General features: G+C 43.8%; 3 protein-coding genes across 4 annotated transcripts; 1 reads left to right on the top strand and 2 right to left on the bottom strand.

Annotated features, from left to right (window-relative positions):
- The first annotated feature begins 27,502 nt into the window (after positions 1 to 27,502).
- On the top strand, positions 27,503 to 138,480 carry UNC5A (unc-5 netrin receptor A). Its single transcript, XM_030213436.1, is given in 19 exon segments — positions 27,503 to 27,538; positions 31,948 to 32,111; positions 34,059 to 34,213; positions 87,460 to 87,699; positions 97,701 to 97,844; positions 98,393 to 98,496; positions 105,306 to 105,486; positions 112,582 to 112,746; positions 113,209 to 113,229; positions 113,232 to 113,396; positions 113,926 to 114,197; positions 114,199 to 114,226; positions 116,681 to 116,765; positions 119,035 to 119,203; positions 119,799 to 120,032; positions 126,184 to 126,333; positions 127,912 to 128,076; positions 134,049 to 134,227; positions 136,502 to 138,480. Coding segments are annotated over 19 exon segments (2,823 nt in total). The 3' UTR covers positions 136,668 to 138,480.
- A 6,590-nt stretch (positions 138,481 to 145,070) lies between these two features.
- HK3 (hexokinase 3) lies at positions 145,071 to 190,659 on the bottom strand. 2 transcript variants are annotated; one of them, XM_030212121.1, is made up of 13 exons: positions 190,573 to 190,659; positions 190,311 to 190,410; positions 186,838 to 187,021; positions 186,375 to 186,530; positions 185,783 to 186,016; positions 181,247 to 181,551; positions 180,771 to 180,919; positions 180,217 to 180,336; positions 178,298 to 178,393; positions 175,776 to 175,875; positions 171,472 to 171,655; positions 166,276 to 166,431; positions 145,071 to 145,995 (listed from the first exon to the last, which is right to left on the bottom strand). In XM_030212121.1, exons 2-13 carry the CDS (start codon positions 190,360 to 190,362, stop codon positions 145,854 to 145,856), a joined length of 1,878 nt encoding a protein of 625 aa, XP_030067981.1. In that variant the 5' UTR covers positions 190,363 to 190,410; positions 190,573 to 190,659; the 3' UTR covers positions 145,071 to 145,853. The 2 variants fall into 2 exon arrangements, with proteins under 2 accessions (XP_030067981.1, XP_030067982.1); XM_030212122.1 differs by lacking the exons at positions 185,783 to 186,016; positions 186,375 to 186,530; positions 186,838 to 187,021; positions 190,311 to 190,410; positions 190,573 to 190,659 and adding an exon at positions 161,087 to 161,320 and having other exon boundaries at positions 181,247 to 182,436.
- Positions 190,660 to 191,341: 682 nt separating this feature from the next.
- Positions 191,342 to 199,397, bottom strand: LOC115476863 (hexokinase-2-like). Its single transcript, XM_030213437.1, is given in 4 exon segments — positions 191,342 to 191,421; positions 192,329 to 192,478; positions 199,273 to 199,331; positions 199,333 to 199,397. Coding segments are annotated over 4 exon segments (282 nt in total). The 3' UTR covers positions 191,342 to 191,413.
- Positions 199,398 to 216,467: the final 17,070 nt, after the last annotated feature.

Raw genomic sequence — 216,467 nt, forward strand, 5'->3', positions numbered from 1 at the left:
GAGGTGGTGTTCACATTGGGGAGGGTGTTCCACTCATTGAGTAATGCTGACATCTAAGGACAGACTCAGGCTAAGGGGAGATATGATGCAGGTCTATAAAATAATGAGTGGAGTGGAACGAGTAGACGTGAACTGCTTGTTTATTCTTTTTCCAAAAATACTAGGGGACACACAATGAAGCTACAAAGTAATACATTTAAAACAAATCAGAGAAAATATTTATTCACTCAACGTGTAATTAAACTCTGGAATTTGTTGCCAGAGAATGTGGTAAAAGCAGTTAGCTTGGCAAGGTTTAAAAAACTTTTGGATAACTTCCTAAAAGAAAAGTCCATAAGCTGTTATTAAGATGAACTTGGGGAAAATCCACTGCTTATTTCTTGGATAAGCATCATAAAATGTATTGAGCTTTTCTGGGATCTTGCCAGGTATTTGTGACCTGGATTGGCCACTGTTGGAAACAGGATGCTGGGCTTGTTGGACCTTTGGTCTGTCCAAGTATGACAACATTTATGTTCTTATGCCAGATTCCAGAGGGCCACAACCCAAGAACATCACTGCAGTGGTTGAATTAGATGAGAGGGAGTATAAGAAAGAAAGCAAATCTCAGTCCTCCTTCCATCTGAGCAACAAAATAGGAAGACTATTAGCACCCAGGACAGTAAGAAGCGTGAAGAGATGAGTGGCCAGTGATATTCGTGGAGGACAAGATATTACTAGCTACATGTGGAGGAGTAGCCTAGTGTTAGTGCAGTGGACTTTTATCCTGCGGAACTGAGTTCAGTTCCCACTGCAGCTCCTTGTGACTCTGGGCAAGTCACTTAACCCTCCATTGCCCCTGGTACAAAATAAGTACCTGAATATATGTAAACCACTTTGAATGTAGTTGCAAAAACCTCAAAAAGGTGGTATATCAAGTCCCCATTTCCCTTTTCCCTAACCACATAATTCAGTGCCTTTATGGGTTGCTCCCTCCATTTCTCATGCTCCAAAAACATAGTTATGTGCTTGATTGTGTTTGTTTGTGTTATAGTCTTGGTATGTGACCAAATATTGTGCCATAACAACTGCAACTGAGTTTGACATACAATGAAAATGATTTGCTGCCTCCAGTAAATGTAGCTAAAAGCCTGGAGTTGTGGAACTGTCCATTGACGTTTAGCCCTGTTGAGGAAAGGGCTGTACTTAAATACCTGGATAGCAAAGCACATAAAGGCCCATTTTAGAAGGTCATTGAGAGAGGAACTGAGACACACAAGTTGGGATGTGCTAAATTTTCCAGCAGAATATGGAAACTTTTTTGTAAAATATCTAGAAGTATACTCAAAAATACACAAGTATTTTCCAGAATGAACAGTCAAAACAGCTATTTAAAAAAACATGAAAAAAAATCCTACCAAGCTAGTCGGTTAGTGTTGCTATAGTCACGAATATGGCAGGTACCTGACAGCAATAACACACATCATAGGGTCCAGTCTGTTAAAGGGATTGGTAGTGGAAACAAGCTATCACCCCCTCACCCCCAGACACCTCCAATTATAATGCTTATTTGCATTGATATGTTTTGTTAATTTTCAGATGAAGTGCATTTGTACATCAGCACTGTTTATTCTAAGTTCATTATTAAACGTTCATACTAGTAAGCATAGCACTTGCTGATCATTTGCTTATTTGTAGTTTTGTATTATTCACAGTTTTATGTTAGGTTTCTAGCATCTTTTATTGAATAAAGGTTTTTGTAGCAACATCTCCGAATCCTATGTTTTTCGCTCATCTGATGTAGATCTTCGCCTCTGTGTTGTTGTGTCTCCCTCCCCTGAAGGATTATATTGCAGCTTTATAAGTCATCTATCTATCTTTTATACTTATATATCACTTTCAGTGGTAGATCCAAAACAGTTCAGAATAGGTAAAATTACATACACAATATACAGCAGTAATACAAATAAAATTACATAAAAATAAAAAATTGTGCTTGGCTTTTCCATATGTACAGTCATAAATACACATTTATAAATTGTTTTTAAACGTCCATTGAAAGTACAGATTAATGAGACTGTGGGTGAAATAGATACATTATAGCTGCTGTTGGTTAGATGTGGGGTTATAGGGATTTTGGGGCCAGGAGGAGCAAATTCATCAACTATCCCTCAGAGGTAAAGCAAATCTGCTGAAGCGTCTGAACTAATAATGCTAGAATTGCACTGTGGTGTAGTTTATCTTATGGTGCTTCATGTACAACGCACATGATTATTATCGATTTTTTGGTCATAGGTCGTAGGCTTTCTGTGCCGGTCTGGATATCATTTGTGACTTTTGGGAATCCATTAGGGATTGCCGAGTAACAATTCATTTTAATCTATCCACGACATCTCTGTGCAGCACTGAAAGAAAAGAGGAGCCAAGGGAAAGGAAAAGAAAGAGACATGAACAGAATAGAAAGAGTTTGAGACAAAAAGGAGACCAGAATGGGCTTTTCTTAAACTGGGCAGCATGGAACATTCCATTCAGAAGATTCTGATGAATACAAGGAATCATGTTCTTTAAACGGGGATGCAGCCTGGGAACAAGCATGAGCTGAAGACGGGTCTGTCCCATCTCATTAACAGTCTCAGAAGCTGAAGATTTATCAATGTTTGTACATCTTATATTATATATCTTATCTCCCATTATTCCACCTCACTAATACCCAGCACCCTAAGGGTACCAGCATTTCACCCTATGACAATGGAAGACTCTAACAAAAACTGTGTATCTTTACCTCTCTAAGCAAATGCTCCATGGAGAAATGAGCTGAAAAGCTAAAATGATGTCCTCAGTTAGCCAGTACACATAAAGGATATTCAAATTCTGGTACCATCCGCAGAAATGAGTAAAAACACCTTCAATTACCAAGCACTTAAATGACCTAGTATAAAACATTGGGGGGGGGGGGGGGGGGGGGGGGAGGGAACCCACTACATACCAGTATAACCTCATTTCCCTTCTATGAAAACTTTATGGTTCATGGACTGGAACACAGCTATGAACAAGTAATGCTTAACATTCTGGGGTGTCTGTTTCAGACATCAAGGCTGAAGCTGCAACTGGAAAGCATAAGTAAAAGGTTTCAAGCTTTGTAGAAAGTCTGAACCCTGCAGAATTTCATCCCTTCCTACTGAAAACCATGCAGAGCAGAGCACCCCACCCAAATCCAACTTCACTAGAAACTGTTAATGGCGACAGGCAGCCAGATATGAAAGTGGAACTCTAACGGGGCAGAATTTATGGTCGATTTGACAGCAGAGAAATTGAAATTTATTATCCAATGTACAAAACAATGAAATTGAAGAAATATATTTTCTATGGTCAATAGAAATATCACAAGTCTTTCAGCTAGAAAACCAGGAGAAAAACTCAATTATTTTACAGGAAATGAGAAGAATCTGAAATAGAATTTTGGATTTTGATGCTAAGGTGCCTAGATCCTAAGAGGAAATTTGAAACGTGGATAACTCCATTCAGGCATCCTGATGCCATGTGGGGAGACCCTTTTATATAATGACATCTGGGAGCTCAATGTTCCTTATGTTTATGCACCCGTGACTGTAAGGTACATGCCATACTCTGCCTGTGTTTCCCCCCACCACCACCCTTGTGTTTTGTGCTATGCAGCTGACATGTGACATTGAAGGATAATGCTCAGGCACTTCGGCGGGTCAGCATATACCTACAAACTTGAGTGTGGACACCCAATTATTGCATTGCCCTTTAAAGGCTCTCTATCATTTTGTATCTTTAGTAAATCTAGTTTTAAATGTTATAAGGACAGATTTTCATAATAAATTGATTGTAACATGTCTTGGATAGCTGAACAACTTATCTCCTAATAAAATTGTTGGCACTTGAACATCAGGAAGCAGAGAAGTACAGGAAAAACTAATTGTGACTGGGCTTTAGCTATGGTATCGAGCCAAACATTTCCCACTTGGGATCAGGGCCTCCCCCCTCCCACCCAAAGCCATGAAGGTTCCTTCCTCATTTCAAGGTCCAAGCCGTACATCTGAATCTTAGACAAAAAGAAATTGCTGAAGCAAATTTCTTTTCTAGATTCCAGTGGAGGAGAGTGAACCACCTTGAGCCTGTGAGCTGTACCACAGCAGAGGGAGTATAGCAGTGCAATGGGCAATGGGGAGGTGGGATTTAGTCAGGTACTTGTATGGTGTAGGGGGTTAGGGCTGTGGCCCCTCAATGCAAGGGGCATGGGTTTCATTCTGAGTTTGCGTCCTTCTGGTCAATGTCTTATTGTCTTCATCATTAAGCATATAGGGACAGACTTAAAGACCTCAATATGTATACTTTGGAAGAAAGGCAAGAGAGGGGCGATATGATAGAGAAATTTAAATACCTACATGGCATAAATGCACAGGAGGCGAGTCTCCTTTATTTGAAAGGAAGCTCTGGAATGAGGGAGCATATGATGAAGGTGAAAGGGGATAGACTCAGAAGTAGCCCGAGGAGATTCTTCTTCACGGAAAGGGTGATGAATTCATGGAATGGTCTCCTGGTGGAAGTGGTAGAGATGAAAACAGTATCTGAATTCAAGAAAGCTTGGGACAAGTACATAGGATCTGTAAGGGAGTGATAGGGAGTAGATGGCATGGATGAGCAGACTAGATAGGCCATATGGTCGTTATCTGGCTACATTTGTCTATGTTTTTATGTTTAAGCTATCAACTACACATAATACTCTGCTATATTATACCAATTTGTGCCAATTCAAATTCTGCATTCCACACATTAGAAGGCGCAGCTCAGTGGCTTTCTCTCCAACTGCTTGTCCTGGTACTTGTTGTATGGAATGTTGCCATAATTTGGGTTTCTGCCAGGTACTTGTGACCTGGCTTGGCCACTTTTTGGAAAACAGGATACTGGGCTAGATGGACCGTTGGTCTGATCCAGTATGGCTACTCTTATGTTCTTATGATGACAGATTTGGTCTTCATATAGACCATTCTCTTTTGCATGATCCCATTTCTCAGGCTTGGCCATTCAAAACCATGTCTTGTAGGCCTCACCCATGCTTTAGTCTTTGACATTATCCTAATGATTAGAGATAAATTTGGGAGTGGACATTCTTCAGGTTCTGGCAGGCTTGGTGCCCTCTCTTTAGTCAAGAAACCAAGGGAAATTGCAGTATTTTCACCCCCCCCCCAACACACCATTCCTGACATGTGCTATCTTTATATTTTGCACAGCACAGGAGGAAATGCATTTCTTTCTATTTTTTTGGTATTGTATTATATGCAAGGTCTGGTTTCTTGAGGTTTCAGTTTGATTTCTGTTTCTAGTTTATGGTCACTTATTCTGTATTTGACATTTGTGTTCTGTGTGTGTGTGTGTGTGTGTGTGTGACTGAGGCCAGTCATTCCATTAGCATGAACTTTCTTTGTAGCATTCTGAAGTAATTTGGTTTGTTCAGTTTTCCCAATAGATGTATTGATATTGTAGGGCCCCACTGTAATATTTAAGGCACTGCCTTTTCATCAGTAGGATCCTTGTATTGGAAGTTAGTGCCAGCATGGTAGATTTGTTCTAGGTTCTGAGTGATTTTATTTTATAGACTTTTGTATTACTTCACAATATGTCTGGTACTGAGAGGGTTTAGGTTGCTGTTAGTGAGATTAGACTAGACTAGGTTCAGAAATGTCATTGTACATGAGTTTTATGGGTAAATGTCCTAGCTCTGCAGATGCTGGGGGTAGGGTAAAGGTAGGGCAGAGGCAGGAAAAGGGTTAATCAGGTAGTGGGTTTTTCTCATTCAAAAAGTTGGCAGTCCTAGTGCCTACTCATCCTAGCTGTTGTTCCACTCAAAAATTGTCTTCTGGCTATGCCACTAAGTTACACCATGGAGCATTACAAAGGCATTATGATATTTTCTGTTTATTCCTCATTCTTTTCCTAATAATTTCTAACATTCTATTTGTGTTTTTAGCTGCCATCACCCACTGAACTAAAGATTCCAACCTATTGCCCATGATGACACCTAGATCCTTTTCCTGGGTGCTGATTCATGAGCTTTATTCTCTCACCTTTCTTCAAGCTCTCTGGAACTTCTACGAACATCCAACACCACCAGGAATACTTAGATGTGGAACTATTACCTTTAATTCCATCTCTGGGAGCTAAAAATATATTTCATGAATAATTCCCTAGGGCTAAGAAAAAGCTGGAACAGTAGCGAGCAGAAAACTAGCAGAAAGGTTCTGTCTTTATCTTAGACGGTTTTGTCTGGTACTTGAAGTCTTGCCTACAATGCATTGATTTTGATGCTAATTAAAATTCTAACTTTTCCGTGTTAGGACGCACCTCCCCATAAAGCACATGATGGAGCTGTCCCTTCAGCACCACCGGCTTCCTAATATTCACTTCAGGGGAGGGAAGGGGTTTCAGTTGATAACTTTTACTACAAGTGACCTGCTTTCCGTTTTTCAAAACTTCTAGGTCTAAAGAACTGGTGTTACAAAGGGGAGAAACAGACTTTCTAGCCAAACCCTCCAAAATAATCGTTATATTTAATTGGTTTATTAATTACAAATAAACTTCATCCCAAATCCAGAGATTATCACATTTAAACAGTTTTATAGTGCCCCAGTGTGTCTACAAAGTCTTTTTCCTCCTTTCGCTTAAATGGCTGTGAGATTTCTGAAGAATACTTTTCCTGAAACTGTCTGACTGGTAGCTGTATGAAGCAGATAGTGCTGCACAGACTGCCTAAATAGTCTGCTCCCACCACCTGTCAGATGTCGCCACCTTTTTCCCTCTGCGGTTTTTTGCTTTCTATAATTTGGATCCTTTTCATGCCTGGCTTTTGTTTGCTATTCTTCATTGTGGCATGTCCTTCACCTGCACTGCCAGGCAGAAACGGTATAGCAGCCAGCTGTCTGCTGGGAGTTACCTAAGGGAACAATCTTGTTTCTATGCAGTAGCTAAATGGGCATAAAACCCTGTAAATCCCCAATGGAATGAGCCTTTATTTCAATCTTCAGGATGAACTGTCGAGTCACTTCTGCAGTCTAATTAGCAGCTTAGCCTCTTAGAGAGTTATCTCCTCCAAAGCAGAGAAATCATAAGAATGAAAGAGGCAAGCAGATGGTAAGGCTGGTAGTACCCAGTGGTCAGCAGCAGTAAAGGGACTGTGAATGACTCACTGAGTGACTCTTCCCTCCTTTTCTCCCTCCCCTTACTATAACCCTCTCCTCCTCACTTTTTCATTTCTCTGCTCAGTCCCTTTCCTCACCCTTTCCTTTTTGTTTCAGTGGACTTCCCCTAGCTCCCTCTACTACATCTCTCCTCAACCCCCTCCTCCCCTCCTCACACTCACTTTTCTCATTGTGTCCCTCTTCTCCCCTCGATCCCCTAACCTCCTGTCTGTTTCTCTGTATTTCCTTTCCTTTCTTTCCAAATTATCTCTCTTCTATCCACTTCTTTCTGTCTCTCTGCTTCTCATTTTCTTTGTCTCAATTTCTTCTCTTCCGTGCCATGTTGTCTTTTCTTACATTGTCTGCTCTAGATTCAGATTCAGGAAAATGTATTGGCACGGCAATCTGTACACATGTTGCAGGTCACCTAGGCTGGGAGTCAGGGGTGCCTATTTTAATCTATTTTCTAAAATTCATAGGTGCCCGTCCCTCTATTTTATAAAGACACATACTGTAGGCACCTATGTATTTTTATAAAACTGCCCCACAAAAGCCGCAGAAATTATGGCTGTAATAAAGCTTCAGACATTTACAACACGAACGGTGCTTTTTTTGTTTCATTAATCTTTATTAACAGCTTAATTTTTCTTACATCTCTCAACTTATAGAAAACATCCATCAACTTCTTTTAAACTAACAATGAACATCTACAGTGTGTATTTTATACAGGTCATGCATAAATTATGACTCAGACCATGGCTCCACTCAAGAAATCTGCCCCAAATCACCTATACCCGAAGTGCATGGGGGGGGGGATGGATTTTTTAAGCAACATTGTACACATGTATACTAACATGTTGTTCTAATAGCTTTCGAAGGTAGCCCTTCTTCATCGTTTTTTAATTTAAATGGCAGCCAAAACAAAACACAAAATGAAGGACATTGTGTGTGTGTGTGTGGGGGGGGGGGGGGGGGTTGTTCTTTAGCACTTCTCTATTTGGGATACAGGACTGAATTTTTAATCTATGCAGACTTATTCACAGACAGAAACAAAATATGATCACATTACTCTTCTCTTTATTGTTGAACACTGGCTTCCCATAGCTTATAAAATCCCCTAGAAGATCATTGTCTTAAGTCTTCAAATTCAATCCTCTGGTCTTCCCTCATTTTTTTCTAGTCATCTTATTTCATTTTCCCCTCTGAGGACTCTTAGTTCATCACATCACCTCCTGATTGTCCCCTATTTGCAATGTTTACTTTGACATCAACAGGACTTATGCTTTGGTGCAGTTGCTCCTTCTCTATGGAACAATCTCTCCCATACCTCTGACTTGAGCCATGATTTGAAAAATGTAAGTCCCTGTTAAAAACAAAACCATTATTCTTTTCTCAGGCTTTCCTGTGTGCATCATAGGATTAGCACCCCCACAACTAGCATGCAGTGGCGTAGCCACAGGTGGGCCTGGGTGGGCCAGGGCCCACCCACTTAGGGTTCAGGCCCACCCAATAGTAGCACACTCCGCCGGCTCCGCCAGCTGAAGACTTCCCCCTGATGGTAACAAAAACACTACTCTCCATGATACTGGCACCTGCGCATGCTCAGTTTTCAGCGCATGCTTGCTGCAGACTGCCAAGGTGGAAAGAAACATTTTCCCACCAGCTGAGATATTTTTTTGGTGTGGGGGGGGGGGGGGGGGAAGAACACTTGATGCTCACCCACTTCTTGCCTAGGCCCACCCAAAATCTGTTGTCTGGCTACGCCCCTGCTAGCATGACTGCATTTTTATTGCCTACCCTTCTCTTGTGGTCTCCTCTCCCACCTTTCCCTTACCATGAATTATAAACTTCCCTATCCCTTATTTCCTTTTGTCGGTCCCCTGAATGCAGTTATGCTTTTGTCTACTCAATTTTCTGCTCTCCCCCCCCCCCCCCAACTTGTTCTTTTAATTGAACATGTAAACTGCTTAGATTGGCAGTATATCAAAATAAATTGAACTTGACACCCAAATTTAGATGGGTTGAGTAAAGAACAGACCAGGCTGTTCATATGTTTAGAAGTACTTCAGTCTTGGTTGTTGAAGAACGGATGCTTGTTATACCCTTAGAATTCAGCCTTTTGGATTCAAATGTCTTCCATAACATTAACTCCCATTGTTACTTTGTTTAGGTGACCAGTTGCTTGAGACAAATTTGGTGGTCAAAATACTAGAAGACCCAGATCCATAACAATCCTTTTCTTTTTCAACTGAGGACTATTAGTAATTTACATTCATATCTGATGCAGGAGAATCTCACAAAAGTAATACATGTGTTAATAATGGGGTGTCTTAACACATTTTATTTATAGATCTTTAAAAGAAACATTTTTAAACTTCAATATGTCCAAAACAAAGTTGTAAAATTCTGCTGAGTTTAAAACTACAGAACCAATCATCCTAGTTGTAGATAGGCTACACTGGTTGGACACACACACACACACACACTCTTAGTAGTCACATGAACTAAGCATGTGTAAAAACTGAGCATGTATGGGGGCATGCCAACATCTGTGTGCTGCTGCTGGGGGTGTCTGAACCCAAAGTGGTTGAGCCCCTGCTCACCCGGTCTCATCCATTGCTATGCCACAGTTTGGAGATCAAAAGCATTTAGTTCACTGGACTAAATTTCCAGAGGAATTAAAAGACTTCTCGTTTTTCTTACTTTGATAATATGGATTTATTGAGGATGGATGATTTTTGTAGGTTGATTTTGCATTTTGTCTAATGTGATTTTCTGTCATTGACTTAGATTTCCATCTTTTAAAATCTTTTTAATTTTGTAAATCATCAGAACAGGATTAAGACATAGGCAAACTAGTACCCAAATGTTAAGGAGGAGCCATCTCACATGTGCTAATTCAGTGGCTCCCAAGGGAGATTTTTGCCAGCTGCTGGCAGAAAGGTTGAGTGGCGGTAGGGAAACAGAACCACCAGTGCCCTCAGAGGTCTGTCTGTTCTCTCGACCCCTGTGCACTGTCCTCCAGCCACCAGGAGGAGTCAGTGAGCAGTTTCTTACCCACTGCAGTGCTTCCTCTTCTGCCAGTATTCCTCTACAGTCAAAACCATGTAGGTTGATATTTGTGGAGTTTTAAATTATATTTATATTACGATGGGGAGCCCAACACACTTGTTTGTCTAAAGCCCACCAAAGGGTTAATCCTGCCCTGTAAACCATTTTGAATGACTATAGCTCAGTAAAATGGCAAATAAATGAATAACTAAATATTGCCTACCCTCTCCTTTCTCTCAGTCCCAACCCCATCAGTAGCAGAAAGAGCCCTTAATACCATTTTAGCTTCCATGGCCACATAGTAGAAGCCAAATGACACTCTCCCCCTCCCCCTCCCCCCAGATCTTGTGACATATCGCAAAACTGGGTCCCTTTACTCCCCATCCCTCTGGCATGCCACAGGACGTTGCAATGGTATTTATTCCATGCCAGTCCTGATGGTTAGAGGGTATGATTGAGAGAGGAGAGGGGAGGCCAGCTGAGCCATTGATTGGGAGGTAAGAAGGACGAAGAGATGTTCTGCTCTTTCACTTTAATTTGGAGACAGGAGTTTGCTGGGGACACTGTTTGCAAATCAGAAAAAAAAATCCCTCGAAATCAAGGATGTTTAATAGGCTTTAACTGACAATTCAAACACTATATTATAGCTAAAAGACTGGGCAAAGTGGTGGCATTACATTGGTCTATGAGCACTTTGCTCTGATTTCTGTCTGAACTTTTCACTTGTGCTTAAATTTCCCATCTCAGGTTATTGACTGAAAGTGTGAATAGGGAGAGATGGACACAGAAAATAAACTGCTGAAGGTAAGATTTCTCAAAAGAGAACCAATAAAGCATGGAGCTAGCTATGACTCCCTATTTCCTGTGAGTGGTAGTGCTGGGCATGTCCTGCTCCAGAATTATGCAGGTATTTTCCAACAGAATCCATTAGGGCCCCATTTCCATAGAAACAACCCCTTCTCCCTGCCCACAAATTCCAACTTTCTCCTACTGTAAAAGTCTCAGAGATAATTAGTATCTATATCACCATGGCGATCCTGTGAGGGTGGGTGGTCAGCAGGATGTGCAAAGAGGGAGGAAGGGAGGCTGCTGAAATAGAGAAGAGCAACTGGGGAGGAAGGCTGGAAAATACTGGGCTCAGCAGGGAAGAAGGCTGGTGTGGGTGGGGTGAGAGGAAAAGGACATCAAAAGTAGGGGGGGTTGTGGGATGGACAGAAGGATAACAATGGGAGAGTAGGGGATGCAGATAAAGAAGGTGGGATTAATATTAATCTTACCTCCTGCCATCACTTGTCAAAAAGAAAGAGAGACAAGGCGGAGGTGTCACTGAGAAGAGGTATATTTTATTAACCAGATAGATTAAGCAACTCTATTTCTAATTACCAGCCTAATTAGCTTTGGCATACACTCTAAAATCATTTAGGGACCAAGTTAAAATCACAATACTCAGTAAAAGTGCAGGAGTTCTGGGTACTTTCTCTTATAGAGATGCACACATGGGCAGGGAGTGCTGGCATGTTACCCACATGTTGCACACAGGGTCAGGGAGTGATGGCATGTTACCCAAATATGCAGGGAGGGCTGGCATGTTGCAGATGGGCAGGGAGTGCATATTACACATATGTTGCACACATGGGCAGGGTGTGCTGGCATGTTATACAGAGGGACAGGGAGTGCTGGCATGTTACACGTTGCACATGGGGCACGGAGTGCTGGCATGTTACACAGACCCTGTGCACATTGATAAGGAGTACTGGAATGTTACACACATTACACACATGGGCAGGGAGTGCTAGCATGTCACACATATGGGCAGGGAGTGGTAGCATATCACACACATGTTGCACATAGCAGAGAGTGCTGGCATGTCACACACATGTTGCATACAGGGGCAGGGTGTGCTGGCATGTTACACAGAGGGGAAAGGAGTGGTGGCTTGTTACACATATATTGCACATAGGATAGGGAGTGCTTGCATGCTACACATGTTGCACATGGGGTAGGGAGTGCTGGCATGTTACATGTTACAGACAGGGGCAGGGTGTGCTGGCATGTTACACAGAGGGGAAGGGAGTGGTGGCATGTTACACATATATTGCACATGGGATAGGGAGTGCTTCCATGCTACACATGTTGCACATGGGATAGGGAGTGCTTGCATGCTATGCATGTTGCACATGGGGTAGGGAGTGCTGGCATGTTACATGTTGCAGACAGGGGCAGGGTGTGCTGGCATGTTACACAGAGGGGCAGCGAGTGGTGGCATGTTACATATATATTGCACATGGAGTAGGGAGTGCTTGCATGTTACACATGTTGTACATGGGGTAGGGAGTGCTGGCATGTTACACACATTGCACACAGGGGCAGGGAGTGCTGTCATGTTACACAGACCCTGTGCACATTGATAGGGAGTACTGGAATGTTGCACATGGAGTAAGGAGTGCTTGCAAGTTACACATGTTGTACATGGGGTAGGGAGTGCTGGCATGTTACACACATTACACACATTAAACACATGGGCAGGGAGTGCTGACATGTCACACACATGGGCAGGGAACAGTGGTGGCATATCACACACATGTTGCACACATGGGCAGGGTGTGCTGGCATGTTACATGGAGGGGCAGAGAGTGCTGACATGTTACACAGACCCTGTACACATCGATAGGGAGTACTGGAATGTTACACACATGGGCAGCGAGTGCTGGTGTGTCACACACATAGGCATGTTGCATACAGGGGGCAGGGAGTGCTGGCATGTTACACATGTTGCACACAGGAGCAGAGAGTGCTGACATGTCACACACATGTTGCACACAGGGGCAGGGTGTGCTGGCATGTTACACAGAGAGGCAGGGAGTGCTGGCATGCTATGCAGACCCTGTGTACATTGATAGGGAGTGCTGGCATGTTACATACATTACACACATGGGCAGGGAGTGCTAGCATGTTACATAAGAACATAAGCAAATTTTTATAAGCAGCAGAAATTTGGTATGAATGGTATAATATTTGTTTAGTTACTTCTTCAGTGTGGATGTTTTTGTTTGTGCTGTCCTATCAATTATGGATTTCTTAATTTTTTTAACTAAAATGAATTTTAATGTATATTTTTCAATGTAAACTGTTCTGATTTGCTATTGCAATAAGTGGCGGTATAGTAAATAAACGATGTGTTGCCATACTAGGACAGACCAAAGGTCCATCAAGCCCAGTATCCTGTTTCTAACAGTGGCCAATCCAGGTCACAAGTACCTGGCAAGATCCCAAACCAGTAAAACAGATTTTATACTGCTTATCCTAGAAATAAGCAGTGGAGTTTCCCAAGTCCATCCTAATTATGGCTTATGGACTTTCCTTTTAGAAAATTATCCAAACCTTTTATAAACCCTGTTTAGCTAACTGCTTTTTACCACATTCTCTAGCAATGAATTCCAAAGTTCAATTACACATTGAGTGAAGAAATATTTTCTGCAGTTTGTTTTAAACTTACTACTTTGTAGCTTCATTGCGTGCTCCCTAGTCCTAGTATTTTTGGAAAGAGTAAACAAGCGATTCACGTCTACCCGTTCCACTCCACTCAGTATTTTATAGACTTCTATCATATCTCCCCTCAGCAGTCTCTTCTCCAAGCTGAAGAACACTAGTTACTTCAGCCTTTCCTCATAGGAAAGTCATCCCATCCCGTTTATCATTTTTGTCACCCTTCTCTGTACCTTTTCTAATTTCACTATATCTTTTTTGAGATGCGGTGACCAGAATTGCACCCAGTATTTGAGGTGCGGTCACACAATGGAGCAGACCCTATGCACATCGATAGGGAGTGCTGGCAAGTTACATATGTTGTACACATGGGCAGGGAATGCTGGCATGTTACACACATGTTGCATGCAGGAGCAGGGAGTGCTGGCATGTTACCAAATCAAGAAGAAATTATCTCTGCTTCCTGCAGGATTTGATCAGCACCAATCAAGAGGCATGAGCAGGATGAAGGTCCAGCTCTGCCCCTGCTCCCATTACTTGCAAAAATCACACTTTCTCAGACATACCAGACTGGATATTTAGACTTTGTCTAGAACACCAGAGACTAAGATAATCCCAGATCCTTAGGAGAAGCAAATTAATAAAGGGTCATGGACTTGATATACCACCTTTCTGCAATACAACCAAAGCAGTTTACTTTTATTATCTGCAGGTACTTTCTCTGTCCCTAGTGGACTCACAATCTAAGTTTCATACCTGGGCAATGGAGGGTTAAGTGACTTACCCAGGGTCACAAGAAGCTGCAGTGGGAATTGAACTCTGTTTCCCATATTCTCAGCCCACTGCACTAACCAATATGCTCCTCCTTATATAGAGGACACCAAAAGGGCTTTAATACTTTACTGGGACATTGGATCAAAAGGAAGAATGACCCTAACACCAGGCTAAGACATTGGGCTGCTGAGACAGCCACACACTCACACACTCTCTCTCTCTCTCTCATACTGGTGTTCTTTGGAGACCATTTTGCCAAGCTTCTGTTGCCAAAATGTACACAGCAGAATAACCCCCACAATCATAAAGGCTGCAAATGTGCTGACCTTTCTCAGGTCAACTCCAACTAAACTACAGTGTCTTCAGTTTTATTACAAGCTAAAAGAGACATCTGCTTCACAATTGCAGAAAAACAGGAGGTGCTGCACACACTACCTGAGAAAGAGAGACTGCAGAACATACATCATTTTAGTAGATCTAATAAATGTTTTTCTAGCAATAAAAATTCCTCTTTGGAAGGTTGTTTCCTTAGAACATTGTGTCACCACAATGACCAAAACTGCCTCCAGTATCCTCTCTGGACAGTCGGTGATGTGAGTGTTGCTTATTGCAAGCAGTAATTCATCTGCTCCTGTGAACCTAGCTACAGGTTGGGGGAAGTGACTAGTACTGGAAAGGAGAGCCCTCTCTGGTGGATTGAATCTGTGACTGGGGTGCAGAGGTATGGTGTTCTGGCATCCATCAGCCCCAGGACCACTTTTAACCCTGTGTTATCATCAAAGAGAAAGGGGGGGGGGAGAAAAATTACAGGAACAAGAGTGAGGTGCATTGGCAGCAGTTAAGTGTGGAGGGGAATCACAGTAACCCACTGTCATGACCACATCATGCCCTATATCCAACTCACCCTTGGCAGTCGGTGGGCATCCGTGGCTCTCTCCAGGCCTCCAATCTGTCCCTCAGGTGCATCAGGCTGCTGGTATCTGGTGCTTTGTGGCATTCTGCCACTCATGCGGGCCCCAAGTTTCTCTTGCTCCTGACACCAGCCTGCGCTGGCCCTTCCTCTAGGCGCACGTGCAAGCCCCAGCCCTTCTTTTAAAGGACCCATGGTGGGAGTTCATCGGGATGTCTCCCCAGAGACATCATGGGCTGGAGGCATGCCTGCATTGCCTTTGCAACACAGGTCTCCCATCATTTGTCTGGTGCATGTGTTGCCTTTTGCCTGCATGTCTCTAGCCTTGTTCCTATTGCTTTCAGCCATGTTCCAGTGGTCTCCTGTCTTGTTCCAGTCATACCAACCCTGTTCCAGATGTCTTCTGTCTTGTTCCAGCTGCTCCATCCCTGTTCTCGTTGTTTCCAGCCTTACTCTGAGAAAAATTACAGGAACAAGAGTGAGGTGCATTGGCAGCAGTTAAGTGTCGAGGGGAATCACAGTAACCCACTGTCATGACCACATCATGCCCTACATCCAACTCACCCTTGGCAGTCGGTGGGCATCCGTGGCTCTCTCCAGGCCTCCAATCTGTCCCTCAGGTGCATCAGGCTGCTGGTATCTGGTGCTTTGTGGCATTCTGCCACTCATGCGGGCCCCAAGTTTCTCCTGCTCCTGACACCAGCCTGTGCTGGCCCTTCCTCTAGGCGCACGTGCATGCCCCAGCCCTTCTTTTAAAGGACCCATGGTGGGAATTCGTCGGGATGTCTACCCAGAGACATCATGGGCTGGAGGCATGCCTGCATTGCCTTTGCAACACAGGTCTCCCAGCATTTGTCTGGTGCATGTGTTGCCTTGCCTGCATGTCTCTAGCCTTGTTCCTATTGCTTTCAGCCCTGTTCCAGTGGTCTCCTGTCTTGTTCCAGTCATACCAACCCTGTTCCAGATGTCTTTCTGTCTTGTTCCAGCTGCTCCATCCCTGTTCTCGTTGTTTCCAGCCTTACTCTAGTTGTCTCCAATCTTGTCCTGTTGCTTCCAGCCTTGTTCCAGTTGTCTCCTGCCGAGTTCCTGTTGTCCATCCAGTTCCTGCCTGCTCCAGCTTGTCTTCTGCCTTGTCCTGGTCCTTGTTCCTGCCCTGACCTCATCTGTGCCCTCTGCATTGTTCCTGTCTGTGTCTGTTGGCATCTGTTGTGGTTCCTGGCCTCTGGCTCTTCTGGCTCCTGCCTTTCCCTGGCCTCAAATCTGTTGGGCCGGTCCCAAAGGGCTCTTTTCAGAGCCATTTCTGGTCCTGACTCTGTGAGGCCAGTCCCCAAGGGCTCTTTTCAGAGCTGTCTCCTGGTCCTAACTTTGAACGAACACACAAAAGGAAAGTCCGAATCTCCCGTAAAATCAAACACAAACCACAAAAAATGGTGGAAGATGAACCAAAACAGACCAGAAAAACCATAAGGAGTAAGAGCACCAGAAAAGTTTAATGGGTCCCATTAAACTTTTCTGGTACTCTTACTCCTTATGGTTTTTCTGGTCTGTTTTGGTTCATCCTAACTTTGTATGTCCAGCTCTATGGGCTCTCCTCAGGGCCACCCTCTGATCTCGTCTTTGCCAGGGAAACTTGCCTGCCACCAGTTGTGGCCTGCCTAGCCTCTGGATTGGGTGGGCAACGTAAACTCAACTGAGGCCTAAGGGCTCACCTACCTCAAACATGACACTCACTTAGATTATAAAGATAATGCAGGATAAATGTGGTAAAGGGGGTAAAGTGTCCTGGATTTGATATAGTGGGTTACATTTATTATATGCAGGGGGTCACTCATGCTGCCTGAAGCTAACCCAGAAACCTTCTCTGTGCCACATCCCAACCCCTCTGACATAACTTCCTATTTCTACCTGGGCAGAACGTCGTGGAGGGAAAGCTTCAAGGTCAGCCAGAGGCAGTGTGAGTGAGTTGCTGCCACTACTGATGACCTCTATGATGAAAGACATCTGTTAAAGTAGACTAGAGGGAGGCAAATGTCTCTGCAGGTGGGTGGGGGGGGGGGAGATAGAGAGAGACATGCTGAACAATGGGAGGGAGGGATCAAAGTTGGGGAGCTATGTTGGATCTGGAGATAGAGGAGAGGGGGAAAGAGAGAGAGAGATAGTAGACAATGGAGGGGAGGGAGAGAAAAGGAGAAATACTGGACCCAAAGCATAAGGGAGGGAGGGAGAAATATGGACAATGGGAGAGAGGAAGGAGGGAAGAAAGGGGGACACATGTTGGACATGAGCGTTAAGGGGAAGGATGGAAAGATGCTGCAAAGGAGGAGGAGGGAAGAAAGATAGAGAGAGGTTTGACCCATGGGCAGAAAGGAGTGAGAGAGGGATGCAGGACAATAGGAGTGGAGGAAGAAAGAGAAATGCTGAACCATGGGAGGGGGGAAGGACAGGAGGAAAGAGATAGGGAGAGATGCTGGGCCATGTAGGGATGTGAGAGAAGGAGAAATACTGGACCACTAGGAGGTAGGAGGGAAGAGAGAAAGGACTGAAAAATGTTGGGGGAGTGGAAGGGATAGGGAAGTATCAGACTATGAGGGAGGGGAGAGGAGCGAGAGAAAAGGAGCAGATACTTAGCTATATGAGTGGAGGGAGGGAGACACTGGGGATGGTGGGAGCCATGTGGGAGAGACCAAAGTGGAAACTATGTGGGAGAGGCCAAGGGGGTGGCAAGGAGACAAGTGAGAGGAGGATAGTAAGTACAGAGAGTAGAAATGTTGTAATGGCCAGTAGATGAAAGTTGGAAGGAAACAGGAGCTGGAAAGGAGTGAGATGGGAATGAGAGAATGAGAAGAAAAGCTGATAGATAGGTAAAAAGTAAAGAGAAGAAGAAAGGTGAGAAAAGGGATGGTTTGAGTGGACAGAGAGACAGAAACGGAAAATGGGAGAAAAGAACTAACAGTGAAAGATCAATATGTCAGAGACCGGTGTAGTGAGGGAATAGAACAAGACAAGAGAAAGGAGTAAAGAAAAATGGACAGCAGCCACTGGAAGGAAAATTAGCAGAAGACAGAAAAGCAGAAAAACGAAATTGGGACCAACATAATGGAAAAATAAAATGTCCAAACAACAAAGGTAGAAAAGAGTGTTTTATTTTGAATTTATGTTAATTTTAAGAAATATTCATAGCAGATATCTTTGTATTCTGTTAAGAAGAAAAGGAAATGCATTTTTATTTTTATTTTTCCAGCGTTGCAGTAAATCCCAAGTTTAATTTCTTGGGGTTGCTAGTTCAAGTTTGTCTACATATTTTTATTTCTAATTTGTGATCATTTGTTCTGTATTTGGTCATTGTGTGCTAGTAATGGCAGATAGAAAGATTGTGGAGGGGCAGGGAGGAGAGGGGATTGGGGGGAGGGGGGGCTCCTCCTTATTTTCTGCCCTGGGCTCAGCATGTCTAACACTGGTCTCGACCCTTGCTCTGCTTCATAGGTATCCCCAACCTCTCCAGCTGAGGACCTACTTCAAAGGTGGCCAGAACTCTTGTCCACTGAGCTTGACAGTCGGAGGCAGCATCGTTGAGCTACCAACACTGACAACTGAGCATGCATGGGTTGCCAGCATCAGTGACTTAACCGGCCAAGTGCCAACTCTGCCCCTGGAATGCCCCCAAGATAGCTGGTTTTCAGGTCTGTGCTAACCAGTTATTTTCAGCGGCATTAACTAGTTAAGTGTTTCTGAAAATGAGCGGTTAAGCCCTGGACAAGCAATTTAATTGGCTAGGAGCTGTTTCTGCACAGTTTCTACTTTTTTGATGTCATTCTTCTAGATCCTCCTATAATTTAATATTACTAACAGGGAAAGAGTTCATATCCATGTTTGCTAAAGAATATTGTTTAACAAAAGAGACTTATTGACCAGTAATATAGCACTGGATGCAGAGCAGTTAAGAATGACTGGTATAAGGGACAGATTATCTCAAACCAAAATACCTGAACTCAAAAGTTACATAGCTGTTGACACTGAACTTCCCAGTGTCAGTTACAATAAGGTTTGAGAAAATCTGATTGCAGATTACACAAAGTATTCACACAATATAGACATAGACAAACATGGTAGCAACATAACATAAACATGTCCAGTCACTGCCAGCCCAGCTGGTTTCTGGAAGATTCTAGCCTGACTACCCCATGGCGTACAGAGTAACCAGTTTTAACATCTCCTTCGTCCTCCTCCCTGAGCCCTGCACTGAGAGGGTGTATAAAGATCTTGTCGTCTGTTAGATCGTGTTGCTTATTCTAGTTTTGCACCATGTATGATGACAGGTCTGAAATTGGCAATGACCTTTAGCAGAAGGTGAGTTGTCTGACTAAGCAGACAAGGTTGGATTCATCTCCTTGGCAGCAGGAAGCTACAAGGAGAGAAAAAGCTCCCGAGGTTCTGCTTTGCACGTCTTACCCCTTGTATTTATAATTAACTGCTCCCTATTCCCATGCAGACAATTACTAAACAACACCTAATATTCACTTTTAAGTTGCAGATAACACATTTCTTATCTGTTCTTTATTCCTCAGTAATCAGCATAATCAGTGGCTAAAAAGAATCTCTTCCTGACCTTTACAACATAATTTTCATTTATGTACCAAGCTTTACACCTCACCTCTGATCTTTCCCTGCAGATCCAATAAACAGGCAGCCTTTTCTAATTCCATCTTCTCAAAAAACATAGCCTCTTGTGTGAATGAGATTAGGAAGATCCCATAATAGAATGCAAAATTAATTTGTGCCCAACATTTAAGTCAAATATACAAATCAAGCATAATCATATCAATATGAAGCAGCCAGGACTCAATCTACAAACTTATTAAGGCTGAGTAAGAAACATCAGAAGACAGTATCAAGTTCTTCACCCATTGACAAAATAACCACTCTCTAAAAAATCATTCATCGGTCCACTCCAGTGTGTCTACGATCAAATGGATTTTCAATTCAATATTTATACTGTAGCTCTAATATTTCAAGACATCCTAACTCCACTTAATGATAGCATAATGTTCCAAATTTCAGGTGATCAGTTCCTCCCTTCTTCACTCTGACATGATTGTATTTCAGGAAACAACCTGCAGGATATAACATTAATCAATTAAGTTCTTACTTCACCAACTCAAAATTTAACAAAATATTTCTGTTCTTGACAGTCATTGGAATTTTCATTCATAACTGCAGTTAAAGAAAATGGTGCCATGGTGTCCTATCACCACACTCAGACAGTCTTGTACCAAAGTCATCCTACTACAGCTACTAATCATTTCTAGATGTACACAGCACTGTACAATTAGATGCAGGTACTTTCTCTGTCCCTAGAGGACTCGCAATCTAAGTTTTTGTACCTGGGGCAATGGAGGGTTAGGTGACTTACCCAGGGTCAGAAGGAGCTGTAGTGGGACTTGAACCCATGTCTCTAGGCTCAAAGCCTGCCTCACTTACCATTAGGCTACTCCTCCTCTCCAATTCATCATTTAATTCTTGGTCACAATAATTAAGTTGGAAATTTCTGTCTCTGTCTCCAGCATGGGATTCACAGGAACATAGTCAATGATTCTCCAAGATATGTCAAATATTGCATGTTTAGCCTCAATCCAATGGACAACCACTGATGTTGATACACAATTTGTTCTTAATAAACTCTATGTGTGCCCGTTTCAACACTTAGAACTATGGTTGTACCGAATATTCATATTCAATTCAATTCAGCCCTGAATAGTGCCCCAAATCATTGATCTCTGATTTCACATTAGTTTTATTATTTGTCAAGTTAAAGCTCAGTGCCTATTATTTGTATTCAGCCGAATAATATTTTTTGTTATTCGTATTTGGCCAAATAGTAAAATATGCTATTCAGTACAGCTCTTAGAACATTCTTGCAGGTGAATAATTCCCCAATATTCATCCCTCACTGGAACACCACCTGTGGAAGCTCTTGAAAAAAAATCATAAACAGACAAAACATGCTAAAATTTGTGCAACAACCATGAATTCAATCCCAATGTAAAGGGCAGTATGTATATCTGCCTAGAAAGTGCCTCTTGCTGTTGATATAAAAGAAATATTCTAAATAACTGTACTTAGCTCTTTTATATGCACAGAAAATAGCCAATCTTGGGTAGCCTCAATGAGAAAATCGATTCATCAATTCCTTGGCCTTAATCTTAAAATCAATAGTTGAAGAGCAGATGCATCTTAGCCGAAGAAATTGACTAATAGGTAAACAAGACTGAAAGTGCAATATCATTGCACCTCCCTTCACTGAAGGAAGGATTCCCACACAGCTCAAAGCTGCCTAGCGGGAACCCTGGTCAGCCCATAGTGGGAGAGAGGTCTCACTCAGCCCAGAACAGCGTTTTTACCCTCCTCAGCCAAAAGCATCAGCAGCGGTGCAGGCCCTGGACCAATTTGGCATGATGGTTACTGGAGATGAAGGCGAATGACCTAGTGGCTCAACCTGAGTTGGGTCACCGTGGGAGCTCAAGTCAGCTAGAGAACCCCTCAAGATGTAAATGGGTGACATAAACAGACCTAGAGGGGCCAAGACCAGATGTCTTTTCAGCCTGGAAAGATTATGCCAAGGCTGCAAGAGCTCCTGGTGTCTACTATTATCAGTACAAGTAAGCTTACTACATTTACTCTGGAAAGTACAATGCCACTCTCTCCTCCGCCCTAGACACCCTTGCACCGTCTGTTTCCCGTCCCACAAGGCGCACTAATCCCCAGCCTTGGCTTAACCCTTGCACCCGTTACCTTCGCTCCTGCTCCCGATCGGCTGAACGCCTATGGAGGAAATCTCGCACCCATACTGACTTCATTCACTACAAATTCATGCTATCCTCCTTCCAGTCCTCCCTATTCCTCGCCAAACAGGACTACTACACTCACTTGACTAACTACCTCAGCTCTAACCCTCATCGTCTCTTCGCCACCCTCCACTCCCACCCCCCCCCCTCACTCTCTCCTCAATCACTGGCTGACTACTTCCGCGACAAGGTCCAGAAGATCAACCTCGAATTCACCACTAAACCTTCTCCTCCTCTTCATCCTATCACCCACTCCCTCAACCAATCAACCCAGGCCTCATTCTCCACTTTTCCTGATATCACCGAAGAGGAAACTGCCCATCTTCTCTCCTCCTCGAAATGCACCACCTGTTCCTCAGACCCCATCCCCACCAACTTACTTATCACCATCTCTCCTACTATCACCCCTCCCATCTGTCATATCCTCAACCTCTCTCTCTCCACCGCGACTGTCCGTGACACCTTCAAGCATGCTGTTGTCACACCTCTCCTCAAAAAACCTTCACTTGACCCTACCTGTCCCTCCAAATACCGCCCCATCTCCCTCCTACCCTTCCTCTCCAAAATACTTGAACGCGCCGTTCACAGCCGTTGCATTGATTTTCTCACCTCTCATACCATCCTCGATCTGCTTCAATCTGGCTTTCGCCCACTTTACTCGACAGAAACGGCATTATCCAAAGTCTGTAATGACCTGTTCCTCGCCAAATCCAAAGGTCATTACTCCATCCTCATTCTCCTCGACCTATCCGCCGCTTTTGACACTGTCAATCACCACTTACTTCTTGACACACTGTCCTCTTTTGGGTTCCAGGGCTCTGTCCTCTCCTGGTTCTCCTCTTATCTCTCCCATCGTACCTTCAGAGTACACTCTCATGGCTCTTCCTCCACCCCTATCCCGCTCTCTGTTGGAGTCCCTCAGGGTTCTGTCCTTGGACCCCTTCTTTTCTCTATCTACACCTCTTCCCTGGGCTCCCTGATCTCGTCTCATGGCTTCCAGTATGATCTTTATGCTGACGACACCCAGCTTTATCTCTCCACACCTGATATCACTGCGGAAACCCAAGCCAAAGTATCGGCCTGCTTATCCAACATTGCTGCCTGGATGTCCAACCGCCACCTGAAACTGAACATGGCCAAGACCGAACTTCTTGTCTTCCCACCCAAACCCACTTCTCCTCTACCTCCACTCTCTATCTCAGTTGATAACACCCTCATCGTCCCCGTCTCATCTGCCCGCAACCTCGGTGTCATCTTCGACTCCTCCCTTTCCTTCTCTGCGCACATCCAGCAGATAGCCAAGACCTGTCGCTTCTTTCTCTATAACATTAGTAAAATCCGCCCTTTCCTCTCTAAGCACACCACCCGAACTCTCATCCACTCTCTCGTTACCTCTCACCTTGACTACTGCAACCTACTCCTCACTGGTCTCCCATTTAGCCACCTATCCCCCCTTCAGTCCATTCAGAACTCTGCTGCACGTCTTATCTTCCGCCTGAACCGATACACTCATATCACCCCTCTCCTCAAGTCACTTCATTGGCTTCCGATCAGGTACCACATTCAATTCAAGCTTCTGCTACTAACCTACAAATGTACTCGATCTGCAGCCCCTCCTTACCTCTCAACCCTCATCTCCCCTTACGTTCCTACCCGTAACCTCCGCTCTCAAGACAAATCCCTCCTTTCAGTACCCTTCTCCACCACCGCCAACTCCAGGCTCCGCCCTTTCTGCCTCGCCTCACCCCATGCGTGGAACAAACTCCCCAAGCCCATACGTCAGGCCCCCTCCCTCCCCATCTTCAAATCTCTGCTTAAAGCCCACCTCTTCAATGTCGCCTTCGGCACCTAACCTCTACACCTTTACCCAGGAAATCTAGACTGCCCAACTTGACATTTCGTTCTTTAGATTGTAAGCTCATTTGAGCAGGGACCGTTCTTCTTTGTTTATTTTGTACAGCGCTGCATAACCCTAGTAGCGCTCTAGAAATGTTAAGTAGTAGTAGTAGTAGTAGTAGTTGGCAGTTGTGGGAATGGCGAAGCCATTGTTCAATGAATTGATGGTGTTCTATGACTTCCAGAGCATACTGATTGATTGAAGCAGAAGTATGTCATCCTGGAAGCTAAAACTGAAGAGCTTTGGAATCAAGAGAAGAATTAAGAAATGTGATAGTACCTTCATTAAAGACTTGACTATATGATACACCAGAAGTTGGAACTGTTTGAAAACTATACTAAGCAATTGAACTTGAGGTTTTTCAACTTCCCTCAATCATAGTTAATATCCCCTATGGATATATTGAGAAGATTTTATAGGGAAGTCTTGATGATACCATCAGTGTCTATTCCATTTATAAAAAAGGGATATTTGTGTTCCAAGAAGTTCTGGTCATAGTGAAGAAAATTCCAGTTGGAAGAACAACTATCTGATGTAGCCAAATAGAACCCTGTAGTAGAGACACAATATTGGTCACCTATGCCCTGGAATCTGACAAGATGTGAACACTTAGACCTGGATTATCAAAAGGGTTTTTGAACACACCACCCGAACTCTCGTCCACGCTCTCATTACCTCTCGCCTGGACTACTGCAACTTACTCCTCACCGGCCTCCCACTTAGCCATCTATCCCCCCTTCAATCTGTTCAGAACTCTGCTGCACGTCTCATATTCCGCCAGAACCGATATACTCATATCACCCCACTCCTCAGGTCACTTCACTGGCTTCCGATCAGATACCGCATTCAATTCAAGCTTCTCCTTCTTACCTACAAATGCACTCAGTCTGCTGCCCCTCACTATCTTTCTACCCTCATCTCCCCTTACGTTCCCGCCCGTAACCTCCGTTCACAGGATAAATCCCTCCTCTCAGTACCCTTCTCCACCACCGCCAACTCCAGGCTCCGCTCATTCTGCCTTGCCTCACCCTATGCTTGGAACAACCTTCCTGAGCCCTTATGCCAAGCCCCCTCCCTGCCCATCTTCAAGTCTTTGCTTAAAGCCCACCTCTTCAATGCTGCGTTCGGCACCTAACCCTTACCGTTCAGTGAATCCAGATTGTCCCAATTTGACTGCCCCTATCGGACCGACCGTTCACTTGTCTATTAGATTGTAAGCTCTTTGAGCAGGGACTGTCTCTCTTTGTTAAATTGTACAGCGCTGCGTAACCCTAGTAGCGCTCTAGAAATGTTAAGTAGTAGTAGTAGTAGGTTTAACCAGGCAGGAGAAGCTCCTGTCCAGTTAAAGGCTGGTCACCGATATACAGCAGCTCTTAGCCATGAAGTGCCACTAAATATTGGCTCTAACCACCTCCAGTGGCAGATTAGTGATCACATAGGACTGCACAAAGGCTATCTTTGTAAACCTAACTATGTGAGTCCTGGCACTAAATACTAGCCAGCAGCACCCTCATAACTTCTGATTCACCAAATGGAATCCCCTCTGCCTGATCCCCAATATGAGCAGGCCTCCCATGCTGATCCCCCTTGTAATCAGACCCCCTCCCCCCAATGTTTGCAACATTAAGGAGCATAGTTATCAAAGTGGCTTACCATTAAGACATGTTATTTTATCACTAAGTCATGGGGGCCGATATTCAGATCATAGGAGTCAGACCAGCTAGCTCCTACGGTCAGTGCTAAGCCCCGTTATTCAATGCTGGGCCGTTTCCAGTGACCGCCATTGAATATCCGGTTTATTTTTGGCCAGTTTAAAGATAACCGCCTAAGCTGGTATTGCGGAAGGACTGACTGGTAAGGTTTGTCTCTTTGTGGATGATGCCAAACCTTATAATAGGGTAGAAACCCCGGAGGACATGGATATCATGTGGAGCGATCTGGTGAACCTCAATGTTGGCAATCAGATTTAATGCTAAAAAAATGCAGGGTCATACACTTAGGTTGCAAAAATCCAAGGAAAATGTATAGAATAGGGGGTGAAGTATTTCTGTGTATGAAAGATGAGCAAGACTTAGGGGTGATTTTGTCTGATGATCTCAAGGTGGTCAAGCAGCTAGAAATGGCGAGTCAAAACCAGATAGATGCTCAGATGCACAGGGGGAGGAATGGCCAGCAGGAAAAAAGAGGTGATAGTGCCCTTGGTGAGGCCCCATTTAGAGTATTGTGTGCAATTCTGGAGACCACACCTTCAAAAATATATAAACAGGATGGAGTCAGTCCAGAAGGCAACTACAAAATTGGTCAGTGGTCTCTATTGTAAAGCATATGGGGACGGACTTGAGGCTCTCAATATGTATACACTGGAACAAAGGCATGAGAGAGGGGATATGACGGAGATGTTTAAATACCTCTGTGTACAGGAGGTTAACCTCTTGCAAATGAAGGAAAACTGGAATGAGAGGGCATAGGATAAAGTTAAGAGGTTATAAGATCAGCAGGAAATATTTTTTCACAGAAAGGGTGGTGGATGCGTGAAATCTCCTCCTGATAGAGGTGGTGGAAATGAGGACAGTGTCTGAATTTAAGAAAGCATGGGACAGGCACATGGGATCTCATAGGGAAAGGGGGAGATAGTGGTTGCTCTGTATGGGCAGGCTAGATGGGCTAGTTGGCTCTTATCAGCCGTCATGTTTCTCTGTTTCTAAACTGGCCAAAGATATCCCACATTTTTACACAGCCAAATATGGCTGCTAAACCAGCTTAAAAATTGGCAGATAGACGGTTATGTCAGGTGATATAACCAGCTAGCTGCTAACTAGCGATATTCAGCAGGAGATAGCTGGTTATCCTCTGTTGAATATCACTGAATAGCCAGCTATGTACCATTTAACTGCCCAGATGCCATTCCTGGCCAGTTAAATTGTTTTGAATATTGGAGGGGGTTGTTATTTTAACGCAGGTCCCATGTTGCAAATAAGTGGACTTAACAGTAAAATAGCCTAAATTAACAGTAGCCCGCGTTGATAAGTCCCCACATAATGTGGTTAATGTAGGTCTAAACTAAATGTATAAATTAACTGCATTTTGCTACTACATGGATAATTTCTTGGGATCACCCTCTCTTCATCCTCTCTCAACCCCTATATGGGTAGTGCCAGAGTGGTTAGACATCTTTTCAGCTTATCACCGCCTGTTCTCTTCCAGGGCAATGTCTCCAGATGGGTTCGTTTTATGTTTTAAAAAATCCTAACAAAAAAAATATCTAACCCAATTATTGGTCATAAGAACTCCTTATATCAATAGGTCCATTTCAATATGAATCACTCTAATATATACTTAGCTTAAGTCCATTATAATGCGGATGGAGTGCCTGCCACAGTTTCATAATGAAAAGACTGTAAGTTTTTTAGGGCAGGAAAATAACTATGGAACCTGAATTGTAACATCTTGAGCTCATATTTGAAAGAGGTAAACAGTTTAAAATTCAAATCGAAACTTGATGTACTTGATCAATCCAATGTTCATTCTTTACATTTCAAGGCACTTATTATCCAAGAGTGTGGGATGCCATCAAAGACTTTCTATAGTCATGATGCTATTGCTATAGAAGATTACAGTTTTGCTTACCGGTGGTCTTGATGGCTTTCACAGGATCCTTTTCTGTTCTCTCCTGATGTTATTAAGGTCTATGTGATCAGATTGCAGTGGACAGTTTATACATTGTACATTGGTATGTTACTGGTTGGTAGTTTAGGAGATATTACTGGGGTCTCACTTTGGAAGGAGTGTTCTTCCTTTTATTATCCATTGGGATGTCAATTTTGGCTGTCTGCACAATTGATTTTTGCAGTTTGACAGTTTTTCTTGAGATGTTAAATATTTGACCCAAATGTTGGGCACTCCATCATGGCCCAGGCTCTTACAGTCTGGGACTTTTCTTAACCTGGTTTCTAGCTCACTCTATAGTTTTCATGCTTGCCTTGTCCATTTTCTTCTGGATGTTGCAGAGCCATTCTGCTTCCCTGTGTGTCCTTGGTAATGTGTTTCTGCTGTTTTCTCTCTTTTTCCTCCAGCTTATCTTGGTTTCTGCTATTTTCTGTTCTCCATTCTCTCTCTCTCTCTCTCTCTCACTCTCTCTTCAGCTTGGAAAAGAGACGGATGAGAGGAGATATGATAAAGGTATACAAAATCCTGAGTTGTGTAGAACAAGCTTTGTTGATATTGCAAATTTGTGACCCACCCAGATGCCATGTACTGTTGCTGTGGTATATTATATAAAGATAAACTTGAAACTTGAGTACAAGAGAATCAATTTTTTACTCTTTCAAAAAGTAAAAAGACTAGGGGGCACTCAATGAAGTTAAATGCAAATACTTTTAAAACAAATAAGAGGAAATATTTTTTCACTCAATAAATAGTTCAGCTCTGGAACTCATTGCTAGAGGATGTGGTAACTGTGATTAACATAACTGGGTTTAAAAAAAGGTTAGGACAAGTTCCTGGAGGAAAAGTCTGTAAACTATTATTAAGATAGACCTCTGCTTATTCCTGGTGGTACGTTTTGGGATGCTGCTAGATACTTGTGACCTGTTGGAAGCAGGATACTGGGCTAGATGGACCTTTGGTCTAATCCACTTTGGCAGTTCTTATCCTCTTACATACCTTTCCATTTCCTACCACCAAGATTTCTAATCCATGCAGACATCAGAACCTAGTGTGGCCATTGTCCAAAATCCTCCAGACACCTGATCCTCACTGATTTCTGGGTTTTGCTTCACTTGTAGTCCTGCTGTTAGGTTTGTAATTGCTGCTCCATGAGAGTTACCCCAGAGCAGTCGTGGTTTAAGCAGGATGGTCCAACGCAACCCTACCACTGCTGTTAGAGCTTAAGCAAGCCTTATGTCTGATGCAAGTGTGCCTCCACTCTAACCACTGGACTTTGGTTCCTTGTATTTGCCCCATCAAACTCTGAAGCCCCCTCTATTTCTGCCCCTCCCCCATATTACCTGTTGCTTGCACTCCTGTATCTGTGCCAAGCATGTTTAAACTGTTGTGGTTTTGCTTGCCGCTACCTCTGCTGATCCAGCCCCATCTTGTAAAGAAGCACTTTCTCATAGAAACATAGAAAATGAAGGTAGATAAAGACCATATGGCCGATAACATAACAGTGGTATTTGTATACTGCTATAAATGAAAAGCTAAGCAGTTCACAATATCCGCTAAGAAACCAGGACAATCTCAAAGGATTTACAATACTCAAAATCATTAAAAAAATAACTCTAATTATTAAAGAAAACAAACTTCTAGAAAAGATAAGTTTTTAAGATTCCTCCTAAATAAAACATAGGAGTCAGATTGAGTAAAACAAAGTGAGAACTCTTGCCAAAATTTAGAGGTTTGATAAACCAACAATAGTTCATGAATTTTCAATCTCCTACAACCTTTGATTGAAGGAAAGCTAAAACAAGAATTGTTTATGTTTCTTCGGGATCTAAGTGAAGATGTGAACTGAAAGTTATCCAACATATAAACTAGAATAGCTCCATCTAAAATTTTAAATAAAAGACAAGCAAACTTGGAACAAAACCCTGGCCTCTATCGGCAATCAGTGTAATTTACAAAATACCCTGAGATCTTGTCTGATTTTTTAAAAGAAAAAATTAAATGCATCGCTTTGTTCTATATTGTCTGAAGCTTTCTTCATTTATTCTTTGCTCTTCCCAGAAAAATCAAATTACAGTAATCTAGCTTCGACAATATCAGCGATTGGACTAGAAATCTGAATTTGTCAATTTCAGATAAGCATCTCACCCATCTCAGTTTTCTTAATAAGAAAAACGAGCCTTTACCTACCACATTGATATGAGAGTCAGTGAGAGAGAGTAGTTTCCACGTAGACCCCTAAAATTTTGATTACTGAGGAATAAGTGTATTTAGTTTGCTTGACCTGAATATGGTCTAATAAAGGATCAGGGTTATTGGATAATAGCAAGAATGTGGTCTTCTCTGGATTTAACTTAAGTTTGTAATTTAACATCCAAGGTGAGAAAACATCCATACCGTCTATTCTCTCTTCCTCTCCCTCAGAGATCCTATGTACTTGTCCCAAGCCTTCTTGAATTCAGTTACAGTTTTTGTCTCTGGTTCCTCCACCGGAAGGCTGTTCCACCTATTTGGTGCAAAAGTATTTCCTCAGGTTACTCCTGAGTCTGTCCCCTTTCACCTTCATCTTATACCCTCCCAACTGAGAGACGCTCACCTGTGCATTCATGCCAGGGAGGTATTTAAACATCTTCTCCTGCCTTTCTTTCAAAATATACATAGTCACATCTTTAAGTCTGTCTCCATTTGCTTTATGATGAAGATCACTGATTATTTTAGTAGTCGCCCTGGACCAACTCCATCCTGTTTTATCTTTCCGAAGGTGCGTCTCCAGAACTGTACACAGTGCTCATGTTTTAAATGTAAACTGTCTATTTCCAGCTTCAGATCATGACAATGTACTAGAATTTCCTATTTAGGGAAGATTTCACCATCTTGCAATTTATTAAAGCCTGTTTGTATCATATTCCCTTCCCCCCTTCTTCACTGAGTATATTCTAATGTTTCTGTTGCTGGTCCCATGTCATCATTTAGCCTTTCTGTCATCCTCTTCCATTCTTGCCATGTTTTTCCAAGGGTCCACCTTGAGGTGGGGTGGGGGGGGGGTTCACTAGTGACCTACAACCTATACAAAAGCTATATTATCTCCTGTTTACTGCTGCTGCTGCTGCCTCTCCCCACGCACACTGGCAGCTTGCGCCACGCCTTTATCACACTGACCGGACACATGGACAGTATGAGATGATTACTCACAAATCTCATGGTTTCCACTTTCTTTTCCTTTAATTAATAGGTGGCTTTTGCATCTCAAATGTAGAATTTTACGGTTTTTGCACTGAAGCTCTTTTTCCAAATTCTTTCACCTTTTGTAAGCCCTCTTTCATTTTTAACCCCTGAGTCTGTTACAAATGTTTGTATCCCTGCAGACGAGCTCATTTTCCCCTCAGTCTCTCTGTGAGGTCGCTCATAAACATATTGAAAAGAAGTGGTCCCAGTTCTGAACCTCAAAGGTCATTTTGCCTTCCCTGGACTACAATATGCTCCATTGACCACCACTCTCTGTGCCCCACCATTCAACCAGTTCTTCTCCAGTAAGATTTTCCATCATGCTCCCAAGCCAAGCAATGTGTTTACCAGTATTCTGTGTGCAACACTGTCAAAATCCTCTCTGTCCTGTCCCTCAGACACAGCCCCTGCACCCTGTTAAAGAGCTCAGTTAAGATAGTCTGGCTGGATCCTGCCTTTGTGAAACCTTTGTCTGAGGTTCTGTTCTTGTTTCAAGATCCTGCCTAGTGGTTAAAGCAATGGGTTGAGAGAACTAGGGAAACCAGGGCTCCAAGCCACTTTCTCTACTGTTGTTCATTGTATGTGACCTGGAACAAGTCACTGTCTCTCATTACCTCAGGAACGTAGACTGTAAGCTCTTTGGGGAAGGAATGTATTCTACACTAATTTAGTCTGCTGTATGCTTTATTATTAGAGTAATATAGTAATTTTTATAGTTTGTTGAGTAAAGAAATAATTGTTATTGTTTTGTCCTTTTCTACTTTGTATGTGGCTTGTTCCCCGCTTAGACTCTTGCAGATATAGTGGGTTATAAAGTTTTATTATTATTACCTGGATTTGAATAATGCAGTAACTTCATCTTTTTGAAAGGTGAACTTAAAGTCCAAATTATTCCTTGTCCTTGTTGCTTTTCTGTAGGTTTCCCACTTCATCTTGTTACCCTTCCAGAAAAATCAAAGGATGCTTAACTATTATAAGAATTTGGATGAGGCTGTGACATTGGTAGCAGCCATGGATTCAGACGCAGCTGCCCAGGGCACGATTTTTAAGGTTCTCATGTGTGACAGAACAGTGAGAGCTGGGTGAGGTGGTACAGGAGGAGGTATCAGTATGACCAAGATCATGGTAACAGAGTACATGAGGGCAGATAAAGACCCAAATGGTCGGTCCAGTCTGCATGATAAGCCGTTAAGGTTGTAACTGCTGCTCTGCAGATTTCTCCTCATACATGCATAGAAAAAGACTTTATTTTCACTGCAGCTTTGAGCTGAGATGTTCAGAACCATGGTTTCTAGCTCTTGCCTTAGGGATTCTCTGTGTATATCCCATTCCCTTTTAAATTTCCTCAATTTTTGTCTCCATGACCTCCTCCAAGAGGGCAATCCAAGCATCTGGCAGCAACTCTTTTGGGCAATTGGAGTATTGTAATATATTGCATCAAAAAAAATGTTTCCTCTAAGCTGCAAAAGTGGTTACAGCAGAATAGGCTGTTAGATTGATCTTTGGAAGGGGAGATTTGACTGTGTTACCCTATATATGAGGATTCTTCATTGGCTACCAGTTCAGAAACCCTTAGCTTGCCTGGTCTATAAATCCTTATTCTGCCAGAACTCAGGAGGGCTTACAGAATTGCTTCAGATCCCCTTCATCAGGACACACTATATGTTGGAGGGGGGGAGGGGGGGGGAGTTGGACACTGCGAATTGGTTGTCCTTCTTTTACGAATATTCGCTTCAGATCAGTTTATGATGGTTCCTTCTCTCTTCAAGGTGCAAGAGTTTGGAATGAGTTACAATGGGAGATCAAATGGTCCCCTTCTTATTACTGCTTTCAAAAAGCGCTGAAAACATATTGCAATGCTGTAATTGTACGTTTATGTCAGAGCCTCTCAGGACGTGAACCGCAGCGAGCCCTTGTTCGGGATGCAAAACTTTTACAGACTAGCCCAGAATTTCCATGAAAACAGATGTCCTTAGTCTCCCTCCTACCGTGGTGAAAGCTCAACTTCAGGTTCTGGCAGTAAAACATGGAAGAGGAGTCGGCAGTTGGACTGGTGTTTTGCTGCTGACAAATGGGGAAGGAAGATGCCAGGGCCTGAAGGTGACCGAGGCGGTGCTTTACCAAATTCTGGCCATATTTCAGTCTGTTCTTCAGTTCTGCACCTAGAATCCAGTTCCCATTCTCCTGCTCCTCCTCCTTCCAGTAGAAGTACTGCAGCCAAAGTTCGCTCCAGGTGTGCTACGAATCCAGTCCAGGGTCTGGTGCTGCTGCCTTTACTCAGGAGCCGAGTACTGGAGGCAGTCGCTGGGTCTGCACCGTCCCTGCAGCCCTTCTTCCAGCTGAAACCCAGATCCAGTTTTCTCACTGGTTCCTGCGTCTGGTTCGTTGGCTCTGGCTGGCTCCGTGACGGCTGTGCAGCAGGTCTTTAGCGAAGACAGAGGCGAGCTGGGCCGGGGGTACCGATCCGTATCTGTAGCCGAGCCCAGGACTCCGATCCGCGTTGGCTGCAGAACCCAAACCACTGATCTGGAGCGGGAACAGGAACCGAGCCGCCCCGGATCTTCTGATCTGCTTGGGAAACTGGGCTGGAACCGGGGCTACGATGGGACTTGCTGAAAGGCGACACGCCGGCTGAGCAATACCGATCCTGGTGCCAGTCATGGGCTCACGGTGGCAGGGACCGGGTGCCCTGTACCTGCTGCTGACCGCTGTGCTCCTAGGCTGGCAGCTGCATCCTTCGGGTGAGTCTGAGGGAGGCTGTGGGTTTGTGGCCCTTGAACCATGCATGTTTCTCTGCCTACTTTGTGGGGGAGGGGGCTTTGATCACCCTCCCTCCTCGTCCAAAGCTAGACTAAGGGAACCAGGACCCCCCCCCCCCCCCAAGCAACAAACAGGACTGTGCCCTGTCCAGGGCGGGGATTGGATAATTTTTGGGGGTGACCTCTCCTGGGTAGGGATCGGATAACTGCTCTTTGGGTTACTCTCTAAATGATCTTCTTTTTGATTTCCTTTCCTGTGTTTTGTCTCAGATTCAGGAGCCTTTACAGATATGAAGGATTATTTTCAAAGGGATTAACGTTATATGAAGTGATTTACCACATAAATCACCTTTTTGGAAACTGCCCACGACTGTATCTGGGGAAAAAATGGGTACCCAAGTACATTTATCACCATTATAGTGCAGGTGATTATGGGTGTGGTTAGATGGTGCCAGAAAACTCTGTGTGTAGTTTTGGTTAAGAAAAGTATGTGTACAAAAAACAGGTGCACACCTCTGCAAGTACCTTTCCCTTTTGCAATTTTCAAAAGGAAAGTACATATGTATTTTCCCTTTGAAAACTGGAACAAAGACCCTAGTTTTTAAAAATGCCAATAACTGAAAAATAGCCCCAGAGAGGTTGGGGGGGGGGGGGGGGTCCCAAAAGACTTTTTCCAGCTTATCCCCAGGTAGCCTGATTTTCTCTCTGTTTTGGCAAATGTGTATCTCTAGTATCTTTGTATTTTGCATAGTACATGAGGAAATGCATTTCTGTTTTTTATTTCTCCTCTTTCTCTCAGCCTTATACAGTTTTTCCTACTTCTTTTTTTTTATCTTCTCTGTTAGTTTTAGGAAACATTGCCAGAAAATGTGGTAAAAGCAGTTAGCTTAGCAGGGTTTAAAAAAAAGGTTTGGATAATTTCCTAAAATAAAAGTCTATAAGCCATTATTAAGATGGACTTGGGAAAATCTACTGCATAGTCTAGGATAAACAGCATAAAATCTGTTTTACTGTTCTGGGCTCTTGCTAGCTACTTGTAATCTGGATTGGCCACTGTTGAAAACAGAAACTGGGCTTGATGGACCTTTTGTCTGCCCCAGTATGGCAATGGTTATGTTCTTATATCTTTGTATTTTGCACAGTGCAGGAGGAAATGCATTTTGATTTCTCCTCTATCTCAGCATTATGCAGTTTTTCCTGCTTATTCTGTGATCTTCTCTGTTAGCTTTAGGAAATGTGCATTTGATATCTTTGTATTTTGCACAGTGCAGGAGGAAATGCTTTTCTGTTGTATTTCTCCAAGTACTGCACTGCAGACAGAATTGGACTTAGTGGTGTTTCCAGTTCAGTTTGTGTGTGCAGATTTTTCTTTCTAATATTGTCACTTATTCTGTGTTTCATAAGGGTCTGATTGTGTTAGGGATCTGTAGCATCTCTTTCCAAATCAGAGGTTGTATTGGTGTTCTGGTGCCTGATGCTGCTTTTCATAGGTAGGATTATGGGTGTTTATGTTTTGGTAGTTAATACTGTTAGGCTTGCTAGGTAGGCACTGTGTGTTTATTTGCAGGGTTTCTATTACTTCATGGTGAGCTCCCACCTAGTAATGGATGCAGTTTGTCTTTGCTGCTGAGCTGACTTCAAATTTTGGACCTGCTATTTTTCTACAGTGAGTATTGAAAAAGTGTCTTAATTCTGCTCTTCACCCATCATTAGGAAAGTTTCTTTGCTGGTGGAGCATCACTTTTTGCAGAACTAGAGGGTTGCTACTGGCCAAGGATTTCTTTTTCACAGTTGGGCATCTAAATTATAGAATAATATAATTTATGCATTTTTATTTTGTAATCTAAGCATTTATACCAGCCCTGTGGCATATTTCCTCTGTTACACAACTGTTCTAGAAAGAAAAACAGACCCTTACTCCGTTTTTAGAACAGTCTCCAAACAGGCTCCTTCTTGGCCCCTAAAAATAAGTGCTTGTTTTATAGAATTTGTAAAATCGCTGGGATCCCTGGTATGAGGAATATCACTGGGGATCATCAGGATCCACTGATACTGGAATCTCACCTGGGATCCTCGGGACCCACTGGTACAGGGAATCTCACCCAGGAACTTTGGGATCCACTGTTATGAGGAATCTCACCCAGGATCCACTGATACTGGAATCTCATATGGGATCCTCAGGTCCCACTGGTCTGGGGAATCTCAGCTGGGATCCTCAGGACCCATTGGTATGAGGAATCTGACCCAGGATCTTTGGGACCCAGCTGGTGTCATTTATTTTTTCCATTAAAGGCCTGGTTGAAGAGCTAAGCTTTCACCTGCTTCCTGAAGTAGAGATAGTCTTGTGTTAAGTGGAGCCTTTCAGGGAGTGCATTCCAGAGTGTGGGGGCTACTCCAGAGAAGGTTTGCTTGCAGGTATCACATCCTGTGATGCCCTTTGGAGAGGGTGTGGTTAGAGAATCTCCTTGAAAGGATCTGTGACCTTGAAGGTGTGTAGTGGGAGATTCTGTTCTTCAAGTACTCTGGACCATGGACCATTTCCTTTTAAGGGCCTTGAAGGTCAAACAGAGCGTTTTAAATTTGGCTCTGTGTTGTACTGGTAGCCAATGAAGTTTATGCAAAAATGGTGTGATATGGTCACGTCACTTGCAACTTTCTATTAGTCTTGCTGCAGCATTCTGAATCAATTGAAGCTGGTGCAGACCCTTTGTAGTCAGACCATTGTAGAGTGCATTGCAGTAATCCAGTCTTGATGTTATCATGGTCTCCACAACTGGGATAAGATTTACCTTCTCAATGTAAGGAGAGAGGCAGTGTAGTTGTCACAAGTGATAGAAACAGCTCCTGAAGGTTGCTTGGATTTGGGGGATCAGAGTAAGTGTTAAATCGAACTGTATTCCAAGGTTCGTGATTTGAGAGGTAGTTCATATTTCCCAAAAGAAATTTTGATGTTGGGTATGTCCCCACTTGTGTTAGGGACCCAGAGAAGCTCAGTTATTATTTAAATTGCATTGTTCAATAATTAAAATTTGAAATGATTCGATGCCTCAATACATGAGTCACCTTCTTTGTAGGCCATCATGTTCGAAATTTAATGACTCTGTCATTCCCAAGTCCCAGGAGGGTTTTTTCAAAGAGAATGTTTACATCTTTATTCTCTTAAGCAGCAGGCATTTCGTCTACTCTCTCTAATGAAGTTAAAGTTTTATCAAATTTTAGTACTTTTAAAAAAGCTTTAAAAACAAGTGTGGTGACTAAATTTGCAGATGACACAAAACTATTCAAGGTTGTTAAAACACACGCAGACTTGAAAAATTGCAGGAAGACCTTGGGATATTGGAAGAGTGGGCATCCAAATGGCAGATGAAATTTAATGTTGGCAAATGCAAGATGATGCACATTGGAAAGAATAATCCAAATTATAGTTACCTGATGCTAGGGACCACCTTATGAGTCAGCACCCAAGAAAAAGATCTAGGTTTCACTGTAGATAATACACTGAAATCTTCTGCCCAGTGTGTGGCAACACCCAAAAAGCAAACAGGGTGCTCGGAATTATTAGGTAAGGGAAAATAAATATGACCGAAAATACTATAATGTCTTTGTATCGCTCCATGATGTGACCTCACCTTGAGTATTGCATTCAGTTCTAGTCGCTGTATCTCAAAAAAGATATAGCGGAATTAGGTAAAGGCTCAAAGAAGAGCGACCAAATGATAAAGGGGATGGAACTGCTCCCATATGAAGAAAGGCTAAAGAGGTTAGGGCTCTTCAGCTTGGAAAAGAGACGGATGAGGGGAGATATGATTGAGGTCTACAAAGTCCTGAGTGGTGTAGAATGAGTAGAAGTGAATTTTTTATTTCACTCATTCCAAAAGTACAAAGACTAGGGGACACTCAAGAAAGTTACCTGAAAATCATTTAAAAACAAATAGGAGGAAATAATTTTTCACTCAATGAATAGTAAAGCTCTGGAACTCTTTGCTGGAGGATGTGGTAACAGTGGTTAGCATATCTTAGTTTTAAAAAGGTTTGGACAAGTTCCTGGAGGAAATGTCCACAGTCTGCTATTGAGACAGACGTGGGGAAGCCACTGATTGTCCCTGGGATTTGTAGCATGGAATCTTGTTACTATTTGGGTTTCTGCCAGGTACTTGTGACCTGGCTTGGCCACTGTTGGAAACAGGATACTGGGCTAGATGGACCTTTGGTCTGATCCAGTATAGCTGTTCTTATGTAAAGTTTTTTTTTTTTTTTTTTTATGATTATACTGTCGCATCCTAGAATACTAATCTAGTATCTTTTAGTTGTTAAACATTCTTTGTTGGCCACAGCAGGTTATAAATGATGTAACTGTTACAAAAGAGGTTAAAGCTTGACTTTTTTTTTTTTTTTCTGAATCTGTTTGGGGAAATTCAGAAAGGATTCCCCATGAGGTCACTTTCATCTGTGCCCTGTCTCTTTGCGCTTTGCATATGGATCTGGTTTTAAGACCCCTGTTATGCCCCACTGCCCTTTGTTGGGCAGGGATAAGGAGAAAATCATATTCTGAGGATTTATTTCTTCTATCACAGCACTGAGATATTCAGGGTTTCTTTCTTTCTCTCCCTGGTTCTCAGAAAAGTCCCTATAATGTAAAGTCCATAGACCATTATTAAATGGACTAGAGGAAAATCCACTATTTCTGGGATATACAGTATAAAATGTTTTGTACTTTTGGGGGATCTTGCCAGGTATTTGTGACCTGGATTGGCCACTGTTGGAAACAGGATGCTGGGCTTGATGGACCTTTGGTCTTTCCCAGTATGGCAATACTTATGTTTCATTCTTGTTGGCAGGTATCTTTTATACGTTAAACAATGAATGTGTCCTTCTAATTTCATGTTTAGTTTCTTTCCACTGTTCCAGAGATTGTCATACACATATGCTTTATAATTATGCAAGGATGCTTTCTTCAGCAGCTGGGAGGGGCAGCATTAGAGTATTAGGCAATGGGACTTCTGAAGTATTTTATTTGGGACGTCCGGAGGAGTTAAATAGTAAAAAGAGGAAGTGGAGGGAGAGTAGCTTTTATTAAGAAATATGAAGAAAAGATAGCCAACACAGTAAAGCTGGGGGACAAGACATTTTTTTGATATGTAAGTGATAGGGGGAAGTGCTAAAATGGCAGAGTAAGGCTCAAAGGTGAAGGGGATAAATATGTAGAAGCTGATAGGGATAAAACTGAACTACTTAACAATTATTTCTATTCTGTGTTCACGAATGAAGGGGCAGGGCTGCAGACAGGGCCACCAAGAGGGTGGGCAGGGGGGCCAAAATTCCCCGGGCTGGCTTCCAAGGGAGGCCCAGTGCTAGGGTCTCTATCTCCTGCTCCTGATGGGACCCAAGTGATCACATCCTGACAGGAGCAGGAGAGAGAACTCCAGCTCCGGGCCCCCCTTGGAGGCTGGGGAAGACCCGGAGCTTCCTCCAGCACTGCTCTTCTTCCCATTGCTTGCTGAACGGTCGCTTTTTTTCTCTGAGGCGTGCATGCTTGATTTTGAAACCAAGCATGCCCTGAGAGGAAAAACAGCTGCAGGAGCAGGTAGCACTGAAGAAAGTTGTCTGCTACTGATGGGTCCTAAGGATCCTAGCCAGCCAAGGTACTTCAATCCTGTTGTGGCAGCGATTTAGGAGGGGTGGCAGCGGCAGCAGCCCTGGCCCAGTTCAGTCTCTCGGCAGCCCTGGCCGCAGAAAACAATTCCTAATGGAAATGAATGTTTGGTAGACCAGGACTGATTTTTCAAAACACTCTGTTCAGGAGGAGTTGGCTAACCTAAAACTAGACAAATTGATGGGACCTGATGGGATACATCTGAGGGTGCTCAAAGAAATCGGAAGTTATTGCTGCTCCATCGTATGATCTCTACAATGCTTCTGAGTGGTCCCAGAGGACTGGAGAAGGGCGGATGTGGTCTCTCTACACAAGAGTGGAAGTAAAGGAGGAGGTTGGGAATTACAGAACTGTTACTCTGACCTTGGTGGTGAGTAAACTAATGGAAACGTTTCTAAAGCAGAGGATTGCGAGGTTTCTAGAATCGAATGGACTGCAGGACCCGACGCAGCATGATTTCACTAGAGGCAGGTCATGTCAGACAAATCTGATTGATTTGTTTGACTGGGTGACCAAACAGTTGGATATGGGAGGGATGCTAGATGTGGTGTACTTTTGATTTTAACAAAGCCTTTGACACAGTTCTGTACAGGCAACTGATAAATAAATTGGGTGCCCTCAGCATGGGTCCTAAAGTGACTGACTGGGATAAAAACTGGTTAAGTGGAAGGAGACAGAGGGTAGTGGTGAATGGAGCTCTCTCCGAGGAAAAGGATGTTATCAGTGGTGTACCACAGTGACTGGTCCTTGGCCCGGCTCTTTTTTAACATCTTTGTGAGTGATATTGCAGATGGACTGTCTGATAAGGTTGGTCTCTTTTGCGGATGATACCAAACTCTGTAATAGAGCGGACACTCCGGGGGGTGTGGATAGGATGAGGAAAGATCTAGCAAAGCTTGAAGAATGGTCCAGTAATTGACAACTAAGATTTAATGCTAAAAAAATGCAGGTTTATGCACTTGGGTTTCAAAAAGCAAAAGGGAACAGTGTAATATAGGGGGTGAAGTACTTCTATGTATGAAAGAAGAGCGAGACTTGGGGGCGATTGTGTCAGATGTTTTCAAGGTGACCGGGTAGAAAAGGTGACGGTCAAAGCTGGAAGGATGCTTGGGTGTATAGGGAGAGGAATGGCCAGCGGAAGAAAATAGGTGATGGTGACCTTGTATAAGTCTCTGGTGAGGCCCCATTTAGAAGATGCTGTGCAATTCTGCGGACCACGCCTACGAAAAGATATAAACAGGATGGAGTTGGTCAAGAGGGTGGCTACAAAATTGGTCAGTGGTTTCTGTGATAAAGCGTATAGAGACCGACTTAAGGCTCTTAATATGTATACTTTGGAAGAAAGGCGGGAGAGAGGGGATATGATAGAGATGTTTAAATACATCCTGCGGCATTAATGTACAAGAGGTGAACCTCTTTCAAATGAAGGAAAACTCTGGAAAGAATGCATAGGATGAAGTTAAGAGGTTATAGGCTCAGGAGGAATCTAAGGAAATACTTTTTCATAGAAAGGGTGGTGGATGTGTGGAATTGTCTTCTGGTGGAGAGGAAGACTGTATCTGAATATAAGAAAGCGTGAAACAGGCATGTGGGATCTTTTTAGGTAAAGGGAGGAGATAGTGATTGCTGTGGATGTTAAGTAGTAGTAGTAGTGGATGGGTCATTTGGCTCTTGTCTGCCGTCATGTTTCTATGTGTATTGGGAGATGATTTATTCATATGTAGTTTGTCCCATTACCTGTAGCGAGGGTAAGGTGGAAGTTGGGCTAGCAGAGTTTTCAAGATAACCACAATGAATATGCCTGAAATATATTTGCATATAATGGGTCTACAATGCATGAAACTTTATCTCCTGCATATTCATTGTGAAAATCCCAATTGACTAGGTATGTCTCCAGGAGAGATTTGATTAACACTTCCCTAGGTGAACCTTCAGCTGTGCACCACCCATGAGCAGCTTAAGGCCCTTCCGCCTTGTATCTACTCTCTCCCCTACCTCCCAAAGGTCCACCACCACAAGGTATCCGTCATCTCTCCTTCTCCTTCCTACCTCCTCCAGAGTGGCACAATTTGGTGAGGGCACCGGTGTAGCAGTCAGCCCCTCTAAAGAAGACCTCATCATAGCCAGTGTAGGCTTTGAGCATCTACACATGCACAAGGAAGGCCTGCAGTGTCCTGCCCACGTCAATCTAGGGGGTGGGACATGGCAGGTCTTGACCCAAATGGGTGATCAAGGCCCACACCGACTGCACTGATCCTTCTGATGCTGACTGTTGTGCCTGTGCTACTTCCTAAGTTGTGCCATTCTAGGCACACACCTACTCTGCCAATGGGTATGGCAAGCCCTGATGTGGATCTGGATTAGGACCAGAAGAACCAGTGATTCCAACAAGTCCTAGGGACAGAACTGGGTCACTGCCAGGGACGGAACTGGATCAGCACTAGGAAATGGGATAGAATGAGTCGGTACCGGTGGATTGTGTAAAGATCGGGAGCTGTGACAGTAGGTTCCATGGACCGAGCATGGTCTTTGCTAGCAGGTACCAAGGATTAAACCTGGGTCGGTACTAACCTCCCTTAGACAGAAGAGAGTTGCAGAGGCAGCACGTGAAGTATGTGCTAATAATCAGCATCTGCTGCTAATCTTCACAGTTAGTGGGTTTATCAAGGCATGGATCTTCTCCACAGATTAGCAATTAGCAGGCATGACCTTCCTCAACGAACCTGGTGATTAAATTAATGAGGAAAAATTGGATACAGACGAGTCTTCCAGCAGGCGGGCAAATAAAAATAAAAAAAATTGCAGCACAGCAGGAGAGTTTGTCAGAGCTGTCAGCGCCTGCAGCCCCACCCGACCAGCCCAAGTTCTTCTTAAAGCGATAATTAGACCCAAACTGCCTACGAGATATAGGGAGGCTAATTAATATGCAAATAAAAGCATTAGAGCTCTTTTTTTCCATTTACATCTTGGATTGGCTTCTCAAGCACAGAGAAGGTGTCCAGAGGGAAGGCTAGATAAGCCTGCTGCGCTGCTCATGCCTCAGCCCCAAGCTTTGTCTAGGGCTGACTACTGACGTGCTTTGCAAGGTAGATTAATACCTTACAAGACCAGCCTCTGACTCATAAAACGCTTCCTGCAGGCAACTTTCTGTACATGTGTGTCCTCTGCAGCTGGTGTTAGAGAGCAGGAACTCAAAAGAGGCTCCTTTGTGCCATGAGAAGAGCTTTCTGCTCACGTGTGACCTCTGCAGATTCTGAATGCACGTTCCTGGTATGTGCTATGTGAAGAGCTTTCTGCACATGTGTGACCTTTGTAGATTCTGAATGCATGTTCCCGGTATGTGCTTTGTGAAGAGTTTTCTGTATGCATGTGTCCTTTGTGGACACTGAATGCACGCTCCTGATATGTGCAATGTGAAGAGTCTTCTGTACATGCGTGTGGAGGAGTGGCCTAATGGTTAGTACAGTTGACTTTGATCCTAGTAACCTGGGTTCAGTTTCCACTGCAGCTCCTGTGACCTTGAGCAAATCGCTTGACCCTCCATTGCCCCAGGTACCAAAACTTAGATTGTGAGCCCTCTAGGGATAGAGAAAGTACCTGCATATAATGTGTACAGGGCTGCATACATCTAGTAGTGCTATAGAAATGATTATTAGTAGTAGTGTGTCCTCTGTGGACTGTGAATGCATAATCCTGATATGTGCAATGTGAAGATCCTTCTATACATCTGTGTCCTCTGTGGTTGGTGTCAGTTGCCTTTCTGAATGTATGCTCCCTATACATGCAATGTGAAGAGCCATCTGTACATGTGTGTGTGCTCTGTAGATTTTGAATGCATGTTCCCTATACATGCAATGTGAAGAGCTTTCTGTATATGCATATCCTCTGCGGACTCTGCACGATCCTGATATGCGCAATATGAAAAGCCTGTCCATGCATGTCCTTTGCGGTCAGCGTCAGTTGCCTCTCTGAATGTATGCTCCCTATATGTGTGACAAAAGGTTAGGTACACCATTCAATATACCAGCTCTTGGTTATAGCAGCAAAGCGGTTTACATATCATAGGAAAGAGCTAAAAACGGAGGGGTGGGGGGGGGAGGCACAGCTAAGGAAACAGTCTAGGAGTGAAGAAGCAGCAGAGAAAGGCAGGAGGCAAAAGGAAAAGCTTTCATACCTGGGCTTAGACAGCCAGCAGGCCTGTAAACACATTTCCAAATGAAGATCCCAGGCAGACTTTCCCTCCCCAACCTCTCTCCGCCTCAGTGATATGCTTCTACTGGGCATGGGGATAAGTCCCCTCCCTGTGAAAGCTTTTGGTACTTTTCCTGCTTGCTGTGGGGGTCTCTTACCTTGATGTTGCTTGCAGTCTGTATGAAGCCTTCATTTGCACACTTTAGAGTATTTTTCTCATGCATGTCCCCTATAGTGTGTGTGTGTGGGGGGTGGGGGGGGGTGTAAAAATGTTCCGACTGAAAATTACCCTCCTCAGTTGTACCTAAAAGAGCCTGTGGGTGACTGATCCATGACATTTTCTTCATTGCCTACTGCAAACTATTCTTCATTTTTGTCACTGGAAGGACCGTTCAGGTCGTTGTCTGCCGTCATTTACTATGTCTTCTCCTTGCCAAAGATATTCCAGAATAAATTATTTTTTAATCTCCACATTGTAGATGATCTTTATAATGGAGGCCAGCATTCACTCCATTTTGGTTTTGTGCAATTATCCTTCTTACAAGGATGGTGTCTGAACATAGAATAATCCCGTGTGGAGGTTTAATGCCACATTAGATTATCATCAGGCATTTATAGATCAAATTAACCTATCTACATAGAATTATAGTTCCAAAAGTGAAACGCAGCATTTTTTCCCATCTATTACATGGGATGCATTCAAAGCCTTGTTATTAAACTAATAATTCCAGTAGGAGAACTGAGCAGAGAAAAATTGAAAATCGTATCAAAAACTACTCATATCAACCAAAGATTGGACTTGGGTAACCTCAACACTATAATTCCAAATCTATAATCATTTTAATTGACTCTACAAAAGTGGAGAAAAAGACCTCGGTAGAAAATTTTCACACACTTGACCATCTGGCTCTATAGGGGGCCCCTTATACTAAAGGGAATTACTGCCGGTTCAATGCAGTTCCTCCGCGAGCGTGCACCATTTCCAATGCTACAGAATTTTTTTTCCCGCAATTATTAGTGCTGCGGTAATCGGGCAGTGCCACCTGCTGCTCAGAGCCCTTACTGCCACCTCAATGTCTTCCCCCCAACCCCCACCCCCTTCCATGGCCATGTCGATTTTCTGCCTTTCTTACCTGCTGCTGTAAAATGGACCTTGGCACACAGCCAAAATGGTAGCCGCCACTACCACGGGGCCCTTTTTACCGCAGTTTGGTGAAAGTCATTATAGGTTAAAAAAAAACTCCACAAGATACCAAAAAAAAAAAGGTTTCCAAGTTTAAATAGCAGTTATCCAAATTAGATCCCATGGCATTTTTATTTCACATCAATCTCTTCAGAAGGCACTACCCATAATATGCTAAAAAATCTTTTATGTATTCTTACCTTGCCAAATGTGCTATGATGCCAGTCAGAGCGTCCTTTGTAATAATGCTATTCCCGACAGGGGTACAGGCTGCTTCAGGGGATAAGTGCCAGTCTTCTCTTGTATTATCAAATGGCTGGCAAAGTGGAATTTGGAACTATAGTGCTGGTTGATTATGAATAGTTTTTGATACAATATGCATCAAAATCAACATAAAAGGGACAGAAGAAAGATCTTCCCCAGTTAGTCAAAGAGAACTTTACCAGCATATTCTGAGTAATTCCAGCTCATTCTTATTACACCTGCAGAAATGAAGATATCAAGTCAGCAAGCAGAGAAAAAGATCTTCACACAGATTACTCAATATTCTTTGAGTAGCAGTAGGATCAGCAGAGCACTCATGCATTACCTTGCAGTACATAAAGATGCCCTTAAAGCAAATGACTGCAAAGCTGCTAGTTAAGAACATTGAGATCATACAGTGGTTAGACAGATTCATATTCTCATAAATGACCAATGATCAGGACTTCACTACCCAGTTCCCTTGATCGTGACCCTCTGTAGGTCCTGGAACAAAACCCGCTCCATAGAGTAGTTAGGTCTTTGCCATTTCATAAACTGCAGGCTCGGGTGAATTTTTGGTGGATCTGAAAAGACTTGTACTTCCTCTCTGATTCCTAAATGAATTCCCTTTTTCATATGTTTTCCTGGCCTTAGTAGGGTAGAAGGAAGTTTCCACAAAGCTCTTGCTAGTTTGGAAAAACTAGACAGGGATCCCTTATTTGCTCACAATTGTAGACCTATTCCTGCTAAATGTAGGCTGCAAGTTTTTTTCAGAGGCATCAGCAGCTGAACTCATTGATCAAGACTATGTGGGATTCACGCAAGGAAGAAATTCTAGAATACTTCACAGTTGTATTCATATTGCTCAGTCCATTCAGGAGCTATTATTATTATTTGTAGCATTTGTATCCCACATTTCCCCACCTATTTGCAGGCTCAATGTGACTTACATAATACCGTAATGGCATTCGCCAGTTCCAGTATGAACAAATACAAGGTGTTATTATGGTAGAATAGGGTTATGAATGGTAGGTATATAGGGGATTTAAGGAGGAAGCGGGACGTTGGGATATGTCCATAACGATCTTTGGTTTTGTTGTGTTGCGGGTAGTCAGTCTTTTATGTTGGGTCCATGGGGTATGCCTTCTTGAATAGGTTTGTTTTTAGTTCTTTCCGGAAATGTAGGTGGTCGTACTTTGTTTTTACTATTTTTGGCAATGCGTTCCATAGTTGTGCGCTTAAGTAAAAGAAACTGGATGCATACGTTGATTTGTACTTGAGACCTACTGCTTGGGTAGTGAAGATTTAAGTATGTTCGTGCTGATCTCATTGCGTTTCTGGTTGGCAGGTCTATGAGGTCTGTCGTGTATCCCGGGGATTTGCCGTAGATGATTTTGTGAACCAGGGTGCATATTTTGAAAGCAATACGTTCTTTGATTGGGAGCCAGTGCAGTTTTTCTCGGAGGGGTTTAGCGCTTTCATAACGTGTTTTTCCAAAAATTAGCCTGGCTGCTGTGTTCTGAGTGGTCTGGAGTTTCTTTATAATTTGTTCTTTGCAACCCGCATAGATTCCATTGCAGTAGTCGGCATGGCTTAGCACCATTGATTGGATCAAATTGCGGAATATTTCCCTCGGAAAGTATGGTTTCACACATTTTAGTTTCCACATTGAATGAAACATTTTCTTTATGGTAGGCTTTGCTTGATTCTCTAGTGAGAGGTTCCGTCGATTGTTACTCCAAGAATTTTCAGGCTGTCTGCGATGGGAAGGGTGTGGTCTGGAGTGTTTATGTTTGTGGGTTTATATGTGTTGTATTGGGATGAGATGATGAGGCAGTGTGTTTTTTTTCTGTGTTTTAATTGGAATGTGTTTGTCCATGATGTTAAAACCGAGCGTGATTTCTGCTAGGTCATGTTTTGAAGGGGATATATGTTGTGATGTCATCAGCATATATGAATGGGTTAAGGCCTTGAGTGGATAAGTCCAAGAAAACAAAGGGGCAGACGATCTGCAAACTCCAAAGTGGAAACTGTACAAAGCAGATCGTTGATAAACCAAGATATGTTTTAGTAATATAGCAAAATTAAAATGTGTATACAGAAACTCATATGCATATACATATCATAGCCCGACACAGGCCGTGTTTCGCCCTACTGGGCTGCTTCAGGGGCTATATAGTGGTATTCCACCATCAAACCAGAGATTTGTAGGTAAAAGCAGGTATACAGTCAATATTCTGAAAAAACGGCTCGTCTGGAAATGCAGGAACAATTGGTTATGAACCTTTTTTTCTTTGCCTTAAAGAGACAGCCGCCAGCAGCGTCACTTGTAAACTGTTTACAAGTGACGCTGCTGGCGGCTGTCGCTTTAAGGCAAAGAAAAAAGGTCCATAACCAATTGTTCCTGCATTTCCAGACGAGCCGTTTTTTCAGAATATTGACTGTATACCTGCTTTTACCTACAAATCTCTGGTTTGATGGTGGAATATAATGGTGATCCTTGCGGTACTCCGCAGTCTGGTTTCCAAGGTGGTGATATGTTTGTGTTAGCTTTTGCTTGATATGTTCTTGTGGTTAAGAAACCCTTGATCCATTTGAGTGTAGTTCCACTAAGTCCAAAGTAATCTAGGAGTCTTAGTAATATACTGTGATTGACCATGTCGAACGCGCTGGACATGTCAAATTGTAGGAGAAGTATACTTTTCCCTTTTGCTATTTCATGCTTGAATTTAGTTAAGTAACACTGTTTCGGTGCTGTGTAGGGGGCGGAATCCTGATTGTGATTCATGTAGTATTGTGAATTTATCTATGTAATCATTAAGTTGTTTAGTTACCAAGCCTTCCATTAATTTGACTGCCAGTGGGATAGATGCTACTGGATGGTAGTTGGTAATCTCATTTGTTTTTTTCTTGGTGTCTTTTGGAATTGGGGTAAGTAGAATGTTGCCTTTTTCTTTTGGGAAGGCACCTTGTTGAAGCATGAAGTTTAGGTGGGATGTGAGGTCTGTTATGAAGCTGTGGGGGGCAGATTTTATTAGGTAGCTAGGGCAGGTGTCCAATTGACAGTGACTATTGGAGTATCTCTTAAGCGCCTGGGTGACTGTATCGGCGATGAGGGGAGCAAAATTTGTCCAAGTTTGGTCCGCTAGGTGTTCCCTCGGGGATAGGTCTAGTTCCTTGATGAAGTTATCAATGTCCGTGTTGTCCTGTGGTAGCGTTTTACGTAGGTTTGCAATTTTTTCATTGAAGTATTTAGCAAGGTTGTCTGCAGAAGGGATGTTAGTATTAGTTGTGGTGATCGGCGTTGTGTCTAGTAATTTGTTTACGAGCTGGTATAGTTTCTTCGTGTCTTTGTAATCCGGCCCTATTTTAGTTTTGTAGAATGATCTTTTGGTCCGTCTTATTGCATATTTGTAATTCCTTTGTGATTGTTTCCATGCTGCGTTGAGTGTAAGTTCATCTTTTATTTTTTTCCATGCGCGTTCCAATTTTCTGGATTGTATTTTTAAATTTTTTAATTCTTTGTTGAACCGTGGTATCAAGTTGTGTCTGCATGAGGTTCTTGTTCGTAGGGGTGCTATTTTGTCTAATATGTGTTTTGCATCTTTTGTCCCATTCTGAGAGGTAGTGTATGGAGTCCATTTGTGTTGTCCAATCATTATTATATATCTGTTTCCGAATCTATTTGGCCTCTCGTGGTGTAATATGTGTGTTCTCGTATGTGGAGAGAACCTCTTTTCCGCCATTTTAGGGATAGGTTGAGTTTGTAATGATCCGTCCAAGTTATTTCTGACCATTCAGTTTCTGTTATTGTTAGGTTCTGGTCCGTGGATAATTTATATGAGATGGGGTCGAGTGTGTGCCCATTTCACGTGCATTGGTTGCATATGTGGCCATTTATGATCACATAAATGAAGGAAGTCCTTGCATTCTCGTGCGTTGGTGGAGTTTGTGTCTTCAAGGTGAAGATTGATGTCCCCTAGTACTAGTACATTGGAATTGGGTATGCAGGTGTTTGAAATGAAGTCCATGAAGTTTGACTGGCTTACATTCCAATTGCATGGTGGTCTGTAAAACAACACAATTTAGGTGATCGAGCAGGGTTTTGTGTTGGATTCTGATCTAAGCTATTTCGAGTTGGGTTGTTATGGATTCGCCTGTGGTTTCGATGATGAAATGGGATTGGTATATAAGCGCTATGCCTCCACCTCTCTTTTCTTTTCTGGTCCAGTGAGTGATTTTATAATCTGGAGGGCATAGGTTTAGGATGATTGGGTCCTCTTGATTATGGATCCAGGTTTCAGTAATGAAGAGTAGATCAAGTTTTGCCGACATAATGCCAGATCCGTAGTAAACAAAACAACAACAATAACAGATTGGATCAACGTAGCCTACTTGGATAGTTTGGTGTGGGTCTTCTTTGTTCGGTGTTATGTGGATTTTTGACAGTTGTCGGTTCTTAATTTGTGAAGGTTTTTTGTGATCTTTTTTTCCCTTTTGTTGGGGGTGTCCGTTTGTGTTTTTCCTTCATTGTGGTTGTTAGCATTGTTGTGAGGTGTAGTATATCTGTTTAGTCTTTGGTAGTTGTGCAGTATAGGTATAGTGTTAATTTCTGCGAGTAGGGTGGTGAGTGTTAAGTGGATTAGCAATAATAAGTAGATTACTAGGAGTGTTTTGCCGGTGTTCATTGTGCTTTGTTTGGAGTAGAGCATTAGAGAGTTTGATGTTATCTGAGTCTTGTTCCAGGTGTTCCTTCAATGTGGTTGTATATTGCCACTTTGTATCATAGATGAATCATTTTTTGTTATTTTAAGGTAAGATCAGTAGGGTCTAAAGGTGTAGATCCGGTGAACTTGGATTTTTAGGGAGTCTTTGATGTGCAATGCTGCCAGTTGATAGGTTCATCCTCGGCTTTGCTGGCTTTATTGTTCTAGTTGAGAGGTATCAATAGTGGTGATCTTTGGTGTAGTGCAGTGAGCTTGAGCTGTATTTGGTGGCTTCAGAGGACGGGTCCTGTGTCCTACTCCCAGGAGATACCATTACAGGTACTCAACAAGGCTGGAGCTGTCTTAGTGTATCAGCAACTCGTGGCCGCGGGATAACAGCGATTCAGACAGTGATTCAGGTAAAGAGCACGTTGCCCTAATTTCTTCACGCTCTCAGTGGCCGGGGGATGGGGCCCCTCTCGAGACCGTCATCAGACCGCGTGGCTCGGGATACCAGTTGGCCCCTGTTTCTCTAATCTCCCGGATCGGGATATCCAGGCATCCATCTGGGGTCACGGTCTGGTCGATTCTCCGACGATTTAATGGTCGCGTAATTTGGTGCACTTGTACTGCTCTTCCCTGTACTCTGATCTAGCGGTTGGCTTGTTGAAGCTCTGTGTTTTTTTGTTTTGCGAGGCTAGACGAGTCAGATAGTCTACAGTAACAGCGATTCGGATGGACGTCAGTGGGTGCTCCTGCTCCCTTCTGGCCGGCCAAAGGTAAGGTGCCGGGCTTGTACCGGCACAGCAACTGGGCACTGGTGGGTGCTCTTCTTCCCTCGTGGTAGGCCGAGGATAGACGGTTCAGGTGGTCTACGGTACCAGCGATTCAGATGGGCGTTGGTGGGTGCTCCTGTTCCCTCGTGGCAGGCCGTGGATATGTTACAGAGGCTGGGACTGGGGCAGCGACTGGATTTGGCGGTCGCGTTGAGCGGTCAGGGTTCTTGGGTCCTCGGGGCCGATAACTTCCCTGATCTTTAATCGGACCGGGGTAGTGCTGCTGTTTGGGAGGGAGACCGTTGTCGACTCACCATCCCTGGTCTGGGCAGGATGTTCGGGAGGTGGTCCGGTGCTCTCCGCTTCTCCCTCTGGTCGGTACTGCTCGTAGAGCAGTCTGTTTAGCCTCCTCGTCCTCTTCTGATTCCAGCGGTCGGCTCGGAAGGATCGATTCCCTGTTTGTTGCTCACCGGGATTTCTGGTTCCCAGAGCTAGTCACTCGTGTCCGTTAGTCGGCGGCCATCTTTAAAAAAAAAAAAGGGTTCTGAACAAGTGAATAAGGGTTAGGAGTTAAAAGCAGCATAAAAAAATCTACTGATAGCAATGTCGATTTGCATAGAAAAACCATTTGATCACAACAGCTGGGATTATTTGTTTAAAGTATTGGCATAGTTTGGTGGTGGATATTTATTTATTTGCATTTATAAGTAAGAATTTTGGATCATAATCCCTGGTCTAGGTTGTCAGTTAATGGCCTGAAGGCTGTTTTCGCTCTCTTAACATGGATCTGGAACCTCTTTTCTCAGCCAATCATCTAAAGAATGTCCTTGCAGGGCTCCTTTCACTTTTGGAGCCAGGAATTCTTTTAAGAGCTCATCAGGTTGTTGGAATCTTCTGGATTCAAGGTTAAGTGGGAGAAAGCAGAAATTATGCCCTTAAAATATCTATAGTGCATATAGGTCGATATGACTCCATGAAGTGCAAATAGGATCAACATAACTTTAAGTATTTGTGGGTGCATTTTTTAGCATTCAGGTTTAGAATAAATGATGTTGAAATGTGTATTAAATGTAAGGCAAAGTAGATAATAGCACAAGAAATAATATCCTCTCTTCCAGTCCCGATGGGGAGATTTGAGTTCATAAAGAGGGTCCTTTCACCACAGATTAACTCGGTAACATAGTAAATGTTACTATGTTACCAAGTTAATCTGTTTTAGATATGATGCTTTACTTGCTGGTATGTTGTTTTTCTCTAAAAATGGACTGGAAGAAATGCCAAGAAACTGTGTAAGAATAAAGGAAGCATTGGGCTCCTGAATTTTCAGCATTATCAGAAGGCCTTTATTTCTTATGAAGATTATTGGATAAGACCAATCCTATGACCTGCTTGCAAAAGACTCTTGGAACCTAGATTGGTATCTCCTATACCACTAGAATTGTTTTCTGGAATGTGCCCCCCCCCCCCTTCCCCAAAGTATTTAGAAACAGAGAAAATGATTTCAAATAAAAACCAGTCTACCCATCTGTACCATCTACTAAGCTCTAAAAACCTGACCAGATCCACTGTTTGTCCCATGGTTTCTTGAATTCAGTCTTCCATAGCGTCCCACAGATCAATCCAGAGACTGGTGGGTTATGTCCCTTTGCCAGCAGGTGGAGATAGAGAGAACTTCTGAGGCTCTATATGTGGTCATGTGCCACCAGCTAAACCTCAGTATTATCCATATCAAAGCCATATAAACGTCCAACTCCCCATAGAGAGCTATTCTTCTGTTTTTTGAGAATTCAAGGACACCCTACAACCGCAAAAGCGGGAAGAACTCATGCAGCTCACAGCAAGTAAAGAAGTTGCTCCAAAGCACTTGAACTAAACAACAATCCATTGACAAACTGGAACTCTTAAATCTGAAATAAAACTGAACCAAACAGATATGCAGACACTTCCAGGGAGGGCCTCTGGATTGATCTGTCAGGACTAATGGAAAGAAAATTATCAGGTAATAACTAATTTTTCCTTTGTCTCCACCACCTCCTCCAACAGGAGGTTGTTCCACATTTCCACCACCTTTTCTGTAACTTATTTCCTTAGACTCCTGCCAAGTCCCCCTTGTCCCCACTATTTCGGCTATGTATGACGCATTTTCAGAATTCAGTGGACGTAGTCAAATTCCCCGGAAATCAAGCGACAGATCACCTCTCTGGTACAGCTTGATTTTCAAGACAAGCGGAGAAGCTGTCAATCCCCAGGGATCTGGGACCCTAGTTAAATACTGCCAAAGGGTGAGGTACTGTTCTCTGACTGCAGGATTTTATTTCTCAGCAATATAAATAGTCTCAGATGAAACATTATATAGGGAGGAGTATCAGATAATCAACTCTCTGAAGTACCAGACTTGATCAGCTTTTTACATAATATTGTCACTAAGGGTATGAAGCTTCAATAATTTATAAAATAACAGATGGTCCAAATTTGACCTGGGAAAATGAATTTAAATTGGAGCCAGACACCATTGAAGGACCAGGTTTTACCTCTTTATCAGGTATTTTATTTTGCTGCTGTTATCTGAGGGACCCCAAAAATTCAGCAGTCTCCTTCCTTGTGTCCAGGAAGGGGTCCCTTTTTGGGGGTTTGGATGCCCCAATCAATTGGTGCCTAAAAATCCCAAACATATTGGTACTGTGGAATTCAGTTTTAGGAGGGGTCATGTGGAGGGGCATCTTTGATATGACTTCTGATCTTTTGTGCTAAATGTCCCAAATCCGAATAGCAAATGTAACCATTTTCGAAAAAAGAAAAATATCTTTTTTTTTTAATTTTTTTAAATATCATTTTGAACAAGGTTTTATGCTTTGTGCGTTTATTTTTTTAGGCCATTAAAACAAAAAAACACAAGATAAAAATGCACAAAATCAAGCCATTGGGATGTAGGAAGGGGCCAGCATTTTTAGCAGACTGGTCCCCCAGACATCCCAGGAGAGCACTGCTGTGGACTTCATATAAATTCTCCCAGGTACACATCTCACTGTTGCTCCCTTATCTTGTCTGCTGAACCCTCCAAAACCCACCCCAAACCCACTACCCCCCAACTGTACACCACTAAAATAGCCCTTATGGGTGAAGGGGGTACCAATATGTGGGTGCAGTGGGTTTTTAGTGACTTTTGGAGGGCTCACAGTTTCCACCAGAACAAAAACAGAACAAAAGAAGTATCAAAAGAAAAGAGAGGTACATGAGGAAAAACATATGTGGGGGGACAATATTACAATTTCTAAGGGCAGTAGGGGAGATAGGGGATAGGTAAGAGGAGAAAAAGCCAGTGGCGTTCCTAGGGGGGGGGGCAGTGGGTGCGGTCTGCCTCGGGTGCACGCCGCTGGGGGGGTGCCGTGCGCGCCTGTCCTCCGTTGTTCCATGCTTCTTCTCTGCCCCGGAACAGGTTACTTCCTGTTCCGGGGCAGAGAAGAAGCATGGAACAACGGAGGACAGGCGCGCGCGGCACCCCCCCAGCGGCGTGCACCCGGTGGGGGGGGGGTCCTTTTGCTGGGGGGGTCCGCTGCACCCGGGGGGCGGGGCGCATCGGCGATCCGCCCCGGGTGCCAGCCCCCCTCCAGGAACGCCACTGGAAAAAGCACAGTACAGTAGGCAGCATTCAGCCCAATGCACTAACCAGTAGGATCCTGCCCCACAGTTGAGAACTCTGTATTTTTGGAAGCTGATCTAGGATATAGTTCCCAGGATTTTGCGCATAAATTCCACTTTGACCTTTGACTAGTCCTAAGTCATGCTTCCTGGACACTCATGGGAGAAACTCCCTTATATGATAGGGAAGCCCCACCTAGTACATCCCAGGATGCACTGGGCATGGCAGGGCACCACCATATTGAAGGCTGTGCTGGAAGAGGAGGGAGTGTGCTACTCCCCCTCTCCATCTCATAGGTACAGGGGGAAGTTTGCCGCTAGATCACCAGGGCAGGTGGGCCACCAGGGATTTTTGAGGGAGTTGGGGGGGGGGGGGGTCTCCAGGCCCTTGGGTCAGGTGGCTTGGAGGTCTGCCGGATCTCCAACCCCCATGTTGCTGTCTGGGTGGGGGCTTGGGTAGGCCACCAAGGCTGAAACAATGGTGGGGTCCGGGGGAATCTCCTGCGTTTGACAGATTCGGGCTACTGTTGTGCAACTGCAGGAGAATTGTGCCTGAGCAAATCATCCCGCACTTTTCCTCTATGATCAGAGCTAATTGCCTAAATTTACATGCTATTAGCTCTGATCTTGGGGGCGTTATTGCCCCACACTGTTCCAGCACTAATTTTAGAGCGCTGTTTGGAACAGTGCAGGGCTTCTGATCATTATGGCCCTAGAAAGCTAGCAAAACTAACAGTAACAATTGTCCATTGGAGGAATGTTGCAGGAGCATTTGCTCATCTGGAACTCCTGCACTCCCTGCCTCTTCCAGTACAGGTGCTATAGAGAATGGTGCAGGAGTGCTAGGTGTGGGGAGTAGGGTTTGTTTTTTGGTTTTTTTTTTTCTTTTACAGCCCCTGCAGTCCCATCCTCCCCCAGCAGAAGGTGCTGGCTGGGAAGAGCTCACAGCGCCTCCTGCCCTTTCCATTTCGTTCAATCTCTGTCTGATCCTTGCTGTCCACATGCAGCAAATCGTGAATGGCTTATGAGGCCATCACAAACGTGGCAATTTTAATAGCAAGCCCTAAATAAGGTGAGGTTGCCAGTTCCACTTCATTAAATAAATATTTGCCAAAAAACTTTAGAATTCATCAAAGTAATTGGAATAAAAAGATAACAAATGCAAAGGAAGGTGAAGTAAATTAAAATTCATGTTACTATGGATCTATTAACAGTGTATTACAATGAGTCTCTTTCTCACACACTGAATCTGGGGGAGAACAAAGGTTGCATGTCGGTCATTATATTGTGCACCTGCCTTTAGTACAGCTTCCTGCTGGACAGTCATGGACTAATGTCAGGAAGTATTGTTTCACGGAGAGGGTGGTGGATATGTGGAATGCCCTCTCACGGGAGGTGGTGGAGATGAAAACGGTAATGGAATTCAAACATGCGTGGGATAAACACAAAGGAATTCTGTTTAGAAGAAATGGTTCCGTGGAATCTTAGCGGAGATTGGGTGGCGACGCCAGTAATTGGAAACAAAAACGGGAGCTGGGCAGACTTCTACAGTCTACGCCCTGATCGTGACTAAAAAGATAGGGATGGGCTGGAGTGTAAATTTTAAGGGGCTTCAATGTTAGCTTAGTACAAGAACAGTACTGGGCAGACTTCTATGGTCTGTGCCCTGAGAAAGGCAAGGACAAATCAAACTCGGGTTTACATATAAAATATCATTATATAAAATTAGTTTATCTTATTGGGCAGACTGGATGGACTGTTCAGGTCTTTATCTGCTGTCATTTACTATGCTACTCTTTGGGGTTCTACATGGAATGTTGCTACTAATTGGGATTCCGGAATCTTGTAACTCTTCAGGATTCCAGAATCTTCACAACTTTTAGTACAAGAACAGTGCTGGGCAGACTTCTGTGGTCTGTGCCCTGAGAATGACAAGGACAAATCAAACTCGGGTATAAAGTATCACATACCATGTAAATGAGTTTATCTTGTTGGGCAGACTGGATGCACCATACAGGTCTTTATCTGCTGTCATTTACTATGTTACTATGTAACCAGAGGTCAGGGGTCTGTATCTACCCCCAATGGAAGTAATGTTAAGTAAGGGAATGAAGAGAAACTTTCTCACTGGGGAAACCCCCCTGGAGCTTGTGGGCCCATTGGGGTTCCTGGTTGGAAAGCACACAAACTCCACGCTCATGCTTTGTGGGATGGCAATGCCCTAGTCCAGCCCCTTTTCCTTCAAGTGGAGCAACTTTGAAAGTGATTTTTCCACACTGGAATGGAGTAATGGCCTAGTGCTAAGAGCATCAGACTGAGAAATAAGGAAAGTCCGGTTCAGATCTCACTGCTTACAACTTTGGGCAGACACCCCTTACAACTTTGGGCAAGTTACCTCGCAGGCCATTGCCCCAGGTACCATCTTTAACTGGATAGGAACCTACCTATTGTGCCTGAATTATGAATGTGGATATCCAGATACACATGCATTTACTGGAAATTTCAATTCCGCTCGCACCAAAAAGTAGTTCGGAGTGGATTACAGCATCAAAGAAACCAGTACAATAACTGGTAATTTACAAATAATAACCCTCACTGATCTAAAAGTACATATTTCCTAAAAAGGACCGCCTTAAGGGATTTATGAAAAATTATATAAGAAGAAAGAGTAATAATAGAAGCTGACAAAGCATTCCAAATTTTTTCAGCCTGGTATATAAAAGAATTTGAAAACATTTTCTTAAACATAGTAACATAGTAGATGGCGGCAGATAAGGACCCGTCGATCCATCCAGTCTGCCTAACAATATAAGCTCATTACATATGGTATGAAGTGTTACATCATATGTATGCCTGATCTTGATCCCTTGCCATTTTTAGGGCATAGACCGTAGAAGTCTGCCTGGCACTGGCCTAAAATTTCTGAAGTTGTCGTCAAAGCACCCAAAAAGCTCCACTACAGCCCATCCAAATCTGCTCGGCCTCCATCAGGGCACAGACCATAGAAGTCAGCCCAGCACTGGCTTTCCTACCTAATCTCCCCTAAGCTTCTTTGGATCCAGTCCTTCTAAACAGGATTATTTTGTGTTTGTCGCACACATTTTTGAATTCCATTACTGTTTTTTCATCTCCACCATCTCCCGTGGGAGGGCATTCCAGGTATCTACCACCCTCTCAGTGAAAACATACTTCCTGACATTATTCCTGAGTCTGCCCCCTTTCTGTTTCAATTCATGCCCTCTAGTTTTACCACCTTCCCATCTCTGGAAAAGGTTTGTTTGCAAATCAATACCTTTCAAATATTTGAACATCTGTATCATATCACTCCTGTTTCTTCTTTCCTACAATGTATACATGTTTAGGTCAGCAAGTCTCTCCACGTATGTCTTGCTGCCTAAACCCCCTCCTTAGCAAGGCTTCCAAAACTGAACACAATACTTCGTGGATCCTCACCAACGACTTGTACAGGGGCATCAACACCTCCCTTCTTCTGCTAGTTATACCTTTCTCTATGTAGCCTAGCATCCTTCTGGCCAAGGCCACCAGCTTGTCACACTGTTTCATCACCTTGAGTTCTTCAGACACCATCACCCCAAGGTCCCTCTCCTGAGCCGAGCTTACCAATCTCTCGCCTCCTATCTGGTACATCTCTTTTGTATTTCTGCACCCTATGTGCATCACTCTGCACTTCTTGGTATTAAAAAATTTTTAACTGCCAGACCCTCGGCCATTCTTCTAATGTTTGGAGATCCCTTCTCATGGTTTCTACTCCCTCCAGGGTATCCACTGTATTGGCTATCTTTATGTCATCTGCAAAAAGGCAAACTTTTCCTTCTAACCCTTCAGCAATGTCTCACACAAATATATTAAACAGAATCAGCCCCAGCAAAGACCCCGAGGCATTCCACTACTCACCTTCCATTCTGAGCAGATTCCATTCACCACTACCTTCTGCCACCTATCAGTCAACCAGTTTTCAATCCAGTTCACCACGTTAGGTCCTAAGTTCAGCCCTCTCAGCATATTCATGAGTCTTCTCTGAGGGACCATATTAAAGGCTTTGCTGAAGTCCAAGTAGATTACACTTTTCGCATGTTCTTCATCCAGTTCTTTGGTCACCCAGACAAAGAAGTCAATCAGATTCGTTTGGCAGGATTTTCCTTTGGTAAAGCCGTGTTGCCTCGGATCTTCTAACCCGTTGGCTTCTAGAAAGTCCACTATCCTTTCCTTTAGTAGTGATTCAATTATCTTTCCTACCACCAACATGAGGCTTATCGGCCTGTAGTTTCCCACTTCTTTCCTGTCTCCATTCTTTGTGAACCACATCCGCTTGTCTCCAATCCCTCGGTACCTCTCCCATCTCTAAAGATCTATTCAATAAATCTTTCAGAGATCCTGCCAGGACTTCTGTGAGCTCCCTCAGTATGCTGGGATGTATCCCATCCAGCTCCATAGCTTTGTCCACTTTCAGATTTTCAAACCGTTTATAAATGCTTTCTTCCATGAATGGTGCAATATCTACTCCATTCCCAGATATACCCTCCGCCACTGACCACGGTCCTTCTCCAGGATTTTCTTCCATGAATACCTAAGAGATGTATATGTTTAGCACATTCGCTTTATCCTCATCACTCACCAAATAGCTACTCTTAGTATCTTTCAGTCTTGCAATTCCATTCCTATTTTTTCTCCTTTCCCTAATATATCTAAAAAAAAAAAAAGGACTTATCATCTCTATTTACCTTTTCAGTCATTTTTTCTTCCACCTGCGCTTTACTAGCCATATTTCCCTCTTCCCTTCTTTGAGCTTAATCTGGTACTCTTTTCCATGATCTCGTTGTTCTTTTGTATTTTTTGAATGAAACCTCTTTTGTTCTTATTATTTCAGCCACTTGTTTAGAGAACCATATAGGCTTCCTGTTTCTCTTGTTTTTGTTTACTTTCCTTGCGTAAAGATCGGTTGTCATGTTTATAGCAGTTTTGAGCTTGGACCACTGCACTTCCATTTCATTTCCTACCCTTGCCTTCGGCTCCTTCTTCAAGCATTCCACCATTTTACCAAAATCAGTATGTCTGAAATCTAGTACTTTGAGTTTTGTGCGTCTGCACTCCGCTTTTGCTTTCACATCAAACTATATTGTGTGATGATCACTATCACCTAGGTGGGCACTCACACGGACATTGGAAGCACTTCCTCCATTTGTGAGCACTAGATCCAACATTGACCCTTCGCTCGTGGGTTCTGTCACCAGTTGTCTGATCAAGGCACTTTGACAGGCATCCACAATTTCTCTACTTCTTTCCGATTCTGCCGACGGGACATTCAATCCACATCAGGCAAGTTGAAATCTCTCAACAATAGAACCTCCCATTTCATACCAAGCTTACAAATATCTTCTGTCAGGTCCTTGGCCAGCTTCTCCATTTGTGCCAGAGGTCTGTAAATAACACCTGTATGGATACAGGTTCCATCTTCTCTTTCCAGGATGATCCATATAGCTTCTTCCTTTCCCCAGATACCCTGCATTTCAGCCACTCCGATATTGTTTTCCACATACACCACTCCTCCACCTCTTTGGCCCTCCCTATCCCAGCTGCACATTTACCATCCCTGCCCTTCTCACCCTCCCTCTCAAATACACACTCACCTCAGCCCTTCTCACATTCCCTCCAACACATACTTCCCTCCCTGTCCATTTCAAATTGTCACCCAGTTGCACATTCACCCCTGGCTGCTCTCACTTTCCCTCCCACATGTACACTTACCCTTCACTGCCCTTCTCACTCTCCATTCCATTCCCTAATACACCTTTACCCCAGAAAGAGGACTAATTCCACCAGGTGTCCTTTTTGTCTAGGTTCTTTTTTTTTTTTGAACTGAGGATAAATGTAGTTAGAAACCTGAGTAGGAATAGACGTGTGGAGCTGTTAATTTGTCAGACACCATGGCTGTTTAAGATTCAGAATACATTAACATTTCCACATGAAATGCTTCCAGTTTTTTATGATTAAGAAGTATTTGTTTTAAAGCATTGTAATGATTTACATCAGCTGGCTGTAAAGAGGAGTCTGAGGACTGCAGGAGACACTGGGAAGATGATGGGACTAACAATCGCACTGCAAGGCTGCTGTCACAAAATCAAAAAGCCCTTGGGCCACCACCAGATACCAGCCAGTGGCTGGAGAATCACCCGGACTAGGCACAGGATTAGGCAAGAACCAGGAACAAGGCTTGACTGACGGGAACCAGGAACAGGGCTTGGCTGTGGCAGGAGCCAGGGACAGGGCTTACAGGAGCAAAGCTTTTCAGGAACAAGGCGAACTTGCTGTGAAGGCAAAACATAAAACGTCCTAAGGTTCATTATAAAGGCCCTCACTAATGATGTCACAACCTCTGGTGCCCAGGAATGAGGCTTGAAACGCACTGAGGAAAGCAGGCACCGGAGCGAGGCTATGGTACTGGGACATCAGACTGAGGCTTGGATAGTCCCTGGAATGAGGCTTGGTGAAACAGGCAGCAGAGTCATCAGTGCAGGAAGAACATAGTGTGAAGAAGCCATGGAGCCTGAACACCAGAAAGAAAGGTACATCTGGAAGTGGGGGCATGGCCACCGCCGTGACAGCTGCTTGCAGGACTTGGCCTCCTCAAAGGCAACCTGACACTTTCAGCTAAAGCCGCTGGCCTTGGAGAAGTATAATGACTGGGCTAGGTGCGGATAGGTGCACTCAGGGTGGGGAAAGGGCACAACCTGTAGGAGGCAGTACAGCTGTTCCAGGATGGGTCTGACCACTAGTCTGATAGTGGGCCAAAAAAGCAGAAGCTGGCACAAGAAAAGAAAAATTTCTTGGGAGTTTTTCTTGAGGAACTTTGTCAAATGCCTTCTGAAAATCTTATACACTGAAGTGCATTTTAGAAAAGACATCCAACTCCAAGGGGGGGAGTGCTGGCTGTGTACTGGATTGGGGGAGGGAGTGCAGGCTGTGCATTGGGGGGAGGGAAGGGAGTGCTGGTGCGAAGAGCTGTTTGTGGGATATGATACCAGATACAGCTTCTGCTACTCTGACCTAGACATGAAAAATGCTGGAAAGTGGAGACAGATTCCCAAAGCAGCATCCAGAGAGCAGATTATTAATTACATGTGTAGCAGTAACAATAATTCTTGGTTAATTACTGTAGCTGATATTATCATTGTATTAATGCATTGTGTGCCACATTGACAGTGGCTGTGCTACGCCTGCCTCCTCCAGTCCCTGCCTTTCATCAAGAGGTGACAAGAAGCTGTGTTTGAGGATCTTGTGCCATTGGTGCAAAAACGCAAATGAGCGTGTCGTACACTGATTTCCTTGGCACTACTAGATGTACACAGTGCTCCCCTGCTTGGTAGAGCTTACGATCTGTTCAAGACAAACAGAAGACATAGGGCCCCGATGCTCAGAAGCAAATGTGGTATCTAGAGGCCTTCAGCACTGGACTAGTGCCCACATTTGTTGTCGTGGAATGCCAAAAGCCGACGAGCGCGCGAACAAATGAGCTCGCCAGCTCACAGCGTAAACGGCATGCAAAAGGTCTTTATATATTCCTCCACAATGTTCAGCGGGCAGTGCACCAAACAAGGGCGCTCATCCTGCTGCAAACCCTACGCCGGCTCTGAGTTGGTGTTAGGGTGTCTGGGCAGATGACTTGTGCCGTATCCCCAATGCTTTTCAGCTACCCACAGCTCTGCTGTATGCTAAGGTTAGTTTGCTTTCTGTTTATGTGTGCCTAAAATAAGTTTTACAAACAGAACAAGGTAAAATCTTCAATTTTTCAGTGTCTGCACCAGTTTTTTTGTTTTTAAAGTGCTTTCCGTTTCACAGGCTCTGTGGAAAGATATATTTTTACGAGGAAAAGCATTAAAGCATCATTGACAACTGTATCTGCCCACACTAGTATAAGTAGGGAAAAGCCCTTTCTCCAGTAGCAAATTGGGATTCCTTTCTCCAGTTGCACCTTCACATTGGGTTGCATAGAACAGCGTTGCCAACTCTTACTCCTCTTGCCTTCCGGAGTTCTGGGCATGTGCTGAAGAGCTCTGCTTAATGCCCAAGTGCAATCCTCCCATTGAACTCTCTAATGCTCAACTCTAACAACATGCCAAAATTTGCATGTCATTAGCATTGAGCATTAGGGAGTTCCTTCCCTGTGCTGTTGTGCTGGTATTTTTCAGTGCCGGAGTTTTGAGCATCTGAGCCTAAGAGCATGAAAGTCTTATTTTCATACCACTCCCACCTTCTGCCTTCCTTTTTTTTTTACTGATGTACCTGGAAAGTCCTGTCACCTGTCTTTTCTTCTGCTCCTCGCTCTTTCCTACCTCCTTCAACTTTCTCAAATACTCTTTCCTTCACTCCCTTTCTGACAACTCTTGTATGTTTTCAATACTGATTTTTTTTTTTGGCCACTTAGTTTTTCTGTCACTTTTTTTTCCTCTTGTATCAACTTTCCTAACTTGGAAATGGTGCAGAAACAATGGCTGTGGGGAATCTCACAGTTTCTAAAATCACTGGAGTATTGTTTTGGTTTTTTGGCTGATTGAAGCAGTGACTGCCTGAAACGCAATTTCTTTCTGAGATTCATCTGTTCCTGAAAAGAATTTGTGGTTACTGGCCCTTGTCTCTGCTGCTTCTTGTATTCTGTAACAGACAAGCTCTGCTTTGCATACAGATTACCATTGTCTCTATTCTCCCCCCCCCCCCCCTACACACACACACACACACATATGTATCCTGGGGGGGGGGGTTAAAAAAGAAACTTCACTGCTAAATTCATGCTGTCCCCCTGCCAAGCATGAATTGTACCCCAAGGTTGAGAAGCTGACTAGTGCCAGGAGGGAGCCCAGGCCACAGGGTGCCAGAGAGCCACTTTGAACATTGTGATGCTAAAAGGTAAAGGAAGCATTGCCAGACTCCTAAACCACCTGTGGGCATTCACATCCCCTTCCAACAAATTCCCAGGTTCTCTCATCTGGGCAACGTCTTCCCTTTCTTCTGCCTTTCATCTTTTCTCTTTGAACTGTCCTCTGCCTTCTTATCTCTCCCTCCTGTTCAGAGTAAAAATGAATTGAAATTATTCCACTTGCAGATACACATTTCAGCTCTAGCGATTCACCCCACTCTTTCCCTCCAGCACCCCCTTTAATTCCAGTACTGACAGACAAACAGCTTGGCCAACATACCTCACTCCTTTCTTCCAACACCTTGTCCTAGTTCAGTACCGTCTGCACTGAATACCTGAATACGCTTCCTAGAAATGGAAATGGGTAGCCCTCCATAACTAAAGAGAGACCATGGCCCATGACAGGGAGGTACAACTGCCCATAGGCCCCTCTCCACTGAAAGGTAATACAGTTTTTATGGTTTTGCAAAGTTCTATTGGAAAACAATTATTGTTTTAATTACCTGCAGTGTTAGGACAAGGCAGAAAGGTTGTAAACTGAGATAAAATCTTTCATTTTATTATGGTGTCTCACCTGTCATGCAGAGCGTGTGATTTATTGAGCTGCATCTGGCAACTTAATTTTGCCTGTTTAAAAAAAAAAGGTCTTTTGATTGATAAATTACTCCAGGGAGATGGTTTGGAGGGGAGCTCCTGGAGTTCTCGTGATGGCTCAGGCTTTTAAAATATTCTCTGAAATTGCCTTTTAAATCTTTATCTTTTTCAAATTGTAATTGTGCTTTTATCCTCCTAATTTGTGAATTAGCAGACTGCTCTCATCTTATAACTAGCAATAAATGCACCCTTCAGATCTTAGAGGCTTTTCCACTTCCCACTCTTTCCATCCAGAGATACTCCCCCCAACTCCTCTTACTTCCTAACCCACCCAGAGCTGCCCCTTCATTCCCCCCCCCCCCCCCACAACCACCCACAGTTCTGACCCTTCCTTACCTCAAGGTTTCTTTTCCTAATTCTGTGCTCTGACTGACTTTCTGCATTTTACAGACAGATCTTTCAGTCCACCAAATTAATCCCAAATTTAGCATATAGCATAGCTGATCTAATTATTGTTCACTTATAAAACAATGACACAAACACGCACACACACACTCATGCATGCACACAAGATACGCACATGCTGAAAGTGCAGACAGCTTAGTGTATTCTGGAAACAGAGACCTTCTCATACTTCCTCTACCCTCCACTTCTTACTGGTTGATCATCAGAGCTCAAAAGGTCACCTTCCTTTGTCAGACAAACCAGGATAAAACCTAACATGCCTTCCCTTTTAGGGCAGGTCCGTGGGTTTGTACCTTCTGTGGAAGTCACTCTTATTACAGATGTCCAGTTTTGGCATTTCTTAGGGCTGAAGATAGCTTCTTTTGGGTGACGTGACCCCCCCCCCCCCCTTCTCTTTTCACTGACTGATTTATGTTAAGGTTTCTACTGGAAAGACGTGTTGGTTTCCTGCCTCATTTGTGAGATGTATGGGCATAATGCTCTGCTGCAGCTCATAATATTCACCAGTCTTTAAATATCACACCCTTTGTTTAGCAGACATGTCAGGCACCTTCCCCAGTGCTTTCTGATTTGAGCAGAATTCCACATATTTCTTCTGTTGCATCACAGGTCTCCACTGCTTTGCTCTATGTGTATTTGACTTGCTTTGCTAAGACCTCTTATGCATTGCTACCCTTTTCCCTAGTCTGTCGGTAATAATTTTCCCAGAATATTCTGCCAGAATCATGTCCTGCTTCTGATCCTTAGTATACAAATCTGAAGCATATCCCACCTACCAAGTTTTCCACCAATAATATTGATCCAGTTAATCTCAAGGATAGCTCAGGCAGTCTAAGGACATGCCCCCTACCAGAAGCCAAACTAATACAGATGGAGGAGAAGACCTTCAGTTTTCTACTGAGTTTTCGCGTCTGGCTGAAATCACTCCCAGTGGAAGCAACTTGCCAGATGTGCCGGCTATACCAAAGGCCCTGGAAATGGGCTGAATGTCTCGCATGTCGGGACAGGAGCCAATACACGAACTTCAGAGATCAAAGTCCAGCTGGGAAGCAGATACGGAGAGGTCTGAAGAATAAGCTCCTGCTCACTTTATCTTTGCCATATTAAATCAAAAGTATTAAAGGAATACACTCTTAGTGTTCACAAGGAGGGGAGAGCTCAGAGGTTCTGGTCACTTTTTTTTCTTGAATCCAATGGTATTTTCCATGGGAAAATGACAGATTAATTTTATCATCATTTGAATTGTTGATACATAAAGGTCTTTCATCTGCAGATTTTTCCTTCTAATGGGTTAGCACAGGAAGGAGCCCTGATGGCCACAGGGCATTCAGAGGTGGCAAGGGCACCACTAAAATCAACCTCAAAGATATGTTTGAAAACAACAAATAGTAAAAGCTTCCCATTGAAGGCCAGTCTTTGTTGAAGAAAATTGTAAAAGTAGAGTATTATTTTTGTTATTCCCCCATTTCCTAGTATCTCTTCCGCCCACAGTCTTCAATCCATTTATAATATCTTAACATGGTAAAGTTCACAGACCTATTCTGAGCTGAGTTCTGCATTAATGCCCAGTTATGGAAACTGATTTACAGGTAAGTGTGAGGGAATGGATGGTATAGTGAAGAGCACTGCATAGTCTGCATGGATGGCAGTTCAGCCACTTTGTAGCAGGTGGTGCTAGTCTGCCTAGGCAGAGGCTGAGCAGGGGGTTGGGACTCGGGTCAGGAGGGCATTAAATGTCCTGAGTCAGTGAGAGAGGGGGAGGCCCTGATTACAGAAGAGTTCACTGTAGCTAAGCTGTAATACCCGAGGAGACAACCAGGGAAGTGGTATAGCTCAGGCTTCATTGGTATCGGAGTTGTGTGGGAAGACTGGCAAGATAGTTACATTCAGAAAGTACTTGTTTTGATGGGACTAGACAATGTGTTGGTCTAGGCTGGGATCTAGCCCTAATTAGAGACTGGACTTGTGCTAAATGAAAGTAACAGGGGGCACAGGGTGTGTCAAATAAAATATTTTCCCTTTTTCTTGCAAATCGTATGTGTCTGAGTTTGTGCCCAATTCAAGCCACACCCTTAACCACATTACCTCAGTGATTGTAAGCTCTTTGAGCAGGGACTGTCTTTCTTCTGTTTGTGCAGTGCTGCGTACGCTTTGTAGCGCTATATAAATGCTAAATAGTAGTAGTAGTAGTAGTAAGGTAGCAGCTGATTGCTGTTCCCTACACATTTTCCACAATCATCTGATTTCATGGAATCAATAAAATATTTAGCACTAAAAATGGCTTGAACAAGAAACTACCCATACCAGAGTAGCATTTGTAGTTCAACCATTCACACTCATTTTGCCTTGGACATCTTTAGGTGTAGAGTAACATTCTTCTGAAACTAAAATCAAGGCCATGGCATAGAATCCAGCTGGTAGCAATACAGACATTTCATGAGATTAACAAACAGTTACCGTGAATGTAGTAGTTCCTGGTGCACAGAAAACTAATGCGTAGAACTGCTGCACTTGAGCAGCCAGGGCAATTTCCTGGAAATAGTCATCTGAAAGACCCAGCTAGCTCTAGATACAAAGACACCCTCACCTGGATAATGTTTAAAATGGGATGAGATCCTGCAAGGATTTCAGTTTTCTCCATGTTCCTCAGTGTTTTCTCCACATCTGTTTTCTCCAGGAAGAACAGGGCTTCGTAAATTATGTCCTTATTACCTCAGCACCAAGGATAGCTCCTGCAGGCAGGACTCCTCCTTATTTCAATACCAAGAATGGGCTTCTAGGGGCCAGGGTCAGTTTTTCAATATGGAGGTTAACTCTGTTTAGGACACATTTCTTTAGCCTTGATTATTTATCCCTGTGTGGTTAGGGAAGACTATAGTTGAAGTGTCTAGTGCTAGCCCCAGCAATGGCACTGGTCCATTTGTTGTGTGTAACTGTAAAATAGAGAGTGTTTTTAGAAGTCTATATGGAGGCATATTTTCAAAGCACTTAGCCTCCCAAAGTTCCATAGAAACCTATGGAACTTAGCCTCCCAAAGTGCTTTGAAAATATGCCTGATGTTCATCTTTCTGGTTTCTTGCTATGCTCCCATGAATGAAATGAGGGGAAGGGCAATATTTCTACTAGTCACAAGTACCTGGCCAAATCTTGCTACTAGTTAGGATTTTGCCAGGTATTTGTAACTTGGATTGGCCACTGTTGGAAACAGGATACTGGGCTTGATGGACCTTTGGTCTGACCCACTTTTGCTGATCTAATGGCAAAAACTACCATTCACCAACCTAAAATTCCCTCAGTACTCAATTAAAAATCCAAGTGGAGAATGGCAGTGGAGACAATATATTTTCCTTTTGTTAACAAAGTCCCAGGGGATCCCAGCAGTCAGGGTGAGTGATGGTTAGGTTAGCTGTGATCCTCACATTTCATATTCACTTTCTAAGAAAAGAAGCAAAGAGAGTTTGAAGCGACAGATTCTTAATGTTCTGCTGCTCTTTCCTGCTTAATTTGTCTCATACCACAATGACAAGTTCAATTGCTCTTAAAGAGGCTCCACCACACTCAAGCAAACTGTAAGGCATAATCTAGTTTAATGTAATCTCTTTTATCAGTCACAGCTCTTTATGGATATTCTTTCTGTACACTGCAGATTAAATATTTTTACATAATTAAATGATTTCCCACTTATAATTTTTGTAAACCAATCACATTACAAGTTCCTTAAACATTTTTGCATGTCTAACACTGCACGGATGGTTTTCACTGCTTTTCACTGCAGCTTTTCATCACACTGTTATCAGTAGTGGAGACTATCACAGCTTTAAATGATTAGTTACAGTAATTATTCAAACATCCTCATTTTCTTTCATTCACTGTATTTATTCTAGCTGTCATTGTTACCTTGGGAGTCTGTAGTTAACAACGTTAACTCGAGCATCACAAAGAATCTGAAAGTAAATCCTACAATAGGTAATATCAGGGTTGCTCAAGTTAAACCCTGTGAGAGGGACATGGGCTAGCTTTCTCTGCCCCTCATCTCTCCATTATCTCATTTGCAAAATCTCTCTTCCAGAGAGCATGTACTGTGACAGGTTGTGTGCATCTTTTAGATTAAAAGCATGATCTGTTTACATTTTATTTTCTCTTAATCGGAAATGTATGTTGGGAGTTCCTAGCAGTGAGACTGACTTCAAGCTCAGCTATTTGCTGCTATTGTTGTAGGTCACCTTGAGTAATTATGGAAAGATGGGTTATAAATTGAAATAATAAATACGTATTAGTATCATAATAGGTTAAGACTTGGCTTTGTATTTGGCTCTAAATTCTTTCAGCAATCCATTTCCAGTCTGAAAGAGCTTTCCTGTACTTTATATTGGATCATATATTATATGTTGGAGAGAATCTGCTCTCAGACAGAAACAAAAGTGGAGTCTCGGTGTCAGTGTTTCTCTGCATCGAGCAAGTTGTCACAATGGGGGGCTCAGTTAGAGGAGGGAGGGGGTCTGCAATGGATTCTTCTGTGAATTCAACAGGAGGGGTAGCATTATACGTTAAGGAAGGCCTTGAACTGAATAGACTAAAAATTCTGCAGGCCACAAAGCACATCTTGTAATCCCTATGGATAGAAATTCCATGTGTAAACAGGAAAAGGATAGTGATAGGAGTGTACTACCGTCCGCTTGGCCAGGATGAACAAACAGATGCAGGAATGTTATCGGAAATTAGGGAGGCTAACAGACTGAGGAACACAATAATAATTGGCGATTTCAAATATCCTGATATTGAATGGGTAAAGGTAACATCAGGGTATGCTAGGGAGGAAAAATTCATTGATGAAATTAAGGACTGCTTTATGGAGCAGCTGGTTCAGGAGCCAACAAGAGAAGGAACAATTCTAGACCTAGTCCTTAGTGGAGCACATGATCTGGGGCTGGTTGATAACAATGATCATAACATAATCAGATTTGATACATGCTCTGGAGTAATCCAATACGTTAGCATTTAACTTTTTCAAAAAGGAGAATATGATAAAATGAGAAGAACATTAATCCTTAGAGGAGCAGTTGCAAAGTTCAAAAATTTACATCAGGTGTGGATGCTATTCAAAAATACCATCCTGGAATCCCAGATGTCTTTGGAATTAAAGAGAAAGCATGTGCCCTTTAAGTAAAATATACACCTGATATCGGGAAGGGGAGCAGAGCTTTAGCCAAACGGATGTTAAAAATCTCATTTCCTATTCCCTCCGCAATGCTTAGAGAACAGCACACAAAACAAAGCCGCCCTTACCTCTGAAAACCTATCACAAGTTCAGAGCTGGAGTTGGGTGGTTGAAGATAGGATTGCCCATGATTTTCTCCTTTTAAAATATGCTTGTTTTGATTTGGATTTGGAAGCAGAAGGAAGTCCGTGCAAACCTCTATGTGCTAGGAGTGAGAAACAGATATGTGCGAGTCCAAGCAAAGCTGAAATTGAAAACTCACGTTGGCACCTGTTTTCTGCACTTATTCTACCATAACATCACTGTGTAACTGTTTATACCGGAATTGGTGAACGCCTTTACGGTACTATGTAAACCACATTGAGCTTGCAAATAGGTGGGAAAATGTGGGATACAAATGCAACAAATAAATATAAGCCATCCAGTGAAAAAAAATTTTGAAGGGCTTAGATTTAAAGACACAGAGGAACGGCACCAACATATGCTTCACATCCAGGTTAGCCTGGGCATTCGTGCAAGAGCCATGCTTACCACAAAAGTCTTGTGTGCTTGTACCAGGCACATTCACCACTCTTACTTTCAGTCTCACAGGATGCATATTATTTGCATGCAATCAATGTTGAACATTGGGGAGCTATTTTTCAGTGCTGTTCCTGCGCTATTTCCAGGCGCTGTTCACTATGGTGCTGGAGCTCTGAGCATCGGCCTATTAGAAAGACAGAAAAGCCTTCTTTTTGAATCTGTTCAGGGGTGTCTGCCTCAGACAAGCCATTTATCACCCAGGAACTCAGGCTTCCATTAATTAACATAGACATTTTCTGCATTAGATATTAGACCATTAGAGAGAGAGAGAGAGAGAGTGCAGAGGGATCATTGAGATTATAATCCTGCCTAATACACTGGTATTGCTGGAGATAATTGATCTCTTCTGATAGTAGGTTCCAGCTCTCGCTAACCCATCCAGTGAGGAGGTAAGAGGAAGTTCAGGGCATCTGATGCAAATTTTCATGTATGAATTCTCATCTGCAGTAAATCCTCAGCCAGGGAAAAGTGCTGTTCTCATCTTCCAGGGGGGTCTTTAAATATTCATACAATTATCTCTGAGAAATCTCTAAATCTTCCTCTAATCTCTCTTTCCCTCTCAGACTGTCTAGAGTGTGTTGTCCTTGGAAAAGTACTAGTTAGCATAGTGGCATCAGGAATTCCACCTCCCTTGTTCTAACCCAGGTACACAAGGATTTGTCCGAGAAGATGGGACACGCTGACACCTTCCTGGCTGGTTGAAAAGGACGTTCTGACCTATTCAGTCTCCCTAGTCCTTCCTGCCTCTTTGGCTAAGCTCGGCAGTAACTCATCTCAGCAGTTCTCAGCCCTCTCCTATTTACCCCTACAGCACCCGCCATATCTATAGGAGACGTTTTCCAGTATTGTTTACTGCCACTGCCTCCTCTGCTGATGGTGATACCAGAGAACAGCTGGGGCCTATTTATGGATGGTATATAAGGACTATCAGCTGAAGTGATTATGCACGGGGCTCCTCGGTAGCCATCTCCTTGCCATGCGGTTCCTCATAAAGATAAGCCTTCTGTGATCAAATAGTGAGAGACGCTCTTAAACCATATGAACTTACATTGAAATACAGCATTTTTGACATTGAACTTTGGACTAAACATCAAAATTACCATTACGGTTTGACCAGGTATGGTCAATAATAGTATCAATGTTTTTTTTGAGTATGACATTGTTGCTGTAAGTAAATGAAAGCTGCTTGTACTAATTTAGCTTTGTGATAAATACATCACGATAGTAAAGAGAACGGGAAGGTATAAGTGAATGGTGCGAGTGAATGAGAGTTCCGAGAAAAGCAGTAGATTTGGGGCACATGTTGTTTAATAAATGTTTTGAAGATATTATGTTGTAAGGAGTACTTTATGTGTTTATATGCCTATTTTAAAGGAACAGGAAGGTAAAGTACAATGGATTTGATATGCTGCCTTTCTGTGGGTACAACCAAAGCGGTTTACATATACTGTACGCAGGTACGTTTTTTGTCCCTAGTGTGCAATGGAAGAGTAAAGGCTCCTTTTACACAGCAGTGCCACTGACCAGCCTGCATTGAATGTGAAGAAGTCCGTGGGAACTGAATGGACTTTTCTGGATTCAATAGCACTGCCCTGCAAAACGAGCCCTAAGTGACTTGCCCAGGGTCACAAGAAACTGCAGTGGGAATTGAATCCATTTCCCCAGATTCTCAGCCCACTGCACTAACCATTAGGCCACTCCTCATCATCCGCCAGAGTCAGTGCAACACTTTTTGCCTGGGGGGGGGGGGGGGGGAGCAAATAAACCAAGCTATACCCCTGCCATCATCTCCCTGATTGCTGCTGCTGTGTGGGGTATAAAGTAGGTAGGGCCATAGCTTATCCATTCCACTGGCAAGCTCAACTGCCATCAGCAACCCTGTTGCTTATATTACCCAGGATGTAATTATTTCCACAATTCAGCCCTGCAGAAAGGCTGTGCCTTTCCAGTACGAAGACCCCTTCCCCCAAACACATGCACAAACAGCTCTGCTAACCCACCTTACTCTTGCTCTGCAGCACCCCTGCTAATCCAGTACTAGATCCCTCCCCTCCCCCCCACCCACACACAGCTATACCAATGCACCCAACTCCTGCCCTGCAGCACCCCTGCTATTCCTGTACTGATACACCTACCCCTGACACAGGCTGTGACAGTGCACCCCACTCCTTGCCTGCTAATCCAGTACTAGATCCCTCCCCTCCCCCCCACCCACACACAGCTATACCAATGCACCTTACTCCTGCCCTGCAGTACCCTTTGCTAATCCAGAGAAAACGCCACCCCACTGCACATATACACATACCTCATTCATTGTCTATTTACCATGTGTCCCCCATATGGGAGTGGGAGAGGGGGGGTCCTGATATGTGCTTGTAGTTCTAAGAAGACTGTTAGAAGAGTGACAGGGATACTGAATGGGGTGGAGGATTCCCGGGTCTTTTTCCTGTTCTGTCTTGTGATCCCTCCCTCATCCCTTCTCATTATTTCTTCTCATTCCTTTTCTTTTCCTTTCCTCTCATATTCTCCTGCCTCTTGCTTTCTCCTCTCTCTGCCCCCTCACACTAACCCTTCGGCATCACATCTTCTCATTAAAAAGAAAATAAAAAACCTTTAAGGAGGGGTAGGAGGGATAATGAATAAAACAAAGCAACATGAAATCAATAACAGAGAAAGTGCTATTTTCTTAAATGAAATAAACAAGCCGGTAATTATTTGGACAGTGGGTAATTAAAGTGGGCTGAGGGTAATTAGTGTAGTAACTGTAATGGATGCTACTGCTTTCTGTAACCAGGCTCAGACTGTTCCATATCAGTCCTCTGAAATTTCTAGTATGTGCCACTAAATTGGGAGTAGGGGGTGGAGGTTAGACACTCTTTCTGGCTTTGTAAAAGAATGAGTATGAGGAAGGAGGTCAGAGGCTCTTCCTGGCTTCTTGACAAATCACTCATGAGTGATTTGCATGCATTGCCTCCACTGCATGCAGATCTTACTCATGACTATTCATCGTAGATATCCTGAAACCCCGACTGGCTGGGGTGCCTCCAGGACCAGTTTTGGGAACCACTGCCTTAGAGGGTCATATTCAAAACACCGCGAAGCAGGAAGGTTATCCAGTTAACCATATCGGCATCTTCAGCAGAACAGCCTTCGAAGGTGCCAGCTAGAGCTGTACCCAATAGCATATTTTACTATTCGGTCGAATACAAATAATGAAAAATATTATTCAGCTGAATATGAATGATAGGTGTTAAGTTGTAGCATAACAAATAAAAGAAGCAACATGAAATCAGAAATCAAGTGTTTTTATTTCAGTAGGATTTAGCACAATAGAGGCCTGGATTATTCATATTCAAATTGAAATTGCTATTCAGCTGAATACGAATAATGTGTTCAGGGCTGAATCAAATACAAATATTCAGTACAGCCCTAGTGCAAGCAGACAAGGTTTTCAGAATATCCCTAATGAATATGCATGAGAGAGATCTGCATTTAATGGATGTAGTGAGTATGGAAAACTTTCTCATTCATATTCCTTAGGAATATCCTGAAAACTGGCCTCTTTGCAGCCCTTGAAGACTAAACTTAGACAAGCCTGCAGACGAAGGCATAGCTAGGACTGAATGAGCCCCAGATGAAGAAATTACTGTAAGCACATGTAACTCTATATAACCCATGGTGGTGGGAGCCAAGAGGGTCTTTCTCAGAGCTCCAGTCCAGGGCCAGTGTAGGGGGTATGGGCTAGGGTGGATATGTGAGGTGGGTAATGGTGTGAGTTGGACTGTGGTGCTGAGGGGTATGGTATGTAAGGAAGGGAGGGATGTCTGAGATAGTGGGGATGTGTGGTAGGTGTCTGATGTTGGTAAAATGCCTGTATGCCAGAGGTGCAGCAGGTGTAGTGTGTGTACGTGGGGGGAGGGGGAGTGGTAGGTGGCGTGTCTGGGGCAGTAACACAGCAGGGTTGTCTGAGGTGTGTATTAGGAACAAAGAAGAAGGGTGTCAGGTGCACAGTGAGGATGCGGTGGGGTGTCTAAGCAGAGTACGCACTTCTACTGCCATTTCTTGTCTGAGCTTGATATGTATGTATGTATCCACTTCATCGATTACTGAAGCTCTTTCTTGGCTCTTGAATAAGCCTCCAAAAAAATCTGCTTCTGATTCTTCTCATTTTGAACGTTTTGTTGGTGGTTCGGCCATTGGCTGCAACTCGACTACAGCTTGATTTGCTGATGGTGTTCGCAATCTGTTTATTGCACATTCTGTACTTGAACTGTCATCAGATCTAAACGACTCTTCAGCCTTGGATCCTGCAACATTGCTGTGAAGTGTCTCCCTAACTGTAAAACAGCAGTCCAAGTGACCTACAAGGCAATTCTTCAAGGATGCTACCGCATGGCTATCTGAACTTGCAATTGTCAGATGCCACTTCAAATTATACTTTGTTGGGACCAGCAGATGTCGTGAAGATTTAGTATCTGTCAACAGTTCTGTCAAATGGTTCCAAAACCATAACAACTTCTGTGTCAGCAAGGGGTCCTGAAATTAATGATAAACGATAAAACGTTGCATGTAATTGTTGGATTATTTGTAGTAAATAATTAGCAGATTTTAGTACACACAGCTTCAGCTTTAGAAATGTTAATTTCTTTCTTCATCTCTCTCTCATACACCCCTGAATAATTCACTGCTGAGTCACTTTAAAGTTGAAGTAACAAAACATCTGTTTACTCACAGTTTGTAGTTAGATTATAATCAGACAGGCTTTTATATACATATTACTATACATTTGTATTATCAGCTCCTTCCATGTGCTTAGATGGTAATGGATGCTCACACCACCATAGATCCTCTCAGGTTAGGAGAGATCATGAGCTCCATGTGCTCCATGTGCTGCATGTGCTGTGTCTGCTGCATCTAACCCCCACAGGAAGTTACATAGCTGTGTGACCTCTCTAAGTAATTCACATCAGAGGTCACAGAGTAATCACAGAGAAATAATAGGTGACAGGCAATGCATGTAAAATACAATTACATTCCAACAAACCCCTTCTCATGCATAACTGTCATGCAATTATTTATTCATACAAAGTCCAAGCTTTATACGCAGATTCACAAAATGTTCTCTGGGTAACGGTTTGGTCATGATGTCAGCTGTCATCTCACTGGTGTGACAATAGTGTAGACTGATGACCCCTTCTTTCGCCAACTCTCGCACGTTGTGGTATTTCGTTGCGATGTGCTTGGTGCGTGACTGAACCTTGTCATTCTGTGACAGTCGGATGCAGCTCTGATTATCTTCCATTATCTGGATTGGTCTCTTTTCAGCTATTCCGAAATCCAGCAAAAGTTTTTCAATCCACATCAGTTCTCTGCACGCTTCCGATATGGCCACATATTCAGCTTCTGTAGAAGACAAACTCACAATACTTTGTTTATGACTGGCCCATGAAATTTGTACATTTCCATACATAAACACATATCCACTTGTGGATTTATAATCAGAATGATCCCCTGCCCAATCTGAATCACAGTAACATATTAGTTTTGGATTACTATTGGCTGAAATCTTTAATTTACAATCAATGGTACCCTTTAAATACCTTACCATCCTTTTAACTGCAGTCCAATCTGATTTGGTAGGTGAGCTGACCCTTCTGCTCAAAATTCCTACTGCATTTGCTATATCAGCCCTGTATGTGGTAGCTAGATATAAAAGCTTACCTATGGCTGATCTATATTGGATGTTATCTGGTAAAGGTTCTCTTACTGTTTCATCCTTCAGAAAATCAGTGATCATGGGAGTGCTTACAACTTGGGCATCTTGCATACCTAAACTTTCAATAAGCTCATTTATTTTCTGCTTCTGGCTTAGAAGATAAGAACCATCATTTTGTTTCTCAATTTCTATACCAAGATAGTATGACACATTACCAAGTTCTTTTATCTCAACATTCTGGTTTAAACACTTTACAATGTCCTTGTACTCTTGCTCACTTTTGCTTGCAATGAGCAGATCATCAACAAAAGCTAAAATGTATGCATATTGTCCATTTGTGCACCTAGTGTACAAGCATTTATCTGCTTCACCTTGCTTAAATCCTAAATTTGTCAATATTTCATGCAATTTTTCATTCCAACATTTTGCACTTTGCTTTAATCCATAAAGACCTTTGTTTAATTTACACACTAGCTGTCTTTGTTTTGTATTTATGAAACCTGTTGGCTGTTCCATGTACAAGTCTTCAGTTATATCTCCGTGAAGAAATGCTGTTTTCACATCAATGTGTTTGACTTGCATGCCTTTTGAGACTGCAATGCTCAGAAGTGTTCTGATTGTCGTGTGTTTCACTACAGGTGCAAACACTTCATCAAAATCTTCTCCATATTTTTGAAGATATCCCTTTGCCACTAATCTGGCTTTATACCTTTCCACTTTTCCTTGTGCATTCCTTTTTAACTTGAATACCCATTTGCATCCTATAGCTTTCTTGCCAGGAGGTAATTTTGTAAGAATCCAAGTATTATTTTTATCCAATGCATCAATTTCTTCTTGTGCAGCTTTACGCCATTCAGCAGCTTCTTCTGCTGGCATTTTCTCAATCTCATCCCATGTTAAGGGCTCTTGAGCTTCTGCTGACTTTGTTAGGTAAGACAGTCTTGGGGGTGGAACACCTTTGTTTTCCCTGGATGAGCGTCTGACAACAGGTTGGTCTGACCTTTCTGCATCCTCTAAATCTGAGAGTTCTTCTCCAATTGATTCCCCTTCTCCAACTGTACTGTCTTCTTCAATGATCCTTTCTGTGTCTGTTTCCTCTGCCTGTTCCTCGTTAGATACAGATGAGTTGCTTTCAGACATCTGCCTTGGTATGGCATTTATATACACTGGCATGTCTATTATGGTTCTAGTTTCATATTCTGGATGATAAGGCTCATCTGGGATAATCCAGCCTTTATCAACCCTTTTGTTTTCATCAAAATATGTAACATGTCTTATGCCAACAATGCCAGTTTTCAGATTCAAAATTCTATATCCTTTGTGTCCTGGAGCATAGCCAACTAAAATGCCCCTTTCTGTTGTGGAATCCAGCTTATGCCTTCTTTGCTTTGGTACATGAGCATATGCTGTACTTCCAAATGTTCTTATGTGTGACAGGTTTGGCTTCCTACCATGCCATGTCTCATGTGGTGTGCGCTCAGCGCCTTTAGTTGGCATTCTGTTTTGTAGGTACACTGCTGTGAGAATGGCTTCCCCCCATAGTCTTTTAGGGAGATTGCTATCTGACAGCATACATCTGGTCATTTCCACAAGTGACCTAAATTTTCTCTCTGCAACAGAATTTTGTTCTGGTGTATAAGCTACTGTTGTGATATGTTGAATGCCTTCCTGTTCTAGAAATGTGCGCATGCTTTGTGAAGTGAACTCACCACCATTGTCGGTCTGAAGAACCTTTGGTTTTCTTTCAAATTTATTGCTCACCATGGCTACGTATTTCTTCAGCATGTCTGTGACTTGACTTTTCTCTTTCAGCAAATAGGCCACACAATATCTAGAGAAATCATCCAAGAATATTAGCACAAATCTGTTATTTCCCAATGATGGGATATTAAACGGTCCACATAAGTCACTGTGTATTAAGTCCAGCACTTTATTACTCCTATTTCCTGTGTATGCAGGAAATGAGGGTCTCACACCTTTTTGAGTAACACAGTCTATGCATTTCTCCATTTTACCAGCATCTGCACTTATCTGAATGCCGGTGGCCAGTTGCTTACTGTAAAGATCCTGGATCACCTTAAAATCACGATGTCCCAGGCGGCGGTGCCAGATTTCCAGACTACATTTACCATCATTCTTCCTTACTTGCGCCATATGTGAGGCTTCACCTGAAATGTTCAGCTTATAAACATCATTATGCATAAAAGCTTCAGCATACACTTCATCATTTTTAGAGATTGTGCACTTACTGTTTTCAAAATGAATCACAAATCCCTTCTTATCTAATGTAGATACACTAAGCATATTACAAACTGCTTGGGGAATATACAAGACATCACTTACAGGAATTTCTTTAACTTCATTAGACACTTTGCATTTTAAGAATCCAATACCTTTTGCTTGGATCTTAGCAGTCCCTGCGTTTGCAGTTTTAAGAATACCTTCCTCTGGACACATTTCCTGAAAGAAATCCTTACAATTGGTTAAATGGCATGTACTCCCTGAATCCAAAATCCAAGTACTTTCATTTGAATTATTATTTACCATAGTCAAAGATTTTTCTGTCATTAGAAAGCCCTTGTGTTTATCTTTGTCCTTCATACATTTCCTGGTTTGAAAATTCTTTAGTTCCATTGGCTTAGGTGAGCTAGAGGGAGTGTTTTGTGTTTCCTTACACCATTTAGATACATGTCCCTCCTTTCCACATGAGTAGCAAATCAGCTTGCCCTTGGGTGGAGTTTTCCCATAGCTCCGCCTTCCTCTGTTCTTTGCCAAGAAATTTGTTTCATTTCTCTCTGACTGACTTTGAGAACACATCTCCTCAGAATCATTTATTATGCATTCCTGCCTTAGTTTTGATGTTGTCTGTTCAAAAGATTGCCCTTCAATGGCCTCATTTACAGACCTAAAAACATCAAACTTCTTTGATAGTGAGGTAAAAAGAAATGCTCTTTTCAATGCATCACACATGGGAATTCCAGAAAGTTCTAGCTTTTGAAATGAAGACATAAGATGCATAATGTGATCATTACATTTACTTTTATCCCTTAATTTGGTTTCATTCAACTCTGCCAACCAAATTGGTTGCTGCTTTGCATATGTAGTTGCATACATAGTTCTCAGTTTATATAAAATGTCCTTTGGTGTATCTTTTCCCTCCACTAATATGGCTTGTTTCTCTGAGAGAGCTTCCAAAACCATGCACTTCACATAATAGTTTGCATTGTCCCATTCAGCCATATTTTCAGCTGTTCTGTCTTGGTCTAAGCATATATTTAATCCTTTTGCTCGAAGGAGACATATGAATCTTAGTTCCCACTGCCGATAATTAAACTCAGTTAATTTAGGCACCTTTAGAGAATAGAACAATGGTGAATTTCTTCCCTCAGCCATTTTCTTAGCCTTCTGTCTGCTGTGTGGGGGGAGAGAGAGACAGACTGAATCTTTCCTTTAAAACTTAAGAGAAAAATGTGGCCTTTTTTTTCTGCCTGGTAATATTTCTCTTCTTTTTCAATTCCTGGACCCTGGGCCCATAACCCTTTTGTTGGATTATTTGTAGTAAATAATTAGCAGATTTTAGTACACACAGCTTCAGCTTTAGAAATGTTAATTTCTTTCTTCATCTCTCTCTCATACACCCCTGAATAATTCACTGCTGAGTCACTTTAAAGTTGAAGTAACAAAACATCTGTTTACTCACAGTTTGTAGTTAGATTATAATCAGACAGGCTTTTATATACATATTACTATACATTTGTATTATCAGCTCCTTCCATGTGCTTAGATGGTAATGGATGCTCACACCACCATAGATCCTCTCAGGTTAGGAGAGATCATGAGCTCCATGTGCTCCATGTGCTGCATGTGCTGTGTCTGCTGCATCTAACCCCCACAGGAAGTTACATAGCTGTGTGACCTCTCTAAGTAATTCACATCAGAGGTCACAGAGTAATCACAGAGAAATAATAGGTGACAGGCAATGCATGTAAAATACAATTACATTCCAACAGTAATATGATCAGGAACTGCTTGTTTGCAGCTGGTTAAGAGGCAATTGCATGCAGCTCCTCCATATTCTCTGCCACAGATTTGAATGTCAGTAGAACACTGTTCCACCAAGTTGACACGTCCTGTTTGAGCATTTTCTTCAGAGAACAGTTGACTTTTTTTTTTCGCTTAGCGAGTGTGACCTGCTCCTTGCTCAATGTTATAAACTCACTCACCTCACTGGGGAGGTCATTTGAATCAGCTTCAGATTTTTGATGGCTGGAGTCCATGACAGAGTACAGCATTCACCTGCAAACCTATCCAGACGTATTAGCTGCATCATCATTCACATGGATGAGACTCGCTCGGTGGAGATTATAATCTGCCAAAATGTTCAAAACAAATCAATAGATATTCTTACCAGTTTGTTTATCAATGGTCTCCCTTATTGCCAAAATTGCTGAGCATGTACACCAGTTTTCATCAAAGATGAGCTCTTCTTTCAATATATTTTTTTTTTTCTTAGCTGAGGTGTTAGTGGTTCCAAGTTGAGGTATGCACGGGGATATAATCTGGTCCCCATCCACATTCACTTCCAGTCCATCCCCGTGATAGTAATTACTTTTTTGTCCCCATCGCCATGGATTCTCATGGATTTCTGTGGGTTTCCTGTTGTCTCCATCTTTGTGCACATCTGCAAATATCCAGCACACCACCATTGTCCCTGCCTCCAAGTCCGTTATAACTGTAAATGCCCAGACACCACCACAACCCCTCAAATTCTGTTACAGCTGCAGAATGCCCCACCAGCAGCAAGCCTTGGCTCCTTGCTGGGCTCACTCAATAGTGGGTAGTGTACCCAGATAAAAATATGCCCCTGGATATATTCCAATAAAGAGAGACGGAGAATTTTAGGACAGCTGTTTATCCCACCATAGTTTTCCAAGGACTATCACCCCTGACTGCTAAAATTTAAGTGCTTCTGAGAAGTTCCCACAGCTCTGCCTGCATTTTCTCTGGGTAAATGTTATAATGAAGGTAATGTTTGGCCAGACAAAATAAATCCATTAAGTAGGGGGGAAATCTCAACAGCCAGGGCTTTTCCTGCTAACTCCAAAACTGAGTGAGAGAAACCTTTTGAGAAACGTCCTAGTGACAGGCCGAGATATTTCTCATCTACTGGAAATTCATATTGTCTTTTCTTGATTCAACTTGTCTCTCTCCATGCTTCCTCCTGCTCACACTTTCTCTGACTCTCTCAAGAAAGGCTGCATAGTTCTATTTGTGTTATTCACAATTCCCTGTGTCTTCTAAAGCTGCCGGACTAACTTGAAAATGTGCTCCTCCTGGGAAATGCAGGAGCGGTGGTTTAGCCAGTCAGTTAAACTGGTGGTTCCACTCTAATTACAGAAAGGAATGGAAATCATTTCCTCCCAAAGGCTTTTTAAAACTGATCTAATGACCCATGAGGTTTTCCTTGTCCAATCTTAAAGCCTCAGCCGGCCTTGAGGTGAAAGGAATTACAATAAATTGACTGCAAGTACAGACAAGTGACCACTGCAATAAAACTCATGACAGCGTTTTGCTCACACTTTCTATGCACTGTACAGCTGGCTTACTGCGTTGGTATGCTGTGTTGCACTTCTGCACCAGGCATCGCTACTAACCGCTTCAAGCTACTAGAGTTTTGATTATGACTCCTGAGGCAAGCGGTTGTGTGCACTGAAACATATTTTGGTGTTTTCATTAAAGAACGTTTAAGATTCACCTCCCTGATTGGATGTCATTTCTGTCATCCTCTACTTCTTTTTGGTTCCTGTTGGATTTGCGTAGAGGTTTCTTCCTGTTTGTGTTTTCAAACCTTTTTTTAAACCCAGATACACTAACCGCTGTTACCACATCTTCTGGCAATGAGTTCCAGAGCTGGACTTGAAAACAATCACTGCTTATTTCTAGGATAAGCAGCATAAAATCTGTTTTACTCTTCTGGGATCTTGCCAGGTACTTGCGACCTGGATTGGCCACTGTTGGAAACAGGATACTGGGCTTGATGGATCTTCGGTCTGTCCCAGTATGGCAACTCTTATGTTCTCGCTCCTTTTCACCCTCTACCCCAAACTCTTTCCTCTAACTCCCTCCTTTTTTCTTTCTCCACCCTCCCCACAGGATGAAGAGGCCACCGTCAGATTACCCACACCAGATTCTTACCTGCCAGCAGTGGAGACACGTTTTAAACTGATGTAACACCACTTATTTCAGAATTTATCCCTGAGGCAACAGGCGATGTCAGATTAGATGTGTCTCCTGTTGCTGGCCTGTAGGGGTGCACAGTGGGAGGGGGATTGAATGTGGGTATCTTGCGGTGTCTCACTCAGCCGGGCAGAATGGGGAGGGTAGATAAAGAAAGCATTAGGGGAACGAGTGCTGCCTGCCCTGATGTCCCTTGCCACCCCTAGTGAAGCGCCCAGGGCAAATGTGCAGTGAGAGGGTGAAACATTTTATTTAAAATAAAACTTTATAAAAAACGGTAGAATAAAACAACATGAGTACAATAAAATTAAATGCGTAACATTCATAACTTTCAGGGCCTGTTTGCTGTAAAGCTGAGTAGTGGGCAGAGGGACACTGGGCAAAGTCTCTGGGATATGTGTGGTGGGATGGGAGACGATCCTGTGACTCTCTAGTGCCCAGTGGATGAGATACAGGCAGCTTAAAAACAGATCATTATAGCCAAAAGAGACCTGGTCATTGTGACCCTCGTTTCTTTATAAATATGTATTGCAAATGGTATGTGTGTGTGTTGGACACGGAGCGAGATCTGTGTCCATGCTATTTATTTTATTTATTTATTTGTTTGGTGGTCTGACCACCTTTTATGAAGGGATTTGCCTAAGGCACTGGACTGCAGCTACAGCTTGATTATAAAACTTACAATTTGGTTAACAGCATAACAATAGTAAAATGACCGACATGAAACCTTATCGGAAACGTGTGAGTGTCACCTGGATATGAATGTGTTCGCTAATGTAGCTTGTGCACTGGGTTACCTTCATCAGTGTATGTGTATCACTGTTTGTATTAATTGTGTGTATGTCAAGTCATTATGTCAGTCTGTGTGTGTCAGAAATAAGTCAGTTGTTTTTATTTCTGTGAGCGCAGATGGTATTGCAGTGTTAAATCAGTGAAATATGAAATGGATTTCACTCGAGGACAGGAGTTTAATTAAATTAATTGCCAGTGAGATTGTAAAACTGCTGATGAGGAAATAAATTTATTTTTATGGCCACTGTTTATCTTTACACGTAAATTTGCCCTCGCATTTGCTTCAGATAGCCTGCCTTTAGCAGACGTGACCAGGGTGTAATGCTCGACTCTCCTACGAAGTGGGAGCTGCAGGGCAGGAGTGAGGTGCATTGATACAACCGTGTGTGTGTGTCTCAGTGATGGAATAGCAGGATACCACAGGGCAGGAATGAGGTGCATTGGTACAATTCTGTATTGGTAGCGCTGTACGTGTGTGAGGGAGAGAGTCTCTGTGATTGGAATACCACAGGGGATAGCACAGGACAGGAGTGAGGTACATTAGCAGAGCTGTATGTAGAAACATGATGGCAGATAAGGGCCAAATGGTCCATCTAGTCTGACCAATCGCAGCATCCACTATCTTCTCCTCTCCCTAAGCAATCCCATGTGCCTGTCCCATGCTTTATTGACTTCAGATGCAGTCCTCATCTCCACCAGGAGGCTGTTTCACGTATCCACCACCCTTTCCGTAAAAAAAAAAGTATTTCCTTACATTACTCCTGAGCCTATAACCTCTTAACTTCATCTTATGTCCTCTCATTCCGGAGTTTTCCTCCATTTGAAAAAGGTTCACTTCCTATACATTAATGCCACAGAGATATTTAAACGTCTCTCTCATATCCCCTCTCTCCCACCTTTCTTCCATAGTATTTATTTGTTGCATTTGTATCCCACATTTTCCCACCTATTTGCAGGCTATATTGAGGTCTATAAGCCTTTCCCCATATGCTTTATGACAGAGACCTCTGACTGATTTTGTAGCCGCCTCTGGACCGACTCATCCTGTTTATATCTTTTTGAAGGTGGGCCCCCAGAACTGCACACAGTATTCTAAATGGAGTCTCACCAGAGACTTCTACAAGGGCTTCATCACCACTTTTTTTCTGTTGGCCATTCCTCCCCCTGTGCACCCGAACATCCTTCTGGTTTTGACTGTCGCCTTTTCTACCTCTTTGGCCACCTTAAGATCATCAGATATGATCACCCCAAGTGCTGCCCTTCTTTTGTACCTAGAAGTAATTCACCCCTGTACTATACTGTTCACCCCTTATGCTATACCATTTCCTTCGACTTGTGAATATGAAGATCTCGGCACTGGAATTTTTGTGATGTTTTGTGTGTGTGTGTGTGAGGCAGACTGCAACCTCCTATCTAGTGCTCTTTGAAAATTCCACCTATCTGACAGGCAACGGAGTGACCATTAGATTTATGCGCTGAAGCTCAATGCAGGGTTTCCTTACACATGCAGATAAAGTTTGAACCCAATCCTTTAACCAGAGAGACACCAGAAGCATAAACACACAGGTAAGTAGCTCTAGTTTGTGCCCACTGTAATTGTATTGGCATTCAGAGCACACAATATTTTATGGTATCATTTAAACGTCTGCCATCCAGAAATGGGGCAACTCCCCCTCAGCTCCTCATCCCCCTGCCATTTATTGACTTTTTTTTTTCTCCTGCAAAGCAAGGGAAAGGTTGTGGGTCATTCCTCACTAACACTACCACAGAGGCACAAGCAAACTTTTTTACTGCACTCCAGGGCATCTGCTAAAGCCCCAGTGATTTCAGGTCTTCTGAGCACCTCCTTGCATCCAGATTTAACAGCTCACACTTCAGCATTAGGTTCAAATGTGTAGTCCGCCTGAATCCTTGTACATAGTCTTCTACAGCCATAAAAACTCAGAAAGCTGTGCCCAGAACCCACACTAAGATGGGCACTGAGCCTCCCCCTGAGTGTCTTCTCTGACATCAGTATGGGGAGTTCCTTTGCAAGGACTAACGGGGGGGGGGGGGGGGGGGGGGGGGGGGGGGGGGGGGGCAAAACTGACTTGCACATCAGCACAAGAACAGGTGCACTGTCTTCAAGCCTAGAGAATTATTCTTAAAAGTAGTGTTTTGTAGAATCAGATCATTGAATCGTCTTGAATTCCATTCCATTTAATTGTGTTGCTTAATAAATTCTGTCTAATTATCAGGCACAATTACAGTTTATTTCAATGGCACAGGGGTTCTTTCTATTGTTCCTTAATGAAATGCTTAGTTAGGAACTCACAGCATTATAGGGCTTATTTGATTATGTAGAAGATCCAGTAGCTGGGTTTCCACCGATTCCTTGTAGCAGGGGCTGGGCTGGGTCACTTTTGCTCTTTCCCCTTATAATATTTAGAGATATTGGGTACATCTTTGTTTAAAAGGCAAAAAATGTTTTCTGTAGCTGCACCTGCTTGAGCTCGGGGGAGGGGCAGTTTTGCACATGCCATGACAGTAATGAGCTGTCACTCTTAAGCCAGGGCATTTGGAGTATTACCTCGGTCTCTCAATTTTACTGCTAACACTCGCTGTAATACTTTCATCATGCCATTGATGAGAAATATTTCTGATCTTTCTTCCATATTTCTTGGCCTCGGACTGCATCTCTAGGTACTTGAGGATCTTCCCTCTCTCCATGTTTCACTGAGTAATCACTCAGGAATAACATCTCTGTGATTAATGTTGCTCTGGTATTTTTCTCTTTTACCACTATGTCTGTCTGGTTTTCTTGCATCCAGTTTTTTTTTAATCTGTCGGGATGGGGAAGTCCCAAGTGATCATAACCTCTTCAATTCCCACCATTTCTTAAGCTCATGATCCCAGTGCATTTCCGGCACAGCCATGTTATAATGTTTCCAATGGATGACACATGCCAACTTGTGCCTTTCTGTATAAACATTTTCCACTATCAGCACTTCACAGCCATTTATGAGATGATTAGTCATTTCCAGCTCCTCCTTAAAGAATCTACAGTTTTTTCTAGATTTGCTGTGAACCATCTCATTCCTAATCCACTGTCCTGAGGTGCCAACTATCAATCTCTTATCCTTTTAGTTAAGAAGAGGAGAACTGAACCCTTTCATGTATCTGGCTTTGATCCACATAGAATTCCAACTCTACATTCCCCACAGTATTTGTGCATTTATCCGTTTGCTGATCTAGTTCCTTAAAAAGCTTGTTGGTTCCATTCTATGAGGATCATTCCTCCATCAGCTCCAGGAATGCACAGACTCGGCAGACACTGATTTCTTATAGATTACCTCGTGAGCATGGAGGAGATTTCTTATTCATACATTCAATTTTTCAAGGTATTTAAGAGGCTGTCCACTATTCCAAGGCTGTACTAAAGTACAGGAATCACAAGCTGGTTGATGGCCTGTGTCTTATTCTTCGATGTTGATAACTTTTTTCAGGATCAATTTTAATCTCCCAGTCAGTGGCATAGAGAGACACCCACCCCACTTCTAACCATGTGACAGAGACATTCACCCACTCATGTGATAGAAATACACCTACCCCAATCCCATAAAAGGGCACTCATCCCATTTCCATGCATTTGACACAGAAAGACTCACTCCTGGTGAGTACTCACTCCTGGTCATTTGACTGTAAGAAACATCCATCCCACTCCCAATTCTGTGACAGAGACACCTGCCCCACTCTGACTTGTGTGACACAGAGAAACGTCCACTCCACTCCTACTAGTGTGACATAGAGACACCTGCCCCGTTCCCAGTCACAAGACAGAGAAACATCTGCCCCACACTAATTCTGTTCACTGATCATGATACTATGGTTGATTAATCAGAAGCACTGGGTATGATGGAAGAGGCTTCTCCCTAGCATTACTGGTGTGGTGATGGTGACCATTCTATTGCTTGTGCTGGTTTGGAGGGCTGCTGTTCTGTGAGGCATGGCAGGGAGTCAGTGTGGCATGACGAGGTCCTCTACAGATCAGAACTAGGCTCTTTCTGGTCACAGTACATTCACTTTTCATTACAGGTTAAATGTTTTGTTAGAGATGGGCAATAGCAGATGTCACCATCCAAGATGGATGAGAAGAGAGGACAGCTGAGATCAGAGACATCCAGAAGTAAGATAACACTCGGAGATATATCACTGAGAGAGATTATGTTGGTAACCGAAAAAGACAGAGAGTGAACGGGATAGGGAAGATAATTAGTGAGAGAGATGAGAGAAGTAATAACAGAGCATACTAGGAGAGAGGCCTAAGAACCAGAAAACTGGGTTAGAAAAAAATCACAGAACTGGAACATAGATCAGACAAAGTCATTTATCGGGCCCTCAGATTGTCTGGGGCAGGCCACACAGGGAGTCTTATACAGTACTGACTGCAGGCCAGAGAGGAAACCTCAGGCTTACTGACCACAACCACTATGGAGCTCCAGCTTCTGACAAAGGGTTGCACGAGGAACCAGCAACTCTCCTGGCAGAGGAGTCACACTGGCAGTTTTGGGATCTCTTTGTATAGGGCTATGTGGGAAGCTTAGAAATGTCTCCATACAGTGCCAAATGGGCAGTATCAGGTTGTCCTTGAGTACTGGCACAGGGCTCATAGTTTGTTCTGCATAAAACCACCTCATTAATTTTGGAGAGATTAGGAATCCCTGTTGTCTGTCTAATTCTTGTGCTGTTACTGATCTTCTCCCAGGTGCCCAGCAGAGTGGCACAACAGCCAGCCCTCTACTCGCCATGGCAGTTGGAGTAGACGTGGGGGTCACCGATCTGCCTCACTTCTTACTGGAACCGAACGATGTGTACATTGTGAAGAATAAGCCAGTGACACTGACTTGCAAAGCAACACCTGCCACTCAGATCTACTTCAAGTGCAACGGGGAATGGGTTCGTCAGGGAGACCACTGGACAGAGCACAGCACCGACAAGAGCACAGGTACTCAGGTAGTGCTGAAGAGAAGAAACTGCATGTGGTGTCTCAATACTGCAGTAGTTGAGCAGGAGTGAGGTGCATTCGCAGAGATTGGGGGGTATCAGTACTGGAATAGCAGGGGTGCTACAGGGCACCAGTGAAGTGCATTGGTAGAGCTATATAAGGGGGGGGGGGTCTCAATACAGGAATAGCAGGGCTGCTGCAGGGTAGAAGTGAGGTGCATTGGCAGAGCTTGGAGGGGGCTCAATACAGGAATAACAGGGGTGCTACAGGGCATGATTGATGTGCATTGGTAGAGCTGGGGGGGGTCTCAGTCTCCTAATACCATACGTTTCTGATCTGTCCCACATGTTTTATCATAAATACATTTTATGCTTCATCCTACTAAGCTCCTGTAGTTTAATGTCCTTTTCCCTGCCCACAACCTCCTTTCCTATGCCTCCCTGATGTTCCACATGGCAAATTTGCAGAATTGATCAGTTGGTCCTGCTTGGGTACATATGTTGATGTTAATGTTCTATTCCCCTCAACACTTATTGTAGGTTCAGAGTGGATCACAATTCAGCTTTAACCAATCAATAGGACTGGAAGCTCATATGTCAAATAGGACAAAGTTAACATTAAATAACAGTATCACATGATAACTATATTACACAAATCTTCTAAATAACGCATGTTTTTAGAAGTTTACAAAAGATCAAATAACATGATTGAGAGGCCTGATATGAAAATAAAGCTGTAAAATATTTCTTTGACCATAGACCTCTATATGATGGAACAGAGAGGTTTAAATTATTATGAGTGTTAGAATTGGAAGTCATTATATTGATCATTGAAGACACATAACATGGTGCTGTTCTCTTCAGAATCTTACGAGCAAATCAACAAAGCTTATAAAGAATTGTGGCCTCCACTGGCAACCAATGGAGCCTTTGATAACATGAGGAAACGCTATCAAATCTGCCCAAGCCGCATAATTGCTGTATTTTGGATAGTCCTAAGCCTTCTTAGTAGATTTTTCATAAGATATTGCAGTAGTCAAGCTTCGTAAGAATTAATACTTGCGTTAGCAGTTGAAAAGACTCTTAAGGTTAAATATTCCCAAATACATCTTACATTGCTCATCAGCCAGAAACAGTGTTTAACAAAATTATTTACCATGGAATTCCCATGACATATTATGATCTAACAAAATGAGAATTTTCGAAGATTTTTTTCCAGTTTGTATGTTAGACCATTTAATACTAAGGAAGATGGCTTTAATGAATTATCTTGATTGTCAATCAAAAGAAACTTAGTTTTCTCAGTATTGAGGTAAAGACACAGGTTGTCTTTATATTAACACACCTCATTTAGTATGCATAATCAACTGTTTGTAATATTGGATGTGAACATTTTTAATTAAACTTACCTTCATTTTTACATTATGAAATGCTAAGTACCAGTGTTTCATTATCTTTTCTACTTCTTTCTTCTGACAAGATTCTGAGCATAATGAGATATTCACACCCCAGTGCATTAGTGCAAGGATTTCCACTACCAACCATGAGCACAGTGAGATTTTCACACCCCAGTGCATTAGTGCAAGGATTTGCACTACCAACCATGAGAACAGTAAGATCCTCACACCCCAATGCTTTAGTGCCACAGTTCAAACTCCCAACCCTGAACACAGGAAGATCCTCACACCTCAGTGCATTAGTGCAAGGATTCACATGTAAATTCACCTTTATTTACTTTACCACAAATAATAAAAAAAATATCTAAGCAGTTTACAAAGTATCAATTATTATTAACATTTGTATAGCGCTACCAGACGCAGCACTGAACACCTGATACAAAGAGACAGTCCCTGCCCAAAAGAGCTTACAATCTAAATAATACAGACAGACAAGACAGTTATAAACTAGTTATAAAATACAAAAGAAGAGATAGTCACGTGCAAACAGGCTTTGTAAATCAGATTCCAGAGTCCTATTGAGTCAAGGGAAATGCCTTAGTGAAGTAGTAGGTTTTGAGGAGTGCTTTGAATTTTGTAAACAAAATTTTGGAGCAGAGATCTAAAGAAAGGGAATTCCAAAGAGTTGGTACCACAACGCTGAAGCATAAGGAGCTAGTGGAGTGTGAGTGAATCTGTAGAAAAGAAGAGGGGACAACTAAAAGGTGCTGATGAGCTGAACTGAAAGTAGAAGGGGCCCATGGAATTAGGAAACCATAAAGAAATGATGGAATAGCAGTACAATTCTGATGGGCAAAACGTGTTCCAGTGTTTGCTAAGGAATTTGGCTGCGCTGTTGAATTCCTTGGTGCCATAAATTAATTTACAATGATATTTTGAACCACCTGCAATTTACAAAGTTGGTGCTAAGGGACGCCTTGGAGAAATACAATAATTAAGACCTGACGTTACAAGAGAGAGAGGAAATTTAAAGGGCAACATGAATCTGTCTTGGTCTATAAAAATATTTTAACGTGATAGTTTGAGATGGTGTGGGTGGGGATACAGGTTAAGATGAAAATGCGAATGGAACTGAAGACCATGTTTTACTGCATTAACCTTATTGATTGTTGATCAGTTATCAATGTTTGAAGTTTTAGTTGACAGCAATTTTTATTGGTGAACAAACAGAAAGCAGAACAAAGTATACAGGGTTCAAGTACTTTAAGAAAACAAAAAGTGCTCTAAACAGTCCAAAACCCAAATCAAATTCACCTTTTTCTGACGCACAAGTCCTCCCCCCTCCCCCCCCAAGCCACGAACCAGCCAATTACAATTATCACCTTCAACCTGGTTTCTGATTAATAGCAGAAATTGTAAGAGACAACAAAAGAAAAAAAATCCCCCTCCCCACCCCACCCCCAAAATACAAGATCAACAAGTAGGTTCCATTCCTTTGCACTCAAGAAAAAGATCTAGGTGTCGTTGTAGATAATATGCTGAAATCTTCTGCTCAGTGTGTGGCGATGGCCAAAAAAGCAAACAGGATGCTAGGAATTATTAGGAAAGGGATGGTGGTAAATAAGACCAAAAATACTATAATGCCTCTATATCGCTCCATGGTGTGACCACACCGTGAGTATTGTGTTCAGTTCTGGTTCAAAGAAGAGCGACCAAAATGATAAAGGGGGATGGTATTCCTCTCATATGAGGAAAGGCTAAAGAGGTTAGGGCTCTTCAGCTTGGAAAAGAAATGGTTGAAGGGAGATATGATTGAGGTCTACAAAATCCTGAGTGGTGTAGAAGTTACATGGAAATACTTTTAATACAAATAGGAGGAAATATTTTTTCACTCAACAAATAGTTCAGCTCTGGAACTCTTTTTCGTAGGATGTGGTAACAGCAGTTAGTGTATCTTGGTTTAAAAAAAAGGTTTGGACAGGTTCCTGGAGGAAAAGTCCATAGTCTGTTATTGAAACAAACATGGGGGAAGCAACTGCTTGCCCTGGGATTTGTAGCATGGGGTTTCTGCCAGGTACTTGTGACCTGGATTGGCCACTGTTGGAAGCAGGATATTGGGCTAGATGGGCCATTGATCTGACCCTATAACTTATAGGGTCTTATGTTCTTATGTCCTTTATAAAATGTTTGAAATGAGGCTCCTCCCTCGTGATATGAGCTGAATATATTTATCCCAAATCATTATGAAGCACTTTTTGCATCTAATGGAACCACGTGCTTCCCAAATAAGCAGCTGATGAATTGGATTATGAATCAGCAATGTATTCCCCCCTCCCCCCCCCTTTTTCCCTCTGGTAGTTCCAGCCATGTGCAAAAAGTAAAATCACAGGTGAGTATAAAAGAGTCTTACCAATAAGAATAGGACATATACCAGGCAACTGCAGTCCAAAACTATCCAATCTTAAGGCAAGCCCAAAAGGAGTGGAAAAAATATTATCAGAACACAAGCATTTAGCACATACAGGGGACTGTTTCTGTCCAGATTTATATAACTGTACTTGGGTAAAGTATGCCCTGTGTAGTGTACAAAAATACATTCCCAGAGATCTGTATTAGAAGTAAGCCCTGGAATACCTTTAAGATTAATAAGTATTTCCCAGTCCTCCAGACCCTGCCCAAGATCCCGTTCCCACCTACGTCTAACATCCCCCGTGTCTTTAACTGCATCAATTTAACAAGTGCTTAATGGAGACCTGAAATTGAGATCTCATCCTCTGAAACTGCAAGAAAGAAAGCTCTCAATTTATCTCCCATTCACAGACCAAGAAATTGGCAACCTATTTTATTTATTTTATTAGCATTTATTTACTGCCTTTTTGAAGGATGTCACGGCGGTGTACAATAAGAATAAATCAAACATGAGCAATAGACAATTACAGCAATAAAAATCTAATATAATAATTCGCACCTCCAACGTTCTAAAGCTGACTCCGTGGCAGTGAAGCCATGAAGCCCTGTAGAGTTTGTAGGCTTCATAATCACTCCGCCCATGGTAACGCGACGTCAGAAGAATCCCTCCCTCTGTCCGATTTCCAGACCCCCCTCCGAGTGCCTGACCCCTGGACCCCCTGCCACAACCCTCTTGAGCCCCCCTTCCCACCACCAACCCTCCCCCGCCGCCGTCGCGTACTTGTGCTAGCGGGGGACCCCAACCCCCGCCAGCTGAAGTCCTCTTCTCGGCCACGTGGCATGGACAAATGATCTGATCAAGTTGCAATCTGTGTGCATGAGTCTGACATCCTTGAGAGGACCTAAAGCGAAGATATAATGTTTGAGTTGACAATAAGCAAACGTATTTCCCCAATGGGCTCCAGTGTGTAATTGAAGAGCCTCGAGAGATAATAAGAACCTGTCTCCCATAATAATGTGTTGTCATAGAGAAACCTCCACAGTTTCCCAAGTTAAAAAGGCCACACTTTCCATTCCAGGAACAAAGGCAACATTGCTTCTGATGGGCAATAGATCAGTGATCAAAGGATGCCTCCCCCCCCCCCCCTCAATTGCTGAACTAAATTTGTCCATCTCTCAGGGGATGCAAAAGTACACTATCACTGAAACAAAAGGGGAGATGCCACGCCAGGGCCTGTAGCAAAAAACAAAATATGATGTTTGAAGTTTTAATGTGTTGCAACTTACTTTTATTGCTGTGTCAGCATTAGTAAACAGGGGGGTTAGCGTTATTGCTATGTTGTTATTTTTTTTTAAACTTTGTGCACTATAGCTGAAATATTGCCAGAGAAATTAAGGCAGTTATCCAATGGAACCCCCAAGAGTTTAACTGATTCTTTCATTGTCTGTAGTGGGCAGAGATGGTATTGCAGCAGGGAGATAGAGTGGAAACAAAACAGCTACCTTCTTAGAAAATTACAAGAAAGCCAAACACTCCCCCTCCCCTCCCCAACTTTATTTGCTCTAGTAATCTAGTGTATGAGGCAGAAGTGGTGCCCCCTCCACTCCTGTGTCACAGTAGTAGGTCAGTCTCCCAAATAAGAAAAAATTGTCTTTATTTGACAAATTAGCCTCTAGCTGCAGTACTATGAAGCTAAGGCTAAGGGCCAGAGCCACCACTTTGAAGTCTCTAAGCAACAGATTGGGTTGGAGGGGGACTGCTACTGCCCAACACTGGATTACCCAAGATTCCTTGGGCATGTGATGGGGACGCCAAGGGGTTAGGGGGTTTTCAATAGGAGGGTGATTGGAACAGGTCAGGGTGGTTTTCAGTGGGGCTCCTCATTAGGAGGGTCTTGGTACAGCGGGAGTTGTCAGATTCTCAGCGTATGAGAAATTTCAGAGATATGTGATGAGCACAGTGTGTGAAAAATAGCTGACTCTCATCAGCAGAGATGTAAAAGGTAATCCCTGGCGACTGGATCAGCAGGGTCAAAGGCGCCCCTAAAATATTAAAGAGCTTTGGACCAAGGACTGAGCCCTCAGGAACACCTCATATTAATTTATGTGACTTGGGGAAGTAAGCCAGCAGACCTGGAAGCCCTTATCTTGTAAACAGTGGCGTTCCTAGGCTGCCTGACACCCCGGAAGGATCGCCGATGCGCAGCCCCCCCCCCCCCCCCCACCAGTGAAATTACATCCTCCCCCCCATGGGTGCATTTTTACCTGCTGGGGGGGTGCCACGCGCCTGTTGGCCGAGTCCACTCGTTCCCTCCCTGCTGCTCCCTCTGCCCTGGAACAGGAAGTAACCTGTTCCGCGCAGAGGGAGCAGCAGGGAGGAAATGAGCGGACTCAGCCAACAGGCGCGCGGCACCCCCCCAGCGGTGTGCACCCGGGGCGGACCGCCCCCAATGCCCCCCCTTCGTACGGCACTGCTTGTAAATATAAGTGAAACCAGGATACTACAGATACTGAGACACCCAAGTCTTCCAAATGACAGAGAAGAATTGAATGATGAACCAAGTCAAATGCTGCAGTGACATCCAAAGAGAGAAGTATTTCATGATCATCAGCTACTGTCGTAGAGACAAAATTTACTAGTGCTGAGAGAGAATGTTCAGTACTATAATTCTGTCTAAAGCTGTTTGATAGGGGTGTAGAGCATTCGATTTTAGAAAAGATTGCAGCTGTTGGGCTATTACCTTCTCTGTGACTTTTGACAGAAAAGAGAGCTGAGAAACTGAATGGAAGTCAAGAGAGTCGGAGCAGTCCACACAAATGATGAGGAAAGACAAAAGCCTTTTTCCAACTAGAAGGAAAGGTAGATAATAGATCAGATAGATCAGTAGAAGAGATATTATTTTGGACAAGTCAAGATGGGTAGGTATTTTAAAATTAGCAAAAGTAGTTCTACTGTGAATGTTCGCTGTGAGGGGTGAAGAAAGATTATTAGAAGGCTAAGACAGTAGAGTAGCCCTGAACCTCCAGAACCAATGCAAAATCATCAGTACTCAGGATACTCCCTGAGCGATGGTGTGAGGAGTCCGTGACCCGATGCAGAATTTTGTAGAGAAAAAAAAAATAAGGGCCCGATATTCAAAGTCATTCAGCTTGCCACTGACCAGTTAAATCTCTCGATTGGGGCTATCCACTAATATTCGGAGGCAGTTAACCAATTAAGTGCTACTGAATATTGTAGATAGTGCCGAACACAAAGCCTGCTATGTTGGCGGCTTCCCGGTGGCAGAGTCAGCACTTGGCCGCTTAGGTGCAGATATTCAGCCCTTAAGCAGCCAGGTTTACCGCATAAGTGGGACCCCAGAAAAGTCTGTCCTATTTTTAGGGAGTAACCCAGGGCCCCTTAAGTGATGAATATCAATTTAAGGGGCTATGTGTTAGCTGGCTTAAAAACAGTACTTAAGCATTGCCATACTGGGACAGATCGAAGGTCCGTCAAGCCCAGAATCCTGTTTCCAACAGTGGCCAATCTAGGTCACAAATACCTGGCAAGATCCCAAAACAGTACAATACATTTTATGCTGCTTATCCTAGAAATAAACTGTGGATTTTCCCCAAGTCCATCTTAGTAAAGGCTTATGGACTTTTCTTTCAGGAAGCTATCCAAACCTTTTTTAAATCCCGCTAAGCTATCTGCTTTTACTACATTCTCTGGCATCAAATTCCAGAGTTTAATTACACAATGAGTGAAGAAATATTTTCTCCGATTTGTTTTAAATTTACTATTTTGTAGCTTCATCGTGTGCCCCCTAGTCCTACTATTTCTGGAAAGAGTAAACAAATGATTCACGTCTACCTGTTCCCTATTTTATAGACCTCTATCATATCTCCCCTCAGCCATCTTTTCTCCAAGCTGAAGAGCCCTAGTCATTTCAGCCTTTCCTCATAGGGAAATCATCCCATCTCCTTTGTCACATTTGTCGCCCTTCTCTGTAACTTTCCTAATTTTACCATATCTTTTTTGAGATTCCTGATATTCAAAGCCAAAGCCTGGACAGGTCCAGGAATAACTTCATCGACAGTGAGCAAAAGACTACTGAATATTGACCCCCCTAAATTTTTGGTCTTTTTTTTTTTTAGCTAAGGCAATACCCCCTGATATTCAGTCAGAGGCAAGCAGTGCAGTTAGATGTCATCGACAATACTGACCCTGGATATTCGATGCTTGGCAGTTTCCGGCGACCAGCATTGAATATCCATGGGTTTTTGGTCGGCTCTAACTTAACTGGCTGTGAGAATATTCAGCTGGTTAATCAGTAGGGGTAAAGATAGGACTGAGATTTATGTGGTTCGATTTGCCTAATAAACTTAGCCGGCCAGCACTTGAATATTTGTAGATAGCCGGCTAAGTCACATGACATAGCAGGTTATTGGCTAGCCACTAAGCACTAATATTCAGAGGATATAACCGGCTATTTTGCCCTGAATGTTTATGCTTAGCCGGTTAGGCGTTATTTAAGCAGCCAGAAGCCATTCCTGGCCGGTCAAATAGTACTGAATGTCAGGCCCATAGTATTCTTATTGGTTCCCTCATTATTTGCAATTGTTTAAGGGACTGTGCAACACTATATTTCCAGCTTTTGACCACACTAAGGTCCTCAAATCCCAGTACATCAATGCCACGATTCATACTCCCAACCCAGAGCACGGTGAGATCAGCGTGATGGTCGTACCCCAGCGCCTTAGAGCCACGATTCACACTCTATCTCTGAACACAGTGTGATGCTCATACTCTGAGGAGCTCTAGATGAGAGAAGGAAGTTTCGCTGTCTCTGGCTACAGTTGGTGGTTTTAGAGGAGGTAGCAGGTGACCTGTGAGCAGGAAGGATCTGGTCTCCAGCTTGAGTTGAGTAGTGCAGTGACATTTCAAGCTGTTCATTTGTAGAAGGTGTTCGGAGTATCCAGTCAGTGAGGGTTGGAGAAGAGGGAGGGAAGCTGGTCCATCTGGATTTAATCCAAAAGTCCAGCAGATTCCAGAAGAGAAATAGAGATTTGAACTGTGGCATATTGGGGCCTCAGCAAGTCAAAAAGGAGGAAATATGATTTAAGTCATGGCTCCCTAGTCCCATCCCAGACATTTCACAATTTACCTCCTATGGATATCCTAGAGAGGAACTAGGACAGGTTTGGGAAGCCCCAATATTACCCCTGTTACCCTACTTTTAAACACTCACCACTTGCAGTTTTGCTCAAAATACATTTTCCCTCTAATTCTATACAGAACACGAGTTTGACACTAATTAGGAGACAAACGGAAGTTAGGTGCCCAAATGGGGGTAAATGGCAGGCGCTAATTCTAGAAGCGAGTGCTTAAGAGCTTTAGCGTGTAACTGCAAAGGGGGCGGGGCATGGGTGGGGCACACCCTTGGGTGCCAAACGTATTGAATAGTAGAAGTTGCCCACCTAGGTGGCAACATTTACACCTGCCTTTTACATGGTGTCAGTGTTGGTGCCCAGATGCTAGTATAGAAACTATCTTAGTGCCCAGATTTTGGACACCTAATTTTTACCCCTTTATGCAGTAAATACTTTTTTTTGGGAACACTGTACCCATGTTGGGAGCGTCTCCTGGAATGAGAGCTGAGTTTGTGGCATTAACTGATTGACAGATGGAGTGCCGTCCCTCGGATCTGGCTTACACTGGGGTTGGGGGTGGTAGAGGAGGTCCTTGGACCACAACGACCATTCTCGAGCCTCATCCTGCACTGCGGCACAGAGGCTGTAGTAAGGGAGGACTAGCACAGTCCCTGCCCCTGAGAGCAGAGCAAGGAAGAACCTAATCCAGCTGTGACAGGCTCTATGAAGTGCCACAGTAAAAAGCAAGGAAGGAGCCTGAGCATTTTGGGCAGTGAGGGAAAGTTTGTCAGCAGTCCCTTAACATAAGTGATCTCTGGTATTTTAGAAAGGGTTTTCATCTACATTCAGTAAGGAAACTCCCTTAAAACTCAGTCAAAACTTTGGCAATGCAGTACAACCATTTTTTAGATCAAAAAACCTGGCCTAAGAATGTGATGTTGGTACACCCACCCCCAGGTGCCATCACCACAATCCAAAAATCAGCAGATCTGTTCCTGAAAGTGCCGAGATCTGTAGTGAAAGTGCTGAAACTCCGCTCTTGACCGCTCTCTCCTTTCCACAGGTCTTCCTGTCATGGAGGTGCGCATTGACATTTCCCGGCAGCAGGTGGAGAAGATTTTCGGTTTGGAGGAATACTGGTGCCAGTGTGTAGCCTGGAGCACTTCCGGGACCATGAAGAGTCAGAAGGCCTACGTTCGCATTGCATGTGGGTAGCTTTGGTAATATTACTGCTTCTGATGGACCTTCTTGACTTTCAGCAGAGGTGAAAGACTCTTTCACAGTGTTTGGGGGTAAGAAAGTGCCACAAGGCCCAGGTGACAGGCTTTGCCAGCACACTCGTTGCCTCTGGGTATTGTAGCTCAGGTATCTTGCCTTGTTACTCAGATAATGCCTCCTAGTCTATCTCATTCCCCACATTTTTCATCACATTTCAGTGTTTCAAAACACTGGTCACTTCCCTGAATGGGTCCAGATCTCTGATCCTCAACATGGGGTGCAAAAGGGAGTCCAGATCCCTCCCCCCCCTCCCCCCCCCCCTCCCCCCCCCCCCCCCCCCCCCCCCCCCCCCCCCCCCCCCCCCCGGTCTCCAAATCCAGTGTGTTGAGGAGAGATAAATACAGCAGCAGTAGAGCACTGTCCATATCTCTGACATGGCTGAGCTGCTACTGGGGGAGGGAGAAACACCTTGTTCTCGGGGGTTTGCACAGATCTGGTCTGGGATGTTAAAACCATATCTCATGTTTTATTTTTCAGATCTACGTAAAAATTTTGAACAGGAACCACTGGCCAAGGAAGTTCCCATAGAACAGGAGATAGTGCTGCCTTGTCGCCCCCCTGAGGGAATCCCTCCAGCTGAAGTGAGACCTTACTCTAATCCTTTGCCTCTCTATATACCTTATTCTACCCCTCCCCCATCAACCTCCAGCCTACTTGATCATAACTCTTTGCCTCAACCTATAACCATTAACCAGCACTCTAACCCTTACTTTAGCCCCAACCCCTTATTCTAATCCCATCACTGCCCCTAACACATGTCTTTCTCGCATCTCCAAGTACCCTCATAATCATTGTTTCACTATTTGATCTAACGGAAATTTCTGGCAAGATAAAATGCTAAGTATCCCCTGGCACCATGAGGACACCGTTACTTTCAGGATAACGTGTAGAGTTTGGACCATCTCCTTGTGCTTTAGGTTATGGTTAGAGTATGGGTGGATGCTGATTTAGTGCAGCAGGTGATCGGGGACCTGTAAAATGGCAGATGTAACAGCAAAGAATCCTGGGGGTTTGTACAAGTAATGGTGACTGATTCCACTTGGTCGATCATAGCAACTTCATACCAAAGGACCTACTGGTACCTATAGTTGTTTGTGTTCCACAGGCGAAAGCTTGGTGATCCTTCGCTGCTCTAGCAAGTCACGCCTGAGACCTCTCCTCCAGCCTCGAACTGCATGAGGGCCACCAACCCTCTCTCCACAGGCACTGACAGGAATTTGTGGTCAGGTGCAAAGCTCACAACATCTGCCCTCATAATGTAGTTTAATTTATAGCCCCTCCGTCGTATCCCCTCTCGACCTCACCTCGCCAGTCTGTGTTCCAGCCCCTTGATCGTTTGACTTGCCCTTCCTTGCACCTGTTCTAGCTCAGCAATAAGTTAAAATAAACTTGCCATGCACCATTTTGGGGGGACTTTTGTGAATGTGAAGTGTTTGTTGGCAGAATTTCGGTTGGGGTTCTCTTTATGGTCACTGATAACAGCCCAAATTTCAGTTACTTGAACTGAATAATTTTAAGGGGACTAAAGCACCCAGGAGATTTTTATTGCATGAAGGTCCTAAGAGATTTTTCTGTAGTTTCTTTTTATCCAGGTAAAATCACAAAGCGCATGAAGGTGCCTAACTGCAGCCTACTTCCCTTTGAAGAATACTCATGTAACAGGATATCAGGGCTATTTTTGAGGGGGTACTTGGGGGGAGGGTACTGAGTACCGGCACCTTTTCCATTGTCTGCTAAAATTAAGCCATGGTCCCCAAGTTTTAATGAAAGAGCTCAGGCTCTACACACAAATTCTGTCTTGTCATAGTTTCTGTGACTGGCTGCAGGGGGCCTGGCTATTGTACGGTGGGTCCCTCAGTGATCACCCCACCCCTAAAGGGTGGCCTGGCATTTGAGTACCAGCACCTTTTTCGCTAGAAAAAGCACACTGTGTTTAGGTGCCACAGAGCTGATGTAAATGTTCACGTCTACATTTCAAAACACGGTGCATAGATTTGTTTGTAATAATTCTATTAGCTGCATGCATAAATGTGTTTGTCCACCCATTTGTATAATCACCTCAAACTACGCACCATTGCATTTAGCTGCCAAGCTATTGAACAGTGCGTAGCAGAATATTGACATTTATGTATGTAAGTGCCGCAGTATTCAGGTCATTGTTGCGCATTCCTGCTGACTGAATCTAGGCACCTTTCTAGAATTATGTGTTGGTGTCAGGGCTTGTTCATGTAACTCTCTCTTAAAGACTTAGCAATAAGGCCACCAGAGAGGAAGGGAGTCAAAAACATAAAACTTTATTTGCTCAACTGGACACAGTGTAAAATGCCCTTGGCTTTTATCAAAGGAAGATATTTCAGAAATTCTGGGGTTTCCAGTTTACATGTCCCAGTGTTACAAAATTTCTAGGGAGCTGAAACCCCCTGTTAAATAAATTCTAGGCCATAGCAGTAAGCTAAAAACGCCTCAGCTTTTATGCAACATGATACTTTGACTGGAGTGGAAAACACACAAGTATTTCAAAGGAAAGCATGGTTATTGCTTTAGATGTAAGCAGAGCTAGCAGGACGTCTGAAACTGAGAGCCTCTTGTACCAAACCACGCTAGTGATTCCTGCACGGCAATGCCAACAAATCACATTCAAAGTGAACAGGTTTTGTTGGCATTACCACACCGGGAATTGCTAGTGCGGTTTAGTAAGAGAGGCCCTAAGCTTGGTTGGCATGTGGAGAATCTGCGGGAATTAATTATTGGCAGCTTCTAGTTGGAGTTCAGATACAGTGGTGTAACAGCAAAATATCCAAATCACTGGCATCTTTGAATAAATAAATCCCTTCCCCCTAATTAAAATGTGAAAGATCTGTCTCTCGCCAAAGGTTTTGCTTACAGCTGAACTCAAGGTAATCTCCCCAAAGAGAAGATTGGTCACACTCGCCATCTTGCCATCGTGTGTTGGAAATGATCTCAGTCTCTCACTGCTAATGTTCACTTCAACACATTCGCTGTTTAAAGAAATCCTGTCCCTAGAGTATATAAAGGCTGATATGCCTGCAATTCTTTTTAATTATACCAATGTCGCCCAATAGAACTGGGACAGTTTCTGTGTCATTCTGCCTCAGTTTCTTTGTCTCTGGTTGCACGTTATTGGTACATGAGCTGCTCTCTCTCCACATGGAGTACAGAAAGGTCACTTCGCACTGACACTTCTGTTAGTAATGCCGTTCTTGTGTTTTTATCATTTACCATAATATCTGGTTTTCTTGCATTGAGATTTTTATCTGTGGGAACTGGAATGTCCAGGGTGATCTCAACTTCTTTTTTTTTTCTCTCTTACAGTTCCGTCAGGATCCTGCTTTTCTGGCACTGCAGTGTTATAGTGTTTGTTATAGTGAATGAGGCTCTGCCACCTTAATGAACCTTTCTGTACACAGTTTTCTGATACCAGCACATCACACACCCAGCAATGAAATGTGTGGCTGTTTCCAGTTCTGTGCTACAAAATCTTCCTATGTGGAGAATCTGAAAGTGGCTTTCAGTTTCTGGATGTGGCAACAAACTGAAGCATGTACCCAGGCTTCTAGCTATGAAAGTAATGTGGGAAGCAGAGAGACTTCACTGACTGCAATTTTGGATTCATGAAACCAGTCCTTACTCTTGGGCTGAGTAACATCTGGATGCTCAGGGCAGCTCAAGATGCAGAAGATTCTCAGACTGAATTGCAGAAGCTTTAACTTTGTGGGATGGTTGGGCTCAGAGGCGCTACACTTTGCTCTCTCCCTGCTGTCACTCACACATTAGGAACCGTGTGAAGAGGGAGAGGGTTCTCAAGTACGGTTTACAGTTTATTAAAATTTGATATGCTGCCTTTATTTTTAGTAAAAACAAGGCAGTTTACAATCATATTAAGAACATAGAAGTCAACAGAAAAGAATGTCAAGATTTAATAGGACAAAGATAGCAAGGGGATCTGATTGAGGTCTACAAAATCCTGAGTGGTGTAGAACAGGTAAAAGTGAATCAATTTTTCACTCTTTCAAAAGTACAAAGACCAGAGGACACTCGATGAGATTACATGGAAATAGTTTTAAAACAAATAGGAGGAAATATTTTTTCACTCAATGAATAGTTCTCTGGAACTTTTTGCTAGGGGATGTGGTAACAGCAGATTTCATATTCGGGTTTAAAAGAGGTTTAGACAAGTTCCTGGAGGAAAGATCATAGTCTACTAGTAAGACAGACATGGGGAAGCCACTTCTTGCCTGGGATTGGTAGCATGGAGCGTTGCTACTAATTGGGTTTCTTTCAGGTACTTGTGACCTGGCTTGTCCACTGTTGGAAGCAGGATACTGGGCTAGTCTGGCCCAGTATGGCTATTCTTACAATCTTATGTACTAAGTGAGTTACAGAAGAGAATTAAAGAATTTTTAAAAACACAGGAGAACATGCGCCCATGGAAAGTCTCAAGCCTGGACTCTGTATGCCAGAGTAGAGATGAGTCTTTAGTGCAGACAAAGACAGGGAAATGAAGACTCTAGTTGCAGACCAAAGGCAAAGAAGTCCATAGGAGGGAACATAAGAAGAAGAAAGCAGAATATTCTGGTGAATTCCAAGTGGGCCAAAGATGGAGGCAGAAGAACCAGTCAACTTCCATTGGAAGAATGAAGAAAGTGTGATATTACAAAGGGAAAAAGAAGACTAGATAGATACGATGGGGATTGACAGTAAAGGGCTTTGAGGCTCATTTTCAAAGCACTTAGCCTCCCAAAGTTCCATAGAAACCTATGGAACTTAGCCTCCCAAAGTGCTTTGAAAATATGCCTCATGAACCAATGAACAAACTTTGATCTACATAAGATATGAACTTTTAAGCCAATGGTAATATATGAACAAAGGAGTGATATAGTCAAAGTTACTGGCCCAAAACACAGATAGCTGCGTATTGGACAGTCTGGAGACACTTGAGCAGATAGGATGGAAGACTCACATAGACCACATTTTCATAGTTCAAATGACTGAGTTTGCATCGAGAAATGACATTTGAGTTGAGGAATCCAGGAGACTGTGTATAGATTAGCATTGTACAAAGGAGCTGACTTGTGGTTCAAGGATAAAGCCACAAAATGCAGTCTTAAACCCAGAAAATGTGGCAGAAAGGGGTCTAGGTGTCATCATTGATACGTTGAAACCCTCTGCTCAGTGTGCAGTAGCGGCTAAGAAGGCAAATAAAATGTTAGGTATTATTAGGAAAGGAATGGAAAACAAAAATGAGAATGTTATAATTCCTTTGTATCGCTCCATGGTGCGACCACACCTCAAATACTGTGTACAATTCTGGTCACAGCATCTCAAAAAATATATATAGTAGAATTAGAAAAGGTACAGAGAAGGGTGACAGAAATGATAAAGGGGATGGTACGACTTAACTGTGAGGAAAGGCTAAAGCAGCTAGGGATGTTCAGCTTGGAGAAATGACAGCTGAGGGGAGATATGATAGAGGTCTATAAAATGAGTGGAGTGGAACAGGTAGACGTGAATCACTTGTTTACTCTTTCCAAAAATACTAGGACTAGGGGACACGCAACTAAGCTACAAAGTAATAAATTTGAAACAAATCTGAGAAAATATTTCTTCATGCAACATGTAATTAAACTCTGAAATTTGTTGCCAGAGAATATGGTAAAAACAGTTAGCTTAGTGGGGTTTAAAAAAGGTTTGGGATAACTTCCTAAAAGAAAAGTCCCATAAGCCGTTTATTCGCTCTTTGGAAGCTTAAGCATATACAACCTTATTTCCGTAGAGAAGTATTCCGCAGCTTAGTTCAATCCCTAGTTATAAGCCGCCTTGATTACTGAAATGGAATTTATGGGGGATGCACAGTTACGCTCCTAAAAAAAATTACAAACTGCCCAGAACACAGCGGCTAGGCTCATCTTTGGTAAATCAAAATTTGATAGTTCGAGACCGCTGCGTGAGAAGCTGCACTGGCTTCCTGTGAAGGACTGAATCGCTTTTAAAATTTGCACTTTGGTGCACAAAATCATCTATGGTGAAGCCCCTGCTTATATGGACACCCTAATTAACCTGCTGCCTAGGAACTCTCACAAATCAGCTCGCTCGTACCTAAACCTCCATTACCAGTTTTTTGTGGCCTCAAGTATAAGACCACCTATGCATCCTTCTTCTCCTATCTCAGCACTCAGTTGTGGAATGGGCTACCCCAATTGGTCAAACTTACTTCTGATCACCCGACCTTCAAAAGCGCCTCAGACCTTCCTTTTGGGTAGAGCATACGCTTCAAACCTGCCTGGCATCTCTTCCTTCTGAATTCCAACTGACATAGCGACACATTGTTCACCCCTACTCTTTCCCCTGCTTAGCTATTTCCCCTTCCCTTTTACGACATTGATTGTTTGTTTGCTGAATTGTTGTATGTTTTTATAAACTGTTGTACGCCACATTGAGCCTGCCCATGGGTGGGAATATTGTGGGATATAAATGCTATAAATAAATAAATAAAAATCCACTGTTTATTTCTAGGAGAAGCAACATCAAATGTATTGTACTGTTTTGGGATCTTGCCAGGTACTTGTAACCTGGATTGGCCACTGTTGGAAACAGGATGCTGGGACTGATGGACCTTCAGTCTGTCTCAGCATTGCAACGTTTATGTTCTTATGTTCTAAGGTACAGAAATATTCTCCATCATATTGGGTTTCCCAAGCTTGATTATAAGGAATTTTCAAGCACACCTGGATAAATTACCTATGCACGTTTCATCTTATGAACTCCAGAGGGCAGCTCTCTTTGGCATGATGTAAGTACTATGGCGAGTGTTAGCAGTAAATTTGAGAGACTGAGATCATACTCCACATGCCCTGACTTCAGATTATATGGTTGGATTCTGTGCTCCAAGTGAAAGCAGTAAAGGCAAACAAGCTGGTGAAGAACCTTAGCAAACTTCCAGGGCATATAGGCACTCAGTAAGGTGCTTAATTCTGTTTGTCATTTTCAGTGTGTTACCTGCTGTGCCAGGAGAGGAGTTTAGAAATCATTTAAATAAAACTTATGTTGGAGATGTTTGAGGCTTTTTCTCTGTCCCATGTTCACCTGCTGAGGCCATGATTTGCAGCAAGTCTTTTACAGATTTTCGGGGGTGGGGGATCATCTGCATACTGTAAAGCTGCTGTGCATTTTCTAGTGGTGGGGGTGGCTGCAGGTTGATGCTGGGTTGCTGTGGAACCAGGGTCTGAACAAACACTGTTGAGTGATTCACTAGGTCTGCCACACTCTCTTGACTTTCATCTTGATCCTTGGGAATCTGATTCCTACATTTCTCCTCTCTTTTGGATTTTTGCTTTTCTTGAACTCATGTGGGCATTTTTGGTCCTGGCAGGTGGAATGGCTGAAGAATGAAGAAATGCTCGATCCTGCACTTGATTCCAACTTGAACCTCAGTCTGGACCACAGTCTGGTGGTGAAACAAGCCCGTTTGGCTGACACCGCCAACTACACCTGTGTAGCAAAGAACCTTGTGGCACGGCGCCGGAGTGCTTCTGCTGCCATCATTGTGTTCGGTAGGACATTTTCACTCATTCATAACCAAATTAAACATACAACTTACAACGAAATTCCAACCATTCCAGACATGGCAAGAAGAAAAAACACAGAGCGGAGATCCCTAAGCTCTCCTCCTGCGGGGATGGGTCATTCAGGATGCCCAGCCTCTCCTCCTTCAGTGACATGCCACAGACTCAGCTCCCTCACCCACTTCTGCTCTGGATAACCAGTTCTTCTCTTCTTCATTTGGTACTGATTAGTGAATGGTGGATGGTTCCTTCCTGGACTGAGTGGTCACCGTGCAGCACCAGCTGTGACGAGGGGTGGCAGAAACGGACTCGAACCTGTACCAACCCCACTCCACTGTAATGGCGGAGCCTTTGTGAGGGGCAGAATGTGCAGAAGACAGCTTGTACTACTCTCTGCCCAGGTATTTTCCTATTTTGTTTAGGTCTTTCCCTCACTGCCTGCTGAATCCTAACCGTCCTCATTTGCACTCTTAAAGCCATGCTGTCCTTGATCAGGGTGGAGACACATTCGGCCTTATTTTTGAAAGTGATGGGCGCCCATATTTCGACCCAAATCGGGAGATGGGCGCCCATCTCGCAAAGGCGCCCAAATCGGTATAATTGAAAGCCGATTTTGGGCGTCTTCAACTGCACTCCGTTGCGGGAACGAACAAAGTTGACGGGGGCATGTCGGAGGCATGGTGAAGGTGGGACTGGGGCGTGTTTATCGGCCAATGGGCACCTTCAGCCAATAATCGAAAAAAAGGGCAGCAGAAGTGAGAATTTGGGTCGCTTTTGCTGGACCCTTTTTTTCACGACCCAAGTCCCAAAAAAGTGCCCCAACTGGCCAGATGACCACCGGAGGGAATTGGGGATGACCTCCCCTGACTCCCCCCATGGTCACTAAACCCCCTCCCACCACAAAAAAAGGAACTTTAAATATTTTTTTGACAGCCTGTATGCAAGCCTCAAATGTCATACCCAGCTCCCTGACAGCAGTATGCAGGTCCCTTGGAGCAGTTGTTAGTGGGTGCAGTGGACATCAGGCAGGCGGACCCAGGCTCATCCCCCACACCTGTTCCACTTGTGCTGGTTAATGTTGAGCCCTCCAAAAAAAAACAAAACCCACTGTACCCACATGTAGGTGTCCCCCTGCACCCCTTAGAGCTATGGTAATGGTGTAGATTTGTGGGCAGGGGGATTTGGGGGGCTCAGCACACAAGGGAAGGGTGCTATGACCTGGGAGCTATTTTCAATTTTTTTTTATTTGTAAACGTGCCCCCTAGGGTGCCCAGTTGGTGTCCATGGCATGTGAGGGGGACCAGTGCACTACGAATCCTGGCCCCTCCCCTTCCCCAATGCCTTGGATTTGGTTCATTTTGAGCTGGGCGCCTTCAGTTTCCATTATCGCTGAAAAACCGATAGCGCCCAGCTCAAAAACGCCCAAATCCTAGGCATTTGCCTCCGCACAACCCATATTATCGAAAAAAAGATGGGCGCCCATCTTTTTTTCGAAAATACGGTTTGTCCGCCCCTTCGCATGGCCATCCACGGAGATGGGCAACCACTTTCAATTATGCCCCTCATTGTGGCCCAGGGACCACTTCAGAAGCAATGATTGGGCTGGGGGCTAGTTTGGTCTTTAATATGAGGAATTGGGGGGGGGGGGGTCTCCATGACCATCATATCAGCTTGGCATATGAGTAGCTTTTCTCAACGTAACCTGTGCCACAGGTTAACATTTATTTACCAAGCAATGATTCTATCACTGCAACCATTGCTATGGCTCAGGTAAGTTGAGAAATCTGCTCTTCCGAACTGGTGGCTGCTGGCTCCCCCCCCCCCCCCCCCCTCAATCCCACTGGAGTTCCCCTACCTGTCTATTGAAAATTCAGGGCAATGGGTAGAATATGGATACATGGAGTACGATAACATTGCTTGCAGAGATTTATTTCTTTGCCTGCCTCAGTTCCTGTCCTGCCCCTTTTTGCCACACTGAAAAACAAATGCACTGTTTATTCAGAGCTCATGGTTTTAGTTGCAGTCATGGGGATCAATTTTCAAACGGAATAAAACCTTTTGAAAATTTCTCATTTCCACTAAGTGAATGTCTTTATCCCTCCCCCCCCCCACCCCATATCCCCCACCCCCAGCTTTCTTCTTGAGGTTGCATAATGTCTAGGGCTTAATGTGAAGACTGCACCACTTTGGTGGCTTCCCGGGTACTCTTTATATCCTGGTGGAGAAGCAGCCTCCAGAGCAGGGTACCTGCTCCACATGAATTCTCACCCATGATCTCCACAGAGGAATTGTCCTCCTTTTTTTCTAGTGGTTACACACCAGCATCTCTGCCATGTTGCATTATTTTGTCCCGTGGAGATTGTTACCATGTGCTCGTAGCTAGTGCACAGGCTTATTTTGATTCTCGGTTCTGAACTTTTTGCATTAACTCTTAGTTCCAAACTCCTGTTTACTTAATCTGTCCTTAGTTTTCTGTCACATCTGGTGTGTCCACTTCATTGTAGACCTTTGCATTATCATATGTTTCTGTTTATTATCATTTGGTACAGTGCCTTTCACACTAAGCAAAGCAGAGTGGTTTTAAATATCAAATATAAGGAATTCCAGAAATTGGCAGAATAGTTAAGAGTATGGAAGCGAGAGGATAGGGGAAGCAGAGATGGACAGCAAGTTTTTATTGAGCTGGAGTAGTTTTTATGGTTCGAGCTACACAATATATCAAGAATAAATAAATAAAAGAGGGGCACCAAAGCCTGGGTGAAGAGAGAAAAATTTTTTTAGAGCAGCCTTGAACTTGAATAAGACGGTTCAAGTTGTAGAGACAGGAGGAGCATATTCCAGAGTGTTGGTTCCGAAAAGAAAAATGTCTTTGTAGGGTTCAAACAAGAAAGGGCTTGAGGGAGAACTGCGAACCTGAACCCAATAGATAAGAGTGATAGGTGGGAAGAAGTATGAGGATGCTAAGGGAGGCCGAATATGGTGCATAGTTCCTCTGCAATATTATTCTAAAACATGGAACCGGAACCTGCCCCAGACAAACTCCCACAGATCCACCACCTCCTTCCCTGGAGTAGAACAGCCATTTATTACCACTTTCACTCAGCTCATCTCTAACCCAGTCACCACCTTAGTGCCCAGGTGCCAGCCAAAAATGCTGGCAGAGACTTAAGAGGGCCATTTTCAAAGCCATTTCTACACACTGAAAACAAGTAATTTTCCAAAACAGGATTTCATATGTCGAACTGGCTTAGCTTGACGACAAACTGAACCTTCTTTTTCTATAATAAGATGATTTAGGTTTCACCCTGATGGACAAATCGTTTGCTGAAACATGGATATGTCCATAGTTCTAGCTTCTCATGTTTTATTTATTCACTGTCCGTATTCATTTTATTTTATATTTCTATTGAACTAAGTAGCATTTAACACCTCACCAATTTGCTTATTTCCTTGAAGGCATGAACTAGTATGCCAATAAAGGTGAACCGATTGATGTAGTGTATCTAGATTCAGAAGCTTTTGACAAAGTACCTCATGAGAGACTCCTGAGAAAATTAAAAAGTCATGGGATAGGAGGCAATGTTCTTCTGTGAATTAAGAATTGATTATTGGACAGAAAACAGAGGGTAGGGTTAAATGGCCATTTTTCTCAATAGTGGAGTGCCGCAGGGATCTGCTCTGGGACCGGTGCTATTTAACACATTTATAAATGATCTGGAAATCAGAACAATGAGTGAGGTCACTAAATTTGCAGATGACACAAAACTATTCAAAGTTGTCAAAGTGCATGCAGATTGTGAAAAATTGCAGGAAGACCTTAGGGAACTGGAAGACTGGTCATCTAAATGTCAGATTTTTTATTTATTTATTTATTTGTTACATTTTCCCACCTATTTGCAGGCTTAATGTGGCTTACATAGTACCATATTGGCGTTCGCCAATTCCAGTATGAACAAATACAAAGGTGATGTTGTGGTAGAATAAGGTTCATGTGTGGCAGATACATTAGGGGATCTTAGAGAGGAAAAGTTAAGTTATGTCCATTACGAGCTTTGGTTTCATTGTGTTGCAGATATTCAGGCTTTTATGTTGGGTCGGTATGCCTTTTTGAACAGGTTTGTTTTTAGTGATTTCCGGAAATTTAGGTGGTCATAAGTTGTTTTTACGACTTTTGGCAGTGCGTTCCATAGTTGTGCGCTTAAATAGGAAAAGCTGGATGCATAAGTTGATTTGTATTTGATTCGTTTGCAGCTTGGGTAGTGGAGATTTAGGTATGTTCGAGCTGATCCTATTGTGTTTCTGGTGGGCAGGTCTATGAGATCCGTCATGTATCCCGGGGCTTCGCCATAAATAATTTTATGAACCAGGGTGCGGATTTTGAAAGCAATACGTTCTTTGATTGGGAGCCAGTGCAGTTTTTCTCAGAGGGGTTTGGCACTTTCAAACCGTGTTTTCCAAATATAAGCCTATCTGCTGTGTTTTGAGCGGTCTAAAGTTTCTTTATGATTTGTTCTTTACATCCCGCATAAATTCCATTGCAGTAGTCTAGTAGTTTAATCTGATGCACTTTGGGAAGAATAATCCGAATCATAGTTATCTGATGCTAAGCTCCACTTTAGGAGTCAGCAGTCAAGAAAAAGATCTAGGTGTCATTGTAGATAATACTCTGAAATCTTCTGCCCAGTGTGCAGCAGCAGCAGCAGCAGCCAAAAAAGCAAACAGGATGCTAGGAATTATTAGGAAAGGGATGCTAAATAAGACCAGAAATATTATAATGCCTCTGTACTGCTCCATGGTGCAACCTCACCTTGAGTATTGGGTTATCTCAAAAAAGATATAACAGAATTAGAAAAGGTTCAAAGAAGAGGGATCAAAATGATAAAGGGGATGGAATTGCTCCTGTATGAGGAAAGGCTAAAGAGGTTAGGGCTCTTCAGCTTGGAAAAGAGACGGATGAGGTGGGATGTGATTGAGGTCTATAAAATCCTGAGTGGTGTGGAGTGGGTGGAGGTGAATTGATTTTTCAGTCATTCAAAAAGTACAAGGACCAGGGGACACTCAATGAAATTACATGGAAATACTTTTAAAACAAATAAGAGGCAATCATTTTTAGTAGCATGGAATTGTGCTACTAATTGTGTTTGTGCCAGGTACTTGTGACCTGGATTGGCCACTCTTGGAAGCAGGATACTGAGCTAGATGGACCATTGCTCTGATCCAGTATGGCTAATCTTATGTACTACTGCTACTACTACTTATCATTTCTATAGCGCTACTAGATGTACGCAGCGCTGTACACTTGAACATGAAGAGACAGTCCCTGCTCGACAGAGCTTACAATCTAATTAGGACAGACAAACAAGAGATAAGGGAATATTAAAGCGAGGATGATAAAATAAGGGTTCTGAACAAGTGATTAAGGGTTAGGAGTTAAAAGCATGTCCTTATGTTATGTTCTTAACCTGGTATACTTATTGCAGAACACTTCATCTTTATTTTTAATTGTTGGTTCATTTTTCATTTGTATCAAGTTATGGGCTCTTTTACAAAGTGGTGCTACCAATTAGCAAGAAACCCATTTAATTCCTTTGAGCTCCTTTGCATTTAGCGCACACCAATCGGTAGTGCCCCTTTGTAATGGATATAATTCATTCATTCAGGGGTCCTTTTACCAAGCTGCAGTAAAAAGGGCCCTGCGCTAGTGATGGGGGCTGATTTTGCTGTGCGCTGTAGCCCTTTTTACCGCAGCAGGTAAAGGCTGAAAATAGCTATGGCCATGCGGTAAGATTGCTCTTACCGCATGGCCATGCGAGGGGGAAGACATCACCATCCATTGAGGTGGCAGTAAAAGGGCTCCTACACTAACCTGATGGGAACCAGGTGGCACATGGTGCGGCCTGATTACCGTTGGGATAGTGCCACGCTAAAAATTACAGCCCTATTTTCTCCAGCACAGGAAATGGCATGCACTGGGGCTGGAACTACCCCCGGCACCCACGTTGAGCCGGAAGTAGATCCAGATTAGCGTGCTGTGAGCCTGCTTTGGGTTTACTGCTGCTTTGTAAAAGGGCCCCTCATTTTTAATCTTCAACCTTCATTTATTTTGGTATTTTTTCATTATTTACTTATTTTGGTCCCCATTCAAGTTATCGGATCTCTGGCTCATCCTCTTTCCTGGGGCACACCCATTACACCTCTTACTGCTTTTATCAGGCCTGATGCTACATTCTATCAGCTGTGGAAGTTATCTTCCCAAAGTCTCTCCATGCAGGTCAAGTGGCTCTTTGTAATTTGTGCTTTTTGTGAGAGACCATGCAAGGGAATGAGGGTGAACCAGAGAGAGACAGAGAAAGTGTAAAAGGGGGAAGCAAAGGGGATGGGTGGGGAAAAATATTGAGAATTTTACACAGCATGAAACTAGTGCATGTGTGGGAGTTGGAAATTCCCAAAGCTTTTCTCATCTACCTTTCCTGTACATCAGCAGAAGAAACGGGAAGAGATCTGTCTAACTGCTGGCACCTACAGGAAAATGCCTCAGGACCTGTATAGGAATTTCTCCAAGTATTCTTGGATCTGAAATGTCAGGCCCTTCAGGGATAAAGCGACAGATGAGGAGGGTCCAAGGGTATGATCTGAGGGCTGGGTTGAATCAGGAGAATCCAACATTATAAGCCTGCTCTGAAGCTGGCAGGTGAAAGGAGCTGAGATGTGGATCAAGAATGCTCAGGGGGCTGGAGAAATGGATATTCTCTGAGTTTTAGAGAGTGAATGTTATGGGCTGAAGCTAGAGATAAGGTAGGTCTGAAGGTTGGGATTATGGAGGATCCAAGGATGAGGAAAGAAAAGGATCTGTAGGTTGGGAATCTGAAGGTTGGTGTGAGGAAGATCTGAGTGCAGAGGATGAAGAGGGTTGCCAGTGAAGGACTTGAGGGGATGGAGGGTGCAAAACATTGAGGATACTAACATCCTCCTTGTGCCATTTTCTCTCTGTCTCTGTCTCCCTCCCTCCCTCCCTCCCTCTGTGTGTGTGTGTGTGTGTGTGTGTGTGTGTGTGTGTGTGTCTGTCTGTCTGTCTGTCTCTAGTAGATGGGGGCTGGACAGACTGGAGTATATGGTCAATATGCACAGTGGACTGCACACACTGGCGGAGCAGGGCTTGCTCATTACCCACCCCAAGGAATGGAGGTCAAGACTGCAGAGGCCCAGAACTGGAGACGAGAAACTGCAGCAGCCATCTATGCACCCAGAGTAAGTGAGCACTAGTCCCAGATACATTTAAGCCATTATTTTCAAAGGGATTTCTAGGGACAAAAAGGTATTTTTACCCATGGGACAAAAAATCCCTTTGAAAAAACTCCCTCCCCAGAATGGGGAAAATGGTAATGTTAAGGGCAGACCCAATGAAGTAGACATAAGATATGCAGGGAAATACCTCACCATGACACCAGCCATCACAGTATTATCAAAGGTCATGGCCATCTGGGAGTTACCCTTTGAAAATAGGCTTGTTTCACCCAGGGGTCTGGTAGCCCTTTGCAGGATTTGAAAAAAAAAAATCTATCCAAGGTAGGCACAGTCTGGGTTAAAATCTCCTTCTTGGTTATTTTAGTTAAATTTGAATTTTACCCTGGTGGCTTTTTCATTTTCCTGTAGAGCTCTGACAAGTTTCAGTATCTTCAGCTCTGATCTCTGCCCTTCTTTTGCCTGCAGCGCTCTCAGATCCTGAGGACGTGGCCTGTATGTGGGACTGGTTGCCGTGGCGGTCTGTCTGCTGCTTCTCGTTCTCGTGCTTGTCCTGGTTTATTGCCGGAAGAAGGAGGGTTTGGATTCCAATGTGGTAGATTCTTCCATCCTGACGGCGGGGTTTCAGCCTGTTAGCTTAAAAGCAACCAAAGCAGGTGCCCCTTCTACTTCAGATATGGTGTGGTGTCATAGGGACAGGCAGGGTCAGTGCCCAGGGTCAACCTTCAGCTTTATAGTCCACCTCTCCCTCCTCCCCTCCCAGCTTTTAATGTTTAAACACTGTTGTGTATATCACAATGAGGACAATTTCCAAAAGTCATTGACCCAGTTAAATGGACTGTTGAAAATTGCCCACACATTCTGTATGTGAAAATACATGTCAGTGGTTCTTGGAGATAGTGAGGTTGTCGGGATCTTTGACTGCAGCTGCTCTTTGCTGCCCCCCCCCCCCCAAAGAAGCTGCTGCCCTAGGCAACCATCCAGTCTTGCCTAATGGTTGGGCTGGCACTGAAGAAGGGTGTGTTCCAGTGGCATGTGGGGTAATTTATATTGAAGGAAAGTAGGGAGAGAATGGAAAGCATGAAAAAGAGGGGGAGGCAGAAAAGAGACGTGTAGCAGGAAAGAGCATGAGAGGAAAGTGAGAGAAAAGAGTTTGCACCTGAATGTCCATTTCTGTTTGTGCAGATCAGTCACACCTACTCACTATACAGCCAGATCTTAGCAGTGCTACAATGACTTATCAGGGCTCCTTGTGCCCTCACCAGGATGTCCCCAATAAGTTCCAGCTGACCAACGGGCACCTTCTGAATCCACTGGGCAGTGGATGCCACACCCTGCGGCACAGCTCACCAACAACAGATGCACCAGACTTCCTATCTCGGCTTTCCACATACAGCTTCTTCAGATCTCTGCCCAGGGGGGCAGCTAATATGGCTTATGGGACATTTAACTTCCTGGGGGGGACGCTTAATGATTCCCAACACCGGTAAGTATGAGGTAATGCTATTCCTCAAGTTCCTGGCATGCTTCCAGGTCCAGAAACTTGGACTTCAGCAGTGTAAGATGGGGAGTCCAGTGCATTTCCAAGTGCACAGATCCATCCACCTTCTGCCCATTCACCTGCTATTGATATTGCAGGACTTCAGATTTCTTCACTTCCGTTAAATAGTTCCTCTACCTGCAAGCATGTCTTCCTTCCACTGCAAGAATGTGCATGAGTGCTTCTCTTTATCCTGTCACTGCTGGATAATAGACGGTCTGGTTTCACATTGATTCATGTCTGTGATACTCTGAAGGGTCTGAGAGAAATGTTTGCACCAGCATCATGGCCACCACTGCCACCTGTCTGTCAGTTTGTGTATGTGCAGACCTGGGTTCACTCATTCCTGCAGCTACATGTTACCAGGGTTCAACAACCCACTTGGTGTTTCAGCAAGATTTGAATAATCCTGAACTTCAGTTGATACTGCAGTATGCCCAAAAACAGCAATGCATGCTGCAAAGTGAGAGGGAGGGGATGGTGGACTGGCTTGGTGTGTGGAAGGAGGGAGGCTGAGAATTGGGGGTGTCTTAAAGAGGAACCCCTTTTCCTTATACTGTTTTCTAGCTGGTGTAAAGCTTCCAGCTGCACTGAGGGTGAAGCAGCTGTCAACATAATCCAGAGTCTGCATTACTCCTTTGTTATTTTGGATAACTAGAATTTGTGCTGGAGGGTTCTTGTCTTTCCAGATTTACATGTACAGCACATAATTTGCACAGCAGGTTTAGGTACTCTTGTAAATTTTCTGGTACGTGTGGGCAGGTAGGTTTTGTAAGTGGTTGCAAGCACTCTGGGTTGTGGGTGGGGGTGGAGAGGAGGCATAGGCAGGTGAAATTGTGAAGAAGGGCAGAGAGCAGTGCATAAGGGTCTGAGTGAAGTAGTGGGGGTGAGCCAGCTGAGTAATGGGAATGAGCAAAGAAATAGTGAGGAGCATAGTAGTATAAAAAGCACAGAAGTGGAACGAACACCAATATCCCACGGGGAATCGTGTACAGACAGAGTGGGAACAGAGTCAGGCTTTTCACAGCAGACCAAAGACACTAAGTATGAACAGTAGTAGGGCAGGTAAATTGAGGATTGGAGGGCTGTGGGTGGAACAGTGAGGGGTGTAGCGGGCAGGCTGAGCAACGGAAGCGGTGAGTGAGAAGCGAAAGGACTAGCAGTGGAGGAAAGGGGACAGGGCCAGTCCTAGGGTCTCTGGTGCCCCCTTGCAGACTATGAGTTGGCACCCGTGCGTCCCCCCCCCCAGCATCTCCTTTCTCTGTTCTCCCACCCTGCCCCTGTCCAGCGATTCTCCTTCGCCCCATCCCCGCCGCCCTTTGTGGTTTAAATCTTTAATTTACCTCCGTTCCAGCAGCTGCGTCATTTGAAAGGCTTGCCCTGTTTCTAGCCTTCCCTCCCTTTGTGAGTTCATTCTGCAGTCCCGCCCTCGAGGAAATGACGTCAGAAGGCGGGACTGCAGAACGAACTCACAAAGGGAGGGAAGGCTAGAGACGGGGCAGGGTTTTCAAATGATGCGGCTGCTGGAACGGAGGTAAATTAAAGATTTAAAGCACCAAGGGCGGCGCAGTATGGTGGCACAGCGCCGCAGCGGCGTCCTTGAAGGCAGGCACCCCCCTGCGGCGCTTATCCCGCTTACCGGGTTTGACCAGCCCTGAAAGGGGAGGCTGAATTTGGGAGGTTGTGGATGAAGCAGTGGTGGTGCTGGTGGGTAGTGTGAGGATAGGTAAGTTTTCTCATTTTGAAGCAGGTGTTTTGGTAATTGGGCTGAACAGTGGGGAGGGGATGGACAGGCAGAGCAGTGGAGGTTTGGAAAATATTTAGCAGCTCAGTGAGGTGGAAAATGTTAGAAGTTAAGATTTGTCCAGTTAACCCCAAAAGATACTCAGCATATCATTGGAGTATGAACCCCTCCTTTGTTTTTGGCAGAAAAGTTTCTTCAATATAGGCTTGCAATTTGCTTCAGACATCAGGATTAACTAAACTATGCTAGCTTTTTATTGTTCACTGTAATAATGATAACTCCTATCGAATACATTGATTATGTGGTAAATAACATGATCCGTCCCTTGTTAAAATGGTAATGCAGCTTAGCAAATCAACCTCTGATAGGTGCCTAATGCTGAAAGCAGTGCCAAGTGCCCCAGCTCTGCCCCTCTGGATGCACATCTTTTTCCTAGTCAGACTTCAGAGGGACCACAAAGTTAGGTACATTAACCCTTTTAAAACTTGAATGCTTCAACTGTGATTATGCACGTGGTTTGTGTGTATGTGTGTGTGTGCACTGAGTACACGTGGTTTCTGTTTGCACATGGGGTACGATGGGTCTGTACTTCCTGCATCTCTCTAGTTCATGTCTCCTGAGCGCTCTCTCTCTCTCTCTCTCTCTCTTTCTTTCAGGGATCAGTCTCCTTATTCCCCCTGATGCAATTCCACGAGGAAAAATCTACGAGATCTATCTGACTCTACACAAGCAGGATGTGAGGTACATGCCCCCCCCTTCTGCTGTCAGAATATGGCTCATGAGGGATCCTGTGCTGAGCTGCAGGATAGGAAGTGATAGCTTGTGCAAAAATAGGAAATCAAGCAAAAATGACAGAGGCAAACAATGAAACAAAAAAACATCCAGACTTAGAACATCATGCTAGGAAAAGATGATATGGCCCATTCTCTACAACCTCTTCTTCTCCCTCCGAGATCCTCTGTGCCTGTCCCACGCTTTCTGGAATTCAGATACAGTCCTCGTCTCCACCACCTCCACTCGGAGGCTGTTCTATGCATCCACCACCTTTCCATAAAGCAATATTTCCTTCAGTTACTCCTGAGTCTACCCCTTTTATCCCCATCCTATGACTCCTCTTTCCAGAGCTTCCTTTCCAAGCTGCAGAGAGATCTGCAATAAACTGGACTCCCTGAGGGGAAGGGGTGATCTGCAGAATTCCTAATCTTTAATGTGAAGAAGTACAGGGTGATGCATTTGGTCTACAAAAATCCAAATGAGCAGTGGCGTTCCGAGGGGTGATGACACCTGGGGCGGATCCTGGGCTGCACAGACAGGAGCATAACCAGCAGAAGACAGAAGATGATGATGTCCCTATAGTGGTCATTGGTCAACTCTGACCTGGAGCACTATGTTCAGTTTTGGAGGTTGTGTATCAGTAAGGGTAGAAAAAAGCTGGAGGTGGGCCAGAATGGTGTGGGGTCAGTCCCCGAAGACATAACAGAAAGGACTTGAGGCCTAAATAAAGAAAAGAGGGACAGGGGAATTGTGCTGGAGACCTTTAATTACTTGAGTTATTAAGGAATAAATGAACCTAGGCTGGATGAGATAAAGCTAGGAGAGAGAGACAACCAGCTGCATGAGTGAAACTACACAGATACCGTCCACTCTGCAAACTTTGTAGGATTTTCAGAGTTAAAATATACACAAATTATCCCAGAAAACCACCTGCACATATTTACACCTGTCTGCCTGTCATTCCAAACAGGGAAAAGTGTTCCTGAAACTCTGCACATTTTATGCAAATATCAGGCTGTGGATGGACCTGTGGAAATTATCCTGAGCTTCTGCTGCTCATGTGTGGCAGAGACTGGTCCTCATTCAGGAACTCATCTCCACACTGTTGGGCCCTGATTAATATTTACTGCTTTTGTTAACTATTTCATCTCCTGGGTTTCACCAGAGCCATCATGGCTGTTGATGGATAATAACAGTATACACATCCAGGCCCTCGTTTTCCTTCTTGCCAGTCCCTGATCTTTTCTGCCCCTCTGTCCAGTGCTGATTTTCTGCTAAGTTGCAGAAACAGATGGAGTGAAAATTGAAATGTTCAGTCACAACCATAAGACAGCAAATCAGCACTTATCAATCTTTTAATGACCATGAGCCCATCATCACAGCCAAATAAAATCATGCCACTCCCTGGAGGTGCAGAATAAATATGTACCCAAGTTGTGACGCCAAATGCAGGTTTTGCCATCCCAGTTTGGAAAGCTCTGTAGTAGATGGTTGCAGATAATGTGGAATTCACCTGTCCTGTCCACACACTAAGGTACAGGAGGAGTCTAACGATTAGAAGAGCAGGCTGAGAGCCAGGTTTAAATCCCACCTACACTCCTGACTCCAGGCAAGTCACTTAACTCTCCATTGCTTCAGGTCCAAGCTTAGAATATGAGCACTCGGGAGGGGGGCAGAGAAATACTTCCTGTACCTGGATGTAACTCGCATGGAGCTACTACTGAAAAGGCCTGAGCTAAATCTGGATAAACTGCAATTAAATCTTGGAACTTGCTTCCAGTTCTGCATTGTAGTGCAGAGAAAGGTGGAGGCTGCTGCTGGCCTTGGCCTGATACTTTACTGATTGGAGTGATTTACGGTATTTTTATGTTTGATCTCTCTTCCTATGATGTTCCTACCCACCTTTCAAGAATAAATCATCCAGAACAGGCATTTTTCAGTGGAAGAAGGAGTGAGACTTTTTTTTTTTTTTTTTTTTTTAGTGGCCTAGTTTGCTTCAGTGGAGATGAAATTAATAAAACAAGGAACATGTCATGAGGCTCAGATGGGAAGGGGAGGGGAGGGGGGGGGTCAGTAATGGAATTTGAGAAGGCCTGACATCGAGGATCCCAAATTGTGAAAGGCAACAAGCAGTGGGGCTCTGGGTCACTCACTGACAGAGAAATGGGCCTTGGGTCTTCTCGTCTGTCACTCTGACACCTTTTCCCTTTCCATGTGCCTCCCTTCTCTTCTTGAGGTTACCTCTAGCTGGCTGCCAGACCTTGCTGAGTCCTATCGTTAGCTGTGGACCTCCTGGAGTCCTCCTTACCCGGCCAGTCATCCTGTCTATGAGCCACTGCATGGAGCCCAGCCCTGAGAACTGGTCCGTCAAGCTAAAGAAACAGTCCTGTGAGGGCACATGGGAGGTGAGGACATCGGCATCCCCTCCCCCTCCCCCTAAATATTGACTACATTTTATTCAGGCAAAAACAAATTTCTCCATCTAAAAATAAATAAACTAGTGCACCAGGTTCTGGTTTCATTTTGATATTCTGCATAGACCAGCCAATGTGTCTGGAATCCCCAGGGCCACTGAAGGAACCAACCTAAAATGAACTGTACATGTAGCCCATATGGATTCAGGCCAGTACATTTTTTCTAGCCAAAAAGGTGCTGGTACTCAAATTCCAGGCCACCCTTCAGGGGTGGGGTGATCACTGAGGGACCCACCCCAGAATAGCCAGGCCCTCTGCAACTAGTCACAGAATCTATGACAAGGCAGAATTGTGTGTAGAGCCTGAGCTCTTTCATTAAAACGTGGGGACCATGGGTCAATTTTAGCAGACAATATAAAAGGTGCTGGTACTCAGTACCCCCTCAAAAAAAGCCCTCATTCAGGCTGACTATCCACATAAAGTGAAGCAGTCGGACCTGTCTGTCAGCTAGATGCTGCTAGCTTAATATTGGCTTCTTGATGGCTGTGCTGCCTGTCTGTTTTGCGTTGTGTGTTTTTTGCTACAGGACGTCCTGCTCCTTGGTGAGGAAAGTTCCTCAGAGCTCTATTACTGCCGGCTGGAGCCTCAGAAATGCTTCCTCTTCTCAGAGCAGCTTGGCCGGTTCGCTCTCATCGGTGAATCCCTCAGTACATCTGCCACCAAAAGGATAAAACTGCTGCTGTTTGCTCCATCATCCTGCTCATCACTAGAGTTCAATCTCCGGGTCTACTGTCTCAGTGACACACAAGATGTCCTTAAGGTACATCACCCATCCAGTGGCATAGCCAGGAATTTTCAACAGGGGGTGCATCTCATGCTGCATTTCCCTTCCTTCCCCCTTCTGCTGAATTTCTCCCTTCCCTTCCCAGCCCTGCAAAGCTCTTGCCATTCTCTCCATCCCCTTGCTACCTTCCCCTCACCCCTCCATACCTTAAAATCACCTCCAGTCTTTGCCCGGGCAGTGCGATCCGTAGCAGCACTCACACACAACCAGCTGGAGGGGAGGGGGAGTCTGCATCTTTTGCCATGGAAGCCTCTTCTAGCAAGAGGTGCTGTAGGAAATGGTGCAGGAATGCTGGCTGTGGAGATCACAGATTCTGCAGTCCCAGTCTCTCCCAGCAGGAGATGCTGTTGGGAATAATGCAGGAGTGGTTTGGTTGCTTCTCTCTTTTTTTTTTTATGTGATTTATGTATATAGCTAATGAATTTTGATAGAAAGCAATTAAAGATCCCCAGATTCCCCTTTTCTGCCTGTTTTCCCATCCTGCTGCATTACTGCAGACATTAGAACATAAGAATAGCCAGACTAGGTCCGACCAATGGTCCATCCAGCCCAGTATCCTGCTTCCAATAGTGGCCAATCCCGGTCACAAGTGCCTGGCAGAAACCCAAATAGCAATATTCCTTTTTTTTTATTATTTATAACTTTTCAATTGTTTACATCATGATGATAATACATCAAAATGTATAAGAATTTGAAACATAAATTTAAGCATTCTAATACAATGAAACACTCATTATTTTGTCCACAATGGAAGGATCCAAGAATAGGTAACAGAATTTTTAAAGAACTCAACAATTTCTTATCACATATAGACTGGAAGGATGTCAGGGTCTTGCAGCCTAGACAGTACAATTAACTGGGAGATGCCATCTCAGGGATATCCCGCATACTCTCCTTAGCTATAATGAAATCACGTAGTTTCATAGGACAGAAAAAAAGGTAATTCACTCCATTTAAAGAAATCATACATCTGCAAGGGTATCAAAGAATAAAAGTACCTCCCAGGGAAAGGATTCTTGGTTTAAATACCAATAGTTCCCTTCTCCTGGCCTGAGTTTCCTTGGCTAAAGCTGGAATGATTCGAATTTTCCCACCCATGAAAATAGCATTCATTTTTCTGAAATAAGAATGCAAAATTAAATTTTTATCCGTCTCCAATGCAAACGTGACAAGTAAAGTTGCTCAATCTGAAATTTCAGATCGTTCTAGAAAATCAATTAAATTGTCTTGTGGAGTTTCTGGAGCTGTTGTCACAGGTGTAGGTTTTTTAAGATATTGCATTCTAGTTACTAAAGGGTGACTTTCTACAGGAATGTCCAGAACTTCCAGAAAATATTTTTTTAAGAGTTCTGTTGGTAATATGAATGGTGAAATCGGAAAACGCAGTATCCTGAGATTAGCCCTCTTATACTGATTTTCTATATATTCCATCTTTCGTGCTTGGATTTTATTTTCTTTTATGATCGTCACCACTGTAGTTTGCATTAATATAAAGTTAGAGTCAAAAGTTTGCATTTCAACTTGGTGAGTGTCAACTCTAGTGGCTAAAATCAGTTTTTTCATTTAATTGTCTTATTTCAGTCTGGGTATAATTAAATATGCATTGGAGGGATGCATTTACCCCTTGTATGGCTTCCCAGATCGTATCCATAGTGACAATTGCTGGCTTTCCCACACCACCTCCTAACCCAGAGAATATCTCTTCTTGGGTTAAGGCTAGGGGCAAATATCCCCTTTCCACTGTAACAGTGCCTGGAGATGAAGCAAAGGCTGGACCTCCCATCGCCGACGACAAGTCACCCACTTCAGACACCTGTTCAGTCGACCCATTCTCAGCTCCCGCTTTCCTTCCGGGTTGTGGCGGGGTCAGACCAGTCAGAGGGCTCAGAGTTACTCCCTCTGCACTGTGTTCCGTTGGTGGTAGTACGGAAGCTCTAGAGGCAAGATCCCTCAATCCCGGTGGTCGGATACCAAAGTTTTCTAACGTGGGTTGCAACACGGCAGGACCCAAAACTGTGCTCGAGGAGGTAGGAGCTACAGTTTTTCCTTTTCTCTTCCCCATTTCTTAGGGGAGCGCTCAGTGGCACAAGTCCAAGTCAGAAAATCTCCGGAGCTCACGCACACACGTCCAGTCTGGAAGCCATCTTGGATCCACACCCAATGTATTCCCAAATAGCAATATGCCACGCTACTATTGCATGAGCTCTGGGACAACCTTCATTTCTCCATTTGAGGATTTTCTGTTAGTGCTGGGTTTTCTTAAATTCTGAAACACAGTATGAGTTTTAAATCTGGGTGACATTCGCTGATTTAAAATGTCATCGCTTGAGTATTCAGGAGCCCAGGGGCAATGAGCTATTTTCTATTCAATTTGCTGCTACTGGGACACTTCTAGAGACCAAGAGTCCTGCAGTCTGCTGCCGGACATGGAGCCACACAGCACATTCACCTATGTCGGACCTGGCCCCACATCTTACAACAGGCAGCTGAGAGGTTCTGTGTAGTGTGTTACATTGTCACACTGTCTGATAGTGACCCTCTAAAGGAGGTAACTTGAAACAGAACAGGCAGGCAAAGTGTACTGGCATGCGTTTCTCTGTACACAACTTTAGCTTTTGAAAATTACCCCAGAACAACTTTTCAGCTGAAATCTGAGACCCACAATTCTTCAGTCGTATATAGGGTGTACAAAAGAAACTTTCCCTGCTGATCAGGATCAGGCAGCTGAGTTTGTAGTAGGCCACTCCTACGGGTATGGCAGAAATGCCTCTGAAAATTACCCTCTGTATGTGTAATGGTTACATATAGCACACATTATTAGAAATCCCCCTCACCTCTGCAGAGGTAAATCTTCTGTCTCCCTTTCTCCCTCCAATCCCTCTCTGGCCTTGTCACAGTTAAATTATTATTTGTATTTAAAATACGAAGTGGATTGGCTCCTGTTTACATTTAGTTCTTTTGAATCTTTATATGTACTGTAAAGGTTGGTTCCTTCAGCTGAGGGAGCCCACTTAGTTCTCTCATTGTCAAAGATCTCAGATTACAGACTCTAAAAAAAAAACATCTCCGGATGAGGTCCAGTAGAAGGAATGGCGCTCCTCCTAAATGGAGAATTTTATCTTCTTAGAAGGATTTCATGACTATTTCAAGAACTTTTATCTAATTAGGTCATTTATTTCACAATGCCATTTTGTTTTTTATTTATATTGAATGTGCATTGAGATTTTGTTTGTATTAATCGCTCTGTATTTGTGATGCACCTTGAATCGTTTTGGTAAAGCAGAATATAAATGTTTATATTACATTTCTACTCAGGGAAGGGCAATACTTCAAAAGCCATTCGTTTATTTATAAAAATATTATACCACTTTCCTGCAGTGGCGTAGCCAGACCTGAGATTTTGGGTGGGTCCAGAGCTAATATGGGTGGGCACGCACTGTCTATATAAGTATTTTTATTTATTTTATTTTTGTTACATTTCCATTCATGGCAGGCTCAATGCGGCTTACATAATAATATGGAATACAGAATATTGAAAGAGAAAATATAGGTTAATCATATTAGAATAATAGAAGAGATAGGTAGGTAGAGATGGGAAGAGGGAAGGGAGTAGGAGAGGTATGAGCAAGGGGTATATAATGTTTTTAAAAATCATGCAAAATCCTTCTGATTAGAGACACAGAAGCCGGCTCACCTTTTGGAAGAGGGCTGTAAGCCTCTCCCTAGTGTTGTAATACGGAGAGTTGAACCAGGCTCAGTATGTGGGGCAATTTGCTGGCAATCGCCTTAGCTTTTAGTGTGGCTAGCTCCTCAGGGCCCTTTCAGGATGGACAAGAAGGTGAGGTTGGACAGAGCCTGTATGGACCCATCCTGTATTTGATTTGACAGCTTTTTGAAGGGAGCAGCATAGGAGAGCTGCAGTAGGGATTCAATCTGCTGTACTCCATCCTTGTCCAGCTGCCTGCTGAGGCCCGACAGGTCACTGCAGCGATCCCTCCAGAACTCAATCTCCTCTAAGGGTCCCGAGCTCTCTCCTGTCTCCACAGTTTCCTGTGCGCTCAGAACCTCTTTAATCTGACGTGTCCAGTGCACCATGGCAGTTTCCAGACGCTGCACCAACTCCTTGTCCTTCACTCTCGAAGTTGCAGCGACGAACGGGCGGGCAGGCGGCGGTAGTAAAGCAACAAGGAGGCAGGTTCGACTCCGTCCTTCACTTCCCTGCTCTCTCAGCGTCCCACCTGCCCGAAAGGAAATGACGTCAGAGGAAGGCAGGACGCAGAGGGCAGGGAAGCGAAGGACGGAGTCGAACCTGCCTCCTTGTTGCTTTTACTACCGCAGTGCTGCCCGTCCGTTCATCGCTGCGACTTCGGGTAAAAGTCGCCATTTCAGTCGTCATGATTTGGGTGGGCCTGGGCCCATCCAGGCCCACCCGTAGCTACGCCCCTGCTTTCCTGGAAGAAACCATTCAAAGTAGTACAATAAATTACCATAAAAACTACATAATAATCATTAAACAATAAGAATAGCTTGTACTGACAAAGCAGACGCCCCTTGTGCTTGGGTACATGGTTACACATTCCTGAGAGCGAGGATAAGACAGGAGAAGTATCTTCAGAAGAAGGAAAATACAAAACCATGCAGGTACTTCCCTTTCAGAAATGGTGCAAGATGTTTGTGAACTTTACAAGTTCCACTGTTGTTCTGATATCGCCCCTTAACCATGAAGGAGAGAGGTTTTGTTTTTATATAGAAAAGAATTCCCCTTTGAAGTTCACCACCCCCCCCCCCCCCCCCCACCAAGCAGCTCTTATCCACTCAGGTATTTCTCATGTTACGTGATCAAAGATTTATCTCTCGCTAACTCTCAATATAATAGATTCAAGGTGAGTTACAATCAATGCAAGCCAAAAAAAAACCCTGAGAACAAAACATCAGGAAATTACAAATAATAAGAAAAGAAAACATATTCAGAAAAATTTTTTTAAATGAGAAAACTAAGGGCCCCTGTATACAAGAGTGCACTAGTGTTCTTAGTGTGTGCCAACTGCGTAGATTCCCATAGGAATATTATGGGCATCTACACAGTGTGCGCTTAAAACACTAGCATGCCTTTGTAAACAGAGCCCTAAGAAAGTTAACCACCACCCCCACCTACCCACCCTCCGATCTAATAAACAGATGAGTTTTCAAGGCTTTACAAAACAAAAAAATAATTATTCATCAAACGTAATTCAAGTGGAAGGTTGTTCCCATCACGAACCACTAAGAAACAAATGATTGAGAGAAGGTGGCCTTAAATCCTATATTTTCTGTTGAAGGAAAGACTAGCGATAAATAATTGCATTTCCTGGAAGTTATCCTAGATTTAAACACAGTTGCCAACTGAGATCTGCCTTCAGGACACACCTTCCAGAAACTTAAATACTAAACAAATTGCCTTGAAAATAACCCAAGATTTCATAGGCAGCCAATGTAGTTCACCCAATAAAGGACTTGCATGATCCAGCCTAGTCTTCCGAAACATTCTGTACCAGCTGAATCCTAGAAAGTGGTTTAGAAGAAAGACTCAAGTAGAGTGAATTACCATAATCAATAATGGTAAGATTGTTAACTGCACAATAAGCTAAAATGTTCTTCTAGAAAATAAGATCTCATATGTAATTGTTTTAACTTAAAATATGCTTTTCTAATCAGGCTATTAATTTGTGGCTCCACTGACAGAGATGAATCCAAGATCATTCCCAAAATTTTAGAAGTTCTTTCTACCTTAAACTGAAATCCATCATTATCCATAATAACCTGGGGAATTTTAGTTAAATCCATAGCTAGGGTTACAATATGGCTCCAGAAAAAGGAGGACAAACTGATCCAGTCCAGGTTTTGCTTCCATTGAAGGCAATGGAAGTAAAACCCAGACTGGAGCCATATGGTAACCCTATCCATAGCAAACCACAATATCTTGGTCTTGTCAGCACTGAGTTTTAGTTTAACTGGGACAGACCAGTCTTTTTTATCCTTTTTACACATCTGTCTGAAGTCCTGCATGTTAGTGGCTCACACGTTTACGCGCATTGACCCTGCAGGAGCACACGGAGTCCTTACTGTCCTGTGCATTTGTCCTACACAGGAGGTGATCCAGTTGGAGAGACAGATGGGAGGACAGCTGATCCATGAGCCCAGAGTCCTGCATTTTAAGGGTTCATCCCAGAATCTCCGCCTCTCTGTACACAATGTACCAAGTTCCCTGTGGAAGAGCAAAGTATTGGCCAGTTACCAGGTAATGGAAGTGTCTCCCAGTCTTCACGCCATTGCAGTGATGAACCAGTTTTTGTTATATTAGTTCTCTTCCCTAAGTTTTAGTTGTATGCTATTACAGTCTGTTTTTTTCACTTTGTTTACAAAGACCAGACAGACTTTCTAAGCCTAACTCGGTATTCTTCCTGTTACTTTCACTTTGTTTCTTTATTACTGTTTCACCTCGCTGACCCAACAGAATCATGCAAAATAATCCACTGAAAAACTCCAAATCCACAAAGGATGCAATCGTTTCAGAGTCTGAGGAGAACAAAACTGGCTGCAACCGAGCCCCTGCAAAGCCAAACCCCTACCCAGTTATTCTCGCCACCCTCTTAAGCTTTCAGCAACAAGGAAGAGCCACATTTTTCTTCTTTCTAGAAATCAGCTTATTTGATGCCCCTGTATTTATTTGGATTTAGCTCCCACCTTTTCCAGTCATAGCCAAGGTGGATTACATTCAGATACACCAGGTATTTCCCTGTCTGTGGACGGCTAACAATTTAACTTTGAATCTAAGGTGACTTGCTCAAGATCATAAGTGGCAGCAGCAGAATTTGATCTGGGCTTCCCTGATTGTCCACCTCTGCTCTAATCATGAGGCTACTCCTCCACTCTGTCTACAGAAGCACTGGCAGAAGTTCAAATTATGGCCCCCAAGAAACAATTTTGAAGAGGGCGAGGTCACCTCACAAGGGGGTCCTTTTACTGAACTGTTCCAGTGCTGTTTTCCATACACTAGGACTGGTCTTAATGCCATATAGTATAATTTTTCCTTTGAGCAGGCCAAGATTCCTTTATCAAACTTAAAACCATCCCATCCCTGTACCTTCCCCAAGCTCTCATATTTCTGTTTTACATTTCACACTCCAACACCCTTCTGTAAAGAATATTTTCTAATGTTACTCCTTAGTCTACTCCATCTGGGCTTCCTGTCATGACCACTTATTCTACAAGAGGATTTCCCAAAACTTTCCTGGTGACTGCACACCCGTCACATTTGCAGGATGTCCGTAATAAATATGCAGGATGCACAACTGCAGTATTGGATATCCACTGTAGACAAGTTGGTTTCATGCATGTATTTTTGGATCTCTTGACCACCCGGTATCAGAGCAAGTTTGAGAAGCCCCACTCAAACTTCTCTTCTATGAACCTTTTCTTGTGGATTGGAGTGAGTCTGCTGTAAAGCTGGGATAGGCCCTGTTGAACCTTGCTGTTAGTCAGGGATTGGCAGCTGGTAAGGGAGGGTAAATTTCTGGTTGTGTGTTGTGGTGTACTGTCCTGATGTACAAATACTAGCTTTTCATAACGTAGCTATAGTCCTCTTCCTCTTACCTCAATGCTTTCTCCCTCTTTTTCCTTAGGGCTCTTCTAGTTGTTGTATAGGTCCTAGGAAAAACTAGGTATCACAACTTCCTAAGGCTACTTCTCCTGGTCTGACTTTTCCTTTTTTTTCACTTCCTCCCAATTCCTCTTCATCTTCCTTCCTTTCTCCTGTCCTCTATCCATTTTGCTTATCCTTCCTCCTCCTCTTCCATTTCTCTGTTTCTGTCTACAGGAGCTTCCCTTCCATCGTATCTGGACCCGAGACCAGCAGCATATGCACTGCACCCTCACCTTCCAACGCTTTAGTCTCAGCACCTCACAGCTGTCCTGTAAGATCTGGATCTGGCAGGTGGAAGGAGATGGACAGAGCTTTGACATCAACGTCAGTATTACTAAGGTAAGGAAGATTCATGCCAAAGGAGAAAGAGAGCGGTCTTACTGCCTTGCCCTCCTCTTCTGTGTCATTCCTCATTGATTGCCTCCTGCTTTGCAGTCAAAGGCAGGGAAAAATCAGACTAGGGGTCTATACTGACTAATGCACAACATACATTACATACATGTTATAAATACAATATACTTCAACTTTCTTTTATATACACATTTCCTTGAGAATTCAAGGAGGAACAGAATTACATATGATAAAGTAAGACTCCAATGCACAGTTCTGTGATGATACTAATGATCACTATTAAAACAAATACAAACAAAATAACATCACTAAAATACGGAATAAAAGACAGCAATTCCCAAAGTAGATGCTATGTACTGAGTGAAGAAAGAGGTCTTCTATGACCAAGCAATGCAATGAGAGAGCCAGAAACAGATGAAAATGTTCCCATCATTTTTGGTGCCACAGACACCAGCTAAGTTGTCTATACATGGAACATCTTATGAGCTCCAGAAGGAAGCTCTCGGCACGATGCAAGTACTACAGCGAGCGTTAGCAGTAAGTTTGAGAGACTGAGATCACGCTCTACATACCCAGGTTTTAGGAGTGATGTCCATTACTGTCAAGGTATGTATGAAACTAATCATAGAGAGGAGAAGCTACAAAAATAATGTCTCTGAGAGCAGGAAACGGACTACAGTACAGGCTATGAATAATAAAAATCTTTCTCTTCAAGCTGGTAAAAGGAGTCAAGTTTATTATTACTTGAGTCCAGTAATGCTTATTCAGCAGCCCACCTGCCATGGGGCAGTTGTTTGCTACTTACATAATCTGGACAACATATGACCATCTACACATGGGTGTCTCAGCGTTTACCACCAGCTGATTTTTACCATGAGCTAAAAACGCTAGCGTGGCTTTATAAAAGACCCTCAAAGTGAATCTTCTATTAAAAATACAGAGCTATATCTCTAAAAACAAAAAACATGTACTTAAAGGGTTAACAGCTTCAAAGGACCAGCTGTTAGCAGTCTCTTTAAGGCATAAAAACACAAAAAATGAGAGAAATTTCCATAAAACATTAACTTACCAGCATAGCCCAGCTCAATTCGGATGTGCATATAAAAAAACAACAGCAGCTATCTTAAAACTAAATGCAACACAGAGCTAAAAATGGGGCCAACCATAAACACCCTTATTTTTAGCATTTAGAAGTCTTCTCAGACCAGGAATGTGTCTGTCACAAAGTGAAAGGGAAACTGAGTAGGGAGGCTTTAAAGTTCCCACTGGTGGTGATGACTGGTAGGTAACCCCATTCAAGATCAGGCTGAGTAAATCTTTTAAAATTTGCCTTATTTTAACCTCAAACATGGCCAATTTTTTTTTCTTTAGGTTAGTATCAGTAGATCCATAATGTGCTATCATCACACTACAGGACAAAGGGAACAAACTCTGGAAAATGGGAGGAGAGGAAGGCAGTTCCCTTAGAGTGTAGGATACAAGGGGGCCTCTGGGGATGAGGGCCAGCTCCCTCCCTGTGTGAGATAGGGAGCTCTGGTCAAGAGCGGATGGGAGACCACTCTCTCCCACTGTAGAATAGGAGGGTCTGGTGGTGAGAGGAAGGTGTAAGATAGGGAGTGACGGTAGTGAATGGATGGGAGAGGGCTCCCTCCCACTGGGGGATAGGAGGGGTGAGAGGAAGTGAGACAGTTGTCTCCTAGTGTGAGAGAGCCTGCTGTTGGGATGAGAATATAGCCCCCTTCTAAGGCATAGCATTAAGAGAGGATACAGGTACTACCTAATAAGGTAGAAACAGATCTTCTTGGGGAGAACTCTAGCTATTGCCTTTTTCCTGTTTTATATTTGTGTTCAAGGATGGGTTTGCATATGATTGATGGTTTCTACAGCCACTCAGTCAGCTTTGATCTTTATGAATAGATTTCAGACCGGCTTCCCTGAGTAGAAGTGGATAACAGAGTTCCCCTCTTTGGGAAGATCAGTAGCGGCATTGCTTTGGATTTCTTCCACCTCTTTCTATCATTTTGCTTGGTGGGATTGTAAATGATTTCTGTATGAAAAAATAAAGTTAGTTTGAAGTTGACAGACTTCAGGAAAAGAGGGAAATGTGTCGTTGATCCTGGGGCTGCTTCAGTCCCTCTGGCACTATAACACACTCCTATTGGGGATCACTGCTGCAGACACTCTCTCAACCCAATGCTCAAAAACTCCAGAGCTGTACAAAACCACACCAGAAAATAAGGTTGCAACAGTACCGGAAAGGAGCTCCCCAATGCTCAATGCTAATGGCATGCAAATTTTATGCACACTGTTAGCACTGAGCACTGGAAAGTAAGGAGGGCGGAACATACTCGGCACATGTGCACAAGAGGAAGCCCTGCATGGCCAGGAGGAAGAGGCACCAGCTCTGAAATTTCACGTAGATAAAGTTGCTCCAACGCATTTGCTTCGGAGCATCTTGGCAGAGTGGTTTTATTATAATATTCCAGATGAGGACACCAAGCAGGCAGGCTGCCTCAATAGGCTTACAAATGAAAAAATTATGCCTGCCATTTATGTCCTTTGCTTCAGAAAAACAAGGTCCAGTTTGCTTGCAAAACTTTTATATATGTCCACCACAGTATTTTCTATGCATGAAGGCAGCTGATAGCTGGGCTGGTTGTGTAAGTTGCACACATCTTATTCCACATAGTCCTGCCTCTATTTAATTTATATGGAGTAAGAGCCAGGCAGCCAGGGAGGGAGGGCTGTGCTGTGCAGGGGCCTGCTGGAGATGGAAATGGGCCTTAAACCTCCCCTATGAGCCTGTGCAGAAACCTAATGCCAGATCGGAGCTGGCGTAGGTTCTACAGTGGTAAGAGTGTCCTTTCTTGCTGCACTGTTCATTGTGCATTGGAGGGAATAGACATTTCCCTAATCTGCATCCTTTTGACTACATTTGAATGTCATTTGCATTGTTCTTCAGCGCGTATGTTCTTTCCCTTGTTCCTTGCCTCTAAGCATGGTGCCCCTAGTGCCCACTTTTGCTTCTGAGCATCGGGGCCTCTGGTCACAATCACAAAGGGAGTTTCTACTGTGAACTGATAAAACTCTATATTCTAGGACTCTGACTGAACCATTATTTCTACCAATAGATTCTTTCCTCTTAAGTGGTTAAGATGTGGGGGGGTAGGGGTTGAGTGTTTTGTCTCTGATCTGTCCACATGTCCCCAAATTGAAATAGGAACCTGCTAGAATCAGTGCATTCTACTTTCTTTCACCATCACTCTGGAATTCAAACCACAATATCTGTCATAAGAAAAATCATATTCTGAGCTCTGCTCATCTTTAAAAACTCATATTTTTCAAGCCACATTTAATAATGGTTAAAGGGTTAGATTTTTTTTCTCATCTGTTGGAGTAGGGGAGTCACAATGCAAATGAATGATGTCTCCTGAATTCTTTAGAATGATTGTAAGGTTACTATTATTTTCATGAAGTTCTTTTCCTTTTATTCATTTTTTAGCTATTTGAAAACCACTTTGACTTGTTTTACAAATTAAATATCGAGATTTTAATAAATGATACAAATCATGTGCCCTGGAGCACTGGTTACATTCTGTTCTCTGGCAACTCATTCAGATAGTGCATGTGTAATGGGTAAAGTTTTATATTGGACTTGTTTCTATAGCCACCCGGGATGTACAAGAGCTGTGTCATGGAACATAAGAGACTGGCTTCATTAGCCACCCCAGCGTGACCCTGGGCTGAATCGGGGCAGCTAGAATGGCTCCATTCTCCTCCCTCCTCACAGAACTGCTTTTTTCTCTTCAAGAATAACCTGTTTAAATGGCTTTTTCTTTGTTTCATTTTCAGTTTAATTTTCATTTTATTGATTTCAAATTGTAAGGCACTTTCAGATGTTTGGCCTACTATACAAATTTAATGGTTTATTGATTAATTGATTTCCAGCCCTAATTTAAAATGATTCTGTATAGTTAATTAAAATTAACTAAGCCTTGTTGCTCTCCTTCACTAGCTGAGCTCTGGCTAGTTGAAGGTAATAAAAGACCTGGTCCTTGGACCTCAAAGTAACTCCTGCATCGTCTCCTCCCCTGAGTATGCTGGGAATCTCTCTACATCCTAACCCTCTGCCCTCATTCTCACTCGCCTAAGGCCACCAAAAATGTACTGCATCATTCCTGAAACTAAGGATTCCAAAGGGATTCATTACTAACACAGGATGATCCCATTTTATCAGAACCAGTATAAAGAATATAAAAAGCCAGGTCTGATGCTTGTTTCTGCTGTGAGACTGGATGTTCTGCAGCCCCTGTCCAAGGTGCTGAACTGTTTCTGCATCCATTTGACTATTGACTATTCTTATGGGCCTATGATCAGAAGCAAACGCCAGCGCTAGAGGCTGAGCCATACTACTGCCCGCATTTGCTCCCACCCCATGATCAGAGTCCAGAATGTGTGAAACAATGCACTCACAGGCTCTGACACAAGTAGCATGTAAATGCATGCTAAACAGGGCATTAACTATTCCTCCCCAATGCTCAACAGGTAACGTACCAAACATTGGTGCTACTCCTGTGGCAAACCCTACACCAGCTCAAAGCACACAAGGGGCCAGAGGTCCCCCCCAAACAAGTTTCACTGGTGGCCCGGTGGCCCTCTCCCTCCCCCTGACCCTCCTCAACACAAAAGCACAAGGGGAGGAGGTCCAGTGAACCTCTAGCCCCCTAACTCCCCCGACTCCAACAAATTGTCCCTGGTGGCCCAGGGGGCGACCCTACTCCCACCCACCCACCCCACCCACTTTGGTGTCCTAGTGCCCCCCAACCCCCCATACCTTAACAGGGGAGGAGTAGCATGCCTTCCTCCTGGGGCACCACCTTCAAAACAGTGGCCTGCCCTGCCATATAAGGTAAATGGTATTGAAGCCCTGCCCAGTGCATCGCAGGATGCCCCAGGTAGGTCACCACCATTTTGAAGACAGCACCCTAAGCATTTAATACATGTGGTGATCAATTATCCACTCACTCCACATCTGGACTAGCTTGCTACACATGCTGGAACTAAGACTAGTTTCTCATTATCTTATTCAATACATATAATTGTCTTTGAATTTAGGTACCCATCTATTTGCTCCGCTGATTTTGTCCTGCCTATATGTCTCAGCTGCACTTCCACTTCAGTTGCCTATTAAGATTTTTCATTGTATGATGGTGGCATGAGCATCATATTTATGTTATTCAAATGTTGTAATGTGTTTCCTATTAAGGTGTTTCATTTCTACTATTGCTGTCATTCCCCCTCATTCTGTAACTTGGTTCCTGCAATTAACAACAAATGCGTGTGTAGTTTATAGAATTACTAGCATCAGAAGTGCCAGAAAATGGCATTTTGACATGCATAATGCAAGGAGCTCTTCTATAAAGAATTGCTTATTGTGTAACTGTGAGGGGTGTTCATGCGGGCACAGCATAGGCAGGACACGGGCATGGGCACTCTTAGTTGTATGGCACACTTAGGTACACCTACATTTTGGCATGCCATTGAGGCTCAGCGCTAGTTTTCTACAACAGCTTCGGTGTTCATTATAAAAATGGCAGTATGTTATATGAACCTGCTTTGCATACTGTTATTTCTCATATTTTCTATTTAATATATGTATATTCTGATACTATATCATGTTCCTCCTGTTTCTTAAGATTGTTTGCCATGTCCCTGTTTCTCATTGATTGTGCTTATAATTTAATGATCATAATAATGATAAAAAAAAACATATGTTTTATGAACAAGCAGTATCTGCTGCACACTGCCTTTCTTAATAAAGCCCAATAAATAAATATACAGGGCTGCCTTCTCCCCCACAACATCACTGAACCTCAAGATTACATACTGTACACCATCTCCAACCACTGCTGCCAGTTCATAGTCCATGGGTTGGCTTTTTTTTTTATTTTTTTTTTTAGGATATGCATCATTTAGAGCTGATGGCCAATGATTCAGAGGACATAGCAGCTGCTTTGGTGGGTCCTAGTGCTTTCAGGATCCCCTTCCTCATCCGCCAGAAGATCATCAACAGTTTGGATGTGCCATGCTCCCAGGGGATGGACTGGCAAACACTGGCACAAAAGCTCCATTTTGAAAGGTAAGTGGCGAGGATAATATGAATGAGGGTGGGAGAGGGGTACACTGCTGCTCTGAAGCATATTATGGAGAGGATTCATCCCTTTCACCCCTTCCTTCCTGCTCATTCTGAGGAAGCTAGTTTTTCCACTCTACAGGGCTGTGTAAGAAAAATAGAAGCAGAAAAAAAATAATGTGTCCTCTATACATAATAATACCAACCTGGTCCCTTTTATTGATGAGATAAGGTTGCAACATTGGCCATGATGAAATATTGTGTGTAAAGAGGGCAACTGACCACTTTAGCTTATTGTTACAGTTTCATTTCTAAGCAGTATTTCTCTCACTTGGACAAGTAGGAGCAAGACTTATATGAAGATTGATCAGCTTAGATGAAAGGCATTTGAATAAAATTCTATTTGCATGGAACATTTAAAAGTAGGTAGATTTTGAGAAAGTCACTGCAGAACCTGCATCATTTGAGAAAGAAAGATGCTAAACTCCCACAGAAAACTGAGCAATCAAATCAGTGGGTTGTCAGATATGCTGGAAGTTATAGCAGTGCCAGAAAAGAATTACTCCCCAATCATGCCTGAACCATAGTAGCGTGATGGTGCTTTCATGTCTCAGTCTGAATGAGGTTTATAACCCAGGCTGCACTTCTCAGCACAAGGGAAGGCATGTATGAATCAGTTTACTGAAAGCAGTATTAAACAAGTTGGAAAGTGGATGCTAATAGCATGACACAGACTCCATTTTCCTATGTAACATATATATACATTTTGGGAGTGGGCATGGGTGGAATGCATGGCTAGGATGGTCTCTACAACTGTGTGGTTGGGACCCAGGAGTGCAGGTGGATTTGATTGCATGTGTGTGTGTTGTGTAAGTAGTGAGTGACTGGATGGATTGTGGATGAGTTGGTGGGTGAGATCTATGGTTGCAGTTCAGAATGGTGAGTGAGAGTGGGTGGAGGCAGAGGGTATCTGTACGGGTGTAGTGTGTTTTTGTGTGTGGGACTGGATGCAGGGAGAGAATTAGTCCCTTCTCTGCTCCTCACCTTGGTGTGGTGTGTGTGTGTACACTTTAGTGTGGCATTATGTCATGTGTTTATGTATGTATGCTGTGTGTGATGTGCACACTCTTTAGTGTAAGGGATGTACAATTCTGTTTGGGGGGGGTACACACATATGCATGCCAACTGCCTAATCTCTGTAATGATGGGGCAATGTTCGTTCGTTCTCTCTCTCTCTCCTGAAGGACCATCACAATGTTGGTTTTCAGGATATCCTCAATGAATATGCATGAGAAAGATTTGCACACCATGGAAGTAGTACACATGCAAATCTCTTGTGCATATTCATTAGGGCTGTCCTGAAAACCTAACCACTTGGTGGTCCTCAGCAACAGGGAGTCAATACAATACAGATGGGTAATTCCTGCCACAGCTCCTTCATCCACAGCCAGATGATGCCGGTTCAGGAATCATCTCTCTCCGGCATCAACCCCGGTTGTATAATAGAGCCCGCGTGTAGGAACTGAGACAGCTGAGGACAGTGAGGGCTGATTTGTGGTATTTTCAGCTCTTGGAATCCTTTGCATCTGTTTGAAAAGAAAGAAAGGAACTACAAATAGCAATAAGAGAGAAATCCGTCATTTATTATATTTGACCTCTTTTGTAAAGGCAGTATATATTAAGTAACACATAAACATTCACTGATTATTCTTGTCCTGCTGCAGCTCTAAAGTTGTTTGCTGCAACATGAAGAAATGGCTGTGGCAGGACAGAACAAGCTCTTCTGAGGCCTGGGAAAGTTAATCCAGGATTTTTTTTTTCCTGTGAATGCACTGCAGCCTCTTGTACCGAGCACTTTCTCTGCCACAGCCATACTGCATTCCCCCAGCACCTGAAGCTTTAATTTCAGAAGTCCTGTGTGCAAGACAGACAGATGCTCAAGGAATGGCTACAGCAAAATGTGCTATGGTGTCTTTGAGGTATATGCTTTCAACAAGATAATGTGCTGAATTAAGCTGCCCTCCCCCCCCCCCCCCCCAGCAAGAAATCCTTTCTTATATTCATGTGTTTTCTGGCACTGAGTTATTCTGAACAGTCCTAGACTGCCCACTGAGAGGAGAACACTTTCACCCAAGAATATCCATTTATTCAGGGGAGGTCAGACTGCCTGTGACCTCATTGGTATTGAGAGGGACATGTATCTGCTTATACTTTATCATCTTTATTCAAGAATCTGTCATCTACTCTGCCATTCAGCTCTCTGTGTGTTTTTCTTGGCAGCCATTTAAGTTTCTTTGCCTCAAAGCCCAGCCCAACGGCGGTCATCCTGAACCTCTGGGAGGCACAGCATTTCCCCAGTGGCAACCTAGCCCAGCTGGCAGCTGCAGTGGCTGAACTCAGCAAACAAGATGCGGATGTCTTCATGGTGTCAGAAGCAGAGTGTTGAAAGCAAAAAGAAACCACAAGGCTGCTGGAGCTCCAGACAGCGCAGCTTCGACAAGAACATGGCAGACATTGACAAGTTAATCTGCTTGTGACATGTGGGCAGTACAAGGCTTTTTTTCAGTTGGAGCTTCATGAGCAACAATGTGACTGAGCGCAAGGGACATGGCCTGCTCCCTACGTTTTGATGGTGGCAGAGGTGAGAGGAGAAACTGAAGTGTCTTGGGAAGCACAACAGACCTACAGACTTTGTATTGTAAAACAGGTATTGGGCAGATCCCTGCAGAGAGCCGGTGGATCTGCTGCACGTATTCTTTAAAGCTCCATCTGGACTGGGCACAGCCTCCATGAATATACTGAGAAGGTCTTTAGCAGGCTTTCAGTTTTTGATCTAGGATAGTGTTTCACAGCAGTGGTAATCATTGTTTTTGGAAGTGTGCCTCGGCTGACTGTCATCAGCAGAAAGAGGCTCCAGTATGTGTTTCATATAATCACTTGGCACTGGTTATATAGCAAGAGAGCAGATATGTGGGGGCTTCTCAGACTCCAGTTTGCAATATGTGAACAACAGTCACTTGGATTTTCAGCAGTCCAGAGCCATTTTGTTCAGTGCTTCAGTCTGATTTCTTCCCCCTGAGGCAGGCTCTACTAATCCATTATTTACATGTTTCTATTATTTAAACCATGGCGTTTTGAAAATGAATCCAATCAATGACTGCAGGATCCTGTTCTTCTGAGCAGACCAAGTCTAATCCAAACCTTTGGGTCTCTAAGAACTTTTTTTTTTTTTTTTTTTGAAACGTAGACCATAAAAGCCTGACATTTTATGCAAAAATTGTTCATTGTATCCCAGTTCAAATTGGTGAAACAAAAGTGGACCAGATGCCCTGAGCCAGTGGTCCCCGAGCTGTGGCTTATCAGAAGAGATTCTCTCCTCTGCTCCAGCTATAAACTTTATGCTGTGTCCATGTTATGTGGAAGTGTTTATTGTTTAAAAAGACACAAGCAAAAATCTAATTTAATGTAAATAATTTTTTTAATCTTTATGCAAGTGTATTGGAGTAATGACACTTGGCCTTATGTAAATAAAATCTTTACCAGGCAAAACAGGTATAGCAGTTTTAGGTAATGTTAATGTAAATAAATTATATATATATATATTGTTAAACTGTATCAAAGTGGTTCATTTGAAGTCAGGTGGAAAAATGGTGGTGGGGGAGGTGGCTTAACTTAGCAACACTCTCTTCCTGGGGTGTGTCCTTTCACTTTTCTAAACTCCTGCCCTCTGATGTAACTTCCTATTTCCGCAAGGGCGGGACACAGTGAAGGAAGGGCCGATGCGATGAAGCGATTTGCTGCTTGCTTTACAGCAGCGCACAGCAGACACGAGGCATTTCTCCGTTTTTTTAAAGGCTCGGTGCCGGATGGAAGATGAGGGTCATCTGCTCATCGATCATGGAGCTGGTAGGCAGGTGGGGACTGGGTTGTGCAGGAGGGCTCAGATGGGATGTTGGGGGGGTGGAGAAGGGAAGAGGAAATGCATGCCCACCCAACCTACCCACTGACCCACCCAAAAATTACATTCTGGCTATGCCACTGCCCCACGGCCCACCCATAGACCTGATCCAAAGACTGAGTCTCACACATACCAATCGAACCCAACGTGTGGCAGCCAGTGGGCATCATTTCTGCACAGATAAGGGGTAATTTAGAATTGCTATGTACTGTGACACTTTAACCAGTTATAAAGGGAAACTATCCACGTTGCTTCCCTTTGAAAATCAGCAGTGTGATCTTGTATAACTTCTACTACTACTATTTAGTGTTTCTATAGCGCTACAAAGCGTACGCAGCACTGCACAAACATAGAAGAAAGACAATCCCTGCTGAAAGAGCTTACAATCTAGTAGACAAAAAATAAAGCAAACAAATCAATGTGTAGAGGAAAGAGGAGAGGAGGGTAGGTGGAGGTGAGTGGATACAAGTGGTTACGAGTCAAAAGCAATGTTAAAGAGATGGGCTTTTAATCTAGATTTAAAGATGGTCAAGGATGGGGCAAGACGTAGGGGCTCAGGAAGTCTATTCCAGGCATAGGGCACAGCAAGACGGAGCGAAGTCTGGAGTTGGCAGTAGCGGAGAAGGGAACCGATAAGAAGGATTTATCCAGGGAACGGAGTGCACGGGAAGGGGTGTAGGGAAGGACGAGTGTGGAGAGATACTGGCGAGCAGCAGAATGAGTACATTTATAGGTTAGTAGAAGTTTGAACAGGATGCGAAAACGGATAGGGAGCCAGTGAAGCGACTTGAGGAGAGGGGTAGTATGAGTAAAGCGACCCTGGCGGAAGACGAGACGGGCAGCAGAATTTTGAACTGACTGGAGAGGGGAGAGGTGACTAAGTGGGAGGCCAGCAAGAAGCAGATTGCAGTAGTCCAAAAGAGAGGTGACAAGGGTGTGGATGAAGGTTTTGGTAGAGTGCTCAGAAAGAAAGGGGTGGATTTTACGGATGTTGTAAAGAAAGAAATGACAGGTCTTGGCGATCTGCTGGATATGAGCAGAGAAGTGGAGAGAAGAGTCAAAAATAACCCCAAGGTTTCGAGCTGAGGAGACAGGGAGAATGAGAGAGCCATCAACAGAAATAGAAAATGGGGAGCGGGGAGGTGGGTTTGGGGGGGGGGGGGAAATGAGAAGCTCGTTTTTTTTTTTAACTTTATCTTTATTAAGCTTTTTAACATAATTTCACATTTATGAATGATAATACACAATTTGGAAATAAATTATATAGACAAGCAAATATTTTTTTAAGTTTCAAATAGTTATCGACCACAAGAATAAGAAATCAATCTAAGATGTAAGATTAATAATATAATCTAAAGGAAATAAACATACATTGTAAATTATAATAATGAAGCGTCACGTCCCGAGTGATTCACTCCAAGGCTGTTAAACAGTGTACATATGGGATTAAACCACTACATTAACCTCTTCCCTACTGATTAGAAATTCCTCTAGCTGTTTGGGGTCAAAAAATTGAAACTGTTTAGATTGAAACACTATTCTACATACACAAGGAAATTTCAACAGGAAGGTAGCTCCTATTGCCACAGTTCTTGTGCGTAAAGCCAAAAAGGCTTTACGCCTCTTCTGAGTCTCTCTTGATAAGTCTGGGTATATTCTTATTTTTGACCCCAAAAAAACTGAATCCAAATGTCTTAAAGAAAGTCTCAGTACTGCATCCCGATCCATCTCCAAGGCAAATGAGACTAATAATGTTGCTCTTTTCATTATAACGTCTAATGATGACTCCAAAAAGGTAGTCAGATTCATCACTGCACCACCTTGAGGAAAGTTTTCTGATTCCATTCTAGAATCAGTTGGCAAATAAAACGCTCTAGTTATTGGTGGTAGTGAATTTTCTGGCATACCCAATATTTCCACAAGATATTTTTTTTACCATTTGTACAGGGGTAATAAGAGGTGAACTAGGAAAATGTATTAGTCTCAAATTAAGTCTCTTAGACTGATTTTCCAGATATTCCAGCCTTCGGGACGTAAAGTTCTTATCTTTAATCAATGTTTGACCCACAAGTTCCAGTTTTTGAGTTCTTTCATTAAGAGATTTTACTTCTATAGCTTGTTTTTCAGTCTTTTGCAATTGAATTAATGCAGTTTCTGATAAAGTCTTAATGATTGTAGCATTTTTTGTTACCACAGATTGTAGGGAGGAATGTGCAGTAAAGGTTAAGTCCCTTAGTGACTCTAGCGTCACTACAGCTGGTTTTTCCATTTTCTCCAATGTTAGTTCAGGAAGAGGTGCTTTGGCAGCATTTTTCAGAATACTCACTGTCTCTGGAAGCAGTACAGGAGCTGATGTCGCTTCTGGAGCTCCCAAACTGTCGTCCCTCTGATCTCCCCTTGTCTCCAAAGGGCTCCCTCCCTGCAGACTCTGCTCTCCACTAGGGGTTAGACCTGCAGGGCTCCTCGGGAGACGCTGACTTCCTGGTTGTGGAGGAGCTGCACGTTCGATGGGGCTGAGAGAGGCCCCATCTACACTGTCGGCCGACGCAAAAGCCCCAGCCTCAGCTACGGGTGAAGAAATCTGCCCGGGACCCAGTGCGACTGCAAAATCTTCCATCTTAGCCTGCCGAAGTTTACTTGTCCCGTCAGGGAGAGAGGGAATCTCTCTGACTTTGCCTCTCCTTTTCCCCATTCCGGGGTTCAGGTAAGGAGCAACTTGCTGGCGTTTGCAAAGAAGAGTGAGACGCGTCTGGGAACACTTCTCATACCGTCGCCATCTTGGATCGAGAAGCTCGGTTTTGGTCATATTTAATTTCAGGTGGCATTGAGACATCCAGACAGCAATGTCAGACAAGCACGCTGAAACTTTGGTTTGGATGCAAGGTGAGATATCAGGGGTAGAAAGGTAGATTTGGGAGTCATCAGCATAGAGATGGTAGGAAAAGCCATGGGATGAGATTAATGAACCAAGGGAAGAAGTGTAGATAGAAAAGAGGAGGGGACCAAGAACAGAACCCTGAGGTATGCCGACAGGCAGAGGGATAGAAGTAGAAGAGGATCCACCAGAGTGAACACTAAAGGTGCAGAGGGAGAGGTAGGAAGAGAACCAGGAAAGGACAGAGCCCTGGAATCCAAGTGAGGACAGGGTATCGAGAAGTATGCTGTGATCGACAGCGTCAAAAGCAGTGGAAAGATCAAGAAGAATGAGGATGGAATATTGACCTCTGGATTTAGCCAGTAATAGGTCATTGGAGACTTTAGTAAGTGCAGTTTTGGTTGAGTGGAGAGGGCGAAAACCAGATTGTAGTGGGTCAAGAATAGCATGTGAGGAGAGAAAATCAAGGCAGCGGCGGTGAACAGCACGCTCAAGTAATTTGGAGAGAAAGGGAAGGAGGGAGATGGGTCGGTTATTAGAGGGACAAGTAGGGTCGAGTGAAGGCTTCTTAAGGAGAGGTGTGACCACCGCATGTTTAAAGGCAGCAGGGACAGTCGCAGTGGAAAGTGAGAGGTTGAGAATGTGACAGATAAAAGGAATAAGAGCAGGAGAGATGGCATTAAGAAGGTGGGTGGGAATGGGATCAGAGGAACAGGTGGTACATTTTGAGGAAGAAAGGAGAAGTGTAGTTTCCTCAATAGTAACTTCAGGAAAGGAGGAAAGGGAATGAGGGGAAGGAGAGAGAGGGGAACGGACTAGTGGAGAGAGAGGTTGCGAGGTACAGAATGCAAGGTTTATCTTTTGAACCTTGTTGTGAAAGAATTCAGCAAGGGTCTGAGGAGATAATGAAGGCGGAATTGCGGGAGGGGGCACCTTGAGGAGAGAGTTCAATGTGGTGAAGAGAAGTCGAGGGTTAGAGCCAAGAGAGTTAGTCAGTTGGATATAATAATCCTGTTTGGCGCGTAAAAGAGCAGATTGGAAGGAGGTCAGCATGAACTTAAAGTGTAAGAAATCAGCAAGGGCCCGAGATTTCCACCAGAGGTGTTCGGCGGAGCGGGTACAGGAACGTAGGTAGCCGATATTAGAAGTCAGCCAAGGTTGGGGTTTTGTACGCCTTATAGGGCGGGTCATCAAAGGTGCAAGAGTGTCTAAGGCAGATGATAGAATATTGTTGTAAGAAGAAACAGTCTCGTTGACAGACGTGGATGGTGCCACAGTCGAGAGGAGGTTTGAAACAAGGGAGGATAGAGGTGAAGGGTCAATACCATGAAGATTCCTAGATAAATTAGATAAGATAGGACGGGACTGGGAGGGAGGAGATTTAAGTGTGAAAGTTATAAGATGGTGATCAGAGAGGGGAAGATCAGAGGCAAGGAAACTAGAGGGTGAACAGTTGGAGGAGAAGATAAGATCAAGACAGTGACCATTGTGATGAGTGGGGGAGGTGGAGCATAGTTGGAGATTAAAGGAGGATGTTAAAGCGAGTAACTTGGAAATATAAGAGTTAGAAGGATCATTAGCAGGAATATTAAAGTCACCAAGGATGAGAGAGGGGGAGGAAGGATCATGGAAGAAGGCAAGTCAGGCATCAAAGTCACTGAGAAAGAATGAAAGGGACTTATCAGGGGGACGATAAATGACCCCTATTCGAAGAGGCAGAGGAGAGAAAAGGCGGATACAGTGGACTTCAAAGGAGGAAAAACAGTGAGATTGAGGTGAAAGAAGGGGTTGAAATCTGGAGGAGGGAGAGAGAAGTAATCCAACACCGCCCCCGCGGCCAGCAGGGCGAGGAGTATGTGAAAAAAGGTAACCGCCATGGCAGAGGGCTGTGACTGAAGCAGAGTCATCAGGGCAGAGCCAGGTTTCTGTTATGGCGAGCAGATGGAGGTGACATGAGATAAAGAGGTCATGAACATATGGGAGTTTGTTGTAGATAGAGCGGGCATTCCAAAGGGCGCAAGAGAAGGGCAGAGAAGAGGAGGGGAGTAGAGGAATAGTGATGAGGTTAGAGAGGTCACGGTGAGATCTGTAGAGTTGGGATAATAGTTGGTGAGGAGGGCCAGGATTGGGATTGATGTCACCGGCTGAGAGTAAGAGAAGGAGTAAAAGAGAGCAGAGGAGAGTAGGAGAGGTGTGGCCATGAAGGTGTCGAAGGCGAGAGGTATTTAGGTGGAATGGGGAAGGCAAAATGGAAGGAAGAAAGAGATGAAGATTAAAAGCTAAGAGGGAGGAAGAGGGTAGGAGAGAAGGTGAGGTGATGAAGTCAATGGATGGGCAGTGAGTTCCTGTAGTGGAGAGAAGTAGGGGGTGAGGGAAAAGATTAGAAAGGGACAGGGCAAGGAAGAGAATGTGTAAAGGGGCCATAGCGTGATTCAGAATTAGGTATAATTGGGTGAGGTCAGTAGTGACTGGGAGAAAATAGATGTAAAGAGAAAAATGCCCCGCATGCCTTTAGGCGCGCGGCACCAAGAGCGGAGGCCCTAAGTGGATAGGAGTGGACCTGGGAGTCGAGTCACCCCAGAGAAGGCTGTAAAGGATATGCAGATGAGCTGCAAGTCCTCCACAGCACCTGAAAGGCAGCCAGTGGTAGAGCTGGGCACCTCTCAGCTGAGGAAGGCTTACCAAGGGTTAGGCCGAAGCCAGCATTCCTCCCCCTGAGGGTCGCCTGATCCTAGCCAAAAAGCACCTGGAAACCCTGGCACTTGCAGTGAGGGCCCTGGGAAGATCGGGGTGGACCTGGGCTCCTATGGTCCCCTTGTCATTCTCTACTTCTCACTCTCCCTTTCCAACCAGTTCTCTCCACCCAGTGACTCTAGTCTAGGGAAGTAATGATCCCTACCCATTATAATGGGGGATCACACTTAAAAGAAACCACTAAATTATCACGTGCTTCTGCTATCACAGTCTACACAATACGGCAAAGGATAAAGCACAATTCCGGTACATAATAACTTCTCTCCTCCAAACCCTGGTCTCCTAACCCTCCTTATGCACTGCCCAGTCTAGACAGCCCTTGAGTTCTACCCATAATTTGCCTCTGCTATTGGTGTGGGCAGCTAAATAGGATGTATACAATTTGAAAAGAGAACACAGAGGTTTACTTTCTGGACCTCAAATCAGCCCTCTTGCACAGAGTACGTGGACTTCTAAAGTGTGCATCCTTTTAGCTGGGTTACAAAGAGGCCCTCACAGGAGACAGAGGGAAGTTTAAGTTAAGGAGAAATACAGCAACCCCTACAGAGTCTGCCCTACCACTAGGTGGACCAGGTGTCTGCCTAGAGTGGTGGAATTTGGAAGGGGGGAGCGGCAGTGGCACAGCAGGACAAGAGCACTTTAAAGCTGCTATGAACATGGCACAAAGCTTTTCAGCACAGACGCTGCTGCGTCCTTTTCCCACAGACAGTAAGTTTGTGTCAAAGGCAGAGGGACGTGGCAGGGTTTGAGCATGGGCCACTGTTCAAGGATTCACTCAGTGCTGCATTTACTCTGACTGCAGTCGCAGCCCAAGCAGCAGGGCCAGTTGGGGGGCAGAGGGGAGTGAAATGAGGGGAGATGCTGAACTATTGGAAGAAGGTAAGTAACAGAAGGGAAGATGAAAGGCTAGACACAGTGGAGGAGAAAGGGGAAAGCTGGACACCTTGAGAGGGTCTGAATGCCAGAATGTGATGGGGTACAGAAGGGAAAGTGAGATTCTGGACGTGAGAGGGGGGTAGGGTCTTGAGCTACCATGAGGGGGGGGGAGGGGAAGGTGCATGGATGAAGGTTCATCTCAGGTCCCCTTGCACAAAACCTGTATTTGTGCATTCAATTTTCAAATCTACACATACTCTCTCTCCTTCAACCTACCAAGTGCCCATAGCATAAGGGTAAACTTCATGCACGTTGTCTTCTGAATTCTATAAAATCACTAAAAATTGTGTATGCAAATTTGGGCATGTGCAATTTAATTGAATGAGCCAATTAGTTCTGCTAATTGAGATTAAGAAGCAATTATTGGTGCTAACTGGATTTAATTAAAATTTTCAAGCATAAATTTTAGACATCGGTCCAGAAAGGGGGCCGGGTCACGAGAGGGTCAGGGGCGGATCAGAGGTGTTCCTTTATTTTATGTACGTTATAGAATAAACGAAGGTTTCATTACTGTAAATAGTCACACTTAAATGTAATTGTGGTTCCCGGCACTATGCGCTGTTTTATAAACGCTACCTAACTTTAAGCACAGTTTATACCATAGTGCTATTTTTGTTTGCTGATTTTTTTTTTAGGCACATTTGTAGAATTTAGTCCTTCATGTAAGCTTTGCAACTCAGCAAACCAAACTGATTTTCCACTCCTGTCATGCCACTGTCTCTCTCATGACCCCACCACCCCAAAAACCTCCCAGCTATGTCCTGACCTTTCACCATTTTCTGTCCTACCCCACTTGCTGTTAGAAATTTACTGAAACTCCTTTCAGTTTACAATCATGCATGTTCACATGCTGGATGTAAACTCATGGAGCCTCTGGATGTAGACGATTTATAGATTATTAAAATTTACTATATCACTAGGTCTATACAGATCACAACAGTTTACAATTCAGATAAAAACAGTAAAATATTACAAAACATAATTCCAATAATATTACTCACAAACTCAAGCAAATAGTCAATATATAAAAATAAAAACAAACAAATATAAAGCTTTTTCAAGTTCTGTAAAGAAAGACATCTTCACTTCCACTGCTAAGAGTCCTGCTTTCAGGGTTTCAGCACAGAGACGCGACAGGTCACAGCAGTTACCAGAGCAGCTCCCTTCCCAGAGCCATCTTCCGATTGCAGGAACGTGACGGAACAGCTGGGGGCGAGAACTTGCACAGTCTCCTGAACAATGCCAGCAAAACTGAAGGAGAAAGAGCAGAGCGATAACAGAGAATTCGTTATATGCCAACATTTATAACATCCCAGCTCCTAGCAGTATTTATTTTAGCGAATACTGAATTACAATTATAAGCATACCATTGGATCAGTCACATACGCATGCTTTAACCACTAGGCTAATTTCTTTTGAGCCTGGCATAAATAAGGGTGAGTATGTAATTGCCATTAATCGACTGTAGAATATTTTTACTTTTTCATTTGCAATTGCTTCTTCTTCACACATATAACATAAAACAATAGCTTAACAGTAAGATAAAGGAAGTCATTAGAGCCAAAAAAACAATCCTTCAGAAAGTGGAGAAGAGAACCAACTGAAAGTAACAGGATAGATCATAAGGAATGCCAAGCCAAATGCAAAGCGGAGATAAGGAGGGCAAAAAAGGACTTTGAGAAGAAATTAGCGTTGGAAGCAAAAATACATAGTAAAAATTTTTTTAGATACATTAAAAGCAGGAAACCGGCCAAAGAGTCGGTTGGGCCGCTGGACGAAAATGGTGTTAAAGGGGCGATCAGGGAGGACAAAGCCATAGCGGAGAAATTAAATGAATTCTTTGCTTCGGTCTTCACCGAGGAGGATTTGGGGGGGGGACACCGGTGCCGGAAAGAATATTTGAAGCGGGGGAGTCGGAGAAACTAAACGAATTCTCTGTAACCTTGGAGGATGTAATGGATCAGTTCAGCAAGCTGAAGAGTAGTAAATCACCGGGACCTGATGGTATTCATCCCAGAGTATTAATAGAACTAAAAAATGAACTTGCGGAGCTACTGTTAGAAATATGCAATCTGTCCCTAAAATCGAGTGTAGTACCGGAAGACTGGAGGGTAGCCAATGTTACTCCGATTTTTAAGAAGGGTTCCAGAGGAGATCCGGGAAATTATAGACCGGTGAGTCTGACGTCGGTGCCGGGCAAGATGGTGGAGGCTATTATTAAGAATAAAATTGCAGAGCATATACAAAAACATGGACTGATGAGACAAAGTCAGCACGGATTTAGTGAAGGGAAGTCTTGCCTCACCAATCTAATGCATTTTTTTTGAGGGGGTAAGCAAACATGTGGACAATGGGGAGCCGGTTGATATTGTATATCTGGATTTTCAGAAGGCGTTTGACAAAGTGCCGCACGAAAGACTCCTGAAGAAATTGCAGAGTCATGGAATCGGTGGTAGGGTATTATTATGGATTAAGAACTGGTTGAAAGATAGGAAGCAGAGAGTAGGATTGCGTGGCCAGTATTCTCAGTGGAGGAGGGTAGTTAGTGGGGTCCCGCAGGGGTCTGTGCTGGGTCCGTTGCTTTTTAATGTATTTATAAATGACCTAGAGATGGGAATAACTAGTGAGGTAATTAAATTCGCCGATGACACAAAATTATTCAGGGTCATCAAGTCGCAGGAGGAATGTGAACGATTACAGGAGGACCTTGCGAGACTGGGAGATTGGGCGTGCAAGTGACAGATGAAGTTCAATGTTGACAAGTGCAAAGTGATGCATGTGGGTAAGAGGAACCCGAATTATAGCTACGTCTTGCAAGGTTCCGCGTTAGGAGTTACGGATCAAGAAAGGGATCTGGGTGTCGTCGTCGATGATACGCTGAAACCTTCTGCTCAGTGTGCTGCTGCGGCTAGGAAAGCGAATAGAATGTTGGGTGTTATTAGGAAGGGTATGGAGTCCAGGTGTGCGGATGTTATAATGCCGTTGTATCGCTCCATGGTGCGACCGCACCTGGAGTATTGTGTTCAGTACTGGTCTCCGTATCTCAAAAAAGATATAGTAGAATTGGAAAAGGTACAGCGAAGGGCGACGAAAATGATAGTGGGGATGGGACGACTTTCCTATGAAGAGAGGCTGAGAAGGCTAGGGCTTTTTAGCTTGGAGAAGAGACGGCTGAGGGGAGATATGATAGAAGTGTATAAAATAATGAGTGGAATGGATCGGGTGGATGTGAAGCGACTGTTCACGCTTTCCAAAAATACTAGGACTAGAGGGCATGAGTTGAAGCTACAGTGTGGTAAATTTAAAACGAATCGGAGAAAATTTTTCTTCACCCAACGTGTAATTAGACTCTGGAATTCGTTGCCGGAGAACGTGGTACGGGCGGTTAGCTTGACGGAGTTTAAAAAGGGGTTAGATAGATTCCTAAAGGACAAGTCCATAGACCGCTATTAAATGGACTTGGAAAAATTCCGCATTTTTAGGTATAACTTGTCTGGAATGTTTTTACGTTTGGGGAGCGTGCCAGGTGCCCTTGACCTGGATTGGCCACTGTCGGTGACAGGATGCTGGGCTAGATGGACCTTTGGTCTTTCCCAGTATGGCACTACTTATGTACTTATGTACTTATGTACTTAACTGAGCTTCTTTAATGTTAGGCTTCACTATAAAGTGCTTGCAAAGTCATTAGGGAGACACATCGCAACCAACATGAATCCATGTTTTGCCACTGGCTGTCTCAAGGGCAGTCTCCATATAGGTCCTTATTAAAGCCCACAATGAATAAGGACTTATATGGAGACTGTGTTTCACCACTGGCTGTCTCAAGGTCAAATTCATGTCGGTTGTGATGTGTCTCCCAAATGACTTTGCAAGCACTTTTAATGAAGTCTAACGTTGAAGTGAAGATAAAACGATTGCTTAGCTTCTGCTTACGTTATATGTGGGAAGAAAAAGCAATTGAAAATGAAAAAGTAAAAAACTTCTACAGTGGATTGATGATGATTACATGTTCACCCTTATTTATGCCAGGCTCAAAAGAAATTAGCCTAGTGGTTGAAGCATGCGTATGTGACTGATCCAATGATATGCTTATAATTGTAATTCAGTAGTTGCTGTAATGAGAAAAATTGAAAGGAGCTGGGCTTGATAGCGTTGTGGATTAGTTTGCCTCCTCCTTTATAACTTTTGGTGCTTGTTTGATTAATATTTATAAGATAACACTTTGGGTGAATCTCTTTATAAAGGCGGTTAATAAATCCCAATAAATGAATAAATATAGCCAGCAATACCTCACAGTTCAATGCGGGTTACATACAAAGAAGCTTGACAAACCAAGAAATACAGTAATAATCATAATAATTTACTATATAATACATTAATCTTCCTCCATAATTCTGAAATTCAAAATTGTAAATAACATGGGCAGGCAGCACGCACTCTCGCCCCCCTCCCTCATCATTATCCCGTCGCCCCACAGACGATGCATGAGATAGGTTTTATCTTTGGGAAAATTTGGCCACAGCTTTATTGCAAACACATTAACAACAACACCTCTAGGAAGCACCCGAGCCTTAGGTATGATGCTGTAGATGCTCCGGCCCTCCGCCATGCTCTCCAGCTAGAGGGCCCATGTCTCCATTCAGCATTGCGGCCAGCCATGTCTCCGCCTCCAGCGTGGCCGCACCTTCATCGGATTTTGGCACGTTGCTCCAGACCAGTGTTCCACCTGCCATGTAAACCAGCGAGGTGAATAGTCTGCCAGCGGTGAGTGCCCCAGTCTCTTGCTAGAAGGTCCGATCTTCCTTCTGTCCGTTGTTCATGCACCTCCCAGTATTCCCAGGCTCGGGTGCCTCCGATGCTGTGACAGCATTCATAATTGGCAAAGCCATGCATAACGGGTAGCAGAGGTAAGTATATTAAGGCATATCATTGACAAATCATCTTCACAATAGACACTCAAACTTAACATGGTAAACTTGTTAACAATCCATATCCTATTGCTATAACATAACAAACTAACCGTTCCCACCCCGCATTGTTTAGTACCACCTAACTGGTCGGGACAGTCATAATGGGTAACATGGGTACATGTATTAATGCATATAAGCGACAAATCATATTCACAATAAAACCCAAACCTAACATGGTACAACTCGCTAACAATCCGTACCCTATTGGTATAACATAACACACTACTATTCCCACCTCACATTGCTTATTCTAACATAACAGTAAAATTCTCCTATTGGCCCCCCTCTGCCCGTCTTGACTACAAAACATGCTTGGGGAGGGTGTGGAGGGAAACTCATGTACCGCCCGCTTCAAAAAGACCGCTCAGACCCGCTCGGCAGCCTTTTCTCCTGTGTCTGCAGCCCACCCGCTGTGACCCCGCCCCCTTCCGGCCCCTCCGCCAATGACGCAGCGGGTCACCCGCTACGTCACCTGGGATGGCAGGGAAGCCGGAAGCAGGGGGCAATTCGGACCAGGGAGCGAGCATGCGGCAGCCGCCATGTTATGTCCGGCTGCTCTGCATTCGCTTCGCTTGCCTCTTTTAACATGGGCAGGCAGCACGCACTCTTGCCCCCCTCCCTCATCATTATCCCGTCGCCCCACAGACGATGCATGAGATAGGTTTTATCTTTGGGAAAATTTGGCCACAGCTTTATTGCAAACACATTAACAACAACACCTCTAGGAAGCACCCGAGCCTTAGGTATGATGCTGTAGATGCTCCGGCCCTCCGCCATGCTCTCCAGCTAGAGGGCCCATGTCTCCATTCAGCATTGCGGCCAGCCATGTCTCCGCCTCCAGCGTGGCCGCACCTTCATCGGATTTTGGCACGTTGCTCCAGACCAGTGTTCCACCTGCCATGTAAACCAGCGAGGTGAATAGTCTGCCAGCGGTGAGTGCCCCAGTCTCTTGCTAGAAGGTCCGATCTTCCTTCTGTCCGTTGTTCATGCACCTCCCAATATTCCCAGGCTCGGGTGCCTCCGCCACAACACGGGGGCCTGGCAACATGGCCTCCAGGTCCCCCCTTTTACCCTTTAATAATACCTCTCTAGTGCCTCCTGAAAGTCATTGATCAGAAGGTAATCGGCAGCCTCTGAGAGATGCACTCCATCCGGTAAGAAGTACCCGGGGATGAGGGGTGAAGCCCAATGATGCCATATCTTTGCACCGCCGAGTTGCTCCACCCACATGCCAACCTGGCGATTGACTTTGGTGACACCTCTGGCCCATAGCCTGGAAGCACACCCACTCCAACGTGGGATGATGTCCGACCAGAGGATGAGGGTCCCGTACATTGCAATAGAGATTTCGTGTAGATCTCGCTTAATTGTGGCAATCAAGCGGCGGCATGGGGTGTGCCCAATGTCGTTGCCCCCCAGGTGAATGAGCAAGGTGTCTGGTGGTGGAGCATTATTTAGCAAACGGAGGACAGAGGGGAGAAGCTGCTGCCATCGCATGCCGGGAATTCCTATCCATGTCAGTGTAACCCCTTTCTTATCCAGCCCCAGGTGCCGGCCTGGCTTCCCATCATTCATGCGCTTGGCAGCGTTGGCGATATAGGAGTGTCCGATGATCCACACCACCCCTTGGTGCGGATGGAGACCTGCAAGAGGAAGGAGAATGGTTAACTGGGCTGTGCATGTCGTGGGGGAGGAGGTGGTCTGATATAGGTGCGGAATGCTGCTGACTTCCAGCGGCCCAGCTGCTTGATTGTCTGTGCGGAGAGACCATACTGGAAGGCCGCAGGTGCCGCCCCTATCCGGAACGAGTGCGTCCCGTAATTGTCGGGGTCCTGTCCTGCTTCAAGGAGAGCTTGCCGGAAGACGGCCGTGAACTGGAATCTTGTGAGGGGGCTGGCGTCCTGATGCATCAAGAGGGGTGTGCCTGCTGATGGTCTGGTCGATAGGTAAGCAACAAGATTGGCTAGTGGGCAGGTCGGCAGATCCGGGACACCATTGAGTGTGATGGTGTGTCCCCTTCCCATCTGGTCCGTTTTGGACCTGGCGACCCGCAGGGAGACCGAACCTTGTGCAATGGAAACATCAGCCATCTGCAGGCCACCAGTCGGCGTAGCCTTGGATTGTACCGTCAACTCGCTTAGACGCAGTGCAGCGAAGAACGCTAGAGAGAAGGCCGCCCTGAATAACGCAGTCTCATATGCATTCTTGCACACCCGTTCCAGCGCCAACCACAGGTGATGCAGTAGTTCGCACGTGACAGGCCTTCTGGTGTCTGGACGCCTCGGAGCAAACCGAGCCCATCCCTTCAAGAGCATCCGGATCAGGAAGCTGGCCCGAGGGTTGCCCCAACCGCGCAGCTTGGAGTAGAAGGCGAAGCCGGTGATGTTCGAGGCGACCAGGGCCATGCCTAGGGTCTCTGGCGGCCCCCTGCAGACTATCAGTTGGCGCCCCTACCCCCCGTGAAAATGATCACGCCCCCCCCCCCCCCGGTGAAAATGATCGCTCACCACTTGCCGCACTGACAGGAATTGTCAGCAATATTCTTAGAAACAAATTGCTATACATTGCAAAATAAGATAGCAGATGTAAATTCTCAAAGTGGACATATTCCAAACGCTATTTAGACAAAAATTAAGCTGAACCCCCAAGATGCCAGACTCTGCATACAATGCAACACCACAGAAACAGAAAATGTCCCCTAGTACTGTGCAAAATATAAAGACTGCAGATGTAAATTTGAAAAAAAACTAACAAGAACCAATCACCACTTTACAAATTAACAAATAGAAATAAAACAAATATAGAAAATAAAATAATACCATTTTATTGGACTAATACATTTAGCTTTCAGAGGCCAAAACATCCTTCCTCAGGTTAATACAGTATAGTGCTGTTACAGTATCCTATCCTGACTGAGGAAGGGGGTTTTGTTCTCCGAAAGTTAGTCAAAATGTATTAAAATTAGTCCAATAAAAAGATTACCTATTATAAACATTTATTAACACAGCTACAATACTACTGTATCCTAAAGCAAAAAAATAAAAGTAAATATTTTATTTACAGTTTGTTGTCTCTGGTTTCTGCTTTCCTCATCTTCTTTTCACTGTCTTCCTTCCTTCCATCCAGCATCTGTCTTTGTTCTCTCTCTGCCATCTAGTGTCTGCCCTCTCTGCTGTCCCCTTCATCCAATGTCTGCCCTCTCTCCCTGCTCCTTCCATCTACATCTGCCCTCTATCTCTGCCCCTTCCATCCATCATCTGCCCCTGTCTGCCCTCTCTCTCTCCCCCTTCCATTCACTGTCTGCCCTTTCTATCGCTTCCATCCACTGTCTGCCCTTTCTCTCTGTCCGCTCAATCCACCATTTGCCCTCCCTCTCCCATCCATCAAGGTCCCTCTCACTCCCCCTTCCATCTAGGATCTGTCCCCTCTCTCTGCCCCTTTTTTTCAGCCCCCAGTTCCAGCCCCACTATCCCACCAGTCCCCAGTTTCAGCCCTAGCCCTTTTCTCCCACCAGTCTTGAGCTTCGGCCCCCAGCCACTTCTCCCTGTCCCTTTTTCAGCCCCCAGTTTCAAACGCAGCCCTTTTCTCTCACTAGTCCCGAGCTTCAGCCCCAGTCACTTCTCCCTGTCTTCTTTTCAGCCCCCAGTCCCCACAGTTTCAGCTCTTGTCCCTTTTCAGCCCCCAGTCCCAGTACTAGCCCCCTTATCCCACATACCCTCCTTTTCAGCCCCCAGTTCCAGCTCCCTTCATCCACATGCCTTGCATTAGGGCCTCCCCTTTCAGCCCCAGACCCCATCTGGGCTCCCCTCCCCATCCCCTTCTGCCATCTGGGCTCCCCACCCCATCCCCTTCTGCCATCTGGGCACCCCACCCCATCCCCTTCTGCCATCTGGGCTCCCCTCCCCATCCCCTTCTGCCATCTGGGCACCCCACCCCATCCCCTTCTGCCATCTGGGCTCCCCTCCCCATCCCCTTCTGTCATCTGGGCACCCCACCCCATCCCCTTCTGTCATCTGGGCTCCCCTCCTGTCATCTGGGCTCCCCTCCCCATCCCCTTCTGCCATCTGGGCTCCCCTCCCCATCCCCTTCTGTCATCTGGGCACCCCATCCCCTTCTGTCATCTGGGCACCCCACCCCACCCCATCCCCTTCTGTCATCTGGGCACCCCTCCCCATCCCCTTCTGTCATCTGGGCTCCCCTCCCCTCCCCTCCCCTCCCCATCCCCTTCTGTCATCTGGGCTCCCATCCCCTTCTGTCATCTGGGCTTCTGTCATCTGGGCTCCCCTCCCCATCCCCATCCCCTTCTGCCATCTGGGCACCCCTGATCCGACCCCACTACCAGCTCTGTCGAGATGACAGCGGGTGGGGGGGGGTGCTCCGCTCCTGCTGCTCCCACCCTACCTTCTTTTAAAAAAGAAATCAGTAAAGCGGCGTGGCAGGCAGCGCAGCTTCGCGTCTGCCCTGCTTGTAAAACAACAAGTAGATCTCCTCGTCGGGCCTTTGCTCACTGGGTCCCGCCCTCCTCTGAGGTAACTTCCTATTTCCTCGAGGGCGGGACCCAGTGAGCGAAGGCCCGACGAGGAGATCTACTTGTTTTACAAGCAGGGCAGACGCGAAGCTGCGCTGCCTGCCACGCCGCTTTACTGATTTTTTTTTTTTTTTTAAGAAGGTAGGGTGGGAGCAGCGGGAGCGGAGCACCTCCCACCCGCTGACACCCGGGGCGGACCGCCCCCACCGCGCTCTTGGTTCCCTCAGTGTCCGCCTTCTTCTGACGTCAGAAGAAGGCGGGACACTGAGGGGAACCAATGAGTGCAAGGGAAGGGAGACGTCGGCAGGGCTTTCACCGACGCTGCTGCAGCCTGCGACCGAGGTAATTTAAAGTCCTCGGCGGCGCGGGGCGAGGGTAAGCACCGCGGCGGCGCCCTCCAGAGGTGGGCGCCCCCCTGCGGCGCTTACCTCACTTACCGCATCGGCACGGCCCTGGAGGCGACCGCTGTCCTGGAGGAACCCGCTTCGAATGCCTCCGTGATGTACCGGGCCATGAGTTGATCTGGGACTGGTCCTCCTGTCCATCCCTGGCCCTGCAGGTGCTCACAGACTTGGCGAAAAGCTCGCCGGTATGTGTACAGAGTAGTCTTGGCTAACGAGCTGGTGATGAGTAGGTGCATGAAGTTGTTGCTAGCTGCCATAGTTGCTCTGGTACTGGAGTGGGCTGCTTGCTTGCTGATGGTGCCAACTGCTGGAAGAGAGAAAAGTGAAAGCGTGAAAGAGCATCAGCTATTCTGTTATCAACACCGGGTACGTGCTTTGCTCGCGCCGTCAAGTTAAGCTGCAAGCAACGTAGCACGAAGTGGCGGAGGAGCGCTGCAGTGTGGGGACAACGCGCCGTTTGCTTGTTTATGATTTCCACTACAGCTGCATTGTCTGACCAAAGGATAACACATTTATTAGCCAGGGCAGGGCCCCAGACGTTGACCGCTGCAACAATGGGGAATAGCTCAAGGAAGGTGATGTTCTTGGTGAGGCCACTGTGTGTCCACTGCAATGGCCAAGGGGCAGCGAACCAGTCTCCGTTGAAGTAAGCCCCGCACCCCACAGTCCCGGCGGCATCTGTATAGAGGTTAAGGTCTATGCTGGAAGTTGGGGCTGATTGGATTAGGGCTCTCCCGTTGAAGTCTTGTAGAAAGCGCATCCAAACGATGAGGTCCTGCTTCATGGGAAGGGTTATGCGCAGATGATGGTGCTTGCGTGAAATGCCTGCAGTGGCTGCCGCAAGTCTGCGGACAAATACCCTGCCCATTGGGAGAACCCTACAGGCAACGTTGAGGGAGCCAATGAGGGATTGCATCTGGTAAAGGGTGATCTTGGTTGAATGTAGGGTAGCAAGGATTTTTTGTGCTAACCCCTGCAGCTTGTCCTCCGGGAGTCTGGTAGTACGAGTTACCGAATCAATCTCTATTCCCAAGAAGGTGATGACTGTGCATGGCCCTGTGGTTTTGCTATCGGCTATGGGCACTCCGAATTCTCGGGCAACGGTGTAGAAGACCTCCATGAGGTCTCTGCAGGTGCTGGAGTCGCGGGGCCCGACGAAGAAGTCGTCCAGGTAATGGACGATTGTGCTCACGGTCGCCCGTTGGGACACCACCCAATGCAGGAAGGTGCTGAAGGCTTCGAAGAGATTGCAGGAAACTGCGCATCCCATGGGCATGCATCTGTCGAAGTAAAACTGGTTCTCATGCGCGAATCCTAACAGCGGGAAACAATCCGGGTGGACCGGCAGGAGGCGGAAAGCAGATTCGATATCGACCTTTGCCATGAGCGCCTTCGGGCCCGCCTCCCGCACTAAGTCCAACGCCGCATCGAAAGACATGTACTGGACAGATGTCACTCCCTCAGGTATGGAGTCGTTCACTGATTGCCCGGGAGGGTGTGACAGGTTGTGGATGAGGCGATATTTGCCCTGCTCCTTCTTGGGGACGGCCGTGAGGGGAGAGACAAACATTCTTGGGAAAGGGGGGTGCCAAAATGGGCCCGCCACCCGGCCTGCAGATCGCTCGCCCGCTAGTTTGTCTGAAATGATGTGAGCAAGGCGGGGCCTGGGACGCTCTGGTGGTGCCGAGGGGCAGAATGGTATGTCGCCCTGGAACGGTATAGGGAACCCGTCACGGAAGCCACGCAAAAGTAATGCTGCGGCCTGCCGATTGGGGTACCTCTCCAACCAGGGCATCATGTCATTCAGCCTGATGGGGGTGGGGGCCCTGGTGAATAGCTCAAGGTTTGTGCTGGCCTCCTTGCCTTTGCACCGGTTTTCTTGGGCAAACGGCAAGGGGGTGCGGAGCTCCGCATGTGGCACACAGGTGCTTGAATTTGCAGTCGTGGATTTTGCAGGTGCCTTTGTTGTACTTCCAACAGACCTCTCGAGAGAGCGTGGTAGGCCTCCCGTGCCTGTTCCCTGCCCCGGGTGCTTTGTGCTGGGGGGCACGCCTATGTGCATTGTGTGGTCGCGTGAGGACATTTCGCAGCCACAGGCCGCCGTCGTCTGTATCCCAAGCCATCCTAGGGTTTGCCTCCATCTTGTCCCTAAAGTGCTCGTCATACGCTAACCAGGCATAACCCTCGTGTTCACGGTAGATGGTTAAAACTGTTTCTAGGTAACAGAGCATGGGATCCATTTGGTCACGCTGCTTCCTGTACACGATGCTCATCATGCGCGCATAGGATATTACCCAGCACGCAAGGTTCCGTGGGAGCTCTCTGGTGTGGTCTGGTAACAGGTCTCCCTTTTTTGCTCGTTTCTTCGCATGTTGCCTGCGTCTGCCCTCCGCCAGCTTTAAAATGTCAAAATACCTCCGGCGCATGACCTTCTTTCGGAGGGACTTGGGGACTCTCTGCCATAGCCGCTCTGTGGGGACACTGTGGGTGAAGGCAGGCGGAGGGGCCGTGTGTAGTGCGTTGGCGGCTCCGGTAGGGGAGACATAGGAAGAAGATGAAGAAGAAGACGAGGAAGAAGAGGAGGAGGAGTCAGAAGATGATGTGGAACTGGAGCGACCAGATCACCTACGCTTCTTACCTTTCTTCTTCCGTTTGACCTCCCGGTGCTTCCGTGCTGCTGGGTAGAGGCTGTTGTCTCGGTCAGATAAGGCGTGACCCCTGGGATTTGCTCCGGGGGCCACCTGGTGGCTGCTTGATGCCTTCGCTACTTCCTATGTCGCCTCGCGGCTTGGTATGCGCCGGGGGCCGTGTCGTACCACATGGGCATCGTCAGTCATGGGTCTGCAGTGGGGTGAAGCTGTCGGTCCATGTACCTGCTTGTCTCCCTCAGACTGGGTAGCTGTCGTTGGGAGTCCACGATGAGGTGTATGCCCGCAGGGGGCAAAGCAAGTAGGAGGTGATCTGCAATGGTCGTTCCTGTGCCAGGCTTGAAGCTCGTGCCTGTTGTGCGCTGGGTGGTATCCACAGTGGTGTCGGAGGCTACAGTATGACGGTGATCTACTCCGTCTACGACGGGAGCGGGATCGTTGGCTCCTGGGCCGTTCGGCTGGCCTGCGACTCCCTGTTGCGCTCCTGGATCTGCTGGATCTCACGACCTGACGCAGGTGGGGGGTCTGAATTCGGGGATGCTGGTCGGTTCGCCGAGACCCATCTGAACTGCTGCTGGAGACGGACCATCTTCTGCGCCGTGTGTCCCCCGCCCGTCTGCTTGGAGATGTCAAGGCCGAATCCGTGTTGTCCATGCCGTGCAGGTCTGGTAGTTCTGGCGGGGACTGCTCCGCAGGTTGTAGTGGTACAGCGGGCGGTCGACCGCGGGCCTCTATAGCTGCAGGCGCGGATGCACGTGGCAGGGGCAGGTCAGCCGAATCAATATATCTCTCTGGGCGCCTCCTGCGCCGCGTTGATATGCGAGGAGATGTGGCTGCTGTCTCCGGCAGTCCCTCCTCTGCCCGACTTGGGGGTGGCTGAGTAGCTTGCACACGTCGAGGCATGGTGCAAATAAAAGTCTGATGCTCTACCGATGTGGGCTCCTCTAAAGCAAGTCCCACAGCAATGTGCAAAGCCTGCCAACTGCCCACTTGAACAAAACAAAACAAACAAAAAAAAGGAAAACGCGAGTCTAAGGTCTAGCACGGGCGCAGGGAGATGGGCACTCAAAGAAAAACAAAGCTCTTACTTGCTGACCTGCCTCGGGGGGGGGGGGGGGGGGGGGGGGGGGGGGGGGGGGGCTCGGTTAAAACAAAAGCAAAGTTCTTTGCTTGCTGAGCAGCAGGGAAAAGAAAACTTTTTTCCTGCCGACCTGCCCTGGGGCTCAGCTGAAAACGAAAGTGAAATTCTTTACTTGCTGAGCTGCTGCGATCAATCGAATCTGCTGGTCTCACTCCGGGTGCTTTCACTGCAGACTGCAAGGTCCTGACCGCACGTGGGGAGACAAAGAAAAAGAAGCTGTGCGCCCGTGCACCAAACTCATGTACCGCCCGCTTCAAAAAGACCGCTCAGACCCGCTCGGCAGCCTTTTCTCCTGTGTCTGCAGCCCACCCGCTGTGACCCCGCCCCCTTCCGGCCCCTCCGCCAATGACGCAGCGGGTCACCCGCTACGTCACCTGGGATGGCAGGGAAGCCGGAAGCAGGGGGCAATTCGGACCAGGGAGCGAGCATGCGGCAGCCGCCATGTTATGTCCGGCTGCTCTGCATTCGCTTCGCTTGCCTCTTTATAGAGTGGTTTAAAAGATGTTTAAATAATTAATTAACAAATATGTCTTAAGTGACCGTCTAAAACTTACATGCTCAATGCGAGGAAACTTCTTTGCCTAATTTGGCAGCCTGATAGGAAAGCAAAGAATCTATACATTTCTTTCATACTTTGCTCTTCATCGATGGACAGGAAAACAAGTTTAATGCTCCAGAAGCTCACAATATTTGAGTAAAACATCTTAACAAGTACAAAGGGGCTAAACCATAACAAATCTTGCATGTTAAACACAATAGTTTCAATTGGACCCTTGAAGCTACTGGCAACCGATGAACTTTGGAATAATAGACTGACAGAGGATTAGAACGGTTTAAAGAAAAATAATCAATCTCAGTGCGGTATTCTGAATTGTCTGCAACCTTCGCAGTAATGCTTGAGAACAACCTAAATAGATGACATTAAAATATTCTAGAGAACTCAGCAACAAGGCCTGGACCAGCAACCAAAATTGATGGTCCCAAAAATATGTACTACTACAACGTAATTTACACATGAGAAAAAATGTTTTCTGAATCACCGACTAACTTGAAGCTAAAACTCTCAAAGAGGGGGAAAAGGAGTAAACCTGATGATTAATAGCAATATTGAGTTCAATTGGTCCTCTGGAGCCCATAATTAACAACAACTTTGCTTTTTCAGTATTCAGTTTTAATCTGTGAGAATTGTTATCCAATGTTCAATAGTATAAAATACCAACCGCAAAGTAGACAACTCTGTTAAAACCACTCCTTGAACTGGAAAAACAGTTATGTCACCTGCTTAACTGAAAAACGCAAACCCTAATTTCTCCAATACAAAATCCAAAGAATGAATTTATAAATTAAACAGAAAAGGGGACATGGGGAATCCTTGTGGGACCCCACAAATATTGCTCCAACTGTGTGGCAAATCGTCTGACATTCTAACTTTATATCACCTACTAACAAATCTGATTATTTTCTTTTTCTGGGTGACCAAAGAGTTGGATCGAAGGAAAGCGTTAGATGTGGTGTATTTAGATTTTAGCAAAGCCTTTGACACAGTTCTGCAAAGATGACAAATAAACCACGTACCCTTGGTATGGGCCCTAAAGTGACTGACTGGGTTAGGATCTGGTTGAGTAGAAGGTGACAGAGGGTAGCGGTAACTGGAGCTCATTCTGAGGAAAAGGATGTTACCAGTGGTGTGCTGCATGGTTCGGTTCTTAGGCTGGTTCTTTTTTAACATTTTTGTAAGCAATATTGCTGAAGGGCTGTCTGGTAAGGTGTGTCTCTTCGCGGACGATACCAAACTCTGCAATAGGATAGACACCCCTGATGGTGTAGATAGCATGAGGAAGGACTTAGCTGTCAAATTTCAGACTATTCCTCTAGCCTTGTTAAGATTTAGTGCTACAAAATGCACGGCCATGCATTTGGGCTGCAAGAACCCGAGAGAATAGTACAGTTTAGGGGGTGAAGAACTTTTGTGCACGAAAGAGGAGCGGGACTTGGGTGTGATTGTATATGATGAACTTAAGGTGGTCAAACAGGTAAAAAAGGCGACAGCGAAGACTAGAAGGATGCTTGGGTGCATAGGGGAGAGGAATGGGCAGTAGGATAAAGGAGGTAGCGAGGCCCTTGTATAAGACACTGGTGAGACCTCATTTAGAATATTGTGTACAATTCTGGAGACCTCACCTTCAAAAAGATATAAACAGGACGGAGTCAGTCCATAGAATGGCCTACTAATTGGTCAGTAGTCTTCGTCATATAGCGTATGGAGACACACTTAAAGAACTCAATATGTGTGTACGTTGGAAGAAAGACGGGAGAGGGGAGATACAATAGAGACAATTAAATACCTATACAGCATAAATGCACATGAGGTGAGTATCTTTCAGTACATGATCTTGAGATCCCATTTTAAAAATCAATTTGTTGTCCTGTACTAAGGCCCTACAGCATAAGAGACAGACTCCAGGAGCAGGGCTAGAAGGAGCTCTTTATCCACTGCTCCTTCTAGCCCTGCTCCACTTGACCAGGAAAAGCATTTAATAGTCAAGTGGGTGCTCTGTCTCTCTATTAATGCTTGAGAGGAAGGGGATACAGGTAAAAGACCAAGCTTTAAGCCTTTCCTCCCCTCATGCCATCCCATCCCATTCACTCACTGTGGGTGCAGCTTATACAGAGTCCCATCCACCCCAACTGTAATGGTCAGATGATCCAGACAATGGTTCACACGAATCTTTTCCACCACAGCTGCTATGCCAGCACCACAGAGATTTGCTGCCCTCTGGGAAACCACCTGGCACACCTCCTTCACAATAATGCTGTCATCACAGGTACTGTCCAAACCCAACTCTGTCAGAATAGCACGAACTTGCAGCAAGCCCATGCTGTCCCTGCAAGGGGAACACAAAAAACAGTCACTCTCATTCCCAGCAAGAGAGACACGAAAAAGCAGTCACTCCCTGCAGAACAGACATGAAAAAGCAGTCACCCTCATTCCCTGCAGAAGAGACATGAAAAAACTGTCACTCCCTGTAAAAGAGACATGAAAAAAGCAGTCACTCTCGTTCCCTGCAAAAGAGACATGAAAAAGCAGCCACCTTCATTCCCTGCAAGAGAAACATGAAAAAGCAGTCACCCTCATTCCCTGCAGAAGAGACATGAAAAAACTGTCACTCCCTGTAAAAGAGACATGAAAAAAGCAGTCACTCTCGTTCCCTGCAAGAGAGACATAAAAAAGCAGTCTCACTCATTCCCTGCAAAAGAGAAATGAAAAGTGTCATTCCCTGCAAGAAAGACATGAAACAGCAGTCACCCTCATTCCCTGCAAAAGAGACATGAAAAAACCAGTCACTCTCATTCCCTGCAAGAGAGACATGAAAATGTCATCACTTTCTGCAAGAGAGACATGAAAAAGTAGTCACCCTCATTCCCTGCAAAAAAGACACGAAAAAGCAGTCACTCTCATTCTCTGCAAAAGGGACATGAAAAACCAGTCACTCTCATCCCTGTAGGAGAGACATGAAAAAGCAATCACCCACACGCCCTGCAAGAGAGAAATGAAAAAGCAGTCATCCCCTGCAAGAGAGACATGAAAAAGCAGTCACTCTCATTCCCTGCAAAAGACATGAAAAAGCCATCACTACCCCTGCAAGAGAGACAAGAAAAAGCCATTACTCCCTGCAAGAGAGACACGAAAAAGCAGTCACTCCCTGCAAGAGACTTGAAAACGCAGACGCTCCTTGCAAGAAAGACATGAAAAAGTACATACTCCCTGCAAGAGAGACATGAAAAAGCAGTCACTCCCTGCAAGAGAGACATGAAAAAGCAGACACCCTCATTCCCTGCAAGAGAGACATGAAAAGCTGTCATTCCCTGCAAGAAAGACATGAAACAGCAGTCACCCTCATTCCCTGCAAGAGAGACATAAAAAGCAGTCACTCTCATTCCCTTCAAAAGGGACATGCAAAAGCAGTCACTCTCATTCCCTACAAAAGAGACATGAAAAAGCAGTCACCTTCATTCCCTGCAAGAGAGACATGAAATAGCAGTCACCCTTATTCTCTGCAAGAGAGACGTAAAAAGCAGTCTCTCATTCCCTGCAAAAGGAACATGAAAAAGCAGTCACTCAAATTCCCTGCTAAAGGGACATAAAAAAGCAATCACTCTCATTCCCTGCAAAAGGGACATGAGAAAGCAGTCATTCTCATTCTCTGCAAAAGGGACATGAAAAAGCAGTCACTTTCAACCCTGTAGGAGAGACATATAAAAGCAGTCACCCTCACTCCCTGCAAGAGAGAAATAAAAAAGAAGTCACTCCCTGCAAGAGAGACATAAAAAAGCAGTCACTTTCATTCCCTGCAAAAGACATGAAAAAGCAGTCACTACCCCTGCAAGAGAGACAAGAAAAAGTTGTTACTCCCTGCAAGAGAGACACGAGAAAGCAGTCACTCCTTGCAAGAGACTTGAAAAAGCAGACACTCCCTGCAAGAAAGACATGAAAAAGCAGTCACCCTCATTCCCTGCAAAAGAGACATGAAAAAGCAGTCACCCTCATCCTCTGCAAGAGAGACATGAAAAAGCAGTCACCTTTATTCCCTGCAGGAGAGACATGAAAAGGTAGTCATACTCTGCAACAGAGACATGAAAAAGCAGTCACCCTTATTCCCTGCAGGAGAGACATGAAAAGGCAGTCATACTCTGCAAGAGAGACCTGAAAAAGCAGTCACCCTTATTCCCTGCAGGAGTCACTTTCACTACCTGCAAGAGAGACATGAAAAAACAGTCACCCTAATTCCCTGCAGGAGAGACATGAAAATGCTATCACCCTCACTCCCTGCAAGAGTAACATGCAAAAACAGTCACCTTCATTCCCTGCAAGAGAGATATGAAAAAGCAGCCATCCTTATTCCTCACAGAAGAGACATGAACTCATTCCCTGCAAGAGAGTCGTGAACAAGCAGTCACTCCCTGCAAGAGAGATATGAACATGCAGTCACTCCCTGCAAGAGAGACATAGAAAAGCAGTCACTTCCTTCAAGAGACATGAAAAAGCAGTCACTCCCTGCAAGAGAAACATGAGAAAGCAGCCACTCCCTGCGAGACATGAAAAAGCAGTCACCCTCATTCCCTGCAAGAGAGATGTGAAAAAGCTGTCACCCTCATTCCAGTCTCATTCCCTGCAAAAGACACATGAGAAAGCAGTCACTCCCTTCAAGAGACATGAAAAAGCAGTCACTCCCTGCGAGATATGAAAAAGCAGTCACTCCCTGCAAGAGAGACATAGAAAAGCAGTCACTGCCTGCCAGAGAGACATGGAACAGCAATCACTCCCTGCCAGAGAGACATGAAAAAGCAGTCACTCCCTGCTAAAGACATGGCAATGTAGTCAAGAAAGACATGAAAAAGCAGTCACCCTCATTCTCTGCAAAAGAGGCATGAAAAAGCAGTCACCCTCATTCCCTGCAAGAGGCATGAAAAAGCTGTCACCCTCATTCCAGTCTCCCTCATTCCCTGCAAGAGACACATAAGAAAGCAGTCACTCCCTTCAAGAGACATGAAAAAGCAGTCACTTCCTGCAAGAGAAACATGAGAAAGCAGTCACTCCCTGCAAGAGAAACATGAGAAAGCAGTCACTCCCTGCAAGAGAGACATAGAAAAGCAGTCACTCCATGCCGGAGAGACTTGAAAAAGCAACCACTCCCTGCAAGAGACATGAAAAATCAGTCACTCCCTGCAATTGAGACATGAAAAAGCAGTCACTCCCTACAATTGAGACATGAGAAAGCAGTCACTCCCTGTGAGACATGAAAAAGCAGTCACTCTCATTTCCTGCAAGACAGACATGAAATAAGCAGTCACTCCCTGCAAGAGAGACTTGAAAAAGCAGTCACTCCCTTCAAGAGACATGAAAAAGTAGTCACTCCCTGCAAGAGACATGAAAAAGCAGTCACTCGCTGCAAGAGAAACATAGAAAAGCAGTCACTTCCTGCAAGAGAGACATGAAAAAGCAGTCACTCCCTGCAATTGAGACATGAAAAAACAGTCACTCCCTACAATTGAGACATGAAAAAGCAGTCACTCCCTGCAAGAGACACATGGAAAAGGTGTCATCCTCATTCTCTGAAAGAGAGACATGAACTCATTCCCTGCAAGAGAGACATGATATAGCTGTCACCCTCATTTCCTGCAAGAGAGACATGAACTCATTCCCTGCAAGAGACATGAAAAAGCAGTCATTCCGTGCAAAAGAGACATGAAAAAGCCATCACCCTTATTCCCTGCAGGAGAGACATAAAAAAGCAGTCACTCTCATTTCCTGCAAGACAGACATGAGAAAGCAGTCACTCCCTGCAAGAGAGACTTGAAAAAGCACTAACTCCCTGCAAGAGACATGAAAAAGAAGTCACTCCCTGCAAGAGAAACATGAGAAAGCAGTCACTCCCTACGAGACATGAAAAAGCAGTCAATCCCTGCAAGACAGACGTAGAAAAGCAGTCACTCCTTGCCAGAGAGACATGTAAAAGCAGTCACTCCCTGCGAGAGACATGAAAAAGCAGTCACTCCCTGCAAGAGAGACATGAAAAAGCAGTCACTCCCTGCAAGAGAGACATGAAAAAGCAGTCACCCTCATTCTCTGCAAGAGAGACATGAATTCAATCCCTGAAAGAGAGACATGAAAAAGCAGTCATTCTGTGCAAAAGAGACATGAAAAAGCTGTCACCCTTATTCCCTGCAGGAGAGACCTGAGAAAGCAGTCACTTCCTGCAATTGAGACATGAAAAAGCAGTCACTCCATGGAAGAGAGACATGGAAAATATGTCACCCTCATTTCCTGCAAGAGAGACATGAACTCATTCCCTGCAAGAGAGACATGAAAAAGTAGTCACTCCCTGCAAGAGAGACATGAAAAAGCAGTCATTCCGTGCAAAAGAGACATGAAAAAGCCATCACCCTTATTTGCTGCATGAGAGACATGAAAAAGCAGTCACTCTCATTTCCTGCAAGACAGACATGAAATAAGCAGTCACCCTCATTTCCTGCAAGACAGACATGAAATAAGCAGTCACCCTCATTCCCTGCAAGAGAGACCTGAGAAAGCAGTCACCCTCATTCCTTGCAAGGGAGACATGAAAGAGCTGTCACCCTCATTCCAGTCTCCCTCATTCCCTGCAAGAGAGACATGAGAAAGCAGTCATTCCCTGCAAGAGAGACATGAAAAAGCAGTCACTCCCTGTGAGACATCAAAAAGCAGAGAGACATGAAAAAGCAGTCACTCCTTGCAATTGAGACATGAAAAAGCAGTCACTGCCTGCAAGAGAGACATGGAAAAACTGTCATCCTCATTCTCTGAAAGAGAGACATGAACTCATTCCCTGCAATTGAGACAAGAAAAAGCAGTCATTCCCTGCAAGAGAGACATGGACAAGCTGTCACCCTCATTCTTTGCAAGAGAGACATGAACTCATTCCCTGCAAGAGTGACATGATATAGCTGTCACCCTCATTCCCTGTAGGAGAGACATGAAAAAGTAGTCACTGCCTGCAAGAGAGACCTGAAAAAGCAGTCACCCTCATTTCCTGCTAGAGTGATGAACTGATTCCCTGCAAGAGAGACATGAAAAAGCCGTCACTCAGTGCAAGAGAGACATGAAAAAGCAGTCATTCCATGCAAAAGAGACATGAAAAAGCCATCACCCTCATTCCCTGCAAGAGAGACATGTGAAAGCAGTCACCCTCATTCCCTGCAAGAGAGACATGAAAAAGTTCTCACCCTCATTCCAGTCACCCTCATTCCCTGCAGGATGGGCCAAGCTCACTATGTTGTCAAATAAAATTATCAACTTCACCTTTCAATGTCGGAGAGGAACTTGGTCTGGAAAATGTCTTTGGTGCATAGTCGCTGTGAGACTTGGCCTCGGAAGAGGATACCTTGGGTAGTAAACTGTAGCAGGATATTACGGACAATCTCACCCAGGTACATTCCACTAATCATCTTCTCATACCTACAGGCAAAGAGTGTGACAGATAGACAACATGAATCAGGGGAGTCAGAGGACTCCTCACTCATTCCCCCCCCCCCCCACCCCCACCCCCACCAAAGTAAGTATCAGTGAATAGTACTTTTGACAGTGCCACAAACAGGGTCAGGTAGAAGATGCACCCCCTCCCCCCACCAACATCCTCCCTGCCACATTCTGGGCCTGGGACATACAGGAAAATCAGTCAATGTGGAATCAAGGACGCAAGAACTCTTGGGATACTCAGGGAGCCACAGAAAGAACCCAGAAGAGGAGAAGCCGAGGGTGACTGACAAGTGCACTGTGTGGAATGAGGAATCTTCTAGGGATTCTGTCAAAAACACAGACATTAAACGTATTCCAAAACTGGGACTAAGAAAGCTCAAGTAGACGTACCGAGCAGACAAATACAATGATTCCATATTACTAATGCTCTACTGTTATGCAGGTTGTGAATAGAAATAAAACCATGGGCTTGATATTCAGCCCGTGGAGGGCAGCGTGCTTGCTGTTTGCGTCAGCGTTAAATCCAAATATTCAATGCAGGAATATATCCAGGTTTATTTTGGCCACTAAAAAGTTAACTGGCTATGCTGATAGTGCTAACCAGTTAACCTTTTAGCGGTTAAAAGACAGGCCTGCTGTTTATGTTGTCTATTGACCACTCCACATAGCCCCTTAGATGCTGAATATCTGTGCCTAACTGGCTGGCCACTAACCTGGACATTCAGCATGAAATAACCAATTATCTCTCGCTGAATATCCGCAGTTAGGTGCTTAAAATGTATTTAAACAGCCAGGAGCTGTTCCTGGCCGGTTAAATTGTTGTGAATAATTGGGGGGGGGGGGGGGGGGGGGGAAGGAGGCATTTAAATGCAGACATTTAAATATATACCCCTGATATTCACAACAATTTAACCAGTCGGCAGGTCAAAGTTAAGTCCTAATATTCAGCGCTGACCAGGTAAGGTTAGCATATAGAACTGTATAAATAGCTGTCCTATGTTTATGTACTAGCAAATGCCTGGTTACTGCTGAATATCAGCTTCACCAGGCATGCGCTAGTCAGCCAGCAAAAACCCAGAAATTCAATGCTGATCACTGGCTATAACACAGCATTGAATCGGTACCAGCAGTGGGCTTTAACAGCGCTGCTGGCTATTAGCCCCCTAATGACTAAATAGCAATATTGGAAAGTTAGAATATTTGACGCTATAAATGAAGATGTAGACATGATATCTATCCCAAAGACCTGGTGCCCCGGTAGAGAGGGATAACTAATTCCAAGATACACTGACGTGACAGGGGAAACCAAATTGGTGGAGGGTGTAATTCTATAGGTTTAAGGTGGTACAGAGTCCAGCAGGATAAAAATTCTACAAGAAAACAATGTGCACAGTGGATAGAAATTCAATGTGTGATGGAGAAAAGTACAGTAGTGGGGGTACACTATAGTCAGGATGAAGAAACAGACTGTGGAATGTTACCTGATAAAGAGAGAGAGATAGAAAGGTACAGGGGTTTAGTATTTAGCATTTTAAGTTGAGCTAGGGTGGGGGACTGCCAAGAGTATATTATGCCCACCCAATCTGGCTGTGGGCTCACCTAAAATTGGAAGTCTGGCTATACCACTGGACTCACAAATAATTTTCATTGCACAATACTGTATCCTATTTAAAAATATAGCATAAGAACATAAAAATTATCATTCCGGGTCAGATCAAAGGTCCATGTAGCAGAATATCCTGCATCAAAAAAGGGGCCAACCCAAGTCATAAGTACCTGGTAGAATTCCAAAAAGAAGCTACTGACCCCAGGGATAATTAATAGTTTTTCCCATGTCTATCTTAATAGGAGTTTATGGACTTTACCTCCAGAACTTGTCCAACCCTTGATTAAACCCAGATACTCTTAAGTTTTTACCACATCCTCTGCCAGTGAATTTCAGAATTGAACTATTTGTTGAGTGATAAAATATTTTCTCCTATTTGTTTTAAATGTATTACTATGTAACTTCCTTGAGTGTCCCCTAGTTTTTGTACTTTTTGAGAGAGTGAACAATGGATTCATGTTTATCCATTTTACTGTACTCAGAATTTTGTAGACCTCTATCATATCCCTCTCAGCTGTCTCTTCACCAAGCTGAAGAGTCTTAACCTCTCCTATAAGAGGAGTTTCATTTCCCTAATCATTTCAGTCACCCTTCATTGAACCTTTTCTAATTCCACTATCCAGCTTATTTTCGAAAGAGAAAAACACCTATAGTGCGACCTAAATCGGGAGATAGACGTTTGTCTCGCAAAGGCGCCCAAATCGGAATAATCGAAAGCCGATTTTGGGCGTTTCCAACTGCACTCCATCGCGGAAACGAATAAAGTTGACGGGGGCGTGTCGGAGGCGTGGTGGAGGCGGAACTGGGGCGTGGTTATCAGCCAAGGAGAGATGGCATCTTTAGCTGATAATCGAAAAAAAAAGGCGTTTTTACCGTGATTTTGGGTCACTTTTTTTGGACCCTTTTTTTTCCACAAACAAGTCCCAAAAAAGTGCCCCAACTGCCCAGATGACCACTGGAGGGAATCGGGGATGACCTCCCCGGACTCCTCCAGTGGTCACTAACCCCCTCCCACCAAAAAAAAACCCCACTTTAAAAACTTTTTTCCCAGCCTGTATGCCAGCCTCAAATGCCGTACCCACCTCCATGACAGCAGAATGTGTTCGATCCTGTCACAGCCTTTCCCTGGGTCAGATGTAGCTCTCGGGTGCAGTACAGGGTCACATCAGCATTGCATTGTGGTGGGTGTAGGGTATTGGGCTCCGTGATTTCATTAGCTTGTGTTACAGTCTCACAATGTTGGTAGTTGGTAGGCTCTTCTCCCATGGTGCTTTTCCCCCTGCCTACTAGGTCAGAGTATGCCCTGTTGTGTTTCCTGTTGTAGTCCATGCGGTAGTGGCCATTTTTGTAAGCCAGTTTTAGTTCCCTTTCCTGTGTTAGCCATGTTAGACAACTTAGTTCTTCCCTTGAATGTGGCTGAATGAGGGCATTGTACAGCATTCTGCCAGTTCTGACCTACTGCTCATCTCAGTACCAGGGAGACTCGTTGCCAGTGGGGCACAACCTCTGATCTGCAGTTAACTGTAAGTAAAGGTGGTTATTCCAATAAAGGATGTTTTCGTAGAGATTAGTCTTCAGGTGTCAACTGGTGTGCCAAGGTTATATAGCAGCAACCAGTCCTAGAGGCCTGCGTGTATGCAGGTCCCTGGAGCACTTTTAGTGGGTACCGCAGTGCACTTCAGCCAGGTGGCTCCAGGCCCATCCCCCCCCCCCCCCCACCTGTAACACTTGTGCTGGTAAATGGGAGGCCTCCAAAACCCACTGTACCCACATGTAGGTGCCCCCTTCACCCCTAAGAGCTATGGTAGTGTTGTACATTTGTGGGTTCTGGGGGAGGGGGGTTGGGTGTTCAGCACCCTTGGTAAGGGAGCTATGCATGTGGGAGCTTTTTCTGAAGTCCACCGCACTGACGTAGGGTGCCCAGTTGGTGTCCTGGCATATCAGGGGGGTGAGTGTACTATGAATCATGGCCCCTCCCACGACCAAATGGCTCGGATTAGGACGTTTTTGAGCTGGGCATTTTTAGTTTCCATTATCGCTAAAAAAAACAAACGCCCAGCTCAAAAACGTCCATTTTTTCAAAAATACGGTTCGGCCCGCCCCTTCACGGACCCATTCTCGGAGATAAACCCCCATGAAGATAGGCGTTTCCGTTCGATTATGCCCCTCCACATCGTTTTTGAAACATGGCGACCAGAATTGCAAATACTCAAGGTGCGGTTGCACCATGAAGCGATACAGAGACATTATAATAGTCTTTATTTTCTATTCCTTCTCTAATAATTTATAACTTTATGTTTGCCTTTTATTTTTTATTTATTTAAAAGATTTATACACACTTAAACCTAAACGGTTTTCAATATAAAACATACATAAAAACAGACAATCGCATAACTTGCAGATGTCACAACTTTGACTCTACATACTGAGCAGAAGATTAATATATTTTCCATGATCAAACCTAGGTCCTTTTTCTTGGGTGGTGACTCTTAATGTGGAACCTAGCATCATGTCGCTATAATTTTTGCTATCATTTTTGCACTTGTCTACATTAAATTTCAGTTGCCATTGGGTGCCCAGTCTTCCAGTCTCGTAAGGTTGTCCTGCAATTTCTCACAGTCTACATATGATTTAACAGCTGTGAATAATTTAGTGTTATCTGCAAATTTGCTCACATCACTCATTCCCATTTCCAGATAATATATAAATACATTAAAAAAACACTAATCCCAGTACAGATTCCTGTGGCTCTTCACCATTCACCTTCTCTCCATTTAGAGAACTAGCCATTTAACCCTACTCTCGGTTTTCTATCTTTTAACCAGTTCCCCAATCCACAACAGGCAATTGCCTCCTACCCCATGCTTTTTAATTTTCTCAAGAGTCTCTCATAAGGGAGTTTGTCAAAGGCTTTCTGTAATAATAATTCATGGCCCCTTTATGCAGCCTATGACACTTTTTTGCTTTAGGTGGCAAGTTCAACTTGGATAGTCTTTCCCTCTTTGCAACAATTTCCACAAAGGCTAGAAGCTCAACTGCCAATTCTTCCACCAGTGGGCCTTTCCCCTGCCTTTCCTCTTCACTTCACGGCCTGCACTACCTTAATCTCACCCTCTTCTGTTTCTGGATCTCCTTTCTTCATCTCTTCATCAGCCTCCCTTCCAGTACTCCTCTCCAATCCCCATCTCCCTGTCTCTCTCCCTCTGCATCAGGTATTTTTTCAGATGCTCCTTTCCAAGGTTTCCCTTTCTGCATCAGCATTCCTTTCAGTACTCTTCTCCAAACCCCTTACTTGACTGAAACCAACTGTTTCTACCCTTCCTAGCTAAGTATCCTTCCCCTAGTACAGCCCTTCAGTGGCAGCCAGGCCTCCTATTCTCCCTCTAAAATCTAGTTCTCATTCTAACACTTACCTTTGCTTCCCGGGATTAATAGAACTGGCATCGACTATTCTGTCATACGGTGTACAGATTACATCGAGGCAACCATTGTCTCCGAACGCCCCCCACTCCATGTTAATACACATCCTCCCTTCATCCCCTTCTAGCAGCTCCACATTCCGCATCTCCTCCATGTAACAGGCATTAGATCCAGTACCTAGAAAAGAACAAGAGCACTAAGGAAATCGGTTCAGGGCTGGACTGATAGTTCAGCGCCTTGATGGGAGACCTGGATGTAATTCTCATGTCTGCTATCTGAGAATAACATGGGGAATAACATGGGGAAGGAGTTTCAGCCATTACACAATAGCCGGGCCTCTCAACCCTCCGCTGGAGGCAGACCTAGACAGTTAGGTTTTAAGTATTACCACAATGAATATGCATGAGATAAATCTGATTGCTATTGGAAATCCATTGTATGCAACTCTCTCTCTCATGCACTGATTGTTGTAATCCTGAAAATCCACCTGGCTAGGCATGCCTCCATGAAAGGGTTAAGAAGCGCCCATACAGAGACAGGTTCAAGGTGCACCTACTGAGCTTGAGACAGCACTAGTGCAAGTATAACAGACACTCAGGGCAAGTCTTGAGACTTCCCCACTCTTTCAGCTCTCTAGCGCCCCACCCAGAGATTGTGATAATTACATTTAACAATCATGCTCACCCCAGCACCATCCTTTCCAGAATTAGACAAATACTGCACTTTAAAACTTTCTTCTGATATAGCTACAAGGTCATGTTCTTGATAAAAGAGAGCCTTGAGGTTTCTGTGACCTGTCGAGTGGGTGGAGCAGCAACAGACATGCAGCGTCTGTATTATATCTTCACAGCAGGTGTAAATGTACACATGAGGCTTTTGTGCATTACTGGGACTGCTTCTAGGGGCCCATGTTATACAGATATGTAGATACTTAAGCAGAGGGGGGTTAGAAGGGGAGCAGTCACTCCCCTAAACAGATTTTGAATGAAATGGTGCCAAGGAAAATCTGCCCTTCAGACTTCCACCAAAAGATCTGCTCCCCATGACGTCAAAAGCTGGTGCCACTTCTGTACTTAAATTGTCTTTATAAAATGAAGCATAGGCATCCCCAATGAGGGCGATTTTCAAAAGCTACGTACCCGTTAAACCAACCGTTTGAAAACTGCTGGTACAGTTTATGGTGATGGTTCTTGGAGTTTGTGATCTCTGTGTTGCTGTCAGAACTTACTGTTTGTATAACCAACTGCTCTGCCTCCCCCAAGAAGCTGGCACTGTAGGCGACTGTCTAGTCCGCCTAGTGATTACGTCGGCCTTGGCTCCTGAAGGAGTAACAGTTCATGGCCATCAGTCAAAGACTGGGTTAAGAAGCAGGAGAATTGGGTTAGAACAAAGGAAAAGCCTCAGGTAACTTCCAATATGGGCTCATAGCCCAATACAAGCCATTCTTGTACTTGTTTTTTTATTTTTGTTTGTTTGTATTTTTTTGCTTAAAATACACACAGGCTGGTTTAACTGAGCTGAGCCCAAAGGATCAGGCCAAAAAAAAAGCTCCTTGTGATTGTGGGTCAGCCCTTTCCCCCTTGTTTTTTAAATATCATCTTACAGACTCCGAGAGCATTAATGTGATCTTTGAGGGACACAGATTTCCAGTATGCTGATCCCTATGAGGCAGGATCCAGGATGAACAGTGTTGAGGGGTTTAAAAACTATTATTTAGTGGGTGAAGATGAAAAGTTTAGTCCTAAAGACAGAAGTTTTCTGAGTTAATGGCAGAGGTCATGTATTAAAACCATTGAAATGCTCAGTTAAGAGGAAATGTGGGTGAGGTGTCTAAAATGAAAGATTTGGGGTTTCAAGTGGATTAGGGTTTATTTTTTTCATTTAAGTTCTCAAATATCTGGGTTGGTCCAAAGGGCTTTTCTGAATTAGGGGATTTCAACAAAATGCATCTGTGTTTAGATCCTAACTCTTCAAGTGTGTCACCTACAATTCATTACTGTGATGGACTCTGTATAGGACCTAACAGCAAAAAGTGTAAAACACCGTCAAACAGTACAAGACATTGCTTGTAATAGGAGGCAGAGTCCACGATACCTTTATTGAGTACAAATGTAATTATTTATGTAAATATCGATTGTGATTTAACTGCATTTATGAAGAGATTCACCCAAGGCTGTATACAGCAGGTCCAGTTTAACATAAAACTTACAATTTTGTTAACAGCATAGCAATAGTAAAATGACAAAATATAAGCAAAAAAAAAATAAAAGAGGTAAATTTGGAAATGAGTGAACTGTTCATAAGTACATAAGTACATAAGTAGTGCCATACTGGGAAAGACCAAAGGTCCATCTAGCCCAGCATCCTGTCACCGACAGTGGCCAATCCAGGTCAAGGGCACCTGGCACGCTCCCCAAACGTAAAAACATTCCAGACAAGTTATACCTAAAAATGCGGAATTTTTCCAAGTCCATTTAATAGCGGTCTATGGACTTGTCCTTTAGGAATCTATCTAACCCCTTTTTAAACTCCGTCAAGCTAAACTTCAGTTTAAAGAAGTAGCTCTTATGTTTGAGGCTTGATGAGAAGGGAAACCGTGTTAGTTTCCTAGTAAAAGCCTGGGTGGGTGCTTCACTCACTAGGTGTTAATAGAGATTCGAGGACACCAATGGATCGCTCTGGACGACTAGACTAGGCCGAAAGGTCATGCCTTCTCTGTAGTGGAGATCAGGTTGGATTTGAACCTCATGGCTTTTCCCAGGAAATTATTTACAGCTATGTCGTCTGGGCTGTTTCAAGGATGGGTCCGAGTATGGGGTATGTATTAGTATTTATAATTGACCTAGAGATGGGAGTAACTAGTGAGGTAATTAAATTCGCAGATGACACAAAGTTATTCAGGGTCGTCAAGTCGCAGGAGGAGTGTGAAAGATTACAGGAGGACCTCGCGAAACTGGGGGATTGGGCGTGCAAGTGGCAGATGAAGTTCAATGTTGACAAGTGCAAAGTGATACATGTGGGTAAGAGGAACCCGAATTTCAGCTATGTCATGCAAGGTTCCGCGTTAGGAGTCACGGACCTAGAAAGGGATCTGGGAGTCATCGTTGATAAGACGTTAAAAACTTCTGCTCAGTGTGCTGCGGCGGCTAAGAAAGCGCATAGAATATTGAGTATTATTAGGAAATGGATGGAAAACAAACACAAGGATGTTATAATGCCGTTGTATCGCTGCATGGTGCCACCGCACCTCGAGTATTGTGTCCAATTCTGGTCGCCGCATCTCAAAAAAGATATAAAGGAATTAGAGAAGGAGCAGAGAAGGGTGACGAAAATGATAAAGGGAATGGAACGACTTCCCTATGAAGAAAGGCTGAGAACGTTAGGGCTCTTCAGCTTGGAGAAAAGGTGGCTGAGGGGTGATATGATAGAAGTCTACAAGATAATGAGTGGATTAGAGCGAACAGATGTCTTTCAAACAACAACAAAACCAGGGGACACAAGATGAAGCTAGAATATGGTAGATTTAAAACAAATAGGAGAAAGTTTCTCTTTACTCAGCGTGTAGTTAGACTCTGGAACTCGTTGCCAGAGAATGTAGTGACAGCAGTTGGCCTTACGGAATTTAAAGGGGGTTTGGACAGATTCCTGAGGGAAAAGTCCATTGAACATTATTAATTTTTTTTTTTTTTTTTGTGGGGGGGGGGGGGGGGGTTGCTGGGTTCTTGAAGCCTGGATTGGCCGCTGTCGGAGACAGGATACTGGGCTTCATGGACCCTTGGTCTTTTCCCAGTACGGCGGTGCATATGTACTTATGAGCTACTGTTGGGATTTTCATTTTTATGGTAATGAGAGGGGGTTTGGATCTTTTTCTATTGTCAGTGGGTTGGAATTTTGGGGATGTTTTTTGTTTTTATGTTATTGTATCAACTTTTTAAAAGTTCTTCACCTGATCATTGCTAAAGTTTCTCCTTCTCCCTAACATGGGATACTAATACAACAGGCTCTTTTTGTAAAGGATGAGGAAATTTCTTCTGCTTAATTTAATGACACATTTATAGTCTTTTCATTAAACATCTGGACAATACAAAATACATCAAACAGCATATCCAAATTATAACCAACCAAGACTCCCCCTCCACCACTTTATTTCAACTCAGTCCCGCCTAGAAGAATTATAATACTCTGACAAAATTACTTCCACCACCAATACACAAACAAAGGCTGGAGCATGAGAGGACAGATTAGAGAGAAGCTTGATCCTTTCGAGCTTTACCCCTCCCCCTTCTATGCTACTCACCTACTATGAGTCCAATTTCACACCTGGGGTCCTTGAACGCACATGACATCATCGTCCCCACGGTGTCATTCACAAGCGTCACAACATCCAAGTCAAAGCTCTGGGAAGAAAATGAAGTCTAAGTGGTAATCAGGACACACATATACAAAACGAGAACACACGTGGAAGGGCATAATCGAATGTCACCGGCGAAATATATCGCTGGCGATCTATTTTGGCGGCGGCGCAACAGCTGGCCAAAACCGTATTATCGAAAAAGATGGCCGGCCATCTTTTTTTTTTTTTATAATACGGTTTAGCCCGGCCAAATGCCAGAGTTCGCTGGGTTTGAGATGGCCGGTTTTGTTTCTCAGTGATAATGGAAAAAAATGCCGGCCATCTCCAACCTGGCGACATCCAAGGCATTTGGTCGTGGGAGGAGCCAGCATTTGTAGTGCACTGGTCCCCCTCACATGCCAGGACACCAACTGGGCACCCTAGGGGTCAGTGCAGTGGACTTCTGAAAAAGCTCCCACATGCATAGCTCCCTTACTTTGGTTGCTGAGCCCCCCAACCCCCCCCCCCCCCAAAACCCACTACCCACAAATGTACAACACTACCGTAGCTCTTAGGGGTGAAGGGGGCAACTACATGTGGGTACAGTGGGTTTTGGAGAGCTCCCATCTACCAGCACAAGTGTTACAGGTAGGGGGGGTGGGCCTGGGTCCGCCTGCCTTAAGTGCACTGCGGTACCCACTAAAAGTGCTCCAGGGACCTGCATACGCGCAGGCCTCTAGGACTTCTTGCTGCTGTATAATCTTGGCACACCAGTTGACACCTGAAGACTAATCTCTTTGAAAAAGTCCTTTATTTGAATAAGCACGTTTACTCACAGTTAACTGCAGATCAGAGGTTGTGCCCCACTGGCAAAGAGTCTCCCTGGTACTGAGATTAGCATTAGGTCAGAGCTGGCAGAATGGTGTACAATGCCCTTTTTCAGCCACATTCAAGGTAATAACTAAGTTCTCTAACGTGAGTAACACATGAAAGGGATCTAGCACTGGCTTACAAAAATGGCCACTACCTCATGGACTACCGGAAACAAAACAGGGCAAACTCTGACCCAGTTAGCAGGGGGGAAAGCACCATGGGAGTAGAGCCCAGTACCCTACACCCACCACAATGCATTGCTGATGTGACTGTGCAGTGCACCTAACAGAAAAGGTGTCACACTCACCCGAGAGCCACATCACAACCAGGGAAAGGCTGTCAGAGGATAGAACACAATCTGCTGTCATGGAGGTGGGTACGGCATTTGAGGCTGGCATAGAGGCTGGCAAAAAAGGTTTTTAGTTTTATTGTTTTATTGTGGGAGGGGGTTGGTGACCACAGGGGGAGTACGGGGAGGTCATCCCCGATTCCTTCTGGTGGTCACCTGGTCAGTTGGGGCACCTTTTTGAGGCTTGGTCGTGAAAATAAAAGGACCAAGTAAACCCGGTGAAATACTGCTTAACGCCGCTTTTTTTTCCATTATCCGCGAAAGCCAGCTATCTGGTAGCCACACCCATGTCCCGCCTTCGCTACACCACTGACACGCCCCCTTGAACTTTTGCTGGCAAGGCGACGGGGAAAGCGGCGATGCTGTCAAAAAAGCCGCTTTCGATTATACCGATTTGGCCGCTTTTGAGAGATCGCCAGCCATCTCCCGATTTATGGCCAGCAATCATTTTCGAAAATAAGCTTGATAGTAACATAGTAGATGACGGCAGAGAAAGACCTGTACGGTCCATCCAGTCTGCCCAACAAGATAAACTCATATGTGCTACTTTATGTGTGTACCTGACCTTGATTTGCACCTGCCATTTTCACAGCACAGACCGTAGAAGTCTGCCCAGCACTAACCCCGCCTCCCACCCCCCCCCCCCCCCCCCCCCCGCTCTGCCACCCAATCTCCGCTAAGCTTCTGAGGATCCATTCCTTCTGAACAGGATTCCTTTATGTTTATCACACAATGTAAGTATAAGTAAAGTACAATCACGTATAATAACATAAAGGCAATGTACATATATTATAAACAAAATAAAAAAGTAACCCTTTAACAAAAGGGTAGAGAGATTAACAAAGTAACTTCCAAAAATTCAAGTTTATATATATATATATATATATATATATATATATATATATATATATATATATATATATAACACCTCTGAGGCAGCTTAGAGTAAAAGGAGGGGAAAGTATGTTGATATCTTACTAATGGAGGAAATATTGTGTATCAACGTTATTACTAAAATTACAAGAACAGATATATACACGAATGCATTTTTAAACCTTGGCACCGTAAATAATCTGTTAACGGAGACCAAGTTATGCATTTCTTCAGAACTGTGCCTATTAAGGAGGCCACGGGACAGAGTTAAACATACATACAAAATCGGATTGTATGTGAGCCTCTTTCCTTCCCAAACAGGACACCTCCTTATGACAAGCAGCATGAAGAGCCCAGCAGCCCTGCTTCCTGTGCTGTCCCCTCACCCTACCTGCTTTCTTTTTATGGCATCTCGCAGGAGTTTCACTACATCCTGGCCTTCACAACCTGAGGCTTTAAATCCCTTTGTCCAGTGAATCAGGATGCCCTGCAGGTCAAAACAGGCATACAATATTTTAAGCCAGAACTAGGTGTCAGGACATGCACCTGTTACCTAAAACCATGATGTCACTACTGGGAGTAACAGATGCCAGTAAGCTGATGCCTCTCCACACTCGTGAACAGCCTCTGACCATCTGCTTTTTACTTATTTTTTTCAAGTTTATTATTAAGACTTTCTATCCCACCTCCCGGGTATTCCATCGAGGCAGCTTACATTCTAATAAGAGGGGAGGAATTTATATATAACATGAGAGGGGATAGTAAGGGGACGGGGTAGAAGTTCAATACAGATAGGAAAAGAAAGATGGGTAAACACGAAAAGGAACACATTAGTATCTTCCTGAGTCCTAGTGTTTGTCAAAATATAGGGCATAAATGCAAATTCTGTCAGCAGAAGGCATCAGAGAAAAGGAATATCTTCAGATCAGTTTTGAACTGGGCGAGAGATGTCTGTGTACAGCGATGTGGAGATACTAAATTCCATAGCTGGGGCTCTTGTAAAGAGAATATGGAGTCTCTAGTATGTTCTTGTCTTATGTCTTTATAGGTGACCATGGTCAAAAGGTTTTGTTAGAGAGACCTAAGGGCTCAGGATGGGTGATAAGGTATTATATAGCGAGAAAGATGCACTGGCTCCCCTGTGTTTACTATTTTGAAAACTAAGAGAAATTTGTAGTTACTCTGTGAGTGAGAGGCAACTAGTGGACTGCTTTTAAATGTGGTGTGATGTATTCCAATTTGCCGACCTTTTTGATAAGGTGAAGGGCAGTATTCTGGACCAGCTGCAGCCATCAAAGGTGTTTCACTTTGATACCTCTGTAAAGAGAATTACAGTAGTCCAGTTGACTAAATTACAAGTGAATGAATGAGAATGTTTAACGCTGGAAGATGCAGTAAAGGGAAGGGGATGGGGATGGAACTTGATATACCACCTTTCTGCAGTTACAATCAAAGATGTTTACATACTGTATACAGGTACTTATTTGTACCTGAGGCAATGGAGGGTTAAGTAACTTGCCCAGAGTCACAAGGAGCTGCAGTGGGAATTGAATCCAGTTCCCCAGGATCAAAGTCTGCTGCACTAACCTCTAGGCTACTCCTCCACTAGCAACATTCCGTGTAGAATCTCAAATAGTAGCAACAGAATCTCAAATAGTAGCAACATTCCATGTACAATCTCAAATAGGGAAAGGGAAATGGAACTTGATATACTGCCTTTCTGTGGTTTCTGCAACTACATTGAAAGCGGTTTATATACTACATACATGTACTTATTTGTACCTGGGGCAATGGAGGGTTAAGTGACTTGCCCAGAGTCACAAGGAGCTGCAGTGGGAATTGAATCCAGTTCCCCAGGATCAAAGTCCTCTGCACTAACCACTAGGCTACTCCTCCACTCTGTAAAGATTGAACTGAGTGAATTAGTCAAAGCTTCTAGAATGAACAGTGAACCACTTGTCCGATTTGCAGTTGAAACATAAGTGTAGCGTTTAGGATAACACCAAGGATTTTTGTAGTGTTTGTTACTGCAATTATGCTATTATTTAGGAGGATCAGCTGTTTGAGAGTTTTCATGGAACTATTAGTGAAAAGCAGTGCTTTAGATTTTAGCGGATTTAGGAAAAGATGCTCAACAGCTCTAAATTAACCTGAAATATACCTTACACAGCCCACCCACTGCAGTGTCCTTTCATCCTTCAGCCCTGCCTGACCAACCAGAGTCCTCTCTCCTTTGGCCTGGGGTCTCCTCACTACCCTGCCCTCATTTCCTTCCTACTTGCTCTCTTCTCTCTGCCCCTTCCCCCTCACCTGGTCCAGGCTTGTCTGCTTGCAAGGGAAAGAGAAGGTGAATCCCAGAGGCAGATGCTTTCCCAGCAGACCTTGTTTCTGCTGGAAGTCCATAATGCAGTCCACAATATGGTCAAAAAGCTGAAAAGAGGAAAAGAGAGCAATTCACACCAGAGTAAATTCTGAGGTCCTTAACAGGACCATCCTCAGAACATCAAGCTCCACATCACCTAGTGAATATACTCCCCCAGTCACACTACCCAGATCAATCCCCCCCTCAATACCAGCCAGGTCATTCTCCCCCACCCCCAAATACCAGCCAGCCTACCAAGGCCATTCCTGTCCTGGTTCTGTAGCCATCCTCCACATCACTGAACATAAATTTGCATTTTAATTGTTGTGTTCTGTTATGCTGCTTTGCCTCATCTACTGAAGAGGAAATTGATCTATATATTCTTTTACAAAAATTACCAAAACCCCACACAAGAAACTATGACAGGGCCCATTTCCTATTTCCCCTCTCCACAGCAGCAATCTCTCAGTCCACAAAATCTTTGTTGGCCTGTGTAAATTACCTGAGTTCCTGTACCTTGGATCACCCGCTCTGGGAGGCAGTAGATTTCACTCTGAATCTTCACACCAGCATTCTCTGTACTATTTATCTGCACCAGCAGCACACGAAAGTTAGTCCCACCCAAGTCCAAAGCAAGGAAGTCCCCTCTCTCTGCAAAAATTCAGGAGACCCCATTAGTCAATCCTTCATCCACATCTTCCACCCAGAGACTCCCCTCTGTCCCTTGGCCATGCACCTCTCCCCTACCCCCATATACACACACAGCATCCTTCAGCCCAGCACTCCCATACCCACCACACCCACCCAGAGCACACCCCACTACACCTGCCCCAGCTCATTTCCCAGCAGAGGTAAAGGCCAAGCTTCTAAACTCCAATAGAAAAAAAAATTGAAGCCGAGACATTTGCTAGAGAAGTCAGAAGTTGAAGTGCCAGAAATCTGATCAGCAGCTTTTGTGCTACTTTCCCTGGATCCTACCTGACCCATCTGGGGTGGCACTGACAAAGGTGGGCAACATGCGGACACTGGAGGTGTGATGGGTGTCCTTCTGAAGGCCCAGAGCCATTTCTCCCCTCAGCTTTCCCTGTACCATCTTCAGCTCTTCCCAGGACAGCCTCAGTGGTGCTAGTGTATTGTTGATCTCCTGGCGCTGAACTGCCAGGCGGTGAGCCACCGCAGTTACCATGGCAGTTCCCTTCCCACTGCCATCCTCCGACAAGATGAATTTGACCTCACAGTTGGGCACTAGTAGTTTCACAGTTCTGTGCAGTTTGTCACTGAATCTGTAAGGTGGGGGTGAAAGGAGAAGAAAGTGAGGAGAAATGTGTAAAGTAGTTTTGGGATCTTCAGAGCCAACATAGCCATTAAACAACTAGACGATCACCTAGGGTACCAGGAACAAAAAAAGCAAACACTAGGTGCTGAGAGCCAGAGAACCTCAGAGAATTAATGTGTGTCATTACTTACGAGAAGGGCGGCCAATGTTCTAATCACCTCTTTACCCAGGTGAAGGGTTATTGGAAACTGCTCGCCACAAAGCTGAAAAGCAAGATGTCCAGACATCAGCATTGATGGTGGCAGCTTAGGAGCTGAGCTCCAGAGCTTCCAGACCCTAAAGTGCTTTCTTTTATGCACTAGATTGAAAGGCTGGTACATTTTGGTGCAGAATGTAGAGAGAAACTTGCATTCCATTGTCATGGCTATCAAAAAGAGAAAAACGGATATAAAATTGTATTCGAATGCTGGTATGGCTCACACAATGCGCCATGAGGGGAAAATGGCAGCAGCAGAGCCCGAGAGCCTGGCAGGGCCAGAAAGTAGTGGAGCAGGAGCAGAACTCTTCCCGCTGTGGAGGAAATGAGATGTTAGTTTCAAGATCTCAAAACTGAACTTATTGTGGTGCCAAGTGAATTACAACTTGAGGTGAAGATTTAAAGAATATGGCTGACCTTGAGCATCATGTCAAGGAGGTGGAGGCACACAGATCTGCAGGGAGAAAATTTGGTAACTGTTATGAGGAAGATGCCTTACAACTGGAGGACCTTTAAAATAGGGCATGGCAGAGTAATTGACAGCTCTGGGACATACCAGAGACAGTTGTCCAGGCCTAGTGAACAGAGAAGAAACTATGTGGCCATGAGACCTCTTGCTGGACCAAGCACATAGAATTCCTGGTCCCCAGGACAGGAACACCTCTCGGGATGTAACTACTACTACTATTTAGCATTTCTATAGCGCTACAAGGCGTACACAGCGCTGCACAAACATAGAAGAAAGACAGTCCCTGCTCAAAGAGCTTACAATCTGTGTGCTTCCATAAATATGGAGATAAGAAAGGGTGCCAAGTCGACACAGCAACAGGGAGGCTGAGTGATACTGCAAGGAATAGACATCAAACTCTATGCTACTAGGCTACATCAGAGACAGTTCCTCCGACAGGAAAAAAACAGTATTGCTGGTTATTCCCCACAGGCCTCATGTTTACTGCAGAGGGTAAGAAGTAGCCGGGGCAGTCTGTGTTGGATGTACAAAAATGTTTTGCAGAGACAGGACAGTGCGGCAATACAGAGCTGGCAACATCAAATTACACTGTGACAGAATGTACAAGAGGCAATCGCTGATGCTGGCTGCCAGAAGGAGACCGCAGAACGCCCAGGATTGCGGTAGAGCGTAATGCTGTAGGGAACGCATGACACAAAAATGTTTGGAATGAAGAGCGACGGTAATGTCTTGTTTTTTTCTTCCTTGGTTGTATTTTTTTGTGTCCAGCAGCCCCTGGTGCAGGATGAACCCAGTTAACCATTTACTATATACTGGTGGATAGATCTTCTGGTGCCATCCCATCTCAGAATGGCTTCTTGTTACACTGACGTATAAACACTTCCTCTGCTCGCAGCCTACTATGACAGTGGCAGGTAATGTGGAATTGTGGGGGAGATGGGTGTGGGGAGATTTGGGGTTTCTGGGAGGGGATGTTCCAAGCAGGGATGATTGGGAATTATATTGGGAAACTGGAACTTTTCAGGCTGGGATTTGATCCTGTATACATTGGGGGGGGGGGGGGGGGGGGGGATACGGTTGGTAACCTTTAATGTATGGAGTTTGAATTCCTCTAGAAATCAGCAATTCCTGTTCAAAGAATTCTGGAGTCTTCAGGTCCACATAGGGTTTTATTCAGCAAACCCATTTGCCTGTATATGAAAGATTGTTGTGTTTTCCTGGTCAGTTTGTGCTTCTAATAAGTGTAGGAAGAACATTAATGGGGTAGTGATTTTTTCCCCCCGATACAGAAGGTGCTAAGAGAGCCTGAGGGTAGACATATCTACAGTGCAATTGGGGTTTTTGGAGCACCTTCATATTTTAGTGCGTACCCTCATTCTTGGATGCGACTGGAAATCTTACTTCAGACCTTGTACTGGAGTGCTCTCCAGGAATTAGAAATTGGAGACAGAAGGGGCTGGTGAGTTTGAATACATTTATGATTCATTTTAATCTCAGATTGACTTGTGACTTGTGGATAAACAGGCTGTGGCAGGGGTGGTACTGCTAAAATTGAGGCAATCACATGGTCCAACTATGTCCCTACATGATTTGACTGAGAATGGAGGAATATGGGGGAGGGGGAGAGGGGGAATGAAATGTCTACTATCAGCTTAGAAGCTGTCTCTCTAAGTGACATAAGGCTGAAAATGCAATAGAAAATGCTGTTGCTATAAGCCTAAGGGAGCAGTAACGAGAATTTATGAAGTGTTGCAGGTGGGCAAGGGTTCTCTTTGGGGAGTGAAATTGACTGCACTCAGATATATCAGGGTCTCTTAAAGGGATTCCTGGTTGGCCACTTGCTTGGAAATGGATTTAAAATACTATGTAGGTGGTATTTTATCCCGAAGAGACTCAATTTAATGAGGAAGACAGCTTCTCCACAGCGTTGCAGGAACTGTGGAGAGACGGACACATTTCAGCATATTTGGTGGCCTGTTCAAAAAGAGACAGCTACTGGGATTGTTTATGTCAAGGGATGAAAGAGGTCCTGCACATTAACCCAGTGGGAGATATGCAAGTCTGACAGCTCAATGGCCCAGTGGCTCAAGTGGGAAAATATTAAGTCCATACGGCAAGGTTGGGTGATCGCTGGGAGCTGGAAAGTTGATATGTCATGCTGGGATCTTATGCTGGCAAAAATACATTAGATAGATAGATAGATAGATAGATAGATAGATAGATAGATAGATAGATAGATAGATAGATAGATAGATAGATATCAAATGGACTAACTGACGGCAATGAAGATACAATTTAAAAGGACTTGGGGGTGTTATGAGCAGTGAAGAAATAGTTACATGTCTGCTGTTAAATTTGAAACCAACAGTCAAACCCAGAAAAAATACCCTACATAGATGAAAAGGAGTAAGATAGGACAATGGAAATCCACAAGGTTGCTAAATAAGATCTCCAAATGCATCTTTACAGGATTGGGGAGGGGGTGAAGTCTATGAGTCTAAAGTTAATTGAGGCGTGCAAGGCTGAAGGTTTGTCTATGATGCCTTGCATAGTTCCTGCGGATATTTCCTGGAAGAGATAGCTCTAGTCACCCATCTCAAAGGATAGCAGCAGAGTAATGGCATCAGCATACAGCAATGAAGGAAACAGGTTATGCTTACTTTGTTTGTCTATTTGGTATTTGATAGATAGCCATTCATTGAATCGTCATGGCAGTGTGCAAAATCAGAGTGATATAGTGGAACATAAAAACAAATGACCAAAAAAAAGAGCAGACATCAAGAAAAGCAACAAACAAATTAGGAAGGGGAGGAGCAGAACAGCAGCTTTATAAAACAAAACAAACAAACAAACAAAAAAGAATCTTAAACTGTACACAAAAGGGTCACTCTGGAATGGCGATCGCCATGATGGAACAATGTAAGCCACATTGAGCCTGCAAATAGGTGGGAGAATGTGGGATACAAATGCAGCAAATAAATAAATTAACTCCTTTCACTCTGCAGCCTTTAGTTCTCTCACACTTCAATCTCTCAATGTAAGCAGCAGGAGATCCTTCATTTCAGTTTTTGTGTTTGACTCTTTCCATACAATACAGCAAGAAACTGAACAGCAGTAACATTAGCAGAAACAAGATTCATAATTCTAAAGGCTAGAGATGCCAGGGTTCCGGAAATGCTGCTTTGAACAGAATCGTAACCAGGCCCTCAAGGGATGCAAGCTGGCATTCCCTGTGGCATGATGGGGCCCAAGGCACAGCAGGGGGCAGAAAGCACAGAAACAGCTGTACTGGCTTATACCATGTTTTGATGGAAACCACTTTAAGAAAAGAGAATATATAAGGAGGAAGACAACAGAGCAGACCAGGAGCGAAATAGAGGAGGATACCCAACACCCTATGTATTAAAGACAGGGAGTGACGCTGCGAGAACAGAAGCAGTACTTCTGCTGAGCTACTACAGGCTGCCCGGATTACAGCAAACCGCAGCCCCCAACTCTCTACGGACACCTTACTTGGGATGCTGTCTGTACACTGTCCCATCTACAGCCACGGTGGTCTTCAGAACTGCCAGCCCCCGGTTCTTCTGTATGTGGGTGATAATAGCAGCCAGCCCTGCAGCACACAGGTTGGCAGAGCGTGTGGAGACAACACTACAGATGTGTTGCACATAGGCACAGTCCTGGTCACTGGGCCGCAGGCCCAGAAGAGACATGAACTGCTTTGTTTTGGCCAATCCACAGGTATCTCTGCAAATGAAAATTCAACAAAACATTTACTGTATCCACACACATAAGCCAAAACATGGCCTCCTGTTCACAACTCCCTCCCACCCCAAATACATACACACACACACACATTCTGTCTTCAATAGAACACAGTGAAAAATGAATGGCACCACATGTAAGCTACAGCACCCCCTACCCCTCCCCAACATACGGCCTACACACTTTGCTAGCAACAAAAACAGTGTGGCTATCAGCACTAAAATGGCACAACAGCACTCATTCATAGAGCACTCCACAGAAGAGGACTGAACACACACCCCCACCCCCAAATATGGGGAGACACCATGAGAATACAGCAAAGAATACCAGTCAGTCTCACTCTTCAATGGCCGAAATCTTCTCGATCTCAAATTGTCCTTTGGTCAGCAAGCCAGGGGTCATGACCCCCTGAAAGAGCAAACCCTGATTGGTCAGTTTTACCAGGATGAGGCGCACAATTTCTCCCATGTACATTCCACTAATCATCTTTTCAAAGCTGTGAAAACATGAACAGGTTTGGGGAGAGGGATTAGCTCACATCCGTATAAAACTAAGGGAGACCATCCCCCATTCACCACTACACATACATCTTTTCCATTCACATCTTGAGTTCATGGCTTCATATGCCCTTCCATACACATCCTGAGTCCCTACTTCCACTTCCCTTCCAAATCCCCACTCATCTATCCCCCCTACCCATACATCCCGAGCCCCTGCTCCATTCCCTCTTCCCAACCCACACACATCTCAAGCCCCTGCTCCCCTATCTCCCCACCATACAGATCTTTGCTCCTTGAACTCACCACTGCTTCCCTGGGTTCAAAGAATCTTTGTCCACTTGCTGGTCAAACTCAGTCTGGATGTGTGACAGAGCCCCATCATCCCCAAATGCCCCCCACTCCATGTTAATGCACATCAGCCCTTCATCTCCCTCCACCAGCTCCACGTACTGCATCTCCTCCATGTAACAGGCATTTGTTCCCTTACCTTTCAAGGAAACAGAAAACAGGTACAAGCATCTCAGGAAAGCTCCTGTACAGTTGCATATGGCCAAGCCACAGGCTCTCAGCTAGTCTGCTCATGCACTGAGGCACTCCTTGGATTCCTAAGCAACTGCGGAGGTCGCTGCCCTGACAGTACCTAGGAACTTATAATACCCTTCTTCAATGCATAAAAAGTCTGTGCCTGTAGCTTTAAGACCCAGGAAGAAACCCTGCTTTATACCTTCCCTCTATGCTGTCTAGGAAACAACAGAAAGAGACCAGGTCAGGTGTGGGGTGAGCATAATCACCCCAATCAAGAACGCACAACCTACACCACAAGAGGCCAAATTAACCCTGTAACATTCTGGCAACAGATCTACAAGAATGAATGGACAGTGCAAACAGACTCGAAACACTATCTCCTAGATTGGGACAACAGATGCAGAAGCATATTAGATAACATAGCACCACTACAAACAAGAACCTCATGAAGGCACAACTCGATACCATGGTTTAACAAAGAACTGAAAAAAAACTAAAAACAAGAGTTAGGAGGCTTGAACGAGCATGGAACAAAATAAAAGATGAATACACACTTAACGTGTGGAAACAAATGCAAAGAAAATACAAATATGCAATAAGACAAACCAAAAGATCATACTACAAAACCAAAATAGGGCCAGACTACAAAGACACGCATAAACTTTTCCAACTCGTGAACAAACTACTAGATACTATACCGGTTACCACAACCAACACAGACACCCCATCAGCAGACAACCTTGCTAAATATTTCAATGAGAAAATTACAAAGCTACGAACCACGTTACTACTTAATACCACTGACCATGAAAAATTCATTGACTGTCTGGACCCAATCCCTGATGAATATCCAGCAGACCAAATCTGGACAAACTTCACTCTACTTACTGATGAAACCGTCACCCAAGCAATCAACAGGTTCACCAAATCCCAGTACAAACTGGACATATGCCCCAACAACCTAATAAAATCCGCCCCTCAACGCTTCATAACAGACCTCACGTCGCACCTAAACTACATGTTACAACACGGACTCTTCCCTAAGGATAAAGGAAACATACTACTCACCCCAATACCTAAAGATTCAAAGAAAAAAGCAAATGACATAACCAACTACCGCCCGGTTGCATCTATCCCTCTGGCAGTCAAACTAATGGAAAGTATGGTAACCAAGCAGCTTACCGACTACTTAAACAAATTCTCAATATTACATGAATCACAATCAGGATTTCGATCCAACCACAGCACCGAAACAGTATTAATCACTCTCATAACCAAATTCAAACAAGCAATTGCAACTGGCAATAGTGTACTTCTCCTACAATTTGACATGTCCAGCGCGTTCGACATGGTAAGCCATAAAATACTATTAAACATCCTAGAATACTTCGGGATTGGAGGAAGCGTACTTAGTTGGATCAAAGGCTTCCTACCCACAAGAACATACCAAGTGATATCAAATTCGAATACATCATCACCATGGAAACCAGAATGCGGAGTACCCCCAAGGATCACCGCTTTCACCGACCCTTTTCAACCTAATGATGACACTTCTAGCCAAATCACTATCCAACCAAGGCCTTAATCCCTACATCTACGCAGATGATGTCACGATCTATATCCCGTTCAAACATGATCTAACAGAAATCACAAATGAAATCAAACACAGCCCCTAAATCATGAATTCATGGGCGGATGCATTTCAATTAAAACTCAACGCAGAAAAAACACAATGTCTCATCCTCTTATCACAATATAATACGAACAAACCCACCACTATAAACACCCCAAACTACACCCTTCCTGTTTCAGATAGCCTGAAAATTCTCGGAGTCACAATTGACCGAAACCTCACACTAGAAAGCCATGTGAAAAATACAACAAAGAAAATGTTCCACTCAATGTGGAAACTCAAAAGAGTAAAACCTTTCTTTCCAAGGGAAATATTCCGCAGCCTGGTACAATCAATGGTGCTAAGCCACCTAGATTACTGCAATGCAATCTATGCCGGATGCAAAGAACAAATCATGAAGAAACTCCAAACTGCCCAAAACACAGCAGCCAGACTCATATTTGGAAAAACAAAATACGAAAGCGCCAAACCCCTAAGAGAAAAACTACACTGGCTCCCACTTAAAGAATGTATTACGTTCAAAATTTGCACACTGGTTCATAAAATCATTCACGGCGAGGCCCCTGTGTACATGTCAGATCTCATAGACTTACCAACCAGGAACACAAAAAGGTCAGCACACACATTCCTGAATCTCCACTACCCCAGCTGCAAAGGACTAAAATATAAATTAACGTATGCATCCAGCTTCTCCTACATAAGCACGCAACTATGGAATGCACTACCAAATGCCATAAAAACAATGCACGACCTAACTAACTTCCGAAAATCACTAAAAAACCAACCTGTTCAATAAGGCATACCACATTGATCCATCATAAACACCAGACAATGAAACTTATACCAGAACTGGACAAAACCGAACTCTCTATACTTGACTGCTTCAGCTACTTTGTCACGAATGAACTTTAATGCAATACCACTCTATTTCTCATTCCGAATATGAATTCTCTATACTTGACTGCTTAATCTACTCTGTCACTTATGAACTTTAATGCAGTACCTCTTTGTATTTCTCATTCCAGAAATGGCGATCGCCATTACAGAACAATGTAAGCCACATTGAGCCTGCAAATAGGTGGGAAAATGTGGGATACAAATGCAACAAATAAATAAATAACATCTCTTCTGCTCTCAAGCCAGTTACATTCAGTGGGTACAGAATCAGAGAGGGAAGCGCCTCATCCATGGGCAGGGCTCGAGTGGGCTGAATAAGTGACAGAACCCATCACAATGAGCAAAACAACCCTAGAAGCCTGTTCTGAGCAGCAACGTCAGACAACAGTAGTGGGAATCATGAAAAAAAACTCCCCACAGGCAGCTCAATAGTATTAGGAAGGGGAAGAATGAAATCAATGTAGCCAGTGACCTTACAAACAGTGCTGGCTAGTGCAGGAGGGAAGGGAAAAAGCCAAGCTGCCTCAAATCTCTTCCGTGCTACACGAGTCAACAGTTTTGCTTTATTAATTCATTAGTGATGCCTGGTTCTCTCTTCATTCCTTTCTTGAGTGGGATTGAGGGAGATGTTAAGCTACTTCAGTAGGACAGTCGTAAATAAATTACCTTTTCTACAGCAAGTCCCTGTGTGCTGGACAGTTCATCCATCTCCATAACTTACCCACAACCAGTCCAATCTCACAGCTCCGCTCATGGTACCCACAGCTCATCATGGTCCCCACGGTGTCATTTACAATGGCAAGAACATCAATGTTGCAATCCTGGAGGGGGTGGGGGAGATGAATAGAAAGATGTGAACAGGACTGTGAGATTGTCCATCACCCCAGGCCGGAAGGAGAGCTGTGAAGCAATCTCAAGACCTTATTCATTGGACAGAGTGCAAGGTCCTTCCCTCTCTTCCTCTCCACTATCTCGACTCTTACCCCATGCCTTTGGATGGCATCTCGCAGAAGCTGCACCACATCCTTCCCCTCCACTCCAGAACACTGAAAACCTTTAGTCCAGGAAATCAGGAGACTCTACACACGAAACAGCAAAGAGGAGGAGGAGAACAGCATGAAAACAGACTGCTGACATGACCCATAACCTCTCAATTCCTGCCACGCCCTACAGTATCCCTGCACTGTCCAACCTTCTTCCACCCCAATTCCCCCTCTCACAGTGCTTCAAGACTACTTGCCCCATCAAATCTAAACAGAGCTAATACTGAAATAAAAAGTATCTTCTGCTCCTATACCATTCCTCCCCACCCCACTTCCTACACTACCTCTAGCTACTGTTCTAATGAGATGTTTGGGGGGGGGGGGGGGGGGAATAACATTTCCACAAATGCACCCCATTCTATAACTGCAACACAGGCTGCTATGTGCCTTTATGAAAACAGGCACCAGAACCAGTCCCTGTAGCACACAAACGCGCTCACACGAAATTTAATCCTACTCCTAGGCAGGTGCACCTGTGCACACGGTCATTACACCTCTGGCCATGCTCAGCCCAAACTCCACCCCCAGGAACACTTACACATGGACTGGGTTTAAGTACACCTGCCCTTGTCAGCACAATATTCACTCAGACAATTGTATACCAGCCCTTTCTGGGTGCGAAACCTGCAGAAAATTGTTTGCTTGGTTATGACCTTCATAAGAACCCACCTTGTCCAGCTCTGTCTGTTCACAGGGGAAGGAGAAAGTTAAGCCCAAGAGCAGTCTTTTCTCTTTGATGTGAAATTTCTCCAGAAATTGAAATAGGCATTCCACTATATGATCAAAGAGCTGAAATAAGGAACGCTGTCATTATTAGATTACCCTGTCATCTAGACAGCAACTCAGTCCAGCAGATGCTTCTCTCCAAAGCACTGAAACTTAGGCTAACTAATTTATTGCACCAAGAACTGTCAAGGACAATAGCCCACATCATCACATGGACTCTCATCCTCAAAAGCTCATGTCTTAATAAATTGATTATTCAATGAAGGCACCACCAAACCCAGTCATCTAAAAGCCCTGCCAGATGTTTTACCCATGAGGCTCTCCTCTCCAAAATACTACCATCCAATAATTCAAACTTACAAGAACATACGTACAATGCTGGATCACAGAATTGTACATCGGGCCTCTAAGGGAGAGAACATAGAGATATAGACTGGATAGGCCATATGGTCTTTATCTGCTGTCATTTAGCACATAGGATCACTAAGGGAGAGGAAAGGAGAGTAGAGGGCATGGATGAGTAGATTGGATAGGCCATATGGTCTTTACCTGCCTTCATTTTTGTATGTTTCCTGACAGTGATCAACTAGATCACTTGGAAGTAGCCATAAGATTTCTCTCCTAGGTCACTGTTGCCTACCTTCCTAATAAATATTAATGGACCAGACCTCCAGAACATTGTCAAAATCTTTTCATAAGCCCAGCTGTATTACCGGCCTTAACCACACACTCCACCAACAAATTCCACAGTTTAACTGTTTGCTGACAAACTGTAGAAAAAAAAAATACTTAAGCTTAATGGAGTGTCCCCTAGTCCTAGAATTGACTGAACAGTAAACAACCCGGTCATCTACACACCAAATACGACAGCAATTGGCATCTTCTCCTTTTCTTCATAAAACAAATACTACCTCACTTGCCCCAATAGCATCAGCTCAAGCCTTGCAAGCACACACACAATACATAATACCTGTTTTCCTGTGCCCAGCATAAACATCCTCGGGAATGGCATAAATCTCACTCTCCATCTCCACACTATGCTTCCCATCTTCTGACACTTTCACCTGGATGACTCGAAAGTCAGTACCTCCAATGTCCAGCGCAAGGAAGTGGCCCTTCTCTGCAGGATAAAGGAAAGGAAGGGAGAATAAGGGAGAGTGACATTCCTTGTATGAATGGGCAGGAAGCGCCTACACTTTCCACTTACCCTGTACAACAGACATTTGTTCATTCTGGTCTACCTTCTCCATAGGTACTGGTACACCTGAAGGATCAGCCATCCACTGCTCCCCAAGGACCATGCCTCCTAGGCTGAATAATTAGAGGAGACCAGAAGACAGTGCCCATAATTTCACATCCCTACATGAAGCCATCACCTCACCTACACTTTTCCCCTCCACCTCACACCATGATACAGTGTCTCTAGGATTGATGCAGCCCTTCTCAATGATTCTTACAAGGACTTTATTTGCAACGGTAAACAACATCAACAGAAACACGCGTGATGAAATCAGGTTACAGAGGTGCAGAAATGTTTCATTCCTTACCTTACCAGAGGAATCACTTGAATTATTGCTGACTGTTATTTACTCTAACTGATATTTGCTTTAATTGTAGACAATTGTGCTTAATAGTTGTTATTTACTTAACTGCTATTTGCTTTATTTGCAGACAATTGTGCTTAGTAGTTGCTATTGAGATCCCTTTGAAACCTCCATTTGATTATAACTGCATTAAAAATGATCTAATCATAACTAGGACCAACTACCATAACATACCTACCAATAACCTCACATAAATCCTGACTGGCACCAAAATGGAAATAACTAAACTGATTCTTTTAATCTACTCCTTATCCATGATACATCACATATTAACCACACCCCTTACTGTCACCAAGAGCATACCTACATTATTCAATATTAATCTTACCAAAATAACTGTAACCAGATTAATGGAAGATCCACTACACGAAGACAAAATCAATACAAAGGAAAGAAAGGACCAAACATACCTAAAATACAAGATAATAATCAATTAATAAAAATTAATTTAACTTAAAATCAGACCGACCCTTATCAAACAATCCAGCTGGGTTAAATTAATGCTAGATCAGCTGTAAATAAGACAAATATAATAACAGACTGGATTACGCCTGATAACCTTGACCTCTTACTCATCACTGAAACCTGGCTTCATGATCAAAATGACCCTACAATTTTAGACCTATGTCCTCCAGGTTATAAAATCATGCATTGGACAAGAAAAGGAAAACGAGGAGGAGGTATAGCATTAATCCATAAATCTCAATTCATCATTACAATAACAGCCGAGTCTATAATGCCTCATCTTGAAATAGCCTCAACACGAATCCACCATACATTCTTGATTGACCACCTGAATATTGTTCTGTTTTATAGGCCACCGGGAAACTGGCTTGAGTGCCAACCACTACTTATGGAATTTTTATCAAACACATGTGTAGCTAACTCCAATGTTCTTATTATAAGGGACATAAACTTACACTTAGACGATTCTAATTCAACCAATGTTAGAGAATGTAAAGAGTTTTTTCAACTATGTGACCTTATCTGGCCAAATATACAAGCAACCCACACCAAAGGTCATCCTCTTGACCTCATTACATACAAATTAGCATCAGATCTAAATCTAACTCTAGTAGATACAAATGGGAAGATGTACCTTGGTCAGATCACCATAAATTGAACATATCCTTACAATGGAAAAGAAAAAACACACACCAGAACCAGGAACGCACCACCTATACCTCAAGAGGGAAAATAGATCCCATGACATTCTGGCAACAGCTCTACAATGACGAATGGACTATTCAAACAGACTCGAATAATTATCTCCAAGAATGGGGACATTAGATGCAGGAATACACTAGACAACATAGCACTTTTACGAACAAAATCCTCACGAAGAAACAATTCGATACCATGGTTTAATGAAGAGTTAAAAAAGCTAAAAACCCAGGTTAGAAGATACGAAAGAGCATGGAATAAAAGAAAAAAATGAAGGACACATTAATGCTTGGAAATAAATCCAAAGGAAGTACAAATATGCTATACGTCATTCCAAAAGATTATATTACAAAACTAAAATTGGACCAGACTTCAAAGACTCACACAAACTTTTCTACTAGTGAACAAATTACTAAACACCACTCCAGTCACTTCATCTACCACAGATACTCCTTCAGCAGACAGTCTTGCTAAGTACTTTAATGAGAAAATTGCTAAGATCTGAATCACATTATCATCTATTACTACCAACCATTAAATATTCTTCGACTGTTTGGATCCATCTCCTGAGGAATATCCAGCTGACAGAACTTGGTCTAACTTCACTACCCTCACTGAGAATCCATCACCCAAGCGATCAGTAAATTTGCTAAATCCCATTGCAAGCTTGATACATGCCCCAATAACTTAATAAGATTGCCCCTCAACACTTCATTACAGACCTCACAAAACGTCTAACCCACATGTTACAACATGGTCTCTTCCCTAATGATAAAGGAAATATATTACTCACACCAATACCGAAGGACATAAAGAAAAAAGTAAATGATATAAGCAATTACCGCCCAGTAGCATCCATTCCTTTAGCAGTCAAACTAATGGAAGGAATGGTGACTAAGCAGCTTACCGATTATTTAAATAAGTTCATGATTTTACATGAATCACAGTCAGGATTTGATCTAACCACAGTACAGAAAACTGTACTGATCACTCTACTAACCAAACTTAAACAAGCAATAGCACAGGGAGATAGCATACTTCTCCTGCATTCGACATGTCCAGTGCCTTTGACTTGGTTAATCATGAAATACTGCTAAATATCTTAGAATACTTTGGAATACCAGGAATGTGACTTAACTGGATCAAAGGTTCTTCACAAATAGAACATACCAAGTGATATCAAACTCAATAATATCATCACCTTGGAAATCAGAGTGTGGAGTACCTCAGGATCTCCACTTTCACCGTCCCTTTTCAATCTAATGATGATGCCATTGGCCAAAACTTTAGCTAGCCAAGGCCTTAATCCTTTCATTTATGCAGATGATGTTACGATTTATATCCCTTTTAAACATGACCTAACAGAAATTACTAAAGCAATAAACGACAGCTTCCATATAATGAACTCATGGCGGTGCTTTTAAATAAAACTCAATGCTGAGAAAACACAATGTCTCATTCTTTCATCACAGCACAATAAGTACAAACCCACTAAGTTAAACATCCCTAGCTTTACTCTCCCCGTCTCAGAAACGTAAAAACTTTTAGGAGTTACAATTGATTGCAACCTTACATTAGAGAACCATGCGAAAATCACAACAAAGAAAATGTTCCATTCCATGTGGAAACTGAAAAGATTAAGCCTTTCTTCCCAAGAGAAGCATTCTGCAGACTGGTGCAATCATTGGTATTATGCCAGCTAGACTACTGCAATGCCATCTATGCGGGTGCAAAGAACAATTATCAAAAAACTTCAAACTGCACAGAACATGGCAGCCAGACTCATATTTGGCAAAATGAAATATGAAAGTGCCAGTCCCTTACAAGAAAAACTACACTGGCTCCCTTTAAAAGAACGTATTGCTTTTAAGGTTTGCACCCTGGTTCATAAGATCATACACGGGGAGGCTCCAGGCTATATGTCAGACCTTATGACCTACCAACCAGGAATTCTACCAGCTCATCACGTACATTCCTGAATCTCCACTACCCAAACTGTAAGGGACTGAAATATAAATTAACATATGCATCCAGCTTCTCCTACATATACACGCAAATTTGGAATGAATTACCAAAATCCTTAAAATAACACACGACATAGTGTCCTTCCGTAAACTATTGAAAACTTATTATTTAAGAAAGCATACAATAACAAATTATCCTAAATGCAAATTAACAAAACGCAACTATACAACATGTATTTTCTATATCTCAACTGTTTTTGCTAATTATCTTGATTTCCAGTTAATGATCCTAATTATTCAAGCTATTTTTGTCATGAACAAAGGTTTAACCTATTACCTTTAGCTCTTATCATAGGACGAACTTTCCTCCTGTAACCTAACCTAATCTGTCCCTCTACCTCAACTATGTATTTCTCCTATCCGGAACTTGTAATCACCACTTACGGAACTATGTAAGCACATTGAGCCTGCAAATAGGTGGGAAAAATGTGGGATACAAATGTTATAAATAAAAATAAATAAAATAGAAAGCTGGACATAACATCAAATACTCTTGGTGTGTAAAGTCTGTTTAATAAGAACAGCACAGGTTATCCATTTAATTACATCACTCCAACATACTACAGAAAAACATTGTCTTTGCCCATAACCTGACAGCCAAGAATTAATTCCAACAAGAAGATTCATACTCCACCTAAAGATTTCTCATATCCTGTATATTCACAGGACACCAGCTACAACAAAAACCACACTGCCATTCCACCCAGTCCACAGCACGCATATATAATCCAGACAACTATCGAGATAGAAGTTATAACAATCGGCCTGAAAGAATCCACAGAGACCAGGGGGCTGAAGTTCTTCAGCTGACTAAGCAGGACCATCTCCTGGCTGACAGGAAAATTTAAGGTGCCATTCAAATGCTTACACTTGGTCTATAAAATTATTAAAAAATTTATTACTCTCCAGTAACCATGGTTCAAGGTGAGGTACTTTTTTCCACATGTCAAATGAACACGTGAATCAGGTTCATGACATGACATACACATTACAACCCAAATGTTATGGGAGTAATTCTTACAAGGAGCCAGTAGTTTAGGCAGAGAAGGAAGGCACCTCATTATTTATGTGTATTGTGACCTCTTCTAGAATATCGCCTAGACGAAAAGTACAGACAGAATTTAACACAGGCATTTACAGCAGGTATAGGGCTCTTTTAAGTGACAGTGCCTTAATATATCCACATTGTGGTCATTTGCGCTAGTATTATATAAAGAAAATTCAAAGACTAAAATAAGTGCTATAATGAGTGCCTGTTCTAGAAATTACCCTCCACATGTTTTTAGACTCTTCCTAAAGGTCTGATCCCCAGTGAGCACATGCCACTCATGTGGTTGCATGTTCCACAGAGTAGGGGTGTAGAGGGAAAAAGCTCTGTCCATTTAGCCTGTTCCTTCACATTATTAATGGCAGGATAGCATAAGTGGTGTGGGAAGACAGGTCTATCAGTATTTAAGAGTTACACACCATCACCATAAGCCACGTCCTTCTACTCTATTCTAGACTGTACTGGCAGCCAGTGGACATGCAGTAGAGGCAGAGATACAAGTGCTGAGGTTCATCTATACACTACACACTAGCCTGGCCAGGAAGATTTTTGACTAGTGCCACCACACTTCACTATTAAGGATGGCTTCAACTAGATCCAGGATCCCACCTTCTTGTGATACACAGTTACCCTTAATTTTATACAGGAAGCTTCATCTTTGGGTTTTCTTAGGAAATTAAAGGCTCATGTTTTGATTTAGGTTTTCAATTATTGTATATGTTATATTTACTTATAGTGGTATTTGTAGTTCAGGTTCAAATGTGGATTACAATCCAAACAATTTAGTACATACATATTATAGTTATAAACCTTCTAATAAAGGAAAAATGTTGAGTAAATCTCCTATATACGGCCATATGAGACTTTAAAACCATGAGTTTATGAATTATTTTACAAGGTTGTATTATGTAACAAACAATAATATATACTCAAACTGTATATTATTGTTTAATTCCATATGTTTATAATCTGTTTTATTTTTGTTTTTGTTTGAATTTCATGTTTATATACTGTTTTTAATCCATAGGCTCCTGATGTAGGTCTTTTGGCCGAAACACAACGTTGTGTGGAGTCATTTTGTTCTTGAATAAATCTTGCTTCACTGCACTACTTGCGTGCTCCTTTCTTTGGAAATCCTGGTTCTCATTCCCACTTTCCTCTTTGTTCGCTATCAGGAGGGAGCCAGGAGCAACATGGGAACTGCCAATATTTTGAGCCTGTGCCTGCAAGACTGCTCAAAAGGCATTTCTAACTCTGCCCAGTTAGCAGAACCAGCACCAGCCCTGAATATCAACTTCAGGGCACCACTGAAGACTTGTATCATTCAGCACCAAAGCTCGGATTGGGCCTGGCCCTGAATTCGCCAGAGGCAGTCAGCGTTTAAAAAATGCTGACCACTGCCATCTGAATATGGACCCAATATCTTAACATCTGGAATATGGATCCTAATCTCAGACCATAACTTATTTTATTTATTTAAAAACACATTTATATACTACACCACTGATTAATAACCGACCCTGCACAGTATACAGTAAAAGAATAATAAGAACAAGCTGCATAATTTTAAAATAAATGTAAAAACATTTATACTCATACACCACTCCATCCATTCAAGCTGGTTCATAACAAACTTTCACAAACTATATGGACAAGGGACAATATACTAGGATGGCCGAAGGTTCAGATACTGTGAGAAAAGAAAAACAAAACAAAAAGACTGCTAGAGTCCCAGGACCTCGGTAACCTATTTCTCCCAGAGTCCCAACACTCCCCCCTCCCCACATCCACAACACACACAGCTAGAATTGCCAACTGGCTCCAGATTTGCCCAACAGGCTGATTCAGTCCTGGGTTTAACCCACTGAATGTAGGGACTTGTACTTCTTATTTCCCTATTGCATTCTCTGCAAAAACAAGTTTACAAGACCCTGCATGCATTGGGCTAAACCTAGCATTGGAATAACCTGTTGGTAAATCTGGAGCCAACTGGCCACCTGCCTGGTCCCTCTTTCCCATCACGTCTCAGTTCAGCTTGAACTTGTTTCCCAGTTCCGATTCCAGAAGTTTTTACCAGTTGCGTCGGGTGTGGAGCGGACATAAGTAGGCAGCATCTTGAGGGGGGAGGTATGGTGTGGTGCTTCCTGAGCCCCTGCTCCATATTCTGAGCATTCTCTCCATTATCTCCTGCAGCTCCATGAGGGACAAAACAAAAAGGCTGCAGGAGCACCGGAAGGTAGGAAAGAAGAATCCAGCATCAACTGGGTCTACTTTGAAGCAGAAAAGCAACAAGGGAGTATGAAACCTGGGAACAAAGCAGGAGCTATGCACACCTGCACAGGCTAGGCTGCTTTTTCCAGTACATTCTGGGACTTGTAGTTAAACAATACAAGCACACTATCAGTCCTACATCTACCAGTCTAAACAGAGAAAACACACTTTCCATGACACTGATGTGCGAAACATAACAATCTTGTTCCTACTACTGTATATGTCATGTATATAGTTCTCTATTGTACACAGAAATCTTACAGACTCTAATATATACTAACTATACATTATTTATTCTCTATGTAATCAATAGAAATAAAACAAAATAAAACATGGAAAAGAAAATAAGAGGATACCTTTTTTATTGGACATAACTTAATACATTTCTTGATTAGCTTTCAAAGGTTGCCCTTCTTCGTCAGATCAGAAATAAGCAAATGTGGTAGATGACAGTATATATATATATATATATATATATATATATATATATATTTAGTATATATAAGTGAAACATCAAAGCATTTCAGTGACAGTCTAACAGGGTTGGGGTGGGTAGGAGATATGCATGGGAACATCAAAGCATTTTCAGTGATAGTCTAACAGGATGGGGGTGGATAGGTGAGAGGAGGGTGACAAACAGAGCAATACAACTTTATGGTTTATAATGGACTAGAAAACCCAGATATTTGTTAAGTCATGTCTGTTGGGTGTCAAAATATTCAATCATTCTGACTTCAAAGGTCTTATGTTCCTGTATTGTTTTAAAGTTACCTTTCAGGATTCTTACTATGAAATCACTGGTACAGTGTTCTGGTTTTGTAAAGTGCTGCCCCAGAGGGGTGGAATCCTGGCTGGTACTGGCATTCTTCATGTGATGTCTATGTAAATTAAATCTTGTCTTTAGCATCTGGCTTGTTTCTCCAATATTGCATCCTTAGTCACATTTTTTACACTGAATGATGTATATACCACATTGGAAGATGAGCATGTAAACGATTCCTTTATGTTTAATATTTTTCCTTTGTGAATGACTGTGGGGTCCTGTGAAATATTTTGGCATAGCTTGCAGCTGGATATATTGCAAGGATGTGTGCCATTCTCTTCTTTTTGAGTCTGTGCTGGGAGTTTACTTCTGATTAGCTTGTGTTTTAAGTTGGGTGGCTGTCGGAAAGCAAGCAGTGGTGGGGATGGGAATATCTCTTTCAGTAATTCATCCTCCTGGAGAGAGCCTGAAGATCTTTTCTGATTTTTCTTAATTTTTCCAGCTCTGGGTTGTATGTCACTATAAGGGGGATTCTGTCTGTGGTTTTTTTTTTTTTGTACTGTAGCAGATTTTCCCTGGGTGTTTTGAGGGAGGAGGCAATATTTTTGGAGATTATTTTGGGGTTGTAGCCTTTCCGTTCGAAGGATGCAGTCAGGATTTCAAGGTGTCTATCTCTGTCCTTTGGGTCAGAACAGATACAGTGGTATCTTGTGGCTTGGCTGTAAATAATGGATCTCTTTGTATGTGAAGGGTGGAAGCTAGAGTTGTGGAGGTAGCTGCATCTGTCTGTGGGTTTCTTGTATATAGATGTTTGTATATAGCCATCGCTGACTTTTTCTGGGAAGTAGTCAATTTTGAATCTGATTGTAGGATGGTATGTATTGAAGGAATAGTAAAATTGTTTCAGAGTTTCTTCCCCCTCAGTCCAAATCATTAAAATGTCATCCATGTACCGGTAGTATTTTAGAGGTTTGGTCTGGTATGTGTTCAGAAATGTCTCTTCAAGTTCAGCCATAAAAAGGTTGGCATATTGGGGTGCTGTCCTGGTGCCCATCGCAGTGCCCATTATTTGTAGATAGATATCATTGTTAAAGCAGAAGTAGTTGTGAGTTAACATAAATTTGATTAATTTTGTAATAGTTTCTGGTGAATATTGATGGTCCAGTGTGGATATTTTTAGGAGTCTCCCACATGCAGCTATGCCATCCACATGGGGAATGTTGCTGTGTAGTGATTCTACATCCATCGTGACCAGAAGGGTGTTCGGTGGTAATTGCTTGATATTTTCCAATTTATTCAGAAAGTCTGTGGTGTCTTGTATGAAGCTGTTTGTTTTGTGTACGAGGGTCTTCAGAATTCCCTCTATGAGCCCAGATATTTCTTCCGTGAGTGTGCCAATACCCGATATGATTGATCTGCCAGGGTTTCCAGGTTTGTGGATTTTGGGTAGCATATAGAATGTGCCCACAGAAGGCTGGTTTTGTATGAGTTTCTTCAGATGTGGCTGAACTTGCTTAGGAAATGGTCTGATAAGGTCTTTTAGCTGCTTTGTATAATCCTGTGTGGGGTCCTCAGTTAGTTTCCTGTAGTATGTATTGTCTGAGAGCTGTCTGTGCCCTTCTTCAATGTATTTTTGTGTGTCCATAATTACCACTGTGCCTCCTTTGTCTGCTGGTTTGATGATAATGCGTTCATTAGTTTGTAGAGTTCTTATGGCCGCTCTTTCTAGTGGGGTAAGATTGTACAGAATTCTCTTTTGTTTGTTGGAAAGTTGTGATTTTACCTCTATGAAAGGTAAATTTGAAAGGGAACGTTGTGACTTTATTCTCTATGAAAGCAGTGCATATTCTTTCCATAATGTCTTCTCATATGTATGTGCAAGAAGTCAATAAATAAAGGGAAAGTTTCCTGCTTTGATGCTAAATTCACTTTTTCTAGTTACTCCTTGTCAGATTATATATTTATTCTTGTCGAATTTGAGAAATCTTCACAAGCATATATGTGGTGACCAGATTATAGTGACTTCTGCTTTCTCAAATGCACTTATTTTTCAGTTTTTCTCAGTTTTTTTTTTTTGTTTGTTGGAGGCTTTTTCCTCCAACAAACAAAAAAAAATAAAAATAAAACAAAAAAACTGAGAAAAACTGAAAAATAAGTGCATTTGAGAAAGCAGAAGTCACTATAATTTGGTCACCACATATATGCTTGTGAAGTAATTCGTTGTGTTTAGAGTGGTGAAGTTCATGACAGTTTAAAGTGAATTTGAGAAATCACCTTAAATTAACATTCTAAAGTGAATACAGTAAATATACAAAAATCAAATAAAAACAGCAATAGAATACAACACACAAATAACGCACAATCTCTTCCCAAAGACTGCTTCATAGCAATCTATCATGACTTCTACTTCCTAGTATCATCCATCATCCTTTCCTTAAGGATTTTAGTCTCATGCATTAATCCAATGGTCTCTAATGTTTTTCAAACCTCACACTATTTGCTGTTGTATAAATCTAGAATGTAAACTGCACTGAACCCTGGAAAGAGGATATTAGCGGTATGCAAGAACTGATTTGAATTGAACTCCAACAATCTCTCTTATAACAAAGAAGAAAGACCGGTGCAAAAAGCCATGTCATTAACTGAATTACTTCTAACAGGTGCATATGATACCTTTATTCTGTGATAGAGTATTATCAGCTTCACTTACCTCCCTGCTCAGGCTGTTGTGGGCAGACTCCTGATTCAGAGCATCAGCCGGCCTGAGCAATGGAAGCTGGGGCTATCAGTCCTGATGGAATCCATCAATCTGCAACAGACGACTAAAGCAGGTTACTTAGCTGCAACAGCAGATCAGTGACCACATGTAGGCGACATCCTCCAACGGGCTCAGAAATCACTTTTTTTTAAGGCCCTTTTGAGTATGTATCAGCAGTCCCTCAGAGATCCAGCCCACTTCCTCCCTCAGTGAGTCTCAAACTGTTGATTGCTTCATCCAAGAGGAGCTGGCAGATGGGTTTGGGTGGACTGACATATCCTGTTACCCAGATGAGAACCCCCATTACAGGTAAGTAACCCCGCTTTCTCCTTGGACAAGCATCATGAGTCAGCCACATATAAGTGATTCCCCAGCTGTGATAGATGCCAAGAGTGGGAGAAGTCATTAGGCAATGGTCACCCTTTCACAGCAATGGACCTCGTACTCGACTTCCAGCTTTAGGAGGCCCATGCACCTGAGAATGTGTCCTGCCAGATTTTTTTCTCTTAAGTCATGAAGGATTGTGTGTGTCCAAGTACTTGAGGATGCTGAAGATCTTGTTTCTCAGGTCAGGTGCTCACTAGGAGACAGTGGTAGTTCTGCAAGTTTCTGCAGGAAGTTTGAATAAAATCCCCCAGCTGAAAGACAGAGAGGGGTGGAGGTGGTAGGGCATTTGAAGCTATGCCCAGGAAGCGTAGCAGCAAGAGAGCGAATGAGATGTTGTACCTGTTTAATGCCCAGGTGGCAGTGCTAGGTTTGCAGATTTCCCTTCCTTACCAAATGGTTCAGATTCCAGAAAAAGGGCTGAGAGGTAGTTATGAGCAGTGCAAGACACCACCACAGACTGATAGGTCGGCATCCTTCCATCTGGAGTTCTGGTTTCTAGCCATGGAGAAGGTGCTGTGTCCCAAACCTGCTGAAGCAATCAAAGCCCCTTCTGTGTGCAGAGCTAGCAGGGCAGGTGTATGAGGCTCAGGTCAGGATTCATGGTGGTGGTGTTTAAAGGATGAGCTGGTGCTGCCATGTCTGCATTTGGTGAAGGAGAAGGAGAGGTGGTGTCTTGGTCTGTGCTTCCTGGGCAGGTTGGGTGACTAGGAGGAGGGAACTGGAGGAGAGTCTTTGGTGTCTGAGGTGCATCTCTTGGGAGTGGGAGTTCCCCCATTCCCTGTCACATTTCCAGCTAAGTGAGCAGAGGGATTTGAGACAACCCAAGGCTCTCTGCTATGAGGTCTATAGGCCAGAGTTGTGTGTGATCAGTGCCAACAGTGTGGATCAGAGATTAGGGTATCCCCATGGTTGGTGGTCTTAACCATTTCAGACAGAGTTGGCTGTGTTGATGAGGAAGGGTAATGCTCAGAGGGCTTTCCTAGCTCTGAGAGGAGGAGCCAAGGGTTATGCAGGATTTAGCATTGATGTAGAGGGCTGTCCATCAGGATCAATGATGAGGAGGCAGGGCTGAGCAGATTTACACCAGCATGGCATGGGAATTGGCTGGGTCCACAGCAAGGCTGGAGGAAGGGTTGATCTACTCGATTCTTCTTTGGAAGAGGGCTGCTTGGAGAGGAAATCTTTCAAGACACATCTACTGTGCCTCCTTGTCTACAGGGACATGCAGCAGTAGTAGGTGCAGAGATCCAGGACGCGTGCTGGTCTAAAGCAGCAAACGCAGACTTCCAGACCACGGGGAATCAAAAAAGCTGATTCACCTCTTGGTAGTACAGCTGGGAGAGTTGGGTGGAAATGATAGACTCAGGAAGTGGGCTAGCTGAAGGGAGCTGCTGATACATGCTCAGAAGTTGTTGGTTTTTTTTTTTTGGGTGGGGGGGTTAAGGCCCTTCTGAGCTCTGGGAGAGTAATTCACTCCATGGTGGTGATGAATTACATCGCCTGCATGTGGCTGATTCACACTGCTTGTCCAAGGAGATAGGATAAGAGAATAGAAGAGTTAGTAGAGGAAGAGAAGATGGGATGCGGTAGGTTAAGCAAGGAAGCGATAGCATCCATTTACATCTCCTTAGTATCTCATGATCAGAGAGACTTCCTAACACTAATGCAGAAAATGACTGCAGATCCTTGATTTCCCTCTCCTTTTTATTGATCATATTTAATAATTTCTGAAAGGTTCACCAGAAACGGATGTCAGCAAGGTTGCCAATATCCAAAGCAAGGAGCATCTCTTCTAAAGAAAGCAGCTAAGAGACCAGTGGAAAATGTAATGAGTCTGACAATAGTCTGTAGAGGGGAGAGAGGTACCCATCAGGCTTTTCTAAAAGAAGATATACCTGCAGCTTTATTTAATTAATTTCTTATATCATCTGAAAGCTATCAAAGAGATGTACATTGTACATATTTTTCTGTCCCTGGAGCACTCACAGTCTGAAGTGATGGAAGGTCAGTGCTCCCAGAATCTCTCCTTGAATCCATATGCAGCTGGGTGGAGTAGTAGAAGTCAGGCCCACATTTAGAAATAAGTAATGCATGCAACTGCCTCTGGTGCAAGATGTTAAAAGACTCCAGAGCATTGTTGCCTAAGCCATGAACTGCCTTCTAAGCTTACTGCAACCCTCCAGTTGCATGTCCTCACAGTAATAAGATGCCCATGCAGGAGAAAGGTAAGGCAGCACAGGGCCTGCCAGCATGCAAGCACTCACAAGACCCCCACTGAATTTTCTTCCCAAAGTTGTTACTGCGGCAGGGCCAAGCAAACTGACAGATGAGTGGGGTACTGCTCAGAGAGGGAAGGATCTGAGATGAGGTTATTCAGACGGTTAAAGCCCCTCCAAACCCAACAGCCACCTACAATGAAAACTGATCCTGCGTGTAATATCCCTGAAGGTTTTTGCTAGCGAAAAAGAAAATCCTTCTACAAGCATTAGATCAGATACTGTGAAATCAATGCAGGTGCTGCCATCTAGACAAACTTGCCTATATAAATCCTGTCTGTAACATAGTAATGTTGCATAGATTGAAGGACCTGCTTTCAAGTCTGAATTTCAGGACAATGGTACAAGCACTTCTGATCCCTTTATTTGACTACTGTAATTTCTTATTCTTGGGTTTACCTCTCTATTTGTTGAAACTTTTGCAGTTAGCCCAGAATGCATCAGCCCAATTAATTTCAGGGGTTTCTAGACTTGACCACATTTCTCCGGTTTTATATGAATTACATTAGTTACCAGTGAAGTAGAAAGTTCAGTTTAAAGCTTTGTTTGATTTACAGTTATAAAGGGTGAGGTTCCTATCCTTTAAGCCACAACTTTAAGAATTTATAGTCCACCACAATCTCTTAGAGCTGCTGATAAACTGTTATTAACTGCCCCTTCTTATAAATAGATATCCAGTCTAAAATGTTTTATATTGAAGGTTCCCAGCTGTGGAATGTTACCTATTGCATTAAAAAAGGTTGAGAACTACTTGCAATTTAGAAAACTGCTTAAGGCTTATTTTTTTTCTCTCAGACTAGTTGTTGATGGGTGGTGTTAGTTGATTGGAGAGCTGTTTATTTTAGTTGTTTTTGTAATTGTTTTTATTTAATTTTATTATGGATGTCATTTTTGTAAACCACCTAGAACACAGAACAGAGCAGTCAATAAATAAATAAAAAGTAAATGATGGCAGATAATGTCCTGAGCCTGCTGAATAAACCGTTTATGGTTGTAACTCCCATTCATGCAGATTGCACTCTCCCCTCCTCCCATACCTTCTTGGAAGCACAGTGTTATTTTAGGGATGTTCTCTTAGAGTTAAACCCTCCTCCTATACCCATACCATTCTGCCCTCCGTGTGCCTTCTTGGAAGCACAGTGGAATCATTTTAGTGCTGTTCCATGCAGCTTCTGCTAATGGTTTGTTACTGTCCTCTTGCCATTAAGGAATTTTCTGTGTTTATCCATTTATCCCACACCAATCTGAATTCCATTACAGCAAGCTTGCCCAAGTTGAGCACTCTAGGTTTTCAGAATAGTCCAAATGCATATGCATGAGAAAGATTTGCATGCCCACAACATCCACTGTCTGCAGATCTCTCTGGGCAACCTGCTTGCAGCCCTGGACAACTTGGACAAGCCTGCTTTAAAGCAACCCAAACTGGGAGCAGCACCAGCGTGACTCACCTTCTTGGAATAAATGGCAGGTTCTGAGTATTGTTAAACTCTGAGGAGGGGGCAGTCTATGCCACTGGACATCTGTCATTTATCTGAGCTCTGACAACCAAGTCAAAAACCTTTAGTGTACTTCATCTTTCTAATGTGAAGCTTCAGCTTTCCACCTAGTCTCCTAATCAGCATGGACATGTGCACTGCATTTTGGTTTCAAGATAGAACATAAGAACATGCCATACTGGGCCAGACTGACGGTCCATCAAGCCCAGCATCCTGTTTCCGATAGTGCACACTGAGAAGAATAATCCGAATCATAGTTACCTGATACTAGGGTCCACTTTAGGATTCAGCACTCAAGAAATAGATCTAGGTGTCATTGTAGAAATCTTCTGCCCCGTGTGCGGCGGCAGACAAAGAAGCAAACAGGATGCTAGGAATTATTAGGAAAGAGATGCAATAAGACCAAGAATATTATAAAACCTCTGTATCACTTCAGGGTACAACCTCACTTTGAGTACTGCACTCAGTTCTGGTCGCCATATCTCAAACAAAGATACAGCAGAATTAGAAAAGGTTCAAAGAAGAGCTACCAAATGATAAAGGGGATGAAACTCCTCCCATATGAGGAAAGGCTAAAGAGGTTAGGGCTCTTCAGATTGGAAAAGAGATGAAGTCTATAAAATCCTGAGTGGTGTAGAACGGGTAGAAGTGAATTGATTTTTCACGCTTTCAAAAAGTACAAAGACCAGGGGACACTCAATGAACTGCATGGAAATACTTTTAAAACAAATAGGAGGAAATATTTTTTCACTCAAACAATAGTTAAGCTCTGGAACTCGCTGCTGGAAGATGTATAACAGTGGTTAACATATCTGGAGTTTAAAAAAAAAAGGCTTGGACAAGTTCCTGAAGGAAAAGTCCATAGGCTGTTCTTGAGATGGACATGGGGAAAGCAACTGCTTGCCCCACGATTGATAGCAAAGGATGTTGCTACTAATTGAGTTTCTCCCAGGTACTTGTGACCTTGCTTAACCACTGTTGGAAGCAGGATAATGTGCTAGATGGACCACTGGTCTGACCCAGTATGGATATTCTTATGTTCTTCTGAGAAGAGATTCAGAGCTCTGCAATTACTTATAGACACACCTCTCCACTCTTCCCAGGACCCTGGCATAAGTTCTTGACAAGACTAAGTTTCAAAGGAGCTGTCCTTGCTCCAGGCTCTTTTCTAAGAGTCAGTATTGTTTATGCTTGCAACAAACAGAAAAGAGAAAGGGGAAGCTCAAAGAGCAGTTGTTCTGTTAAGCTGTAGTTACTTTACATGTAGTCCAAGATGGATGAGATGAATGAGAAGACACTTATTCACTAAGTTTTTTTTTTTAGGGGGGCATAGGTGAGATTTCCCTAGTTCTGGGATGCCTTCTTCATGTTTTGAGAGCCTGTCACAAGTTTTCCAAATGTTACAATTACTTCTCTTAAGAAATCCCACCACCAAGCAGAAGGCAAAATTGGCAGACAGTAGTCCTATAAGTGAGCATAGCCATATTGTCCTAGTACAAATTACAGAATCAGAACCCTTAGCGTAGCAGGCTGCCCTTATCTGTGCAATGTAGAGTTCAATGTCTTTTTAAATAAGATACAGAAGATAAAAACTACAAAGACCAGAGAACAAGGGCCAGCTGAGGAGGACTCTTAATACAGTTTCTACTGCTCACCTCATTAACCAGGCATTCTGGTACAGCTCTTCCTGCCCTCTGATCCCGAGTGCACAAGACTCTCTCTTGTTCTCTCCCACATTATATCCCAGTACTGAGATGCAGAAATCCAAAACACAAAATAAACAAGCTGGTACCCCTCATTAACAAGGCCAGCTTCCAAGCTGGAGGTACAGAATCAGGGCTGACAGTGTAAGAGACAGTCTTTATTTCTTTAGTATTACAATACACAGACAGCAGGACTTCCCATTTTATTCTTTCTCAATATTCCTCTCACAAGCTTATACATAAAGAATAGAACAGGAACAATTACATACCAAAGCTGCTCTAAACTTTCCCTTTTCTGCACCTCTTTTCTTCCTAGCTACAGTGCAGTGGATCCCAGGAGTTGGTTCCTCTGTGGAGTCCTACTGAGTGGCAAATGATAAACCTCTGAGCCAAACTATATGTCTCTCAATTTCCTCAGCTCCTCCCTCTTCTAAAGCAGGAAGCTGGCAAGGCAGTCCACGCCAATGGCAGGCTTGGGGCCAGGTGAAAAGTTCAATGGGTCTTCTAGGGATCCCAGAAGCTCTGATGCTAAGATAACTTAAAAGACAGAAAACTCCTGGAAAGAACAATTTCTTACTTTCTAAAGTATATTATTAATTTAATGCTTCTTTAATTACAGACGAGGACTGTGACAGGGCAGAGCAATGAGCAAATGAAGTAGAGATGGATCTATTAGCACCAGTGGGAGAGAAAACACCTTTCTTAGGTCAATTCGAGTGTGGAAAGCTGCAGGCTCCAATCCCAAGGTCACCAGCTAGAAAAATAGGCAGTGGCAAGGAAAGAGCTTAAACTCTAAGTGGGTACCTGAGAAGGTGAACTGTCTTGGTCACCCTAGTTCATTCAAAATAAGAACTGAACTGGAGCTAGTTAGGTGACGAATGTAATCAAGCTGAAAAAAATGTCAACAGATCTATAAACCTCTTTCCTTCCTCTTGGGTCACACGTTGGACTCCATCAGCATCTTTGAAGTGATAATGGTAATGTACAAATAAAGGTCATAGATGATGAGTTTTATATTCAATAGGTGAACAATTATGCTTTAATCCATAGGTAAATACATTAAAAACTATGAGAGAATATATGCTTTGATTTCAATAAATGTGTCCCATTGAGACCAGAGGCATTCAGAATGGTTACAAAGTATAATTTTCCTCATTAAAGTATCATTCTTCATATATAGGTGGTTTTCGCATGAACATATAATACATCTCTGCCTTTAATGTCCTCAAATACACTAGATGGATTTTGCTGTTGCTATACATAGACAAGTTGATGGTATTATGAAAGTAACATGAAAAATGACAGAAATTATATGGTTCACCCAGTTATTGTCTATATTGCTAAGGGTATACCCTAGCTGTCAGCCACAGAGTGTTACTTCCTGCAAGATTTAGCCTTATCCAGGACAGTCTAATTCCTTCTTAGATAGAAGATAATTTATGTATTCATTTTATTCTACTTAATTCCACACTTCAGCAAACTCAGCTGAAGTTTTATACAATAAAACAAGATACCCCACTTAGTTCCCTCCAGTGTCCAATGCCTAACCATAAAACTCTGTAATAATCAGCAATACAAGGATAATCCTTTCTCAAACAAATGAATTCCAAGGTCCCCTGCATAGCCTGTCACATAGACCTGGTTAGTGACCGCCTGCATTTCCACAAGAATATCTATTTCATTACAGAACTTGCAGCTCACCTGCTAATTGGTTTCATTCACTTACACGATCTATTCTATTCTACTACAAGTCTCATATTCTGCTTTAATCCAAGTGGATGCAAAACAGAGACCTCTTCAAAGAGGGAATTACAATAGATTGCTTATAACAGTACAGTAGAAAATATCAGATCTTCCCCTAGTCTGCCAAACTGACCCAGTCAAGCAGATTTTAAAAGGTGGGTGAAGTCCAGTTTACCTATTACACAACTTGTAGCCTGCCCACAGATCTAGCTGCTGATTCTACCAGGCATGTGGATGCCTGTCATCATTCCAAACCCACCACACATTCTGGCAAGCCCAGCACTAAACTCGTCTCTAGGACAGGGGTTCTCAGCCCAGTCCTTGGGACGCACCTAGCCAGTCAGGTTTTCAGGATACCCACAATGAATATGCATGAGATAGATTTGCATGCATTGTGGGTATCCTGAAAACCTGACTGGCTAGGTACATCCCAAGGACTGGGTTGAGAACCCCTGGCCTTAGTAACCAAGGATCTGCTTACTTACTTTCATTATAGCACTTCCCCCGGGTGATAAAATGTTTCCTGAAGTTCCTTTGGACTCCCTTATTCAAGAACATTCTTTCTTGAAAGTTTTGCTTCTCATGCATTAATATAGTTCATTTAAATGTCTTTATCCTATCTTCCCTGTCTCTTCTGTAGGGTATACATATTAGATTTCAAAATTTTATCTTGCAGTGCAAATACAAACTCATGGATCTGGATTCACAAAAGCATGGCACAAGCAGATAGGATCTTCAAGAGAGAGGAAAGGGGGTAGAAGATGGTATGGATGGACAGACTGGATATGGTCTTTATCTGTCATCATGTTTCTATTTAAGTGGCCCTTTTCTGGACGCCCTCAATTCTCTCTTACTCTTTCTGAAGGTAAGGCCTAATACTCCAGGTGAGGTCGCTATAATGGCATAATCACTTCATCTTTTCTACTAATTGTATTCCTTCTTAAGCACCATCTCTCGACACAGCCTTGTAACAGTTTTTTTACCTTGGCATCACTAGACCCAAGGTCTTTGTCCTATTTCATTGATGTCATCACACCCTTTATTGAACATATACTGCTCCTTTTAAATTTCATCACTTAAAATATCGAAATCTGCCTTTTTTGTATCAAATCTTAGTTGCCAAGCAGTTTCCCCCTCTTCCAAGCATCCTTAAATCACTTCATCCCATCTAGTCCCTAAGACACATCCAGTTCATGGCAGATCTTAGCATCATCCACAAGAGGACAGACTTTTCCTCCTAATCCTTGTGCACCATCACTCACAAACATATTGAAGAGGACAGGCCCCACGACAGATCCATACAGCATGCCACGAAACACCTTTCTTTCCAGCATTTACCATGCTTTACTGTTCTTCACTGAACATTTTCTAATCTGGTCCATCTCCCTGGAGACTGCCTTTAGGCTGCTGAGTTTACTTGTAAGATACCTATATAGTATATTATCAAAAGCCATGTTGAAATTCAAGCAAACCACATTTGGCACCCACCCTTGATCTAATACACTGGGGCAATTTTATAAGCATCTATGTGAGAACTTAAAACGTTGATCAACATGCTCCAGTCATTCATAAATTACCCCCATTGCACGGCACGGCACAGCACGGCACAGTACACAAAGAGGCTGGAACCAGTCACACTTCAGCCCATACACACAGTACAAACATGTTGCTGTCAGTCACAGCTTGACCAGCACAAAGAACCTACAAAGAGCAGCTCTCCTGATTCCCCCACTCCTAGATTAGGAATTCCCAGCTTTGCTGCACTCTAAGAATATCATTTTCAATTTCTACCAAAATCTTCACAAGCTTGCACAATTACAGGATGTCATGTACACAGTATCAAATTCTTCCCTTTTTACAGATGCAGAATGCTCAATCACAGTTGCAAACTTGTGACTAAATGCAGGAAAGACAAATAAAGGGTGTGAAGTTTTGTGAGAACACACAGCAGCCAGTAACTAAACACTGTTATAAGTATGTGAAAGTCTGCTTCAAGGAGCTGCTGCTTCTCACACTCCCAACACATTTTCCATTTGCTTTTCTAATTTAGTCACATAGTTAGTCAATGTCTTTCACAGCTCTTACTTTTAACAACCTCACAATATACAAGCAATGTAGACCTTGCCTCCTAAGATTGGACAGCACTGCCGAGAGCATCTTTCGCTGCTAACTAGCAGGCCTGTTCCCTTTGTTCCAATGGTCACGAAACACGGCAGGAAACAGCGAGAAGCCCTTTGTCTGTATACCTAGAAAAGGGATTTTTTTAAACATTATTTTCTATATGTATACTTTGTTCAGTGAGTGAAAGACCAAGTTGCTGTTGTACAAACATCTGGAGGTTCAACGGCCATTGCTGCTCTATGTGGTCTTGTGCAAGTCACTTAATCCTCCGTTGCCTTAGATATAAATTTAGATTGTGATCCCCTGAGACACAATGAAATACTTGCTGTATCTAAACAGTACTTGTCTTGATCTACTACTGCAAGAAGTGTGAGCAAAATCTAAAATCCCTTTCTTCATACTAGATTTAAGGGCGTGTTGCAAAAATCACTGACAAGATGGTGAAGTTACTCACCTGTACCAGGTGTTCAAAGACAGCAGGATGAATATTCTTACTGATGGGTGACATCAGCCAAGAGAGCCCAGTACGGCAAATGCTGCCCACTGTTGTGCTACAAGCCTTTGTAAGCAGCCTACAGCGAACAAGCACATCTTCCAAACTGCTGTCATCGCAGGGACCAGCTCAGTCTCATACAATAGCTGACAGAATTAAACTTCAAGGGGAGGTGGGCAGGGAAGGAGAATATTTATGCTGCTGGTCTTGAAGGACACCTGCTACAGGTAATTTCGCTTTCTTGGAGAACAAATAAGATGTCAGTATTCTAACAGTCTAATAGGAATCCCTAGCTACCAGGCTGTCTCAAATTTGAAAAAGGGCAGAAAACTGAAGACCACAATAAGCAAGATCTGAAAGTAAACAAACAGCAAAAAGAAAAATAAAATTTAAGACAGCCTTGGACAGAAACAAGTGCACCTATGGAGGTGGCAATGGATTCTGGACCACAATTAAATTCTGCAGGTCTGTCTGACCCAACCAGCTGTCACATCAGGAATCTTGCTCTAGGCAGTAATGAAAGGTGACTGTGTGGACTGAAGGTCATGATGCATGATGGGCCCCTTGTTCTGAGGGATGACGGTTAGAAAGCATTCCAGTTTCCATAGATCTTCAGATGCTAGCTCCAGTAGAGAGAACCAGATCTTCTGCGGCCAGCATGAGACAATGATCAACATGGTTCCGTGGTCTTGCTTTAGTCTCAGGAGAGTTTTCACTATGAGAGGCATTGGAAGATTTGCACACAGAAGACCTTGCCTTCAATAAAGGAGAAAGACATCCAAGGCTAGAGTGCCATGTAACACCAGTCTGAAGCAGAACTGAGGGACTTCCTTGTTGAGGTTGAGATAAAAAGATCAAGGGGGTACCCCAATCTCTTCTGAGCAACATTCATGTTTAAAGGCCATTTGTGCAGTTGTATGGCCCAACTCAGTCTGTCCACCAGTTCTTTTTCCCTGCCAGCTAAGTGGCTCAGAGCACCATTCTACGTGAGATGGCCTATTTCCATATCCTGACTCAGATGGTACAGACTCTGTGACTCCTTTCTTGTTGACACAGTACATTGCAACCTGATTGTCTAAATCAAGATGATTTGATTCACCAATCTCTGAAAGCCTTCAGAATGTTCCAGATAGCTCATAGCTCCAGGAGACTAATTTGCTGTTGTCTCTCCTGAGCAGACCACTGACCCTGTGTGTACAGTCCATCTACATTAGCTCCCCACCCTAGGCTGGATACATTTGTCACTAGTGTCTTGTGGAGTTGAGAAATTTGAAATGGCGCTCCCTTGTTGAATTGCGGCGAATTAGCCACCACGACAGGAATTCCTTCAGAGAAGGTGCGACAGTGATGACATCCTGAAGGTTCTCCATAGCTTGAGTCCACTAGGAAGACAGGGTATATAAGATGTCCTCAAATTAAGGCAAGCCATGAGGTATGTATGGTGTGATGGAGGCCATTTTGCCTAACAATCTCAACATTTGCCAAGTGGATACCAGACTCTGGCGAACCTCATAAACCACATAGGTGAGAGCCTTTATTCACTGGGTTTTGAGGAAGGCGCTAGCTCGTCATGTCTAGCAGGGCTCCAATAAACTCCAATTGCTGAGACGGGCTAAGGTGGGACTTGGATTTATCATAAATCTGAATGGTTTTGCGTATTGATTCATTGCACTTTCCTCTGATGTGTTCTTAACCAGCCCAATCATCTAGGTAGGGAAACACATGCCTTCTCCCCCAATCTGTGTTAAAGCACTGCAATGATTGCTAAACATTTTGTGAAAGCCTTGGGTGCTGGTGCGATGTACAAGGGCAGAAATATCATCTGTATGTGGGTATAGGCATCCTTTAAGAGAGCATCCTAAATCATGGAGAGTTGAGTAGCCATGGAAACTGTCCCAAACTACCTTTTCCAAAATGAGAGAGTGCATGAACTCTGACAAACCTCTTCTCTAAAGACTCCCAAGTTCTGAGCCTCCCTCCCGGGGCGCACCGAGGAGTAAGTCTTGGCTCTTCTAAGAGAGGATTCCACCACCATGGAATGATGAGAAAGTTGAAGCCTCTCACATCCCAGAGTCCATCTTCTTATTGTCTTGCTGTACTGTGGTCAAACTAAAGGAAATCCAATGTCTTGGCCCTGGAGCCATCCTCCATCTCCAAATCAAATGGGTTGAACTTAGCCATCTCCCTGACGAAGTCCAAGAAGGAAAGCTCTTCTGGAGGGGATTTTCTCCTTTTATGTGGCGGGGAAGGTCAGAGGCGAGAGCAAGGGATTCCTCTGACAACAACCTCTAGTACCTCCTCAGACACCCAGGAGCGATCTAAAGTAGACTCATAAAAGTACTGCCCTGGCGATATCGGAGTCTCTGCCTACCTCGTATGAATGTCACCATGATCAGGCTTTGGCCAGGGGCATCGAGATACCAGACACCCCTGGTGTCCCGAGGAGGCTCCACCCCCCCGCCACAGTGGCTGGTTCAGTACATGTCTGTTACAATACCCTTCAACGCTCAGTGTTGATGTGCTTCCCACAGGACCTCCAGAATTGGCTGAAATACCCGAGTAGTTATTGGCACTAATGCCCTTAATGCTATGGCTTCCTGCTGAGCAAATAGACACCCCACTGCCTGAAGCTGCTCCTCAAGGTTACCATCAATGAAGGCTGGAGTTCAGCTGGGTTGGTCATGTCCTTCAAAAGGTATCGGGGCAATATCAGCAACTTCGTCTCAGCTCAATGAAGGCTGGTGTGCCCCATTCAGATCCTGGGAAGGTGAGCAACTCTCACAAGGGGGCGCTTTGAGGACACTGGTGACTTCTGTCCCTCGATGCTCTCAATGCTATGCCTCAAAGAGGATGGATGCCAATCTTCTTAGCTTTCACCCAACACGTTATCAAAATCCCTTGGCGTCAACAAGGATGGTGGCAAATTCTTCCTTGCCCTCTAGAGAGATCAGCAGATGCACAATCCTGGTGACCCACTATTGATGCTTGATGTTGATGAATATAAAGGCCCTCTCGATGTCAACACATCCCTAGTGTCTGGATGCAGCTCCCAAAGCCACAGAGACCAATGCCAAAATCGATGGACCAGACTTCTGAGCGCTAAAAATTTCTCATGCTGCTTCTCTTCAACCCAGATGCTGAGCTACATGGACCTGGGTCTGACTCAGTTTGGCCCGTCTTATGTGCTTGTGTTACAAAAGATGACTTCTTTCCTGAGAGGGACTAGCAGACATGTAGAAGTTTCCCAGCAAATATAGG

This window comes from Microcaecilia unicolor, chromosome 8, assembly GCF_901765095.1.
Source record: "Microcaecilia unicolor chromosome 8, aMicUni1.1, whole genome shotgun sequence".
NCBI classification, from domain to species: Eukaryota; Metazoa; Chordata; class Amphibia; order Gymnophiona; family Siphonopidae; genus Microcaecilia; species Microcaecilia unicolor.

Excerpts from the sequence above, each read along its gene's own strand:
- HK3 (XM_030212121.1), bottom strand. The coding sequence starts at position 190,362 with ATGATGAGCTGTGGGTACCATGAGCGGAGCTGTGAGATTGGACTGGTT. Across the intron at positions 186,531-186,837 it reads TTGAACCCAGGGAAGCAGTG|CTTTGAAAAGATGATTAGTG; the intron begins GTGAGTTCAAGG and ends ATGTTTTCACAG. Across the intron at positions 171,656-175,775 it reads TGAAATTGGACTCATAGTAG|GTACTGGATCTAATGCCTGT; the intron begins GTGAGTAGCATA and ends GTTCTTTTCTAG.